General features: G+C 47.7%; 3 protein-coding genes across 4 annotated transcripts; 1 reads left to right on the forward strand and 2 right to left on the reverse strand.

The window, feature by feature from the left end:
• Positions 1 to 8,577: 8,577 nt before the first annotated feature.
• On the reverse strand, positions 8,578 to 126,288 carry ELP3 (elongator acetyltransferase complex subunit 3). 2 transcript variants are annotated; one of them, XR_011336834.1, is made up of 16 exons: positions 126,191 to 126,288; positions 124,617 to 124,716; positions 123,137 to 123,275; positions 120,178 to 120,248; positions 116,675 to 116,738; positions 114,496 to 114,564; positions 111,444 to 111,598; positions 84,898 to 85,059; positions 78,312 to 78,438; positions 60,130 to 60,323; positions 50,961 to 51,051; positions 45,364 to 45,429; positions 38,652 to 38,879; positions 35,410 to 35,491; positions 9,606 to 11,229; positions 8,578 to 8,930 (listed from the first exon to the last, which is right to left on the reverse strand). XR_011336834.1 is itself a non-coding variant. In XM_069850670.1 (15 exons), exons 1-15 carry the CDS (start codon positions 126,207 to 126,209, stop codon positions 11,153 to 11,155), a joined length of 1,644 nt encoding a protein of 547 aa, XP_069706771.1. In that variant the 5' UTR covers positions 126,210 to 126,288; the 3' UTR covers positions 8,578 to 11,152. The 2 variants fall into 2 exon arrangements, 1 of the variants encoding a protein (XP_069706771.1); XM_069850670.1 differs by having other exon boundaries at positions 8,578 to 11,229.
• A 12,439-nt stretch (positions 126,289 to 138,727) lies between these two features.
• FBXO16 (F-box protein 16) lies at positions 138,728 to 170,411 on the reverse strand. The gene is made up of 6 exons (XM_069850728.1): positions 170,374 to 170,411; positions 159,477 to 159,512; positions 149,460 to 149,666; positions 148,264 to 148,428; positions 146,725 to 146,930; positions 138,728 to 138,930 (listed from the first exon to the last, which is right to left on the reverse strand). The coding sequence occupies exons 3-6, from the start codon at positions 149,658 to 149,660 to the stop codon at positions 138,804 to 138,806; spliced, it is 699 nt and encodes a 232-aa protein (XP_069706829.1). The 5' UTR covers positions 149,661 to 149,666; positions 159,477 to 159,512; positions 170,374 to 170,411; the 3' UTR covers positions 138,728 to 138,803.
• Positions 170,412 to 170,619: 208 nt separating this feature from the next.
• On the forward strand, positions 170,620 to 227,305 carry FZD3 (frizzled class receptor 3). The gene is made up of 7 exons (XM_069850656.1): positions 170,620 to 170,709; positions 177,518 to 178,034; positions 204,681 to 204,877; positions 206,183 to 207,200; positions 222,156 to 222,304; positions 224,527 to 224,760; positions 226,567 to 227,305. The coding sequence occupies exons 2-7, from the start codon at positions 177,846 to 177,848 to the stop codon at positions 226,778 to 226,780; spliced, it is 2,001 nt and encodes a 666-aa protein (XP_069706757.1). The 5' UTR covers positions 170,620 to 170,709; positions 177,518 to 177,845; the 3' UTR covers positions 226,781 to 227,305.
• The last annotated feature ends 13,877 nt before the right edge of the window (positions 227,306 to 241,182 follow it).

Consider the following 241,182-nt stretch of genomic DNA (forward strand, 5'->3'; position numbering starts at 1 on the left):
AGACTGAGGAAACGAGTGGAAAATGGGTCTGGATCTGCTGATAGGGAGCACCACACTCACTCTGTTCTGGAGAGCACTTCCCTCTTCCAGTAGGAGACAGGTCTGGCTCCGGTCACAGCTCTACGCCTACACCTTATCCCACTTGTTGCCTTGATTGCTGAGTTCTGGAATTCAGGAAGGGGTCCCGAGTTTTTGGTTATAAACACCCTTCTGCTCAGCAGAGCTGCTGTTCCAAAGTAAGATCTTTTCATCCTTCTCTAACTGCTGCTCTGTCACCTGCTTTCTGCCACCTCAGAGCATGCTGGTGGGCTTCCAAGTCTGTTTTCCATAGAGATCGGCTCCTTTTTTCTGGAATACTGATAGATTTGTGCATCCTCACAACACATGAGAAAGCTGCTGGGCTGAGGAATGGCTGTTTACTGATTTCCCTCTCCGTTTTGCCGTGCTAGGCGTGTCTCCTCACTGCTGCAGGTACTTATAGTGACTCTGTGCATATACTTTCTTTGCTTGGAACTCTGTACTTTATAAATGAATAAAATGCTGTGGGGTTTTTACTAAAAAAGTGTGGCAATACCAAGAATCTATTCAAAATTGCACATGACACTTCTTAAGGTAGAAAGCATTACTCCAGTACCTGGTGAATTGGTAAATGAACATTTGTGATGACAGCCTCTAATTTCAGTGACTGCGGCTTAGGGAGAGGGGTGGAGGGAGAATCCTGGAGCTGCTGTGTGTTGTGCTCCGAAAGCAAGCTCGGTATTCAAAGCGATCCGAAGGGTAAATGCAATGTCTATAGCTGGGAAAGGAATACAATAAAATGGAAAAGTGCATGAATCCACGCACTCCTGTTTCAAAAGCTGCCTGCAGCTCATTAATAATAATGCAGCTGAGGGGAAAAAAAAAAAAAGGGAAAATACAGCGAAGTTTGACAAAGAGCTACATTTTGGGACTGGGGGATGGGAGCTGGTTAAATTATGGATGGTACAGAGGAAATACTTCAATCCTACCTGCTCATGGAAGAGAACTCCATGAGGGGTTACTGAACAGGGGTTTAGAGCAACTGTTGTGTCAGGTTTCTCCTAAGCTGTTCAACTGTGGATGGAGCTCGACGGGAACGTAGTGGAGTCCCCAGCCCTGGAGGGATTTAAAACTCATCTGGAACTGGTCCTGAGGGACATGGTTTAGTGGGAGTTGGCAGAGTGAGGTTAAGGGTTGGACGTGATGAGCTTTGGGGTCGGTTCTGTCTAATATCTGTCGGTGATCTGGACAAGGGGATGGAGAGCTCACGCAGTTATTTGCAGGCAACAGCCAGTTGGGTGGTAGTGTTCATCTACAAGAGGAAAGGTCTGCAGATGGATCTGGACAGGCTGGATCTGTGTGCTGAGGCCAAAGTTCAACAAGGCCAAGTGCTGGATTTTGCACTTGGGCCACAATAACCCCACACGGCACTCCAGGTTTGGGGAAGAGTGGCTGGAAAGCTGCCCAGAGGAAAAGGCCCTGTGGGTGCTGGTTAACAGCGGCCCAGGTGGGCAGGAAGGCCAAGAGCATCCTCGCTTGGATCAGCCATGGGGTGGCCAGCAGCAGCAGGGAAGGGATTGTCCCCTGACGCTCGGTGCTGATGAGGCTGCACCTCGAATCCTGGGTTCAGTTTTCGGCCCCATACTCCAAGAAAGACCTTGAGGGTCTGGAGCTCTGGAAGGGTCTGGAGCCCAGGGGTTCTGGGAGCAACTGAGGGCTCTGAGGCTGTTTAGTGTGGAGAAGAGGAGGCTGAGGGGAGACCTCATCCCTCTGCAGTTCCTGGAAAGGAGGTTGGAGCCAGGTGGTTGTTGGTCTTTTCTCCCAAGTAACAAGGGCTAGGATGGCAGGAAACGGCCTTGAGTTGTTCCAGGGGAGGTTTAGATTGGATATTAGGAACAATTTCTTTCCTGCAAGAGTGTCCTGTCAGAGGCTGCCCAGGGCTGTGGTGGAGTCCCCGTCCCTGGAGGGGTTCAAAACTGTGTGGCTCTGGTGCTTGGGGAATTGGTTCAGTTGGCATGGTTGGGGTTGGGCTGACGGTTGGACTGAATGACTTAGAAGGCTTTTCCAGCATAAAGGATTCTATAATCCTGTGCGATTGCTCTGTGGTGCCCCATTTCTTGACAGTTTTTCTTCCAGCTCCTGGCCCCGGAGGAGACAGCGATGCTGCCCTCATCTTTCCTCACCACTGAGCCCCACATGGTGCTTCTCCTGCATAATCCTTCTCCTGCACCGAGCCTCCTGTGCATCGGAGGAGTTTGTTAGCACAGCCTCTCTAAATGCCGGAGTTGTCCATCAAGGCAGGCAGTTAAATTGATTGCTGTGGATTAAGGATGCTTCAGACTAGTTAATTTTTTTTCAGTGGGACAAATAACATCACTCACAGAGCTGCAAGGTAGCCAGGGGCTGGGTTTATCCGGGAAGAATTAAATACTCGCTGCCGTCCTCAGTCTGGATCAAGTTGGTCAATACAATTCGATTTGTCTCTAAAATTAAGCATCGCCTCCTAATCGTTCGTTAACAGAATCCTCCATTAATCACAGATTCTGGCACATCGCGCCAGACAGTAGAAGCAGAAGGTCTTATTCCCTACGTCTGGTAAATCCATCATTGTAGCCAGTACTCATACAGCTGCTGGGAATCAGAGTTTGGGGAACTAAATTCACAGGTCTGTTAATCACAACGACCAACGAAGGCGCATCGGACGCCTGTCGCTAAGCCGTTATCTGCAGGCGGACGACATGCGGCTGGGGGTGTAGATTATTCCAGGGGGACACTGGAGTGGCTTGGATTAAGTGTTCACCTCGGCAGCATCTCTGGATGAGGTAAGGAAAGCAGAGCTGCTGATCTGTTCTGGAGGGCTGGGAGCTGCAGCGGTTGGGCTGGCGAAAGCTGCAGGCCACGGCATCGTTGCTCCTGTGATCCCGGTTCAGTATTTAGGAACGTTCCCTTTGTGAAGAGTTCCGAGGAGGAATTTCATTTCTTCACGTCTTGGAGAGGTAAGAACGACGTTATTGACGTGCGTGGGTGCAGAAGTGAACAGGCGTCATTCATGGACTGCCTGAAGCCAGAGAAACATTCTCGCAAATAAGGAAAATGGTGAAAAATCTACAGCTGTGTTCTAACCTGCTGCTTAATCCATCGGAGAGGGATCTAGACTCTCCTAACTAGAATCTTTCGCACTGGAGCTCTCAGTCCCTATTCTTGTTTCTTTTCTCACCCTAAAATTTGAGCAGGTTTCTCCTCTGCTTCATTAACAGGTTGTCCAGAGAAGTGGTGGCTGCCCCATCCCTGGAGGTGTTCAAGACTAGGTTGAATGGGACTTGGAGCTACCTGATGCAGTGGGAAGTGTTGGAACTGGATGGGGTTTAAAGGTCCTTTGCAACCCAAGCCATTCTGTGATTCTATGACTAAACAACTCCCATCAAACAAGGCTGTTCCCACAGCACAGACACCACCAACGCCGTATTTGCATACACTTTGCAAAGCCTGATCCACGTACTCTTTGCAGACAAAGTGTAAGGACAGCTCTGTGCCTCACACAGACCGTGCTGCAGCTGACATCGTGCAGGAACGTGGAAAGAGAGGAGCTGAAAAGGTAATGAGCTTGTACGGCTCAGGCTGTCAGTCCCTGTTGCTGTTTCAAGGTTCTCCATACACTCCTAATTGATTTTGCTGAGGCTTTTTGAAATCAGAAGCAGCGGGTTTGCTCCCTTTTAAGCTTCCTTAGTTTTCCTTTATTCTCAAAGAGCTGCAGGATCAGAGGATTGAGATTAAATTGCTCTTAAATGGAAACAATGTGCAGTCTGCTGGCATTATTCACAGCTCCTTGCAGCATTCCTGCTCTGCACACCCTGTTCAAAGAGCTGTTTGCAGAACAGCCTGGAGCGCGAAGTGGCCAGTTGTCCCAGGAAAACAGGCACGAGGAAAGTTGGAAGCCACTGTCCTGCCATGTGCTGATGCACACACAGGGGCATAAAACCCAAAACAAGGGGTTTAAACAAGGTTCAGTGCTGGGTTCTGCACTTGGGACACAGTAACCCTGCACAGCGGGTGCTCCAGGCTTGGGGAAGAGTGGCTGGAAAGCTGCGCAGCAGAGAAGGCCCTGTGGGTGCTGGTTAACAGCAGCTGAACATGAGCCAGCAGTGGCCCAGGTGGCCAAGAAGGCCACCAGCATCCTGGCTTGGATCAGCCATGGGGTGGCCAGCAGGAGCAGGGAAGGGATCGTCCCCCTGCACTTGGCATGGGTGAGGCTGCACCTCGAATCCTGGGTTCAGTTTTGGGCCCCTCACTCCGAGAAAGACCTTGAGGGGCTGGAGCACATCTGGAGAAGAGGAACAGAGCTGGGGAAGGATCTGGAGCCCAGGGGTTCTGGGAGCAGTTTGAGGGCCCTGGGGCTGTTTAGTCTGGAGAAGAGGAGGCTGAGGGGAGACCTCATCACTCTCTGCAGCTCCTGGAAAGGAGGTTAAAGCCAAGTGGGTGTTGGTCTCTTCTCCCAGGTATCAAGGGATAGGATGAGAGGAGACAGCCTTGAGTTGCTCCAGGGGAGGTTTAGATTGGATATTGGGAACAATTTTTTTTACTGCAAGAGTGGTGAAGCCCTGTCAGAGGCTGCCCAGGGCTGTGGATGGTGTCCCCATCCTTGGAGGGGTTCAAAGCCAGGATGCACAGGGCTTTGAGCAACCTGATCCAGCAGGAGCCCATGGGAGCGAGTTCGAACACAATGGGCCTTAAGATCCCTTCCCACCCAAACCATTCTGTGATTCTAGGGTTCAGTTTTCATTGTGATGTCAGCTGGATTTAGACAAAAACTGGATCCATGCAGATTTTGGAAGGAAGGAGCAATGAAAACATGAATCTAGTGAGGAAATTGTACACGTTGATGCAAGACTTCCATTCATTTCAACCTTTTCCAGGGTCTGAAGGCATGAGCCGCTTGACTTCAGGTGGCATTTTGAGCCTCAGGAGCCGCAGCCTTTGCTCACATTAAATACCAAGGTGAAACCTGCCACATCTGGCTTTGGCCCACAATTATAACCAGACTGAAAGAGAAAGGTGGAAAATACAAAGCCAAGGGTGCTGTGCAATGGTTGAAAGCTGTCAAAGTGGCTCTGCTCCTGTTTACCCGAGGGCTGAGCGGTTCTGTTTCCCCTCAACATTGTTTTTCCGAACCACCACCTCCTCATTAACCAAAGCTGATGAGCACAGCCAGATTGTGGCTGCTGTTTTTTTTAAAATCAGGCTCCTTTCTGGCTCCGGTTTCTCTTGATTTAATTTTCTCCTTTCCTTACAGACTGGCGGCACATTCCCCAAGCCCCCGGCGCGCCTGCTTATTGCACTGAAGGCAGGAGGCTGCCCCTGCTGCTGCGCACGGAGGATGCGAGCGAAGAAGAAAACCAAAATCCAAGCTGGCAGAAGGGGACGGGTCCTTGGGAACAGGTCAGATCCCCACTGGCCTGTGCCGCAACACCCGGCCTCGCTGGAGAGGCTGCCTGGTGTTGCTAGGTGTCTCTGCTTTTATTTTCCTCTATTCCTGATTTTTTTTCTTTTCCCCAGTTAACTTGTTTCATAATGAAGAGAGCCAGGGTCCTGGGAAGAAACGGAGCGACGCTGGCTTAGGGTTAGCAGCTCAAAAAGCAGCAAAGCTGAGAGAACAGAGGGGCCAGGCACGTCTGAAAAACACAGGCATGGAATCACAGAGTCATTGAGGTTGGAAAAGATCTTTAAGGTCATCGAGTCCACCTGTAAACCTTATATTCCCCACTCCACCACTAAACCATGTCCCCAGGTGCCATGGCCACACGTTTTTTGAACCCCTCCAGGGATGGGGACTCCACCAGTGCCCAGGGCAGCCTCCGCCAGGGCTTCACCTCTGTTTCTGTGAAGGAATTTTTCCTAATATTCAATCTAAACCACCCCGGACACAACCTGAGGTGGTTCCCTCATGTCCCTGTCTGTTTCCATGCCGCTAATTTAGAGACCGGGCAAAATCTGGGATCAGGAGCACCCCTTGGCAAGGAGATCAGGGCACTTTTGACCCAGTATTTGCTCCCCAGGGAACCAGAAGCAGAAGATGGAGACGGTGCCACCTCCTCACCAAGGTTCTTCTGCAAGCAGCTCTCCCGGGCAAAGCCAGACTTTGTCTGGCGGCCATGGGGAGCAAAGCCAGCGCTGCAGCCCTCGTGCTTCCAGCGAGAGGAGCGTTTAACTGATCACTCCAGCAGCACCGAGGCTGGAGCAGAAGATAATTTCAAGGCGACGAGGAAAAGGCGTATAAATAGACACAAGAGAAATATTGAAGCTGACAGAGCTTTTTACATCATAAAGTGCAAGAAGACGGTAATGAAGCCACAGCACAAGCCCTGGTTCTATCTGGAATGGGCGATTATTGCGGGAGCTGCACCTGAGCTCCCGGCACCCAAGGCTGGTGGCAGGCGGGCAGAGAGCATCAGTGTCCCACAACGGAGAAACACACCAGCCTGAAATTAATGCAGAATTGAGCACGACTCACCTTCTTCAAAGTATTTTAAGCTGGTCACCGCTGTCCACCCAGGACTTGCTTTCATTGTGCCTTCACGGAGGAGAAGCCAACATGAGCCGGTAATGGGCACTCACAGCCCAGAAAGGCAAACTGTGTCCTGGGCTGCATCCAAAGAGTGGGACCAGCAGGGCCAGGGAGGGGATTCTGCCCCTCTGCTCCGCTCTGGTGAGATCCCACCTGGAGCCCTGATCCAGGTTTGGAGTCCTCAGCACAGGAAGGACATGGGTCTGCTGGAGCGAGTCCAGAGGAGGCCACAGAGATGATCTGAGGGCTGGAGCACCTCCCACGCAAGTACTGGCTGAGAGAGTTGGGGTTGTTCAGCCTGGAGAAGAGAAGGCTGCAGGGAGACCTTAGAGCAGCCACCAGTACTGAAAGGGGCTCCAGGAAAGCTGGGGAGGGGCTCTTGATCAACCTGATAATTCAGGGATAGGATGAGGAAGAACGGTTTTCAGCTGCAGGAGGGGAGATTGAGATGAGATTTTAGGCAGAAATGTTTTCCTGTGAGGGTGGGGAGGCCTGGCCTGGGTTACCCAGAGAAGTGGTGGCTGTCCCATCCCTGGAGGTGTTCAAGGCGAGGCTGGATGGGGCTTTGAGGAACCTGATCCAGTGGGAGGTGTCCCTGCCCATGGCAGGGGGTTGAAACTGGCTGGGCTTTAATGTCCCTTCCAACCCAAACCATTCCATGACTCTATGATGTTTCCTGTACTCAAAACTTTTCGGTGATGATGTTGATGTTCGAAGTTTTCCCTCCATGCAAACTGCATCCCCTTGAGTGCAGCTGCATCATCCTCACAGAGCTGTCATGTAATTAATCGTGAAGGGGAGAGCGGCTTTGAAACGCAGTTGTGCTTCACTGCAGCCCATGAAACGTGTCTGGCGTGATCAGCCCTGCAGGCTGAGCTCTGCTAAACACAGACAGTGTCACCTTCAGCGGCCAAGCCCAGCGTCTTTTACGTGGGATTCAGCAGAAGAGCATATGGAAGACTCCTGGATGGAAGACACAAAAAAACCCCACCCAAAAGCCACACCGCAGGGTGACTTGATGGTTGAACTTGATGATCCGATGGGTCTTTTCCAACCTGGTGATTCTATGATTTTATGACCTGTATAGACAAAATCCCCTTCTTGATGGCAATGAGGTCGATGAAGCAGACAAGGGCTCATACAACCATTTGCAAGAGGAAGAAAATGCAATTTGCCTGTAAAACCCTAAAAAAAAATTGTCTGTGGCTGATTTCCTGCCTGTGGAAATGAAATCGAGGGCTGTGAATATCCCAAATTTCTTTGTTCCATGTTGAAATGGTGCTAAGGGAGGATGCAGGAGGTGCTCATGCTGCAACCTCCATGCTCAATAACCCACTGCAGCCTCCATCTGACTAAGATTTTGAGGCCGATGCTTTCGAGGAAGAGCACGGAGGAGGGTTGTGCTCCCTGCCGGCACCCAGCTCTTTCATGGCCAAAGAGGAACCGCACCAACAGAATCATGGAATCAGTGAGCTCCATTCCCCTTCTCCGGACGCACTCCAGCCCCTCAAGGTATTTCTTGGGAGTGAGGAGCCCAAAACTGAACCCAGGATTTGAGGTGAAGCCTCACCAGCGCCGAGTGCAGGGGGACGACCCCTTCCCTGCTCCTGCTGGCCACCCCATGGCTGATCCAAGCCCAGGATGTCACCCCAGGCCCTTCCCTCCAGCTCCTGTGGCTCCTGGGCTTCCCAGCGATGCTCCCTCACGCCCCAGCAGAACCGGCTGCAGAGCCAGCGCCTGAGACCCTCTAACCCCCTCCCACCCCCCAGGACACATGCCAGGAACACATGTTGGAGGAACTCCCTGTCCTCGGCACAACCAACGGCTCGGAGAGAAGCATGACCCAGCAACTGATTTGGCTGCATTTATATCAGACCTATCCACCACGCTTCGCAACAAACCCGAGCCTGTGCAGACAAGCCCAGCGAGTCTCGCAGGCGCCGAGGCAGCGCAGCATGAAATCACCCCAGAAAGAACACACAAACGGCAAGTTAAAATATAAGGCTCTCAACAAAAAAATTGCTTTATTTCTTGATAAAGCTGTTCGCAAACTCGAAACTCATTGACCTTAATAAAAACAAACAACGGATCCAACATTTCCTAGAGTTGCCGGAGGGTCACGCTTTCAGACGCAGGGAATTGGTGAGTTTTGCTGGCCGGTACCTGAAAACAAGCGGGTGTCGGGGCTGAACACGTCAGAGTGATTCATTGCTGTGTCAGCGGCACCGGAACAATACATTTTGTGGAAAATTTCAAGGATTTCGGACAGAAATTGCATCCCTGCTCATCCCTTTTCCATCTCCTCTGCTTTACGGTGTCAGAAGCTTAACGAGGCCCATTTAACAGTGTCCTGGAGGATGAAAAAAACCCGTTCAACAAATGGAGTCCTCAGCACAGGGGGGACATGGAGCTGTTGGGGCGAGTCCAGAGGAGGCCACGGAGATGATCCAAGGGGTAATGAGGACAGGGTGAGAGAGTTGGGGTTGTTCAGCCTGGAGAAGAGAAGGCTCCAGGGAGACCTTAGAGCAGCCTCCAGTACTGAAAGGGGCTGCAGAAAAGCTGGGGTGGGGCTCTTGATCAGGGAGTGCAGGGATAGGATATGGGAGAATGGTTTTCAGCTGTAAGAGGGGAGATTGAGATGAGATATTGCAAAGAAATGTTTTCCTGTGAGGCTGGGGAGGCCCTGGCCCAGGTTGCCCAGAGAAGTGGTGGCTGCCCCATCCCTGGAGGTGTTCAAGGCCAGGTTGGATGGGGTTTGGAGCAACCTGATCCAGTGGGAGGTGTCCCTGCCCATGGCAGGAGGTTGGAACTGGGTGGGCTTTAATGTCCCTTCCAGCCCAAACCATTCCATGACTCGATCACTCTATGAAATCCAGAACCACCAGCCTCTGCCTCCCTTATTTAATTCAACCCTTCAGCACAGGGCAGGAGGGTTGAACACGACCAGTTCTGTGAACCGACACCCTGGGCTCTGTTTTTTTTTTCACTGCCCCCAGCCCTTAAAACAGAGGACATCAGAGTTTACCTTCAGTAACAAAGACTTTATTGTCAGGTAGTCTGTCTCTCTCCAGCAAGAACCTGCTTTCTCCACGCTGCCGTTGCCGCTCACACGTCAGCAGCCGCTGGCGCAGCTCTGGCCGCTGACCCCGCCGGTCGCCGTCGGGGAAGCAGCAATAGCTCATGGTGGCAGAATCACATTTCCTGCACGGCTCCGTCACTGCGAGAGCTTTGCACCCGGAGCCGCTCCTCCTCCGAGTTAACCACGTGTGTCCGAGCGCTCGCTATTGGCGAAGGCTCCAGAAGGCTCCTGACAAGGTCATTTCTCAGAGTAACACCCAAAATGTCAACTTCTCCGCTCTGGATTTCAACTCTATTTTTGATTCTATGACTATGAAAAAGCAGCGGAGAAGGCCGGAGCTCTGGCCGCTCCCTCCTGGTTTTGTTCAGCTGAGCTGTGCTGCTTTTGAAACCCCAAATCTCTGACCTCAAAGAACCCTGCCCTGGGCCATCCCCACCCCACTGAGGGGCCGGGAGAGATGAGGAAGGTGCTAAGCTCTTCAGCCAGGGTCACAGCTGCCTCTCACATCCCTTCTTCCTCCGTTTGCAAAATCTTGGATTCCATAATGCCTGATAGAATTCTCGATGCCTGGAAAAGGCATCACACCCACCTCCAAGGAGGACCAGGAGGAGGATCTGATGAGCCACAGTCGGCCTCACCTTTGTGAGGGACCAAACCCTCCAACCCTCCTCAGGGATGAGGAACAGGCTTCTCCCAGAGGTGCACAGGCAGAGGAAACACCCTAAACTCCAATCAGATATCTGGAAAAATATCTGATATGTTGCTCCATATCTGGAGGGATGGCCAGGTTGGATGGGGCTTGGAGCAACCTGATCCAGTGGCAGATGTCCTTGCTCGTGGCAGGGGTTGGAACTGGGTGGGCTTTAAGGTCCCTTCCCACCCAAACCATTCTGTGATTCTATGAAAAACTTTTTCAATGTATGGTCAAATATTGGAACGAGGACCCAGATGCTGCAGGGTCTCCATCCACATCCGTGTGTCATCCTGATCTAATTGGACCTGCTTGGAATGAGGTTGGACTGGACACCTCGGAGGACCCTTGTGTGTTTCTGTAGAGACTCAGTTTAAGTTTCAGTCGCAATTCCTACCGCTAGCAAGGAGCAGCTTCTATTCCTCACAGCCTCCTGCGGTAAAAGGATCACAGGGCACCGCTTGGGATGGACAGAGAGCAGCCAAGCCCAGCAGAAATAAAAACACAGAGAGAAAGAATTAATTGACGTTGCAGAATAACGCACACAATGTTAACGCCGAAGCATTAAAAGCCTGCTGACAGCCATAGAAACCATGGGTGTCTGGAGTTCACCTACGCATCAGTCCTCTATCCCAACGCATCACGGCAGATCTCCTCTTCCCAGAGACGCCCCACGTGCTGCTGGAGGCTCTGGCATAAGCGAGTCCTTCGCAGTTGTCAGGCTTCGGTTTTTAGCTTATGTTCATCACCTCGAGCTTGATTTCCATGACGAGTCTGGGTGGGATGAGGACCTCCTGGGGCGTCAGTCCAGCCTTTTCACCATGTATGGCCCTTCCAGCTCATAGCCAATCTTCCTGTAGTAGTTCCTCGTGCCGACACCTGTGAGGAGAATGATAAAAAGATTTGATTCAGGGTGAGGACAAACAGCAGAAGAAGGCAAGGCTGGACAGGAGGGATGGTGCTGGAAGGAGCTCGGCCTCTCCGAACGGCCAGCACTGGGCCTCCCTGGTTGCCACACTGGAGCCGGTTGCTCATTAGCATCTGGACTGACTATGGTGTTTTTAAGGGGCTAAAGGCAGGAACAGAGCTGTTCTGTCTGCCCTGAATCACGCACCGCATCCTTTGTCCTGAGAAAGCCTGTGAGCTTCGAGGGAAAGGGGAAACAACACAGGAACAACAGTGGAACATGAGTCAGGGGCTCAGAGAACCCCCAGGTAAAAATAAAACCCAGTGACGGGCTCTCGAGAGGATGATGCCCCACTGCAGGCTTCATTACCAGGAACTGAAGAGCTCTATAGCCCCACAGACCCTGTCCTGTGGCTCCTAGAAATGAGCTCAGCTCCACTTCAGACGGACGAGTGGGCTCTGCAGCCGCAATCCAATTTCCTCGTTGAAAAGGATGACTCCGAACGCCTCAGCTCTCTAACAGCCTCTTCCCTCTCCTTCCTCCCTTAACAAGAGCCCGTGGTGTCCACATGCAGGGCGAGCTCGGTCCCACGGGGAATCCTGCAGCAGGACAGGGACCAGCAGAGCCCCGTCCCCCTCACCTTATCGAATCACTCAGAGATGACTCATTAGTCATCAGGGAGGGAGCAGGAATCTGGCATCACGGCCCCATCGTCGGTGCAGCTGGTGGGTAGGGACAGAAGGACACAGAGGACACGGCTCTCCATCACGAAAAGCAGCCCCTCTTCCCTCTAATCTCATCTCTCCAGCCAGTTCCTGGAAACTGTGGTGCTGGCAAATGACTCTCCAGGAATCGATGCATCTCCTGTGCAGGGAGTGACCCGGGGCGCTGGGTAACCTCTTCCTGCCCAGGTGATTTCACCCATTGCTGCTTTGACAGATTTGCTGGAAAGAGCAGGAATGGGTTTCCTGAACGCACATTACAATCACTACCAAACAGCTGAAGCACCACAGCTCAAGCCAATCCCACCCAACAGCCTCCAGAAGCATCGCATTAGTTCCAGGAATGGGAAAGGCACCGAAAACCCAGACCTGAGACATCACAGAATCACAGAATGGTTTTGGTTGAGAAGAGACATTAAGGCCTGTGCAGTTCCAACTCCCAACCTCCCACTGGATCAGGTTGCTCCAAGCCTCATCCAACCTGGCCTTGAACACCTCCAGGGATGGGGCAGCCACAACTTCTCTGGGCAACCTGGGCCAGGGCCTCCCTGTGCTCACAGGAGAACATTTCTTCTTAAGATCTCATCTCATCTCAGTCTCCCCTCTTTCAGTTTTAAACTGTTCTCCCTTGTCTTATCCCTGCCCTCCCTGATCAAGAGACCCTCCCCAGCTTCCCTGGAGCCTCTTTCAGTCCTGGGAGGCTGCTCTAAGGTCTCCTTGGAGCCTTCTCCAGGCTGTCATTGTGCTGAAGCTGGGAAGAGCCTGAAGAAACACAAAGAACCCCAAACCAGGGAACACCTGAGAAAATTTACTCCCAAGCAGCGGCAAAGCCTGTGTAACATCACAGCAGAGCACTGCCCTTAATTAAAACCCAGCCGGTGGCCCATCACAAGTGGTGTCCCCAGGGCTCAGTGTTGGGGTGGGTTCTGTTCAATGGTTTTGTCCATGATCTGGACGAGGGGATCAAGTGCCCCCCAAGTCAGTTTGCAAACAACACAAAATTGGGTGGGAGTGTTGATCTGCTGGAGGGTAGGGAGGCTCCACAGAGGGATCTGGACAGGCTGGAGCCATGTGCTGAGGCCAAAGGGATGGGGTTCAACAAGGCCAAGCACCAGGCTTTGCATTCGGGTCACAACAACCCCACCCAGAGCTCCAGGCTTGGGGAAGAGTGGCTGGAAAGCTGCCCAGAGGAAAAAGACCTGGAAGTGCTGGTTGACAGCAGCTGAACATGAGCCAGCAGTGGCCCAGGTGGGCAAGAAGGCCAAGAGCATCCTGGCTTGGATCAGCCATGGGGTGGCCAGCAGGAGCAGGGAAGGGATTGTCCCCTGCACTCAGTGCTGGTGAGTTCAGTTTTGGGCTCCTCACTCCAAGAAAGACGTTGAGGGGTTTGAGAACGGGAATGCAATTGGGGAAGGGTCTGGAGCCAAAACGCATGTGGCCGTGGCACTTTGGGACATGGTTTGGTAGGCATGGTGGGGTTGGACTGGATGATCTTGGAGGTCTTTTCCAACCATAATGATTCTGTCATTCTATGAAAAACATCCTGGGGGGACCTGAAATTCCTTCAGCTTCAGCATGAACCTGAAGCCAAGGAAAAACCCAAGTCCACTGCACACATGTCCACTTCCCTCTCCCTGATCCTGGCCATGAGGGTCGGGATCTTTGAGGTGGAGTAAACTATCACCTTTATCTTGTCTACAAAGCATCCTCTGGGTTGGCCACCAGAGATGCCAGGGCCTGACAGGCAGATTCTGGCAGCGACACTGCAGAGCCACCCCACCCGCCGCTCAGAACCGCTTGGTTAAAAGGATTAGTGAGACCTCACGCTGACAAACAACCTTCTGATGCTAAAGGACAACTCAGTAATTCAGCCAATGGTTTTTAAAAACACCTGGATCGGAGTTATTTAACACTTCCCTTTCCTTTCTAGAGCCCTTGGGAAACATGGATTTTCAAGAAGGCATTTTAGGCTGTGCTGGAGCATCCCCTACCGCCTCCATTCATCTCAGAGCTGTTAAGTGATCCCAGTTAAGTGCCAGCTCTCCCTTGTTTGAGGGCAGTGGGTTCAAGCCATTAACAGGAATGATGATGCAGCCGGGCGCCCTGTGCCCCCCGGGTCCCGCGCTGCCTTGTGAAGCACCTTGGTTGTCAGCTCAGCCGTTCTCATGGCAGAAACACCTTGCACAAAATTACTGTCCTTCAACAGGAAAGTCTTCCGTGAAGAGGAGGCAGGAGATGCCTCAAGCTGTGGGATGCACGAAAAGGCACAGCGTGGCTTCCCTGCTGCCCAGCTCTGACTTCATAGAATCACACAAAAGTTTGGCTTGGAAAGGACTGTAAAGCCCAGCCAGCTCCAACCCCCTGCCATGGGCAGGGACACCTCCCACTGCATCAGGTTGCTCCAAGCCCCATCCAACCTGGCCTTCAACACCTCCAGGGATGGGGCAGCCACCACTTCTCTGGGAAACCTGGGCCAGGGCCTCCCCACCCTCACAGGAAAACATTTCTTCCTAAAATCTCATCTCAATCTCCCCTCTTGCAGCTTCAAATCCTTCCCCCTCATCCTATCCCTGCACTTCCTGATCAAGAGCCCCTCCTTAGCTTTCCTGGAGCCCCTTTCAGTACTGGGAGGCTGCAAGAAGGTCTACCTGGAGCCTTCTCTTCTCCAGGCTGAACAAGCCCAACTCTCTCAGCCTGTCCTCATACCAGAGGTTCTCCAGCCCTTGGATCATCTTCGTGGTCTCCTCTGGACCTGCTCCAACAGATCCTTCCTGTCCTGAGGATTTCAGAACTGGACACAGGGGTCCAGGTGGGTCTCACCAGAGCAGAGCAGAGGGGCAGAATCCCCTCCCTGGCCCTGCTGGTCCCACTGCTTTGGTCCCACCCAGGACACGGTTTGGCTTTCTGGGCTGCAAGCGGACACTGTTGTCTCACGTTGAGCTTCTCACCCACCAGCACCCGAGTTCTTCTCCTCAGGGCTGTTCTCAATCACATCATCCCCCATCCTGTAGTGAAACTGTGCATTGCCCCAACTCCCACTTCTCTAGCCTGTTAATCCATCGCCACCGACATCTCCAATGGGAAATTATCACAGCACTGAATGAGTGTAAAGTCCAAAAGAACATGGGCACAGGTGCAGGACAACGCTGCTGCCTTCTGATCACAAGAGAGTACAAACATTCAGTCCTAGAAAAATTATTATTAAAATCACACACCATTTCATCTGCTCACCACTCAACCTAGAGACACGGGCTGGAGAACCAACTCCTAACATGCAGCGTGCACTCAACACTCACCCATCAGGCAACCTGAATGGAAGGTCTCCATGGCACAAGTTCTCTGCCCAAATCCTTGCTGCTCTAATTCACAGCAAACACGCAACAGAGCTGGTGGCACCCGTTCCGGCAGCGCTCTTCACACCCACGGCCTTCCAGCAAGAAGAAACATCATCCAAGAAATATCTCGCTGGATTGGACGAGTAAGGCCAAAAGCCAAACCAAAAAGCTTATGGACTTCCAAAAGCAGAATGGGCTGTGTTTCTCACTCTGAGTTTTAAAACAGGGGTTTAAACTTTAAATATTCTGCATTAAACCATGCAGGAGAGCGTAGTTTGAACTCAGGAGAGCACATTTCAACCAATCCCTTCCAGATTAACCGCCAGCTATTTGGGTGAAGAGCAGGGACTCCGATCCTGCCTGCCTGGATGGAAACCTGTAGCCCGGGGCCAGCTGAGGCTTTTTGGAAGCTTTCCTCACTGCAATCTTCAAATGACACATCCTCTGGCAATGGCTGCTGGTTCATTTAATCAGCTTTTGTTCTCTTCCTTTGGAAGTGCCTGAATAGCCGTGACTCCTACTGATAAAACCCAAACTTGGCTTTTCACCATAGGATTTAAAACTCAAAATTAATTAATTAAATAAATAAGGTCTGCCTGTAGCAGGTGGCAGAGAAAGGTGACCACAGCACCAGGGTTAAACGTGGCCTCTTCTGGACTCGCTCCAGCAGATCCATGGCCTTCCTGTGCCGAGACTCTAGAACTGGACGCAGGGCTCCAGGTGGGGTCTCACCAGAGCAGAGCAGAGGGGCAGAATCCCCTCCCTGGCCCTGCTGGTCCCACTGCTTTGGATGCAGCCCAGGACACGGTTTGGCTTTCTGGGCTGTGAGTGCCCATTGCCAGGTCATGTGGAGTTTCTCATCCCCCAGCACCCCAAGCCCTCCTCAGGGCTGCTCCCAATCCATTCTCTGTCCAGGCTGGATCTGTGCTTGGGATTGCCCCGACCCAGGTGCAGGATCTTGCCCTCGGCCTTGTTGAACTCTATGAGGTTCTCACAGCCCCACCTCTCCAGCCTGTCCAGGTCCCTTTGGATGCCATCCCTTCCCTCTAGCGTGTCACTGGTGCCACACAGCTCGGTGTCACCGGCAAACTTGCTGAGGGTGCCCTCAATCCCACCATCCACGTCCATGACAAAGATGTTAAACAACAGCAGTCCCAGGATTGACCTCTGCGGGACGCCTCTTGTCACCAGTCTGCACTTGGACACTGAGGATGGGACTGGTACCCAGAGGATCTGATTTAACTGCCCCTAATTTCACAGCAGCCCCAGCCCGTACATTTTTCTGCGCAGAGCCCATAAATACACCCTTCTGACTCAGCCCCGCTGCACGGAAATATTGCCGTGCAGCATCCGAGGCCAAGTATCCTCAAAGATTCCTTCAGCACGGCTCACCAGTCACAGAACTAAGTGAAAATGAGATTGTTTTCAGGATCATTAGAGACCTACTAATAGTTCATAACATTTCCATAGCAGAGACTTACTGAGGCACACGAGAGACTGATCGCTGCGCAGCCCTCTGCAGATTTGGCAGCCACTGATCTCTTCTAAAGACACACTTCGTATCGCAGAGTTTCTTTCCACTTCCCTCTCAGAGCAGCCAGACAAGCCCCGCGTGCAACACAGTGACCTGTACTTGGTGAACTTCCCAAAGCACCTCAAGCTCTTAATGTCCCAGGTGCAATTCTGGTGATAGCGAAGCCTTTTTCCAGTTTTTTTTGGAGTAACAACATGGCTCAGGGCTTTGCCTGTGGATGGGAAAGCCTCAGGCTCTCTGTGCAGACACCTGTATGGATGGGCTTTGAGGTCCCTTTCAAGAAGTGGTGGCTGCCCCATCCCTGGAGGTGTTCAAGTCCAGGTTGGATGGGGCTTGGAGCAACCTGATGCAGTGGGAGGTGTCCCTGCCCATGGCAGGGGGCTGGAACTGGATGGGCTTTAAGGTCTCTTTCAACCCAAACCATTTTACAATTCTATGATGCACGAGTTAAGAATGCAGAGCAGACCCATCCACGACCTTCGATGAGTTTGCTTTGGCATTGACACTTTTCACAATGCTGGGTTTTATCTTCAGGGAAAACACGAGGCTGTTTCATGTGAATCATTCCCGACCAACTGCAGAGAACTGTGACGATGGGGGAAAGGCAGAGGATTCAACATAACCAAAACGCCTTATCAGTGCCGAGGAAAGAGAAAAAAAGTAACGTTTTGAAAACTGCTGCGAAGACCCAGGCACGTCAGAGCAACTGGAAAAAGTTATTAATTCATGAAACTGAGGAACAATCCTCACATCAATCCCTAAAACAAGGAGTTGTAATTTTATTTGTTAAGATCAGATAATCGGCAACTCATTTCCCCAAAGTTCCTTAAGATACTGGGAGATAAAAATCCCAGGAAAATTAGAAGTAAGGTGTCGCAGTTTGGCCCCAGCCTGGACAATTTTGGCTGATAAAACAGAGCAGTTGGGCTCCCAATTCCCTTCCTTCCCACTCGCAGGGAAAGGGGAAAGAGAAATAAGAGAAAAAAGACTTGCAGGTTGGAAACAAAAACTAGTTTTGATGAAATAATAATAATACTAACACAAACAACAACAACAATAATAATAATAAATATGAATATATGAAATGGAGCCCCCATGCCACCCCTCAATGACTACATCACCACAAATGCTGTAGAGGGGACACAAGAGAAAGGGTCTGAGGCTAGGAGGGAGCTGGGATCAGGAACTGGTTTCAAGAATGTGTGCATCTGGCATCAAGGGCAAACAGACAGATGACGTCCTCACTGGACATTGGCCACCAAAGAGAGAGACACTTGTGGTCTCTCAGTTTTATGCTAAGTATGACACATATGGGATGGAATTCACTGCTGGCCAGTTTGGGGTCACAGAATGACAGAATCACCAGGTTGGAAAGGACCCACCGGATCATTGAGTCCAACCATTCCCATCAGTCACTAAACCATGTCCCTCAGCACCTCATCCACCCGTGCCTTAAACACCTCCAGGGAAGGTGACTCAACCACCTCCCTGGGCAGCCTCTGCCAGTGCCCAAGGACCCTTTCCGTGAAAATTTTTTTCCTGATTTCAAGCCTAAACCTCCCCTGGTGGAGCTTGAGGCCATTCCCTCTTGTCCTGTCCCCTGTCACTTGGGAGAAGAGGCCAGCTCCCTCCTCTCCACAACCTCCTTTCAGGCAGTTGTAGAGAGCAATGAGGTCTCCCCTCAGCCTCCTCTTCTCCAGGCTAAACACCCCCAGCTCTCTCAGCCGTTCCTCATAAGGCCTGTTCTCCAGCCCCCTCACCAGCTTTGTTGCTCTTCTCTGGACTCGCTCCAGAGCCTCAACATCCTTCTTGTGGTGACGGGCCCAGAACTGAACACAGGATTCGAGGACCGGTCTCACCAGTGCCGAGTACAGAGGGAGAAGAACCTCCCTGGACCTGCTGGTCACGCCGTTTCTGATCCAAGCCAAGATGCCATTGGCCTTCTTGGCCACCTGGGCACACTGCTGGCTCATGGTCAGTCGCTGTCAACAAACACCCCCAGGTCCCTCTCCTCCAGGCAGCTTTCCAGCCAGACTTCTCCTAGTCTGTAGCACTGCATAGGGTTGTTGTGCCCCAAGTGCAGGACCCGGCACTTGGCCTTGTTAAACCTCATCCCACTGGTCTCAGCCCAGCGGTCCAGCCTGTTCAGATCCCTTTGGAGCCTCCCTGCCCTCCAGCAGATCGACACTTCTACCCAGCTTAGTGTCATCTGCAAACTTGCTAAGGGTGCACTCGATGCCTTCATCCAGGTCATTGATGAAGACATTGAACAGGGCTGGACCCAGCACTGAGCCCTGGGGAACCCCACTTGTCACTGGCCTCCAGCTGGAGTTAACTCCATTTCCCACCACTCTCTGGGCCCGGCCATCCAACCAGTTTTCCACCCAGGAGAGTGTGCGCCTGTCCAGGCCAGAGGTGACAGTTTCTGGAGCAGAATGCTGTGAGAAACTGTGTCAAAGGCTTTACTGAAGTCCAAGACTACATCCACAGCCTTTCCTTCATCCAGTAGGCAGGTCACTTTGGGAGGTGTCCCTACCCATGACAGGGGGTTGGAACTGGATGGGCTTTGAGGTCCCTTCTGACCCAAACCATTCCATGATTCTGTGATTTAGTCTGTGTGTTGGACTCGGAAGAGAAATCTGTGCCTGAAACCCTCCAGCTTTTCTGACAAATACAAGTCGTGCTTTCTTCCCACCCCGGACTGCTTCCTGGAGATTTTAAATTACTATTTTCACAACACCTCTGTCTAGCAGGGAGGTGCTGTCATCACCATGTCCCAGGAGAAGAGCCAAGCTCCCAGGCAGCTGGGTAATTTGTCTGAAATCATAAAGCAAGTCCATGATAAAATAGAATTTGGAAGCCTTGGTCTCCCTTAATCAGCTCACCAACTCACTTTCTACTGCAAACACTGATGGTGTTTAAGATTCCAGCTCGGATTAGTTTTGAAGCATGACCCACAAGCAGAAAGCTCTGAATATCCCTAGCACCCCACCCTGCTTTCCCACACAAATCCAACCCTGCTACATGTAAATGCACTCTAGATTTAATGCAAATCAGAATCACGGAACGATTTGGGCTGGAAGAGACCTTGAAGTCCAACCGGTTCCAACCCCCTAACACGGGCAGGGACACCTCCCACAGGACCAGGTTGCTCCCAGCCCCATCCAGCCTGGCCTTGAACATCTCCAGGGACAGGGCGGCCACCACTTCTCTGGGAAACCAGTGCCAGGGTCTCCCCACCCTCACAGGAAAACATTTCTTCCTGTACAGCACCCTGATAGAATTCTACATGATTCCAGTACCCTGGTAGAATAATTCAGCGAGCTGCTTAGGTGGTGGCAGTGGGACAAAGCAGATACGCTGTGTTTCCTCCTACCCTGTTCCTCTGCATCACTTGTGTGTTGGGGGAAGTGCGGAGCTAACAAGAAAAACAGAGTAGATTTATCGTATTAACAATGGATCACTCGGGGATTTTCTGGTCTCCTCTTAAGGACAAATCTCAAACCCAAGACAGCTACCAAAAACGTTTCTTTCAACTAAAACCAAGTAAATAATTGTAGAATTAAATAACTGACTTTCCAGCATTCAACTTTCGGGGTGCCTCTTAGCACACAGGTGATGCCCCGTGTAGAACTATTTATAAATGCAACGAAACCCCATCCTGGAGGTTCCAGATGGTGACATTCCATCTCATTGATCTCTTCATTGCAGAAGCAATACTTCATTAACGACTACACGGACCTGCCAAACCCAGCTGCACGGGCAGCATCGCCAGGCAGGGGAGAGAAAGCCACCACGCCAATGCCAACTTTAACGGCGGCAGAGGAAGCCAGAGCTGACAGATCTTCTCACTCTAAACCAAGCAAAATTAAGTATTTAAGACTTAATACTGTGACTTCTCTTACACTTTAAAAAAGTGCTGCCACCAGGCATTGAGAGAGACAGGGTCTGCGAAACGTGTCTGCTACTCAGCCCCAGACTTGTCGAGCTAAACGTTTGTAAGGTTTTAGATCTAGGGGCTCCGTAATGTCACGAGGCTCCTTCCAGAGCTGGTTGCTGCAATATCCAACCCAGCTGGTAAGGTATTACTGAGAGATTGGGGATTTAGGATGACTCACCAAGCATGTGAGGCGTTCATGATCGATTTTCTTTCCTATGGGCTATGAGATTTTAAACACCAATGAAGGAACACTCAGCAATCTTACGAGTGAGCCTACGAGTCATGAAATCAGCAGCGTCCCCATGCATCTGCTTCATCGGAGAAGCACAGAATCACAGAATGGGTTTGGTGAGAAGGGACCTTTCAAGCCCATCCAGTCCAACATCCCTGCAACGAGCAGGGACACCTCCAACCAGATCAGGTTGCTCAGAGACTCGCACAACCTGGTGTTTAGTGTTTTCAGGGATGGGGCATTGAACACCTCTCTGGGCAACCTGTGCCAGAGCCTCAACACCCTCAGCGTAAAAACACGGCTTCAGGAATTTGTGTCAGTTCCCGTCCGGTGCAGGAAGGGAGGGATTAGAAACTAGCCTTTTCTTCTGAAGTCCCTCTTACTCACCAGAACCAGAAAGAGATCATAGAATCATAGAATGTTTTGGGTTGGAAGGAACCTTAAAGATCTGCACTGAAGAACAACCTAAAAGGTTCCTGTAGATCTACATTTTAATAGGGCAGATTGGTACGGCAGATTGGTACAGCAGATGTTAACAGCTCCTGGTGGGTAAAAGTACTGTGCGAAAAGATCAGAAAGACCTCAAATGCTTCCCAGGAACCCCATGATGTGTTCCTGTAAGTGAGAGACACACTCAGAGGTTTAGATGGCTCCACTCACAGGTTCTGACTGCATGTATTTTTAATGAAAAGCATCAAAACACTCAAAAAATAATCACAGAATCATTAAGGTCAGAAAAGAACTCTAAGCTCATCCAGTCCAAACGGCCCCAAAAGTGCCATGGCCACATGGTTTTTGAACCCCTCCATTGATGGGGACTCCACCGTTGCCTGGGGCAGCCTTTGCCAGGGCTTCACTGCTCCTTTGGTAAAGAAATTGTTCCTGATATTCAGTTTAAACCTTGTCTGGTGCAACTTGAGGCCATTTCCTCTCATCCTATCCCTTGTTACTTGGGAGAAGCGACCTGGGTCCAACCTCCTTTCAGGGAGCTGCAGAGAGCGATGAGGTCTCTCTTCAGCCTCCTCTTATCCAGACTAAACAGCCCCAGTTGATGCTAGTGATCAAAAAGAAGCAGTAATGACCAGTAAGGGAAAACCCCTGTAGTATCTCTTTTTTTTGCATGTGTTTGCTACGTTGTCCCCCCCACAAGTCGCTGTCAGGGCTCCTACAAGTTTGCGTGTCTGGACCCAGAAGCAATGCAAGTGGACAGGGTCACTTGAACAGCTACGATAGCAAGTCTGCTGTGCAAGGAGGTCCTGAAAAGGCTCCAGTGTGGCAAATAATGAATGAATACAGTTAATCGAAGTGAATATTAGGCAGCTTCTCCCTTTCAAATTTTGCAGACAACACCCCTTACCTGCTCTGCAGAAACACTGTTGGGCTTTGTTCTGAACAAAGCTCACCGAGATGGGCGGTTAATGAGGACTGCGCACGCTACGGGCAATGTTCCCCTGGCTCTTCCCCAGCTACTCGACTTCTCCGATGATCCGGCTAATGAAGCGAAGCCGGTGACGCTTGACATCACCTGATCCTCCACGCCTACCATTCAGAAATCCATCCTGCCTTCCCACCGGCACCTTCAGCCACGGCGCACTCAGGCGTGAAACATCCCTGGCCTGTGTCCATGTTAATTTTCTACTTGACAGAACACAAATAGAAACCTGGTCTGGGGGAAAACTGATCGTCTTGCTGCATAGTAATTAGCTTCTAGCAGGGAACGGCAGCGGTGCCAGATCTCCACACCACCGCGATAAAGCTGCTACGTCACTGGGATGGAGCGAAGCTACAGTGAAATCTCGCTGCGGGGAGACATTAAACGACCGCTTCAGAAGACGAGGCGTGCCGGTGCGGATTTGGCTGCGGTTCCAGACACCTCGCCAGCCTTGGGAGTAAATTACCAAGGCTACTGGAGCCAGCGTTAGGCACAAAATGCCTGTGCTTTAAAGGAGAAAGGAAAGGGTGCTTATTAATGGATCTCAGTGCACTCAGTTTGAACAGGGCGAGCATCTGCGATAGGGGAATTCAATCTCACCCCCCACCTCCCCAAACAAACGTTGTCTGTACAGAGATAAGGAAACAATCCTGTTGGTACAAGCCGAGCTGGTCTGCTTTTCTGATGCCAGCATAAACAGATAATGCTGACAGACGTCACAGCAGATACTGCAGCCGAAAAAGCAAGAATGCTGTATTTATAGAGCAAGCTTTTAGTGTTTGAAAAATAATTTGCAGTCTTACAGCGCATAACTATTTGGTCTGTGCATTCCCAGTCCTTGTCCTTGGAGCGGCCAGCAACCTCACCCAGAGCATCTCAGCTTTGGAGTCACTAAACCAAAGAGACAGCTCACCTGCTGCAACCGACGCGCTCCTCAAGGACAACCAGTAGGACGTCAACCCTTAATGGACATCACAGCAGTACAATGGTGCTGTCCCACTCCTTCTGGTCCGAGGTGTTCCAGGCCAGACCTGAGCAATCTGATACAGCGGAAGGCATCCCTACCCATGGCTTCATTGGAACTGAGCTTCAAGGTCCCTTCCAACCCAAACCATTCTATGATTTGATGATTCTGACAGCTGATTTATGCTAGATGCTAGATAGGCAGGGAAAGACAGCTACTCAATAGCTGGATGTCTTCAATACCACTGCTGTGAATAAGGGAATACTCAGTGGTAGTCCGATCTTAAAAAGAAACTTGGATTATGGAGATAAAGTAAATATGCAAGGTCTGACACGTGGGTAGGGGCAATGCCATGCACACAGGCTGGGTGGAGAACCGATTGGGAGCAGCCCTGAGGAGAAGGAATTGGGGTTCTGGGGGATGAGAAGCTCCACATGAGTCAGCAATGGGTGTTCGCAGCCCAGAAAGCCAAACTGTGTCCTGGGCTGCATCCAAAGCAGTGGGACCAGCAGGGCCAGGGAGGGGATTCTGCCCTTCTGCTCTGCTCTGGTGAGACCTCTCCCGGAGTCCTGTGTCCAGTTCTGAAATCCTCAGGACAGGAAGGACATGGATCTGGTGGAACAAGTCCAGAGGAGACCACGAAGATGATCCAAAGGCTGGAGCACCTCCCATATGATGACAGGCTGAGAGAGTTGGGCTTGTTCAGCCTGGAGAAGAGAAGGCTACAGGGAAACCTTCCTGCAGCCTCCCAGTACTGAAAGGGGCTCCAGGAAAGCTGGGGAGGGGCTCTTGATCAGGAAGTGCAGGGATAGGATGAGGGGGAAGAATTCGAAGCTGCAAGAGGGGAGATTGAGATGAGATCTTAGGAAGAAACATTTTCCTGTGAGGGTGTGAGTCCCTGGCCCAGGTAGCCCAGAGAAGGGGTGGTTGTCCCATCCCTGGAGGTGCCCCGGCCCAGGGCAGGGGATTGGAACTGGATGAGTCGTAATGTCTCTTCCCACCCAAACCATTCTGTGATTCTACGACTCTAACCATGTACTGTCTCTGTTAAACACCACTGTTAGTGAAGGCAGCAGCCTCTGCTGTGTCCACAGAAAGTGGAGTTGGAGGCAGCTACCTGTGCTTTACGGTGTAAAGTTTAGGGGAAAGTGCCTTTCATGTGCCGAAGACATGCACAGGGCATAGAAGCAGCGGTGAACAGCACGACTAAGGTTTGGAACTGACAGCGTTGAAAATGCACATGCCAAGCCAGCAGTTATCCCTAAAGCAGGAGGAGATGTATCTTTTATAAACCCCTGCTCCAACAAGAATATCAATGTTACACACAGAGTCAAAGCAAGACATTTTGATGCCAGGACAGGATGTCAGTTTGGCACAACCCCAACACTTCTCACAAAGAGGACCAGGAGATGAGGGACTTGGTGAGAAGCTGGCAAAGCATTTACAACCCAGAGCACACTCGGAGCCAGGAGGAGTGCAGGGTAAAGCCAGGCTGCCCGGACGCAGGCGAGCTCTGACGCACGGATGTCTTGTGCTTAGTTATTATTAAGCTGCGCATTGGAACAGGCAGCTCAGGGCCGCTCAGGTATTGGCTTGCTGTGCTCCAAGTCTTCAAGGTAGCGGCAGTAAAACTAAGCCCAGGCAGAACTGAATCACAGAATGTCCTGAGCTGGAAGGGATCCACAAGGATCATCAAGTCCAACTCCCATCCCTGCACAGGACAACCCCAATATTCACCCTGTGAGTCTGGGGGTGTTGTCCAAATGCTTCTGGAATATCGTCAGGCTTGGCACCGTGACTGCTTCCCTGGGAAGCAGTTTCAGTGTTCCACCACCCTCTGGTGAAGAACCTGTTCCTAATAGCCAGCCTAACCCTCCCCTGGCTCATCTTCCTGCCATTCCCTTGGGTCCTGTCATTGGTCACCAGAGAGAAGAGCTCAGTGCCTGCTCCTCCTCCCCACCTTGTGAGGAAGCTGTAAGAGCACGAGGTCTCCCCTCAGTCTTCCCTTCTCCAGGCTGAACAGACCAAGTGACTTCAGCTGCTCCTCATACAGGTTTCCCTATAAACCCTTCCCCAACTTTGTGGCTTCCTCTAGTAGTTTCATATCCTTGTTCTACTGTGGTACCCAAAACTACCCCCAATACTCAAGGTGAAGCCACACCAGTGCAGAGTAGAACGGGACAATCTCCTCCCGTGACCAGCTGGCAATGCTGTGCTGGATGCATCCCAGGACACTCTGCTGGCTCGTGTTCACGTTCACTGGCTCTGCTCTGGGCTGTGATGCTTTCTCCTCCCTTGGATGAGCTGCTGGGCTTTGGCTGGTGAGGCTGGACACTTCCAGGGGCAGCAAGTCCTCATGAACGACCTTGAATGTGTGCGTGCTGCTGTCTCTCAGCGCCGCTGTGCTCGCTTACTCGCGCACACCCTCTGTCTCTGTAGAGCTGCTGATTACAGCCTCCCTCCAGATTTCCTAGGCTGCTCTGACAGATGACGCATGCATTAAAAGAACAGAATATTTGGGATGGGAACTTTCCAGAAACTGCACCCGCATTCACATCATTTAAGTTCACTGAGATTATTGGAAAAGGAGGCAGGGAAGCACTTCTGCCACGTTTCTCAGTACGCTGTGTAACTACAGAACTATTGTTCCCCCTGGACTTGGGGCTGGTGAGGCTGCACCTGAAATGTTGGCTTCTGTTTTGGGCCTCTCACTCCAACAAAGACGTTGAGGGGCTGCAGCGCATCCAGAGAAGGAGAACAGAGGTGGGGAAGAGGCTGGAGCCCAGAGGTTCTGGGAATGGCTGAGGGCCCTGGGATTGTTGAGCCTGGAGAAAGGGAGGCTGAGGGAAGACCTCATCGCTGTCTACAAGTGCCTGAAAGGAGGTTGCAGTGAGGTGGGTGTTGGTCTCTTCTCCCAAGGGAAGACAATAGGATGAGAGGAAATGGCCTCAAGCAGTGATAGAGGAGGTTCAGATTGGATGTCAGGAAAAAATTCTTCACCAAAAGGGTTCGTGGGCACTGGCAGAGGCTGCCCAGGGAGGTGGAGTCATCATCCCTGAAGGGATTTAAAAGATGGGTAGATGAAGTGCTCAGTAGTGAGCAGCTATGTTTGGACTCAATGAACTCAGAGGTCTTTTCCAAACAAATGATCCTATGACTCTGATTTAAAAAGGAAATGTATCAGTCTTCTGTTGCTCAGGTGCTTCAAGTAATTGTAAAGTACTGTCTCGAACCTCCCTGGTCATCGCTACTGGCAAAGGTAACCACCAAAATGAGAGGATGACATTGGAACAATTAAACTGCTGCATGGAGAAACACAAAAGACCCACGATGTGTGAGCTGGTTTGAGCACACCCAGCCAGGAGCTTTATGTCATTCCAGAGCGGGAGGACCAAGGACTTCAAATACATCAGAATTTCTTGCATGACGCATATCACATACACATCAGTGGTGCTGTTTTAAAGACACAGTTGGAAGTACATGCTACAAGATTAGGGTCAGAAAGAGCTAATTAAGGTGATGATCTGACGGCTGAAGAACCTCCTGTACGAGGACAGGCTGAGAGAGCTGGGGTTGTTCAACCTGGAGAAGAGAAGCCTCCAGTACTGAAAGGGGCTCCAGGAAAGCTGGGGAGGGGTTGCAATCAGAGATTGCAAGGGTAGAATCATAGAATCAAAGAAATGTTTGGTCTGAAAAGACTTTTGATATCACTGAGTCTAACTGTATGCCCAGCCCCACCGTGCCTATTAAACCATGTCCCAGACTGCCACAGCCACATGGTTTTGAACCCCTCCTGGGATGGGGACTGCCCTGGGCAGCCTCTGCCAGGGCTTCACCGCTCTTTCAGGAAAGAAATTGTTACTAATACCCAATCTATACCTCCCCTGGCACAACCTGAGATCATTTCATCTTGTCCTATCCCTTGTTACTCAGGAGAGCCTGACCTCTTCCTTGCTCCAACCTCCTTTCCAGGAGCTGTAGAGAGCGATGAGGTCTCCCCTCAGCCTCCTCTTCTCCAAACCAAACAGCCCCAGGTCTCCCAGCTGCTCACAGAACCCCTGGGCTCCAGTCCCTTCCCCAGCTCCGTTTCCCATCTCCAGATGTGCTCCAGTCCCTCAAGGTCTTTCTTGTGGGTCCCAAAACTCAACCCTGCCTCACCAGTGCCAAGGGCAAGGGGAATAATCCCTTCCCTACTCCTGCTGGCCACCCCATGGCTGATCCAAGCCAGGATGCTGCTGACCTTCATTCCTCGAGATGCTGTGCAGTTTCTGACAAAATCCTGGCATTGCTTGAGTCCCTGAATGCGACCAACTCTCTACGAGGACCTTGGTCACTGCTGACACCTACAAACCATGAAACGGGAGGTAGAGCCTCGAAACAGAGCTCACAAAAATACCACCTCAAAAAGAAACAGGTCAGTGAATTGAATGGGAAAAGAGAAACAGAATACAATGCTTTGTTAGAGACTGGAATAGCACCATCATACCGAAAGGAGAAAAAAGCCTGAGCATGGAATTCAAGCATTGGCTACTGCCTGGTTGGAAGAAATGATGATAAATTCAGCAACCTGTGATTCTCGTGGACATCAGAGGAATAACATGTTGAAAATTGTTTCAGTGTAATTTACATTTTTCAAAGGAGAAGAAAGATGCAAATTCAAAGCAGGTATAACTAAAAGCAAAATAAATAAATAAATAACCCCACCAGAAAAACCAACACAGGCGAAAAAAAAGCACACATGCAATTACAAATGCTGGAAAATGGAAAAACAGACATTTCAGATCAGCCCTCCCCAGAGCTCTGAATAATGGAGTGATGCCTCCAGGGTCTCCCATTCAGCTACCCGAGCCTGCATACTAATATACTCCTCACATCAGAAGGGGAGAAAGGCACCACTCATGCAGAAAATTACCTTAAATGAGCAACGACTTCATGATAAACAAGCCACTCGCTTTTTTCCTTTGATTTAGGTGGTGGGGGGGCACCTCCTCCCTCCTGCTAAGGAGCAGGCAGCATACTTCTGGCTCTTGCACCTTGCAAGCAGGCCACAAATCTGCCTCATTATTGTCAATATTTAATTCTGGTTGGTTTAGTCGAACATCCAGGTATAAGACTGCATCTCCAGGGGAAGGACGTGTCTTGCAATCTTAGCATCCAGGGTCCAAAACATCCAGAATCACCAGCATCCAAGCTTTAAGTAGAGCGGAGAATCCGCAGAGCGGCAATGCCAGAGGTAGAACTCCAGCGTGACGCATGCTATGTAACCAGAGTATCCATGGCTGGTACCGTTTCCCATCCCATCGGGATGTCCCTAATCTCCCCATGTGCTGCTAGAATCCAAAACACCCTCCCTAACCCAGCTTGCAAATGCTCATCATGCACTCCTAGGGTGTTTGTCATTGACTCCACAGTCGATTAAATGCAGTTTTCCCATCGGTCCCCTCTAAATGAAGTGATATTTAACTAGACAGACCACGAGGCAGCTGTGGTACAGCCTGGCTCACTTTGTGCATTGCTCCCCGGTTCATCGCCTCTGACGGCTCCTGGGTGCCTCATGCAGGGGAACTCACATTTTCCTTTGTTTGAAAGAATCCTTGCATGGATTTAGGTACTGTCGTTATAAGCCTGTTAAATCCTGCTGCATCCTTTGCCTATTCTGTCCATAAATTAAACAACACTAAGAGCAAAGAGACTTATGATAAGACAGGTTCACCTGAAACGCGCTTAGGGTCATAAAATGGTTTGGGTTGGAAGCAACCTCAAAGCCCATCCAGTTCCAACCCCCTGACCTGGGCAGGAACATCTCCCACTGGATCACGTTGCTCCAAGCCCCATCCAACCTGGTCTTCAACACCTCCAGGGATGGGGCAGCCACCACTGCTCTGGGCAACCTGGGCCAGGGCCTCCCCACTCTCATGGGAAAACATTTCTTCCAGAGATATCATCTCAATCTCCCCTCTTTCAGCTTAAATCCGATCCCCCTTGTCCTATCTCTGCACTCCCTGATAAGGAGCCCTTCCCCAGCTCCAAGAACAGCAGGGAGAACAAAATGCTTTAGAAAGAGTCTGCTGGGAAACTCGGCATTTATTTTTTTTTCCCTAAGAGTGGTAAAAAATAGGAAAATACGCTCTGAAGCAGCACAGGAGCTGATGGCATCCATTTGGACATCCCTGCTTGGATGGGATTTTAGAGGAACATCTGCTCACTGTCTCACGAATACCTCTGCTCGTGACACAGGGACAGGTCCTCACCCTGCTCTGAGTATGGTGATGGCACCTGAGCAGGTGCAGAATGCGACCCAGATCGCTGGGTAAGACTGGTGAACCAGGGAGGAGCATTTGTCTTTCCCCACCAGCTTTTACAGAAGAACTCAGCCCACCAGAGGTAAGCCTGCCATAAGCCTGAAGGAGTTCTCAGCTAAAGCAGCAGTTGAAAAGCTGGATGCAAGCGTGTGTCACATTCTGGGTTATAAACACGCAAAGATAAAACCCATAACTCCACAAACTCACTTAAGAACAAGCTTTAAGCCCTTAACCCCCGGTGCAGCCTTGAAAAGGAGGATTAGCACTTGTAGGCAGTGCAAGAACAGTGCCATTCAGAGAAGAAGATTAGCATGAAAGAAACCAACATTTATTTGTGCACCCCGGAAAACAGCTCTTGCTTACAGTTCTGAGTCCACACTATTTATATTGCTGGGTATTACAAGTCGTTAGGATGGAAATCACCTTTATTCTGTCATTAATCTGATTTCCAATGATTTTTTAATGGCGTGGCCAGCAGGACTAGGGAAGGGATCGTCTCCCTGAACTTGGCACTGGTGAGGCCACACCTCAAATCCTGGGTTCAGTTCTGGGTCTTTCACTCCAAGAAGGACATTGAGGGGCTGGAGCGCGTCCGGAGAAGGGAATGGAGCTGGGGAAGGGGCTGGAGCCCAGGGGTTCTGGGAGCGGCTGAGGGCCCTGGGGCTGTTTAGTCTGGAGAAGAGGGGGCTGAGGGGAGACCTGTCCACAACTCTCTGAAAGGAGGTTGGAGCCAGGTGGGCGTTGCTCTCTTTCCTGACATAACAACCGATAGGATGAGGGGAAATGGCCTCAAGTTGTGGCAGGGAAAGTTTAGGTTGGATATTAGGAAAAAATCCTACCCTGAAAGAGTGGTGAAGCCTTGGCAGAGGCTGCTCAGGGTGGTGGTGGTGGAGTCCCTACCCCTGGAGGGGTTAAAATAACATGTACCCACGGCACTTTGGGACACGGTGTTGGGCTGACAGTCGGACTGGATGATCTCAGAGGTCTTTTCCAGCCTTAACACCTCTATGATTCTAAATACTTCCTACCTGATTTATTTGAGAATTTGTGGGTGTTTTAGTTGTTTGGGGCTTATAAGCTTGGGGATCATTTGGGTTAAGACTGGGGAAAGTGTTGCTGAGGAAAGTAGAAGCACAAAGGACCTTTCCCCATACATTCAGTCTCCGCTTACTGGAACTGGATGATCTTTAAGGTCCCGTCCAACCTAACTGTTTGATGATTCTATGATTTTGTGTAAGGCTTGTCTTACCAGTCCTTCCTCTGCCCACTCTAAGGAAAGTTCCTGCAGTGAAGACCATCCAAAATCCCTAACAACTCAAGATAGGTTCCTGCTTTACAAAACTGCTCAGCTGAGACAGATGCAGGACAGGTGGGAGTCTCTGGTCTTTATTACACAGAGATTAGTCCACATAATATATAAATCTCTGTAAGATATATTATAGTATATAATAAAAAAGCTTCCTACCAGAACACCCTTGCCGTCTTTACAGAAGCGTCCTTGCTTAAGGACAGCAATATTCCTTTTCACGCCTGCACCAAAATCCCAGTTAATACAGTTATCCAGTCTGTTTTTAAAGCTGTTACACTATTAAACCTTCAAAATTGGAGTTCATTAAGAACTAGAGGATTGTACAGAGCAGCTATTCCAGAGCACCAATCCTCTAGCACGGCTTTATCCTTGGCTTCTTCGAAATCCCCCTAATTAATTTTTTTTCGAAGACCATCAATCTGAAGCAGACAAACATGAAAGAGTCAATTCATTAACGGTCCCGTATTTCCACTTATCTTGGGCCACTTCTTCTCTTATTAATAGCTAATAAGATTGGCATTTCTAAAAATAACCAACCAGCACTGGAAGCAAAACTCCAGGGAGCCCTCCCAAAGCCCATCAATCCTTCCAGCAATGCCTCTACGTCTCGGCCTCAGGTCTCCTGAGTACAGTTGGCAATCTCCGAGGCAGCCCATGAATCAACATCCAATATGAACTAAAAGACGCCGATTACTCAAGTAATTTATTACTCCTATGGTGACCAAAATGCTGTTTACACGAGGAAATTAGGATACTTGAGAGCTGAATGTGCCCTGACAGTCACCTCTGATTTATGTCCAAGCCTAGTTTCTTGCCACTTAGCATTCTTCATCGTGGGTGAATTTGAAACTGGTAATGATGATGCATCGGGTTTATTTTCAGGAAGTTGCGTCCCAGTGATGAGTGGGGTCCCTCAGGGGTCCACACTGGGACCAGCACTGTTTAATATTTTCATCAATGACACAGACAGCGAGATCGAGTGCAACCTCAGCAAGACGGCAGAAAACACCAAGCTGAGAGATGCATTTGAAATGCCAGAAGGCTGGGATGACATCCAGAGGGACCTGGACAAGCTGGAGAAGTGGACCTGGGTGAATCTCATGAGGTTCAACAAGGCCAAGTACAAGGTCCTACATCTGGGTTGGGGCAATCCGCAGTTTCAGTACAGGATGGGGAATGATGTGATTGAGAGAAGCCCTTAGGAGAAGGATTTAGGGTGCTGATTAATGAGAAGCTGGACACGAGCCAGCAATGTGCGCTTGCAGCCCAAAAGGTCAACTGTATCCTGGGCTGCATCCAAAGCAGTGAGATCAGCAGGGCCAGGGAGGGGATTCTGCCCCTCTGCTCTGCTCTCGTGAGACCTCACCTAGAGTCCTGCAACCAGTTCTGGAGCCCTTAGCGCAGGAAGGACATGGAGCTGTTGGAGCGAGACCTTAGAGCAGCCTCCCAGTACTGAAAGGGGCTCCAGGAAAGCTGGAAGGGACATTTTAGCAAGGCTTGATGTGACAGGACAAGGAATAACGGCTTTAAACTAAGGGAGGGGAGATTTAGACTTAATATAAGGAAGAACTCTTTTCCTTTGAGGGTGGTGAGGCACTGGCAGAGGTTGCCTACAGAGGTGGTGGGTGCACCATCCCTGGGAATATTCAAGGTCAGGTTGGATGGAGCTCTGATCTGGTTAAAGATGTTCCTGCTCCTGCATGTGGGGTGGACTGGATGACCTGTAAAGGTCTCTTCCCACCCAAACCATTCTAGGAGTCTAAGTTCTGAACTTTCTTTTTCTGCCTAACTGCAAAAGGCGAAGGCAAGAGTAGCACCATTTCCTCACACACATGAGCCCGCGCGCTCCAGCACCAACAGACCAGGAGATGAGTCATGGACTAGGATGAACGCTTTTCTCCCTGGTGGAAAGTACAGAAAGCAAGTGGGATCAGTTTAATTTCTATTCCCAGCCTTGTGATTGTGGATTCCCAGCTGCTTAGGAGAACGACGCCGGGATCAGTCACCCCAACCTGATTATTATGGTCCTACCGATCTTAATCAGGAGGCAAGCGCGAATTACTCACTTGTTACTTGTCTACATGTTTCTATCAAGTGATTTTAAGGTACTGCCTGATAGAGAACATAAAAATGCAAACGCTTCACCCTGAAATATGACTCATTGCTGAGGGGGAAGGAGCTGCAGCCCTCCTTGAAACCAGAAACGGGCAACCACAAGACACGACACCTGACCTAACGAAGGGGACGTCTGCATATGCAGGAGAGTGAAATGATGTTAGTTTGAAGAGTCCTGACTAGGTTATACGTGGGAAGGAAGCAGAGGCAGGGGGGTAAGATTATGCCTGAACTCCTCCAGGGAGTCTGGACAAAAAGAAAATTGGCGCTGGCAGAGAACACACGCTGCCACGGAGGAAAGAGGATTCTGATGAGGGAGGCTCTAATGGACACAGCCTGAGATGTCAGGAAATGCTGAATACCACCTTGATCAGGACAGGCAGCAAATCAGCTGGACAGGAGAGAGGCGTTTCTAACATCAACACACTAAAAGCAGATTAGTCACACGGTGGTGTTTTTCGTTCTTTCCTGTTTTTCATAACCACTTGTAACCGTATTGCTTGGTTTGGATGTTGCACATACATACTTTCTTCTCTATTTACCTCAATCTGGATTGAGTTAAATGCATTTCCAAACCAACTCCAAGCTGTCCTTCAACCCAAGGCTGTGGCAAATAACCAGCCAGAGACTCCTGTATGACTCCAGACTTATCCGGCTCCCCAGATTCACAGAATCACAGAATCATAGAACGGTTTGGGTTGGAAAGGACCTTAAAACCCATCCAGTTCCAAACCCCTTGCCATGGGCAGGGACCTGCTCCCACTGGAGCAGGCTGCTCAAACACCCATCCAACCTGGCCTTGAACACCTCCAGGGATGGGGCAGCCACATCTTCCCTGGGAAACCTGGGCCAGGGCTTCTTCACCCTCATCGTGAAGAATTTCTTCCTGATGATCCAAGAGCTGAAACCCATCCCCTCTGAGGACAGGCTGAGAGAGTTGTTCAGCCTGGAGAAGAGGAGGCTGTGGGGAGGCCTTAGAGCAGTTTCCCAGTTCTGAAAGAGGCTCCAGGAAAGCTGGGGAGGGGCTCTTGATCAGGGAGTGCAGGGATAGGATGAGGGGGAAGGATTTGAAGCTGCAAGAGGGGAGATTGAGATGAGATCTTAGGAAGAAATGTTTTCCTGTGAGGGTTGTGTGAGGCTCTGGCCCATGTTCCCCAGAGAAGTGGTGGCTGCCCCATCCCTGGAGGTGTTCAAGGCCAGGTTGGATGTGGCTTGGAGCAACCTGATGCAGTGGGAGGTGTCCCTGCTCATGGCAGGGGCTGGAACTGGATGGGCTGTAATGCCCCTTCCCACTCAAACCACTCTATCATTCTATGAATTATCTTTAAGCATTTGGCTACTGCTTGTACACTGTCCTCCCTCACACCGTGGCCACTCATCGACACGGTGCACTGTGGCTTTTCAAGACACAGGGACATTACACAGCTGGAAACACACAGAGCAGCTCTTTCCTTCAGTGCTCAGCACCGTGATCAAAGCTGCGGTTTTCTGCTTTTCATGGGTTTCGGCGGGGCAGCAGCAGATTATTATTGTTTTAAACAGGTCTATATTCGAGCATACATTAATCTCATGCCAACATGAGTTCCCTTCCCACATAATTTGCCAGCCTCTCTTCTTACACGCCTGTAAAAGCTTTCTACAGCTACCATAACTGCTAGTATAAGATAAATTAAAGCACAAAGGCAGTCTTGACCTTGACTTCACACACACACGCGATGAACTGATGCCATTCTCCTTAGTCACAATGCCTTGAAAATGAAATAGGTGAAAGGGCTGCAGCTCTTTCTTATATAGCTCCCTTCTTCATGATAATGCTTAATGTATCCTAAAAGCACATCTGTCCGCCCTAATGACAGCACTTGCAGAAAGACTCTAAAATGGAGGCCGGCAATTTTCTATCCTCCTAAGCTCTGGAAAGCAGCCCTCGACAATAATAATCCATGACGGAGCTAAGCCAGCGAGGTCGGAAAGTGCAGAGTTTGGAGGAGGAAGACACCCACGGTCACACAGTTGGTCTCCTTCGGCACTAAGGGCAGGATGGTGCCCTGCAGCGTGTCCTCTGGTTTGCTGCTTAAAATAACAGCCTTGTCTGGACAAAGCCACGAAGGAATTTGACTCCATTACCAAGAAGCATCTGCTGATGCTCATTTTCTACCTAATACGATGAATGCTCACAGCAGTGGCACTAGCTGCAGTGGGTTTATTTTCAGATTAAGATATATATTTATTTTTATATATATATATATAAAGGGATAAAGGAAAGGTACCTGAAATAACAGCAATTTTCCATGACCCGTGCTCCTCCTTGGCTATTCTTTCTGCCTCCTCCATTAATAACATTCCGAATCCCTGCAATGGGAGAAAGAACAGGAAAAAAGATAAGTTCTGTAAAAATAGAAATGATAAGCAAGGTCAGAATGTAAGCATTAGTATAAGAGTTCCAAAAGTCCCCTGGTTTCGACACTAGAATGACTGAAACCTTATTGCAGGGGAGAGATTGAGAGTACCACAGGAGGGTTGTGCCGACACCAAGCTCTACAGAGGAGCACCATCAGAGGTTTCTCTGACCATGAAATTATTAGAGTCTGGAGAACAAGTCTTATGAAAAGTGGCTGAGGGGCCTGGGGCCGTTTAGTCTGGAGAAGAGGAGGCTGAGGGGAGACCTCATCAATGTCTACAACTGCCAGAAATGAGGTTGTAGGGAAGTGGGTGTTGGTCTTTTCTCCCAAGTAACAAGTGATAGGTCGAGAGAAAATGGCCTTGAGTTGTGCCAGGGGAGGTTTAGATTGGATATTAGGAACCATTTCTTTCCCAAAAGAGTGGTAAAGCCTGGGCAGAGGCTGCAGTCCTCATCCCTGGAGGGGTTCAAAAACATGTGGTCGTGGCACTTTGGGACATGGTTTAGTTGGCACGGTGGGGCTGGGCTGATGGTTGAATGAGCTTAGAGGTCTTTTCCAACCTTAATAATTCTATGATTCTCTTCATACGCAGTTCTAGTGTCTGGCTGCTTCTCAGTGGCAGGAATAGAATGAAGCTAAACCCATTGATAAGTCAGCTTGGTAGGCATTCCATAATCCTGGTGCTGGATGAGCCCATCCCACCGAGATATCCAATCCTAAACAACAACTGCCCACCTCAATGCCTGCCTCGCTAAACCTGGGCTCGTGCTAGCAAATTGCAGATTGCAGAAGGATCCTAGCGCCATTCTGACTGGGGACATCAGTCGACTAAAGACCCAGAGACAGGCCCAGCAGCTCTCCACTTCTCCGATACACATTCTGCCTTAGCCCCTCACAGTCTTTATTCCCACAGCCCCTCCACGAGTCACGAGCTGTTTCCACGCTCGTTTTGGGATGATGTATTGAGGCACTTGTTGGAGTCACCCACAAACCACTGCGGGACCCTTGCAGACCTAGGCTGGGCTCAAGTTCTGTCCGGCTCTCCTGAGCTCAGCTCCTGACACAGAAGGTATCAAAACAAAAAGAATTGCAGAAGAACAGGTTAGTATGGATTAATGTGGTGTCTGCCCCATCCCTGGAGGTGTTCAGGACCAGGTCGGATGGAGTTTTGAGCAACCTAATGCACTGGGAGGTGTCCCCATGGCAGGGGGTTGGAACTGGATGGGCTTTAAGGTCCCTTCTTCCAATCCAAACCATTCTATGATTCTTTGATAAAATTATGGATCAAATCCATGCCTCCATATACATTTGGAAACCTTGCACAGCAGGAGTGCTAATGAAATCCCAATAATGCTTCAAAATAGGGGAAGAGCCTTTCTGCTCTATTTAACAACTTTGTTCTCCCATGTATCTGGGAATAATTGACTGGATGAATCTACTCCTAACATTAGGATGCAGGAATAATGCTCGGCTCTTTGTTCATCTGTTTTCCTGACAAGATGTACAAAACCAGTCTGTGGCGACACTGATGCAGATGAGATTTAATTCTAAAAAAGCATTTAACACTTACAGGCATTTTAAATAACACACCGAATTCTTCATTCTGAAGCGTCTTTCTAATCAGAAATTACCCCCACAACTGTGAAGAAGAATGCTTTCTGATTAACCTCTTGAGCACTGACTATTCTGAACAAACAATAGTGCACCATACGCTGTGAAATTTCAATTTGTAGCCTATTTTAAGGTTTGTAGTTGGCTACTTTCACTTGATCTCCTCTCTCGCTTTCTTTTTTTGCCTTTCATATGTTTTTCAAATACTCAGGATGGCCACTTTTTCCTTTGGAAAGTTTTAAGTGTTCATTATGCTATACTGGAAACATCCATTTCCCACTCTCTTCCCCCCAGCTTCAGTTACTGACTACTGGTCACACATCACCAGCGTCCAGCAAAACCGCATCTCAATGCCCACACTCAGGGACAGATTAATAAGTAGAAAGAAGTTAATTTAAAACGTCAGCCCTGAGCACTTCTGCTAAAAAGGCCAAACTGATTGCTTCTTTAAAGCTCAGTCAAAAGGTTCACAAGGTACTGAAGTAAAATGTAAATCACATTTTACTCACTGCAAGCCACAGCGTGTTGCATGCAGCAATGTGCCATTTTCATGCACTGCAAGGAATTGGAAACACAGCTTTCCATTCCACTCTTCCCATGTTTTAAGATCTATGTGAACTGGCCTGATGAATGTGTCTGAACCAAAACAGTGTCAGACCCAACAAAGAGATTTTACTCAGGAGTCTCACCACCATCGCTCAAACTGATACACATCTCAAACTAAAGCTGGATTTCTTGCTTTGGTAGGAAGAACACATTCAATAAATGCCTACTGAAAGCTGGGAGGGGCTCCTTCTCAGAGCATGCAGGGATAGGATGAGTGGGAATTGTTTTCAGCTGAAAAAGAGGATATTAAGCTGAGATCTTGGGAAGAATTGTTCTCCTGTGAGAAGGAGGGGAGGCCCTGGCCCAGGTTGCCCAGATTAGTGGTGGCTGCCCCATCCCTGGAGGTGTTCAAGGCCAGGTTGGATGGGGCTTGGAGCAACCTGACCCAGTGGGAGGTGTCCCTGCCCACGGCAGGGGGTTGGAACCGGATGGGCTTTAAGGTCCCTTCCAACCCAAACCATTCTGCGACTTGGGTCTCACCCTGACTCACCACATGATTTCAGCAGGCGAAATGCAAGAACGGGCTACAATTCAATTCTGTTTCTAGTGCACCAGACAACAATCCAAGTGAATCTCAGATACTAAACAAAATTCTTCTCTGATTATAGAAGCATGGAATCATAAAGGTTGGAAAAGACCTCTAAGCTCACCCAGTCCAACCCCACTGTGCTTACTGAACCATGTCCAAAACTGCCACGGCCACACATGTTTTGAAGCCCTCCAGGGATGGGGACTCCACCACTGCCCTGGGCAGCCTCTGCCAGGGTTTCACTGCTCTTTCAGTGAAGAAATTTTTCCTAATATCCAATCTAAACCTCCCCTGGTGCAACTGGGAGCAGACAGCAGGCTGCAAAAAAGAGGCAGAGATGGAAAACAAAGATGGCCTGGAGTACCTGATGCTGAAACTTTGAAGGATCCCGACTGCTCACGGGGACCACACTCCCATATACGTGCAGTTCCCGGACAATAGAAATGCCTCCTTTCAGCTCTGGTCTGAAGGACTCCTCTGAACACTTTCGCAGTCGCAGAAGTCCAACAAGAATATCTTGCTCTGGATCTTCGTAAGACAGGAAGGTCTCCCAGCCGCCGTTAGCCACGTAATCTCTTCTGACTAATTCAATCTGGGCAAAGAGAAGAAGCGATAACGAATATAAAGAATAAAATAGAAAAGGAAAACTCCTTCAAATATATTTAAGCACACATTGCACAGACGAAAACCAATTTCATGGATCCATAAACTATTATGATTCAGAGAAAACATGAAGTGCTTTCTTAAAGGCCAATTTAATTTTAGATGGATTTTAGCAGTACCGGATAAGAACTGCGGTTATTGCAGTCGTGTTAAAGACACAAAATGTGACACTTCAATGGACATGTATTTGCCGATGGGACAAAACATTGGTTCTGTCCCTATTCCAAGCTTTCCAGAAGGGCTGGTAATCCACATGGTTACCTGCTTGTAAGTCAAAAACCCAAACCCACATGCTTCTTGAGGTACAAGAGTTTCATAATCACTGCAAGATCAAGGAATCATAGAATCCTAGAATGGTTTGGGTTGGAAGGGACCTTAAAGCCCATCCGGTTCCAACCCCCCTGCCATGGGCAGGGACACCTCCCACTGGACCAGGCTAGTAGGATATACCTATATATATATAGGTATAGTCCTATATCATACTAGTTCGTTCCAGAAATGCACAGAATATACCTACAGGAGCAAAGTGCACAGTGCAATAGCGAGTGGATCTGAAAAATCTGGCACTGAGTGAGTATTGAGTCCTAAACATTTTTGGAACACACCATAAATTACACATTCTTCACAGAATCTGCAGGAACTGTGTTCTAACTCATTCAGACGGTGATGAAAATACCAAAACCATCCAGACAAGCACCCTAAGAACTGACCATAACAACATATTACTTGCCTCAAATCCAATTTTCAACAACAAGCTGGACAAAGGCAGTTCTGAAGAGCACAAGTGGAAGGGAAAAGTGAAGTGCAAGTTGGCTGACTGCAGAGAATACAATAAAGACCATGCTTAGGTAGAAGAAATTACTTCTGCAGAGCACCTAGAAGCTATGAAGAGCAAGTGGTGGATAACAGGACAGAAATAAGAAAAAACTTCTTTCTCAGACAGTCCTGCTGTACCATCATTACAGAGCAGCCCCAGGATCTAAGGTGAGACTCCCTTCTACCAAGGTGAGACCTTAGCAAATTTCACCCAATGGCAGCTAATTTTTATTATCATTTGGGTTTTGGTTGGAATGAACCTTAAAGCCCATCCAGTTTTAACCTCTTGTCATGGGCAGAGACACCTCCCACTGCATCAGGCTGCTCGAAGCCCCATCCAGGCCGGCCTTGAACACCTCCAGGGATGGAGCTTCCATGGATTTACTGGGCAACCTGGGCCAGGGCCTTCCCACCCTCAATTTCTTCCTAAAATCTCACTTCAGTCTCTGCTCCTTCAGCTTCAAACCATTCCCCCTTGTCCTGTCCCTGCAACTCCCTGATCACAAGCCCCTCCCCAGCTTTCCTGGAGCCCATTTCAATATTGGAGGCTGCAATAAGGTCTCCCTGCAGCCTTCTCTTCTCCAGGCTGAACAAGCCCAACTCTCTCAGCCCATCCTTGGGTGCTTCAGCCCTTGGATCGTCTTCATGACCTCCTCTGGACTTGCTCTACAGATGGTTTTAGTTCAGATCAGGAATGTACTCAGGAAGCAAATCCTCTGATTGTTGCCCACTTTGAAAGCATCAGGAAGTACAAAAACCTGAATTCTTTCAGATTTATTTAGAAAGTACCTGTCATCGCAGGGGGTTAGAACTGGATGGGCTTTGAGGTCCCTTCCAACCCAAACCATTCCATGATTCTATGATCCACCTCCCATCACTCTGAGAATCCTTTCACTGTAGGAATTCAGATGTGAACGGCAAGCTTTAGGAGATCCCCCGTTCACCAGCACTGCGCTGCTGTTTCTAACATCTACAGTCTGACAGCTCAGTGCAGGACTGATCCCTCCACATACCTTCCCACGCTCTCCCCAGCAGGACTATAAAGATTAAAGCAGAGGACTTCAGTATTTCTTCTGTAAATCCTCTAATACTCATAAATCCATGAATTAAAGATTTGTTTACAGAAAAGCCATGAGGGATTGTGTCTCCTGCCTGCTCTACTCCACGACGAAGCCTCACAATTAAACACAGCTCACAATTAAAACCCTTACTGGCTAGAGAAGCAAGGCTCATTTCAGGACTAATGTACGGCTCACGGGGTAAGTGCACAAGCAGATGTCTGCCGATGTGCCAAGTTCTCCAAGAGCGATACTCCCCTCCAGGACAGCTCACATGCACTTAGTTAGATCTATCGTTAGGTACCTAATGCCACGAATAAATTGGACATGTATAGGAAAAGAAAAGACCATGAGCTTTTTTAAACACCCAGATTCAATAGTTAGTTTCATTTGTAGAAAATCACTTGGGTTAAAGGTTACTTGATGATCTCAGAGGTCTTTTCCAACTGTTATGATTCTAAAGCTTACTGGTAATGCATAAAACCAGCAGAAATTATTAAACATTACTACACTGTGAGTTTGAAACGGCAAGGTTGGAGAACACCCAGTTTCTCTTGAGGACGAAGTCATGGCTCCATTGTGTGTCCTCCAGTAGGGACTGCATGCCCTGTGGTGGTGACATCCACTTGTAGATAGAGATGAAGTGAGACTACAGGAACCTACACCAGGAGGCTTGATATTATGTGCATTTTTATAGCATCATAAGCAAGTACCAGATAAACTGATCTGCTCAGAAAGTCCCTACTGGATCGGGCCTTTTGTTAGAATCATAGAATTGTGGAATGCTTTGGTTGGAAGGCACCTTCAAGCCCATCCATTTCCAAGTCCCCTGCCACAGATAGGAACACCTCCCACTGCATCAGGTTGCCCAAAGCCCCATCCAACCTGGCCTTGAACACCTCCAGGGACAGGGCAGCCACCACTGCTCTGGGCAACCTGGGCCAGGGCACAGAGGGTGCTAGGATACATCAAACCCTCAAAAGGTTTCCAGGGACTCATGAGATGTACAGCCTTTTCCTGCTGGGATATCAGTGTGAATGTGGCAAAAGCCAGCCCGTGTCACCTCCTGGTCCACTGGTGCAGTCCCATGTCCATAAACCACTCTGTCTGCGGGTAAGGATAACCCTCATCCGGGTGGGTTGTCATTGCAGTACGCAATCTCATTACACGTCTGGCACAGTCTGTTTCCAGCACAAAGAGAAAACGCAGTTGCAGATTCCTCTGCTGACCTGAAGCAGCTACACCCAGCTTAAAAATCTGCCGCATTCCACCTCAGGCTCTGTATTGAGATCATTATCTTCATACAAATCCTCTGCTTCGCAGGAACAGCGGTTTCTGCATTAACACCAATGTAGGTTCATGTTCGTAACGCAGATGCCGTTGCCCCTTGCCTTTCAAAAACTGTCAATCCAATGTCTCTTCACAGCAACAACTAACTACAGCCTTTTTTAGGGCTATTATGTAGCACTATGCAGCTTTAACCAAATAACTTCTGCTGCTACAGAGAAAGGCCACTAATTGAAAAGGCAGCTTAGAGATAGCGCCGTAAAGAATCCGCGACGAGCAAGGAATCTCCTTCCAAGTGATTTCTTAAAAAAGCATTTTTCATAGAATCACAGAATGGTTTGGGTTGGAAGGGATTTTAAAGCCCAACCAGTTCCAACCCCCCTGCCATGGGCAGGGATACCTCCCACTGGATCAGGTTGCTCAAAGCTCCATCCAACCTGGCCTTGAACACCTCCAGGGATGGGGCAGCCACCACTTCTCTGGGCAACCTGGGCCAGGGCCTCCCCACCCTCACACCAAAACATTTCTGCCTAAGATCTCATCTCAATCTCTTCTCTTTCTGCAGAAAACCATTCCCTTTCATCCTGTCCCTGCACTCCCTGACCAAGAGCCCCTCCCCAGCTTTCCCAGAGCCCCTTTCAGTACTAGAAGCTGCTCTAAGGCCTCCCCACAGCCTTCTGTTCTCCAGGCTGAACAACATCAACTCTTTCAGCCTGTCCTTGTATGGGAGGTGCTCCAGCCCTCAGATCATCGTCTTCTAAAACCAGACACATCATCGCCATTGTAGAAATACATACAGGTTACTGAACCTTAAAAGAAAGGAGTTGCATAAAGTAGAACTAATTACAGCAAGCGATTAATTTATTTCAGATCTGACATGATATCCTCTTATCAAGAAGATGCGTTGTTTACTCATGAAGCCAAGAACAACATCATACTTGTCACTAGTCTAAAGCACAGGAAAAATTATCCCATCTACAGAATCTCGCTCTTGCTTGCTGTCATGATAGATATTGCTAAGGCTACATAACGACACCCTCCTACCACTCAGACAGATGAGTTTAACAAAGGGAATTTTCAACATAATGTTGCTTTCAAACCCCTTTGATAAGCTATTTGCTAACTACTCAAGGAATTTACAATTTAAATTAGATTGGCACTGCTGCCAACAGATCTCAGTGGAAGATATTTCGTGAGATGACCACAAATTTGATAATGGGAGCAGAGCACAAAGGCTGCAAACGAGTCCCTACAGCCTCAGTTCTGGCAGAGATCTGTTAAGAATGAGATAGCTTTTGTGAGATTATGATACATTTCCATACCAGATTTCTCAGAATAATGGAATGGTTTGAGTTGGAAGGAACCTTAAAGCCCAGCCAGTTCCAACCCCTGCCATGGGCAGGGACACCTCCTTTTGGATCAGGCTCATCAAAGCCCCCTCCAACCTGGCCTTGAACACTTCCAGGGACGGGGCAGCCACCACTTCTCTGGGAAACCTGGCCCAGGGCTTCAATACTCTCACAGTAAAACATTTCTGCCTAAGATCTCATCTCAATCTCCCCTCTTTCAGCTCAAAACCATTCCCCTTAATCCTATCCCTGCACTTCCTGATCATAAGCCCCTCCCCAGCTTTCCTGGAGCCCCTTTCAATACTGGATGTTGCTCTATGGTCTCCCTGCAGACTTTTCTTCTCCAGGCTAAACAAGCCCAACTTTCTCAGCCTGTTTTCGAATGAGAGGTGCTCCAGCCCTTGGATAATCTTCATGGCCTCCTCTGGGCTCTAACAGGCCCGTGCCTTTCCTGTGCTGAGGACTCTACCTTCTTTTATGCAAGATAGGAAGTAGTGTGCTCCATGTGAATTCACGTATCAGCAGGAGAAAGACAGAATACGGCTCCTGGTAATCTTTGATTTGCAAACCAAGAACATCTTTTAGATAACTAACTTGGAGGATATTCACTCTACTTAACTTCTGGCACCAAACTGTGAGTCTCTTTGAAGCCTAAATAATCAGTGGAGCTTCTAAAGTGAGACAACCTCTGTTAGGGATCTATACTGACCCACAGAATGCCTGACCCCAGATTTAGAAAATGGGTACGTGCCCATTGTGCAGAGGAAAGGGAAGCATGTAAGTGTCATTCTGATTGAACTCTCTGCCGGGGGTGGCAGCACCTCTGCATGGCACAAAGAATTCTGTGAAAGTAAAGGAGATCTAGGATCCATTTGGCCCTGGCCCAGGTTGCCCAGAGAAGTGGTGGCTGCCCCATCCCTGGAGATGTTCAAGGCCAGGTTGGATGGGGCTTGGAGCAACCTGATGCAGTGAGAGGTGTCCCTGCCCATGACAGGGGGTTGGAACTGGATGGGCTTTAAGGTCCCTTCCAACTCAAACCATTCCATGATTCTGTTCTATGATGGACAAACTCTACAAGCATTTCAGTCCTTCCATAACGTCACCAAAGGAAGAGGAAGAGCATACTTCCAGGATATGATTTATTAGCCACAGCATACATGTATAGTAAGGCGGATCTAACTCTGCGCTCAGAGTAAGCTCATCTCCTTGGGTGCCCTACACAGCTGTAGATCTCCAAAACAACCTTCTGGAAGGGTAGACCCCAGCTTGTGCTTACATCGAGCTGGTGGATTAGTTTCCTCATTGGGACGTTTGAAATTCAGCAGTGAACATTCTCCTTTTGATAAAATAAGCACAGCAATCTTTTTGAGGACTATTTTAGGAAGGAAAAACACAACTTATGTGTCATACGCTAAATGGATCTACTCATCTATAAATATACACATACATGTGCATATAAATACATATACATTTGCCTATACAAACGTGCACACTCACAAATAAGGCTGTAAATTCATCTCACTAAACACTCACTTCTGTTCAGCACACACACACTGTGGTTTTGGTGGTTTCTAATCCCAAATTTCTAAAGAGGAGGGAAGAAAGAGAAGCTTGAGAAGCAGTAAGACAGCACTGCTTACTTTGTTATAGCAGAGCAAACACCAAACTAACTGCTGGCTGTGATCAGTTTATTGAACACGGTGGTCCATAAATTTTGACATGTGACTGGGCTCAAACAAAAGACATCCAGAGCTGCTGCAAAAATAAATGGAAAATTGCATCCAGCTACAAAGGCAAACTGCAGGATTGGATGTGTAACAAATAGGTCCCAACGCCTCCACACCAAACTCGGATAACAAATTGTGTCTGAAACAAGCTCCTAGAAGAAAACCACAAATCTTACCTGATATGGTCTCACTTTGTGGTGAATTTCTTGAATTCCAACCTCTCTTGTCCTTACATCACGACACTGGGAAAAGAAAGGGAAGGGGAAAAATAAATTACATGGGAGAAAAACATTAAACTTGGAAACATACGGATTTCCAGCCACCTATTGGGTTTGAAACTAAAGCGAAATAGCGTGAAGTGGTGAGGATGAATTTCAAATGGATAGACTTCAAAATAAAAGTGCTCACCGATCCATCCCTAATACACCTCCAAAAGAGGTCTCAGTGCTAAATGGAAAGACATGCTGGCAAAAATCAATTCACTAAGCAACCATTATGGCTCATGAGGAAACAGTATCCTTTGATTCACAAACAGCAGGAACTGGAGGCAAAGTCAACACACATGAAAGAATAACAGAGGAAAAAACACTCAGGCTCAATTCACTTTTACCCTACACTGGGAAGGTCTAATGTGGGTAAAATCTGCCCTAAGGCACTAGAGCCCTTAAATTGCCACAATTTGAATCTCAGCAACCCTTTTCTTGCTTTAAAGGAGAACTGGACCAGATTGAGAGCAGCCCTGAAGGGAAGGACTTGGGGTGCTGGTGGGTGAGAGGCTCAACATCCAAAGTAGTGGGACCAGCAGAGTGAGGGATTCTGCTCCTCTGCTCCACTCACTCTGGTAAGATCCCACCCAGAGCCCTGCATTCAGTTCTGGAGTCCTCAGCAAAGGAAAAGCATGGATCTGCTGGAGTGAGTCCAGAGGAGGCCACAAACATCATCTGATGGCTGGGGAACCTCTGCTATGAGGACAGGCTGACAAAGCTCTTGATCAGGGAGGGCAGCGATAGGATGAGGGGGAATGGTTTTAAGCTGAAAGAGGAGAAGAGATTGAGATGAGCTCTCTGGAAGAAATGTTTTCCTGTGAAGGTGGGGAGGACCTGGCCCGGGTTGCCCAGAGAAGTGGTGGCTGCCCCATTCCTGGAGGTGTTCAAGGCCGGGCTGGTTGAAGCTTTGAACAACGTGATCCAGTGGGAGGTGTCCCTGTTCATGGCAGAGGGTTGGAACTGGATGGGCTTTAAGGTTCCTTCCAACCCAACCCATTCCATGATTCTATGATACAAACACTCCTACCGCGGGAGGCTGTGTGCATCCACCTCTTCATGGGTTTACTGGAAGGGCCAATGCAAAGCCAAACTCAGCTTTAGTCACAAAGCCCAGTCGCAGCAGATGTACTCAAAGCAGCTGAGTTGCAAATGCTTGTTTCATTCCACCAGCAGTGCCATACACAAGGGGAGGAAGAGAACCTCCATCAGGGGGCCAAAAAACAACCCTTACCTGCCCATGTATTTCCAAAAGCCAGGCTTTTAGATGGGGAAAGAACTTGTGAAAATCCAATTCACAGAGAAACTTAGAATAAGCAAAATGAACACAGCTCTCTCGCGCCCTGTTCTTCTCTGAATGCTGTTCCATTATTATTATTATGAATTCCATTATTGATATAAAGCAACAATCTCCCAAATAGTGGGGAAAAGTGATCTTGTTTCTTTATTTTACATCAGGCTATGACAAAAGTGGGATTTGCTGTAGTTTTAAGAGTAGACAAACTCTTCCCTGCTTTACAATTTTCCAGCTGCTCAAACAGTGCAGTAAAAGGCAGAGGAAAATCCATTCTTCATTATGAATCCACAATTGAGGAAGGACAATGTATCCTGGGACACTGCTGGGATGTGTCTAGAGAAGGGGAACGGAGCTGGGGAAGGGTCTGGAGCACAGAGGTTCTGGGAGTGGCTGAGGACCCTGGTGCTCTTTAGTCTAGAGAAGAGGAGGCTGAGGAGAGACCTCATGACTCTCTGCAGCTCCAGGAAAGGAGGTTGGAGCCAAGTGGGTGTTGGTCTCTTCTCCCAAGTAACGTAATAGGATGAGAGGACATGGCCTCAAGTTGCACCATAGAAGGTTTAGATTGGACATTAGGAACAATTTCTTTCCTGAAGGAGTGGTGAAGCCCTGGCAGAGGCTGCCCAGGGCAGTGGTGGAGTCCCCATCCCTGAAGGGGTTCAAAACTGTGTAGACATGGCACTTCAGGACATGGTTTAGTAGGCACAGTGGGGTTGGGCTGATGGTTGGACTTGGTGGTCTTAGAAGGCTTTTCCAACCTTAATGATTCTATTTTAAAATTCTGCCTCCCGGTCGCGTGCCTCCAGCTGCACTTTGTGGCTGGTGGTCACAAAGGCCACCATCTCCAACAAGACTCCTCAAGGATAACTAAGCTGGGTGGAAGTGTCGATCTGCTGGAGGGTCGGGAGGCTCTGCAAAGGGATCTGAACAGGCTGGACCGCTGGGCAGAGTCCAATGGCATGAGGTTTAACAAGGCCAAATGCCGGGTCCTGCACTTGGGGCACAACAACCCTATGCAGTGCTACAGACTGGGAGAAGTCTGTCTAGAAAGCTGCCTGGAGGAGAGGGACCTGGGGGTGTTGGTTGACAACCGACTGAATATGAGCCAGCAGTGTGCCCAGGTGGCCAAGAAGGCCAATGGCATCTTGGCTTGTATCAGAAACGGCGTGACCAGCAGGTCCAGGGAGGTTATCCTCCCTCTGTACTCGGCACTGGTGAGACCGCTCCTCGAATCCTGTGTTCAGTTCTGGGCCCCTCACCACAAGAAGGATGTTGAGGCTCTGGAGAGAGTCCAGAGAAGAGCAACAAAGCTGGTGAAAGGGCTGGAGAACAGGCCTTATGAGGAGCGGCTGAGAGAGCTGGGGGTGTTTAGCCTGGAGAAGAGGAGGCTGAGGGGAGACCTCATTGCTCTCTACAACTACCTGAAAGGAGGTTGTAGAGAGGAGGGTGCTGGCCTCTTCTCCCAAGTGACAGGGGACAGGACAAGAGGGAATGGCCTCAAGCTCCGCCGGGGAGGTTTAGGCTGGACGTTAGGAAAAAATTCTTTACAGAAAGGGTCATTGGGCACTGGCAGAGGCTGCCCAGGGAGGTGGTTGAGTCACCTTCCCTGGAGGTGTTTAAGGCACGGGTGGATGAGGTGCTGAGGAATATGGTTTAGTGTTTGATGGGAACAGTTGGACTCGATGATCCGGTGGGTCTCTTCCAACCTGGTTATTCTGTGATTCTGTGATAACTTCTCTCCAGCCACCACAAACACAAGTGCAACATCAGCACGACGGATCCGCATCCATCAAATATACTCCTGACCAAGCCATTCCTCAAGGAGACGCCAGAGCTGGTGAGCTGGTTCACCTTTACTATCAAGCCTGAAAATATATAAGATTCCCATGAGTCCCTTCTTTGCTTTGGCCTTTCCCTCTCCTTTTCCAAACTGAGAGACAAGAGGACAACAGCATACTCATACATTCTCCTTTGACACAAGAAAAACACAACAGTACCACACATTTCTAGCCGTACTGCAGCAATGTTTGGTTCCTCATCCCACCAGCTGCAGTGTTTCTGCCTCACTAAATTAAAATCTATAATCATCTGCACAGCAGAGATTTGGTTCTTCTAAAAGCAATGACTGCCAGCCTGCCAAGCCCGGTAACGGTTCAGCTCAGCCCTGACCGCCACACATCAGCTCTCCCTGCTTCTCCAGCTGGTTTTGAACAGGTTTGGATCAAATGACGTGGTTTTAGTAACAAACACAGGGAAGAGTTCACTCGGAGTCCTAAAGAGCGCAATTGAAGAGGCTTAGCTGCACCACGGAGGTTGCCTCCCCTGCTTGGTTTTGAAGTGAAAAGCCAGCAGGAGGGATGGAAGCTTCTGTAGCTGGCAAAGCTGTCTGCCAAAGCCTGGCTTCCTCCTGGAGAACGACTGGGAAGAACGATTTAAGGAGAAGTCCAGGGCATCAGCTTAGGACTGATTAAATGGTATGGAAAGCCCAGCTGGAAGGAAGACAGCTTAGAGTTTATATTCTGATCTTTTGCCACTGCAACTGCAAGATCCAAGTGAGATAGCACAGGCAGTAAGGAGCCAGATGTAGCTAAGAGAATCACCCATGTTAAATACCCAAAATACAAGTTGATGCGGGACTACAGGCATATGGGCAGTAGCTGAAAATTTTACTACTGTTGGATGCAACAATGCCTTAAAATCTCCTCAAGCTAGAAAGAGGGGGTGCTAAACCACAAGACAGAGGTCCAGCACTGCTGTGGCGAGGATCTGCCCCTGCCTGGACACAAGGATAGCAAAGCAATTAAAGCCCTTCAGAATAGTCTCAGGGAGCATGAGGTTTGTGTGATGCTTAAAGGGGGCCTACAGGAAAGCTGTGATGGGGCTCTTTCTCAGGGAATGCAGGGACAGGACAAGGGGGACCAGTTTTACGCTGTGAGAGGAGAGATTGAGACGAGAGCTTAGGAAGAAATGTTTTCCTGTGAGGGTGGGGACGCCCTGGCCCAGGTTGCCCAGAGAAGTGGTGGCTGCCCCATCCCTGGAGGTGTTCAAGGCCAGGTTGGATGGGGCTTGGAACAACCTGATGCAGTGGGAGGTGTCCCTGCCCATGGCAGGGGGTTGGAACTGGATGGGCTTTAAGGTCCCTTCCGACCCAAACCATTCCACGGTTCTATGATTTTGTGCAGGAAGCTGGACACGCCAAGAAAGGAAGAACTTGAACAGTAGAACTGCAGACTGTGGCTGATAACTGGGTTTCACTGGGAGGTTCAAAGTGTGAGCAGTGCCAGAAGAGACTGGTGAATGACAACTGCTGCAGCCACCTTCCAAGAGAAATCAAGACCGGACATGCGTACCAATTTCTGACTTCAAATATAAATGCAATTCCTCCCTTCCCCTCCTTCTCTCCACCCCCGCTCATATTTTTATTTGACCTTAGAAACGTCAAGAATATCAAATCTCATTTGTTTGTGCTGCACTCCCCCTGCTAGACTTCTCTGGCCTCAGACTAAGAGCTTTTCTTCCAATTGTTCAGACAAGTAAGTGCATGCGTGGGAAAAAGAAAACAAGAAGAATTTCTACTAGCATAAATTAAAAAGAAACCTCACTTTCTCTGCTCTGATTTCTAGTTTCATTCTGTTAAAAAATGGAATATCACAAACCAGTTACCAAGAACTGTCAGGAAGGAGGTGAAAATGGTAAACTAAAAATCCACCAAACAAAACTAGCTTTTCAGAAATATCATCAAGGTGCTTTTTAGTCATTAAAATCATTTTGAAAGAGCTTTGCAGATCGTTTTAGCTCAGCAGTGAACCTGGCTCCTGTAGTGTCTGCTGGTCCTGACTTTCTTCCCTCTCCAGTATTGAAAGGAGATCAACAGGGAAAGCCGGGCAGGGGGTCTTGATCAGGGAGTGAAGGGATAGGACAAGGGGGAGTGGTTTTAAGCTGCAAGAGGAGAGACTGAGATGAGATTTCAGGAAGAAATGTTTTCCTGTGAGGGTGGGAAGGCCCTGGTTGCTCAGAGAAACCATGGCTGCCCCATCCCTGGAGGTGTTCAAGGTCTTGAGCAACCTGATGGAGTGGGAGATGTCCACATTGCAGGGGGGTTGGAACCGGATGGGCTTTAAGGACCCTTCCAGCCCAAACCATTCCATAATTCTATTATATTTTGTATAAAGTCACCAAGCAGCTCACCCTCAACAGCGAGTGACAAATATCTTACCTGTGTCCCAAGATCTTTCATCCTGGCCAAGGCAAGCTCTCTCAGGTTCCCATGCTCCACTCCCGAGCTGACCAGTGGCATTGGGATATCTCTGTGTAGGAGGAAAACAAAAACCTCAAACAACTGCATTAGCAGACAATCACAGAATCAAATAATGGTTTGGTTTGAAAGGGACCATGAAGGTCACCCAGTTCAAACCTCCCACAGTAAGCGAGGACATGTTCAACAAGATCAGGTTGCTCAGACTCGCACTCAACCTGGCCCTGAATCCAGGTCGATGTCCCAAGGATGGGACATCAATCACCTTTCTGGGCAACCTGGGACAGTGTTTCACTACCCTCAGCATAAAAAGTTTCTTCCTAATATCTAATCTAAACTTCTCTTCTTTTAGTTTAGAAGTGTCATTATGGTCACCTAAGTCGAGATTGCAAACAGCAGACCACAGAGCTTATCTGAATTACCTTGGTTTCAAATCCCTGTCTGAGCAAGAAATAACACAGGCAAAACACAACTAAGAGCAGGAGAAAAATGAAGGGAAAAAGCTCCAGATTTTACCTTAGTAAAAAGACTGAAGATAAAAGCAGGCTCTTACAATGCCAAGAAATAGGCTATAATTTTGCTCTCAGTTCTTCACTTGGAAGTCTGGGGAAAGAAGCATCATCCAGCCGAGCCTTTGCCTCGCCTGGAATTCCATGTCAGATGTTCTCCTTGATATCTGTTGCTGGAGACCAGCAACTGGGAACCAGATCACATCCTTAGAATCACTGAATGTTTTGGGTGGGAAGGGACCATTGAAGTCCACCCAGTCCAATGTCCATGCATTAAGCAGGGACATGTCCAACCAGATTGGGTTCCTCAGAGTCCCATCCACCCAGCCCTTGAGTGTTTCCAAGGATGGGGCATCAACCACCTCTCTGGGAAACCTGGTGCAGTGCCTCACCATCCTTAGAGCAAATAAGTTCTTCCTTATATTCAGTCTAAATCTCCCCTCACTTAGTTTAAAAGCACTAGTCCTTTTCCTGCCACAAGAGACCTTGCTGAATAGTCTGTCCCCAGCTTTCCTTCTGCAGTCTCCAAACTGAATGCTCAACTGGGAAAATTCATCGGAATGACAAGATTTTTATACCGGAACACTAGCTACTTAAAGGAAAAAGGTTCTGTTTAGCAAATGATCAACAGTGAAGCCCAGCCAGTAAGCCCAAGTTTGTCCTATGGGGATGTCTGTCATAGAATCGCAGATCACAGAATCACTGCGGTTCGAAAAGACCTCTAAGCTCATCCAGTCCAGTGTCAGCCCAACACCACCGTTCCAACTACATGATGTCCCTAAGTGCCACGGCCACACAGTTTTTGAACGCCTCCAGGGATGGGGACTCCACCACTGCCCTAGGCAGCCTCTGACAGGGCTTCACCACTCTTCCAGTAATTAGTTTTTTCCTGATATCCAATCTAAACCTCCCATGGCACAACTTGAGGCCATTTCTTATTGTTCCATTACATGTTACATGGGATAAAAGACCAGGACCCACCTCATTTCAACCGCCTTTCTGAGAGCTGCAGAAAGTAATGAGGTCTCCCCTCAGCCTTCCCTTGTCAAGGCTAAACAGCCCCAGGTCCCTCAGCTACTCCCAAAAGACAAGAAGACACAAAACATAAGCTGCTCCTCAGGAGTCTGCAAATGGCAGAACTCCTCCCTTCACTTCTCCAAGGGAGGTACTAACATGAAATATGAAAGCAAGACCAGGTTTCCCCTCTCTGCTGCCTTCCAGGGCAGTTTGTCTCACTAGAGATCAGGAAAGCAGGATGCCATCCCTAGAGAAAGGGAGATTTACATGTAGATTATTGGCACATCCCACTAAACACTCACTTCCTACCTAATGCTTTACCATGTGGCAATTCCAAATGCTTCTCCTTCTTTCTGCTCCTAGTCCACCCTGGCACCTGATACCACGACATCCAACCGCACCACTCTGTGACCCAAAAGCCTACAGGGAAATAAGGGCCGTACCAACAGGAAACAAAAACCTGATCCAGGGGAAGGTAAGGACACCTTCCCCTGGATCAGATTTTTGTTTTAGGCTTTAGGCTTTTGGGCACATGGCAGAGGGGTTGGAACTGGATGGGCTTCATGGTCCCTTTCAATCGAAACCACTCGAGGACTCAACGATTCTGTGAAAGGTACTTGGTACATTGTACAACAGGCTGGTCTCACAATGGGACTCAAACCTTCCTTGGGGAGTATTCTTCCTTTTCGTTATCCATGCAAGGATTCAACAGAGGAAAGAGCTGAATATCGCAAAACCCATTCAGAGAATGGGATGGTTTAGTGAATTGGTAATGTAATTAGCTTAATCCATCTTGGTTCAGTAGTGATTGAAAGTCATCATCATCTAGCAGCTGTGTGATGACCTCTGTAAAATGTATTAATTGATCTATTCAGTTCCAGGAGGATTCACATGAACATCATGGTCCCCATTAACAATCAACAGTTTCAGCAGTAACTCTATAAATGAAAAAGGGCTTCAAGGGTCCTAAAGAAGCGATCATTACATAGCTTCAGCCGTGTAGAAGTCTGAGACACTGGCAAGGGGGGGCAAGAAAAGAAGTTCTCCTTTAAGTTAAGAATGAAAACAAGGGTAACAGACTCCAGGATTTTTCAGCATCACATGCCAACGCCATAGAATGGTTTGGGTCGGCAGGGATCTTAAAACCCATCCAGTTCCAACCCCTGTCACGGGCAGGGACACCTCCCACTGCATCAGGTTGCTCCAAGCCCCATCCAACCTGGCCTTGAACACCTCCAGGGATGGGGCAGCCACCACTGCTCTGGGAAACCTGGGCCAGGGCCTCACCACCCTCACAGGAAAACATTTCTTCCTAAGATCTCATCTCAATCTCCCCTCTTGCAGCTTCAAACTGATCCCCTTTGTGCCATCCCTGCACTCTCTGATCAAGATCCCCTCCCCAGCTTTCCTGAAGCCCCTTTCAGTGCTGGGAGGCTGCTCTAAGGTCTCCCCACAGCCTTCTCTCCAGACTGAACAAGACCCAATTCTCTCAGCGTGTCCTCATACCAGAAGTGCTCCAGCCCTTTGATCATCTCTGTGGCCTCCTCTGGACTCACTCCAACAGATCCATGTCCTTCATGTCCTGAGGACTCCAGAACTGAACATAGGACTGCAGGTGAGGTCTCACCAGAGCAGAGCAGGGGGGCAGAATCCCCTCCCTGGCCCTGCTGGTCCCACTGCTTTGGATGCAGCCCAGGACACTGTTTAGTTTTCTGGGCTGTGAGTGCACATTGCTGGCTCATGTTGAGCTTCTCATCCCCCAGCACTCCAAGTCCTTCTCCTCGGGGCTGCTCCCAATCCATTCTCTGCCCAGCCTCAATCTCTGCTTGAGATTGCCCTGTCCCAGGTGCAGGACCTTGCCCTTGGCCTTCTTGAACTCCATGGGACCTGCATAGCCCCACCTCTCTACCCTGTCCAGGTCCCTCTGGATGCCATCCCGTTCCCTCCAGTGTGTCAACCACACCACACACTTTGGTATCATTTTGGTGCCACTTTTCCAGCCTAATGAAGGCTCAGAGCTTCACTTTCCTTTTCCAATTTCCCTGCTCTTTTTCCTATAAAGCCAAAGGTTCTGTGAAGAATTCCTCTCCTTTTACACTCGCGTGCCAAAAAGTTGAGGCAAAATGCAATTAGTGACCCAGTTCATTTATTCCGTGGATTTCTTTGAGTAAATAAGACACTGCAGCGCCAACAAAACATACTTCAAAGAGCTTCAATTAGAGGAAATGAGCACTTCACATTGTGACTAAAGGACATACTAGAGGAAAACGGCATTTTCATCAGGGCATATTAGATCTACAGTGATAATCTAACTAAACGCCTTTCTTCTAATTATGGAATGGCTCCAAAAAGTCAGGCTGTATGCATTTTCACCACAGGGACACAGATAAAAAATCCTGACATCTTCCAGTACCAGATCTTTAGCAAAATCCAGAGTCAGCTCTGAAACAGTAAATAAATACTGCAAAAAAAAATTGATTACAAGACACAATAACTCAAGCCGTCCTCATTTGCCCAGCAGGGAGCAAACTAAATTAAAACATGAAGATAAAATATAATCTTTTTAAGAAAGAGAAAGCAAGAAAGAAGGTTTTCATCCCCACTTCAGATCAGGGCAGAGCATTTAAATCACAGAATCATAGAATGGTTTGCATTGGAAGGGACCATAAATCCCACCAGGTTCCAACCCCTCGTGCCATGAGCAAGGACACCTCCCTCTGGATCAGGTTGCTCAAAGCTCCATCCAACCTGGCCTTGAACACCTCCCGGGATGCGGCAGCCACCACTTCCTTGGGTAACCTGGGCCAGGGCCTCCCCACCCTCACAGGAAAAGATTTCTTCCTAAGATCTCATCTCAATCTCCCCTCTTGCAGCTTCAAACTGTCCCCCCTCATCCTATCCCTGCACTCCCTGATCAAGAGACCCTCCCCAGCTTTCCTGGAGCCCCTTCCAGTACTGGGAGGCTGCTGTAAGGTCTCCCTGCAGCCTTCTCTACTCCAGGCTGAACAAGCCCAAGTTCCTCAGCTTGTTCTCATACGGGAGGTGCTCCAGCCCTCAGATCATCATCGTGGCCTTTTCTCGACCACTGCAGAAATTCCATCTGAACAGGGTGCTGCCTCTTGAGCGTACACAGTAACTGCCTGTTCAGAACAGTCTAAAAACAGTGCTGTGTCTGTGATTTTAAGACTTGTTAAAATGCTAAATAAATGCAGGGATATGGGGGATTAAATCCTGACCTTATTAAAGTTAATGTGCAATTTGCCAGAAGCTTCAACAGGGCCGATTTAATCTTCTGTTTGTCAAGAATTAATGCATCACTTAGGACACTTGTGAGGCAGTTGGTTGAAGCACACAGTCAAAGTAATGACCTCGAGTTTGCTCTAAGCTCTTACTTATTGTATGGTCTCAGTTAAGTAAGGCATTTCATTTCTTCATACTTCATTTCTTCAGTTCTTGGCCTTCTACTCCACCCTGGTGAGACCTCACTTGAAGTCCTGCATCCAGTTCTGGAGTCCACAGCACAGGAAGGACATGGATCTACTGGAGTGAGTCCAGAGGAGACCACAAAGATGATCTGAGGGTTGGAGCACCTCCCATGTGAGCACAGGCTGAAAAAGTTTGAGTTGTGATGCCTGGAGAAGAGAAGGCTGCAGAGAGACCTAGGAGAAGTCTCCCGGTGCTGAAAGGGGCTCCAGGAAAGCTGGGGAGGGGATCTTGATCAGAGAGTGCAGGGACAGCACAAGGGGGATCAGTTTGAAGCTGCAAGAGGGGAGATTGAGATGAGATCTTAGGAAGAAATGTTTTCCTGTGAGGGTGGGAATGCCCTGGCCCAGGTTTCCCAGAGCAGTGGTGGCTGCCCCGTCCCTGGAGGTGTTCAAGGCCAGGCTGGATGGGGCTCTGAGCAACCTGATCCAGTGGGAGGTGTCCCTGCCCATGGCAGGGGGTTGGAACTGGATGGGCTTTGAGGTCCCTTCCAACCCAAACCACTCCACAGTTCTATTATTCTATGTCCCCATCAGTACAGTGAAAATAACGTCAATATAAAACACTGAGATCCTGAAAAGAAAAAGTCTCAAGGTGAGTGGCACTACTGTCATTTCACACCTTCTCACTTACCAAAGCATGTTGGTGATAGTGAGATTCATAAACACGCAGGATAAATAGAGTATTCAGGATCTCTGATAGTCACAAAACACCCTCCTCTAACCAGCCATCAGGAACAGCATCTCCTTTTTTTTAAACCTGTTTAACCTGGTTTCCTGAAGCAGGAAGAGTTCTACTGTGTTCTGTCAGTGACATCTCTCCCATGCACACCTGACCCCTTAAATTGATTATTCTGAGCCTAGAATCACAGAATCATTAATGCTGGAAAAGACGTGTAAGCTCATCCAGTCCAGGCTTCAGCCCAATGCCACCATGCCAACAACACAATGTCCCCAAGTGCCACATCCATACATTTTTTTAACCCCTCCAGGGATGGGGACTCCACCACTGCCCTTGGGTGGCCTCTGCCAGGGCTTCAACACTCGGTCAGTAAAGAAATTGTTCCTAATATCCAATCTAAACCTCTCCTGGAACAACTTGAGGCAATTCCTTTCATCCTATCCCCAGTTATTTGGGAGAAGAGACCAGCACCCACGCTGCTCCAACCTCCTTTCAGAAAGCTGTAGAGAGCAAGGAGGTCTCCGCTCAGTATGTAACGGAGTAGAAAAAAGTACCTTAAGTTTCCTCAAATCCTGGAACTGGAGAAGAGATCCCAAACAGCTGTCCTGACAAGGAAGGGCACATAGCTCAGTGTTTTCCCAGCAGGGTTTCCTAGAAAACTCAAATGCTGGTACCAAACACCCAGTAAGTACACAAAGAGCTCAAGAACTTGCCTAGGGTATAGCTGGATCTGAAAGGATTATGGCAATACAAGCTGAAACACAAGAATCTTGAATGAATGACAGAGGATTTGAGACAGCCTGGGGGAGCAATGGAGAGCAGGGAAAAGCTTGCTGTCCACAGTGAAGCAGAGTTTGTAATGGGCCATAAATGTTTTTAGAAATCTGGCTTTTTTCATTATTCTGTGACAGAGTCACCCAATGGCCCTGAAAGCAATTTGGATCACAGTAATAGCTTTTGGACTTTGCACTGGAGGTGTAAAAATCTGTAATCACCATGAACAAGTTTCAGATAACATCAGGCAGTCAGTAACAAAACAGCTGTTCCACTGGAACATAATAACTGACAACTGGATGACAGCTGGATGGAGGCTGCTGGTGTCGGCAAGAGAAATCACAGCAAAGCTCAGGCAAACCAGCACACCAGGCAGGACACTCCAAAGTCTATGTTCCTCAAGAGAAGACCTCTGTGAATAAACCTGTTCATTTTAGGCACAATGCAAGGAGTGCAGTGATAGGACGAGGAGGAACAGTTTGAAGCTGAAAGAGGGGAGATTGAGATGAGATCTTAGGCAGAAATGTTTTCCTGTGAGGGTGGGAATGCCCTGGCCCAGGTTGCCCAGAGAAGTGGTGGCTGCCCCATCCCTGAAGGTGTTCAAGGCCAGGCTGGATGAGGCTTTGAGCAACCTGATCCAGTGGGAGGTGTCCCTGCCCATGGCAGGGGTTGGAACTGGATGGGCTTTAAGGTCCCTTCCAACCCAAACAATTTTATGAATATACAGCGATAGCATCATGAACAAATGGGCTTTTGTATCTACTGTGGAATTGATGAGAAAGAAGATCTATGGGGAGAAACTACAGGAGTTTTGCCTTTAATAAAACTTCTGCAAGTAACACGAAAAGCCTGGGGGAATATTGAGTTGATATTTCCTGTAAGCCATGTTTTGCTTTATTCATCAGCATGCAGAGGAAGTTTAGATTGGATATCAGGAACAATTTCGTACTGACAGAGTGGCGAAGCCCTGACAGAGGCTGCCCAGGGCAGTGGTGGAGGCCCCATCCATGGAGGGTTTCAAAAAAAACAGTGGCCATAGCACTTGGGGACATGGTTTTGAAGGCATGGTTGGGCTGGCGGTTGGACTGGATGACCTTAAAAGATCTTTTGCAACCTCATTGATTCCACGATTCTATGTTTCTCTGCTTATCCCTGCTCCATCATATATCTGATAGGGCACAAAATCAAATGCCCTGGAGAAGTCCAGGCAGGTGAGGTCTAATGCACAAGGCCTTCCCATTCTGCATTTTTTTCGGAGAGCTCTTAGCACTCTTTCCAATTCATGTAGCAGAAAGACAATTGAATATTGTCTGCACATGGAAAAATAGGCAAGGATTCCATAGCCTCCCTTCCTAATATCAGAGAGATGCAGGAGATAAGAAAAACAATGTGAAGAAGACGCCACACTGAAATTATTGAGCTAAATGGAAGCATTATCTATTGTGCTGGCGGGTGAGGGCTGGAAGTAACGGCATAACCACAGCGCATTTATGAAAACCCTGCAACACCCATGGGGAATGACAGGAAGCCTCCATAGCCAAAAAAAATACGACATACCTCACAGCTCCAGCAATAGACGGAGGAAATTTCACCCACAGCGAAGAGGCAATCAACCCCTCATATCACTACTGTTCTATGTGTGCTGCGTGCTACGTCCTTGTCTGACTGGCAGTAAAAGCAGGGCCTCCAGAGCTGGTGCGGTTTCTGGGTGCGTTATAGAGGCAGCTCAATTTAAACAGCTTCTCATTCCACTTGGCGTCTTCTATTCTGAATAGCTTAAAACTCATAGAATCATGGAATGGTTTGTGTTGGAAGGGACCTTAAGGCCCATCCAGTTCCAGCCTCTGTGTCATGGGCAGGGACACCTCCCAGAACCACAGAATGGTTTAGAAGGGACCATGAAGGTCATCCAGTCCAACCCCCATGCAGCAAGCAGGGACATCTTCAACCAGATCAGGTTGTTCAGAGCCCCATCCAACCTGACCTTTAATGTTTCCAGGGATGGGGCATTGACCACCTCTCTAGGCAACCTGGGCCAGTGCCTCACCACCCTCAAGCAAAAAAATTTTCTTCCTGATATCTAGTCTAAACTTCTTCTCTTTTATTTTAAAACCATTCCCCATGTTCTATTGCTACAGGCCCTGCTAAAAGATGTTTTCATCACCTTTCTTATCAGCCCCCATTAAATAGTGGGAGGCTGCTCTAAGATCTCCCTGCAGCTTTCTTTTCTCCAAGTTGAACAACCCCAGCTCTCTCAGTCCCTCTTAAGGAAGGTGCTTCAGGCCTTTGATCATTTTAGCAGCCTCCTCTGGACCCACTCCAAGAGGTCCGTGTCTTTCCTGTGCTGAGGGGTCCAGAGCTGGGCACAGGGTTCCAGGTCGGGTCTCATCAGAGAAAAGTAGGATGCTCCAAGCCCCATCCAACCTGGTCTTCAACACCTCCAGGGATGAGGCAGCCACCACTTCTCTAGGTGACATGGACCAGGGCCTCCCCACCCTCACAGTACAAAATTTCATCCTAGTATCTAATCTAAATCTCTCCTCTGTTGTGCATTAATTATAAAGACTGAAAAACAATTAAAGAGTGAGTCAGATCTTGCTGTAATTAAAGTAAGAATTACTCTAAGGGCAATAAATCAATATACAAGGTCTGTCACAGAAAATTACCTCTGCACACGGTACACACGCGTCCACGGCGGGACAAGGGCCAGGATTCTGGCCACCAGATCCACCAGAGTGCTGGGAGGGTAGCTCTTGTATCTTCCAGTCTTCCAGAGCTCGTACAGACCAGTGCCACGGATCACTAGTGTTGGATAGAGCTTCATGCCGTCTGGGCGAAAAGCAGGATTCTCAAAGAACTCCTGACAAAAACGAAGAAAAAAATGCAAGTTAGGGCAAAAGAAACTACTTTTCCAGGGGCTTCAGTGCCCCAACAAAACTGATTTCAAGACAGATTTTAGAAAAGACAGTTAGTTCTTTTCAAGATGGTTTAAGAATTGCTGGCTTACATTAAGTTGCCAGTATGCACCGGTTTATAATGCTTTCTGAATTAACAGATATTGTTCTGGATTTAAAGAGAAGGCCACTAAAGAAAAAGAATCCACATGACAACGCTACGAGTCAAATCTGTACTTTCCTTCTACCCTTCAGTGTGAATTCAATAGATACGGCACCGTTTATTGTAACAGACTCCACTCAGAATTAGAACAATAGGAATGAGGGTACTTATCTTCCATCTCAGTAGACCTCATTTAGTGATTAATCAATGTGTCTGGGACAGCGCTTGAATAGCAATGAAGAGAAACAGTTTCATTCTACAATGGTGTTCAGAATAATCCTGGAGAAGAGGAGGACAAACTGTATCTCCTGCTAACTTCTGTGACTAAGCCCAGGCACAGAATGGAAAACTGAACAGCGCGAGCTGCCACTGGACACAATCACATTGTTTCTTTGCAGATTAAGTTTCAGTAATGATAATTACAATAAAATCACTTACAAGAAAAAACCAAATCCAGGCAAGGCAGCCTGAACCGTGCAACCATTAAATTGACTTAAGCGATGACATATGCACCTCGAATTCTGGGTTCACTTTTGGGCTCCTCGCTCCAAGAAAGACATTGAGACACCGGAGAGCATCCAGAGAAGAGCTGGGGAAGGGTCTGGAGAACAAGCCTTATGGGGAGCAGCTGAGGGCCCTGGGGCTGTTTAGCTTGGAGAAAAGGAGATTGAGAAGAGACCTCATGGCCAGCTACAACTGCCTGAAAGGAGGTTGTAGCGAGGCGGATGTTGGTCTCTTCTCCCAAGTAATAAGTGGCAGGATGAGAGGAAATGGCCTCAAGCTGCGCCAGGGCAGGTTCAGATTGGATATCAGGAAAAATTTCTTCACTTAAAGGATTCTCAGGCGCTGGCAGAGGTTGTCCAGGGAGGCAGCTGAGACATCATCGCTGGAGAGACTTAAAAGACAGGTAGATGAGGTGCTCAGGGATACGGTTTAGCAGTGGACAGGTACAGTTGGACTCGATCATCTCAGTCTTTTCCAAGCAACTGATTCTATGACGTGGCCCTCATTACAATATCATCCACAGGCCAGATATAACTTTGTTGCACACTCCACATCCAGTGCTTGATCTGTCTCCTGCATGGTATTCTCATAGTAATAAAACCCCCGCAAGTTTTTTAAACTGAGCTAATGGCAGGTTCTCACTGTTCCACAAATTGCTGTTGGCTTTGGTACTCACAGCACTTACTGCAGTGCTTCAACAGATTCACGTGGCCCAGACCCACTCAGACATTTTGATACGTTTCCTTCTGCTGCTGCTGTGTTAAACCAGCTCCTGGAGAGCTCTGGATGCTTGGATAAATGGCCATCAACAGCCTGCTGGGAGCAGGACCTCCTCTACCTGGGCAGGTCTGAGTGGCTCTGTTGGCTCACTATGCTTCACAAAACCCTACTTCAACATGATGAAGAGCAGCAAATAGTTTGCTGCTGGCTAAAGCACCCCAGAATGGATCCGCACAGAATAACAGAAGAGTTTGGGTTGGAAGGGACCTTAAAGCCCATCCAATTCCATGCTCCCTGTCATGGGCAGGGACACCTCCCACTGGATCAGGTTGTTCAAAGCTCCATCCAACCTGGCCTTGAACACCTCCAGGGATGGGGCAGCCACCACTTCTCTGGCCAACTTGGGCCAGGGCCTTGCCTCCCTCACAGGAAAACATTTCTTCCTATGATCTCCTCTTAATCTCCCTTGTTGAAGCACAAAACTGTTCCCCCTTGTCCTCTCCCTGCACTCCCCAATCAAGAGCCTCTCCCCAGCTTTCCTCTAGGCCCAGTAAGACACACACTCTCCACTCTCAGCCTCTAGGAGGGACACCTAACTCACTTCTCCTCAAAGAGTATCCAAGACACAAGGTCAACCATCCCAGATAGGTAACACACCTCATAATCCATTAAGCGGAAGTCAGCCAAAGGCAGACAAAGATGACAACGCCAAATCCCAGTGTGAAGATGCTCGTTCTTGACTGCGTGCAGACACAAGGCTGTTCTCCTTTCCTCAGGTCTGTTTGTGCACTCTACAAACACTCCTGTTTGTCAGGAATCACACATCACCAACATGAGATGAAAGCACATACCTATCTGCCAGCTCTGAAATAATAAAATCATCATCACCACCTCTGAGGAAAGGACATCAATGATTTATTAGGAGATGCTCTGGGCTGGTTTGTGTTGCAGAGCCACAGGCAGCAGATGTGATGGCTCCCTGCCCATGCTTCCAGCCATGCCATCCTGCTCTGAGCCTTGAGCCAGCTCTGACTCCTGATGAACCCCTGACCAGAATGACTCACCTCACTGATGCAGGAGAACCCAATGTGCATTTTGAGGAGAGTGGTTTCCTTTTGTTTTGTGTTGGGCTGGGTTGCGGCGCAGTCTGTTGAGCACCACTAATGAATCACAGAATATCTCAAGTTGGAACAGACCCACGAGGTTCATCAAGGCAAACTTCCAGTAAGGTCAGAAACAGGATCTACCTCTATGTGACAGACGGACATCCAGAGGGACCTGGACAGGATGGACATGAACCTCATGAAGTTCAATAAAGCCAAGAGCATAGTCCTGCACCTGGGTTGTTTGGGGCATGCCTCGGTTTCACCACAGGCTGGAGGATGAGGTGGTTGAGAACAGCCCTGAGGAGAAGGACTTGCAGCACTGGGGGATGAGAAGCTCAACATGAGCAGGCAACATGCACTCACAAACCAGAAAGACAAACCCTGTCCTGGGCTGCATCCAAAGCAGTGGGACCTGCAGGGCCAGGGAGGGGATTCTGCCCCTCTGCTCTGCTCTGTTGAGACCCCACCTGGAGCCCTGCGTCCAGTTCTGGACCCTCAGCACAGGAAGGACACGGATCTGTTGAAGCAATTCCAGAGAAGGCCACAAAGATGATACAAGGGCTGGAGCACCTCCCATCCGAGGACAGGCTGAGAGAGTTGGGGTTGTCCAGCCTGGAGAGAAGAAGGCTGCGGGGAGACCTTAGAGCAGTTTTCCAGTACCTGAAGGGGGCCTACATGAAAGCTGGGGAGGGGCTTTTTACAAGGACATGTAGTCGTAGGACAACGGGGAATGGTTCTAAACTATGGGAGGGGAGATTTAACCTGTATATAAGGAAGACATTTTCTGCAATAAGGGCGGCAAGACACTGGCCCAGGTTACCCAGGGAGGTAGTGGAGGCCCCATGCCTGGAAATATTCAAGGCCATGTTGGATGGGTTCTGAGCAACATGATGTTGTTAAAGATGTCCTTGCTCCTGTAGGGGTGTCAGACTGGATGACCTGTAAAGGTCCTTTCAAACCCAAAGCTTTCTATGATCCTATGATGACAGCTGGGAATCATTCTGTCTGCTTAATGCATCTCTTGGAAGCGTGTGCCCTCCCCTCTGCCCAAGGTTTCAGCTTGACTTTATAGGTCAATACTGTCAATCATGGAATTGTTAAGGTTGGAAAAGACCTCTCAGCTCATCCAGTCCAACTGTGAGCCCAGACCCACCACGCTGAATAAACCATGTCCCAAAGTGCCACGGACATGCGGTTTTTGAACCCCTGCAGGGATGGGGACTCCACCACGGCCCTGGGCAGCCTCTGCCAGGGCTTCATCACTCTTCCAGTGAACAGAATTCTTTATAATATCCAATCTAAACCTTCCCTGGTGCCACCTGAGGCCATTAATTCCCTGGACTTCTACTCAAAGCAAGCAGCTGTGAAATCTACAGTCACACAGCATATGAGGTAGCATAGGGTCAGAAAAGTAATTCAGAATCCTGTTGTCCTGGAACAACCCAAAAGGACAGATTTCCATCTTTTCTGAGTGGTTAGAGGTGCTCTAATGTAAAACAAAGCAACTGTGAAAAAGGAATGAGAAAATCCTGTCAGAAGTGGGTTTTTCTGCCAAGAGGAGCTCTGTGGCCAAGTAGTACTGAAGAAGAGAAAGACATTAAGGTAAGGAACCAATGATGCTTCCCCAACGAGCTACCAGAAGGTAAATAAACCACTCCAGCAAGGAAAAAAAAGGCTTCCAGTAAGGCTATGCATTAATGTTCACACCAAAACTGAATGCAAAAGCATATCTGATTCACCAGGCTGAATATTTAAATGTTCCCTGATTTACACTGCAGATTAAAGGCAAAGGCATCTACACGGCACTTAGGTTAAAACCATCCAGCAGCCAAAGGCAAGGTCAAAAGTTAATGGTTCTGATCATATTGTGAATTTTGCAGTGCATGCTGCACATTTTATGTCACTATATTAAGCTCGCTGACAGTGCTACTTCAGACTGCAGAAATACTAGCATTAAAAAAATCAACTTATTTTTCATATTTACTTCATAGAATCACAGAACGGTTTGGGTTGGAAGGAACCTTAAAGCCCACCCAGTTCCAACCTCCTACCATGGGCAGGGACACCTCCCACTGGATCAAGTTGCTCCAAGCCCCATCCAACCTGGCCTTGAACACCTCCAGGGACGGGGCAGCCACCACTGCTCTGGGCAACCTGGGCCAGGGCCTCCCCACAATCACAGCAAAACCTCTTTCTTCCTAAGATCTCATCTCAATATCCCCTCTTGCAGCTTAAAATCAATATCCCCAGGTGCCATCCCTGTACTCCCTGATCAAGAGACCCTCCCCAGCTTTCCTGGAGCCCCTTTCAGTGCCGGGAGGCTGCTCTAAGGTCTCCCCACAGCATCCTCTTCTCCAGGCTGAACCAGACCAACTCTCTCAGCATGTCCTCATACCAGAGGTGCTCCAGCCCTTCGATCACCTCTGTGGCCTCCTCTGGACTCACTCCAACAGATCCACGTCCTTCCTGTCCTGAGGACTCCAGAACTGAATACAGGACTGCAGGTGAGGTCTCACCAGAGCAGAGCAGAGGGGCAGAATCCCCTCCCTGGCCCTGCAGGTCCCACTGCTTTGGATGCAGCCCAGGACGTGGTTTGGCTTTCTGGGCTGTGAGCGCCCATTGCTGGCTCATGTTGAGCTTCTGATCCCCCAGCACCCCAAGTCCTTCTCCTCAGGGCTGCTCCCAATCCATTCTCTGCCCAGCCTGGATTTGTGCTTGAGATTGACCCAACCCAGGCACAGGACCTTGCCCTTGGCCTTGTTGAACTCCACGAGGTTCACACGGCCCCACCTCTCCACCCTGTTCAGGTCCCTCTGGATGCCATCCCTTCCCTTCAGCGCGTCAACTGCGCAACACGTCTGAGACAAAGATGTTAAACCTCAGTCTAAATACCAACCCCTGCAGCACAGCACGTGTTGACAGTCTCCACTTGGACATAGAGTTACTGACCACAATGCTTTGTCTGCAACCGTCCAGCCAATTCCTCATCCACCAAGTGGTCCATCCAGCACATCCATGTCTCTCCAACTTATTGACCAGTATGTTATGTGGGACAGCGTCAAATGCTTTGCACAAGTCCAGGTAGGTCATGTTGATTACTCTTCCTTTATTCATTTCTTAAACTATTTCTTGAAACATTCCTCAAATTCAATTATTTCAAAAGTTATTATAGTAAAAAGAATGCAACAAAGCACAGTCTCCTGTTTTCCTGAAGCTCCTATTTTCTGACAGTAAACTTTAAGTAGTTTCTGTAAATCCCACTATTTAGCGGCTTAACCTTTTCCCATTCACAAACAGTTTTGATTAAGTCTCTCATGAACAAAGGAGGCATAAAATACCAACACATGCCAAGCGTTTGCAGGAATTGTAGCCTTTTCTTTTTTAATTAGACACCTTAAAAGGTGTCTTCAACTGATAAAAAGCTTCAGAAGAGTTTACTGCCAAAATAAATTTAATCGCTAAGACAACACGTCTTTCAGAGGCCACCATCCAGAGCGTCACTGGAGTCAACAGGAAGCTTCCCAACAGCTCTACAAGATTCAATCAAGGCTTAAAACTGCATCTGCTCATGCACTGTGAAGTAAGATTTTAAAGACGACCAAGAGAGATAGGATCCTTAGTATTTCCAGTTCTTTTGAATCACTTGAGGATGTAGCATAGTGCTCTCATGCATAAACACTCCAAATGGAAGTACACACAACTTCAAAGCTATGAAATCAATTTTCTTTGAAGGTGAAGTTTTAAAGGATCACAGAATCATTAAGGTTGGGAAAGACCTCTAAGATAATCAAGTTGAACCATCAGTCTAACACCACTGTGCCTACTAAAACAAACATGTCCCAAAAAGCCAAGTATACACTTTATTTTAACCCCTCCAGAGATGGGGACTCCACCACTGCCCTGGGCAGCCTCTGACAGGGCTTCATCAGTCATGCAGAAAACAAATTGTTCCTGATATGCAATCTAAACCTCCCCTAGTGCAACTTGAGGCCATTTCCTCTCATCCTATCTCTTGTTACTTTGGAGAAGGGACCAACACCCACTTCGCTTCAACCTCTTTTCCAGGAGCTGCAGAGAGCGATGAGGTCTCCCCTCAGCCTCCTCTTCTTCACATTAAAAAGCTCCAGGTCCCTCAGCTGCTTCCAGCACCCCTGCACTCCAGACTCTTCCCCTGCTCCATTCCCTGTTCTCCGGACACACTCCATAAACTGAAAGTCCTTCTTGCATTTGTTTTCTCCCCTATAGCTAAAGACGATAAGCTAACCAGCATTTAAAATGTCTCATATCATAAAGATGTATGTTAGGGTATAATTTTAAAATTTGTGTGTGTGCACAACAGACAGGACATGAGAAATTATCCAAGTGGTTTAATTGTAATTAAAACTACAGTCAATTCAGGTCAGCTGAAACGTAAATGATCTGGGGGTTCATAAATCTAGAATGCTTTGGGCAGGGAGCCCATCCAGTTCCAACGCTGGAACTGGATCAGGCTGCTCCAAGCCCATTCAACCTGGCATTCAACACCTCCGGGGATGGGGCAGCCACCAGTTCTCTGGGCAACCTGAGTCAGGACCTCATCACTTTCCCAGTAAACACAGATCTTTTCATACTCTAAAAGATGGTTTCTCATAACCTTGCCCGGTTTATGCGGTATGAGAGAAAAGCTGAGTACTTTTTCACAGTCAATAATACAATAAGTAAGCAGAGAATCCTGGAAGCCGCTATTTTTTTGCTTCACCTGAGCTCCATTAAACAAACTTGCCTTGTAGGAGCAGCTGCTCTGTGAATGACAAGCAATGAATCTTAATAAGACCCCATCAACACACACTCAGTCTACAAGGTTATACAACTTAGCTGCTAACATATTTTATGGGAACGGTAATTGATTTTAGTAGCTGATGCCTTTGTTGTAGAAGTTCCCTGTTATTAAAGCTAGTGGCATCTATAGGAGCCATTCATCCACCACCTTGTAAACTCACAGCCACTATGAATAATCAGGGTCCAGTGGGTGTAAAATCAGTCATTTCAATGCCAAGAAGCCACTGATTTGTCCATCAAGGCAGACAGATCAAAGTGCGGGATGGAATCCTTTTGCCCAACTCCCATCAATACTCAAAGTCTTAAAAATTGCACAACATTGTAATTATTGTCAATAAAACCGACAGGAGTTGAAACCCAAAAGTCAAACCAACACTATGTGAACTGAAGAAAGTGAATCATAGAATAACAGAATTGTTTGATTAGAAAAGAACTTCGAGATTATCGAGTCCAATTGTACCTTTCCGCTACTAACCCAGATCCCTGAGCACCTCATCTGCCCATTTTTTAAATCCCTCCAGCAATGATGACTCCACCACCTCCCTGGGCAACCTCTGCCAGTGCCTCAGAACCCTTCTGGTGAAGAATATTTCCCTGATATCCCACCTAAACCACCCCTGGTGCAACTTGAGGCAATTTCCTCTCGTTCTATTGCCTGTCACTTGGGAGAAAAGATCAACACTCACCTCACTACAATCTCCTTTCAGGCAGGGTCTCCCTCTCATCCTCTTTTTCTCCACACTAAACAGCCCCAGGTCCCTCAGCCCCGAGTTCTGCTCCCAGAACTCCCTTGCTCCAGACCTTCCACCAGCTTTATTAACCTTCTCCAAAGACACTCCACTGCCTCAACATCTTTCGTGTAGTGAGAGGCCCAAAACTGAACCCAGGACTTGAGGTCCAGCCTCATCAATGCTGAGTACAAGAGGACATGGAATCAGGAGATGAAGCCCTGAACTCCAGTATTTCATGCTGTGTGCATTGGCAATAACCTTTGCAAACAGAAAACCCGCTCGTCACCCCTGTCCCTGTTCAGAGTTGCAACAGAAAGGTCAAACGATTTGCGACTGCAGTGAGACCACATGGCAATTTGGTCCCATTTTCAAGTTCAGTAATAGCACAACTCAGCTGTTATTAAAAGATTATACCTTGCAGTTTTTATCTGATTTTCCTGACCACTTTAAGCACAGAACAAACTAGAAATGAGTTTTGAAGACACCGAAAACACGCATTTCTCCAAAAAGGGAAAAATGTTATTTTATAGGATTCTACTTCACCTTTTAACAGCCCAAAGATTCAGTAGCCATCTTTAATCTTCCTGCTCTCAAGATGTTCAGCTCTTCCAGAAGGTATCGATTATAGGAAAAGGGCAGTAATTTTTGGAAGCGATTAACTAAAATGTTAGGATTTGTTAGAAGTAAAGAAGTAAAGGTCACCAAAATCTATTTTCTAATGACTGTCCACTCCCGCTCATGTGCAACTCAACCTGGGTGTTGAATTGGTTCCTCTACTACAGCCTCGGCACTAAACAGACGATTAAATTCATGTCTGACTGCATTAAGATGAGCATTATCTGAACTCTCCAAATTGCAGCATTCCTTATCGCCATCAGCTGTATTATTTATAACTCCGAATGCTGGTAGCATTTGAAAGCTACCGCCTTGAATGACACTTCCAACTCTACAGGGAATGAACAATCACTTAGTAGTTTAATTACATGCATTAATAGAAGCTCGTGGCTCAAAAATGTGGCTCTGTTTTAACTCAAAATTTGCATTTTCCCCTCTTCCGTGTAAATGCAAGTCTAATTAAAATGTAATGATAGGATCTGCATTCACCGATAGTGACAATGGCCTAGTGACCGAGAAGTGCAGACCAAACTGTTCCTTTCACCGCCTTTGGAGCAGCCTGGGTACACACACCTTCTCCAACACCCCCAGGCCCTTTTCACCAGGCAGCTTTCCAGCCTCTCTTCCCCAAGCTTGGAGCACCGCGTGGGGCTGTTGTGACCCAAGGGCAGGACCCGGCACTTGGCCTTGTTGAACCCTATCCCATTGCCTCGGCCCATGGACCCAAACTGTCCAGATCCCTCTGCAGAGCCTCCCTAGCCTCAAGCAGATCAACACTCCTGCCCAGCTTAGTATCATCTGCAAAATGACTGAGCGTGCACTCGATGGCCTTGTCCGTGTATTGATAAAGATCTTAAACAGAACTGTCCCCAACACTGAGCCCTGGGGACACCGCTGGTGGTTGGCCACCAGCTGGATTGAACTCTACTGACCACAACTCTGGCCTCGGCCATCCAGTCAGTGTTCTACCCAGTGAAGCACATGCACATCCAAGCCATGAGCACCAGCTTCTCTAGGAGAATGCTGTGGGAGACAGTGTCAAAAGCCTCACTAAAGTCCAGGTGGACAATGTCCATAGCCTTTCCCTCACCCAGTCATAGAAGGATATCAGGTTAGCCAAACAGGACCTGCCCTTCCTGAACCCATGCCAACTGGGCCTGAACACCAGAGTGTATCACAGTGTAGGAAACCATCAGAGATTGTGTAGCACACAGCAGGTGAGACAGAAAGTTTGTTCCACATTAATTTTGCATATTCAGTTTGCTAGTCTTTAAAGTCCTAAAGGAAGAGCCTCAAAATACTAACATTTATCAGTAGATAAATCACTGAAGACCTTGACATGTGTTAGCGAACTACTACAATAGCACCAATTAACAAAAACATATGGTTTTGGTCGCTCTTTAACATTTGGTTGCTTCCTTTAGGATGTTCCATAATATGTTCCAATATATGTTCCATACATAGACTCTGAATGTCAAATAAGAAAAGGGGATGTTTCTGTCAACATCCAGAGTGAAGTTTGTGAAGGCCCATGTAATCCACCCTCTGAGGCACAGAAAGCTGTTACGCTTCCTCAAATCCACATGCCAAAGACAACATCTCCAACACTGGTGAATCCCCACCACCTTCAGCTTGGCAGGAAGACTTTGCTACATCAAACCCAGGAACAAATTGCTCTTGAGGTGCAAACCAGCAGTTACAGTGGAGACAAACTAATGGACAAGAGCATCCACAGATGTAAAGCTGCCTCCAGCAAGTTACTTACCAAGACAATGACCCTCAGTGTCAGAAATACCGCGATTCTCTAAATGGTACAGGAAGCTGCTGCTGCCAGATGAGGAGGGAACATGCCTGCCTCCCATCCCATCTCTCCCATGGCGTCTTTTTACCCTGGACTGTCAGGATCAGAAGAGGAGGCTGAGGGAAGACCTCATCACTCTCTCTAGCTCCAGGAAAGAGTGAGGTGGGTGTCGGTCTCTTCTCCCAAGTAAAAAGTGATAGGATGAGAGGAAATGGCCTCAACTGGATATTAGGAACAATTTCTTTATTGACAGAGTGGTGAAACCCTGGCAGAGGCTGCCCAGAGCAGCAGTGGTGTCCCCATCCCTGGAGGGGTTCAAAACTTATGTGGCCATGGCACTTGGGGACAAGTTTAGTAGGCTTAGTGGGGCTGGGCTGACTATTAGACTGGATGAGCTTAGAGAGCCTTCCCAACCTTAGTGATTCTATGATTCTATGATCTACAAGTTGCCTCCTGTCTAGCACTCGCTGGACAGTTGCTCTCTCCAGGTTCACTCAGAACTTATTGCAAGGAGATCCTGCTCTGCCACAGTCCCCAGCACAGCTACAATACAACTCAATAATAAGAGGAGACACTTAACATTTGGAAGAGGCCTTGGGCAGCGGCAACATGACCTTGGAGCATGGGTTTGACTCCTGAACACAGGATCTATCTGAACACTAAGACAAATCTCTCCAGATTGTGCTCACTGCACCGAGCAGTCCCATCTGCTCAGGCTTGCAGGTGCTCCAAGTGAGCCTCCATTTATTACGCAGTTTTGGAGAAACCCATGAGAATACCTCAATCAATTTGCTGTGAAGTTTCACCTTCATTTTTACCAGGTACAGAACCCTGGTCTTTATGTTTCTGCGAGGGTCAGCTTTTCCCTAGGGCTAAGGACAGGAAATACAGGATTTTTCACTGTCTTAAGTACACAAGTTTTGCAATGCAGAGCCCTTTAATGCGTGTTTCTACCCTAAAAAACATTGAGACCAGCAACTCTATAATGGTTTTGATAAACTAATCCTCCTTCATCAGACCTCTCTTTCCCATATGGACCACTGATACAGCTATGTGCTTCCTGCCATCCCACTCAGACCTGTAAAATCTTCTATAATTTATTAAGTTCACGATAAAACCACAACGCTTTTCCAGTATGCTTTGTTTTTATGTAAAAAACCACCAAGAACTAAGCTGTCAAGGATTTCATGGGGACATCATGGTTTATCCACCCTGATAGCAAGCTTTCAGCTGCTTGAACAATACTACTTGCCTAAATTAGGAAGGAATTGTTTCCTGTGAGGGTGGGGAGGCCCTGGCCCAGGTTGCCCAGAGAAGTGGTGGCTGCCCCATCCCTGGAGGTGTTCAAGGCCAGGTTGGATGGGGCTTTGAGCAACCTGATGCAGTGGGAGGTGTCCCTGCCCACAGCAGCAGGGTTGGAACTGGGTGGTCTTTAAGGTCCCTTCCAACCCAAACCATTCCATGATTCTATGATTCTGTTCTGCTCCTAAACATCCTCACACCAAGGGCTGAAGCTTTAACTCTTACTTCTTTCCACATCCAGAGAGAAGCCTGACCTGCTTTACAGGAAACACACCTGGAGCCGCAAAGACACCCAGAGAGCATAGCAGACGCTGGAGAAGGAGAGCAGCTTCGCACACACAATCCAACCATCTGCAGAAGTGGGCACACACTGGGGCTTAATCGAGATATTTTATACGCAGAAATATTGAGTGCAATTATCTGTGAAAACAGCTTCTAAAAATAGCCTGTTTCTTACTACCATGATTCTCATTAGCATAAAAATTACTACGGCGTTGGCCGTCGTTCATGAAACTGTAATTGTTTCCAAAGCGAACAGTGTTTTAGCTCAAACATTTACTGAAACTGGAAGAGAAGATCTAGTAATGGAAGGACCGATCATTAAATAGCGCCTAGTCTGATGCTGTAAGTGTGCTCGTGACAGAAAAAAGGACAAATTTCCAAGGTAATGCTGGCTACCTGCCAATATCCGTGTTTCAAAGGCACTGAAAGGAAAATCATTTACCCCACTAAATGTTTCAGAGCTGTATTTAAAAACACAGACAATTGTCTTCCCTAAAGAGTAAAAATCAATGTAGATCAACAGTTTAACCATCTCTTATTGCAGTTATTAAAAGCTTCTGATAGAGGTGCATTATATTACTTTCATTAGGAATTTCATCTCCTTGGTAAAAATGAGAGCCCTCGGGAAAACCAACTCCTTATTTACAGCTAAAGGTGATACAAGGGTATTTAAAGCTTTACAGCAACATCAAATACATTGCAAAGAGAAGGGACATTCCTGTTAGAACCATTATATTGGCTGAGTGGCTGGAAAGCTGCCTGGCAGAGAAGAACCTGGAGGTGTTGGTTGACAGCAGCTGAGCATGAGCCAGCAGTGGCCCAGGTGGCCAAGAAGGCCAGTGGCATCTTGGCTTGAATCAGAAACAGTGTGGCCAAAAGGACCAGGGAAGTGATTGTGTCCCTGTGAGGCTGCATCTCGAATCCTGAGTTCAGTTTTGGAAATGGCCTCAAAAGGTTTAGATTGGATATCAGGAAGAATTTCTTCACCAAAAGGGCTCTCAGGCACTGGCAGAGGCTGCCCAGGGAGATGGTTGATTCCCCATCTCTGGAGATGTTTAAAAGAAGGGCAGATGAGGTGCTCAGGGATCTGGTTTAGTAGTGGACAGGAATGGTTGAACTCGATGATCTCAAAGGTCTTTTCTAACCAAATGAGTCTATGATTTATCTCTGATGTTCAACACACACAAAGAGGCTGGAGCCCTCTGCGTCACTTACACAAGGATCATAGCTGCATCAGGCATCTCACTAAAATTAGTCTTTCTGGGAAATGCTTATTTTGCAGTTCCTACAGAAAAACATGGTCTGACACATGACTGTAAGGAAAGGAATTTTCACCAGACTAAAACCATTCAGTGATAGCGTTCTATTTAAAGAACATAAGAACATCTCTGTGTAATGGAACCAAGAATTTCTTCAGCCAGACTCCTGTCTCCAGGACTGAACATTAAGTGGTCCTGCCTACGCTTTTATGCCCCATCCCTGGAGATGTTGAAGGCCAGGTTGGATGGAGATTGCAGGAGCAATCTGATCCAGTGAGAGGTGTCCCTGCCCCTAGCAGCTGGATTTGGAACTGGATGGGCTTTAAGGTCCCTTCTGACCCAAACCATTCTATGATTCTATGACTCATTCTACAAAGATAAAATAAAGGCAGTACAGCAATACCTTCCCCATTAATAAAAGCTTCCAGCTTCACAACATTTACACTAGAGAAGATAGAGTTTGTTGATCGCACTATTGCTGCTCAGTGCCTCTGCAGAAACAGAACGAGGAATTAGTAACAGCACCCTGGGAATTCTTCAGCCTCCTAAAGTTTTTGCTTAAATCCGAAGTTCTGCTTGGTAGCCCAATGGCAAGCGTGATTCATGAATCCTCCCAACCATTTACCCCTAGAGTCACCTCATCTCGCTCGCGCTATAACAGCAAAGCTAAGTGTTTATCGCGTTCCGCAGAATGAGGTGTCTGCTCTGCTAACAATTCCATTATTCCCGCTGAGTCCTTGATTTATTCTAGCTATTATTCTAATTATTTTCCTCGACCACCTGCTACGTGAGGCACTGCGAGTCGGGTTTTATATCTTAGGCTTGTGTTTGGCAGCAGTGAGGAGCGAAGTGTGTGTATACATGAACGCTACCTGGCTCTCCCGGCACAAGCACATGGGTGATGGGAGGAAGCAGAGCATGATCCCGCCCCGCAGACTTTTTCCATATGAGGAATGGGGTGGAAAGACCTGGAGCTGAAATGAAATCCTCTGAGGCAGTAGAAAGAATCAATAATAATGGAAGAGAGGTGGTGTGATGGGGGAAGGAGTGGAGAAGCACAACATAACTGGGGCAGAGGATGAGTGCATCCAGGCTGTTTAAAAAAGTGTAGAACTACAGAATCACACAATGGTTTGGGTGGGAAGGGACCTTAAAAGCCATTCAGTTCCAAGCCCCCTGCCATGGGCAGGGACACCTCCCATTGCATCAGGTTACTCAAAGTCCCATCCTACCTGGCTGTGAACACCTCCAGGGATGGGGCAGCCACCACTTCTCTGGGCCAGGGCCTGGGCCTGGGCCTCCCCACCCTCACAGGAAAACATTTCTTCCTAAGATCTCATCTCAATCTTCCCTCTTTCAGCTTCAAACTATTCCCCCTTGTCGTATCTCTGCACTCTCTGATCAAAAGCCCCTCCCCAGCTTTCCTGGAGCCCCTTTCAGAACTGGGAGGCTGCTGTAAGATCTCCCCACAGCCTTCTCTTCTCCAGGCTGAACAACCACAACTCTCTCAGCCTGTGCTCATACCAGAGGTGCTCCAGCCCTTGGATCATCTTTGTGGCCTTCTCTGGAATTGCTTCAACAGATCCATGACCTTCCTGTGCTGAGGACTCCAGAGCTGGATGCAGGGCTCCAGGCGGGGGCTCACCAGAGCAGAGCAGAGGGCCAGAATCCCCTCCCTTGACCTACTGGTCCCACTGCTTTGGATGCAGCCTAGGACACTCTTGGTTTCCTGGGCTGTAAGCATCCAATGCTGGCTCATGTTGAGCTTCTCATCCTCCCACCACAAGTTCTTCTCCTCAGGGCTGCTGCCAATCCATTCTCTGCCCCGCCTGGATTTGTGTTGTAACCTGAAAAATGTGCTGGATGAAAGCAGGGAAAAACAACTTTGTAACCACTGGTGTAAAAGAAGATACATATTATGAAGGACTACCTAATAAACTCACTCCTATCAATAAATTAAGGTTTTGGGTCATTGTTAATAACCGCTCCAGGAAAACAGTTGCTAGAGACACAGAGAATTTCAAAAACCTGGATATGCTTCCAAAAGAGTAACTGATGGGCATCCTGGACGGTGGACGGAGGTGACAAGTAACGCTTTGAAATCAATAGGTCATAAGGGACAGAAGCAATGTTACTCTTGGAACTGTAATTACCTGTTCAACTTGAAGAAGCACCCAGTATTTTTAGTATGCAGTCAGCACAATCAGCAAGCTATTACCTTCCCAGGAGAACTCCCTGTATTTAATATATCAACTAGTAATGAAGGCAAGGTGCTCAGACCTTCTAAAGTCATCTGGTTCCTTTTACATAGAATCATAGAATGTCCTGAGCTGGAAGGGACCCACAAAGATCATTGAGTCGAGCTCCTGTCCCTGTACAAGACAACTTCAACATTTAGACTATGAGTCTGAGGGTGTTGGCCAAATGCTTCCGGAATATTGTCTGGCTTGGTGCCACGATTGCTTCCCTGGGGAGCTGTTCCAATGCTCCACTACCCTGCGAGTGAGGAACCTGTTCCTGATATCCAACCTAATCCTCCCCTGGCACATCTTCCTGCCATTCTCTCAGGTCCTGTCATTGGTCGCCAAAGAGAAGAGTGCCTGCTCCTCCTCCCCGCTTTGTGAGGAAGCAGTAGAGCACAATGAGGTCTCCCCTCAGCCTCCTCTTCTCCACACCAAACAAGCCCAGGTCGCCCAGCCGCTCCTCATAACATCTGTTCTCCAGACCCTTCCCCAGCTCTGTTCCCCTGCTCTGGACGTGCTCCAGCCCCTCAAGGTCTTTCTTGGACTGAGGGGACCAAAACTGAACCCAGGACTTGAGCTGCAGACTCATCAGAGCCAAGTGCAAAGGGGCAACCCTTCCCTGCTCCTGCTGGCCACCCCATGGCTGATCCAAGCCAGGGTGCTGTTGGCCTTCTTGGCCACCTGGGCCACTGCTGGGTCACGTTTAGCTGCTGTCGACCAGCACCCCCAGGGCCTTTTCTGCTGGGCAGCTTTCCAGCCACTCTACCTCAAGCCTGGAGTGCTGCATGGGGTTGTTGTGATACAAGTGCAGGACATATTTATCTAGCTGACAAGAAGAGAAGAAGGAATTGCTGTGTGGTGAACACTTCTGTGATGTTCACCAGTGCAGGGCTTAGGGAAAACCCCAGAGGGTTCTTCCCCTCTATCCTCTCCTGCTTAAGACAAAAGATCTTTTAATAATAAGTTATAAAGCATTTATGACACGGTGAGAAAGGCAGAGGAGAAGGTAAAGGAAGAGGAGAGCTGTCTCTTCTTTACCATTCCATCTTGAAACACGTCACTGTGCTCCACCACCTCTCCACTGCCATTCCCTACAGCTCCACTTTCGGAATCACACAGCGCTCACTAAGCTGGGCATCACCTCTGCAGCTGCCTCTTTCACACAAGTCTTTTCTTGTGTGCTGTCCAGTCTCGGATCACATCGGGGTCTTCTCTAACACAGACAATTTTGATTCCTTCCTCTCCTCTGTCGTACTACCTTCTCTTTAAAACAACACAGGTATAATTCTTATCCATGTTGATGTGATCCATCACCTCTTGCCCACCAGCCCGCCTCTTCAACTCCTATTTCTCTTCCTCTCTCTGCAACCACATTACTACTTGAGGGCTTCATCCTCCACATTGATTACTCATCCTCCAACTCCTTACCTTTATGTTCTCTGACATCAAATCTTAACTTCATCTGCGAACCCCGCTTTAAGTTTCTGAGCTCATTAACAGGGCTATCACTTGAGCTGGTTTTCGCTCCGTCACCCTCCTTGTATTCCTGAATTCCCTCTCTGAAAGTATCACCTGGTTTTCTTATTCCCCTGCTCAGCACTTCCCTTCATGGGTGCCCTCAATCCACTCTCTGCCCTGCCTGTGTCTGTGCCTGGGATTGCTCTGACCCAGATGCAGGACCTTGCACTTGGTCTTGTTGAACTTCATGAGGTTCGCATACGCCCATCTCTCCAGGTCCTGTTGGATGCCATCCCCTCCCTCCAGTGTGTCAACTGCTCCACACAGTTTGATGTTGGCAAACTTACTTAGGGTGCCCTCAATCCCACTGTCCACGTCTGCGACAAAGATATTAAATATCACCAGTCCCAGTAGCGACCCTTGAGGAACGCCACTCGACGAAGTGGCTCATTCTCCACTCTTTACCATTTGCTCTTTATTTCTCATTTCCATTTCTCTAGAAATAATTTAGTATTTTCTTCCACATCACTGATAAAGAGACTGAACAGCACTGAGTCAAGAACAGAGATGCTCTAATACACCAATACACTTTTCTTTGCAATTAATTACCTGCGAGATAGCATGCTTTTAACTTTGAATCACGTACTGTTCTAAATCCGAAGAAAGAAAACCACCTTAGAAAAAAGTAAGAGCCCTGGGTAATACTGGAAGAGCTATATTCCACAGAGACCCGAGTGACTCAGTCTTTCATGAGGCAAGGACATAATTTTCTGGATGAAGTAGTTCAACAAATCTTTCTCACTCTCCACCCTCAAAAATGAATTTTGAATTCTTTGTCCTTAAGAAACAATTCTGGCCTTGAATGGAACCAATAGCTGAGCTAAGAGAGGCAGCATTAAATGGAAAAGCTGGAACAAACCATAAACTCCCAGTTGTTTTAAGTCATACTCACAACAAACTGGTCCATGTCCCTTTCGAGGCCCACGTTGGGTAGATCTGGCATCATGTGTGCCACCACTTTAAACCCAGCATCCTTGGCTAAGTGGAAGGACTCGCATACAGCCTTCACGGTGTGACCTCTGAGAAGACAGAAGAGAGAAAAAGGCATATATTTTGATATATCTAATTGAGATGATTATCCAGGTTTAGACTGGATACCAGGAAAGATGTCTTTATTGAAAGAGTGGGGAAGCATTGGAAGAGGCTGCTCAGGGCAGTGGTGGAGTCACCAGCCCTGGAGGGATTCAACAAATGCGTAGCTGTGGCACTTGAGGACACAGAATCCTGTAATTGTTTGGTTGGAAAAGAGATCATTGAGTCCAACCGTCCCTGTCCACTACTAAACCAGATCCCTGAGCATCTCATCCTTTAAACCCCTCCAGGGATGGGGACTCCACCATTACCCTCGGCAGCCTCTGCCAGTCCCTGAGAACCCTTTTAGTGAAGAAATTATTCTCAATACCCAATCTAAACCTCTCCTGGCACAACTTGAGGCCATTCGCTCTCGTCCTATTGCCTTTCACTTGGGAAAAGAGACCAACCCCCACCTTGCCAGAACCTCCTGTCACACAGTTATAGACAGTGATGAGGTCTCCCCTCAGCTTCTTCTCCAGGCTAAACAACCCTAGGTCTTGTTCTCCAAGACGTGGTTTAGTAGGCACAGTGGTGTTGGGTTGGTGGTTGGACTGGATGATCTTAGAGGTCTTTTCCAAGAGAAGTGTTGAGTTTTATTGCCAGTTTTACCACCACTCAGGTCTTGGAACGCAGCTGCTAATAAAGCAAACTGCATTAGGGACAAAAAGTAGTCCAGTTTGCTAGTTGTAGAGCAGGCAAACCCTACCGAGGCTAAAGTTATCCAAACCACAGCCTGGGGGACCTTTGAAAGCTGCTGAAATTCAGTTTGTAAAGCAATGAGGCAAGTTGATGCCACAGTGAAAAAGGGGTTCTCAGGCACTGGCAGAGGCTACCCCGGGAGGTGGTTGAGTCACCATCCCTGAAAGGTGGTAAATAAGTAGATGTAGGGCTGGATCAATGGTTGGACTCAATCATCTAAAAGGTCTTTTCCAACCAAAACCATTCTATGGTTCTAGGATGGCCGTGTATAATCAAAATGAAGCATAACCAGAAACAAAAGGAACAGAAGAACAAAAGAAGTATGGGGGTTACACAAAACCAGCTAGCTTGAAAATGATCCTGCAACATACTCGCCCAACTCTCGAGCGCTCCCTTTAAAGGAACACAAACTCTTCTCAACTGCTGAGAGGAGTCAAACCTCCAAGACACGGGCTGGATTGGACTTTTGAAGGATTTCATGTTCTCCACTGTCATCAAATCAGATGAACTCAGGCTTGCTCTGCAGGAGCTCTGTGAGAGTGAGACCACAAATGACTGCAGGAACGAAGGGCAACTCTCACATAACTCATTAGCCTCAGGCAAACTGTTCTTTCTCCCTTCTTCTCCATGGTTCAGGAGCTGCCTTCTGCCTCCACAACAGCAGTCTCTATCACTATAAACAGCTACTAGGTCTTCATCACATATGACAAGTCTTCACACAAAGTCCTTGCTCCTGCTGATCCCCAGCTGGGAGGGCTCTTCCACTGCTGGCTGATGTTTCTGGACATTTCTATTCGCTCAGCATCTGCTGCTGTCCGTCCTTCCTCTCCAGTCCTCCTGTTTTCTTCTCAGTTCACTCCATCTTTTGGAATTCCTTGGCAACAGATCAGCTCAGCAGGTGACTAACGTGGAAAGATGGATTTGACAGATGAGCCACTCAGTGGATGAGGAATTAGCTGGATGGTCGCATTCAAAGTCTTGCTCAATGTTCAAGTGGAGACACGTGATGAGTGGTGTTCATCAGGGATCGGTATTGGTCGACTGTTTAACATCTTTGCCACAGATAGGGATGGGTGGAGTTGAGGGCACCCTCAGCAAGTCTGCCAATGAAGGGACATCCAGAGGATGGAGCCCTGCGTTCAGTTCTAGAGCCCTCAACATAAAGTCATGGACCTGCTGGAGTGGGCCCAGAGGAGACCACGAAGATGATCATGGGGCTGGAGCACCCCTTTCTGAGGACAGCCTGAGAGAGTTGGGCTTGTTCAGCCTGGAGAAGAGAAGGACCTTGTGCTTGGCCTTGCTGAACCTCATGAGGCTCTCACAGCCCCACTTCTCCAGCCTGTCCATGTCCCTCTGGATGACATCCTGTCCTTCTGGTGTGACAACTGCACCACTCAGCTTGCTGTCATCTGCCAACTTGTTGAGGGTGCACTTGATCTCGCTGTCATCAACGAAAAAATAAAACAACACTGGTCCCAGTACAAACCTCTGAGGGACACCACATGTCATGGATCTTCACCTGGATATTGCGCCAAATCTGACCACTAGCTTCCCTTCAGCTTCTACTTCCTTTCACCTCAAATCTTTTGATGGTGGAACTGCAAAACCCCTCTTAGCTTCACTCAACTCCAATTTTCCTTGAGTTCTGTCTGTCGCAGCAGAGCTGGTGCCGTAAGCCATTCCAGGCTGTTTCTCATGATGGGCTTAGACATCTGCTAACAAACTCTTGCTTCCCTGCTGATGAATCAGAAGAATGAAGCAGTCCGTTACTGACTGGATACCACCCCAAAGTCATTCCATATAGAATTGTATCTTTAAAGGGTTTTGGTGCTTTCCAAAGCTCCTTGCAGAATTCCTAAAAGGCTTTGCCGCAGGCACGGGGCAAATGCAGGCTGTTCACTCCAACATCTCCAACTTTATAGAACAATGAATCGGAATGCAGTTCTCGAGAAGAATGATTCAAGTTTCTCTTCCTTATGAAATGACCTCATTTTGCTTCTGTTCTGCTTTGTGGGGGATGTGTTTTGGCTTTAAACTTTTAATATTTTGCTTGTAGCAAAATGTCAGATTACAACCAATTAGGCAAACTGTTTGGAAATTACTTTCTATTATGTTCCATAAGTCATTAGTGAGGTTTCTGAGTGCTTTTGGTGGCTGTGAGGCAGAAAAATATTCAAGAACAGATCTAAGGCATCAAATAATCAAGTTATTGATGCAGCTCAAATTCCACTTCTAATAAGAAAATAATTTTTATTTATGAAGCAAGTCACCATTTCCTTCCCTCGGGCTACTCGAGGTCTTGAATGATACTGTCCTTGAACAGACTCAGAACAACACCAAAATGCTGCTGAAAGAAATCATAAATAAAACTATACTCATAAAACTACGTGTGCAGATTTAACGGAGGCAGAATCATAGAACCATAGAATCATAGAATGGTTTAGGTTGGAAGGGACCTTGAAGACCATCCAGTTCCAACCCCCTGCCATGGGCAGGGTCACCTCCCACTGGATCAGGTTGCTCAAAGCCCCATCCAACCTGGCCTTGAACACCTCCAGGGATGGGGCAGCCACCACTTCTCTGGGCAACCTGGGCCAGAGACTCACACCCTCACAGGAAAACATTTCTTCCTAAGATCTCATTTCAGTCACGAGCACAAGAAAGACATGGAACTGTTGGAATGGACCCAGAGGAGGTCACAAAGATGATCCAATGGCTGGAGCACCTCTGCTATGAGGACAGGCAGCGAGAGTTGGGCGTGTTCAGCCTGGAGAAGAGAAGGCTGTGAGAAGACCTTAGAGCAGCCTTCTAGTACTGAAAGTGACTTCAAGAATGCTGGGGAGGGGCTTTTTACAAGAGCCTATAGTGACAGGACAAGGGGGAATAGCATCAAATTGGAAGGGGGAAGATTTAGATTAGACATTAGGAAGAAATTCTTCATGATGAGGTTGAGGAAGCACTGGAACAGGTTGCCCACGGGGGTTGTGGATGCTCAAAGGTCTTTTCCAACCAAGCGATTCTATGATTCTATGACACTCTGTGCTGCTGTGCCCCAGCAACACTGCAGCTAAACCCGCAGCAGGAAACTCATTTTGGATTCTGCATGTAAGTCTCTAAAAGAAAAGTGTCCAAAATTTTCAGTTGTGCACTACTGCCTTTAAGGTAGGTATTAACAAAAATGTGCTTTGCTTATTGAACCATAATCTCTCTGTCATTATGTATGATTACGGTTATTAAACATCTTTGGTCGGTGACTGGAATACGCAATAAGAACCAAGGGAAGTTGTACCAGTGTCAGAAATGAAAACACAAGAGAAAAATAATTTCTTTCTAAATCTCCAAAGAATTAATAGGCTTGTGATTAAAAAAACCAAGAGACTGGCTTCCTTGCCTGTGAGGGCTGAGACGAACAATGTTTTGAGTGCTCTCCTATGTAGGATAACAGTTCTTTTAGCCAATATGGCAAGGAATAAACCACAGGTCTCTTCTGAATTTGTTTTGTAATCCCCAGAGATACCGAGTGCCCAGAATGATTATGGTTAATCAATCAGCAGGTGGTGTTCCTGGCTATGCCTCATCCACTGCCATTTGCCAATGTCATCTCTCCTCTCCAAGTCTCAGCAGAAAAAAGGACCTGGTGTGGAAATACACTGTTTGCTGCTGAGGTGCCTCCAACCTCCACATTGTATCTAAGGTACCTCCAATAGATCATATTGCATTGTATCTACTCAACTCTGTAGATCATTAATTATGTAGGGCAAGACTCATAGAACGGTTTGGGTTGGAAGGCACATTGAAGCCCAGCCAGTTCCAACTCCCTGCCATGGGCAGGGACACCTCCCACTGCATCAGGTTGCTCCAAGCCCCATCCAACCTGGCCTTGAACACCTGCAGGGGTGGGGCAGCATCCACAGTCTCCCTGGGAAATCGGGGCTAGTGTCACACCACTCACAGGAAAACTTTTCTTCCGAACGTCTAACCTAAACCTTCCTCCTTCCAATTTAAAGCCATTCCCCATCATCTGATCACTACAGGCCCTCAGAAAAAGCCCTTCCCCAGCTTTCTTGGAGCCCCTTCAGGTACTGGAAGGCCACTATAAGGTCTCCCCAGAGCCTTCTCTCCTGCTCCAGACTGAACAACCCCAACTCTCTTAGCCTGTCATTGGATGGGAGATGTTTCAGCCCTCAGATTATCTTTGTGGCTTCCTTTGGGAAGGAACTTCCAACAGTTCCATATCCTTGTTATGTTTTGGATGCCAGAACTGAACAGAGGACTCCAGGTGGGGTCTCACCAGAGCAGAGCAGAGGGGCAGAATCCCCGCCCTGGCCCTGCTGATCCCACTGCTTTGGATGCAGCCCAGCACACGGTTTGGCTTTCTGGGCTGTGAGCGTCCATTGCCGGCTCATGTTGAGCTTCTCATCCCCCAGCGCCCCAAGTCCTCCTCTTGGCAGCTCTCAATCACATCATCCTCCAGCCTGTATTGAAACCACAGATTCCCTCTGCTCACATGTTCTACTTCACACATCTGCATTTATTTATGAAGCAATAAAAAACAAGAGATGTACACAGAGGAAAAGAATAAGTGTTTAAAATGGAACATCAAAATTCCATCTCTCAAGCCACAGGCCACACAAGAACACAAAGAAATTCATGAAGCCCCTGCAGTTGTGTTTTTGCACAGACACAGGCGTCACAAGCAAGGAGATGAGCTTAATGTTAAGTGGGTGTTCTAATCCGCACAGGTGCAGCCCCACCTTGAGCACTGGGTGCAGTTTTGGGCACTACAGTATACAATGGATCTAAAGCTACTGGAAAGTGTCTACAGGAGGCCACAAATTTGGGGAAGGGTTTAGAGGGGAAGTCATATCAGGAGCTGTTGAAGTCACTTGGTCTGTTCAGCCCAGAGGAGAGGAGACAGAGGGGAGACCTCATTGTGCTCTACAACTTCCTCACAAAGCGGGGAGGAGGAGCAGGTGCTGAGCTCTCCTCTCTGGTGACCAATGACAGGACCTGAGGTAACGGCAGGAAGATCACAGAATCATAGAATTACCAGGTTGGAAAACACTCACTGGATCATCGAGTCCAACCATTCCCATCAATCACTAAACCATGTCCCTCAGCGCCTCATCCACCTGTCCTTTCAAACACCTCCAGGGAAGGTGACTCAACCATCCCCCTGGGCAGCCTCTGCCAGTGCCTAATGACCCTTTCCAGGAAAAATTTTTTCCTGATGTCCAGCCTGAACCTCCCCTGGCAGAGCATAAGGCCATTCCCCCTTATCCTGTCCTCTGTCACTTGGGAGAAGAGGCCAGTTCCCTCCTCTCTATAACCTCCTTTCAGGTAGCTGTAGAGAGCAAAGATGTGCCAGAGGAGAGTTAGGTTGGATATTAGGAACAGGTTCTTCACTTACAGGTTCTTCACTTAGAGGGCGGTGGAGCACTGGAACAGCTCCCCAGGGAAGTAGTCATGGTCCCAAGCCAGAAAATATTCCAGAAGCATTTGGCCAATGCCCTCAGACACATGGTCTAAATGTTGGGGTTGTCCTGTGCAAGGACGGGAGCTGGGCTCGATGATCTTTGTGGATCCCTTCCAACTCAGGACATTCCATGATTCTATGATTCTAGGTCCAGATGCACTACTCAAGTATTCCAGAAAGCATACAGTGACCAGTCACATTCAGCTTTGCAGAGAAGCCTTCTTCTCACCTGTTGGTGTCCCTGGCCACGTCCTCATATACGCTCTGCACTCCGATCTCCAGCCTCGTGCAGCCGTAGGATAACATGTCGCTTAAATGTCGTTTCAGGCAGTAATCCGGTCTGGTCTCTATCGTTATCCCGATACACTTTGTCAGGCTTCGTTCTGAATACCTGCAAGAAGAACCATCCTCTGTTAAAACTGTGAAGGTGTCACAAGTAACTTTAGAAGAGTTTCCAGCACCTTATAGGTGAGGGTTTCTATGTCACTGTTAGAATTAAAATTCAGGTTAAAACCCTTAAATACCCCAGCAGCAAGGGTGCCCTCAACCTCACTGCAATGCATGCATGAAACAAGACACAAATATGCATATAAATGCAAGTCTGGGGTTTGCTTTGTATGAAAAAGAACTGGACTGTGGCAGCCTTGCAGGGTTTCTTTAAACAACCCTGGTTTGGAAAAGGCTCCCAGACAAGACTGAGCCCTTGGTACTCATCGTATGGAAATGCAGCCTGGGCAAAAAAGAGGTCAGAGCGGACAATGACAACCATGTTTGGTTTTGCAGATAAACCAGAGGCAGGCTGCGTCTTTGCTCCCATTAAAACAGTGCAAATAATACAGGTGAAAACCACATGAGGTTCAGCAAGGCCCTGTGCCTGGATCAGGGCAACCCTCAGTATCGATACAGGCTGCGGGATGAAGAGATGGAGAGCAGTCCTGCAGATGACCTTAGGGGGTGGGTGGATCAGAAGCTCAACATGGGCCAGCAACGTGTGCTTGCAGCTCAGAAAACTAAACCATGTCCTGGGCTGCATCCAAAGCAGTGTGATCAGCAGGGCCAGGGAGGGGATTCTGCCCCTCTGCTCTGCTCTAGTAAGATCCCACCTGGAGCCCTGCGTCCAGTTCTAGAGTCCTCAGTACAGGAAGGATGTGGACCTGTTGGAGCAGGTCCAGGGGAGGCCACAGAAACGATCAAAAGCCTGGAACACCTCCCCTGTGAAGAGTAGAGTTGGGGTTGTTCAGCCTGGAGAAGAAAAGACTGTGAGGAGACCTGACTGCGTGCTTCCAGTACTTAGTGGAGGCTGATAAAAAAGATGGGGAAAATCTTTCCAGCAAGGTCTGTCACAATAGGACAAAGGGGAATGGTTTTAAACTAAAATAGAAGTTTAGAAGTTTAGACTAGATCTTAGGAAGACATATTTTCGCTGAGGGTGCTGAGGCACTGGCTCAGGTTGCCCAGAGAAGCGGTTGATGCCCCATGCCTGGAAAAATTCAAGGTCAGGTTGGATGGGACTCTGAGCAACCTGATGTAGTTGAATATGTCCTTCCTTCTGCAAGGGGGTTGGACTGGATTATCCTTCATTGTCCCTTCCATGGTCCCTTCCCTCATTCTATGATTCTGTGACTTCACATTTGGGAGAGTTGGGTACAGCCAGTACATTTTTATTTGATTCATAGAATCACAGAATGGTTTCGGTTGGAAAAGACTTTTAAGATCATGGAGTCCAATCCTCAATTCAGCCCTGCGATATGATCTAACAACGCTGTTAGACCATATCCCCAGGTATGACACCTACTCGTCTTTTAAACACCTCCAGGGATGGGGACTCAATCACCTCCCTGGGCAGCCTCTGCCAGTTCTTGACAACCCTTTCAGTAAAGATTCCTCCTAACAACCAACCTAAATCTCACCTGGTGCATCTTGAGGCCACATCTCCCTGTCCTGTCACTGACTACCGGGGAGAAGAGACCAACCCCCACTTCACTACAGCCTCCTTTTATGTAGTTTTAGAGACTGATGAGGTCTTTTCTCAGTTTCCTTTTCTCCAGAATAAATGACCCCAGCTCCCTCAGCCACTCCTCATAAGGCTTGTGCTCTAAAATCTTCCCCGTGGTGTGCAGACAAACTGGGACAAGATCCAGCTACGTTTTCACAAGGAAACGTACAAGACTCAATGAAAAATCCACAAATCACCTCTCTTTGTGGGCATGCAGCACACTCTGGACTTCATTGAAGTCTAATGATGAAACAAAACTCATTGTTAACCTTTTCAGCCCTTCTCTCCCATTTATCAGTGTATGTCTAATGGAGAATAATTAAGCCAGCTAGTAGAAAATCCTCTACTGATGACAAATGTAAGTTACTGACTGAGAAAGTAGAACAACAGAAAAAAGGAATATGAAGCCATCTTGAACAAAAGCTAACACAAGGAAAGCATCAATTAAGATAATCTCCAATACCACCAGCAAGGATAACATTCCTTTCCATGCAGGAATCCTTTCACTGGACCATTAGCAGTGGACAAGTATGGTTGGACTCAATGATCTCAACGGTCTTTTCCAATCAAGCGATTCTATGATTCTCTGATCCTTCCTGCAGGAGATGGTGGTTGTATAAGAGGACTGCAGCACAGAAGGGAAGATTTACAGCAGGAAGAAAGAAACATCATCTTTAAGAACCATCTGAAACTGCAGAGACTCTGGATAATTCCCAAACCAGGATTAACAGCCACTGTTTGAGAGTAATATTGGTCTCTTTAACGGTCTCAAATGACGAAGATCTCAGTATTAATACTAAATATTGCTGAAAAGAGGACACCTTGAGTAAGAGAGAGACGTTATGCTGACACCTGAAAGAATACTGCAGACGAGAATCCCAAGGATGACTAACTTCTGCTCTTGATGAGCTGTTCTATGAAGATTCATCATCCAATTTCCAGCTCTGGAGAGATGGAAGCTTCTGACTCAAAATAAAGGTCCAGAGCTTACCTTAGAGCAAGGCATAGATCCAATGTAACAAAAAAAACCCCCACAAACCACCACCAAAAACCAAAAATCCACACTCAACTTCCCCCGAAAAAGCAAAAACCCATGATGGCTTGGAATTACAAGCAAAAATGTTAACTTCCACCAAACCATTAAAGCCTAAGATACACAGGGCTGCAAAGACTGTCCAAGCACTGCAGCACCTCCCACACGAGGACAGAATGAGGGAGTTGGCCCTGTTCAGTATGGAGAAGAGAAAGCTCCAGGGAGACCTTAGAGCAGCCTCCCAGCACTGAAAGGGGCTCCAGGAAAGTTGGGGAGGGGCTCTTGATCAGGGAGTGCAGGGATAGGATGAGGGGGACAATTTGAAGCTGAAAGACGGGAGATTGAGATGAGATCTTAGGCAGAAATGTTTTCCTGGGAGGGTGGGGAGGCCCTGGCCCAGGTTGCCCAGAGAAGTGGTGGTTGCCCCGTCCCTGGAGGTGTTCAAGGCCAGGTTGGATGGGGCTTGGCGCAACCTGATCCAGTGGGAGGTGTCCCTGCCCATGGCAGGGCGGTGGAACTGGATGGGCTTCAATGTGCCTTCCAACCCAAACCTTTCTATGATTTTGTTGTACGTATAAAGACCAAGATATCTGTGAGAGACTGGAACAGCTGTCAAAACGAGCATCTTAAAAAACAAACAACAACCCCAACTGAAAACATGGAAAACATTTCAGAGTTTTTGGCTCACTAATCTGACAGCCTCACCAAACAATTGTTTATCACATCAAGGAAAACACTGCCAACATGCGATTCGTTAACATCAGCTTGAAACCTGCTCATTTTTAGAGACGTGATTTGCAAGAATTAAAGAAAGAAATTTTAGCTAAAGGTCAGGGAGGTGGGAAGTCAGCAGAGAACTCATCAATCATGGGAGAGGGTTCAAGGTCACATTAAGGCTAGAAATTCTGAACGGAGACAAAAAAATAATCACAGCCCCCTCCCAAGCAAATTTATGGCTGAAATTTAAAATGCTGAACATGACAAACACCAACAGATCCTAAACTCTAACATCTACGAGGGCACCAAGGGGATTTCAGTACGGTGGAATGGCTGGTAAAACTGTCTTGCCCAACTCCTGTCATTTTATGGAAGGAGTTTTCAAGTAGTACCCATAAAAGCTGTACCAGTCATCATTATGCAGCACAAAGTAAAGTTAAACTATGTTAGATTTTTAATTGGTTTATAATAAATGTGTCAGTGTTTAACATCCAGTTTCATCATTTCCCTGTGTGCGCGCAGCACCCCCCTCAGTCATCGTGTATCAAGGTGTCAAGTTTTGTACATCGTTCATTAAGTGCATAAACTTACTCCACTTCTGTACCCTTTCTTAACCCTGTCTCCAGTTTTAAAGCATTCTTCTCATTGCCTTTGACACCAAAAACAGCCACAGAACTTTGCAGACACACCAGTACTATATCCAGATGGAACATGATTTGCCTATTCCTATCCAATTTTCCACTACTTATACAGTCAAGGGCAATTTGGCTGCTGAATCAGATGGAAAGCTCATGATAACACGACTTAACTCCTAAATATTTTCTCGACATTTCACTGCTGCTCAGAATAGAATCCTGCACCATTCCTAGAAAAATAGCTTTGCATTTTCCCATAATGAAGTACACATCTTGCTTGTATACAGCTTGCTATGGAACACAGATTTACCCCTTCTTTGCCCATCTCCAATCACAACAGCTCCTACCAGCTCTTGGAAATTGCAATTTTAACAAGAGTATTAAACACAAGGCCTGGAGGCAAAACCAACTGAATCCTATTAGAAACCATGCAGGTCAATGATGATAATTTTCTGCTATGCTTGGTCTAAAAACAATGTAATGGGTGGCACGTTCTTCCAGTCTCTTTAAATGTTAAAATATTCACTTTACTAAGTCAATTGGGGAATGAGAAGCTCAAGATGAGCCACACAATGGGTGCTCACAGCCCAGAAAGCCAATGGTGTCTTGGGTTGTATCCAAAGCTGTGGGACCAACCAGGCAAGGGAAGGGATTCTGCCCCTCTGCTCCACTCTCACCTGGAGTCCTGCATCCAGTTCTGGAGCCCGCAGCACAGGATGGATGTGTATCTGTTGGAGCAAGTCCAGAGGAGGACAGGGAGATAATCCAAGGGCTGAAAAATCTCCCATCGGAGGTCAGGCTGAGAGAGTTTTGGTTGTTCAGTTTGGAGAAGACTCTGGGGAGACCTTACAGCAGCCTCCCAGTTCTGAAAGGAGCTCCAAGAAAGCTGGGAGGGGCTCTTGATCAGGGACTGCAGGGACAGGATGAGGGGGAAAGGTTTTCAACTGGAAGAGGGGAGATTTAGGTGATATCTTAGGAAGAAATATTTTCCTGTGAGGGTGGTGAGGCACTGGCCCGCGTTACCCAGAGAACTGGCAGCTGCCCCATCCCTGGAGGTGTTCAAGGCCTGGTTGGATCTCCCCTCTTTCTGCTGAAAACCATTCCCGCTTGTCCTGTCACTGCACTCCCTAATAGTTCACCTGATTTACAGGTTCCTTCTGTTGTTAATATTTATGACGTGCATTTCTTCCGTAACGTGAGAGTTGAGATGGATCTTATCATACAATCATGAAGGTTGGAAAAGACCTCTAAGCTCATCAAGTCCAGCTGTCAGCCTCACCCCACTGTGCCTACCAAACTATGTCCCCAACTGCCATGGCCACATGTGTTTTGAATCCCTCCAGGGATGGAAACTCCACCACTGCCCCGGGCAGCCTCTGTCAGTGCTTCGCCGCTCTGTCAGTAAAGAAAATTCTCTTCACATCCAATCTAAACTTCCCCTTGTCCTAACGTTACATGGGAGAAGAGACCAGCACCCATCTCACCACAACCTCCTTTCAAGGAGTTGAACAGAGCAATGAGGTCTCCCCTCGAGCTTCTCTTCTCCAGGCTAAACAAACTCAGTTCGCTCAGCTGCTCTCTTTTCCAGCAGCAACAAACACCTTACAGTATCTCTCCTCCTTCTCTGAACAGTCTTACTTCTTATTTGTAATACAGGTAATTTGTAATAATAACCTCACATCATCAAAAGAACAATCAGAAATCACGACAAGTGGATCGCACAAGATGACAGCTGGGCAATTTCAATAATAGCCCGATTGCAGAGGTGAATTAGGCAAATAAAACAGAAGCTAAGCCACACAAATGAAAGAAATGAGATACAGAGGAACCTTAAAATGTATGCAGACGTAGCTATTGTTAAGCCAGTTCTTTTCAGCACGATTACAGGCCTGTCTGGAAGAGGAAGAAGCAAAGGAGAAATTATTAATTTTAATAATTAGAGAAAATTTGACTGAGTTTTCAGAGAAAACTGGTACATTTGAAGGGCTGCTCAGTCAGGATCTGCCTCTAAAATAAGCTCGTTTTTTTGGATCAAAAAGGCAACTCCCTGTCCACCAAACACAGCAGCCTGACACAGGGTCAAAGGCACTTTCTCATTTAAGAGAAAACACAGCCAGCACAGTCCTGGCATGGATCTACTCACTCTCAATTAAACTTTGGTCTACAGACAAAAGTCTCATCATCTCAGTGACTCGAACATCAGAGACTCGGTTATTTTCAGTTCATACCACAGCAGCCTCCAAACTCTCTCGCTGGGATCAGAACGGCAGGATGCCAGGCAGCACAGGAAGACTCGCCTAAACCCAACAAGCTCGGGAAAGATCCTGGTACTGAAAGAGCCGCAGTTTCAGTACACGATGGCAGATAATGTGACTGAGAGCAGTCCTGAGGAGGACTTGGAGGTGCGGGTAGATGAGAAGCAAAACATGAGCCAGCAACGGGCGCTCGCAGCCCAGAAACCAACCGTGTCCTCGGCTGCATCAAAAGAAGCGTGGCCAGCAGAGAGAGGGAGGGGACTCTTTGCCTCTACTCTGCTCTCATGAGACTCCACCTGGAGCCCTGTGTCCAGTTGTAGAATCCCCAACATACGAAGGATATGGAACTGTTGGAACAGGTTCAATGTAGGACACAAAGATGATCTGAGGGCTGGAGCACCTCCCATCCGAGGACAGCCTGAGAGAGTTGAGGTTGTTCAGCCCGGAAAAGAGAAGGCTGCAGGGAGACCTTCTTGCAGCCTCCCAGTACTGAAAGGGGCTCCAGAAAAGCTGGGGAGGGGCTCTTGATCAGAGAGAGCTGGGATAGGATGAGGGGGATCGGTTTTCAGCTGAACAAGGAGAGATTTTGATGAAATCTTGGGAAGAAATTGTTTCCTGTGAGGGTGGAGAGGCCCTGGCCCAGGCTGCCCCATCCCTGGAGATGTTCAAGGCCAGACTGGATGAGACTGTGACCAACCTGATGCAGTGGGAGGTGTCCCTCCCTATGGCAGGGGGAGCAGAACTGGACAGGCTTTAAGATTTCTTCCAGCTCAAACCGTTTTGTGAGTCTATGATAGCACACAAGTATCCTATGTACCGCGTTCTCACCTAATACTGAAATGACCTGCTCCTCCTTGATCTCTAACAGCTCTGCTTTATCCAACAGCAATCTCTGAAACAGAGCCAGCAATAATTAATTTAATATCTACAATTTCCTGCTGGTAAACAAAACAGGTGGCACCTTACTCATCTGAAACCTTTTTAAAGTGGTGTGTTTGACGACTGCCCAGAGCAGGTACTTGTGAATGCTAAAATGACAGTTATTTGCATTTATAGCACTGCATTTTATTACACTTCAGCATTTTCTCTATCACCACCACCAGTACAACAGCCTGTGTTGCTTTCTTAGCACCAGCAGTTTCCCAAGGTTCCATTTTTAATATTGAAAAAATTACCGTTACTTAAAACACAGTCATTTCTTGAATCACAGAATCATGGAATGGTTTGGGTCAGAAGGGACCTTAAAGCCCATCCCGTTCCAACCCCCCTGCCATGGGCAGGGACACCTCCCACTGGATCAGGGTGCTCAAAGCCCCATCCAACCCAGCCTTGAACACCTCCAGGGATGGGGCAGCCACCACTGCTCTGGGCAACTAGGGCCAGGGCCTCATGCCCTCAGCATGAAGAATTTCTTCTTAAAATCTAAATCTTCCCCCTTCCAATTTAAAGCCATTCCCCCTGATCCTTCCTCCACAGGCCCTTATAAAAAGTCCCTCCCCAGCTTTCCTGAACTCTCTTCAGATACTGGGAACCTTCTCTTCTCCAGAATGAACAAGCCCAACTCTCTCAGCCTGTCCTCATAGCAGAGGTGATCCAGTCCTTGGATCATATTTGTGGCCTCCTCTGGACACATTCCAACACATCCAGGTCCTTCTTATGTTGAGGCCTCCAGAACTGGATGCAGGACTCCAGGTGGGGTCTCACAAGAGCGGAGAAGAGGGGCAGAATGCCCTCCCTCACCCTGCTGGTCCCACTGCTTTGGATGCAGCCCAGGACGTCGTTTGGCTTTCTGGGTTGTGATTGCCCACTGACGGCTCACACTGAGCTCCTCACCCACCAGCACCCAAGTCCTTCTCCTCAGGAATTCTCCCAGTCACGTCACCCCACAGCCTGCACTGAAACCGCAGATCGGCCTGACACAGGTGTGGGACCTTGCACTTGGCCTTGTTGAACCTCATGACTAAACCATAGTTCTCCAGTTTTGATTAAGTAACAGTATTTATACCTGCTGAAAGATGAGCGAGAACAAACCCTTTCTTTAATGAAATACCACTAACAGACTCTTCATATGTAATTATCCTCCCTCCTGGTGTGTCAGAAATCTAGGATAGGAACTTTGTTCAAAACAGAATCAGTTCTGAAGCAAAAACACCCCAGGAACTTACCCATCTCCTCTCCCTTTAATTTGTTTATCAAGTTGTAACCACACAGAATGGACCTGACATCTGAAACCCTCCAAAGAGAAAGCTCAGCACGAGCAGAAGCAGCACAGTTATGTTAACACACTTCAGGCCTCATCAAAGTCGGGCTATTTGCATGGGCTAATTAAATGCCTGGCTGTAACGACAAGGAGGTAATGACAAGAGGGAAGGGGGGGCTCTTTGGTTTATTTTAACATCATTCACAGCTTTCAGAGAGCGACAGCGAGGACCTCTGGTCAAGGAGGCTGCGGCTTTGCTGGAGGGACCCTGTTGCTCTCGACAGCCGTATACGAGCACTGCCCTGCTCTCACCACACTGGGCTAATAAATGCACAACTATTTCAAAAGCCATAATCACTGCCTGTTCTCCAGGGCCATCCGAGTGGGCCCCGAAAGCTTTGTCTTAGCTCAGGAAGCAAAAGGACACAGAACGGAGAACCCCGTCAGGACCTTCTGACACTGCAGGCTGATTTGCTAAGCTCCCATCCATCACGTTCAAGACAAGAGCAATACAGATAATGGGGTTTTCAGCAACAAATTATTAGCCAGCTGTGACTGAAAATGCCAGGATGAATAAGCATATGAGAGAGTGAAAGATTTCAAACAAGGCAAACACATACGTGTCGCTCAAACAGGAGCAGAGTGCAACGTCCTTTGTACCTGCCTGTGTCAAAACTGAAGGTTTAAGGGAAAAAAGCTGAAACAAGGAAAAACAGGCACGAGAGCGTTTATCTCCTCCTCCCTTATGTTTGGCCTCAGCCTTTCTCAAACCCTCCCAGGGAGCATAGTCAAATTGAAGTCTTGGAGACTGAAGTCTTCATGATTCCCCAAAAACAGCAGCAGCAACACAAGCTATCAGCTTCTGAGGCTTAGGGAGACCCGAGTCATAGAATGGTTTGGGTTGGAAGAGACATTGAAGCCCACCCAGTTCCAACCCCCAGCCATGGGCAGGGACACCTCCCACAGGATCAGGTTGCTCAAAGCCCCGTCCAACCTGACCTTGAACACCTCCAGGGATGGAGCAGCCACCACTTCTCTGGGCAACCTGGGCCAGGGCCTCCCCACCCTCACAGCAAAACATTTCTTCCTGAGATCTCATCTCAAATCTCCCCTCTTCCAGTTTCATTCCCCTTTGTCCTATCCCTGCAAGGCCAAAGGTCTGTTTAACTCCCATATTCCACCCACTCATGGCTGCTGCAGATGTGTAGATGAGAGCAATGAGAGTAGGACAAGCTGCACTGCTATCTTCCTTGATAACTCTCATAGTTGCCAATTATTTCCTCTTCAGGGACTCCCTGAGCCAGCATCCACGTCTTTAGCAGCAGTAGGTGTCTACGGGATCTTGCAGCTCTCTGTGGGTACCGCCCCTATCAAAGCCTTTGGCCACCTCTCAGCCTGACCATGTACTGCACAAAGAAGTGTTTCATTCCCATTCCAGCCAAAAGACCTTGTTCTTGTGCTGTCAGAGAAAATCAACGTTCATCCTTTTTTTTGCCTTCTATACGCTGCTCAGGATTTCAAAGATCTCTATGACTTCACTCAGAGATTCTTCCCTGGTTCCAGGGTATCATTTTCTTTCCTCCCTCATTTTTAAAAAGCAGAACTGAACATTAGTTCAAGCTGTGAAGGTGCGGCTGAATTACGTGGCAGCACAACAATATTTACTGGTTTGCGCTCTATTCCCCTCATTATAATTCCTCACACTGAGCTGGTCTTTTAACTAACACCAAGCACCAACCCCACGTTTCCAAGTTATCAATGGTAACTTTCAATCTTGTTTCTGAGTGGCTTCAGCCAACTTGGAGCTCGTTGTTCTGCTATAAAAGAAGAAAAACTCTAATACAGATTGCTCTGTGTCTACACTAATTTTCACCAGCTCCTTTACCACCCGCTCAGTGAGGTGAAGATCACCTATTCCAGTACAGATTCCTCTGGGACATCACTAATGTGTGGTGTAATGTTCTGAGGCAAAAGTCCTATAAAGAGTGGCTGAGGGCCCCGAGGCTGTTTAGCCTGGAGAAGAGGAGGTTGAGTGGAGAACTCCTCACTCTCCACAACTCCCTGAAAGAAGACTGGAATGACGTAGGTGCTGGTTTCTTCTCCCAAGTATCAGAAGCTTGAAGGCACTATGAAGCTCTAGACTTGCTTAAAGCAGTTAACATTTCCCATGCGAAACAGCAGCTCCTCTCCTCTTCAAGAACCGAGAATAGTTTACAAGTAATTACATGCCCTCCCAGGCTACCAAACCCACACAGGTCACTTCTAAATGGGGAAAAAAGCTCACATGTGAGATATGGTTTAGCAATGGACAGCTACAGTTGGACTTGATGGTATCAAAGGTCTTTTCCAACCAAGCAATTCTCTGATTCTATAAGGGTTATCTACCCCAACAGTATTATTTTCAAAATCATTTGTTGGTTTATGATGCAGAAGAAAGAAATATGCTCAGCACAATTAGAAAAGATTGGAGACACTATCACCTATACAGTTTTAGAAAGGGTCAAATGCATTTCTCAATAACATTTTGGGAATTTCTGCTCAGTAATCAGCGACACACACGAAGTAGAGTTCTACTTTTTCCTTTAAGCACCAGTTCTGTGCAGTGCAGTGCCCTTAACCCCCACAGTAATTGAAGGGGAGAAAAGGTGAAGGCTGGAGGCTGTTTCGGTTAATATTTGGTCAATAATTTGGGTCAATTTTGTCTTTCTGGCATCTTTTCAGCCAGCAATATAAATCTAACAAGAAGCAGCTCCAAGTCCCATTTCAAATGTTCCTTCTGTGGATTCCAGTACAGTTTTGTTTGACCTTTAGTTAAATTCCACCTCTCCCAAGCAATCGATACCAGCTATTTCCACAGGACAGGCTTTACTCTACGTCCCTTTCTCTTTCCATCCCAGTGTACAAAAGCTGATAACGCATCCCGTGGACAACAAACCGTGTCACCACAGTGACAGTGATGCACAAACAGCTCATCAGCCTGCTACACAGAGAAACAAAGACCATTATAACCCTTGCATGAGGAGATGCTCAAGATCTGCCCTTGATTTCTCACTTCTCTGCTGTGCAATTTAGTTCAGAGAAGCTTGAGAGAGCATCAATTTAAATGCCTTGTTGCCAAATCAATAAGATCAATGATTAGCTCATAATTACACGGTTTACCATGGGATAGTCAATATATAGTTATAGGCACAGGCTAAAAAGGGATCTGTGAGGAAAAAAATGACATAACAGTCTCTTTTATTAAATCTAAACCGATGTTTGAGGTTTTCTTGCTACAGTTGATGAGAAAGACAGCACCAGGTGAGACTAATATGTATTAAAAAAAAATCTAGTTCCAATTTCAGTGCTGATATCGACTCACCGTGGCCTAGGGAAAGTTGCATAGTCTTAGTAACAACCAGTTCCTAACTGTTATTGAGGAAAATAACCCCTTCTGCCACTGCAGTGCCACATATCCTTCCCACAATGGAATGCCCTAAAAGTTACTGGAGCATACAAATAGTGTCCAGTAAAGACTTTGCGCAGTAGTTTCTCCATCTGCCTCTTGAATGGGATTCATCTCGCCCTCATCCAACACTCGTTTAGCTCGACGAAGGAAAACCAGCTCAACTGCTGCTTTGAGGGATGAAATTGTACCAATAAAATTATAAACAGAGCTAATAAAAAGCAGTCATCAGCCAAAACTGCTGGTGAGAAGCTATGGTTTAGCTAATCATCTTCTCTTGCCAAAGCAACTCCCTCACCCATAAAGCTGCAAAATGAACTCCTGCAAAAAAAAAAAGGCTACAAAAACACACAGGTGCTTGTTTTCTCTGTGCTTGTGCAACCAGATGCAGGAAGGAGTTTCCTGCAGCAGATGACAGGAACTGATGGTGCCACTTCCCTGGCTCCGTTTGCCGTCTGTCATACCTGAAACTATGTCATCAACAGTTACTCAGTTTTTAATTCACAGAATCATAGAATTGAATCATTAAGGTTGAAAAGACCTCTAAGATCATCAAGTTCAACCACCAACCCAACACCATTTTGTGTACTAAATCACATCCTGAAGCGCCACATCCACATGCTTTTTGAATCCCTCCAGGGATGGGGATCCCTGGGCAGCCTCTGCCAGGGCTTCACCACTCTTCCAGTAAATAAAGTTTTCCTAATATCCAATCTAAATGTCTCCTGGTACAACCTGAAGCCATTTCCTCCTGTCCCATCACTTGTTACTTGCGAGAAGAGACCAGCACCCACCCGACTCCAGGCTCCTTTCAGGTACTTGTAGAGAGTAATGAGGCTGCCTTTCAGCCTCCTCTTCTCCAAGCTAAACAATCCCAGTTCCTTCACAGCCTCTCCTAAGAACCCCTGGACTCCAGCCTCTTCCCCAGCTCCATTCCCCTTCTCCAGATGCACTTCAGCCCCTCAGTGTCTTCCTTGTAGTGAAGGGCTCAAAACTGAACACAGCATTCAAGGTGCAGCCTCACCAGCGCTGAATACAGGGGCACAATTCCTTCACTACTGCTGGCCACGTTGTGGTGATCCAAGCTAGGATGCTGTTGGCCTTCTTGGCCACCGCTGGCTCACGCTCAGCTGAAAGCATAGAATCATTAAGGATTGTAGAATCATAAACGTTAGAAAAGACCTCTAAGATCATCAAGTCCAATCCTACACTGTGTCAGGGTTCCCATCTCTCATGGCAGTCGAGAGTACTCAGTCAACAGAGCTCAGAGAACGATGACAGCCCAGCATGGGCGCCTGCTTCAGCATAAGCTGGATCCTTCTGGGCTCCAGCAATACATCTCCACTGGCTGAAGGGCACCCAGTTCACGTAGAAACACCTGAATTGAGCTGTCTCAACCTGCAAGTTGTACTACATCTCACCTGCGAGTGGTGAGAGAAGAGGTGAACCTTATTTATCTTGAAGGAACAAATGCCCTTCTCACTAATTTGGGAATTTCCCACAGCCCAAGGTACTGGTGGAGTCACGGAGCCTGAGAGAGTGTTAGCTCCGGCACATTACAGACAGACGGCTCTCAAGAGGTCTGAGGGAGACCCCATGCCTGGAATTCTTTACAAGAGGAGTAGACAAGGTGCTGAGGGATCTGGTTTAGTAGTCGACAGGTAAGGTTGGACTCCATGACCTCAAAGGTCTTTTTCATCCAAATGATTGTATCATTCAAAAGCAAAGAGCCCCTGCTCTGCCCAGTAAAACGCTCACAAAACACTTGCAGGAAAACCACTTCTTGACATCCATCCATAAAAGTATGGAAATTAAACCCGCCTTTTTTACATGCCTCCTGCACCCATCATGTTCCTAGAAAATGACTTTCCTTTCAAATTAATTTAGCACTGTGGAAAAGCAGTCGATCTCGGTTTACAACGCCAGTGGGACCAGCACAGCACAGCCGAGGGAACTATAAACTGCATCTCACTCTGTAACAGCCCATTTTAATTTGGGCTGGTTAGTAATCTCTGCTGGAAGAAGGCAAAAAGTCAGAGCGGGTCTCACGTTCGCTCTGCAGGGCATGGGATTATCAGCCTAGGAGCGCTCGCATCCTCACAGAGCTCAAAGCACTTGCTGGTGTTTGATCTTCGACCCACTTGGAAAACCACAAGACAACAGCAACTATGGTGATGCCGCTGCAACACGCAGAATAGTTTAACATGGAAACGAATTCAGTAGGCTGAGCTTGTGCAGGCTACGCAGTTTCTTTGTAGCATTATCTGTGGATCACCACCACAATTTGAACTAGAACCAAATTAAATCATAGAGTCACGGAATGGTTTGAGTTGGAAGGGACTTTAAAGCCCATCCAGTTCCAAGCCCCCGTCATGGACAGGGACACCTCCCACTGGATCAAGCTGCTCCAACCCAGCCTTGAACACCTCCAGGGATGGGGCAGCCACCACTTCTCGGGAAAACCTGGGCTAGTGCCTCACCACCCTCAGTGTGAAGAATTTCTCCCTAATGGCTCATTCAAATCATTCCCCTTCCAGTTTAAAGCCATTCATCTTTGTCCTATCACTCCATGCCTTTAGAAAAAGCCCCTCTCCAGCTTTCCTGAAGCTCCTTTCAGTACTGGAAGCTGCTCCAAGATCTCCCTGCAGCCTCCTCTTCTCTAGGCTGAACAACCCTGATTCTCTCAGCCTGCCCTCACAGCAGAGGTGCTCCAGGCCTTGGATCATCTGTGTGGCCTCCTCTGGACGCGTTCCAACAGATCCAGGTACTACTGATGTTGGAGATTCCAGAACTAGACACAGGACTCCAGGTGGGGTCTCACAAGAGCGGAATAGAGGGGAAGAGTCACCTCTCTCGACCTTCTGGCCACACTTTATATCCATACAGGTGACCAAGTCACAAATACAACTCTACCTCCAGTTACTGATCCCAGCTGACTGCTTGGATCCCATCTCGGCATTAACATTTTAGTGCAGGTCACCAGGGAACTTGTTCTGCTTGCCAAATTACATGCACACAGCAGTGAAGCAGCAAAAATGAGAAAAGTATTCCCTTTGGCAGGTGTTCAGCAGTAATTTGCTGAAAATGTACAAAACCAGGCAATGAAATTCATTATTTAGCTCTGACAATGTCATGACCGCTAGGGCCATCATACTTTCCACCAGCACAGAATGAAACAAAGATCGATAGTGGGTGTAGTTCTAATTTCTGTTGTGAATAAACACTACTAACCCATAAAACTACAGCAAAGGTATATTAAAATACATGTTAAACAACGCCAGGACGGCTGTTTAACATCTTTGTTTCAGACATGAACATTGGGATTGAAGACACCTTTGCCAAGTTTGCCAACAACAAACTGTGTTGCACGGTTGACACGGTGAAGGGAAAGGATGGCATCCAGAGAGACCTGGACAGGGTGGAGAGGTGGGGCCGTGGGAACCTCATGGAGTTCACCAAGGCCAAGGGCAAGGTCCTGTGCCTGGGTTGGGTCAATCTCAAGCACAAATCCAAGCTGGGCAGAGAATGGATTGGGAGCTGCCATCAGGAGAAGGACTTTGGGTGCTGGGAGATGAGAAGCTCACCATAAGCCAGTAATGGGCACTCACAGCCCAGAAAGCCAAACCACATCCTGGGCTGCATCCCCAGCAGCTGGATCAGGAGGGTGATGGAGGGGATTCTGCCCCTCTGCTCTGCTCTGGTGAGACCTCACCTGGAGCCCTGCATCCATCTCTGGAGTCCTCACCACAGGAAGGACAGGGAGCAGTTGGAGTGATGCCACGGACATAATCTGAGGGCTGGAGCACCTCCCATCTGAAGACAGGCCAAGAGAATTGGGGTTGTTCAGCCTGGAGAAGAGAAGGCTGCGGGGAGACCTTAGAGCAGCCTCCCAGTTCTGAAAGGGGCTCCACAAAAGCTGGGGAGGGGCTCTTGATCAGGGAGAGCAGGGATAGGACACTGGAAATGGTTTGAAGCTGAAAGAGGGGATATTGAGACGAGATCTTAGGAAGAAATGTTTTCCTGTGAGGGTGGGGAGGCCCCTGGCCCAGGGTGGCTGCCCCATCCCTGGAGGTGTTCAAGGCCAGGTTGGATGGGGCTTGGAGCAACCTGATCCAGTGGTGGGTGTCCTTGTCTGTGGCAGGGGGGTGGAACTGGCTGGGCTTTCTGGTCCCTTCCAACCCAAATCACTTCATGAATCTACGATTCTATGATTCGATTCAAGCATTCACCTTAGAAAGCCTAAAGCAACACAATATCAGATGTGCTGTTACACAGGCATAGAAATTCGTGAGTAAGGATTCCTCATATCCATCTTCCCTCATCATCTATGTCCAGTCACAAGCCTGAATATTTTCTATGATTCTATTTTACATGCAGGAGGAAATGTCGTGGCAATACTGAACAGGAGAGATAACTAGGTAGGTAATCACTTTTTCTAGCTGCAGGAAGGGAGAAATGAAAACATGAGAGATAAATCCTTAACAAGATTAAGATCCGATGAAATGATGACTTTCACTGATTTACCTTCCCAGTAATACCCACTTCAGCAGCTAAAAGTTGGGTCCTGCAGGAGAAAATAAGTAATGCAGAAGTAACAGGACGCCAGTACAAGCCAGCCGGCTTCGGGGTAAATTCTCTTAAACTCTGCAAGCTGGAAAGATGTGATCCATACTGAAGGAATGTAGGGAAACACTCAGCAACAAACGGGTTTTAATGGCAAACCTGCCCATATCCAAAGCTGCAGCCAAAGACAACCTGCCTACTACTCTGGAATATTTGGAACTGGTCTCCTTCCAGTACAGAAAGGGGCTACAGGAAAGCTGGAGAGAGGCTCTGTATGAGGGAATGCAGGGATAGGATGAGGGGGAACAGTCTCAAGCTGCAAGAGAGGAGACTGAGATGAGATCTCGGGAAGAAATATTTTCCTGTGAGGGTGGTTGCCCAGAGAAGTGGTGGCTGCCCCATCCCTGGAGGTGTTGAAGGCCAGGTTGGATGGGGCTTGGAGCAACCTGATCCAGTGGGAGGTGTCCCTGCCCATGGCAGGGGGTTGGAAATGGATGGGCTTTGAGATCCCTTCCAGCCCAAACAATTCCATGATTCTACGAAATCTCAGGGAATAAAAGGACATTTTGGCATAATCTCTGCTGCAAATGGTCTGGCACTAAAACAACACCCAGTTATCGCCTGCACAGCAGCACAGCAAATCGCTGCCTGGTCCAATGTCCTGAGGGACCCGACAGACCAGCTCTGATAGATATAACCACAGCAATTTGCTGCTGCCTCATGCTATTCCATTCCATGGTGAAAGGGCTGGAGAACAGGCCTTATGAGGAGCGGCTGAGAGAGCTGGGGTTGTTTAGCCTGGAGAAGAGGAGGCTGAGGGGTGACCTCATTGCTCTCTACAACTACCTGAAAGGACGTTGTAGAGAGGAGGGTGCTGGCCTCTTCTCCCAAGTGACAGGGGACAGGACAAGAGGGAATGGCCTCAAGCTCCGACAGGGGAGGTTTAGGCTAGACGTTAGGAAAAAATTCTTTACAGAAAGGGTCATTGGGCACTGGAACAGGCTGCCCAGGGAGGTGGTTGAGTCACCTTCCCTGGAGGTGTTTAAGGCACGGGTGGACGAGGTGCTGAGGGATATGGTTTAGTGTTTGGTAGGAACGGTTGGACTCGGTGATCCGGTGGGTCTCTTCCAACCTGGTTATTCTGTGATTCTGTGATTCTGTGATTCCTTCTCCGCCAGAAGTTGCTGCCTGCACAGAAGGGGATGCAGAACGGGGTAAGTACCCACATACCTCGGCTGCCCAAAATACCACCATGCAGCAGCTTAAGCCGACAATTACAGCGGGCTGCGCTCGAGCTGCCTGAGCTTGAGAGCCTCCCTGTCACAGCACCTACTCATTACAGCGAGTCAAGAGGTGAGATCTGACCATCAAATCCAGGCAATGTGTAGAGGGGCATTTTACCAGGCTTGGTTCCTCACAGCCAGAGAAGGAACACATCTTCTTAAATTGCCATCCATTCCAGCTCAGGTTAATTTGCTGCAGGGTGAACTCTGGCAGCTGAAGGGTGGACGACTCCATTTAGCTGCCAGGTTTCGAAGTGGTAACCTCAAGCGGAGGGTCAAGGTAGATAAAAGGAGAACAGTGTCCTCTTAAATCGCCCCAGCATGAATCACTGGAGCCAGTGAGTCAAAGCTCTCCATTATTTTTGCTAGAGTCAAAATTAGCAGTCAGAAAGCACAATTAAGACACTTCAGTATTGAGCCATCTGAACGGTAGAAGAGCATCTTCTTTGTCTATACTGACCGCTAGGTAAAGCCTGTGTGCTTCAATGTTCTTCCTCGAGATTCACAGCACATCAGAACTTCTCACAATCAGGGTTGGGGAAACACATACACAAAGCCAGCAGTGACAGCAGAGGCACAATTGTAGAATCATGGAATGGTTTGGGTTGGAAGAGACCTTAAAGCCCATCCAGTTCCAACCCCCCTGCCATGGGCAGGGACACCTCCCACTGGATCAGGTTGCTCCCAGCCCCATCCAACCGGGCCTTGAACACCCCCAGGGATGGGGCAGCCACCACTTCTCTGGGCAACCTGTTCAAGTTAAGTCTTACCTACTAACAAAACTCCAAGTCTTATCCAAGAAACTTAAAACGGACTTTAGCTTTGACAATAAGGAGCAACCTTCCAAAAGCAGGTTTATTCCTCACTATTGAAAACCTAAATCAGGAGTTGCTTAGTTGTCAGTCTTCACAATCAGTATATTCCTTGTGGAGAAACTGCAGGTTTCTGCACAATTCTTCTGACTGCATGTTAGAAGAATTACTGATACATCAGACCTAATGAGGGTATTTAAGAAAAGAATAGAATGACCTTCCCAGAAAACACCATCTGATAACTACACAACATGTTTCACGGGATGCTCTCATCTGGTGCGTTCAAGATGAGCGATTTCCAGACAGGTTTGAAAACCTTGCAGGACCTCCAAACACACACTGAACCAACCGCTGCTTAAACCGACAGCACTGAGGGCTTTTATTTCTTCCTCAGATGAGCTAAAACTGGGCACACAATAATCCAGCCCTAAGCAGAGGTGACTTAAAATCCAGGTCTTGTCTTTCAGGGAAGACTGAATCTATCTGCTTACCAAAAGATCAACATGGCTTTTGGGATACTGAAAGGAAATGTCCTTGTGTGTAAGGGAAACCTTTGCAGGAATGGGAAGCATTGCTGCCTGCTCACCAGCCCAAGCAGAAGCCACAGGGAATGGTGGAAACGCAAAAGGACACTTGGCAACAGCCTAAGGAAAAGGCAGCCTCACGATGTCATCCAGGATTAGGAGCTGCAATTTCTCCACGGGGACTCAAAAGGCAGCCGACCCCTCTTATTTCTGCAAGTCCTGAGCTTCAGGATGCAAGTGGGAAATGAGCCATTTAAGAAGCTACTGCCTGATGAGTGGCTGGAAAACCAAATGAGTCTTGGAAAAGGGACCTATTATGGAAATAGTCACTGTGCTGCACACCTCAATACTCTCACATAAATATCAGGTACACGAGATGCTTGAATCACAGAACATGAGATTCCAGCAATTTACCCCCTTCTTTCTTTGCCATTAGCATGATTTACAACAAGATCAAACATCAGACAAACACACGATGCTGTCAAAACAAAGTTTTAAAAATAATTTCTGTGCATTTAAAAATACACCGAGGGAGGCCAGGCTTGATCACAGAATCATATAATTGCTTAGATGGAAAAGACCTTTGAGATCGAGTCCAACTGTACCTGTCCACTACTAAACCAGATCCCTGAGCACCTCATCTGCCTGTCTTTTAAATACCTCCAGGGATGTGAATCTCCCTGGGCAGCCTCTGCCAGAATCTGAGAACTCTTTCGGCAAAGAAATTTTTTCCTGATGTCTAATCTGAACCTGCTCTTGTGCAATTTGAGGCCATTTCCTCTCATCCTGTCACCTGGGAGAAGAGACTAGAACCTACCTTGTTCCAGCCTCCTTTCAGGGAGTTATAGACAGTGATGAGGTGTCCCACTCAGCCTGCTTTTATCACAGAATCACAAGGTTGGAAAAGACCTACAGAATCATCGAGTCCAACCATTCCTATCCACACTGAACAGCCCCAGGTCCCCCAGCCACCTTTCAGGCTTGCTCTCCAGCCTCTTCACCATGATGACATTGCAGTCCAAGGAACTGCACAGGCACGTAGCCTGAGGGGACCTTTCTGACCCCCACTGTTCTCAACACAAGCAAGTTCTCATTTGGCCTCATTCACTAATTATGATAAAAGTCAGATCCTGGCTCAGAGAAGAGGTGCTCAGCCCCGGGAGCGAAGCGGTGAGTCACAGCAGCAGTTAAATATACCCAGCACCTCTCATGACTCATGGGTCAGGTGAGAGGAGCAAACCACGGGGAACAGTGGCTCTCATTTGCATGTGGATTTTCCACCTCCTTGGGTCTCTGTCCTCACAGACAAGCAAAGGCAGCCGCAGTCAGTGATCAAGCCAACGCTTTGGCTTGATGGCAACAGCTCCCAGAGGAAGGCACATTTCTCTAGTGTACAAAAAGAGAAACCTGTCTCACAGGGATTCTTCAGCGGTAATTACAAATCTCCTCCTCAAGAAGGGAAGCTTATCACCACGTCCACAACCTTGCTTGACGGGCACCCAGAAGCGCGCTGAAGTCTCCTAAGTGGTGTTCTTAGCAGATAAAAATTCAAAATAGAATTCTCCGTCTCATCACACATTCCCTACAAAACAAAGATCCCCTCTGGCTCTGCAATTCTTTACTTGCTCCTCGGCCAACTTATTTCCCCAGCACCTCAAGCCAAGACTTCTGACTGAATAGTCTAAAAAGCATTTATTAGCTCAATAGGGAGGTGCTGCAGAAATATTCGACACCAGCAACACCTCCAGGCAGTGATTTCCTTCCTACTCTCACAGCAGAGTTGCTATGAAAGCCTGGTAGCTTCGCTGGTTAGAACCACAGAATGCTTAGGGTGTGAAGGGACCTTTAAAGCTGATCCAGTCCAACCCTCTGCAAAAGCAGAGACACCTTCCACTGGATCAGGTTGCTCAACGCCCCATCCAACCCGGCGTTGAACACCTCCAGGGATGGAGCAGTCACTGGTTATCTCTTTAAATCACACTTTGGGTTGATGAGTTCATAGAATCATAAAATCATAGAACAACCAGGTTGGAAGAGACCCACCAGATTATCGAGTTCAATCATTCCTATCAACCACTAAACCATGCCCCTTAGCACCTCGTCCACCCGTGCCTTAGACACCTCCAGGGAAGGTGACTCAACCACCTCCCTGGGCAGCCTCTGCCAGTGCCCAATGACCCTTTCTGTGAAGAATTTTTTCCTAATGTCCAGCCTAAATCTCCCCTGGCAGAGCTTGAGGCCATTCCCTCTTGTCCTGCCCCCTGTCACTTGGGAGAAGAAGCCAGCTCCCTCCTCTCCACAACCTCCTTTCAGGTAGTTGTAGAGAGCAATGAGGTCTCCCCTCAGCCTCCTCTTCTCCAGGCTAAACACCCCCAGCTCTCTCAGCCGTTCCTCATAAGGCCTGTTCTCCAGCCCCCTCACCAGCTTTGTTGCTCTTCTCTGGACTCACTCCAGAGCCTCAACATCCTTCTTGTGGTGACGGGCCCAGAACTGAACACAGGATTCGAGGACCGGTCTCACCAGTGCCGAGTACAGAGGGAGAAGAACCTCCCTGGACCTGCTGGTCACGCCGTTTCTGATCCAAGCCAAGATGCCATTGGCCTTCTTGGCCACCTGGGCCACTGCTGGCTCATGGTCAGTCGCTGTCAACCAACACCTCCAGGTCCCTCTCCTCCAGGCAGCTTTCTAGACAGACTTCTCCTAGTCTGTAGCACTGCATAGGGTTGTTGTGCCCTACGTAAATACAGCCACTGCCACACTCGTGTCCTGTTTCTATACCCATAAAACCCAAAATCCTAACTCACGTCAGGTCTATTCGTGCAAAAAGGGACTCTTATTTATAAAGGGAGTTCTTTCAAACCACCAAGTCACCTGCCTAGTTTACCTAGGATCATTTAAAAGCAGCAATCTAGCTTAGATGCTCTGAGCCATCCCATGAAGATCCTGCTCTCTCCACTGACTACAGAGCCACAGGTTCAGACCTACTTTGTTGGCTAAAGCACTGCGCTACTTCCCCAAGACAGACCACAGGACTGTTTAGGCTGAAAATGACCCACAAGCATTGAGTCCAAACCTCCCACTGCCAACTCCACTAATAAACCATGTCCCCAAGCACCACATCCACATGGCTTTTGAACCCCTCCAGGGAAGGAGACTCCACCACTGCCCTCGGCAGCCTCTGCTAGAGATTCACTGTTCTTTCAGGAAAGACATTTTTCCCAATATCCAATCTAAATCTCCCCTGGTGCAACTTGGGGCTGTTTCCTCTCATCCTATCACTTGCTACTTGGGAGAAGAAACCAACACCCACCTGGCTCCAATCTCTTCTTGGAAGCTGCAGAGAGTGATAAGATCTCCCCTCAGCTTCCTCTTCTGCAGTTAAACAACCCCAGGGCCCCTCAGCCACTCCCAGAACCCCTGGGCTCCGGACTCTTCCCCAGCTCTGTTCCTCTTCTCTGGATGAGCTACAGCCCCTCAATGCCCAAAACTGAACCCAGGATTCAAGGTGTGGCCTCACAAGAGCTAAGTGCGTGGGGACGATCCTTCTCTGCTCCTGCTGGCCACCCCATGGCTGATGCAAGCCAGGATGCTGTTGGCCTTCTTGGCCACCTGGGCCACTGCTGGCTCATGTCACTCCTGATCCCACAGCATTTCCGCCACTCAGGCACTGCCAGGTTTGCTGCTGTGGGATATACACAGGGACAGATTCACCCCAAGACTCAGAATCTGCAATAAAGCCAGAAGCCAATTCAGAACATCAGCTGGAATCCCAGAGCCACTGCAGCGTGAGGATGCGTTTCTTTAGGGGCTGGTTCCTGGTGCGGAACAGTCTCTACGTCGATGATGGGCTAGTCATGCCATGCTGGCTGAAACTGCACAGTCACATCCTCTATCAGATTAACTAGGACCAGAAGCTGCACTGGGTGATCAAGACAAAGCATTATATGAAGAAAACCCACAATTACATCAAGAGGAGGATGCAAGATTGATGGGCCCTTCAGTGCTGCACAATTCAGACCATGGAGGTCAGCACATCACTGTCACTGCGAAGACTGCATTGGACACAGCAGCAGAGCTCAAGTTATGGACTAAGTAGAGAAATGACTGGACAAAAGGGAAAACAAATGTGTTTTCAGATAGAATCATAAAATGGTCTAGGTTTGAAACAAGCTTAAAAGCCCATCCAGCTGCAAACCTGGAACCTTCCACTGGATCGGGTTGCTCAAAGCCCCATCCAACCTGGCTTTGAACACCTCCAGAGATCAGGCATCTGCAACTTTTCTGGGCAACCTGGGCCAGGGCCTCACCACCCTCAGCATGAAGATTTTCTTCCTAATGTCCAAACTAAACCTCCCCCATTCCAATTTAAATCCATTCCCCCTTGTCCAATCCCTGCACTCCCTCATCAAGAGCTCCTCACCAGCTTTCCTGGAGCCCCTTCAGGCACTGGGAGGCTGCTCTAAGGTCTCACTGCAGCCTTCTCTTCTCCAAGCTGAACAACCCCAACTCTCTCAGGCTGTCCTCACAGCAGAGATGCTCCAGCCCTCAGATCACCTTTGTGGCCTCCTCTGGAGTTGTTCCAACTGTTCCACATCCTTCTTATGTTGTGGGTTCCAGAACTGGACACAAGACTCCAGATGGGGGTCTCATGAGAGCAGAGTAGAAGGGATGAATCCCCTTCCTCACCCTGCTGGCCAAGCTTCTTTGGATGCAGCCCAGGATACGGTTATGTATGGTTATACTGTCAGCATCTCCTCCACTGATGGAAGCAGTGAGGGAGAAGGGCTGAATCCTCAGGTATAGGGAAAAATAAAATCAACCACGACTATTTATTCCAAGTGTCACTGGCCATATCAAAAGAGTGCTGCAGTGACACAGCACAACAACTAAACACAAGAAGCACAAAACCTAAAAGGTCTGATTCATCTGGAACTTAATATTCTCGCCTCTACAATATTTAGGAAGCTCAACCTGAATAACTCCCACATAGCTCAATTTACTAAGCATTTAACATGACTTTTATGTTAAAAATATAAACCTTTATTTATCTTCTGATTAAAAAAACCAAAAAAAATCCCAGAAATTGTTGGTGTGGGTTTTGCCACGTTGCAAGGCAGCACACTGGCTTCAGAGTCACTTTGCTTCTGCAGGCACTTAGAATTCATAGACTCACCGAATCATTAAGGTTGGAAAAGACCTCTAAGCTCATCCAACCATCAGCCCAGCCCCACCGTGATGACAGAACCATGTCCCAGAGTGCCACAGCCAGACTTTAATAAACTCCTGCAGGGGTGGGGACTCCACCAGAGCCGAGTACAGGGGGAACAATCCCTTCAATCCCTTCCCTTCTCCTGCTGGCCACTCCATGGCTGATCCAAACCAAGATGCTGTTGGCCTTCTTGCCCACCTGGGCCATTGCTGGCTCATGTTCAACTGCTGTCAACCAGTATCCCCAGGTCCTTTTCCTCTGGGCAGCTTTCCAGCCACTCTTCCCCAAGCCTGGAGCGCTGCGTGGGGTTGTTGTGTCCTAAGTTCAGGACTCAACACTTAGCCTTGTTGAATCCCACCCTGCTGGCCTCAGCTTATCAATTCCTTGCTCACATGCTCTGTGTCATAAACAGTTTTCTTAACCTGCAGATCAAAGGACAGGCTATTCCAAAAGCGATTTGAGGTCAAGTAAAATTAGCCAGACACCCGCAGCAGACAAAACATGGAATAACCACATACTGAACCACAGAACGGAGATATAAACACAGCACTGATTTGAACGGACAACCTGCAAACACCACCCTTCTTCCATAACGAGCTGTGTCCCGTGCTTACAACTGGGGCACCAGAGCAAGAGCAAAGCAATCCTTTGCCCAACCTGCTTGTGATTTTACCTTGATAAAACCCGCTTGTGAGGAGCAGCAGAGCACTTTGTCTGCACTTTGAATGACAAGAACCAAAAGGAAACCAGCAGAAGTGTTTGCTGCCCTCCAGAGGGAAACCAAATGGAATTACAGCTTTAAAAGAACGAAGGCAGATGTGATGTCAAGCCAGGGTGAGTCCTGCTCTGTTTTAAAACAATTTTTTAGTGGATGATAAAGCTATCAAGGAAAATCCACTGCACTGAATGATGACAAGGTAGACAACTAAAACCATCAGTAGGGATACTCACTCAGTTTTAACAGATCTAAAACATCAAATCCCCCTTATTTTCCTTCTCCACTTTATACTACAAAGCACACTGCAAAGTTGTGTATTTAAAAACTCAAAGCACTCACAAATCAGTCTGACTTTCATTTCGACTGTAAAATGAGCAGGGGAGCATCTCCCTGTCACCCTGAAGGACTGCAAGGGTAACTGCATTTGAGACTCAAGGGGCTCAGAGCTCCAGAGCACTGACGCTCTTGGGGGTGAGTCATCCATCCCTTACGGGAGCTGACGTCTCGCCTCCCTCCAAGCCAGGATCAGTTCCCCTTCCCAGAGAAAGGAAATAAATCCCATGGCAATGTCATTTGTCACAAATCAAGGTGATAAAACATGAAAGGTAGAACTCCAGATGGAATGCCAAGAAAGCAGAAGCAGCGCAGCTTTTCCTCCATGAGGAAACAGAGCACAGCTCTTCTCTTCTGCTGCGCAGCACACACAGCAGTGCTGCAAGTTGAGCTATAAATATTCTGTGCCTAAACGTGTACGTGAATAAACACTGCCTTTCAAAAAGAAGCGCGGCCAGGTTGAGGGAGGGGATTCTTCCCCTCTACTCTGCTCTCATGAGACCCCATCTGGTGTCCTGTGTCCAGCTCTGGAATCCACAACATAAGGATATGGAACAGTTGGAACAGCTCCAGAGGAGGCCACGAATATGATCCAAGGAGCACCTCTGCTATGAGAACAGGCTGAGAGAATTGGGGTTGCTCAGCCAGGAGAAGGCTCCAGGGAGACCTTAGAGAAGCCTTCCAGTACCTGAAGGGGGCCTAAAAGAAATGAAGGGCAACGGAAAGGGCTTTAAATTGGAAGGGGGAAGATTTAGATTAGACATTAGGAAGAAATTCTTCACAATGAGGGTGGGGAGGCCCTGGCCCAGGTTGCCCAGAGAAGTGGTGGCTGCTCCATCCCTGGAGATGTTCAAGGCCAGGTTGGATGGAGCTTGGAGCAACCTGATCCAGTGGGAACTGGATGGGCTCTGAGGCCCCTTCCAGCCCAAACCATTCTATGATTCCATGAAAAAGAAAATGAACCCTAAATTTTTGTATTCAGTATTTCCTCCTCTTAGACCTGTTAAAGAATGTATTCAAATAATGACATTAAAGAAAACCAAGATAGTTACCTGACAGCCTCTGCTACGTTGTTGGAAGTGTGACCCGATAAGGCATCGTGCAGGTTTCTGATGAAATAATCCCTGTACTCTTCAGGCAGGGCCATGAACGTCCCACCCATCACAATGAACTCTACTTTATCCACGCTGTGGCCCAACTGCTTCAGCTGTAAAGTCAAAAGTACCAGGGAAAAATTACCCAGCAGGGACTTATCTAAAAGATTTCTCTGAAAACCTTGACATCCCTGCACCGCATTTCCTTCTTTAGTTGTCATCTCTTTTATGAAAGAAAAAACATTAATACTTTTGTACAGATTTCTTATCATCCCTCCCCAAGAACTTCAAAATTATTTTTTCTCCTGCAACAACACAGGTACTGAGCCCAGCATAAGGGGTTTTCCTGACTACACAGAATTATTGGAGCCCAGCGCCTTGCTGATGGGATTTACGCTGTTTCCAGCTTGAACCTACAATAGACATAGCCAGTAGAAAAAGCTTCCTCCCATCAGGACCCGAGGGAATGGCAGGAGGATGTGCCAGAAGAAGGTTAGGCTGGATATTAGGGAAAGGTTCTTCAACCAGAGGGTGGTAGAGCACTGGACCAGGCTCCTAAAGAAAGTAGTCATGGCCCCAAGCCTGAAAATATTCAAGAGGCATTTAGACAAAACCCTCAGACACATGGTGTGAATGTTGGGGTTGTCCTGTGCAGGGACAGGAGTTGATCTCAATGATCCCCATGGGTCCCTTCCAACTCAAGACATTCTACAGTTCTACCTTAAGAACTATCTTCCCTTAAAAACTTGTGGGAGAACAAAGAACTACACTGAAACCATGAAGAATTTGTGAAGGGCTGTCAAGCGCTGGCAGAGGCTGCCCAGGGCAGTGGTGGAGTCCCCATCCCTGGGGTGATTGAAAAGCCGTGTGGATGTGGTGCTTAGGGACACGGTTCTGTGGTGGAGTTGGCAGTGCTGGGTTAAGGGTTGGACTCAATGACCTTAGAGGTCTTTCCCAATCTAAACAGTTTTGTGATTCTGTGATTTTCCAACGGATCTAGAGATAAACAGGAAATAAGTTAAAGCAAAAAAGAGGACTGTGAAACTGTTCGGAACTTCTAACTCTCCAGCAAAGACCCCCAGAAAATCATTTTGCTAGGAAAACCACTATTTCAGTTCTAAATTCTCTGTTTAAGTCATCACCAAGGACTAGCAGCTGCCATAAAAGTATGATTTTGCATTAATAGGATATCCTATTAGCAATCACATATCGTTCAGAACACACAAGATCTTGTCAGAGGTTCAAAACTTGTCATTTATCTAAGAGAAATGACAGTTTGACAATTAAAAGGTTGAAAAATAATTCCTCTGTGGGGATCAAGTCAGTCTAATGTAGAATTACAGAATAATCATAGAATTATAGAATCATAGAATGACCAGGTTGGAAGAGACCCACCTGATCATCGAGTCCAACCATTCCTATCAAACACTAAACCATGACCCTCAGCACCTCATCCACCCGTCCCTTAAAACACCTCCAGGGAAGGTGAATCAACCACCTCCCTGGGCAGCCTCTGCCAGTGCCCAGTGACCCTTTCTGTGAAAAATTTTTCCTCATGTCCAGCCTAAACCTCCCCTGGCGGAACTTGAGGCCATTCCCTCTCGTCCTGTCCCCTGTCACTTGGGAGAAGAGGCCAGCACCCTCCTCTCTACAACCTCCTTTCAGGTAGTTGTAGAGAGCAATGAGGTCTCCCCTCAGCCTCCTCTTCTCCAGGCTAAACAACCCCAGCTCTCTCAGCCGCTCCTCGTAATGTTGAAATGTTGAGTTTGGAAGGGACCTCTGGACATCACCCAGGCCCTCTCTTCTCCAGGCAGCATCAGCTACAGTTGTTTGCTCAGCACCACGTCCTGAGAGGCTTCGAGCGTCCCACAGAACGGCGACTGCACAACCTCTCTGGGCACCCTGGTCCAGTGCTTGGTTACCTTCACAGTTAAAATCTGTTTTCTGGTGTTCAAATGGGATTTAGAATTACAAAATGGTTTGGGTGGGAAAAGACCTTAAAGATCATCCAGTTCCAACCCCCTTATCATGTCCAGGGACACCTTCCACTGCACCAGGCTGCTCAAAGCCACATCCAACCTGGCCTTGAACATCTCCAGTGAGAGGGCATCCACAATTTCTGAGGAACCCGGGCCAGTGCCTCACTGCCCATGAGGCTTCTCACATTTCCATCTGTGCCCATCATATCATGTCCTGCTCTGTCACTGGGCATCCACCTCTGTCTCCTTAGTGTTTCCCACTAGGTTTTTTTTACACATTGCTAAGATCCCCCCCGCAAGTCATCTCCTGCCCAGCCTAATCACTGCTGGCTCTCTCAGGGTATGCTCAGATGCTCCAGTCCCTTTGTCATCTTAGAAGCCTTTTGCTAGACTTGCTCCAGTATAAAATCACAGAATCATTAAGGTTGGAAAAGCCCTCTAACCTCATTCAGTCCAAGCATCAGCTCAACAACACCGTGTCTACTAAATCATGTCCCGAAATGCCACGGCCACATGTTTTTCAAACCCTGCCAGGGATGGGGACTCCACCACTGCCCTGGGCAGCCTCTGACACAGGGCTTCAACACTCTTTCAGGAAAGAATTTTTTCCTAGTATCCAATCTAAACCTCCCCTGGCACTACCTGAGGCCATTACCTCTCATTCTATTCCTTGTTATTTGAGAGAAGAGACCAGCACCCACCTGGTTCCAACCTCCATTCTGGGAGCTGCGGAGAGAGATGAGGTCTCTCCTCAGCCTCCTTTTCTCCAGAATAAGCAGCCCCAGGGCCCTCAGCTGCTCCAGAACCCCTGGGCTCCAGATCCTTCCCCAGCTTGAACTTAAACACTGTTTCATTAGCAGAAAGTTAAACATTACTGGCCCCCAATATCTACAGTTGGGTTATATACCCAGAGCCTGGCTGCATCTGGAGCTCCTGTTGCTGACTACGACTCACCAGTTTAAGAAATTGAATATATTTTCATTCAAGTAATCACAATGACAACACATACCCCTTCAACTGTAAACATTTACCTGTTCTACTCTGTGTCTTGTCTGGAGATAGGGGTCATACCTGGCCCGGATGGCCCTCATGGATGTCGGCTGAAAAATACAAGCAGATTAATTTCATAAATGGTCGGTTTTTAAAACAAACCACAGTGAAAAGGAATAGAAAGACAACTTTTGACTCTGAAGTATGAGATTCTTCAAATCCTAATGGGCCCTTCAGACTCTCAACCAGAGAGTCCTTCCAACTGTAAATTTGGCGCCTTAACACATTTTATCCTTACGTGGTAACGTTACATAAACAGAACAACACAACTTTCCAAATTTTTTGTGCGTTATGGCAGGATGGGTAAAGGATCCCTGTACGGAAAAATCACAATGTTTTTCGAAACACAAGCTTTTCTGCTCTGTTCATTTCAGCTTTCTGTCATTCACACGATCACCCAAGGGGTGTCCTCCAGAACTCAATCTAAACTTCAAATACTCTTTTTCTAAATATATTCTTTCAACTGAAATCCCTAATAACTTAAGTTTTTATACTACCAGCTGATGATGTGCCGACTGACGAGAAGCTCAACATGAGCTGGCAGTGGGCACTCACAGCCCAGGTGGCCAAACGCATCCAGGCTGGATGGGGCTTTGAGCAACTTGATCCAGTGGAAGGAGGGGGATTGGAACTGGATGGGCTTTAAGGTCCCTTCCAACCCAAACCATTTCATTATTCTGTTATTTTCCTACTTCGCACTAATGGGATATTTCAAGATACTGAGAAACGGATAAGAGAAAATCAACACTAAAAGGATGCTGCATCACTGTTTACAAAATTAAACCCAATTGTATTTAACCTCATTTTACTCCTCTGTATCTGTAAAATAGCTGTGAGTTGTTTTGTGAAAACCAGTCACAGTAATTCAGTCACAACAAGATTTTCTGCTGTTAAACCTCCATCAGACAACAGGAAAGCTCTATTTTGGATACATGTATTATATTTAGCAAGATATCACTGCAGACACAGATGAACAAGGGCATAGATGGAATTTCAGTGGCACCAACAGCTAAATTATAGAGTTTTTTTCCCCCAAAGCTTGGCTCTTGCCCATGCACAGGGTCCTGCAGGTTGGACAGAACTGAAAGCAGGTCCAGTTAAGGCAGGATGCTCACGGCCATGTCCAGTCAATATCTGACAACCTTTAAAGATACAGACCTCAAACTCTCATCTCTATGCAAATATTTGACAATCACCACGTTAAAATATTCTTTTTACATTAAGACACAGTTTATAATAGCGTAACTCATGTTGCCTCTCATCTCTACCCTAGGCAACTCTGCAAGGAGTCTGGCTCTGACTTCTCCATACCGTTCCCTCATATCGAGCCACAAGTGAGACTGCGTGTTCCCGCAGGACTGTTTAGTTTGGCTAATTTTGACGCAGACTGATATCTGCTGCAGGAATCACAGCTAGCATTCGTCTCAACAAACTGCAGGCAGCAGGGTCCCAGAGGAGTCAGCAATGTCACCTTTATCTGCTCTCAGTCACTTGTTGCTTTCCGCAGCTGGAGGTTCAGGCTAACAGCTGTATCCCATGGCTTGCCCACGTGGAAACAGGCACAACACTGCATTCACCCTGCTCACAATCATGGCTACTCGCTCCGGCTCTACAGCATGGTACGCATAGAATCACTGTATGGTTTGTGTTGGAAGGGACCTCAAAGCCCATCCAGTTCCAAGCACCCTTCCAGGGACATCTTCCACTGGATCAGGCTGCTCAAAACCTCATCCAACCTGGCCTTCAACACCTCTGGGGATGGGGCAGCCACGACCCCTCTGGGCCTCCCCACCCTCACAGGAAAATATTTCCTCCTAAGATGTCATCTCAATTTCCCCTCTTGCAGCTTCAAACCATTTCTCCTTATCCTATCCCTGCACTCCCTGAGAAAAAGCCCCTCCCCAGCTTCCCTGGAGCCCCTCTCAGTACTGGGAAGCTGCTCTAAGGTCTCCACAGGGCCTTACAGTAACAAGGTGGGGAGAAAGAAACAACTACTATGATAACAGAGAAGAATTTCCAGCATTGTAGTTGAGTCGCTTTAGACCTTGAAGTCAGCTTTTGTTTCTCATTCTTGCAACGTGGGTGAATCTGTAGAAGTCGGGGGTCGCCCAGGCCAAGTTACAGCGAGCATTAGCGATTCATTATAGCAGCCCAACCTACCTCATATCCAGTGTAAGACTGCGTGGAATATTCAAAATCAGAATCTGGTCCACCTGGGCAGTATCTGCAAACATGAAAAGACAGAAAACAGGCATCAAACATGGAGTTTCAATGACTTTATCTGTTGTACGGGCACACGAGTGGGTGTGGGCTGAGCACAGCTCTAACAACCCCGTCTATCACCAGCACCGCAGAACACAACTTCGTGACAGCCTGACCACAGCAACGTGCCAGCTGCTCTCCTGGCATTCCACAGCTCTCAAATAGGCAAAAACAAAGCCACAAAAGGAAGGTTCTATTATTAGCTCAAGCACCACAGCACCTTAACGCTGCAACACAGCTTCCAGGCTAAAGCTGGATCCCAGCATGGGATGAATGAATGGATCCCTGTGTTTCTGCACCACCTGATGGAAGCATCGGCTCAGAGCCAACCACACATGCTGAAGATGGCGGTTCTGCGATGTCCACTAACACAGAAAAGAGCTGAGCCAATTTATGCTCACAAACTCTTAAGTACACAGCGCAAAACACTCGTTTAAGGAGAATGGGATGTCAAAAAAACAAAACCAAACAATCCCAACCTGTTAAATCACTACATTCCATAAAACACCTTCATAAGACTTACCAGAAGCAAAATGTACTGTGAACACATTTCTGGAACAGGGCATTATTTTAGTGAGCTGCCATATAGTTTTGGACTAATAGGCACACACAGATTATTGGATTTTAACAACTAATTTTACAATCATAAACAACTTCAATATTCATAGAATCATCAGGTTGGAAAAGACCCACCAGATCATTGAGTCCAAGCATTCCTATCAAAGTATTTTCCCCATTTCTATCAAAAAGAGTCTCATTTGTTTTAATATGTGCTTTTTATTTGGCATAGGAAGACATAAAATAGAGATACCTCCTGTTAAAGAATCTAGACTTCTTTCCCCAAAATATACAGGCTTTAAACACTTCAATGGTGAGAAAGCACGTTTCCATTTCTTTCCTGAACTTGGGAACACGCTGTGCTGCTGATGGTTGGACTCCAGGATCTTGGAGGTCTTTTCCAACCTTAACGATTCTGTGATTTTAATTATTTAACAAATACAGCATGCTAGTGCTATTCCAAAAGAACACAAAACACATACTCTGGATAGTTCTACAGCAGCTTGGTATGAAGTTACAGTTTCTGCATCCAGAGGCTTGCTTGAAACTTATTCTGTGACACAGCAAGAGACTTGCAGCAATCACAGCACAATTGTGAGCCAGGAGAGGTATAGTTCACAGCAGTCATTAAAAGGCTTATTAATTTATTCTGAAGTCCTTACTTTCTTTTGAGGCCTGTGGGATCCATGACCATTCATTCTGTGGGCAAAGGCGACCTGAGACAGGAGGGCTGGCAGCCCTGTCAGTGCCAGTAGCGGGTGCTGAACAGAGCAGTCGGCGCAGCTCTCAAAGGCACAGACTACGGTAAAGCCATCTCTATAATCACATTTGGTTCACAGTATAATTGATGAGTTTCCTCAATGCTTGCCCTATGAACTTAACCCAAGACATACATCACCGGTATAAAATGAATTACCAAATTACCATGGCCAAGCAAATTTACTGGCAAAAGTTGTGCAATCCAAACGAAGACGTTTCATACACATAATTACCTGGGATATCTCAAACAGAATAGCTCCTCATGCAGAAACAAGAGCAGAGCCGGCTCACTCTGTGTTAGACAGCTGCCAGTGAAATACCCTGATCATGGAACGGTTTGGGTTGGAATGGACCTCAAAGCCCAGCCAGTTCCAACCCCCCGGCCATGGGCAGGGACACCTCTCACTGGATCAGGTTGCTCAAAGCCCCATCCAGCTTGGCCTTCAATACCTCCAGGGATGGGGCAGCTATGACTTCAGCTAGGGCCAGGGCCTCACCACCCTCACAGGAAAACATTTCTTCCTAAGATCTCATCTCAATCTCTCCTCTTTCAGCTGAAAATCATTCTCCCCGCTCCTGTCCCTGCACTCCCTGATCAAGGGCCCCTCTCTACCCTTCCTAGAGCCCCTTTTGTACTGGGAGGCTGCTCTAAGGTCTCCACAGAGCCTTCTCTTCTCCAGACTGAACAAACCCAACTGCCCAACTCTCTCAGCCTGTCCTCATACCAGAGGCGCTTCAGCCCTCAGATCATCTCTGCGGCCACCTGTGGACTTGCTCCAACAGATCCATGTCCTTCCTGTGCTGAGGACTCCAGAACTGAATGCAGGGGTCCCAGTGGGATCTCATCAGAGCAGATTAGAGGGGCAAAATCCTCTCCATCACCCTAGTGGTCCCACTGCTTTGGATGCAGCCCAGGACACAGTTTGGCTTTCTGGGTTGCAAGCACCCATTGCCAGCTCAGGTTAAGCTTCTCATCCCCCAGCAAGCCAAGTCCTTCTCCTGAGGGCTGCTCCAAATCCATTCTCTGCCCAGCCTGGATTTGTGCTTGGGAGTGCCCCAATCCAGGTGCAGGACCTTGCACTTGGCCGTGTTCAGCTTTGTGAGATTCCCACAGCCCCACCTCTCCAGCCTGTCCAGCAACCCCTGGATGCCATCCATTCCCTCCAGTGTGTTGACGGTGCAACACAGCTTGGTGTCCTTGGCAAACTTGCTGAGGATGCCCTTGCTCCCACTGTCCACGTCTGCAACAAAAACGTTACAAAAAAGAAGTCCCAACAGATATGGTTAGGAAAAAAAGGCAAAAAACCACACACAGACAAGATTTCCAAGATTTCAGCTGCAGACTTCGAAGTCAAACAGAGGTAACACACCTCAAGGGAATTCCAGCTTGGGTTTCTCTATTCAAGTAACTCTTGGCAGCTGGATGCCTTCCCTTCCACATGTGCTCTCGTTTCACTCCAGAATCAGACAGCACCAGGCTGCACACCCAACATGTCTCTGCAAGCAGCACCTGCACTTCCTCCAGCAGGTCGCAGCTCAGCACCATTCAGACTTTACAAAGCAAATCCTGTTTCATTTCTCTATCAGCAATCTCCAAGCTGCTTACAGACCCAGCCATGTGCACAGCACACCCCAACGCAGCAATACAACTCGCATTAACACCACAGAGAAGTGGTGGCTGCCCCATCCCTGGAGGTGTTCAAGGCCAGGCTGGACGGGGCTTTGAGCAACCTGATCCGGTGGAGGGTGTCCCTGCCCATGGCAGTGGATTGGAACTGGATTAGCTTTAAAGTCCTTTCCAATCCAAACCATTCCACAATTCTATCATTTCAGTGTTAGTACATGCTCCTGGTTACCATACACAAGAGCCTGTATCTACCAAAGGTGACCATGCCCATGAAATAAAAGAGTATTCTTGAAGAAACATTGAAAATAAGTAAAGTTTTTTTTAAATGCAACGTGCACATATCAGCAATCTGCACCTCTGTGGAAGCCTGTCCCAAACACACCACCATTATCATGTTGGATTTATACAGAAAGAGAGGAAAACAGTCCTCCTGGGTCATCAAAGCTGTCATACTTACACACATATGTTGCCTGTGAAGTTAATGTGTGGACACCTGTGTGGTTTACACATCACAGCGACAACAGCAATCTGTAAGAAGCCAAGTTAGAGGAGAAAAATTAGAATCACAGAGGTTGGAAAAAACCCTCTAAGCTCATCCAGTCTAAACATCAGCTCAACCCCACCATTCCGACTAAACCATGTCCCTAAGGGGCACAGCCACACACTTTACTAACCCTTCCAGAGATAGGGACTCCACCACTGCCATGGGCAGCCTCTGACAGCACTTCACCAGTCCTTCAGGAAAGAAATTTTTCCTTATATCCAATCTAAACCTCCCCTGGTGCAACCTGAGACCATTTCTTCTCATAAAATCATAGAACAACCAGGTTGGAAGAGACCCACCGGATCATCAAGTCCAACCACTCCCATCAATCACTAAACCATGCCCCTTAGCACCCCGCCCACCCATCCCTTAAACACCTGGTGACTCAAGATGACTCAACCACCTCCCTGGGCAGCCTCTGACAGTGCCCAATGACCCTTCCCGTGAAAAAATTTTTCCTAATGTCCAGCCTAAATCTCCCCTGGCGGAGCTTGAGGCCATTTCCTCTTGTCCTGTCCCCTGTCACTTGGGAGAAGAGGCCAGCTCCCTCCTCTCCACAACCTCCTTTCAGGTAGTTGTAGAGAGCAATAAGGTTTCCCCTCAGCCTCCTCTTCTCCAGGCTAAACAACCCCAGCTCTCTCAGCCAATCCTCATAAGGCCTGTTCTCCAGCCCCTTCACCAGCTTTGTTGCTCTTCTCTCGACTCGCTCCAGAGCTTCAACATCCTTCTTGTGGTGAGGGGCCCAGAACTGAACACAGCATTCGAGGAGCGGTCTCACCAGTGCCGAGAACAGAGGGAGAAGAACCTCCCTGGACCTGCTGGTCACACCGTTTCTGATCCAAGCCAAGATGCCATTGGCCTTCTTGGCCACCTGGGCCACTGCTGGCTCATGGTCAGTCGCTGTCAACCAACACCCCCAGGTTCCTCTCCTCCAGGCAGCTTTCCAGCCAGACTTCTCCTAGTCTGTAGCTGCTCAGGGTTGTTGTGCCCCAAGTGCAGGACCCGGCACTTGGCCTTGTTAAACCTCATCCCACTGGTCTCAGCCCAGCGGTCCAGCCTGTTCAGATCCCTTTGGAGCCTCCCTACCCTCCAGCAGATCGACACTTCCACCCAGCTTAGTGTCATCTGCAAACTTGCTAAGGGTGCACTCGATGCCTTCATCCAGGTCATTGATAAAGACATTGAACAGGGCTGGACCCAGCACTGAGCCCTGGGGAACCCCACTTGTCACTGGCCTCCAGCTGGAGTTAATTCCATTTCCCACCATTTTCTGGGCCCGGCCATCCAACCAGTTTTCCACCCAGGAGAGTGTGCGCCTGTCCAGGCCAGAGGCTGACAGCTTACAGAGCAGAATGCTGTGAGAAACTGTGTCAAAGGCTTTACTGAAGTCCAGGAAGATACATCCACAGCCTTTCCCTCATCCAGCAGCCGAGTCACTTTGTCATAGAAGGCGATCAGGTTAGTTTGGCAAGACCTGCCTTTTGTGAACCCATGTTGACTGGGCCTGATCACCCGGTTCTCTTGCATGTGCTTCATGATAGCACTCAAGATCACCTGCTCCATGACTTTCCCTGGCACTGAGGTCAGACTGACAGGCCTGTAGTTTCCTGGGTCCTCCCTGCGACCCTTTTTGTAGATGGGCACAACATCAGCCTCCAGTCCAGTGGGACTTCCCCAGTCTTCCAGGACTGTTGGAAGATGATGGAAAGGGGTTTGGCCAGCACATCCGCCAGCTCCTTCAGTACCCTTGGGTGAATCCCGACCGGCCCCATAGACTTGTGAGTGTCTAGTCAGGCAAGCAAGGCTCTGACCACCTCCGCTTGGATCATGGGAGCCTCATTTTGTTCCTCTAGCTCCTGGGTCTGTACACAGACAGAACGACTTTCTTTACAATTAAAGACTGAGGCAAAGAAGGCATTAAGTACCTCAGGCTTTTTGTCATCCCCTGTCACTGTTGTTCCTTCTGCATTCAATAGGGACTGTATGGTCTCCCTAGTCCCCCTTTTATTATTTATATATTTATAGAATATCATCCTATCACTTGTTACTTGGGAGAAGAGTCCAGCACCCACCTCACTACAACCTCCTTTTTGGGAGCTGAAGAGAGTGATGAGGTCTTCCCGTGACTTTGGTTTGTGGTTTGTTTTTTTCAGATGAGCGTAGGTATGCTACACAAAGAGTAGGGAAGCTTAAAAACACGTGGTGGAACGTTAGCTGCACCTCTATCCTTGCTTTCAGCCAGAACTACCTTTCAAAAGAACAGCTTAAACACTAACGTTTACCCTGGTTCACTGGGAGGATCTACAGGAGGTTGCCTGAAAGGTGATCACAGTGAGGTGGGTGCTGGTCTTTTCTTCCAAGGAACAAGGGATACGATGAGAAACGGCCTGAAGTTGCACCAAGGGAGGTTTAGATTGTGTATTAGGAACAATTTCTTCACTGAAACAGTGGTGAAGCCCCAGCAAAGGCTGCCCAGGGCAGTGGTGGAGTCCCCATCCCTGGAGGGGTTCAAAACCCACATGGTTGTGGCACCTGGGGATGTGGTTTAGTTGCACAGTGGGGTTGCACTGATGGTTGAAGTTCATTTTAGAGGTTTTTTGCAGCCTTAATGATTCTATGATCAAGCTGTGCTGTTTCTACACCAACTAAAAAGCGAGACATGCCAGTCTGAAACAAAATCTCCTCAAATCGCCTTTCTCTTCTCCCAACATCATTACGGAAAAGGCAACCTGGAGGCTCCAATGCAGCCAGTGCACGCGTATCAAAGTCTCTGGATAGTCAATACTCTGGTTTTTGAAACGATTAAGCACAATTTATGGATGACAACAGGGGAAGATGAAGGTGGATGAAAGAGAATGATGTGTGTGCTCACCCCACTGGCAGTTCTTATCGGCTTGGCCTTCAGCTTCGGTACCAGCACCTTGCGGTACTGCGGAGGAACGGCAGCGATGATGTCAACCAGACGGGGCTGCGCTGAGAGGCCATACTTTGCCGATGTCTTGGTTTTCAGTCTGAAAGCAGGAAGATCTCAAATTAACAACTCCACAGCAGATGTGCTGTATTACTGTTATGTCACATGGAGATCCAGGAGGTTCTCCCAGTTTGCCTTTCCATGGAATTCATTTAAAAAGCACACAGCAATCCCTCACAACAGCAGCACTGCGCGTTAAGATACAGGAAATGAAGTCCAAATGAAGTTGATTTGCAACAACTGCCAACGTTTACCGTTTCTGTACATTTTTCCCCTAAATAGAAATCACAGAATGGTTTGGGTTGGAAGGGACCTTAAAAACCATACAGTTCCATCCCCCTGCCATGGGCAGAGACACCTCCCACTGGATCAGGTTACTCAAAGCCCCATCCAACCTGGCCTTGAACACCTCCAGGGATGGGGCAGCCACCACTTCTCTGGGCAACTTGGGCCAGGGCCTCCTCATCCTCACAGGAAAACATTTCTGCCTAAGATCTCATCTCAATCTCCCCTCTTGCAGCTGAAAACCATTCCCCTTGTCCTGACCCTGCACTTCCTGATCAAGAGCCCCTCCTCAGCCTTCCTGGAGGCCCTTTCAGTACTGGAAGCTGCTCTAAGGTCTTCTCGCAGCCTTCTCTCCTTCAGGCTGAACAACCCCAACTCTCAGCCTGTTCCCATAGCAGACATGCTCCAGCCCTCAGATCACCTTGCTCCAACAGGTCCATGTCCTTCCTGTGCTGAGGACTTCAGAACTGGATTCAGGACTCCAGGCAAGGTCTCCCCAGAGCATAGGGGCCAAATCCCCTCCCTGGCCCTGCTGGTCCCACTGCTTTGGATGCAGCCCAGGACATGGTTCGGCTTTCTAAACTGCGAGTGCACATTGCTGGCTCATGTTGAGTTTCTCATCCATCAGTACCATCACAGTTGTATATTTTTTCATAAAAACTCTGTGAAGGCTCCTCACAGACTCTGAGTTATTGGTTTCCAGCGATTCAACTGTTTTCACAGGTCTTCCATGCAACAAACCCCGACAGACCCAGACTCTGTCTGAGTTCAGTTCTCAGACATTCAAGTCAGTTGTTTCCAGCATCAGCAAAAAGTACGCGATTACAACATGTAAATGAAACAGAAACGGGGGGACAAAGACATGTTTTTATTCCACCCTTGTAAAGAAGGAAGAACTTTCTGTAAATAACAATTTCATTTATAACACATTGCTAAGAAAACTTGATTTTAACTTTATCCCTAACCCAACTTTTCCACTCCCTGACAAAACTAACTTTTAAAACCGCTTTATAATAAAGCTCAAACACAAGGGGGCTTAGAGAACCTATTCATTACTCGTGGCTCGGCTTTTCAATGTCATTCCAGAGTGACTTACTTGTTCAGATTCACATCTTTTCCCTGCTCGTGCGCTTCAATCAATTGCTTTATAACGTCAGCTATCGTCATCATCATCAGCTCAGCATGGCTGAGGTCTCCTGAAACAAGAGAAGAACAACAAGTCACACATGGAGCCAGTGTTTCCTCACTTCATGTAGCAACCGAGGCACCTGCTCTGCAGTTTTGTTTTAGTGTTTCCTACAATCATTGTCTGCAAATGGGATTTGCCACTGCACATCCCTCTCGATGTGCAGCATTCCCCAAACAAATGAGTGTCACCATCTCATGTCCCTGGATTTTTTTTTACTTCTAGGACAAATTCCACCTTCTTGCGTTGGATGGGGCTCTGAGCAATCTGACCCAGCGGGAGGTGTCCCTGCCCATGGCAGAGGGTTGGAATTGGATGGGCTTTAAGGTCCCTTCCAACCCAAACCATCCCATGATTCTATAATTCTTATGTCAGAAGAATTTGCACAACAGGTACAAATTAAGTCACTGGAAGTTAAAGACAACGAGCAGACTGCTCTAATGCTACCGGCGCACATGTCAAGGGACAGAACGTGTTTCGAGAAGGATGCTGGGGCAAGCAAAGCAAAGCAGCCAGCTCTGCAAACCCTCCTCCATCCCAGTGCACGTGCACTGCACCAGGCACTTTATAGCTTCCCCACTGCACCTCACAGACCCACCCCACACTGCAGCGAGGGTGTCCACTCTATATACCGCATGCATTGCTTATATTTCCTCCATACCATCTTTGGAATAAGAGAGGCTACCGAGAGATCCACTCACACTTCCTATCAATCATAGAATCACTAGGTTGGAAAAGACCCACAGGATCATCGAGTCCCACCACTAAACCATGTCCCTAAGCACCTCATCCACTCGTCTTTTAAACACCTCCAGGGAAGGTGACTCAACCACCTCTCTGGGCAGCCTCTCCCAGTTGTCCAATGACCCTTTCCGGGAAATATTTTTTCCTGATGTCCAGCCTGAACCACCTCCTGCAGCTCCATCTACACCAGCAAGTACAGGGACGCTAAAATACACATGGCAAGCTTGTCCAATAACTCACCAGGAGGGACAGACCACGCCACTGCTAGTTCCACTCTGCCCTCCATCCTCTTTGCCATCCCATATCCTTTCATAAAAAGGTTTGAGTGGGAAGAGACCTCAAAGCCCCTCCAGTTCCAAGCCCTCTGCCATGGGCAGGAACACATTCCACTATAAGGTTTCTGCCCCTGTTTTGTTTTTCCTTTGCCACACAGGTGAAACCCGGCATTCCCAGAGCCAGGAGAGCCAGCAAGGCTCACCTCCCCACATCCCAAGGGCTGGAAAAAGAGGGCAAACTCCCGCCCCACAGCCCCTCTTGGTCCCCCCACCCCCATTCTCGGAGCCGGTGGAGCTAGCAAGGCCCTGCCCCACATCCCCCACACCCCGAAGGACGAAGAAAGAGGGCAAACTCCCGTCCTACAGCCCCTCCTGCTCCCCCCCGGCCATTCCCGGCGCCGGGAGAGGCGGCTAATCCCAGGCCCGGAGAAGGCAGCCCTGTGCCGTCCTCAGTCCCCGCCGCACCTCTCCTCTTCTGCCTCATGCTGCCTCCTCACGGGCCGCGCCGGCGCCTCCTGCCGCCAAGCGACAGCGTCGTAAAACCGCCGCGCGGCCGGAAAGCGGGGCTGGAGCGAGGGGACGACGACTACGACGCAGACCGGTGCCGTACGGCGCATGCGCACAAGGCGGCGCCGTGGGGCCACAGCAACACGGGGGGGGTGGAAATGTGCCGTGCGGCGCATGCGCACTGGGGGGGGGGGGCCGCCAGCCCACGGGGCACTGCCGTGCTGCGCCTGCGCACTAGGGGGCGCTGCGAGTCCATTGGAGCACGCGGGGCGGTGTCGTACTGCGGCGTCACCGCTGGGGGTGCTACAGGCACACGGGGGGGGGGGGGCGGTGGCGAGCCAAGGAGGCGCTGCTGTTGCAGTAAATGGAATATTTGTGATTTAAGCCAAAGTAAAGTTCCTCCAAGGGAATGGATTTGTTTGAGAGTTACGCAGGATGTCCCCCTGGTCGTGTGTTTTGTCCCAAGCAGTGCTCTCCAGCCACTGCTCGTTCTTTGGGGTGACAACGCCTCCTGTTCCAATCTAAACCTCCCCTGGTGCAGCTTGAGGCCATTTCTTCTCATAAAATCATAGAACAACCAGGTTGGAAGAGACCCACCGGGTCATCGAGTCCAACCATTCCCATCAATCCCTAAACCATGTCCCTCAGCGCCTCGTCCACCCGTGCCTTAAACACCTCCAGGGAAGGTGACTCAGCCCCCTCCCTGGGCAGCCTCTGCCAGTGCCCAATGACCCTTTCTGTGAAGAATTTTTTCCTAATGTCCAGCCTAAACCTCCCCTGGCGGAGCTTGAGGCCATTCCCTCTTGTCCTGTCCCCTGTCACTTGGGAGAAGAGGCCAGCTCCCTCCTCTCCACAACCTCCTTTCAGGTAGTTGTAGAGAGCAATGAGGTCTCCCCTCAGCCTCCTCTTCTCCAGGCTAAACACCCCCAGCTCTCTCAGCCACTCATCCAAGTGTTCATACCTGTGTTCATTGAAAGTTAGAGAGACTGTCCCTCTAAAGGCTGTTTTCTTTCAAACACCGTCTTTCCAGCCACTGCTCGTTCTTTGCAGATGACAATGCCTCGTGTTCCGTGCGATCTGTGCAGAGCAGACGTGGCTTCTCCTGTGCCCACCTCTGCTTGCAGCCTTTCCCCATCTCGAAGGCAACGTCAGGCAGAGCTGGCTCCAAAGCTCCAAATTAGCAGAGCTTTGACTGCTGAGAAGTTTGTAATAACATTAAACAAAGTCCTTGGAAAGTCATGGGATGTACATAAGGTTTCTGGGAATATTTATACATCTTCATGGCAGTGGGAAATGTATTCTGCCCCAGCTCTTGTCTCACTGCACGTGATGGATGGGGATCGCTCCCTCATGGTGCCCAGGCCTGATAAAGGCGGCCTGATTCCTAAAACTCCAAACCACGTCTTAGAGAATTTAGTTGCCGGTGTTTTCATTATCATCTCCATGGAGCCACTGCTGGGGGACTTGGGAGGGAGAGAGGCAGGGGCAAGGAGCAGACAAAACCACCAGTGCTGCCCTGGGTTGGGGTGGCCGGTCCCATGGAGAACCCGCAACGTGTGTGCTGGGACTCCACAAGGATCCCTGCCTGCCCATCCCTGCTGACTGCACCCCACAGAAAGCTGGAGGCCTCGGCATTGCCCGATACCTGTCGATTGGCTGGATAGCCACACCTGGAGGGCAGAGGTTGATGGCTCGATGTGCAGAGATCAGCAATGAGCAGGGTCCCCCAAGGGGCTGCGTTGGGACCAAATCTGTATAATACCTGCATCAATCATGGAATCATTTGGTTGGAAAAGACCTTTAAGATCATCGAGTACAACCATACCTGTCCACTACTAAACCAGATCCCTTCCAACCCAAACCGTTCTATGATTCTACTTTAAGAGCATGCCAGGAGGGATGAGGCAACTGATATCAAACTGATTCCCATACCCTTAATCTACATGCCCTAAACACAACCCTACGCACCGTGTCGTTGCTTCCTCACCTCCTCAGCCCTTTCTTACGTGAGCTGCCCTGAGCTCTCCATTCATTATCAGCTTCATCCCCCTATGACAGCAACTTCTTATCTCATGTTTAGCTGCTATCATTAGCTGCTTTCCCTTTGCCGTGAGGTATCTGCACTCTTCAGTAGCTGCTCTTGAACCTATTATAAGCCCAGCGCCGCTCCTGAGACTTCGCTCTCGGAACGCTCTCACTTCCCTGGCAACGTGTTGCATTTGCTCATCTTCCATCTTGCCACACAAGTTGGACGTTTCCAGAAATTCTCAGTTTTAATCCAACCACCTGCGATGCCCATCAACCTCGGTTACACATCATCTTCTTTCCAAGATTTCAGAAGAGCAATAATTAGGAAAACTTCATTTTGACTACAAACTACCAAGCTCTGCCATTGCTCCCGGCAAGGAACACCAGGGAAACGCAGGTGGAGTTCTGGGCAGAAACGGATGGTAGAGCTTGGGCAAGACGGTGGCTGGCGTGTTTGGTTTTGTTCCCCACATCTGAGCAGGGCTGTGGCCTAGGGCTCATATTCTGATCTTGCTTGTACTGGTGGAATTCAGATGTGGCGATGCTGATTCATTGGCCTCTGGGGTTTAAAAGGTACTTTCAGATCTTTAATCAAAGGCTAATGAGAGTTGTGCAGGATGTGGGAATACAGTGCAAGGAAATGCGCATCTACGAGGAAGGGTGAAGGCACAACAGCCTTCCTCTGTACTTGTTTAGCAGTTTCTTATTGTCCTTTCTGGAAGCTGGATGTAAACGTGGGTGAGCAACCATCTGCAGATCAGCAGCCTGGGGCTCAGAAGGCGCTGTGGCTCGCCCGAAGCCAGCCAGCCGCTCCATGGCAGAGGTGGGTGATGGAGCCTGTGTCTCTGCATCTTTTCACTCCATTTCAGATTCTGTCCTCTTTCGCGAACTCAGGAATGGCTCTAAAGTGTGAGCTATGTGCACAGGTTTTTATTGTAATAACACGATCAGTAGGAGTTACACCAAGGCGTGCGTAGGTCTGCATCAAACAGTGGCGATGCTGGACAAAAGAGAAATATTATAATAAACATGGAATTCTAGAATTGTTTCAGTGGGAAGAGATCTCAAAACCCAGCCAGTTCCAAACCCCCTGCCATGAGCAGGGCACCTCCCGCTGGATCAGGTTGCTTAAAGCCTCATCCAATCTGGAGTTCAACATCTCCAGCCACGATTTCTCTGGGCAATCTGGGCCAGGGTGTCACCACCCTCACAGGAAAACATTTCTTTGTAGTATCTAATCTAAATCTACATTTAAATGTGAATTTAGTCCAAGAATTCTGATTCTAACCCTGTTTAGGGACTCAGCCAATCCTTGGGATTTTGGTGGCATTTAATACCTCAAATACCTTTACAAATCTGGATTGAATGGAAAGATGGTTTCCATTCATTATCTCATTATAGAAAAAAATAATGATCAGTCAAAAGATCTTTTGTTTCTCTGCCCAACTTTCTCACAGTCTGTAAATAGCCTGGAAAAGCGCAGCTGGCGCAGTGTCTGGAGTTGGGAAGCTTACCTCGGGAGGAGCCTGGCAGAGATCTCAAAGGCCCAAGAGAGGTCATTGAAGGAATTAAGATAGGATTTGTCTCTCTGATACAAAAAAATATATAGTTTTACCTTACTAATTGCCCCAAATCCAAATGCAGTCCCTCAGGGCTATTTACCTCAGTGGTTTTCATACTCCAGCAGTGAGGTTTGTAGAAGTCCCTGCTCTCCCTAGCACAGTCCTGCCAAGTAGGAGATGGTGACTGCAGCAGAGCTCAGACAGGACACGCGCATCCCTGCGTCTACCACTATCCTCCATCCATAAAGAATGATTAGCAGTCACTGGGTGGCCCTTTCCCTGCAGGAGCTCCCCTTACTCCATCCTCACATCCTTGTGGACAACACTAAACTGCACCTCGACAGCCGCACATCGGTTCATAGAAGTTCAGAGGCTGCAGAAACCCCTTCTTCCCATTCCCAGTGCCTCCTGGATGGCAGCCGTCACAGCCAAGTGCCGCATTCTTGGGAGGCCACAACACTGCTGCCAGACCAGTGGAATTCCCTTGATTGACTGGAACAACCGAGGACTCCGTCAAGACTCAGAGCCTATGCTGAGCTCTTCAGGATTTGGCCCCAGTCCAGCATCAAACCTTCCTAAGGCTCCATCCAGACAATCTGCCTTCAGGATGCAGATCCTGTTTTACAGAAACCTTGTATTTCTTTGGAAGTAAGTGGCAGCATAACCCTCTAGCCTAACCTTGATGCTTTCCTCTTTTGGCTTTTTATGACCAGGACGCATTTCTGTACTGCTTCCCACACAAATCAGTCTTTCTATGTTTTCCTTGGGCCTTGTGTTACTCATTCCAGTGCTTTCCTCTATGCATCATCCTTCATCTATGTTTGGATCCTTCCTTTCACCTCCCACAGAAGGATTTGTGGCTGCTCATTTGCACTGTGGGTGCTCTTTGGGGGCGTTAGCCTGTGCTCCCACTAAAAATGCCAGATGGTAGCAAGATCCAAAGGGATGCTGGCCATGTCCATGGGCTCTGTCACCTCCCTTCTAGATGGGGGCATCAATAATAACTAGATGGCGACTGTGCTGTAGAAACTCTCCTCAATCTACTCCCATGTTCTCTTTGAAAATCCCGACAGCATCCTATAAGAAATGTCTTTACCTTTGTTCATCCCACCTACTTTATCCACTACCCTTCTTCTGCTATTAATCATAGAATCACAGAATGGTTTGGGCTGGAAGGGACCTTAAAGCCCATCCAGTTCCATCCCCCTGCCATGGGCAGGGACACCTCCCACTGGATCAGGTTGCTCCAAACCCCATCCAACCTGGTCTTGAACACCTCCAGGGATGGGGCAGCCACCACTTCTCTGGGCAACCTGGGCCAGGGCCTCCTCACCCTCACAGGAGAACATTTCTCCCTGAGATCTCATCTCAATCTTCCCTCTTGCAGCTGAAAACTGTTCCCCTCATCCTATTCCTGCACTCCCCTCATAAAGAGTCCCTCCCCAGCTTTCTTGGAGCCCCTTTCATTACTGGAGGTTGCTCTAAGCTCTCCCTGCAGCCTTCTCTTCTCCAAGCTGAATAAGGCCAACTCTCTCACCCTGTCTTAAAAACCATCAGGGGACACAAGCTGCAGTTCTCATGTGGATGGTCCACTTGTTAACTAGTAGGACTTCCACCAAAGTAAGCACAAACGTTGTGTGCTTCAGAAAGACATCCAGTGCTTCCCAGCCTGCTGCAAACATGGCAACCTTAAAGAGGTGTGGGGTACATTGAGAGGTGAGCTCATCATGAACAGCAGCCCAAGCCAACCCTAGAGCGAAATGGCATGAAGTTGTTTTCTGATCATGTCAGCCTGTGTCCTTATTTTTGGAAGGTATTCACAGTTCAGCTGCTTTCTCAGCTGTTGTCTCCTTGGAGTTGACTGCTTTGTCCTGTAATGCGCAGAGTGCTCCAATTCCAACCCAACCATGCCAGCTCCTCCTGGCAGCTCTCCAGGACCTGGCAGAGTCCGTGGGCTTTGGCCTGAGCCCACTGTCGCTTCTGAGACCTCTTGTTCTGCTGTTGAGTACTGGTGAGTCAAACCCACACAAAGTCCATGCAGGCACTCAATTCCAAGATGACAGTCGTGACAAACAGGTGGATCTTGCAAGTGCAGGATGTGACGTCTTTGGCCATATGTTCAAGAGAACATTCTGATGATGCAAATCGCTGTCATTCCCACCATCCGGAATGACTGCCTTCTACTTCACCTACAGAATTAAACTGCCAGCCTCATCTCCTTTCCTCTGCACAGCAAATATGGATATTGACAGTCTCCACAACAGCTTCCACATGGGATGCAGCAGCATATGGAAATGGAGACCTGGTCTTTCACAGAATCACATGTAGAACCATAGAATGGTTTGGGTTGGAATGGACCTTAAAGCCCATCCAGTTCCAACCCCCTGCCATGGGCAGGGAAACCTCCCACTGGATCAGGTTGCTCCAAGCCCCATCCAACCTGGCTTTGAACACCTCCAGGGATGGGGCAGCCACCACTTCTCTGGGCAACCTGGGCCAGGGCCTCCCCACCCTCACAGGAAAACATTTCTTCCTAACATCTCATCTCAATCTCTCCTCTTTCAGCTTCAAACCACTCCCCCTCGTCCTATCCCTGCACTCCTGGATCAAGAGCCCCTCCTCAGCTTTCCTGAAGCCCCTTTCAGTACTGGGAGGCTGCTGTAAGGTCACCCCACAGCCTTCTCTTCTCCAGGCTGGACAAATCCAACTCTCTCAGCCTGTCCTCATATAGGAGGTGCTCCAGCCCTCGGATCATCTTCATACTCTTCTTTGGACCCACTGAAATATATCCATGTCCTTCCTGTGCTAAGGACTCCAGAACTGGATATTTGACTCCAAGTGAGGTCTCACCAGAGCAGAGCAGAGGCACAGAATCCCCTCCCTGGCCCTGCTGGTCCAACTGCTTTGGATGCAGCCCAGGACATGGTTGGCTTTCTGGGCTGCAAGTACATGTTGCTGGTCACGTTAAGCTGCTCATCCACCAGTTCTTGTGAAGTTTTCCTTTGTCTTTGTGAAATTTTTCTTTCCTCTCTCATGTGGCTTTGGCCCTGGACCTCAAACAGGTGCTAATCATATCCCAGTGTTCCACTGGGAGCTCTGGGCCGGGGTCCATTCCACTGCTTGAGTGGTAAGCAGCCCAGCTGGGACGAACCAGCACTTTTTCAACAGACTCAAGATCTGCAGAAAGCAATAGTGAGGAAGAGAAGGCAGTGTGTTCTCATCCCCACAGATCCAGAGGGACTGAAAATATTGCAGCCCATTGAGAATTTCTATAAATTCTATACATGCTATAAATTATAATCTTAAATAATGCTCCTAAATAATGCAAGTATAATCTGTGTTATTTCCAGTGACCTGTGCTCTGGTATAAGTTTATCCTACGGACCAAAGGACCCAATTAGAAACTGATGCTGGTGAAGCCAAGCCCACATTAATTGATTCTCCACATCAATTCATACATCAATGCACAATTTCTCTCTGTGCATATAGCTGCGACTGATCCCAATCTTGCTGTTTGAAGTCTCACAATGTAAAGGATAACGTTTATTTTAATATACTGTTCAATGAACGTATTACTAAACAGGATAAAAAATAAGCAAAAATCATCTTAGCAACACAGCGATCATTTATTCCTTGAGAGAGATCTCGAATATTCAAACCGCAGAGGTTCTGCTTCGCTTTTTTTTTGACTGGTAACAGTATTGGTAAGAATAGTGAAGAAATATTAACAAACCCAAACATTTACTTAGCGATTCATTAAAAAGCAATGTGGGCAGATAGTCTTAATGTGAAATTAGTGTCCACGGTCAAGAGGCTGTGCAGGAAATTCAGCGCTGTTCTGTAATTTCTGCTTCCCCTCTCCATTATTTGAACAGGTAGCGATGGAAGATCTATGGTACTTCATGCCACAATATCCAGTGAGAAGTAAGTAATCCAGAAACTGCTGAATAACAGCCTAAAGACAGGCCAGTGGTTATCCGACTGCCGGAAGCGGTCCAGGGTCTTAGTGGTTCTTGAGGTGTGAGAGAGCGATCATGGAATCATAGAAAACCAGAGTGGTTTGGGTTGGAAGGGACTTTAAAGCCCATCCAGTTCCAAGCCCCTGCCATGGGCTCCCACTGGATCAGGTTGCTCCAAGCCCCATCCAACCTGGCCTTGAACACCTCCAGGGATGGGGCAGCCACCACTTCTCTGGGCAAGATGGGGTGATACAGCTGTGGGGTTTTGCCCTAGCAGGAAAAACAGAATCCCATAGGGGCAGTAGTTACAGCACAGATCTGACTATTCCTTGCTTTTCAGCTCCTGTGGTGTTGATGGTTTGGGTTTAGAGCTCATAGGAACAGGCATAGACATTTGGAGCCAGACTGTTCTTCTAAATTAGAGAATTGTGGTATCACAGAATCATTAAGTTTGGAAAAGACATCTAAGCTTATCCAACCATGAGCCCAACACCACTGTGCCGACTGAACCATGTCCCAAACTGCCATATAGAATGAACTATATAATCTGAGTTTGAATACATAAACATTATACTACGTTCTTTTCATTTTCAGGAGTCCCAGGAAGCTCAACAGGATTTCTTGTATAGATAAATTCAAAATCAGGTTTGCAGAACAGCGGTGGTACAAATATACATGGCACAAGGCTGTGTCTCAGTGCTGAGACCCCTGAATCTTCAGGTGGACTACGTCCATACGGTACATAAATGTGATCCATACTCAAAACATCAATTCCCTGTCAGCACATCATAGGAAAATTCATTCCTTACTTCAAATGTTGCTTATTACATTAGGATATAGGCAGTGAGGCCAGAGTGACTGATCCTGTCAAAAAGATGTAATTTTGTAAGTACTAAAAACAAGTCGGTAACTCAGGGACAGCTGTGCGGGTGGAGCAGCCTTCAAACAGAAACCAGCAAAGAGCCTGAAAGGCCAAACGAGCCCCGAACTGCTGACATCACAGTCATTTGTTAAGCTGTCGAAAGCATCAGTTGGATTTTACCTTCCTAATACAGCGTCTGGGAATCCTGACATTTGGGCATGAGGCTGCCTGTTCTGTGGAGAAGTTGCAGAGAATTCTTCACTGGAAGTCCTCAAGGACTTGTGTGAAGGACACTGAGGTTGTAGCAGTGGTGCCTATGAGAGGCCAGAACTCAGAAATCTCAGCCCCAGGGCAGAGTGAACAAGAGGGGTGACACAGTGGCCTAGATCAGAGATCTAGTTTCCATCCCCAGCTTGGTCAAAGCTTGGAGAAGTCCCCAAACCTGTTGTGTTCTTCACTTTCCTTTATAGAATCCTGGGACAGTGGCTGCTGAGGGCAGCTTAGGCATCAGCGTGGTACAGACAAGCTATAAAGCCATGATCCAGCAAAGGGCTTAAAGTGATGGTTAACCCTGAAACTACCCATATCCATGCCCCAGGCCTGGGGAAGAGTGGCTGGAAAGCTGCCCAGAGGATAAAGCCCTGGGGGTGCTGGTCAACAGTGGCTGAACACGAGCCAGCAGTGGCCCAGGTGGCCAAGAAGGGAAACAGCATCCTGGCTTGGATCAGCCATGGGGTGGCCAGCGGGAGCAGGGAAGGGATCGTCCCCCTGCACTTGGCCCTGGTGAGGCCTCACCTCGAATCCTGGGTTCAGTTTTGGGCCCTGCGCTCCAAGGAAGACCTTGCGGGGCTGAAGTGTGTCTGGAGAAGGGGAATGGAGCTGGGGAAGGGTCTGGAGCCCAGGGGTTCTGGGAGCAGCTGAGGGCCCTGGGGCTGTTTAGTGTGGAGAAGAGGAGGCTGAGGGGAGACCTCATTGCTCTCTCCAGCTCACTGAAAGGAGGTTGGAGCCAGGTGGGTGCTGGTCTCTTCTCCCAAGGAACAAGGGGATGGGATGAGAGGAAATGGCCTCAAGTTGTGCCAGGGGAAGTTTAGACTGGATATTGGGAACAACTTCTTTCCTGAAAGAGTGGTGAAGCCCTGGCAGAGGCTGCCCAGGGCAGTGGTGAAGTCTTCTTCACTAGAGTTGTTCATAAAACACGTGGCCGTGGCATTGATACATGGTTTAGTCGGCACAGTGGGGTTGGGATGATGGTTGGACTGGATGAGCCCAGAGGTCTTTTCTGACACTAATGACTCTATCTGTCAAGTAAGGCATTGCCCTGGATAAATCTAGAGCTGGTGTCCCCTCCCCGCTGCAGAGACATGGGGGTTGTGTGTGCATTCATAAGAACACGGCCCTTCATTCAGACATCTAATTAAATTAATTTATTGTAATTTACTATTTATTGTAATTTAGCTCATTTACTTTAATTTATTCTAAATTAAGTGTGAGCCCAGTCACATTTTCTGCTATGCTTTCCATGATTACTAATAAACTCCAAAACCTCACAAGTTTACTAGGAGGAGACCTGATTGGCTGCATGCTAACGTGGAGCCAGTAGATGTAATTCCAGGACTTAGGTCGTCACCTTAATTACCTGTTTATTCTCTTTTGGTCTGCTGCTGTCCAGCCTCCTGAACTTTGTATAATAGCTCTTTTCACAACCTCATTGTTGGCTGTAATATATTTTATTACTCACCTACTTTCTGCACTTGAATCATTGATCTATTTAAGAACTTCTTTTTAATTTGACTTGCTGTTTGCTTGCCTGGGGCACTTATTCTGTCATCACAGTCTGTTCATCTTCTAAGGATTTACTAAAATATTTGAGTATTAAACCTCTCTATTTGGACTTGATTAAGTAAGAGTCTTTTCACAGGTCTTCATTTCAACAAAGTTTCCCAATCCTACCTTAATTATAAATGGAAATTAATTTTAGATTATTCCTAGTGATTTTTATATATATATATTTATTTTCTATGCATCAGCCCACCGTAACCTAACCTTTATTGTGTTGTTGTCATTAGTGGCGAGCATAACAGCAGGCTTATATGTCAGAGAATAAGAAACACAACTCCTCTGCTGAAATTTGGGCACTAAACTCGAGAGAAATGTGAGCCTATTTTCAATGCAGAGCTCTAGGAAAGCATGACACAGCGACACAGGTTTTTAACACCAACAGAAGCCAACGCTACTGAGATGTGGAGCTTTGTTCTGCGCTGGTGTAACCAAGGTGGAATGCCATGGGTTTCAGAGAACCACAGAATTATTAAGGTTGGAAAAGATCTCTAAGATCAGCAAGTCCAACCATCAGCCCAACCCCACCGTGCTGACTAAAGCACGTTGTGACGCTTACCCCAGGGTCAGGCTCTCCTAACTGCCTCACAAGGACCCAGGGAGGAGGGAGAACCTGTCAGGCCTTGGCAGCTGGCAACGGCTTTAAGATTCTCCCCAGAGCTTTTCGCGTGTCAAGAATTCAGTACCCACTGACCTTGTGAGTTCCTCTGGACATCTGTCCATGAGCATTTTGTGCCAGCTGAATTCTTTCTGGTGACAATTTGCTACAGGAATAATAATACCCCTTGTAAGCTGTGAGCAGCCAGCAGGTGACATGCACGCACACTGTTTAACCCTCATGCACTTGATAGTAAAAGCTGCTATGGATGTTGTGAAGGAGGGTTTAAACTTCATGGTGGGAGTCCCAGTAGGTGCTTGTGCTTTCCTGATCGGGGGTTGCAGGTTAAGTAACTTCAAAGAACATAACTTTGCTAAAATCTGGGGTAAGACAATCAAATTCACTTCTTTTTACCCTGAAATAAGATGCTTTCACTTCTGGCTAACAATAATAACAGCTTTAAACTTCACGGAGTCATAGAATCATGGAATAATTTGGGTTGGAAGAGACCCCAAAGCCCACACAGTTCCACTCCCTCTGCCATGGGCAGGGACACCTCCCACTGGATCAGGTTGCTCCAAGCCCCATCCAACCTGACCTTGAACACCTCCAGGGACAGGGCAGCCCCCACTGCTCTGGGAAACCTGGACTAGGGCCTCCCCACCCTTAGAGGAAAACATTTCTTCCTAGGATCTCATCTCAATCTCCCTTCTTTCAGCCTAAAACCGTTCCCCCTCATCCTATCCCTGCACTCCCTCATCAGGAGCCCCTCCTCAGCTTTGCTGTAGGCTGCTTGAAACAGGAAGCTGTGGTGGAATGAAATCGTGTAAGAGTGCACTGATCGAAGTGCTATGGAGGAAGCCATCAGAGAATGGAAATTGTAAAACACAGCCTGAATAACTTTAATTACAGTTTCTGATCTTCAGCTATGACTGAATCTATTTCCTCACAAACAGGCTGTATGTGGGTCAGGAGGATGCTTCCCAATCTCAGGAGACAATGCCTCCCTTTTACGTAAACCTTCTTTAGCTCAGCTCACATGCATCCCAGGGCTTTCATCACTTAGGAAACATGCTTCCAGGTCTGCAAAACTCCCCGATACGCTTGTGAACACGTCTTTCTTCTGTCAGTTATTTGTTGCTTTATCTACAAAACCGTAGACCCGTGATGGTTTCTGGAAGCCCAGCTTCCCGAGCCTCCTTTCATGTGGGGATGCCCTATTTCGCCAGCGATGAGCACAATGCATCCTCAGTGTTAAGTCCTTGGGGCTGTTTGCTCAGGCTCAGCACAACGAACAGAGGATAAACTCACTTCAAAAGTTGTGAGCATGGAAGAAAAGCTTCAGGAAGAGATGCAAGTGTCCTAAGAGAATCGATCCAGCGCTATGTAAAGCATGGAAACCAGCTGTCAGGATACTGCGCAGGAAGCAAAGGGAGGGAGGGGTGGATAACAAGGTCACTGCCTGCAGACAGACAGTTGCTGCCCTTTTCCCACCGAAGGCAGATGGGCTACGTCTAGGCTGGAAGGACAGATTGCCCCCCGAGCAGCCAGACACCGCGTGCTTTGTGTCCTTCGCCTGCCCAGATGGCTCCCTCCGGGGTGGGAGGCAAACCTGCCTGGCAGGCTGCTTCCAGCGGGAGCAGAGCTTTGCAGTCACCTGGGTGAAGTGAAAGCTCTGAGCTCCGATGTTGCTGGGTGCACCCGATACCAGCCCCCACTGATAGAATTACAAGCCAGTGATACCTGCCAGAGATTTTGCCTTCTGGAGTTTATTAGAGCCACTCGCTGCTCTCTTTTTTCTTTCAGCTGCCAGCCGGCTCAGATCCGGGGTCTCCACTCCTCCTTTCTTCCTCCTGCAGAGTAGAATGGAACAGCATTAACAAATGCCATGGAGTTGGTTCGCCAGGACTGAGAAAAAGAAAATCCCTTATGATATTGCCACCCAAAAAGATGGGATTAAAGCAGATAGGTTTTATCTGCCACATGAGGCAGAGTAAGTGCGTCCAATCAGGTACCATGGCCCCGAGGAGGGTGCTAACTGGCTATTTTTTGTGCTACGATAACTTTACAGCACTCCAACATGTGCTCCGAGCTCAAGACTCACTGATTTAAGCTGAATCCACATAAGGTGTTACGCCACCTTAGAGGAATTCACAGGCAGACCGGTTTGAGAGTATTCAGTTAAGTCCATGTAACTTGTAACATAAATAGGGCTAGGGCACTGCCTCTCCAACTAGTTATTTATGCATTGTTTTCATAGCCAAATACTTCTTCTTGTATACTTGTGCATGTCTGTATGCAAATTTATGTGCAGCTATTAATAAAGTCAATATCATTAACAGGCAGAACAAGAATGTTCCAGACTGAAAATTAGGCACACCAGGACATGTCCAGTTGTTATGATTTTCTGGTATCAGGAGTAAAATCCAGACTGTGCGGAGGATTCTTTAAGAACTCAGGCAGGATTATAAACACCTTTGCTCTGAAGGTGTTCGCTCCCCTCCAGCATTCAAATCCTGCAATACAGAATTAGTGAATTTAAAGCAGCAGCTCTGTGTGCTCTCTGGGTTGGCCTCCAGTTCCATCACGGGTGTCTCTGGGTTACTGGAAGCCATGCTAAAATGCACAGGAACACAAAACTGTGCACATAAAGGATGGAAACAGGCTCTAAAAGCAGCATTTATCCTTTAAAGAACACATAACACACACATCCTCAAAAGCAGCTGACAATTATTCTCTCATCCCAGACCAGCTGCAGATCAAGAACCATAAAGATGCATTGAATAAATTATTTAAAATAGGGAAAATTACAATCAGTTTAGATACAATTCTCTACAGTGGGGAGAGAAAATTCAATTCGAAGTATTATCATGAGGACTGAAGTAGTCATCTCTTGACGGACTGCAGACCTGGCCTTGTGGCTGGTAATGAAGACATCAACATCTTTTGCTGTGTTCTGGTGTCCATGCTCGTGGTATCAGAGCACCCCTCTGCAGCAGGTCCCCACCAGGATCTCATTTCAAGGTTAGGAAATTCCTATCCCTGGAAACATCAGGTTGCCCAGAGAAGTGGTGGCCGCCCTGTCCCTGGAGATGTTCAAAGCCAGGTTGGATGGGGCTTGGAGCAACCTGATCCAGTGGGAGGTGTCCCTGCCCATGGCAGGGGGGTTGGAACTGGATGGGCTTTAAGGTCCCTTCCAATCCAAACCATTCCATGATTCTGTGAAGCACTCAAAGCCAGGTTGGATGGGGCTCTGAGCAACCTGATCTGGTTGAAGATGTCCCTGCTTGGGCAGGGGGTTGGACTGTATGGGCGTTAGCACTCCCCACCCAAACTGATCTGTGATTCTATGCAAATACAAGCACTAAGGAAAATTTTCTCAAAGCTGCAAAGGAAAAGGGCATTGGAGCCAAGAGGAGGACGGCAGATCTCTCACTCCCAGTGCTGAACTCACTGTTTCTCACTCTGCTTACCTCCCTTAAGGAACATTTTGAATTCCCACCAGCCTAACAGAGGTGGCTATTCAGCGACGTGACAAGCAAGAGACAGGCGTTGGGGATTTGGAAGGACTGTGCCGCACCGTGCCCTTCTCACGCAAGCCAACCCCTTTTTGTCAGAAACTAGGCCCAGGCTGCTGACAGAACAATTACCGAAAGTAATTATTTTCTCGTTGGGTAAACACTCAGGACAATATGCAACTGTTTTTAGAGCCGGCCTACGTCCATAAATTATCTAACTGAATTAGTGCCGGCTTCCAGAAGCCCGGAGCTGGCTTGGGGGGGTGGGGAAGGAGCTTGCATTTTGGCTGAGCTGTTGTCATGAGAAGTAGCAGGGCTCCTTCTTGAGGCACAAGGACACAGAATTCTTGGCAGAGGTCCCGTGTGAGGCTGGAATTGGAATTCATTATTCGTGATAAAGTGGGAGGCAATCCTTTTGATTTATTGGCAACAAGGAGCACGAACACTCAATGCCTTCCAGCAGAATTGTACATGCATGGACGGAAAGAACTGCCCCTCTAGGTCCTTTGGCAGGAGAGCAGAGTCCCAGAGAAAATGTGCTAAGTTGGTTCCGTGCTTTAGTTAAAATCTTTCACTTCACCTTTGCTTTTTGCCCAAAGAGACAGATCCACCCGCCTTGGACTCAGGTTGTTTGTTTATGAATAAAAAGCTACCTGGACAATCCAGGCAGAAACCAAATCCCACCTACCAGAAGTCAACCTGATGATAAACTGTACACATGTGTTGCAGCAACGCCGAAAGTCACAGCTATAATTCTACCCAGAGACTTTGATAACCCCTTCCAGGCAATTTGTAATTCAACCCCTGTCTGCATCTCTCCTCTATCGCCTCGTCACTCCCTCAGCGATGCATTTGATTGGCGCAGTTCTTCATTTCACTCCTCAGTGACTCTGAAGCTTTTCTCACTCGATCCCATCTCAACCATAGAACCTAGCAGTGCACACACTCAGGATCTCTGTCTCTTCTCCTTCATGCTTGCAGTGATGTTTGCCACAGAGGCTCCTCGGTGCCATTCAGTTTTATAATAAAGGCTGATGCCAGCAAGCAACAAAAATATCCATCAGAAAAACAGCCCCAGTAAAATCTCAAATATAATCTAGACTGGAAATGAACACCATTCTGCTGGGTTCTGGGCACTACCCAGTTGTGGCACAGTGTTATGATTCTTCTCCCCAGTAACATGGAGCACCAGCACTGTCCAGGGCAAACCCTCACCCAATTGCTGTATGAAAATTTAGTCAGTTGTTTTTCATACAATCGTAGAATCATGCAATGGTTTGGGTTGGAAGGGATCTTAAAGTTCATCCAGTTCCGACGCCCTGTCATGGGCAGGGACACCTCCCACTGGATCAGGTTGCTCAAAGCCTCATCCAGCCTGGCCTTGGACACCTCTGGGATGGGTTTAAATAACATTAAATGACGTTTAAATAACATTAAATTACATTTAAATGACAAAATTTCAGCAGCAGTGTGGACACCCTGTTGTGATGAATGGGAGAGTTCTCACCTCTCTTTGGACCAGAAAGCAAACATAGACCAAGGTCCAGCTCAAGAGGAGATTTTAACTGGGTCCAGGAAAACCTTATTTTTTTCATTGCCTCTTAAATTCTGCAAAATTTAACCTGGCATGAGGCAGATTAATTTGGATTCAAAGAAGTGGCCAGTGACTAGGAACACACAATGCTTTGATGACAGCGTCAGGTATTCCTTTGATGTAATCTTCTTTATTCACAAGGAATTCTCTGCAAGTCTGGTTTTCCTCGGCACAGCAGAACTAAAGTGGAAAGAATGGCTTGTTGACTCACAGCTTCCCAGGCACCCTGCTGGCCTTCCAGTGCCCTCTCTGGTTCTCCTCTCTCTGCCATCGCTTTGGCTTTCTGCTGCTTTTCTGCTGGTTCTGCTTTTCACACATGTTCATAAGCTGAAGAAAACGCTCATTCCTCTTTGTATGCACTCAGACAGCTGCAAACCCCATTTCCTCTCCCAGCGTACCTTTGCAAAACCCTGTACTTTGGGAAATCGCTCCGACTGTTTTAGGAATCTCATTTAACATAGATTCTATTACTTCTGGCATTCATGTTACACAAAGAGCGGTTGTTATGCCCTTGAGCTCCAAGAATTCATCTAATCTGAAGAACAACCATACCTGACACAGCTTGGGGGGTCAAAGATCTCTATCTCAGTTCTCTGTTCTACCTTACAACCCCAAACACTGGTCAGGCAGAGTCTGCCTAAGCCTGCAGGCTACAGCGAGGTGGATCATCTCATGAGACTCCCTACAGTTGGCTGAGCACGGCCTTCATCAGCCGTCCAGAACAAAGTTTAGCATCACAGTGGGTCACTCTGACCACTCTGCTTTTGTACTGCTGGTGACAGGCACTCTACACCTGCCCAAGCCACCCGTTAGCTGCCACTGCCACCTCCACTGAAAGCCTGAGGAACACTCGAGCATGAAAAATGGTCCTACTGTTCCTACTGCAGACCAGGAGCCAAGTGGAGTGCAGAAGACCCAGTCCCTGCAGAGCTGCCTAGAAGCAAGATATTGAGATGGGACATAGGGCATTTCTTGGTATTTCTTTACCAGGAGGGTGGTTAAACATTGCAAACAGGCTTCTTAGTGAGGTAGTGGATGCCCCAAGCCTGTCAGCGTTGAAGAGGCATTTGGACAACGCCCTTAACAACACACTTTAACTTTTGGTCAGCCCTGAATTGGTTAGGGAATTGAACAAGATGATCCTTGTAGGTCCCTTCCAACTGAAATAGTCTACTCTACTCTACTCTACTCTACTCTACTCTACTCTACTCTACTCTACGTAGACCCTTAGGTGATTCTGCCCTCTACTTGGCTCTGATGAGACCCCACCTGGAGCCCTGTGTCCAGTTCTGGAGTCCTCAGCATTGGAAAGACATGGACCTTTTTGAGTGAGTCCAGAACAAGCCACAAAGATAGTCTGAGGGCTGGAGCACCCCCAATCCGAGGACAGGCTGAGAGAGTTGGGGTTGTTCAGGCTGGAGAAGAGAAGACTGTGGGGAGACCTTAGAGCAGCCTCCCAGTACTGAAAAGGGCTACAGGGGAGCTGGGGACAGATTTTTCGGTGAGGCATATTGTGACAGGACAAGAAGCAATGGTTTTAAACTAAGGGAGGGGAGATTTAGACTGGATTTAAGGAAGAAATGTTTTCCTGTGAGGACGGTGAGGCACTAGCCCAGGTTGCTCAGGGAGGTAGTTTAGGCCCCATCTCTGGAAATATTCAAGGCCAGATTGGATGGGGCTCTGAGCAACCTTACCTGGCTAAAGACATCACTGCTTCTGCAGGGGGGTTGAACTGAATGACCTCTAAATGTCCTTTACAACCCAAAGCATTCTGTGCAGGAGAACTTCTGGGAAGGGTGTGGGGAGGGGACTGTGGGCAATGTGACCACAGAAACGAAGCTGGGAAGCTGGGTCAGCACCTGGAATGGCACACCTGCCTTGCTGAATAATCATTACAGACGAGACTACAGACTAGCAATTACTTTCAGCTTAAGTGACATTAAAAGGAGATCCTTGATAAACAAGCAAATCTCACAGAATTCACTTCTCTCCTTGCAATAATCCTCTATAATTACGGATAAATGCTAGATTTGCTAGAACACTCTGCATTAAAATGTTCTCCATTGCACAAATGGATAGAGGCTCAAATCTCACTTAGGAGATGAAAAGTCAGTGTGTTTACTGTATCATTAGCAACTCAGAATCATTTGCATCTGGTGCATCTTGTTGGTTGTCAGCTGTGTCTATTAAACTCTTCAAAAAAAGGCTCATCTCATTTTTGACACTGGATTGTGGCCGGCACAAGGGAACCCTAAGCCTCACAGAAAGCTTTTGGAGCTGCTACATAAGTGAAAAATAAGTTCAGGACATCCATTTAGAACAAGAAGCACTTTGTCAATGTATTTAGTTAAAAGCCTTGAAGAACTTTCCCCCAAAACCGTGCTAGAGTTTGGAAACACACCACAGAAAGAGGGTGAGGTGGAAACTGGAAAGCTCTTTGAAGTAGTGCAGTATCCTAGGACTAAGGGACGCGGATTAAAAAATGATTCATAAAAGGCTTTTGCTCAGACACTGGGAACTTTGCGGAACACCCCAGAGGAGCGGTGGGTCCAGCAAAGTTAATCGCATTGAGAAAGAGCCTACGCAAGTGCACGACTGCTTAGCCAAGTAATCTCTCGGCTGGAGTAATTCATGGGTTGATTGTTCCTGTGCACCAGGCTAACATCAGCTCCACCAGTTGTTTACTTAAAGCCCAGTCTGGATACTTTCATTGTGGCTGAATTGGTTCCCAAGGTTTTTGTTGGCACAGTGCACAGGAATCTCCTCCTCTCTGCACGTTAGGCTGGGTGAGAGCCTTTTCACAGGGACTCACACAGGAGCTTGGCAACAGTCAAGCTGATCCATTACCTGTTCACCGGGCTCAGATTAATGACAGCATTACTGGTTTCACAAGTTACTGCGCATCAGAGGAGGGCAACGAAGTTGGGGAGGGGTCTGGAGAACAAGTCTTATGAGGAGCAGCTAAGGGAAATGGGATTGTTTAGTCTGGAGGAGGAGACCTCATCACTCTCTGTAGCTCCCTGAAAGGAGGTGGGAGCAAGGTGGGTGCTGGGCTGTTCTCCCAAGTAACAAGTGATAGGACAAGAGGAAATGGCCTCAAGTTGTGCCACGAGAGACTTAGGATGGATATCAGGAAAAAGTTCTTTACTGAAAGAATGTTGAAGCCCTGTCAGAGGCTGCCCAGAGCAGTGGAGGAGTCTCCATCCCTGGAGGGGTTCAAAAATGTGTGGCTTGGCACTTGGGGACTTGGTTTGATCAGCACGGTGGGGTTGGGCTGATGGTTGGACTGGATGAGCTTAGAGGTCTTTTCCAACCTTAATGATTCTGTGATTCTATGATCAGTTCAATTGAGGTAACTGCTGTGAGCCCATGAAAAATAAGAGGTGAGATTAAGAGAGGCTTGCATGAGAAATGGGCCAAGCACTGCACACAGGTGACCATGGCAGCCTCCTCATTCCTTCTTCAGCTTGTGAATCTGACCATGGATCTAAAGTTCTGAAAATATCCAATGACAGATGTGTCAAAGGACACGGGGCAGTCCTAACACAAGTTGATCTGCAAAACGATTTCAGGGTGGCAATGCCTTTCTTTTGCCAGTTGCTGACCAGAAGATCCTGGGAGCTCAGGAACTGATGGATCTAGGGATTCTCCCACACAGCATAGATACAAATGCCATGCATTATTTAAATCATAGAATAATTGAATGGTTTGAGTTGGAAGGGACCTTAAAGCCCATCCAGTTCCAACCCCTGCCATGGGCAGGGACACTTCCCACTGGATCAGGTTGCTCAAAGCTCCATCCTGCCTGGCCTTCAACACCTCCAGGGATGGGGCAGCCACCACTGCTCTGGGTAACCTGGGCCAGGGCCTCCCCACCCTCACAGGAAAACATTACTTCCTAAGATCTCATCTCAGTCTCCCCTCCTTCAGCTTCAAATCATTCCCCCTTGTCCTATCCCTGCACTCCCTGATCAAGAGCCTCTCCCCAGCTTTCCTGGAGCCCCCTTTAAATGCTGGAAGGCTGCTCTAAGGTCTGCTGTATGTTGTGTGGTACATACATACTCTTACACCTGCACCCCCATTCAATCACCAAACTTTTTTTCAGCAAGAAGATCCTTGAAGTGAGAGATCTATGCTTCATCATAGTTAATTCACTCTTCCTTTTTTTGTGTAAAAAACCTCAGATTCCTCTTAACCTTGCAGCTTTATTTAAAAGCTCTTGAACAAACCCTTGTCCTAATTCTTCCTTTTATAGCTATGTAACTTCCCCAGGTGTTACAGCCTGTTTTAGAGGCAGACACTAAAATATCTGCCCCAGCTTTGCACTAAAAGTGCACAAAGCAATGCATCTGCAACTGCACCAAATCCAAGATCAATCCAAGAAAAGCCAAAAGAGCGGCAAAGCGGTTTTACAACCTGGTTGCTGAACCATAACGTTTCCAAGCAGCTGGGAGCACAGGCAGAGGAAGTTTGCGAAGGACACGGCCATACCCTACGTTGCAGAGAAAGCAAAAGAGAAGAGATTAAGCACTTACGCCTGCCTAGCCTGCTCGATGGGATCGTAGTTGTCGAGGTAGTTGAATCGGATGGTGTCTGTAGGATGCCTGTCTGACAAACGCCACGGTGGGAGCTCTTTTTTCTCCTTGTTTGTCCTCTTCCCCAGCACGGAAAGTTTTGACTCTGGGACATTACTTCTTACTGGTTGCACATCAATTACTACAAATTCATCCTTTGAAGGAGTCTGATAAGAGAGTAGGAAAAAAATGAAGTAAATTTTAGCCTGTAATGAAAGTGAGATTCATTTTACCTAACTTTAGACTTCTGAGAATTTGGTATTGCCTCAAAATTAGTCTCTCCAGGCTGCATTATGGTCAGTGGACAGAAACAGGCACCCTGGCAGTGCATGTCATCACCCGTGTCCCCACATCTGTGTTAAGTTGAGCTCAACTGCTTTTGAGATGCTTTGGCTTCTCCCCATTGACTACAGAGAGGGGCTATGAGGGAGTTTAGTTAAAAATAGAGGGTTCTGAATTCAGGGCAGAAGAATCGCACCTTCACAGCCCTGCAAACCAGATGTGGCATCAATGAATCTCAGGAGAAAGCAACGGCTACTGAGCAATGCTCCACCTCGCCCAGATGGCCCTGCCACCTTTGAAGAAGAGAGAAAGAGACAAGACCATGGGCTGTAACACACATAATGGGTGCTTTTTTCCTTGCCACCAGGTAAACTGAGTGAAATGTCAGCAGGGTGATGCTGGGTATCCCAGCTCTGCTTATCAGATTGAGGCAAGCTACTGTACTCTCTATAGACTGAGCAAAATAAGAGGTGAACAGCCTTGAGTGCTGGAGAAGGAAATTTAGAATATTGCTCCTGAACACTCTCAAAGGCCAGCAGAGTGAGACCTTGGTGATTGGTTCTCCTGACCAGAGAGATTTTCACTTGTGCCCTACCAGGGATGGATGATGGGAAAGTAGAGCACATGGCACCACATGAGTTTAGATTCTGATTTAAAGTGATTTTTATTCCATTTTACCTCTGGGAGATAACAGGAAGATAGAGCAGGAAAGCTGTTAGGCACCCAACTAGCCCAGTTTTCCCACTTGTCCTAAACATCTGGGGTGAGATGATCCAAGGGCTGGCTCCTCCCATATAAGTAGAGGCTGAAAGAATTGGGCTTGTTCAGCCTGGAGAAGAGAAAGCTCCACGGAGACCTCCTAGTGGCCTTTCAGTACTGAAAGGGTATACAGGAGAGCTGGGGAGGGGCTTTTTATCAGGGCGTGCAAGGACAGGATTAGGTAGAATGGTTTTAAGCAGAACAAGGGGAGATTGAGACTATATCAGGAAGAAATATTTTCCTGAGAGGGTGTGAGGCCCTGGGACACGTTGCCCAGAGAAGTGGTGGCTCCCCATCCCTGGAGGTGTTCAAGGCCATGTTGGATGGGGCTTGGAGCAACCTGATCCACTGGGAGGTGTCCCTGCCCATGGGATGGGGCCTGGAACTTTGGGCTTTAAGGTCCCTTCCAACACAAATCATTCTGTGAATCTGTTATCTCCAGCGTTGGTAGATAAGTACCTTTGGTCTCGTGATATGCAGCTCCTTCACCATCTCAATGTAATGTTTCTTCCAGATTCCTTGCTCAAAGGGGGTTGGAGAGAAGTTGATGTACCAGCCAAAACGCAGGCATTTCAGCATCCAGAGCTGATCCAGTTCAGACAGGTACTTCCAGTACCAGCTCACCTGTGAAGGGCCAGTAAGTTGAAAACCTCAGTGTTTCAATCTTCCAAGACTGCAGCAAGAGACTTCTCTGCTATAGATGTAATTCCCCTATGTCTTTGAACTAGTTCAATTCTCAGCATTGCTTATGTCCCCTTTAAATCTTTCATTAAACCACAGAAATCATTCAAGGTCTTCATGACATACTCAGTGTCTATGGGTTAGCTGATCTCCAGCACTTGGTGAAATACTCCAAAAATCACAAGCCAAGAGAAAAAAATTCAGCTTGATTGGGGCAACTTCCTGCACTTCCACACGATAAGCATGCAGTAGTTGGAATAAAACCTTTATTAATTTCCACTGAGAAAACTGGCATCAACTCCCTGAGTCTGATAGACCCATTCTGAACATTTTCTTGCTCATATTCATAGAATAATAGAACGCTTTGGGTTGGAAGGGATGTTTAGAGGTCATCCAGCCCAATGCCCCTGCAGGAGCAGGGACATCTTCAACTAGATCAAGTTGCTGAGAGCCCAGTCCAGCCTGGCTTTGAATGTTTCCACGGATGGGGCATCCACCACTTCCCTGGGCAACCTGGGACAGTGTTTCACCACCCTGACTGTAAAAAATGTCTTCCTCATAGCCAGTCTAAATCTTCCCTCCTTTAGTTTAAAACAATTACTCCTTGTCCTGTCATAACAAGTCTTGCTAAAACATCTGTCACATCTTTCCTGTAGGACCCCTGTTCAGCTCTTATGCTCCATCACATCGTCACCTTGCTTGAAACAGGCTGAGATTTGTATATATTCATAATATTATACAAACCACTATGTTAACACAGTAATGGCATCACCAATAGCTGAACTTATTCATTCAGAACTACTTTGGGCATCAACTCCCAGCACTTTATCTCATGCAAATATAATTCTAGAGTCTTAGCCACCGTGCTCAAATGATCTAGTAGTAGTAGTAGTGATAATAGCAGTGTATTTATCCTTTATTTTAACTACGTTGACCTGACTTTCTGAACCTTCAATACGTGTTGGCTTTTTTACCTGTGCACATCGACAGAGGCTCCTTGGGTCCAGGAAAGAGAAGATGTATAAAGACAGGACTCTAGGAAGCCTTGTGGTAAAATCTAGAGCCTCGGTGGGGACTCGATCCTGTAGCTGCTTTGCGCAGAATTTCAGCTGTGACAAAGAGCAGCGTTCCAACAGGTCCACCAGGATCCTCCGCCTCTGACCATCTGTCCACATGTCAAACTGAAAATAAAGGAGTTGCAGGTTCTGAGAAACCGGAGAATCAGCTTCTTGAAATTAAGCACGCATTTGAGACAAGGGAAAATGCATAAGCAGCAGCTTCTGGTGACTCACTCAAGAGCAAGCACGTAGGAACTAGGAACAAATGGAGAGGCTACATTAAAAGAAACTCTGAAGCCACTTAACTTATGATTTATAATCCTCAAAGCATCTAGTATGGCCCAGTCCAGGACACATTCATGCTTACAAGACTCCGCTCCTGGGACCAGTTCCTAGATTTGGCTTCACACAAGGAAAAGAAGGAGGCTGAGATTTGTGGTTACAGGATCAGGTCCCAAACTATAATGAATTCACTGATGCTTCATCGTCTGTTCTGACACTTATATGACCCCATTTCTGCAATATTTGAGTGCTTTACAATTTATAAAGCATTTATTCTCACAATCCCACTGCGTAGGAAAGAAATCCCCACTACGGAAAAGTGGAGCAGAGAGAAACTAAATAACCTGCCCATGTCTCACAAGGAAAATCTGTGGCACAAGTAACAAAGATCAATCACAGCGTTTCTATGCTTATGACAGGGATCGAGAAAAGAGGATTAAAACAGCTGTGGGAAGAAAGGAGCACTTAGGTAACCACACAAGCACGTATCTCTTTGCTGTGATGGCAACAACACGGCATTGAGTGGAGCCAGGCAGAGCTGTGTAAACAGGGTGGGAGCGATGGTGGCAGTAGCTGGTGTTTAACTTGTGTTGATAGCAGAGGATGGAAAGGGCCCTGTCAGCAGGAATCTCCTGGGAAGAGATTGACCTCATCGCCACAATCTGTGCAATCTGTCTCAAAACCTGCAAGAGCAGTCGCGGCTGCGAGGGCAACACGGAGTGCCAGGAGGGAGGAAATGGCAAAGGACCACGGCGCTGCAGGCGGGATCATCCGAAATACCTGGTGGGAACTGCAGGCAGCGTGATGAAACAGTTAAGTAGAGCTTTCTGCAGGTGAAATATGGATTTCAGAGAAGTCCTGCACCATCCTCATCCCAGAACAGGAAGAGGAGCCAGGAACCAAACTCACCTTCTTTTCAAAGGGAAAACTGAGCTGTTTGGGGAATTCCCCATTTGTTTCTTTCTCAGGCACTGGCCATTCCCAAAACACATGATGCTCTCATAGAATTGCTTCCTGAAGCCAACTCACCACTCCTGACAGCTTGCTCTCCACAGCTCAGATCACACCACATTCAGTTTTACATTTAACCTCAGGGGCATTTGAGGTCCTAATTTAAATGTGACCTCCAAAAATTAAAAATAACAAGAAAAATATGCATTTATTCCGATATTTGTTGTTGTTATTATTATGGTGGGTAAGTTCCTTCCTTTCCCTTTCACAACAAAACAGACTAGAAATTCAGATTTATTTTTTCTCTGCTTCCTCCTACAAAATCTAAGGTCAAGTGGAGGACTGGCAAAATATGAGCTTAAAATACACTGTGCAGAACTGAGAAGTGATTTCTTCCCAGATCATTTTAAAACAACCTTTTATTTCTTCCTTTATTTATACTTGTCCGTCTTCAATTCCAGTAATGGAGAATAAACTCTAAGAAGTAAATAGCAGTTCTTCCTGCAAACACCTCTGCAAGACCTTCAAGAAGGTCAGTATGAAGAAAGGATGGGACTGGCTTTCCTGAGATCCCAGAGAGAAGAAAAGCCAAATAGAAAGGAGCTCCCAAGTGCCAATGCCTTTTCAGACACAGGGAATTAAGGAATACACCCTTTCCTCCAACTCCTATTTTGCAAATAATTTTCACCTCTAAGGATGTTTAGCAGAGCACTAAGGAAAATCCGAATCAGGACCCTTAGATTTGGGGCTTAGGAACATGCTCCCCAAGGATTAAATCAGCCAAATGTGAACCAGAGGTGGTTCTGCCTGTCCCCTTCTCACCCTCAGCTTGATTTGAAAGACATCCTCTGTCACTTGGTGAGTGGGCAAAGCAGACTTCTCATTTGTGATCGCAGCTACATCCTCTTCTCATTAAAACAATCTGCAATCACCCCTTTACAACGAATAAATTTCTTCCATACAAGTTCCAGAGACAAGGGAGTAACTGGCTTACTCTCTTCCATACCAAGGGATTAAGTGAACTAATCACAGCAAATCTAGCTTCTCTTTCAAGGAGACAGAATATTTGCTCCTATTTAACTCTTCCCATTCTGCCACCGGTCTTGCAATAATGTAAATCCTTTCAGCATCCTCAGCCTGGGCTTACACTGCAAGGGAAACTCCGTTTAAACCACACAATCAGGAGCATGGGAGCACACAGCTTCTTCTCCCCTGCATTCAGCAGCAGCCAGGTAGTTAGGGAAACATAATTTGTCTCTTTTCCAGTATTAGCAAGCATGTCCCCATCCTACATTTGGCTGCCTTTCTCCACAGTTCCTCCCCTTGCATCTGATTACAGCAACCCAACCAGTTGGACTGGATTCCCCTTTTCAAGGTGCTGCACCTTCCCTATCCGCAGCTAGGAACGCTTTTTCCCTCTTCTATGCCTTTCCCCTTGGAACACTTCTCTCCTTTTCTATGCCTTTCCCCGAGCCCCAACGAACAATGTCTCCGCAGGGGTTGTGTGACATCAGGCTACGCCGGCAATGCAGAGGGCTCAGTGCCTGCTTCTGCGATGAGTTTACAATTAATCCGTGAGTGCACACACACAAATAACACAGCCTGGCACTGAGAGGAGAGCCCAGGGCCTCAGTGCCAAGGTACAGAGACTCTGCTGCTTAACCTAAAGAGGCCCCTTTGCTGACTCAAACAAGCTACAGGGTTACAATCACATGCAGGCATCCCTGTGCCCTGCAAATATTGGAATAAAGTCTATAGTCAATGAGGCTCTTGCACAGAATGGCTTGTGAGCAGATAGAGCAGCCCTGGAGAGAAGGACTTGGGGTACTGAGGGATGAGAACCTCAGCATGAGCTGGCAATGGGCACTTGCATCCCACAAAGACAACGGTGTCCAAAGCAGCGGGGCCAGCAGGATGAGGGAGGAGATTGTCCCCCTCTGCTCTGCTCTGGTGAGACTTCACCTGGAACCCTGCATCCAGTTCTGGAGTCCTCAGCACAGGAAGGACATGGATCTGTTGGAGCAAGTCCAGAGGAGGCCATAAAAATGACCCGAGCACTGGAGTGCCTCCCATCTGAGGACAGGCTGAGAGATATGGTGCTATTCAGCCTGGAGAAGAGAAGGCTGCGGGAAGAGCTTAGAGCAGCCTCTCAGTACTGAAAGGGACTCCAGGAAAGGTGGAGAGGGAGTCTTGATCAAGGAGCACAGGGACAGCACTAGAGGGGATGGTTTTCAGCTGCAGGAGGGGAGATTGAGATGAGAACTTAGGAAGAAATGTTTTCCTCTGAGGGCAGGGCGGTCCTGGCCCAGGTTGCCCAGAGAATTGGTGGCTGCCCCATCCCTGGAGGTGTTGGAGGCCAGGTTGGATGGGACTTTGAGAAACCTGATCCAGTGGGAGGTGTCCCTGCCCATGGCAGAGGGCTGAAGCTGGGTGGAATTTAAGGTCCTTCCAACCCAAATCGTTCTGTGATTCTGTGATTCTATGGAGACTATTCACCTAGGGAGAAGCAATTTTCCCCTCCCTCCCCAACTATATTCTCCCAGTCCTGATGAAGGGATTTGTTGGAAACCTGCATCCTGGGTGAGAAGAGAAGGAATGAAGCAGACAAGTACCTCATATCCACAAGATACACTAATCTACCCAACAAAATCATAAACATCTCTGCTGCCAAGCAGCTCCGTGTCAGCAATTAGTATCTAGCCCCTAGGATCTGTTCAGTTTTGTTTTCACTTGCTATAGTTAAACAACTAAAAGTGAAATTTTGCAAGAGAAGGCTCCCAGGAAGACTGCTGAGGAAGAGAAGCTGGCAGCCTGGTGACAACAAGTACTCCTGAGCAGCAGCCACTAGCACCCAGCATGGAGTCAGCCTTGGGTAAAGAGGTGTCTGTGGGTGAGGGGTCTGCTGAGACTGGGATGGGGATCAGCTGCCCAAACACCAGTGCCCTGGGTTGTGGGGGATCCTGCAAAGCCTAAAGCTGCCACTCCAAGGGTGACAGTTGCCTGCAAGTCCTGCATCTTATCTGTCATGATATGAGAGACCAAGAGTTCGGTAACGAGACCAAGAGGTAGATAATGCCCATGTCCACACTATCATCCTCTTGCCTTTCAAAACAAGGTGGCTGGATCCAAAGAGTGTATTTGGCATGGCTCCTGGCCCAGCCTAATGTCCAAATGGTCTCTGAAAAACATGTGAAGAGTGCTATCAGCCCAGGTAGCCAAAACTGTGCCAGGGAACGTGCTAACAATTTCATAGTGTGGATGAGCACACTCCCGTAGCTGGGAACCCTCAGATGTGCTGTATAAATTAGTAGCAGAAGATGTAGCCCACAGGCTGAGTTGAATCACTGTCTGGGCTCCCCTGACTTGTCTACATCTCATTTGGCTATAACGGAAGCTGAGATGCTCAGATCACCTGCAGACACTGAGCTTAGGTGTCTTCATCCACAAGTTCAACCCCAGCTTCGTTGTCAACTCATTAACCTGGGTGTCAGCACAACAGCACTGAGCATAAAGGTAGAGCAAAATGCTTTTATGTTTTTTAAATTAACAAGAGGAATTTTTGGCTTGCAGAACACAGCAGAAAGGGAGGCTGAGAGGCAGCATGTCAAGGCATTTGCCCTGGGTGAAATGCAGAATAAAAGCAACTAGAAAAAAACCAGAAAAATTAATGGAGAGATGTTAACCCTTTCACAGCTTAACCATCAAAAGGATTTCACCTGAAAGACAGAAGGATAATTTCTCTTTTATATGTATCTGGGGAGTATAAGGAAGAGATTTTTTAAAATGAGGGTGGTTAGGCACTGACACAGTTTGCCCAGAGAGGTAGTGGAGGCCCCATCCCTGGAAACAGTGAAGGTCAGGTTGGATTTGGCTCTGAGCAATCTGATCTGGTTAAAGATGTCCCTGCTTCTGCAGGGGAGTTGGGACAGGATGGGCTTTAAAGGTCCCTTCTAATCCAAAGCATTCTATGATTCTGCGATCCTATTTGGGTTGATATAAATGAAGTTAATCACAAATGCCTCTCTCAGGATCAAAGCCTGCAAATACTCAGGCATAGGAACAGCCATGTGACATGCGGTCTGCCGCCACTACACCACCACTGCTTCCACTCTGTGCAGCAATAATCCTTGGCAAAGCTGAGAGCAATCTGAGACAGCCAAAAAATTGTAGGTCGCCCCATTGCACATCTTGGATAGTGCAGGTGACAGCATCGCTGGTCCCATGCCCTTTGGGGCAGCATAGAAACAGATAAATGGAATCCCTTCAGGTCAGTAGTTCATTGTTTCTCAGCCTGCATTTTATGGACCACAATAGCTTGAAGTTCTGTGGCACAACTGGAAAACAACAACCAAATGAAAATGCACATACACAGTCCCTGAATGCATGCAAATAAAATCAGGAAGATTATAAATAAACAACAAGCACATGAAGTTTAATCTAATCTTTATGTGGCTGTGAAGGAAAACCACCAGGGCCACAGAAGGCAACCTTTCCCAGAAGGCTGGGTGGTCCTTCGGTGTAAAAAGGCTGAGAAACATTGAGCTCCTCTCCTGCTGCAAGGCAGGATTTGCTCTACCTAAAACATTCCTGACAAGTGTTTGTCTAACCTGTTCTCAAAAGACTCCAGCGATGGAGATTCCACCCCTATTCCCTAGGCAAGCTATTCTGGCACTGAATTATCAGTAACGCTGGATTTTGCTGGTGTCTAAGTTGTGTCACCATCACTGCAATTCAAGCCCATGACTTCTTGCAGTATTTAAATGGGGCTACAGGAAAGATGGGGACAGACCTTTCAGTGAGGCTTGTTGTGACAAGGAATAATGATTTTAAACTAAGGGAGAGCAGATTTAGACCGGATTTAAGGAAAAAAAAAATTATGAGAGTGGTGAAACACTGGCCCAGGTTGCCCAGGGCGGTAGTGGGGGCCCCATCGCTGGAAACGTTCAAGGCCAGGTTGGACTGGGCTCTGAGCAACCTGATCTGGTTGAAGATGTCCCTGATCCTGCAAGAGGAGTTGGACTGGATGACCTGAAAATGTTCTTTCCAACTCAAATCATTCTATAATTCTCGTCCTATCCAATGTGGACACAGAGATCAGATCATTCCCTTCCTCCTTTTGAACATCTTTTGTGTGTCATTCAGGAGAAGTTATTACATCTTTTCTCCATCTTCCCAGGAGTAAAGGGATGTTCTTCATATTTTCTGGGCCTGAGACTGTTCCCACCTATGACTTGTTCTCAGAAGTATCCCCAGTGGGTTCTCAGCTTTCTCAGAATGCAGGGACCAGAACTGCGGATACTTCAGACAGCCCTTTGGGATATTTCCCTCTACTACAATATAACTCACTGTCAGCTTATATTTGGGTCATGATCCACCATGATTCCCAGTAATTTTTTATGCAGAACTGCTACATACTTGGGTTTTCTCAGATCTGCAGTTTTTGTACACATCATGCTTATGTGCAGCACTTTTCACTTGTCATTATCAAACTGCAGATCACTTCATTCTTCCTTCCAATCTCTGAAGTTCTTGAAATCCCTCCAACCCTGGTATCATCTGCAGATAAGTATGTACTTTCCATTCCATCATCCAGGTATCACTGAGAATGCTTAACAGTTCTGGACTTAGGACAGACTTCAGCCTTCCAGTTTCTGAGAACTGGGCTTGTTCAGCCTGGAGAAGTCTGTGGGGAGACATTGGAGCAGCCTCCAGTACTGAAAGGGGCTCCAGGAAAGCTGGGGAGGGGCTCGAGACCAGGGAGTGCTAGGGTAGGACAAGGGAAAATGGTTTGAAGCTGAAAGAGAGGAGACTTACAGATGAGATTTTAGGAAGAAATTGTTTCCTGTGAGGGTGGTGAGGCCCTGGCCCAGGTTGCCCAGAGAAGTTATAGATGCCTCATCCCTGGAGGTGTTCAAGGCCAGGTGGGATGGGGCTTTTAGCAACCTGATCCAGTGGGAAGTGTCCCTGCCCATGGCAGGGTGGTAGCTGGATGGGCTTTGAAGTCCCTTCTGACCCAAACCACTCTATCCTTCTATGATATTACTGAAAATGCTTAACAGTTCTTGTCTTAGGACAGACTTCAGCCTTCCAGTTTCATAATAAAGCATTTACAGCCACACTGAATATGAGTTCCCAGGCACATAAACCCACCCTGCAGTAGTTTCATCTCATCCATGCTTCCTGAGAGCACTAAGAGAGGGTCATGTGCACCAGCATAAAAAGCCCGTTCAGACCACTGTGACTTCTTGACACAGTTTCTCCCAAACTCAAGGTGCTCCAGGCTTTACATACCACATATAATGCCCCAGGCTCCAGAAGGAGTTAAGAGCAGCTTTTGTGCTGTCTGCACCCTTTTAATCTCTATGATGGATGACAGAAGCTCAAGGACAATTAGCTCTGAAAAAGCATGAGGAAAGTGATTGATCTGGTATCATATGAAGGGTGAGAAACTTAACCTTTCCGAAGATGATTCAGCACACTCATGGATGGCTGGAAGAAGGTTGTTTTCAGGGTTTGGCTTCTTCATCAGGGGTTCTATTGAAATCGCTTCTATCCTTTTGTCATGATACATCCCACAGGCATTGTAAAACATAATACAGTTTTCAAGAGCCAGGATTTAAGTCTGTCAGTTACTGACTATCACACTAAAAAGTATTTTTTGAGCAGTAACCATTAAATTACTACCTCTGCTATAAGGACAGGCTGAAAGAGTTGGGGTTGTTCAGCCTGGAGAAGAGAAGGCTCTGGGGAGACCTTATAGCGGTCTTCCAGTACTGAAAGGGGCTCCAGGAAAGCTGGAGAGATGGTTCAAAGCCAGGTTGGATGGGCCCTTGAGTAGCCTCGTCTTGTGTGAGGTGTCCCTACCCATGACAGGGGGTTGGAACTGGATGATCTTTAAGGTCCCTTCCAACCCAAACCTTTCCATGATTCTATGATTCTATTATTTTCTTTTCTCAGTGTCCATGAAATTACTTATTATTGAAATGCGTGCATGTCAACAAGTTAGTGAAAGCATATTTCCTATCAAGATGAATAATCCTTATGAGCTTAAAATCAAAATACTTGTCTGTAAAGGCTAGTTCATATGCAATAAATTTCCATGAGTGACCTATTAGGCATGAATAATAAGCATCATTAGTTGAAATACCCTTGGAGAACAAGTCTTACAAGGAACAGCTGTGGGAACTGGGATTGTTTAGCCTGAGGAGGAGGAGACTGAAGGGAGACCTTATTGCTTTCTGCAGCTACCTAAAGGGAGGTTGGGTGAGGTGGGTGTTGGTCTCTACTCCCAAGTAATGAGTGATATGATGATAAGAAATGGCCTCAAGTTGTTCCAGGCGAGGTTTAGATTGGATATGAGGAAAAACGTCTCGCCTGAAAGACTGGTGAAGCCCAGGGCAGTGGTGGAATCCCCACTCCTGGAGGGGTTCAGAAAATGTGTGGCCGTGGCACTCTGGGACGTGGTTTATTAGGCATGGTGGGCTTGGGCTGACGGTTGGACTGGATGAGCTTAGGGGTCTTCTCTAACCTTAACAATGTTATGACTCTATGAAATAGTTACTGTGCACATACTCTTTATTGAAGCATGATGGTAAGTAGCAACCTGCCCGTATTTCTGTTTAGCTTGTGTATCACGTGACCACGTAAGCAGTTCTTTGGTTCCATTTATAAAGTTGTGCTACGGGCCTCAACCATACAGTTACAACCAAGCCATATTAACACACTGCGCTGAATTCACTCACTCATTGCAATTAAGTCTCTCAGTCCAAGTTCCTGCATAGGAGACTGAGTAGATTATGGCCACTTTCCCATAACAGCCTGTAAATGGATTTTTCCTTATAATAGAGAAAGCACAATGCGATATTTAATGAGTAAGTAAGTGTAGGACTAGGGTAAATCTTGTGCCATTGCATGCTGTGCAATCAGCTTCCCAAGTAGCTTAATCGGAACTGTATTCCTTTCAAACTATGACTCCCATAGGCTATGGGAAAGAAATGGGTACCTCTAGAGGGCTGTTCCTTTCTCCTACATTGAGATGAATTACCCTTGGGAAGCACCACTTTCTCTCTATTGACCATGCAACGAGCCTGTGACGACCAAACCAGCCAGGCTTAAATATTGTGTTTCAAACATCCAGAAAAACCCCATCCCGAATGCCTAACAGGGACTCATTTGTGGCTGGGGCAGACAAATCCTGTCTCATGTCTTTCTGTGCCTCATTTTTTTTAGCTGCAAAGCAGGGTGACCACACTTTCCTGTCTCACGTTGGAGCTGTGAAGATAATGACAGCAAGAAATCACGAGAAGCTCAATGATTACAGGATTAGCAGCTGTATGTGTGCACTTGGTAGATAACAAGTCATTTATTACAGGTTTCAAAGTCCTGCTAGCAGTCACTGACAACACCTAAACGTCCAGGACACTCTTTGATGACTTCACAGCCTTTTCCCAGGGTTTCTTATCCCATTTCAGATCATTCTGATAATGGAATATGATTTTCTGAGTTCAGAGCTTACAGAACATGGGCACTGAAGGAATTTACACCTTTACCTTCCTTAGAAGTAGAGCAGTTACAGCTTACTTGCATATCAGGAAAATGAACCCCTTGTTCAAAATAGGAGAGGTTTTACAGTCCCTTTAGAGTCATCTCTTCATCAGTTCATGAATGTATGTAAATATATATTTAAAGAGAAAAGTTTACCCATTTTCCAAGCAGGGCTCTTCTTTCTTCAAATACCTATAAAACATACACAAACAAATTACATTGAATATTTAAAGGGGTTTCAATATGTCCTAAGAAAAATACAGCTGGGAAAACAATCTACAAAATATAAACAGAGTCACTGAATGGAAGAGTTTGGAAGAGACCTGTGGTGATCCTTTGGTCCAAACTCCCTGCTCAGATCAACTAAAGCGGGTTGCTCAGGGCCATGTTCAGATGAGTACCCGTACACATTGGTAAGGTCCTCCACGACCCTCTCTTCTCTAGGCTGAACAACCTCAGATCTCTCAACCCTTCCCTATACATCAGATTCTCCAATTCCTCAGTCATTTTTGTGGCCCTACAGTGGCTTTGTTCCAGTAAGTCCATGCCTTTCTTGTACTGGGGAGGCTAGAAATGGACACATCATTCCAGGTCTGACATCACCAGTGCTGAGTAGAGGGGAAGGATCACCTCCCTTGACGTGCCACCTACAGCAGGATGGTGGCAGCCCTCTTTGCTGGCTTGTGGTCAGCTTCACCAGCATCCCCAGGTCATTGTCTCCCCAGCTGCTTTTCAGACAGTCAGTTCATTTTAATTTTAATGCAGCAAGACCATTAGGAGTAAAACAGTAAAACCAGTCTTTGTTCCCTGGCCATTGTACTGTGATAACTAACAAGAAAGGTGGCAAGTACCAAAATACAGCAGAGGATTCCTCTTCAGTTCCGGAGCCCTCAGCACAGGAAGGACATGGAGCTATCAGAGCGAATCCAGAAGAGACCACGAAGATGATTTGAGGGCTGGAGCACCTCCTATCTCAGGACAGGCTGAGAGAGTTTGCTTTGTATCAGCCTGGAGAAGAGAAGGCCTGGAGAAGAGACCTCATAGCAGCCTCCCAGTACTGAAACGGGCTCCAGGAGAGCCAAGGAGGGCCTCTTGATCAGGGAATGCAAGGATAGGACAAGAGAGAATGGTTTGAAACTGCAAGAGGGGAGACTGAGATGAGACCTTAGGAAGAAATGTTTTCCTGTGAGGGTGGGGAGGCCCTGGCCCAGTTTGCCCAGAGGAGTGGTGGCTGCCTCATCCCTAGAGGTGTTGAAGACCAGGCAGGATGGAGCTTTGAGCAACCTGATCCAGTGCGGGGTGTCCCTGCCCACGGCTGGGGGTTGGAAGCAGGTGGACTTTGCTTCCAAACCAAACCATTCTGTGGTTATATATAGATTCTATTATTTATGACATTGACCTTTATCCATAGGGAGCTAGACCTGAAAGCACTAGCACATGGCTTACCACCACCACAAAACTGCTTCTGTACTCAGGATTGTGACCTAGGAAGGGAGGAAATGCTGTAGATTATTATTCCACAAGACAGATCAAAGAGGAAAATGCCCAGCATATAATGGCACATAAAAACAGCTATTAACCACAACCAGGAAAACATGCTTGATCATTATAAACTCCAAATACGTTACTGCTATGACAGCCTGCAAAGAAGGTTCCTGCAGAGAAAGACATTATCAATGGTGATGTCTGGTACAGCAGTTGACAGAACTAGCTCTGTCTCTCTCAGCAGGAGGGGTGGAAAATGACATTGCTTTTATTTGCATGGTAACAGTTATTATTTGCTTTATTTGCATGTGGGACACTTGGCAAAGTTAAGAAAAATAAAAGCCTAACAAGCTGAACTTGGAAAAGGATTTGCCACAAGCAAGCAATGAATAGTCAAAGAACGAAGTTCTGGGCTGGATAATTCAAGTGAAGCAGGGAGCTATTTATATAACTGAAAGCAATGTTAATGGTCTTTGATCAAAGACGGACACATATTTGCTTTCAGCATTCTTGGAGATACATCTGAGCCAGCTCTGTCAGAAAGTTCTGCCTACTCCAGGCACCTGGAAGCATTAATTAGCAACAGAATGGCCCAAAATTGGTATAATAACCCACTGCCTGAATCAAGGCAATGTTTAGTGTCCTCTCCTCCAATGCCTTGCAGTTATAGCTATACTGTACCTGAGCTGGCTGGCTTTGGATGCAGCTTGAAGCCAAAGCCGCTCCAGAGACCTGCCAACCACATCCATGCCTTCAGGTGGCTTTAAATAAGCTCAAGTTCAAGGCTACCTGGCAAATCCCTCCACCTCTGGCTGCAAATGCTGCTGGGGACTCTTCTACCCCACAACTGAATCACCACCCAAGAGAAGGCAAATCATCTCCCAACTTGGATCTGTTGGAGCAAGTCCAGAGGAGGCCACAAAGATGATCTGAGGGCTTGAGCACCTCCCATACAAGGACAGGCTGAGAGAGTTGGGGTTGTTCAGCCTGGAGAAGAGAAGGCTCTGCAGAGAGCCTAGAGCAGCCTCCCAATACTGAAAAGGGCTCCAGGAAAGCTGGGGAAGGGCTCTTGGTTGGGGGAGTGCAGGGACAGGACAAGGGGAAATGGTTTGAAGCTGCAAGAGGGAAGATTGAGATGAGTTCTAAGGAAGAAATGTTTTCCTGCGAGGCTGGTGCAGCCCTGGCCCAGTTTGCTTGCAGTGATAGGACTAGGGGCAATGGGTATAAACTGGAGAGTAGCAGATTTAGACTAGACATAAGGAGGAATTTCTTCACCATGAGAGTGGAGAGGCACTGGAACAGGTTGCCCAGGGAAGTTGTGGATGCCCCATCCCTGGAGATGTTCAAGGCCAGGTTGGATGGGGCCTTGGGTAGCCTGATCTGACGCGTCCCTGCCCATGGCAGGGGTGTTGAAATTAGGTGATCTTTACAGTCCCTTCCAACCCTAACTATTCTATGATTTTATGATTCTATGACTCCAGAGCTGAATGCAGGGTTACAGATGCGGTCTCACCAGAGCAGAGCGGAGAGGCAGAGTCCGCTCCTCGCCCTGCTGGTCCCACGGCTTTGGATGAAGCCCAGGATACGTCTGGCTTTCCAGGATGCAAACGCACATTGCCAGCTCATGTTGAGCTTCTCATCCCCCAGCACCCAATTCCTTCTCCTCAGGGCTGCTCACAACACATTCTCTGCCCAGCCTGTAACCGTGCTTGGGATTGCCCTGACCCAGGTGCAGGACCTTGCACTCGGCCTTGTTGAACTTTATGAGGTTTGCACAGCCCCACCTCTCCAGCCTGCCCAGGCCACTTTAGATGGCACAACATCATTAAGTGCTGGAGCACAGAGCGATCCAAGCTGAGCCCCTGAGAGTTCTGCTGAAGCCCAGTGCAAGATCAAACTGCCTAAGGAGCAGAGCAGTAAAAAGATGGGAAAGGGTGGTTTTGCCCACATACTTACTGCTAGCCAGATTGTACCAGTGATGTACATCTGTAAAAATACGTTTTATAGACTGTAGGAAACAGACATTAAAATGATTCAAAGACTGGGGAATATGCCAGATTGAAAGGACTTCAAAGAGCTCTATCTGTTTAGATTATCAAGAAAAGTTCAAGTGTTGGCTTGAAGCAGGGCAAAAGTCCTTCCACAAGGAAAAGTACCGGTTACAGAAGAGTTTAATGAGCTAGCGGAGAAGATTTAAATGATGGAAGATAATGCTGGAGGTATTTGGGCACAAAACAAGGTTTCATCTTTTCATGTTTTTACGGGGGATTAATAATGAGAAAACTATTAGGGAAGTGATGAAACTTTCAGTTCTTGATAACTCCAAAGGAAGCCTGCTTACTTTCATGGGTGATATATTTTAGCCATATTCTAGTTAGTGATCTCAAGCCTGGGAGAACTGTGTGAAACAAGAGGGCCCTGGGAACCCAGGAAGCCAGACTATGTGATGTAATGGCCCACTCTGGATTAAACTCCATGAATCATCAACAGAAACTTAAATGGGATTCTGAGGGAGGAATATGCTCCTGGTGATATATGAGCCAAAACCCCCTCAGTTATGTCAGCACATCCCAGATAAAGTGCACAGAGTGGGAGGTTAGGAAATGCATCTCGATATTTATACACCGAGTGCATCACTGCTATTTCCAAAATATCAAGTTAGCCTCGTCACTGTCATGCTTAGCAGAAAAGCCAGGGCATGGACATTAAGGTCCCTCCTACGATCTGCTCCTATGGAGCACACCAGCCACTCAGAAACTTTCACCAACACTCACTTTGCACTGGGGTTAAACTGAAGTCTTTTGGTGCAGAAAAAAGAATGATTTGGTAACTTTCACTAAGGAATGAATACACATTTTTTGTTTAAAACCAACTGATTTGGCAAAATAACAATACTTGAACAAAATACTTGTATACTTTAAACAATGTACATGAAAACTTTCCATTTTTACATATTAGGTTTTGTATATATGTATACATAATAAAGACTGTATGTGTGTTTGATACATAAATACTTCTAATAGTAAACAAAGTCTTTATGTTCTTTTTCCATTGCCTGTGACTGACACAGGCAAAAAAAAGAAGTTAAATTTTTCTAGGACTTGAGAATTTGAAGTGAACCAGAGAATGTGTCTGGGAATTTGAGAATACTCCAAACTGACTGACAAGATCCTCAGCAAACGCTCCAGCTGACTCTGCCTTGAGGGGCTGGATCACATGATCACGACCTACAAGAAAGCTGGAGAGGGGCTCTTGATCAGGGAGTGATCAAGGACGAAGGAGAATGGTTTGAAGCTGGACGAAGGAGAATGGTTTGAAGCTGGAAGAAGGAGATTGAAATGAGAACCTAGGAAGAAATGCTTTCCTGTGAGGGTGGAGAGGCCCTGGCCCAGGTTGCTCAGAGAAGCGGTGGCTGCCCCATCCCTGGAGGTGTTCAAGGGCAGGCTGGATGGGGCTTGGAACAGCCTGATCCAGTGGGAGGTGTCCCTGCCCATGGCAGGGGGGTTGGAACTGGATGGGTTTTAAAGTCTCTTCCAAGCCAAACAGTTCTATGATTCTGTGATCTCTTCAGAGGTCCCTTCCAACCTCAGCTACTCTGTAATTCTATGGATTTCACCCATTTTTGCGGAACTTGCCTTGTCATTCATGAGTTGATGGTTCAGTGGAGTCCATGTGCTCATCTTGGTCTGTAGCTTTGGGCCATCCACATTTCTAGGTGGTGCAAATGCCATAAATACAGTAGACAATGAGTCTCTGACGTCTTGTCAGCACCAACGGCTACAACAACTGAACAGAACAAAGAGCAACATTATCACTGTGCTACTCCATCACAGTATGTTACTGAAAAGCAAATCATTTTAAGAAGGAATCCCATGGTTTCATAGCATAGCAATGATACAAGCGAAGGCTCAATATGAGCTGAGAAGCTCAATATGAGTTGGTAATGTACACTTGCAGCCCAGAAGGCCAACTATATCCTGGATTGCATCAAAAGAAGCATGGCCAGCAGGTCGATTGAGGTGATTCTGCCTCTCTATTCCTCTTTTGTGAGACCTCATCTGGAGTATCGTGTCCAGTTCTGGACTCCTCAACATAAGAAGGATATGGAACTGTTGTAATGGGTCCAGAGGAGGGCTACAAAGATGATCAGAGGGCTGGAGCACCTCCCATACGAGGACAATTTTTCTGTAAACACTTTGGATCACTTTAAAGCTTCACGGTGATAAGGTGAATAACAGGACTTTGGAAACAAAAGAAAAGGCAAATCCACTAAGTATCGCCGATATTGTGTTGCCAGCCTAGCCTGAACCCAAGCACCTCAAAACCTACCCAGCAAAAGCACCTTCCTAGCTAACACAGCTCTGAGACTCAAGACACCTCTTCATGAAAGCCCAGTCCCCTATTCCTTACCAAGACAAAATTCCTGTATATATCAACGGAATATTCAACTTCAAAACACACTGCGGGTTTTGTCTGGGTGTATCACCTTTTTGATTCGTTTTTCCTACTCTCCTTTCCTAGGTTATTATGGAATCAAAGAAATATAAAGAATCAGAATCTTAGAATCGTTTGGGTTGGACGGGACCTTAAAGCCCATCCAGTTTCAACCCCCTGCCACTTCCTACTGCATCAGGTTGCTCAAAGCCCCATCCAGCCTGGCCTTGAACACCTCCAGGGTTGGGGCAGCCATCATTTTGCTGGACAAAGAGAAAAATGAAAAACCTGTTCTATTTTTTTCTCTGCATCCACTGATGCAATATGGTCTGCAGTTAGGAAATAATTTCATTACAAAAGTCAGAATTCTTTCTCTCTTTTTTTTTTTTGCACTAGACATCCTTCAATAACTTATTGTCCATCTGCTGCAATTTTAACTTCCCAGGGAGAAGCCACCGAGACATCAGAGCTTCTTCAGCTAAAAGACTAACTAAGGTTTCAAAGCTTCATATCCTGTAGTTGACCAATGTTAGAGGCTTCTTGTGCAACCGAGTAGGTGCATTTGGGATACGCTTTGTGATGGGATCACTTACTGGGATGTTTTTGTTTTGTTTTGTTTTTCTGCAAGGCCCCTGCCCTTTTCAATGCACAGAAAAACAACATTACAAGCTATAGAAACAGCTCTGCTGCCAAAAAAAAACAGGTTCAGGCAACTTTGTCCTGTTTTTCAGGGACATTAGTCACAAAACCATCAGTTGTCACTGCAGCACACTCCCAACCCTGGATTCATGTTCCAGTTTCCCTACGCAGACACTGCTACCTTGGTGCTGGAGCAGCCACGTGTTAACAACTCACAGCCCAAAGAAGCAGGCAAGTGCCTCCAGACCCTCTTGTGCTCCTTCTGTGCCAAACCCACACCTGGCAGGAGTCATATACACAGCTGCACATGCCATAAAACTTCCAGCATTGCACTTGATGTTAAAAATGATGTGTAAACAGGGCTGCAAAGGCAGGTACCATCAGGCAAAAAGGTGAGCATAGCCAAACATCTTAACTGTGCATGACGTGCCTGCCTGCCATTGCTCCCTCACTCCCCCTGGCACAGTCACACAACCACTGTGTGCTCTGCTCCTCAGTTCCCCAGCCACACTCAAAAGAACAATAAAGGGAGGGAGGCAATCCCAACTCCAGCCTCAGTGGCCTCTGTTTACAGGGTGAACTCATAGGTGAAGTCAGGACTGTGCCAGGTCACCTCAGAGCACACATTTTCTTTGGTTTACAATAGAATCATAGAATCCTCAGGATTGGAAAAGACCTCTAAGATCACCAAGTCGAACTGTCACACCGACACCACCATGCCCACATCCTGAAGTGCCATGGTCATGTGTTCTTTGAACCACTCCAGGGACAGGGACTCCACCATTGCCCTGGGCAGCCTCTGCCAGGGCTTCACCACTGTTTCAATAAAGAAATGTTTCCTAATATTCAATCTAAACTTCTCCTGGCACAGCTTGAGCTAATTCCTCTCATCCTATCCCTTGTCACTTGGGAGAAGAGACCAGAATCCTACTTGGATTCAACCTCCATTCCAGGAGCTGCAGAGAGCAATGAGGTCTCCCCTCAGCCTCCTCTTCTCCACACTAAACAGCCCCAGGGCACTCAGACGCTCCAGAATCCTTGGGCTCCAGACCCTTCCCCAGTGCTGTTCCCCTTCTCCAGATGTGCTTCACCCCCTCAATGTCTTCCTTGGAGTGAGGGGCCCAAAACTGAACCCAGGGTTCCAGGTGCAGCCTCACCAGCGCCAAGTGCAGGGGGACGATCCCTTCCCTGCTCCTGCTGGCCACCCCATGGCTGATCCAAGCCAGGATGCTGTTGGCCTTCTTGGCCACCTGGGCCACTACTGGCTCGTGTTCAGCTGCTGTCAACCAATATACCCAGGTCCTTTTCTCCTGGGCAGCTTTCCAGCCCCTCTTCCCCAAGCCTGGAGCGCTGCATGGTGTTCTTGTGTCCCAAATGCAGGACCCAGCACTTGGTCTTGATGAACCCCATCCCATTGGCCTCAGCCCATGGCTCCAGCCTGTCCAGATCCATCTGCGGAGCCTTCCTACCCTCCAGCAGATCGGTACTTCCTACCCCTCCAGGAGAGTCCTGAACTGCACACTGTACATGCTGAGACTCAGCGTGCTTACTTATTAAGTGGCCTTGAATTTCATGGGATGCATCAGAGGAGTCAGAAGGTTTTGAAAAATCTAGAAGCATTGTACCTGTAGCATGCAGCCAGCCTAACATTTGATTGCAAGCTCTTTATAGGCCTTCTAAAAAAAGACCAACACAGTTTAGTTGTCTGTTTCCCAAAGGAAAACCTGCACTTCTTGTCTTCACCTTGAATTCCCTATCCTGGCAGGATTAACAGCTAATCCCTGCTTTTTCAGGGGTGCAGAGTAACTCTGATGGGAGTTAATCCGTGACATGGAACTGAGGTGGCTGCAGCAGTTTGCTCAGCATTAAAAAGCAGCCAGCGCACTGTGCAGCCCAGCAGTTGTTGAGCTGCTCAGCCAGGGCCCCAGTTTTCTTCAGCAGTACTCGTTATCTTTGGACTGGCCGCCCAAAATAACATTCCAGAGATTGCTCCAGGTTGTTGTTCCTGTATCCTGGGATAAAATCCATCCAGATCTGAAAGCATTCAACTGGCAAGAGACGTGATATGAGGATAACAAGAAATCAGGCTTCAAAAATATAGAAGGAAAATGCTAGTTCACTACCCAGAAAGGAAAAGCTGTTGAAACGTGATGCTACAAAAATACCCAATATCCTTCTCCTAGGAAAAATACAAAGGCAATGTAGGAGCGGAGGGCAGGCATTATAAATACCAGTGCAAGAGAGATTTGGAGGAAAGACCGAGGAGACGCTAAGTTTTAAGTGTATAGACAGGGTTTTCAAGCAGATTGTGTTTTATTAACTCCATACCAAGTTGGTCAGAGATCTCCAGGTGTTTCAGAGTGGTTTTCGTACAGAGCCTGCAGAGCGCTGGTGTGCCTAGCAGAGCACAAGAGTTGAAAAAGAACAATACTGTCCAGGTTAGCACAGCCAGAGAGGCCTATGGAACCATATGGAATGGTTCATATTATATTAACAAAGGGCATTGGAATAATTTCCTTTCACTGAGTTAATCTCTGCTTAACCCCCTGGAATAGCATTCCAAAGGTTTGTGCAAACCATACTCAAAACAAGTCCTGCAGAAGCAGAATTGCTTATAATCAATGTTTTTGACCACATCCCTGCAACAGAAAGCCCTTGTGTTTCCACAGAGCCTGGTGTGCTTAGAGGTCTAAGGATCCATGGTGCAGAGAAAGAGCCTGGTTAACCCAGGTGATGACAACAGCACAGTCGAGGAGTTCAGTTGGGAATAAACAGAATTTAACTGAATCAATCTGAAGCTCAGACAGGAAAGTAAGTTTTATTGTCAGTTATATTGACAATAAACAGTGTGATGATTTATACCGTGGAAAAAATGCTTCAAACAGCAGTAGCAGAAAACCAGTCTTGAATGTAGGCTAAACTACAAGGTATTGAAAATGGAATAATGAATGAAGATATCTCTGGGCAGAAAAGATAATGCGAAACAAACCCACCTATAGAATCACAGATTCACTGAGGTTGGAAAAGACCTCTAAGCTCATTTAGTCCAGTCATCAGCCCAACCTCACCGTGCCTGTAAACCATGTCCCAAAGTGCCAGGGCCACACATTTTTTTGAACCCCTCCAGGGACAGGGACTCCAACACTGCCCTGGGCAGCCTCTGCCAGGGCTTCATCACTCTTGCAGTAAAGAAATTATTCCTAATATCCAATCTAAACCTTGCCTGGCACAACTTGAGGTCATTTCCTCTTGTCCTAAACTTTGTTACTTAGTGGAACACACCGATATCTCCTCTGTGTCCTTGTTACAGATATTCTCCGGGATCTGCTCAGAGCCCAGATGCACTGACTCCTGCTCCTTCTCCGTATCAGTCTCCCTGTGCCATGCAAGGCCAGCATCCTCCCAGGCGCAGTTATAGCCCTGCATAGTCCCAGTGACATTAAACCCAGGAAAAGTGATCACTATTGATTCCCATACCTTTTCTCCCCTAACTAAGATAAACAGCATGGTCCCTTTTACCTGCAGAGAATAAAGCATTTCCCTTTCTACCCCAAATCTTGCTGCATCCACAGAAATGTAACCAGCAGGGCAAGGAAGGGGATTCTCCCCCTCTGCTCTGGTCAGACCCCACCTGGAGCCCTGCGTTCAGTTCTGGAGTCCTCAGCACTGGAAGGACATGGAGCTGTTGGAGGGAGTACAGAGGAGGCCACGAAGATGATCTAGGGGCTGGAGCAGCTCCTGTACAGGCTGAGAGAGTTGGGGTTGTTCAGCCTGGAGAAGAGAAGGCTGCGGGGAGACTCTAAAGCAGCCTCCCAGTATGGAAAGGGGGTCCAGGAAAGCTGGGGAGGGGCTCTTGATCAGGGAAAGCAGGGATAGGATGAAAGGAAATGGCTTCAAGCTGAAAGAGGGGAGATTGAGATGAGATTTTAGGAAGAAATGTTTTGCTGTGAGGGTGGGGAGGCCCTGGCCCAGGTTGCCCAGAGCAGTGGTGGCTGCCCCATCCCTGGAGGTGTTCAAGGCCAGGTTGGATGGGGCTTGGAGCAACCTGCTCCACTGGAAGGTGCACCCAAGGTCTTTCAGTATGTAAAGGGGGCTTATAAGAAAGATGAAGAAAACATTTTTAGCCGGGCCTGTAGCAATGGGACAAGAGGTGATGGCTTTAACCTGAAAGGGAAGAAGTTTAGACTGGACACGTTTGGCTTTCTGGGCTGCGAGCGCCCATTGCCGGCTCATGTGGAGCCTCTCACCCCCCAGCACCCCAGCTCCTTCCCCTCAGGGCTGCTCCCAAGCCATTCTCTGCCCAGGCTGTGTTTGTGCCCGGGATTGCCCCGACCCAGGAGCAGGACCCCGGCCTTTCCCGGGCTCAACTCCACAAGGTCGCAATACTCCCTCCTCCCCAGCATTCCCGGTCCCTCTGGATCCCTCCTGTACCCCCACCCCGCTCGGTGCCCCCCCCCCCCCAATCCCGCTGAGGATGCTCTCGGTCCCCCCTCACCTCCCTCCTCCCGCGAGGTCGCTTTCCCGTCTCTATGGCACCCGTCTCCGGCCAATCAGCTCGCGGCGGCGAGGCGGGGAGCTTCCGATCTACCTAGCAACGCGCCGGGCTGCTCGTTCCGATTGGCTCGGCGGGGAGGGGGAGGTAGGACGGCGAATTCTGATTGGCTCGCGCGGAAGGAAGGGGCTCTCTGATTGGCTGGGAAGGAGAGAGCGCGCGTTCTGATTGGCTGCGGAGGGGCGGAGGGGGGCGGGGCTTGGAGGAGGGGCGGGGCGCGCGCTGCCCCCAGCGCCGCCACCTGCGGGGACGCGGGAGCGGCCGGAGCCCCGCGCGGAGGTAACGGGGGATGCGGGATACGGGGATGAGGTCGTGGGGATGCGGTCGTGGGGAGCAGCGGGAGCGGGGTTTTGAGGGGGGGAAAGAGGGGAGGGGGGGCGGTCACGGAGCGATGCGGTGGCGGCGAGCGAAGGGCGAGGGATGCTCGCCCCGTGCCGAGCGGGATCGCCCCCCCCCCCCCCCCCCCCCTCATTCCCGCCGGGAGAAGGGGATGCTCAGCCCGTGCCCTTCCCTTTAGGGACCCAAAGGGAGGGGATACGAGTGGCAGAGCCCCAGGGGAGGGATGTGAGCGCGGGTGCATCCCCTTCTCCCGGCTCCGTGTGGATGCGGGATGAGCTGGATGAGCCGGGTCCTTTCCTTCTTTTCTGTGGCAGAGCCCCTGGGGTGCATCCCTTTCTCCTTGCTGCGTGTGGATCCAGCAGCAAAGGGGACGCTCTGGCTCCCCGCATTCCCGCCGGGAGAAGGGGATGCTCAGCCCGTGCCTCTCCCTTATTTCCCTTCTCATTAGGGACCCAAGGGACGGGGATGCGGATCTCGGCGGCTCTCCCTGGCAGAGCCCTGCGGGAGGGATGCGAGTCCGTGTGAGTCCCTTTCTCCTCGCTGTGTGTGGAGCCAGAAGGAAAGGGGATGCGCTGGACGTGCTGGCTCCCCCCGCTCTCTGCCTCAGCAGTGCCGGGGGATGCTGGTCCACTGCATTCCCATAGGGAAAAAGGAATCCTTGACCTATGCATTTTCCTCACCTTTCCACGAGGGACCCAAGGGGAGGGATGTTGAGTCCATGTGCATCCCCTTCTCCTTGCTCTGTGTGGGTCCAGCAGCAAAGGGGATGCTCCATCCTTGAGGAGGAGGATGGTCCTCGATGATCCGGTGGGTCTCTTCCAACCTGGTGATTCTATGATTCTATTAGGAGTGCCGTTTGTTTCCCCGTCCACAGTGCTTTGGTGATCTAGGATGTGTTGATCTCTGGTGATCTAGGATACGAAGGCTTCCCACCGCCGTCTGTGTTGCAGTGCGGTAGCAGTGACCAGGAGGACTGGGATGCTCATCTCCTTGCCTCCCCCTCCTGTTTCCATTTGCAGTGCAGGGGGGTTGCAAGCTCTATCCACGTGCTCTCCTCCTCCTTTTGCAATGCCATGCGGACCCAGAGGGATGCTCTTACATACACAGATATCCTTCTTTTCCTTCGAGTTCTAAGCAGTTGCTAGTCCTGTGTGTGCACATGTTCCTATTTGCCTTTAAATCACAGGATTTCAGGGCAAAGGGGATCTAGTCCCGCCTGCACCCTCCCTCCTCTTCCAATCCCAGGAATGATAGCTGGCTCCCCTCCAGTTCCTTTAGCTTGCCACGCAGTATGAACTCAAATGGAGGGATGTTAGACCTGTCCCTCATATACACAGGCAATCTAACCAAAAAGGGCTTCTGCCTTTCCATCCTTCCTACTGGGAGCAGAGCAGGGACTGTTGTGGTGTCCCTGGGAAGAGGAGAGGCGACACATCCCTTCATTCTGTCCTATAGTACTGCGAGGAGGAGCATGGAAGAGCAGGAGAGTGCACTGTGTGTTCTCTTTCCTCTGTGGTTTCCCCACTGAAATAGAGGGTATGTGGGATTATTGTTTGGTTCTCCCTTAACACGTAACAGAAGTGGAACAGGGGGGTCCAGCACTGGAGTTTCTTTCCCACCGACTAATTAAAATGGAGTTGGGAGAATAATGTATTCTCCTTTTGTGCCTTCATGTGGGTGGGAATGGGTTGGGGAAACGTTGCCGGTGCTTCTATGCTATGAATCTTTCCTTTCTCCGTGATCTGAATGGGGGGGGGAATGACGAAGGTGACTTCTCTTCTCTTCTCTTCTCTTCTCTTCTCTTCTCTTCTCTTCTCTTCTCTTCTCTTCTCTTCTCTTCTCTTCTCTTCTCTTCTCTTCTCTTCTCTTCTCTTCTCTTCTCTTCTCTTCTCTTCTCTTCTCTTCTCTTCTCTTCTCTTCTCTTCTCTTCTCTTCTCTTCTCTTCTCTTCTCTTCTCTTCTCTTCTCTTCTCTTCTCTTCTCTTCTCTTCTCTTCTCCAGGAGGAGTCTAGTTTGTTGGTTTATCACCCCATTTCTCTGGGACACAGAGCTGTGATTAATCCACCTACATACTTTCTTTCTGAAGCCTGATGAGTTTTTTCTCATTGCTCCCTTAGTAACTTTGAAATGTATTTGGGGAAAAAAAATATCACCTGTGGGAATCAACCCTTTAATTTCATGATTTTCATGTTTTATAACTGTTGTCTATGCATGCCTCAATTTATCCCCTACAGCAGGAATTGGATGGGCTTCTTAAGTTTATAAATAATGTAAAAATCTGTAACCACATGAACAAACGAGCTGTTTCCTACCCCTTTTGCCCACAGTTGGTTTTTTTTTAGTGCCTTGGGGGAGATGGGTAGGTATCCCCTCCTCTTTTATCCCAGATGTCATCGAAAGTGTTTTGTTTTGGGTTTATATACATATGAAATTTTGTGGTTGTTTTTATATGTAGATGGTTAACAACGAGGATACAGAACTGGATCTGTGGCAAGAAACTATCTTGACACTGAAGATTGCTTATTACAGCATTCATCTGTCTACACCAATTAATAGGTCGTCTATATACTCGTTTGCAAAACTCTCATCTCCTTTCGCAATGACATGGTTGTCTGTCTTCCTTAATTTCACCTGAATTTTTTCTTTCCATGACTAGGCTGCATAATCTGACCTTCTCTTCTGGCTCCAGTAAATGCCTTCTTAATTTCCTTTATGATACTGTGGAGTAATAACATCTGAAGCATAAAATACAAGAGTCCTGGAAGGACGTGTTGATTTTTTTTCTGCTTTTTGCACAGTTAGAGCTTTTTGTGGCTTATACAGTTTGGGGTTTTGCATGTTTTTTTCAGTTTGAGATTGTGGGGAAGTCAAAGGATGGGTGGATTTGTTTGGAGCCTGTGCTTTGAACGTCATTAATATGATGATTTGTTGTTGGAGTTTTTCCCAAGACTCTAGACCCTGACCTGTGCCACTGTAGCTTAGCAACTTCATCTGCCAGTTCCCTCAGGACCCGCAGTTGTGTCTCATCAGGTCCCATGGACTTGTGCACCTTCAGGTTACTTAGATGGCCTCAAGCTCTGCCAGGGGAGATTTAGGCTGGACATTAGGAAAAAATTTTTCACAGAAAGGGTCATTGGGCACTGGAAGAGGCTGCACAGGGAGGTGGTTGAGTCACCTTCCCTGGAGGTGTTTAAGGGATGGGTGGACGAGGTGCTAAGGGACATGGTTTAGTGATTGATGGGAACGGTTGGACTCGATGATCCGGTGGGTCTCTTCCAACCTGGTTATTCTATGATTCTATGATTCTATGGTCTTGAACCTAATCCTCTCCCACAGTGGGCAGTTCTTAGATCTCTCAGTCCTTGCCTTTGCCTTCTGCAACTTGGGCGGTGTGGCTGGTGCCCTTGCCAGTGAAGATTGAGGCAAAAGAAGTCATTGATTACCTCAGCCTTCTCCATTACCTGTGCAACCATGTCTCCTGTTTCCTTCTGGAGAGGGCGCACATTCTCCCTAGTCTTCCTTTTATCACTGACATACCTATAGAAACTTTTCTTGTTGTCCTTGACATCTTCAGATGTCCAGATTTAATTCTGTCTGGGCTTTAGATAATCCACACGGCAAGTTCACATTGCTGAAGTTGTTGTGTGAAGTTGGAGTCGGTGGCCAAAGAGTTTGGGAAAAAGTTAAAAAAAAAATGCTTGAAGCCAGTGTTCTGGAAATTATAACAAACTGAAAAGGCTTCTTCACCTGAGTTTGGGAGGCTGTTAGTAAAATGTCAAAAGCAAAAGGATGAATTCAAAGGGGATCTGGCACCTTGTGCAAAGGTGGGTAGGAATTGGTTTTGTCTGTCTAAAACTTGGGATCTGGTTAGGGTCTTTGAATACATGGAAAGCCTTTTGATTAAGTAACACTGCCTGGAAGATGGGATAGTTCAGGGCCTGTGGTTTTCTTGAAAGGGGCACCTAATTCTTGAAAAATCAGTCTACAAAATGGCTTCTTTCAGTCTGAAGGACATAAGGGTTTTCCAGGCCATATGAACTTGAGATTGGATTGGAACTGGCTGTGGTTTGATGTGCAAATCTTGCAGATTGTGTCTAATTTTGATCTTTTAAATTCAGTATGTTGACCACTCTTCACAGCAGTGCTTACTTGCTTCAGAGTAGAAGTGAGATGCTGTGATTTGAGCTGTGTTGACTGGTTTTACCACCTGCCTTGAGGTGTAGATACTTCTCTTTCCTGCTTTTTTGTCCTGGTTTATTTTTCCTAGGTTGGAAATAGTTTTACTCTATGTGTGCTTTTTTTATGTACTCCAGTGCTGCTTAGAATGTGGATTCCCCGTCAATAGCTGTGAGAGAGCGAGCAAGTTGCCAGTGAGCTTCATTTAACACGGTTATGTTTAGCATCTTGGTCTTCTTCCTATTTGCGTGCTTGTTTTTATCAGCCTGTCTTGAACAGCTACAGCCGAAACTGTTGCCTCATGTGGGCTTAAAGAGAAGCAGAGAATTGTTTAGGTTGGAAGGAAGCTCTCAAGCTTATCTAGTCCAGTCTGTGCAGGTCTAAGGAGGGATACGGTGTTTCATTTTTCTAACCGTAAGATAGGTCTATGTAAATCATAGAATCATAGAATCATAGAATCACCAGGTTGGAAGAGACCCGCCGGATCATCGAGTCCAACCATTCCTATCAAACACTAAACCATGCCCCTCAGCACCTTGTCCACCCGTCCCTGAAACACCTCCAGGGAAGGGGACTCAACCACCTCCCTGGGCAGCCTCTGCCAGTGCCCAATGACCCTTTCTGTGAAGAATTTTTTCCTAATGTCCAGCCTAAACCTCCCCTGGCGGAGCTTGAGGCCATTCCCTCTCGTCCTGTCCCCTGTCACTGGGGAGAAGAGCCCAGCTCCCTCCTCTCCACAACCTCCTTTCAGGTAGTTGTAGAGAGCAATGAGGTCTCCCCTCAGCCTCCTCTTCTCCAGGCTAAACAACCCCACCCAAATGAAGGTGTGTATGCAGAAAGAGAAAGACTTGGGGTTCTTGGTGGGAGAGAAGCTCAACATGAGCTGGTAATGAGCCCTTGCAGCCCAGAAAGCCAAACTGTGTCCTGGGCTGCATCCCTAGCAGTTGGGCCAGCAGGGAAAGAGATGGGGATTCTCCTGCTCTGCTCTGCCCCAGCAAGACCTCATGGTCTGGAGCCATGCGTTGAGTTCTGGAGTCCTCATAAAGGAAGAATATAGATCTGTTGGAGCGACTCCAGAGGAGACCATGAGGTGATGTGAGGGCTGGAGCACCTCCTGTATGAGGACAGGCTGAGAGAGTTGGGGTTGTGATCCAGTGGGAGGTGTCCCTGCCCATGGCAGGGGGGTTGGAACTGGGTGGGCTTTAAGGTTTGCTCCAACCCAAACCATTCTATAGTTCTATGATTATATCATCACCTGCCTGCATCTACCCAATCAATGCATGTGAAGAGTAGGAAATACTGCAGTTTTACATTTCTTGTGTTAGAAACTGGCTAAAAAAAATCTCATGGTCCCTTCCAACCCAAACCATTCTACGATTCTCTGATTACTGTTTTCCTTGGCTGGTACCAGACCCTGTCTGCTGTTAACGCTTTTGTACCTCTCACTAAGTTTGCATTAGAGAGAAAGGAAAAACTTCTTCCCTCTCTGAGATACAGAACTTATTTCCCTTCCAGAATATCTAAGGAACAGATTGGAAGTCTGTTCAGATTTGTGATTGCCTACTCTTGTGAATGTTTGAAGGAGGACTTGGAGTTTCTGGTTCAAACACAGTTTCTAAATTTCTATTACCTTGAAGTGCAAACCATAATTGTTCTTAAAGCAGGTAGTAAGGGACTGAATTGTGCTGAGTTCATTGCTTTGAGACAAAATCGTCAGGAAAGGGCCTCTTTGTACTCCTAGGGCTTAGGAAGAAATGTTTTGCTGTGAGAGTGGTGAGACCCTGGCCCAGGGCTGAAAGAAGTGGTGGCTGCTCCATCCCTGGAGGTGTTCAAGGCCAGGTTGGATGGGGCTTGGAGCAACCTGATCCAGTGCGAGGTCTCCCTGCCCATAGCAGAGGGGTTGGATTCTATAGATATGCAAGTAAAATGTATGAGAGACAACAAAACATCTGTTCACAACTGATCTAAACTGACAGATAGCCAAGCCATGACTGTAGCCTGTTGGGCTTCAGCTCTGCAAGCTGGGACTTGTGTGCTGGTGGTGGTGACTGCTTTGTTTGTGTTTTATAATTATTCAGCAGAAGCTACGAGGCCAGGCAGCTAAAGAGATGCTATCGCCGCACATGTCCCAGTGGAGATGCTGAGTCATAAGTAGCTTGGTTTCAGTGTGGTCAAACAATTGTAATGCTCACGTGGTTAATTTAAGTGTGGGGTTTTCTAAAAATGTTGTCTTTGTAGTAAATGTTTAAGGAACGGGTGGACGAGGTGCTGAGGGGCATGATTTAGTGATTGATGGGATTGGTTGGACTCGATGATCCAGTGGGTCTTTTCCAACCTGCTGATTCTGTGATTCTATGAAATACATTCCTTTTTTTCACCATCCTGATTCTTACAGCGTACTGGCTTTTTCCTACTAGAAATAGTCTGAAGCCAGGATTAAAACTGGTCGAGGGGATCCTCTAGTCTTGCACATGAGAACTTGAAGGGATTTGTCTGACAGGCTGTTCAGAGCTAAAATCTTTAACCCATTACAGGGCTTTTTACTGTATCCTGTTTGTTGTGTTTTTTTCTAGGTTCTCTAACAAAAGAAGGTAACTCAACTGCTCTTCTGCCACGATGGGGTCAGTTGTGTGGGAATGTGGTTAAACGTGGTAATTCCTTAACCTCATTGTGCTGTGTAACAACAAGAAAAGAAAAGGCGAAGTTTCTCACGCATCTGTCTCAAACACATCATCTTCTGGCCTGAGCCAACCATGTTGTACACAAAGAGTATTCCAGTTTTGGAGAACCTCAAACAAGGACTGCAAATATCACCATTGAAGTGAAATCCAAAGGTGCACGAGAAGTTGAAAGAGCTTTCTGACTGGGCTCAGTAACTGGCCCTGCTCCCAGCGTGGAAGGATGGCTGTTAGCTGGATGCTCTGTTACCTTTGGCTTTTGGATATGTTGGTGGGGCACACAAGAGGGCACAGTCTGTTTTCCTGCGAGCCCATCATCTTGCGGATGTGCCAGGATCTGCCTTACAATACCACCTTCATGCCTAACCTTCTGAATCACTACGACCAGCAAACAGCGGCATTAGCAATGGAGGTAAGACCTTTTTTTCTGTAATATGTGTGGTTTTGGCCTTTGGTTGACTAATAATTGCTAGCAGAATACAGGAAGACATTTCTATAAGAAATAAAACTGAAAAAATAAAGATGATTTAAATGTAAAGCCAAATACCACTTGCAAAAATGTGTTGTAATATATATTAAAATATTCTATGATTGCCTAATTTAGTATAACTGAGTATGACATACTCTGGATGTGTTTGTGTCAGTCTGTTACTTCAGATATTTAAGCAGATCGCAAGTGCATATTTTGAATGGTCTGTCACTTAACTAAACGCCAGAAATAAGCACCCTGAACAATGAACAGCAGAGTTTTGGTTTTGAAGACTGCATTCTTTGGTGTCGTTGTTGTATTTTGCCTTTTCTTACTCATCTAAAATTTGGTGTGACGAAAATGAGAATAATAAGACATACCATGAAAATAATGCAAATTGCTTGTTTATTAGTGCTACTTTTCTCAGCTGCAAGAAGGTCAGTTGTCTCGCGGGCAGTTTCATGAACCTATTCCTGTTCTATATCCAGGCAGAAGAAGCTTTTAGAACTTGCACTATCTTTTTCATAGTGGTGCCTTATCACTGTTATCTTTCTCCCTTGGAGCTTACTTATCCAAAATAGTCATCTCCTTCTTAAACAACGCAGCCCATTTCCACTGACAGTGTTCTACCCTTTCTTTGGAGAGCTTTCCTGATGGAGCTCCAACCACACATTTAGTCTCTCTTTATCTAGAGTCTCGTTTGTACAAGACTTTAAACTTCATTGCAGTCTGTTTGCTATCTTGCCACTCTGCCTAAGGAGTTTTCTTACTCGTTATTCTGTGATCTGACTAAGATTGATGGAAATTCAGAATATTAGGCAAGTCTCGCTGTCAGCTTGTTCATATTTTCATGAGAGGTTTGTGCAGATAAGGTTTATTTGTATTTTTGAAGTGCTTGCGAATCCTCGCTGTGCTGTGTAAACTGAGAACAGAAAGAGTAATCATATGTTTTCATCTTTGACTGCTCTTCCTAACAATATGGAAATATAATTTAATTGTTCTTGTTAAATACTATAAAGCCAAGGCTTTCTGTAGTCTTTCTCTGGAAGATTTGTGAGCTAGGCTTGAGAGGCATTTCATTCTCAGAAGAAAATAGAGGTTTTTACCCTTAAATTTTCTTTGTTTGTAAGAACTGTGGACTTGCATTGCTGCGGCCCATTTGGATGTGGCCAAGGATTCCAATTATATTAACTACGTAGCAACAGGAATTAATTGTATATTAGACTCGGTTCTGGTAATTTCTGAGGACCTTTGAAGATGAAACTGTAAGGAGGAAAAATGAAGCCTAAGCAAGTTTAACAGGAGAACACTGTGAACAGCTAGGTGGATACAGAATGTTTATTTAGTCTTTGAAAGGTGAAACTCAGGATATTAAAGGAACTGGTGAAAACAACTGGACTGAAGACTTCTGAGACTTGGCTTGTGCATGTGTGGAGACAGCGCCATTTGTAATTGGTGGTGGGAGAAGTAGATTGTCACCTCTTGGAGTGCAAGTAGATTATCAGTGGAAGCCTTTTGGGATCTGTTCAGCATTTTCTTAAATGGTCTTGGAAGAGAAGACAGGCAGTAAGGTGAGAAACTTGCTAATACTGTTGTGAGTACCTTACAGATGAGGTCAAAATGAAGTTGTACCTGGAGGTGTTCAAGACCAGGCTGGATGAGGCTTGGAGCCCCTGATCCAGTGGGAGGTGTCCCTGCCCATGGTAAGGGGTTGGAACGGGATGGGCTTTAAGGTCCCTTCCAACCCAAACCATTCTGTGCTTCTATGATTCTCATCTCCATACCTCAGCAGGGACAAAGCTCAAAAAAGGGACAGAGAAATGTAACTAAAATCATTGCAGGAATGAAGCAGCTGAATTGCAGGTTGGAGACAAAGTACTTCTTCACATGGCAGCTGCAGATGTAGACAGACCACTCCAGATGTGGGCACCCTGCTCCACGCGTGGGCACACGGGGGATTTATTTTTTTCAGAAACACACGCTTTTTGCTGCTAGTAGCTTCCTAGTAATGACCAACATTACGTTCGTCTCTCTGGCTTTTGTTGCGTGTTAAAGCACTGATTTCAGGGAACTGTCAAAAATACCACTTCCACTAACAGCCTATTTATGTCCGCAGTTGGAAGCAGAGCAGTAATTACATGGACCCTCGGTCTGAGCCAGAATAACTGGTGTAACTGTTCTTACCTTTGTGAAATGGTTTTCTGCTGCCAAGAGAGAAACAGTGGAGACGTGAATGCTACTTCTCTGCACTCTCTGGTATAAAGCTCAACTTAATCGCTTAAATGAGCTTGCATGAAGTACCGTGGTGCTGCAGTTTGGATACTAACTCAATGCCAAAGCCATTCTTAAACTTAGCATGGGTGTGTCGGTTGTGTGGGCGAATGCACAGTGCACCCCGCTGCCAGCGTAAGGAGCGTGTAGGGCAGTGGTTTCAATGTGGGGATGGGCTCTGGGCTGCTGCTGAATGCTCCATAGTAAACATGTGCGAGGAAACAAGGCTATTCTCAAGCTTAAATTCACTGTGCAGGGGCCAGCACCTCCACTGCAGAGGTTTTAAATGGTTTGAACTGGTGGAAAATGTAGCAATACTCCTTGGAAGCAGGGAGAGAAAATCTATCAGCTGAGGGCTGGAGCACCTCCCATATGAGGACAGGCTGAGTGAGTTGGGCTTGTTCAGCCTGGAGAAGAGAAGGCTGCAGACAGACCTTCTAGCAGGCTACCAGTACTGAAAGAGGCTCCAGGAAAGCTGGGGAAGGGCTCTTGATCAGGGAGTGCAGGGACAGGACAAGAGGGAATGGTTTTAAGCTGCAAGAGGGGAGACTGAGATGAGATGTTAGGAAGAAATGTTTTCCTGTGAGGGTGGGGAGGCACAGGTTGCCCAGAGAAGATGTCAATGCCCCACTTCTCGAAGTGTTGAAGGCCAGGTTGGATGGGGCTTGGAGCAACCTAATCCAGTGGGAGGCATCTCTGTCTGCGGCAGGGGGTTGGAACTGGATGGGCTTTGAGGTCCCTTTCAACCCAAACAATTCTATGATTCTAAGCCACATCTTCAATGTTGTCTTGTTATGTTGCAGCAAAATTGGTACAAACCATCTTGATTAAACAAAGAAAAACAGGACATTACATCATGAGTCCCTCTTGGTGTGTACTGGTGCATGCTGTAATCCATTCCAATGCCTTTATTTACTCCTATGAAAAATAATACCCTAAGCTTTCTGCAGGGACACCTCCCACTGGATCAGGTTGCTCCATGCCCCATCCAACCTGGCCTTGAACACCTCCAGGGGATGGGACAGCCACCACTGCTCTTGGCAACCTGGGCCAGGGCATCACCACCCTCACATGAAAATATTTCTTCCTGACATCTCATCTCAGTCTCCCCTCTTTCAGCTTAAAACCATTTCCTCTTGTCCTGTTGCTGCATTCCCTGATCAAGAGCCCCTCCCCAGCTCTCCTGGAGCCCCTTTCAGTACTGGAGGCTGCTCTAAGGTCTCCCCAGAGCCTTCTCTTCTCCAGGCTGAACAACCCCAACCCTCTCAGCCTGTCCTCGGACTGGAGGTGCTTCAGCTCTCAGTTCATCTTTACATCTGCTTCTTTCTAGAAGGAGCAATGCTGGTTGATATGGACTAACACACCACTTCCAGCAGAGCATGGCGATGCGAGGTGGTAGGTGTGAGGGGCAGTTATCTTTGGAGCTCTCTGCCAGCGAGCTGTCCAGGCAGGATGGAGATGGAGGTGGAGGTGGAGGTGGAGGTGGAGGTGGAGGTGGAGATGGAGGTGGAGGTGGAGGTGGAGATGGAGGTGGAGATGGAGATGGAGATGGAGATGGAGATGGAGATGGAGATGGAGATGGAGATGGAGATGGAGATGGAGATGGAGCTGTCCTGCCCTGCAGTTCTGCACAGCGTGGCTGCTGCACACATCCTGGCAGCAGCCTCACGCTTCCTGGCTTGACTCGAGGGGGACATTCCTTTCATCTGCTCCATCCTGGTGTGTAAAATGTTTCTTTTTTAACATTTTAAGGTATTTTTTTACGTTTCCTGTGGTCTGCTAGCATGTGGTTTTGTTACAAAACCCACCCAGCACAGCGTGTCTCGGCTGTGCTGGTACAACTGTCCTCTGAATACCTTTGTGATGGCCGTGTGACACCGAGATGATGTTGTGCTGCCCCAGTTCCACTGTGTGACACAGATCCTGTGCTGAGCGAGGCACTGACAGCAGAGAAGTTAAATTACCTCTGTCCCCCTGAGGGACCTGACCTTGTTTACCCATCTCGTGGATTATTATTGCCACAGAGTGAAGAATGATTTTCAGTCCCTTTTTCACTTAATATTCCTCTGGCCTTGAAGGATTTGCTTATGCGTAAGATGAGCAAGAAATGGTTTTTATCTGTCTTAATGCAGTTTTTGTAGACAAATATTTTTTGTCGAGGAGCATTTAACTACTGGTGAGCTGTTGGAGCCTGGGAGCACACCATTAAGTCATTTGTTATTCAGGAAGAGAAGTGGTTTAATAAGATGATTGCCAGCCTTTTTGCTGTTAAATATACTGCCAGCACTTCCTTCTCTTTTACCCTGATTTTTATGGGACTTCACAAATGATACTGGGGTCAAAGAGGCTTTAAAACACAGGAACCAGACATAGCTGAGGGCTAAATGGGTCCTTCTGGGTGAATGCAGAAGTGTTGTCTTTTGGGATTATACTGGAGGTGAAACACAGCAGAAATGAGATGATACAGTCACCGTAGGGGCAGAGGAGATAACGTGCTGTTCCTTTGCATGCTCCCACAACTTCCATTCCCATTTTGCATATCAAAAAAGAGCAGCACTAGGGACTTTGGGATGTATTGGAGCTCGGTTGGTGAGTGTGTAGGTGGAAGATGCACAGTGGGAAATAGAGGAATAGTGTTATCCTTCTGTTGATTTGGTTTTTGCTGTGTGAGATAGGCGGCTGGAAGGGGAGAGGAGTAATGTTGACTCATACACTCCTACTCCATCAGCATGGCAGGGCATCATTGGATTAATATAAAGAATCTGTCCAGTCATAGAGTTTTGAATATTTAGAAGCAGAGCTAGTGAGTAGTTAATGGACTTTGTCCCAGAACATGCAGCTACAGATGTGAAAGGTAACAGATTTAAGCTGAAAGAGGGCAGATTTGGAGTAGGTCTTAGGAGGAAATGTTTTCCTTTGAGGGTGAGGAGGCTCTGGCCCAGGTTGCCCAGAGAAGGGATGTCTGCCCATCGCTGGAGATGTTCAAGGCCAGGTTGCATGGGCCATTGAACAATCTGATCTAGTGGAAGGTGTCCCTGCCCACAGCAGGAAGATTCAGGAACTGGATGGGCTGTAAGGTCCCTTCCCACTCAAATCATTCCATGATTCTATGATGATACCTGATTTTTCATACTGCATTTCAAATCTAGTGTTTTCTTGCCTGTACAGATTCTTGTAGAGGATGATGCCATTGACCTGCTGCAGAGCAGAGTGCGTGCTGCAAGATTTGCAAACCCTTGCTAGCTGTATTTCTGTGTGTATAGCACTGTCTCTTTTTTGGGGCAATGATTTTTTTAATTGGAAAGGAGCAGGAGTATGCTTAAAACTGACATCAACAAGAAGACATAGCTGTATCAATTCCCAGCCTGGTCTTAGCATCTGGGATAGAGGTTAGGGATTTTTGCAGTATAAGTAGGTCAAGTGGTTCATTTCAGTGGTATTCCTCAAACAGCTTTTCCATCAGGCACATGTTACTACTGATTTCAGATAATCCATGTTGGGACTCCCAGTGTGGCACTGGGAGGTAGCACTGCCTCGTTCCTCTTCTGTTTCTGAGTGAGTTTTTTGAGTACAAGTGGGAAGCATCTTGCTTTGTTTTCATAGGGAACAGCAAGGATGGGGAGGATGTAGGGTGGAAGTTTTAGCGTCGTCCCCCATTAATTCCATCATTATCTCTTATCTCTTCACTCCCCCTCCCCCCCCAAATCTTCTTTTGCCTTGCCCATACATTTTACTCTCCTAAATCTCAGCAGTTTTCCTTGGTTTTCCACATTCTTCAATTCTGCATCCAAAACTCATTGAAGAATACAAAGCTAATTGAAAAGCAGGTTTTAATCAGCTGGTGTTTTGTCAGCACTATAATCTTAGACTCTAATTTGCAGTACGGATTAATTTTCTCTTTAGCATATAAGAATATGCTGCCTACAGAACAATGGGGCTGTACATGATCATAGGAATGCACGCTGTGCACCAGCTGATTAAAGCTCACTCTTTACTCATTCCATTCACTTATTCTGACTCTGAACTTTTATCTGTAAAACAGACACGTAAAGATATAGATCGCTTTATTGTTAAAGCAGAACATCTCAAAGCTGGAATTGTAAAGGTGATTCTGTAGGATACAGGCAGAGCGAAAAAGATCACAATCATAGAATCATAGAATGGTCTGAGTTAGGAATCCTAAGCATGTGAGAACCATTTGGGAAGAACCAGAGCTGTTACATCCCCAAGCAGGTCCATACTAAGTTAGTATGATCTGACAATTTCGTAATATGAGACTTCAGAGGTGGCTACTTCTTGAATGCAGCCTTAGATGGTTTCATATCAGGACCATCAATCTGATCCTTTTCACACTAAGATCCTGTGAACATCAAGGTAATACAAATGAATATTGGATATTCAATGTACACTGAGGCATCTGGATTCTTCGGACAGGATGAGCAGCTGTGTGAGATGATAATTTGCATTCAGATAAAGCACAGGGCTGTGTGCATGTACCTATGTTGCAATAATTTACATTAGATATTTCAGAGAAAATCTTCACTGTAAGGGTGGGGAGGCACTGACCCAGGTTGCCCAAAGAAGTCGTGGCTGCCCCATCCCTGGAGGTGTTCAAGGCCAGGATGGATGGGGCTTGGAGCAACCTGATGCAGTGGAGAGTGTTGCTGTCCATGGCAGGGCGGGGTTGGAACTGGATGGGCTTTAAGGTCTCTTCCAACCCAAACCATTCCATAGTTCTATGAACAGATGCACAAAAGATGCTGCATGCAGCATCTTATGTATGGGAGGCCACTGTAATTAAGACAATCACATGGTCAAATATGGACTTACCCAGAGGGGTATTTTTCTGTGCAGAAGTATCCAGATCCTGAAGAGCAAACTGAATGGATTTGTGGACCTACATCATTCTTGAGTGTGTGCTCCACCCCAGTACAGCAGTTGAAGAGCATATGAGCTGCAGCTGGCCTTTTAAGGTGGGATGGGTGCTTGTTGCATGTGAGCTGTCACAGTGATGGATCACTGATTTTAGTCCTCCAGGGGCCATGTCATACTCCAGAGACCTAATAAAGCTGTTGTAGTCCTGTGCTGTACAAAGCAGCACAGAGGAAGAGAGCGCTATAGGGATGCTTCTTTCTCAAACAAATATAGGAATCCAAGGGTTAAAACTTCGTCAGTGTTGGAGCATCAGAGGCAGATGAAACACAGCAGGTCTTAGAAACCCTCGCTATCTTTTGCCTGGCTAACAGACCTTGTCCAGAGAGTAATTTCAGAAACACTGTTCTCTTGTCTTTTATGTTTGCTAATGAGAACAAGATGCCACATGAGTATTTTCAAAATCAGAGAGAGAAAATGAAGAGAAGTGGTGTTTGGGTTGTTTTGTTTTTTTTTATTGGATTGACAACCTGCTGCTTGCACGTTGAGGATGAACTCTGTCACCACATTCATGTTTTCTTGAATAAAAGATGAATTCTGAATGATGATTCATGTGGAAGTATGGAAATTGATTTTAACCTTAATAGTTTAGTGCAAGCATATGAAAAAAACCCCATTAATTTGACATAATGATTCATTTTGAATTGAATGATCTACATCTTCACATCTACTCACAGCAGATTTGTTTTCGGGGTCATGAAGGCAGATGGCTCTGCATTGTGGCTAATTCTGTAGCATCTGGTGGAGGCTTAAAAAGGGTTATTAGGGAAGGTGGAACATGCATGAATTTATTTTGCATAGTTAAATGACAATGCATTGTAGAGTCAGTCACGGCTTTAGATCTGCAAGTGTAAACTCAGGAGTAAGGCCATTTCCTCAAGCAACCTGATGCACTGGGAGGTGTCCCTCCCCATGGCAGGGGGTTGAAACTGGATGGGCTTTGAGGTCTCTTCCACCCCAAACCTTTCTGTGACTCTGTGATGATTCTATGATTTTGCAGAACTGTTAGTGTTGCCTGGCTGACACGGCAATTCAGTGCGATCTCCCTGAAGTTGTGTTGTTTCCAGTTGTCTGTGAGGCATTTAGAAGCCATCCCCACAGCCCTTCAAAGGGAGTATTCGACATCTTTTCAGGAGAACATTAAATACTCATGTTGGCTTTGAGAATCGGATCTCTGCCTACTTTCTTGGTGAATCATAGAATCGTGGAATGGTTTGGGTTGGAAGGGGACCTTAAAGCCCATCTAGTTCCAACCCCCAACACCTCCCACTGGATCAGGTTGCTCCAAGCCCCATCCAACCTGGCCTTGAACACCTCCAGGGATGGGACAGCCACCACTTCTCTGGGCAACCTGGGCCAGGGCCTCCCCACCCTCTCAGCAAAACATTTCTTCCTTGTATCCAGTCCAACACTCCTCTCCCTCTAAGCTCTGGTATAAATTAGTTAAGTGGACTTAGAAGTTGGATACAGGACCGTTAAAGCTCTATTTTGATTGTCATTGGTAAGACTCTCTTTGCCCTGTAGTTTCCAGCGTTGCGTTTTTAACAACGCCTTCCTCGTTTTGTTTCCCATCTTGTTAATTTGGCCATGATATTCCCTCCTCCTCCCTCGTCCTGTCCCCCAGAGTTAGTTCCTATGGTTACCCCCGCTTGGTGGGGTGACAAAGGTTGGCATCTCCACTCTCCCAGCCAAATCCTGCCCTTTGACTCTCTCCCCTTTTCACACCCCTGGCTACGCTTGGGCTCTTGCTCCGCTCCAAGGCTTCTCAGCCAGAGGTTCCCATGGAAACGAGGAAGGAAATATGAAAGGAGAAGGGAAGAGAACAGAAGCACAAAGGGCTGATTAATTTGAATGTGAACGAGGAAGGAAAGCTTCTTGTAGTTCATCTTTGTGTGGTGCAGAAACCTGAAATTTATCTTTTAAAAGTTGCTTTCAATTTGTAAACTTGTTTATATTCCCTGTTTCTTGATTTATAGAACAAAAGTTGTCATGTTTGTGGCACTGAGCAAGGAGAGAAACATCTTTCTTTTAAAATCTAGTGAGAGGATTCAGCTCAGCCGTTTATCTATCTTCCCCCCTCGCATCAGTCGTTTTTAATATTTTTCTCTGTAAACTTACACGTATGGCATTTTTCCCTTCACAATGATTCAGTTCTGCTGTCAGTTATTGAACATCTGAGCATCCTTTTTTTGTGGAGCAGTGGCTGGATTATGCTGTGCAGAATCAGCGAGGCCAGGAGCTGAATCCATGAGTATTTTATCTGCTTGCTTATTGTACATTTTTAGCATTGTGCTCTGATCTGGGTGGGTGTGATGTGGAAATGGAACCGTAGAGGAAAACGCGGTGACAAGGTTTGTTCTTGGACTTCAGGTTTGGTGCTTAATGTCAGTAATAAAGAAAGCCTTTAAGAAAACAGAAGTGTGTATTATGCGATTGTAAGTGCCTATGAGAGACCTTATCCGCATATTTCATGGATGTGTTAAATAATAGGAGTTTGATATTAATTTCTTAAAGAACAATAAAGTTACTTGCTTTTCAGATTTTCCACAGTAGCTTTTTGAATGACAAATCGTTTGGTTCTTACAGAAGAATAGTCTTTACCTTGCGTAGAAGAAATAGATAAAATGGTCCAGTTTGAAAATTTATCCTCCAGCTGCAGTTTTACAAAATCTTGTGGCTAAAAGACTGAAAAATCTTAGACCCTGAGGGGTACCCTGACATTTTCCTCAGTCTTACTTTGCATTATTCGGAATAACCTTAATTCAGTTGGACTTGGTGATCTTAAAGGTCTTTTCCAACCTAAGTGATTCTGTGATTCTGTAATTAAGTGGCGTCACAAAAAGGCGACATAATCCTCCAGATCCATCGGTTGCTTTTTGCTGACACAACAGGAGGCAGTTGCTTTTGTCTGGAAGTAGTGAGCTTCCAGGCTTTTGAAATGTCTGCTCTGGTTCCCCTCTGTGTTGGTACCCGTTGCTGTTAGGAACCGGGGTCACAGAGGGGACTCAAGGAAGGGGCGTTGAGTTAAAGCCAGGACTTTGAAAGTGGCAGCCAGTTTCTTGGACATAACCAGCTGTACTCATCACAGAGGAGCCAGTGTGGCAGATTAAAGGACTCGTTTGTGGTCCCTGGGTGTTAATCCTCATCCTTGTGGTGGGAGGCAGGTAGGAGGGTTGGAGCACGTCCCATACGATGACAGGCTGAGAGAGTTGGGGTTGTTCAGCCTGGAGAAGAGAAGGCTAGGGGGAGAGCTTAGAGCAACCTTCCAGTACTGAAAGGGGCTCCAGAAAAGCTGAGGAGGGGCTCTTGATCAGGGAGGGCAGGAATAGGATGAGGGGAATGGTTTGAAGCTGGAAGAGCGGAGATTAAGATGAGAGCTTAGGAGTGGGGAGTCCCTGGCCCAGGTTTCCCAGAGAAGTGGTGGCTGCCCCATCCCTGGAGGTGTTGAAGGCCAGGTTGGATGGGGCTTGGAGCAACCTGATGCAGTGGGAGGTGTCCCTGCCCATGGCAGGGGATTGGATCTGGATGGGCTTTAGGTCACTTCCAACCCAAACCTTTCTATGAATTAAATCATCAGAGGGCTGTGGAGCAGAATACATTGGGAAACATTACCAAGCATGTGTGCATACACTCCTACATGCTGTCCTGTCCCTATCCTGTGGCTTTGGAGGTTTGAGAGACAAAGGGAGCTGCAAAGCCGGCTCATCCATGCGGGCGTCCTGTGGACCTGCAGAGCAGAGGGCCCCTCCAACTGCTCCGCTGTGCTCTGCCCAGCAGACCTGCTGGGAAATCCAAATGGGGCTCAGCACAGCAGGCTGCCAGCTGTTTCACCTCCCCTGCCTTCAGCCCCACGCCTGGGCTCTGCCCAATTACGTTCTCCAGCCTTTTAGACACATATATATGTATAAAATGGGTTTTGCAGCGTTGGGCACTTATTCAAAGGAGCAATCAATGGGAAAATGCACTTACCCTCTCTTGTCCCTTGCATCACCCTCAATCACTTACATCCCCAAGCAATTTAACGCAGTCTTTCCTGTTCATCCGACCTGCTCTTTTATACTTCAATCCCACTAATTCCATTCTCTGTTGGTTCCATCATTGTGTGCATCCCTGCAGTGCATTCCATGCAGAACCTGGCACATGAAGTACATTGACAGTGCTTGCGAGTGTCACTGTTTGAGATTACTTTTAAAGAGATTCTGCTGCCACACCCATAGATATTCATAGAATCATAGAATAACCAGGTTGGAAGAGACCCACCAGATCATCAAGTCCAACCATTTCTATCAAAATATTCACTTATCTTTATTTGATTTCTGAAACTGGAAAAGAATTGGGGTTCATCGCCCTGTGTAGGGGCCTCATAGAGTGGTTGCATAATCTTGTCTTCCCTTGTTTTCTTCCATCTGTGTCCCCTCTCTCCTCCTGTTAATCCCGTTATTGTGTTAGGTCTTGTCCTACTTGTCCAGAGCGTTTCAGAGACACGCGGGATACATCCTGAGAGCGATTCCTCCCAAAGCTACGTCAGCGATACAGAAGAGAGCTGGGCACAAAATTCTGTCCACAGCAGGGAGAAACGTCTGGACCTTTGAGGGCAAAATATTATTTAATCTATTTTGAGCAAAGCAAGCATGCTTTTAGGGTGCCGCGGAAACAAATAAGCAGAGGCACTGTGGGAATTCCTGTCAAATACTGATCTGGTGAATTATTAACTGTAGGGAAGAAAAATCAACTTCGGGAGCTTGGGTTTTTTCGTAATTTGGTAGTTGGGGTGAGGCTTTCAGACTTTCGGACGCTTGTGAGGCAAATAACAGCTTTCTGGCCACTGGGAAAGCATTGTACAACTGCAATTGTTTCTTTAATTCTCTTTCCCCGTCCTCCCCTGTGGAGTTCATCTGTGACCTCATTAACCTGGGACTAAATGGAAGGGATAGTATCCTCTGATGAATCTTAAATGTTAATTTACAGCTGCTGTGTTTGGACTTGTTTTTTCACAAATGGTTGATTATTAAAATAGAATTGACCAACTAATTGCCTTAAAGCTCCTGTTTTGAGCAGAAATAAATTTTCATTCAATATGTTTGAGTAAATTGAGGTTTTTCTCAGCCTGAAATTTCCTGTTCCCTATTTCTGTCTGCTGAGGTGTAGAGGCCCCATTATTGACCCTCTTGTAATTCTGTAATGAGGTAAAAAAAATAGGTATGGGGATGGACAATCTCTTTTAAAAGTTAAAAAAGCCATTGGTGGAGTCAGTGTTTGCTCAGAACTTACAGACTCATGGTGGAATTAGAATAAGAAAAGAACAGTCTCTTTCCAAAGGCTGAAAACTTCCCCCAAAGCCACCTCATTTTGCATTGTTTGTGCCCAGCTGTTCATGCTGTACAGACGGCACAAGGGAAGGATTTTCTGCGTAAGACCGAAATACAGAAAGTGGATCCCGAGATTCTGCTGGCCAGGTTACTTTTTGTTTTGTAATGGCTTGATTGTGCTTGTTCGCAGTGACAGCAGCAGTACGGGACAAAGCTGCGTGAGAACACGAGGAGATACACTGTCCAGGTTTTCTCAAACTTCCAACTAAATACAGTAGTTTTCCTGAATAAAATCCTCCTTTCTACAGGAAGGACATGGATCTGTTATTCAGTCCAGAGGAGGCCACAGAGATGATCCGAGGGCTGGAGAACCTCCCGTATGAGGACAGACTGAGAGAGTTGGGCTTGTTCAGTCTGGAGAAGAGAAGGTTCCAGGGAGACCTTAGGGCAGTCTCCAGTTCTGAAAGGGGCTCCAGGAAAGCTGGGAGAGGCTCTTGATCAGGGAGGGCAGGGAGAGGACAAGAGAGAATGGTTTTCAGTTGAAAGAAGGGCGGTTTAGGTGAGATCTTAGGAAGAAATATTTTCCTGTGAAGGTGGTGAAGCACTGGCCCAGATTGCCCAGAGAAGTGGTGGCTGCCCCATCCCCGGAGCTGTTCCTGGCCGTGTTGGATGGAGCTTGGAGCAACCTGGTCCAGGGTAGGAATCTCTTCCCATGGCAGGGAGGTTGATACTGGGTGGGCTTTAAGGTTTGCTCCAATCCAAACCATTCTATGATTCTATGATTATATCATCATCTGACTGCATCTACCCAATCAGTGCTTTTGAAGAGTACTAAATACTGCAGTTTTACATTTCTTGTGTTAGAAGGTGGCTAAAATAATCTCAAAACCAACTATAATCCCCTGAGAATCCTTACAATCAAAATAGTCTGGGAACTGGAATTGGTGTGTGAGAGAGAAGAGGAACACTATCAGCTGTAGGAGGGCAGCTCTGTCAAATGAAGTAAAAGGCACTGTTGAACTGAGATTTGGAGGTGGTGCAGCTTGATTAGAATTGAATCCGACTCTAATAAATGCACATAGTGTAGATGTCCAGATAAACTGTCCTGCAGTATTTATGCATGCAAAACAACCTACTAATTTTTAGAATTACTTATACCAAAAGCAGCTTACTATAGGAGCCTGGTAATGCAACCGTCCTCAGATTGAGATAGAAAGAAGATAAATAGTTGGCAAGCCAGCAGACAATATGTTTTAAATATTGCCCTTTGAAATATCCTTAATTTTGAGACTCAAAGATGCGAATCTCCCTGCTTCTCCAACTGTCGACATGTGTGTGTGCGCGTCTGAGTGTGTGTACGTCTGTGTGTCTGTATGTATTTGCACTGGTATGTAGATGTAACAGATGGGGTTTTATGTTTGATTGAGACTGTTAAAATATTAGTATTCATTTTGTAGTTAGGTTTTGGTTGCTATTCTGAATGATTTTTATGCTATTAATCCAACAGACCACGCTCATATTTCAGTTTGCATTGTATTGTTTATGTACATAGTTGTATTGGAGCAGGGTCATGCTCTATTTCTTTCCAAGCTGCATATATCATAGCCCCTAACTTTTCCACTGTTAGAGATGTTATTGCATTAGCTAAGTATTCCTTTTCATTTTCAATTTGAACAATAGATAGTGGGAAGAATCGAGAAAATTTCCAATACTTAGCCAGACATATTTGTAAAATCATTTGTTGCAGCTCATTTTGGCTGTTTATTCTTATAAAGCAACAGTCAGGGTGGATATTGCAGCATCATTCTTAGAAGTGTTTAATTTAGATTCATTATGGCCTGTCATCGGAGCCAAATTCAAACCATTTAACCAGTGCCCAAGACAACATTGATCCTAACGTAGCCAGGTAAGATGTGAGAGGGTTTGAGTGGGAATTCACTGTTTGAGAAGACTCTGTCACTCCTAGCTCAAGCAGTAAAAGTGTTTGTCGTGATGACTGTATCTGTCATCGAATTCTTGTGCACGGAACCAGGTGTTTTGGCTCAGCAGAGAATTTTGTGAGAGAATTTCGACACCAGTCTGGCTGCCAAGTAACAGCAAATTCATTGATTCATTTTTTTCTGAATTCATGTGATGTGCTTTTCTCCTGCAGCCTTCTGTCTGCAAAAGGTTGTACTGTGTTGTTATCTTCCATCCGAGGACAGGCTGAAGGCATTGGGCTTGTTCATATTGGAGAAGAGAAGGCTTCAAGGAGACCTTAGAGCAGCCTCCCAGTACAGAAAGGGGCTCCAGGAAAGCTGGGGAGGGGCTCTTGATCAGGGAGGGCAGGGGTAGGACGAGAGGGAACCGTTTTAAGCTGAAAGAGGGGAGATTTAGGTTAGATATTAGGACAAAATGTTTTCCTGTGAGGATGGGAGGCCCTGGCCCAGGTTGCCCAGGGAGGTGGTGTCTGCCCCATCCCTGGAAGTGTTCAAGGCCAGGTTGGATGGGGCTTTGAGCAACCTGTTCCAGTGGGAGGTGTCCCAGGGGGTTGGAACTGGAAGGGCTTTAAGGTCCTTTCCAACCCGAACTGTTCTATTATTCCATGTTGTGGAGGTAATGCTATAAAGCTCAAGGGGTTGCCTTTATAATCTTAGAGGTCTTTTCCAACCTTAATGGTTCTATGATTCTATGAATCTGATTGGTGATTTTGAAGCTTGGCTGTGTCCTTCTCTGCATCTTTTCTTAGTCTTTCCTATTTTTAGAAATTCCCTTTTTATGCGCTCTGAAGAACTTGATATGGCTGCCGACTCCACTGTCTGCTCTCAAGTTAGTGTTGAGTCTTCTAACAAATCTTCATACATAATGCTTTCCCTCATCCACTCAGCAAGATGATTTTTTGAGCCCTGTGCCAGCAGTGAATTGTTTATCCTCCTCACTCCTGTTGCTCTTCCAGGAGATGGACCTCCCTTGAGTTGGCAGCAATAGTCGCTGCCGTGTGGATCAGGCTGCGGTGGCGGAGTTGAGGCTGAGGAAAGGTTATCACCAGCACTCCACTTCTCCTAGCGGGTATCTTCCTCCTTCCCACAGTGACAACAGCACCGGCGCCTTTTACGCAGCCACCAGAGCAGCGATCGCGCTCCATTTGGGCTCACAAAGTTGTCTTTGCAGTCACGGGAGACAGACACATGGCAGTTAAATGAAAAAAGCAGTTCTGCCAAGAGTTACTTCTGCACAGTAGTCTCTCGCTTGTCCAGGCAAGTGCCCTTTATAGCGTCTTAACTTAATACTATCTGAAATATGGTCCAAGGGACTGTATATTTATTTCTCTATGAGACCTTGGAATTCTCCCAAGTCCATCACAGCAGGCATATGGAGAGGAAGAAGGAAGTCCAAGCAGTCTCAGCTGTCTTATGCAAACTAACACTTCTTGCACTTGGAAATTGTTACCAGGACCACCCATCTGCATCCGTTGGTGCCTAAAACACAGAGATCACATTTAGGAAAAGCACAGAATTGACAGATGGGTGCTGTCTTTTCAGTGTCTTCTAAAGGAACTTCAGAATTTAAAATGAAGCAGGAGACCTCTTTAAGGAACAAGAGCAGATGGCTTTGCTTTTTAGTCATATAGACAGAGATTGGTGTCATTTGCTGTCTTTTAACTACTTTCATCTTTATCCTACATCTTTTTCTGCACTTCAGAAGTAACCCTCAGCTGTCTGTGTACAGACCAGAAAGCTGAGGATGGTTTGCATGGTTGTTCACAAACCAGCCAAGTAAAATAGTTGGTCCTAGGTTTTAAAGTGAATAACAAGGTGATTGGATGGTTCAGCCTATAGCATGAGAAAAATATATTTTAAAACTACTAATTGTGTGAAGTTTTTATTGCTGGAAGGACTTGAATCCTGTGTTCAGTTTTGGGCCCCTCAGTACTGGATAGACATTGAGCTGTTGAGCATTTCCAGAGAAGCACAATGAAGCTGGTGAAGGGGCTGGAGAACAAACCTTATGAGAGGTGGCTGAGGACTCGGGTTGTTTAGCCTGGAGAGATGGAGGCTGAGGGAAGAGCTCATTGCTCTCTGCAGCTCCCGGAGATGAGGTTGGAGCCAAGTGGGTGTTGATCTCTTTTCCCAAGTAACAAGGGATAGGATGAGAGGAAATGGCTGCAAGTTGGACCAAGGGAGGTTTAGATGGGATATTAGGAAATATTTCTTTACTGGAAGAGTGGTGAAGCACTGGCAGAGGCTGCCCAGGGCAGTGGAGGAGTCCCCGTCCCTGGAGGTCCTCAAAAACTGTGTAGCCATGGCACTTCAGGACATGGTTTAGTAGGGATGGTGGTGTTGGGCTGACAGTTGGACAGGATGAGTTGGAAGTCTTTTCCAACTTTAATGATTCTATGATTTCATGAGTTAACAGCTATTTAAATGTGGACATTTATTTTTAGTACTACGGTAAAACAATCTGAAAATTTTTACATCTCTGTCCCTAATGCTGTGTCATGTCAATTTAATCCTCACTGTAACCATGACTTTTCCAGCTAATATCACATTATCAAGTGTGGGATATCGGAAGGCAGTGGGTTATATGATTCAGAAGGGTTCATACAGATAACGTGAGAAGAGGTTTTTTTCTGTGCTGAAGTAACGAGCAGCCAGAATTGTGGCCCCATTTGGCTTTTCATTCCTGCATCACTGTGCAAAGCTAAAAATAATTAACCAAAAAAAGCACACCTGAGTTTCTCCAGACAAGGAAATTAAGGGTGAGGTAAGCTTTGAACGTGCATTATGCTAAGTGTTCTACACTACATTTGTCTTGGCATTATGCATTGAAAGCAGGCTTGGGCAAATTAACCTATTGCCTTTTGAAATGAGAAGAAAGCATCTGTGCGATAAAGCTGCCCTTCCATAGGCACACAAAGTTGAGCAAGTGTGGATTGATTCCACAACAAATGGACTTGCTGTTATGCTCTTGACTGTGCATTGCTGGCCCTCTCTGCAGCTGGCCCTCACGTGGCTCTGCACAGCTAAAGGCCAAAGTAAGGAGAAAAAGTAGTCTTCTGTTTGATCTGGCTGTGAGTTTTTGAAGAATTTAGTGCCTCAGATAACTGCTCTTTGAAAATCAATCACCGGCTCTGCCGTGCCTGTGCGAGCATTCCCTGATCTTCTCCAAGTGCAAGGTCCACCTGGGTTGGGGCAGTCCCAAGCACAATTACAGGCTGGATGGAGAATGAATTGAGAGCAGCCCTGAGGAGAAGGGCTGGAGGTGTTGGTGGATGAGAAGCTCAACAAGAGCCGGCAATTGGCGCTCACAGCCCAGACAGCGAAACCGTGTCCTGGGCTGCATCCAGAACACTGAGACCAGCAGGATGAGGGAGAGGATTCTGACTCTCTGCTCCACGCTGGTGAGATCCCACCTGGAGCCCTGCATCTGGTTCTGAAGCCCTCAGCACAGGAAGGACCTAGACCTATTGGAGTGAATCCAGATGAAGTCATGGATATGATCCAAGTGCTGCGCCTCCCATACAAGGACAAGCTGAGAGAGTTGTGATTGTTCAGCCTGGAGAAGAAAAAGCTGTAGGTAGAACTTAGAGCAGCCTTCCAGTACTGAAAGGGGCTCCAGGAAAGCTGAGGAGGGGCTCTTGATCAGGAAGGGCAGGGACAGGACGAGAGGGAACGGTTTGAAGCTGAAGAGGGGAGATTTAGATGAGATCTTAGGAAGAAATGTTTTCCTGTGAGGGTGTTGAGGCCCTGGCCCGGGTTGCCCAGAGCAGTGGTGGCTGCCCCATCACTAGAGGTGTTCAAGGCCAGGTTGGATGGGGCTTGGAGCAACCTGATCCAGTGGGAGGTGTCCCTGCCCATGGCAGGGGGGTGGAACTGGGTGGGCTTTAAGGTCTCTTCCAAACCAAACCATTCCATGATTCTAGCTCAGTTAAGGCAGGACTGTCAGGTACAGCCTCATTTGAAGTTAGCATCAGCAGATCAAGTCTGCAGCTGTTGCTCAGCGTGGGATATCAACTTACACAGCTGTCTTCAGGTTAAGTTTGTGTACCAGCCTGACTGTGGGCTCTGGGCTCCAGCCAGAGAGGAGTGTGCAGATCAGAGCCATTGGAGAACAGATTTCCTGTGTCTCAAGAAAACCAATTCTGGTTGTAACAAACAATCACTAGAGAGCACTCAGATGAATTGCTCAGCTGTCAGAGCAGAGAGAGCAGTTCAGTCAGAGGAGATGTGTAGTTACGGAATAGAATCACAGAATCACTTAGCTTAGAGGAAAAGACCTCTAACTGTCAGCCCAAACCCACTGTGCCAACTAAACCATGTCCTGGAGTGCCACAGACACATGGTATTTGAACACGCCGGAGAAGAAGACTCTACCACTGCCCTGGGCAGCCTCTGCCAGTACTTCACCACTTTTTTAGTAAAGAAATTTTTCCCAATATCCAGTGTAAAACTTGCCTGATGCAACTTGAGGCCATTTCCTCTCATCCTATCACTTGCTGCTTGGGAGAAGAGCCTGACCCCCACCTTGCTCCAGCTTCCTTTCTGGGAGCTGCAGAGAGCAACGAGGTCTCCCCTCAGCCTCCTCTTCTCCACACTAAACAGCCCCTGCACCCTCAGCTGCTCCTCAAAAGACTTGTTCTCCAGCCCCTTTACCAACTTCGTTGCTGGCTATCAAAAAATGGTTATCAAAAGCAGGAGGTAACATGTTCAGGCTAATAGTAGTTGGCTGAAGAGTTCAATCCAGCTGCAGCCTCCTCAGAAGGCAGCCTGGAAACTATCGTTTCCCATGTACTTTCAGGAAAAAAATCTGGAATTGTACCTAATGAATAGCAAGCTACATTCATCCATAGGGCAACATGGGAGGGAAAGAGCAGATCATGTGCCTGGCCTGAGACAGAACGCGCCCTGAGGCAGTCGCTGCCACCAGAGAATTGTGAGTAATGGAGAATCATAGCATCAGTCTTATCCCTTGTGCCTGAGGGAGGAAAACTTCCCTCCTTCTGTCTATGAGTTGATGAGAATGCTTCCTGGTTAGGCTTCTGTTAGAAGAAAGGAATATATTAACAAATGGAATGGTGAGAGACCAGCAAAATAACTTAATTTAAATCTTGTAATAATATCACTTCCTAAATAACAGCCAGCTGTTTAGCGCTGTGTAAAATAAAAGGTCAAATTTGGTTTCTTATCTCTCAGTAAGATGAGAGGTCTGAAACGGTAACAGAGTTTCGTGGTGTATTTATAATTATTGCTCTTGCCTTGTAACCAAAAGTGAGAATTTGTTTAAAAAAAATATTTGAGGGGAAAATCTACACGTCAATCCCTTGTATTTTATCCTCTCCTGAAAAAAAAACACAAAGGGAAACCAAAGGCAGGCAGGAAATTTCTGTTCTCTGCTAGAGCAGGGCCATTGAAACAATTGCAGCAGACAGGGATTTGCTATCAGCACAGAAAATTCTAGGAAAGAGGAGAAGAAGAGATGGGAAAGGTTGTGCTGCCCGTTGGACTGCTCTGAGGAAGCCGTGCTGCACGATGAGGGCATGTTATTTGATACACGGCACCTGCACGGCGAGGAAAGGACCGAGGGGCGTGTTGTGCCTCAGCCTGGAAAGAGTCAAGTTCGTTATCTGCTGTTGTCACTGGGTTTGGAGGGATTTGCCCTGTCTTGAAGGTTTCCTCAGGGATAGAAGGACCAGTAGGTGTGTGACTAGATATGTTACACACTCATGTGATCTGGCGTATTTAGATGGTTTTGGAATAGAACCACGGCATCGTTTAGGTTGGAAAAGATTTTAAAGATCAAATTAAACCCTTTACCTCACACTGCGAGCTCCACCACTAAACCCTGTCTCTCTAAGCACTGCATCCGTATGGCTTTTAAATCCCTCCAGGGATGGGGACTTCACCACTCTTGCAGGAAAGAAATTGTTCCTAATATCCAATTTAAGCCTCCCCTGACACAACTTGAGGCCATTTCCTCTCACCTCATCACTTGTTATTTGGGAGAAGAGACCAGCACCCACCTGGCTCCAACCTCCTTTCCAGAAGCTGCAGAGAGCGATGAGGTCTCCCCTCAGCCTCCTCTTCTCCACACTAAACCGCCCCAGGTCCCTCAGCTGCTCCCAGAACCCCTGGGCTCCAGACCTTTCCCCAGCTCCAGTTCGCATCTCTGGATGTGCTCCAGCCCCTCAAATTCTTTCTTGGAGTGAGGGGCCCAAAACTGAACCCAAGATTCGAGGTGCAGCCTCGCCAGAGCCGAGTGCAGGGGGACGATCCCTTCCCTGCTCCTGCTGGCCACCCCATGGCTGATCCAAGCCAGGATGCTGTTGGCCTTCTTGGCCACCTGGGTGACTGCTGGCTCATGTTCAGCCACTGTTAACCAGCACCCCCAGGGCCTTTTCCTCTAGGCAGCTTTCCAGCCACTCTTCCCCAAACCCAGAGCGCTGTGTGGGTTGTTGTGACCCAAGTGCAGGATTCATCACTTGGCCTTGTTGAATCCCATCCCTTTGGCCTCAGCCCATGACTCCAGCCTGTCCAGATCCCTCTGCGGGGCCTTCCTGCCCTCCAGCAGATCAAGACTCCTGCCCATCTTGGCGTTATCTTCAAACTGACTGAGGGAGCACTCGATCCCCTCATCCAGGTCACAGATAAAGCCATTAAACAGAACTGGCCCCAATACTTAAGTACCTTCAGGAGCGCAGAATGTTTGTCTCTTAAATATTTCTCTCTTCCCTTTCTTAGATTTCCCAGGACCTGGCATGAATTATTGGAATCAGTTTGGCTTCCCCATCTTCCGTTGCCCTTTTCCCTTTCCCTCGTACGCTGGGTTGTTCAGCAGGCATTCTTCAGCCACACAACCCATGTAAACACAGAGCCTTTTGTTAGGCACTGGGGAGCAGGGCTAAATGTCATAACTTGCTCTGCGTTCTTGGGCAAGAGCATAAAAAAAGTCTTTTAATCTCCTTGGCTTTATTTTTAATAGAGAACAACATGCTCGGTAAGTGGAAGTGACTTTTCATCTCAGGAGCTACAGCAGGGTAAGATAATTTTAGAGATAGGGAGCTTAGAGACTGAGCTGCTTCCAGGCACGAACGCTGCTGGTACTGGTTAAAGCAAGTCAGTCTCTTTTCCTGCATTACAAGGAGTGGTTGTAGGTTTTTTTATTCTTCCATGTCTAGATTAGCCTCTTTGTGATTTCAAAAACCCCTAATTTGATATAGTTCATAAGAGAGCGTTTGTCTGCCTGCAGTTGCTATTTTCAGAGACAGAATGGTGGTGGAGATGCCTGGAGCTGCTGAGAAAGAGTAACCAGCACTAGGGGAACAGTCCTGTTCAATTATCCCTATTTAAGGATAGATATTCATCATTGTTGGACTTGAGTTTATCTGTGCTGTGTTTTCTAGTATGCCCAGGCTGTGCTCAAATCTTCTTCTCTGCAGCTCCAAGAACCCTCAGTGCAGCTCACGTGCCCTCAGGGGGACTTTGGCAGGGAAGATTCAGTCACAACTGGTGTTATTGCGGATGCTTCAGCATCCTCGGCACATTTACTCGGCACTGGTGAGACCGCTGCTCGAATCCTGTGTTCAGTTCTGGGCCCCTCACCACAAGAAGGATGTTGAGGCTCTGGAGCGAGTCCAGAGAAGAGCAACAAAGCTGGTGAAGGGGCTGGAGAACAGGCCTTATGAGGAACGGCTGAGAGAGCTGGGGGTGTTTAGCCTGGAGAAGAGGAGGCTGAGGGGCGACCTCATTGCTCTCTACAACTGCCTGAAAGGAGGTTGTGGAGAGGAGGGTGCTGACCTCTTCTCCCAAGTGACAGGGGACAGGACAAGAGGGAAAGGCCTCAAGCTCCGCCAGGGGAGGTTTAGGCTGGACATTAGGAAAAAATTTTTCCTGGAAAGGGTCATTGGGCACTGGCAGAGGCTGCCCAGGGAGGTGGTTGAGTCACCTTCCCTGGAGGTGTTTAAGGCACGGGTGGATGAGGTGCTGAGGGACATGGTTTAGTGTTTGATGGGAATGGTTGGACTCGATGATCCAGTGGGTCTCTTCCAACCTGGTGATTCTATGATTCTATGATCCTCCAACTGCAGTCCTAGGAGGGGTTGGGTGTCTGCATAGACCCCACATCATATCTGCCAGGCCAAGAGAGGTTGAATCTTGTGCCTTGTCGTCCAGGCCCATGTGAATCATAGAGTGCTTTGGGTTGCAGGGGACTTTTACAGGTCATCCAGTCCAAGCCCCGGCAGGAGCAGGAACATCTTTAACTAGATCAGGTTGTTCAGAGCCCCATCCAACCTGACCTTGAATGTTTCCAGGGATGGAGCCACTACCTCCCTGGGAAACCCGGGCCAGTGTTTTAACACCCTCATTGTGAAATTTTTCTTCCTTATATCAAGTCTAAATCTCCCTTCCCTTAGTTTTAAAACCATTACTCCTTGTCCTGTCCCTGCACCCCCTGATCAAGAGCCCCTCCCAGCTTTCCTGGAGTCCCTTTCAATACTGGGAGGCTGCTCTAAGGTCTCCCTGCAGCCTTCTCTTCTCCAGGCTGAACAATCAGCCTGTCCTTGGATGGGAGGTGCTCCAGCCCTCAGATCATCTTTATGGTCTCCTCTGGACTTGCTTCGATAGATCCATGTCCTTCCTGTGCTGAGGGCTCCAGGTGCAGGCTTGGATGTGAATGTCTCAGAAAACAAATGGCATCTTAGATAGCTGGAGAAGCTGGCATTTAGGGAGCTCTCTCACACTGTGCGCGTCTGAGCACCCTGTAACTTCACCCTTGGGCTGCTGAAGGGCAGAGCCAGGAACGCTGCTCTTTACTGAGAGCTGTCAGCCTCTGGAGCAATTCTCAAAGAACACCATCTGCATCCCTATATTTGGACGTTTCCTGTCTCCGTCCTGATATTCCCTCCTACACCATTGCCCAGTGTCCTTTGGAGATGGCTGGAAGCCATTGCAACAGCCCTCTGCCAGCAGGAGGATATGAGGATGTCAACAGGATACAAGGAAATGCTGGCACCTTTCTCTTCCCTTGAACTTGCTTTACAGCTTTTCCTTTGTTTTGCACCAGCCGCAACTTGGCGCTCTGTTCACGTCATTTTCTTACGTGCACACCTTGAGATAGTCTGGGATCTTCCAGAACCAACCTAAACCAACCAGATCTTAATGAAGGAGAAGCAACAGGAAAAGAGGGATTTCTGAACCATCTTTTCTTAGCGGAAGGTGCATCAGAGGGGAGTAGTAGAGCATGTGGCATGAGAACATGAAATTTAGGTATGGGTACATGCAAAACTGCAGTGGCAGGAGGCAAGACTGGGCAGGGAGAGGCAGGCATTAAGCCACTAGCTTTTAGTTTTCTTATTTTCGAGGCTGTAGAATCATAGAATCATTAAAGTTGGAAAAGGCCTGTAAGATCATCCGGTCCAACCATCTGCCCAACACCACTGTGCCTACTAGGTTCTTTGAAAGGAAGGAAAATTAAACATTTCCCAAAATGAAAGTGGAGTTGTTCTTTTCTTTCCCCTTTCCATCAAATACAGGGAGACTTCAGCATCATCTTGTGCTGTTCCAGTCCTGTCAGGTCTCATAACTACCTAAAATCAGTTCCTTGCATCGTTGCTGTCAAACAAGAGCTTTAACTGTGTTGTAGGCAAATGATGATTCAAAAATAGAACCACCTGAAGTAAATGTCCAGCCAAATGGGAAGTGTTCCTTGAATAGCAATGACTTTATAAAGATAAATACTTTTCAACTGCCCCTTCCTTTTTCCTTGTCAGTACCTTTGAAGGCTTGTCCCACTCTTCATGCTGCTCTTGCCAAATTGCATGGCTCTGTTGTCACCTGACAATGCTTTCAAAAACATATTGTACCGAAGATAAAATCAGATTGGAAAATAATAATTATATGAAAAATCAATGAAATCATAGCATGGTCTTGTCTTGCATTAAAAAAATTAAACTTCTGCAGAGCAAAGGAAATGTGTAGGAAGAATTGGAAGAGTAAGGATGTGATGGAATCATTAAGGTTGGAAAAGACCTCTAAGATCAAGTCCAGCTGTCAGCCCAACACCACTGTGCCTACTAAACCATGTTCCAAAGTGGAAACGTGGTTTTTAAACCTCTCCAGGGATGGGGACACCACCACTGCCCTGGGCAGCCTCTGCCAGGGCTTCTTATAATTTCTAGTAATTGCCTTTTATATTGCCAAAGAAGATGGCCTGGCTTTTGCTGTTGGATGCATTCTATGCTATAGCTTGGAAAAATGTTGAATTGCTTTAAAATGCTTCTCAGGAAATTGCGGTTTGAACATGTAATCTCTCCACAGCCTGCTCTTCCACTTCAGTTATAACAAGATTTAGGTTTTATATAAATATCTGTATAGCAGGTTTATTACAGCTTCTGCCATTGCACCGCAAATTCTGAGGAGGAGAATTCTTGCTCTGTAATCCTGCCAGGCTGTGGAGGAGAGGAAACTGGTGTCAGGATAATGGACCTCTTATAAAAACCTATCTAGAGCAGAGCTTGTGTTAGCATTGCCGTCAAGCGGCTGTCACCTTCTCCCTTCAGGCTATGACTGCAATTGTAAGTCAAGGAAAAGAAGGGACTTAGTGAAACATCACTGCTGTTTCTCTGATCAGGAGGAAGCAGAGTGATTCAACATTCACGTGCTGTTTAGTTTTATTCATAGAGTTATAGAATGATTGGAAAGGACCTTAAATCCCATCCAGTTCCAACCTCCTGCCATCCAGTTCCAACCTCCTGCCATGGGCAGGGACACCTCCCAGTGGGTCAGGTTGCTCCAAGCCCCATCCAACCTGGCCTTGAACACCTCCAGGGATGGGGCAGCCACCACTTCTCTGGGCAACTTGGCCCAGGGCCTCCCCCACCTCACAGGAAAACATTTCTTCCTAAAATCTCATCTCAATCTCCCCTCTTTCAGCTTTAAACCATTCCCCCTTATCCTATCCATGCACTCCCTGATCAAGAGCTCCTCCCCAGCTTTCCTGGAGCCCCTTTCAGTGCTGGGAGGCTGCTCTAAGGTCTCCCTGGCGCCTTCTCTTCTCCAGGCTGGACAACCCCAACTCTCTCAGCCTGTTGTCGTATGGGAGTTGCTCTAGCCCTCAGATGATAGATTTTCTCTCCCTGCTTCCAAGGAGCGTTGCTGTCACCGTTACTGAAACCTGATATAAAGCAACGCAGTAGCACAAGACACCAGTTATTTTGTCTGACTCATGTTTCTCAGGCTTTGATTTCACGGTACTGTCTGATGGTTACTCAAGCAGTGACACACTTAACGTGACTTCACTGTGGTTACAGCCCCGTTCTGGAAGCTGGAAGGTCCTATGTCTGTGAGAGAGTTTAAGTAACAGTGATACCATGCACATTGGGGCTGCCTTTATCTACACATAAACTGATGATGGAACTGCAGTTTAACAGATGGGTTCTCTTTAGTTGGACAAGATGCTGTGGGAAGAGCACAACAGAAAACATCCTGTGTTTGTGTTTTGTACAAAGATATGAGCACTGCCCTGCTGAAGAGATTCAAGAAGCAGAGATTGTTTACAATTATTATGTCATGATCCGAAAATAATATTTGAAAGGTCACATTATGCTCTGTTTCTGTAGTGCCAAGGAATCTTGCATTATCTGACATTCCTCAGACTGTAATCTCATCAGCGGAATGCAGGTTTTTCATGTTATCCTCCTAAAGAGGCAGCTAGAGATTCATGAAGTATGTAAAAGGAAAGGCAGTAAAAGTAATTGCACTTACATCACTGTTATTGGATAGTGTGGAGCTAAGCCTGTATCCTCAGAGGTTTTTAGCTGTCTAATTCCCGTTGATTTGAATGCAAACTGAGTACATAAATGTCCCTTGTGAATCTTTGTCCTCAGGCTCCTTGGTTGCTGTCTTCCTAAAATCCCCAATTGTTGTGTTATGCTGATCACTTCTTGATGCTCATTTCTTTCAGCAGGCAAAGTACAGGAAAAGGAAACTGTGGTTATGGTTGTGAAAGCCCCAACACCTCATGAGACAAATTAGATCTTAGTGCTGATGTGTTCTACAAACCTGCTGTTTGCAGCTGCTGAATTCTCCCTTCTCTTTTCCAGCCCTTTCATCCAATGGTGAATTTGGAATGCTCCAGAGATTTTCGACCCTTCCTGTGCGCCCTCTACGCTCCAGTGTGCATGGAGTACGGCCGCGTCACCCTCCCCTGTCGCCGACTCTGTCAAAGAGCGTACAGCGAGTGCTCCAAGCTCATGGAGATGTTTGGGGTTTCTTGGCCCGAGGATATGGAGTGTACCAGGTGAGCAAATCTGTTGTGTCAGAGTTCCAGGATAAAATTTTAGTACAATCTAGGATGTATTATGATCTGAAATGTTCATTTTATGTGTTCCATTACAAGTGCCCTTGTTTTCCCTTCCATTTGTGTAGCAGCTTGTTTCCTGGGATGGAAACTGAGTTCATATTTCTATCATCTGTCCAAGAGATAAGTTGAAAGTGGACAATTACTGTGAAATGCACGTGCGTGTTCTTAAATGAATCAATATACTCATCCATTCTTCTCTGTCATTTATGCTGACCTGGTGATCACAAAATCATGGAACGGTTTAGGTCGGAAGGGACCTTAAAGCCCTTCCAGTTCCACCTCCTGCCATGGGCAGGGACACCTCCCACTGGATCAGGTTGCTCCAAGCCCCATCCAATCTGGCCTTGAACACATCCAGGGATGGGGGCAGCCACAACTTCTCTGGGAAACCTGGGCTGCTGCTTCATCACCCTCACAGGAAAAATGTCTCTAAGTCTGTACTCCGAACAGATGCTTGGGCTCCTTAGGTTATCCCATCTCCTCAGTAACGCCCAGGGAGGGAAATTTCAAAGCCAGAGCTAAAACCACTAAGACTGTGCTGGTGCTGTGTGCACTGTGGTGAAAATGCAGGCAGATTGAGCTTTTGCTGTGCTTTCTCGGGCAGTAACCTCTGGCAGAGGGAGGAACTGGACAGCTATGCATGGAATGCCTCCAGGCTTTCCTTGAGAACTTAAGGCTGCAGCCCTTAGATTCTAGTCAGAGCTTTACTTCGTCATCGTGGCAGGGGGTTGGAACTGGCTGGGCTTTAATGTCCCTTCCAGGCCAAACCATTCTATGATTCTATGATCATTTCAATGTATTAATGCTGGTAGCAGTGCTAGGTTGGAGTTTTGGTCTAACTGGCTCGCTATCCTGCCTGGTAGTACAGGGTAGTACAGTTGCTTAGGGAAAGGTTTTAAAGGTTCTATGAAATCATGCTTCCTTGGGCACAGAATCTCAGTTACAGTAAGCCTAAATTTATAGACTTCCTGAGATGGATTTTGAATCCCCACCTTGATACTGAAAGCCCCAGTGGGCCCCTTGTCCATTTATTTTTAAACTTCTTTTATCATTTCAACATCCACTGCATTCTGGGACAGGGAGTCTAGAGTTTGTTTAACCACAGCGTGGTATTTCATGGATCACCTATTATTTGGATTGTCTTTGGTTTTGCTCCACTTAGTGTGTCTGAAGTCAGAACGTTACCTGTCTTTGCAGAGTAGGTGTATATTTCTTGTAAATAATTCTTTTCTTACTTTCTAGATTCCCAGATTGTGATGAGCCGTATCCTCGTCTTGTTGACCTCAACATAGCTGGGGAGCCCACAGAAGAAACCCCAGTGGCAGTACAGAGAGATTATGGTTTTTGGTGTCCTCAGGAGTTGAAAATAGACCCTGATCTGGGTTACTCTTTCCTGAGGGTACGCGACTGTTCCCCTCCTTGCCCAAACATGTACTTTCGCCGTGAAGAGCTCTCCTTTGCTCGCTACTTCATCGGAGTGATCTCCATCGTCTGCCTTTCCGCTACCTTGTTTACTTTTTTAACTTTCCTGATTGATGTCACAAGATTTCGCTATCCAGAAAGACCGATAATATTTTATGCTGTCTGTTACATGATGGTATCATTAATTTTCTTCATCGGCTTTCTGCTTGAAGACCGAGTAGCATGTAACGCATCCAGCCCTGCCCAGTACAAGGCTTCCACGGTGACCCAGGGCTCTCACAACAAAGCCTGCACTATGCTTTTCATGGTGCTCTATTTCTTTACCATGGCCGGCAGCGTTTGGTGGGTCATTCTTACCATCACCTGGTTCTTGGCAGCTGTGCCCAAGTGGGGCAGCGAAGCCATTGAGAAGAAAGCCTTGCTGTTCCACGCCAGTGCCTGGGGCATTCCAGGAACTCTGACCATCATCCTCTTAGCCATGAATAAAATTGAAGGTGACAATATTAGCGGCGTATGTTTTGTTGGCCTCTATGATGTGGATGCATTGAGATACTTTGTCCTTGCACCTCTCTGCCTGTATGTTGTGGTTGGAGTTTCCCTTCTGCTAGCTGGCATTATCTCTCTCAATCGGGTGCGCATTGAAATCCCGTTAGAAAAAGAGAACCAGGACAAACTAGTGAAGTTCATGATCCGGATTGGCGTGTTCAGTGTTCTGTACCTCGTGCCACTGTTCGTTGTAATTGGCTGCTATTTCTATGAGCAGGCTTATCGAGGTGTGTGGGAGACGACGTGGATCCAGGAACGCTGCAGGGAATATCACATCCCGTGTCCCTATCAGGTGAGGAAACTAATGTGATGTATTCAGGAGTGGATAATGAGGGAATATGTTAAGAATGACTTGTCATTCCTACCTGAAAGTGCTGCTGTTCCTACAAGGCAAGGTTCTTGCTGTACTCAAATTATTTGGATAATGCCTTAGGCCATCTGGAAAAGTAGATATGATTGGAAAACTAGGCTCTTGCAGCAGCTGCTTGGTGTGTTTATGTGGAGTTTCTGGGCTGTCTGGGACCTGTACAGGGTATAAAGATGCTATTTTAAACCAACATCAAGAACAGGACTTAATAAGTTTATTTTTGGTCGTTAGAGATGTGTTGGGAGTTTTGCTTGGATGGGATTTTTGCATTTAAATGGAGTTGTCATCAAGCTGATGACTGCGTTCTCCAGTTTTTGTTGTTTGTCTGTAGCAGTTTTGCTTTGATTAGCCTGGAGGCTTTGTGCTTGGTTTAGAGCAGTCTATGCAAGTGTCAGGAACGTCTGTATCAAATCACACTTAAAGCGTCTTCCGAAGAAATCCAGAGCTTAGAGCATGTCGGCTCTGGTTTTTCAAGACCATTACCCTTACCTGCTCCATTTATTTAACTGAGTTCTTGCAGGAAGAGAAGCCTCTCAGAGCGCTGATACCAAACAGCCTGCTGCTCACTGCAATATCATGCTGCTGCGGTTGCAGAGGAAGCATTTAAGTATTAATGACGCAGACCCTGCTTTCCCTTTGGAGCCAGAGTGGCAAACAGGTTTTGGAATGATGTTGCTTAGCTGTTTCCTACAACTTCTTTGGAAGCAACCATATTTCAAGAAGGTAGTGCAGCCAGCGACTGTTATACAGCTGCACGCCCAGCAGTGTTAAGAAAAGTTGGTATTCTGGCTCTAAAGCAGCTCAAACACCAGCTGGGCCATCAAAGCACACATTTTAATGCAATAAAATATCGCTTAAAGGTTTGGCTTAGTCTGTATAGCTCGATAATAATCCTTTTATTGCCTTTTAACCCTTTTCATTGTTTTCTCTGTTAGGTTTTATTAGGGTGTGACTCTTCCCTCCTATCCAACATGTGAGCATTTTTATGGCAGGAAATATCTGTTGGTGGGTGTGTTTGGTTTCATTTGCTTGATTGTGTCTTCATTGCCACGAGTTTTAATATGTTAAATTGATGGATGCTGAAAAAGGGAGAGGGGTATGCAGTTTGCTCTCCGTTAATCCCAAATACCCAGCACATCCCTATCTACAGTGTGTATAATAACCTATCAAATTGAAAGGATGTTGCTTTCTCAGAATGGTGAACAAAAACTACTTTAAACTTCACAACTTCTGATGCCTGAGGACCAAAATCTGATGCCTGAGGAATAAACGCTACTCAGATCTCTGGAAAACCGTTACCATAATGGCTCAGCGGGAGGCAAAAGAACAATAATAGTTTCATTCACATCAAATTGGGTTGAAGGACCCGTAGACCCCGGGGAGTATTAGAAGGGTTTTTCTCCTAACCCATCCCGTTTTTTTCTTAAGCTAAACATCCTTTCCTAATTAATCTTTCCAGACTTATAATTGAAACAGTTTTACAAAGCTGTGGGGAAAAATAATTTTAATCTTAGATCATGCAGGTAAAAGTTATTATTAATTTAGGGGAAAATTTAAACCTTTGTGGAGAGTATCACTCACTTGCAAAATAATATAAGTATAAATGTATTTTTTCTCAGCCTTGATGTTATTTAATTACCTTCACATACTGGAATATACATGCCTGGGATTAAACTGCCCTAAACTGAGAGCTGGAGCTGATTCTGCAGCGGACACAGGGTTTACGTGCAAACCTTAAATAGCCTTGTGGGGAATTTGCTGCTTGCTTCACCACTTTTTTCTGACACCAGCAAATCTGAGGTTAAAGATTCATTAGTCTGTTCAGCTGTTCCATCATCTTTGCCATCAGAGGAGGATGCCACAGGAGCTCATTCCAGAGAATGGCTAATGGGGCAGTCCGGGTGTGCAGCTGCAGCGGGTGGGCTTCCCTGCCTCCCTCCTGTGTGACTGTTTCACGCTAGAGTTCCTGTAGGATTCAGGATTTGCTGCGGGTTCTCTTGGCTGCTGAGGAAACAAACAAGGCTCGGCAGCTAGTGTTGGAATGCAAAACAAATGTAGTGTTCCTCTGACTGCCTAAATACTCCCTGGAAGATTCCGCAGTGGAGGAAACAACAAGATACCTTTATGATGGATCCTCGTTTCTGGCTAGCTGGGTGTTCCCTAGGTTGGCTTAAATATGTGTCATTAGGGTTATTTGTCAGGTTGGGGAGGCATCTTTTGCTTTTACAGAATCATGGGATGGTTTGGGTTGGAAGGGACCTTGAAGCCCATTTAGTTCCAACCCCCTGCTATCAGCAGGGACACCTGGATCAGGTTGCTCAAAGCCCCATCCAACCTGGCCTTCTACACCTCCAGGGATGGGGCAACCTCAGCTTCTCTGGCTGAAGGGACTGCTGGAAATCATAGAATCATAAAATCGTTAAGGTTGAAAAAGACCTCTAAGCTTATCCAGTCCAACCGGCGGCCCAACATCACCATCCCTACTAAACCATGTCCTGAAGTGCCATGGCTACACGGTTTTTGAACCCTTCCAAGTATGGGGACTCCACCACTGCCCTGGGCAGCGTCTCCAGGGCTTCAACACTCTTTCAGGAAAGACATTGTTCCTAATATCCAATGTAAACCTCCTCTGGCTCAGCTTGAGGCCATTTCCTCTCATCCCATCATTTGTTACTTGGGAGAAGAGACCAGCACCCACCTGTTTCCAACCTTCTTTCTGGGAGCTGCAGAGAGTGATGAGGTCTCTCCTCAGCCTCCTCTTTAGAATAAACAGCCCCAGGTCCCTCGGCTGCTCCCAGAATCCTTGGGCTCCAGACCCTTTCCCAGCTCTGTGGCCTCCTCTGGGCATGCTCCAGCCCATCGATGTCCTTCCTTTCCTGTACCGAACCCAGGATTCCAGGTGCATCCAGTCCGATGCTTTTTTGCAAGCTGGGTCAGCCTAGGACCCTGTCCAGACAGGTTTTGGATTCCCCTTGCCATAAAAGCCGGAATTTTCTTTCTGTCAGACATCTCACCTCAGATACAGCTGGTGAAAGGTTAAAAAGTACAGTAAAAGGGAAAATTAAAAGAAGTCTGAAATGCACTTAGTGCTGTTACACACTCTTGTCCTCCAGGCACCACCATGTTCTCTTTACAAGGAGAGCATCTGACTTCTGTTCCTGTTGGAGATTAACTGACAGTCAAACTGGGACGTGCTGACCTGCCCCAGTACAAAAATACCTCTAAGAACAGGGATGATTTTAGTTATGAAGTAGAACAGGTACCTAGCAAAGTCTGTCCCCAGAGCTGGTGGTGATGTACTTTTCTCTTAGGAAAGTAGGCGTTGAAGCGGTCAAGGCAGCTTTTCTAACCCCCATCATGCCAGGAACATTCCAAGGTGGGAGAAGTGGTAATTGTCATCTCCCCAAGATAAGAAGAAGTGTCTGCATTCTTGGAATGGCAGAGCACGGTGTGAAAGCCTTTCCTTCTTTTATCAGTCCGCTGTTGAACTGCGTGAGGTGGTTTAGGCCTGGAAAGGTTTATCGGGCTGAACCACAACATCAGATTTTCTGCAAAGTAAAGAATTGCCTGAGCGAAGATGCATTTCCATGAAATCCAAAGGTAAATAGGTTCTCCGCGGGTTTTCAGGAGTGCCTCAGGGCTGGGCTAGGCAACGTGGGAGGTGACTAATTTAGGTATTGAACATAAAAGAAGAAACTATTTCAAAGATGTTTCCTACCCTGGTGGGAGTCCTTGAGAAAGGAAACTAAGCAGCTTTAAGGAGACTGGAGCAAGGTGGAGGTCAGTCTCTTCTCCCAAATAACAAGCGATAGGATGAGAAGAAACAGCCTCAGGTTGTGCCAGGGGAAGTTTAGATTGGATATTGGGAAATACTACTTCACAAAAGGGGTTGTCAAGCCCTGGCAGAGGCTGCCCTGGGCAGTGGTGGAGTCCCCATGCCTGGAGGGATTAAAAAGCCAAGTGGATGTGGTGGGCTTGGTAGTGTGAGGTTTACAGTTGGACTTGATCGTAAAGTTCTTTTCCAACCTAAATGATTCTGTGATTCTGATCTTTGCTTGTGATCCACTGGTCGTCATTTCCCAACTCATGTAGCTTCACTGGTTTAAAAGACCTTTGAGCCAACTTGCTAAGAGTGGAGGTGGTGCTCCCTGCTTATCTTCTCGATGTTGCTTCAAGGAGCAGAAGCAGATGTGGGTCGCACGTTTGATTTGCTGCTGATGGGGAAGAACTGAGAGCAGGGTGAGTTTAGAACAAATTGCAAACTTTGCTTTTGTATTGGAAACCCTGTTTCAGTTTTCATTCGGAACTCGGTGTTGTGTCGGAAGCCGAATATCCAACCAGTCTTGCTCGGTCATTGTGATGCACTCCAGGTAGATTCCAAAGCCTGGAACCAGAAGTGATGAGTGCAATTAGACAAGGAAGGCATTGAAATATGTAGATCCAGCTGTGGAGACTGTTTCCAACTGACTTAATCTGCAAATGCCACTGGGCCTGTGCAGCATCTGCTTCACTACAGCATCTATTTCATCTGTTAAGATTTCCTTAGCTTTGGGGCTTGACCTCATATAAACTGTGGAAGCTCAGAGATAAAATAATGGTCATATATTCGAATGAAAACAATGTGAAGATCTACTGAGAGCATTAATTTACGCGATTTTGGACGAAGAGGAATGGTTTTAAGCTGAAAAAAGGGGAGATTGAGATGAGATCTTAGCAAGAAATGTTTTCCTGTGAGGGTGGGAAGGCCTGGCACAGGCTACCGAGAGAAGTCGTGGGTGCCTTATTCTTGGAGGTGTTGAAGGCCAGGTTGGATGGGGCTCTGAGCAACCTGACCCAGTGGGAAGTGTACTTCTGCACGGCAGGCACTGGAACTGGATGGGCTTTGAGGTCGCTTCCAACATAAACTATTCTACGATTTTTTTTTTTTGCTTATTTTGAAAGAAAGGACATCAATAAGCCCTTAGGCAGGCAGTACCTTGAAGGATGTAGAATCCTAAAATCATGGAAGGGACCTTAAAGCCCATCCAGTTCCAACCCCTGCCATGGGCAGGGACACCTCCCACTGGATCAGGTTGCTCCAAGCCCCATCCAGCCTGGCCTTCAACACCTCAAAAAAACACTGAGTTGGTATGCACCAACCTCATTTGGGAATCCCATGCAAAGACAATTTTGCCTTGCTAAGCATCATATAAGATGCTTCAACAACTACTGATAGAGGAGATTTTTTCTGCAAGAACAAGAGCACGACACAACTATATTTGTGAGTGTCCTTTTGACCAGCTGAGTTCTTGAAGCTAGATTCACCCAGTACAGTAATCCTGTAATGCCAAATGTCCTTTCTAAAGGAGAGTGAATTCAGTCAATGGTTTTCTCTCTGCTCCACTGATGTTGCTCCCAGGCGATGCCCCGCTCTTGCTGTTCTATAATGCCAAGTGGGATTTTACTGAAGACGGGAGTTCTCACCCGCTCACTCCTGTTTGCTGCTGGTGTCGGGTAGAGAGGAGGGGATTAATTGTGGTCACCTAAGATACCAAACGCGTAAATGGGAAGAATGTTTGTGAACAGCACCTCGTGTCTGGCAATGGCGTTATGTGTGTCTACTGCAGGCACAAAGGCAAACAACTCACAAGCTTGCGAATGTATTTCCATTACTAATGAAATTATATCATGTCGCAGATTATTTTAATGCATGGATTTTATTTTAATGCATGGATTTTAATATTAGGATTAATCGCTGTCGCCTGCTGATAGTTTTGGCTCAAGCATTTGTCAGTTTTCTTGCTTCCCATGTTTCACAAGTGTGCTTTTTGAGCTGATCCCCGTTAAATATTTCACTGTCAATTGTCAAGATCACTTTAGATGTCTCAAAATTAACACTGTTGTGATAAAAAAATGTTTGGAATCACTAACGGCTATAAATTGCTTTGTTTGCTTGGCACCCTCTTCAAGGGTTGCCCACATCGTAGGGGTAGGAGTGTCTCCTTCCCTCTCGGCTTGGCTTTGTCCCTCTGTCACTGTGCCCTGAACAGATGAGGTAGGAGCATTATTGAAAGCAGAGGCTGCGTGGAGCCGCCTTGCAGAGCCATTTCCACACAAGGAAGCTTCCCTGAGACCAAGTACCAACTGAAAAGTGACCGTGGTGGTAAAGGAAGCACCAGGAACATGGGGATGTTTAGTCATCTGCTCTGCTGTTGCTTCACTCTAAGTTCCAGAATGCCTTCTTTTAAATAAAACTGGAGCAAAAACACGGAGCCGCTGTGCATTCCAGCTCAGGTTTTGCCGTGGCGTCTCTTCGTTTCTCCCCCATCTCCCAAAAAAGAGAAGAAAAATGAAGGAAAAAAAAAAAAAAAAAAGCCTTACTTTATGAACTGGATTTGTATTTCTCCACGTTTGAATTTACTGCAGGGATTTTAAATTTTACCACGGCAAAGTTGACTCGCGTGTGCTTAAACGCTCCTGTCGCAGCTTGTCTTTTCCCATGGCCGCGGTGTGGGTGAAGGGTAACCCCTGTTGACACCAGCTTTATTTTCATGCACAAGTGCTTTAGAACAATTGCACGCACGGAGCAGCGAGAAGAAAAGACGGGGCTTGCAAACATCTTGACAAACCCAGTGGCAAGAAGGAATTGTTGAGATGTAGAGGCTGTGGCTTTGGGGGAGCGGAGTAAGTTGGGATGGAGTTTCCCCCGTGTATTTTGGCCACGTTTTCCAGGTTTTGCCTGGAATCAGGGGTGTTGTCACCGTCTTTTTAAATCCAAAACGTCTCGGCTGCTTTGCCATCTGTGTAACTGTGGGTTTTCCGAAGCAGGCAGGGGAGCGAGCTAAGCTGGATACAGCAAAGAGGCTTTGTTAGGAGATGTCTTGTGTGTGGCACAGGCATAAAGGGAATATATTTAGAGATGTCTATAAACCTCAGTTTCTCCTCCCCCTCTTTTTCACGAGTTATTGTTTAGAATTCCTCTTAGAAGAGGTAATGGATTTGCTTAAATCTGCCCTCAGGAATTGCTTCTTGTTGAGTGTAATTATTCTGTCCTGAAAAAAAAAAAAAAAAAAGCAGAGGTTCAGATGAAAATACGTTTTCCTTATAGCTGTTTACTCGGAAGAGGCTGAGCAAATCTGAATTATGAGATAGGCAAAGACAAAAATAGCGTCAGCTCTGAACAGCATTAATCACAGTATTACACTGTTTCCTAGCAGTGGTTCTGTTAATTTCTCCTTGTTTAGATGCTTAGGAAAAATCACACATTCAAGGAGCAGAATATACTCAAATGAATTTATCAAATTCTCCTTTTCAGCATCAGTAACACCAGCACTGTCTCCTCCACGCACACCCAGGGCTTTAATAAATCGTACACAGACTGCAATGTGTTTTCTTACCTCGCCTTGGCATGGATGCAATTTCCAGTCAATTAGCATATTGAGTGAAAGCAATCATTTCATTCACACAACTCATTTTGGGCTGGTGTTTTAATTGGATTGACAGAGCTGGAGACAAAAGGAGGTGTTGATTTCTCAACCGTCATCCTCAGACAGGTTGATTTGTACTTGTACCCAAGTGTGACTCCTCAAGGTCATTTTTTTCCTGTTGTTTTTTCCTTTATTCAGTATTTTGTGGAAGGGGGCTCACCAAAGGAGGTCAGATCTGCTATTTTTGAGTTCTCAGTTTCATTCCATTCTCTGGAGATGTGCAAGGCCAGGTTGGATGGGCCTTGAGCTGCCTGATGCAGTGGGAGGTGTCCCTGCCCATGGCACAGGGATTGGAACTGGTTGGGCTTTAAGGTCCCTTCCAACCCAAACCATTCTATGATTCTATGATTCTGTGATCTAGGACAGCCTTTAATTCCGATTATTAAGGAAACTCTTTTTTCCGCTGACTTAATTGCTATGAAAAAGGCAACAAAAGCAGTGTTAGGAAGTCTGGTTGCTCTGGTTTTGAAGCACCAGCCACTTTTAACTGTCAGAATTGGGTCATTCAGTCCATGCGTTAGGAAATCCGTCACCACAAAGAAGGTTTAACTTTTAATTTTAATAAATTAAAGGAATTTGCCTATAATTAGCATATGAAAATTCTGACTAACAATGCCTTCATTAGAAATTATGGTGCTTTCATTGGGCTTCAGAGTTGCTTTGAGATGTTGGACAGTCACGTCAAAACAACAGTAGCCCAGCTTGCAAAGAGAAAATCTTTAATGGGGAGAAAATCTTTAACCGGGTATCTCTGCTAAAAGCTCAGCAAATGCTGAGCCTTGCTGTTTGTACACCCAGATATTCTTCATCCGAGTGGATTGCAGTAAGGTGGCTTTTGTGGTGCTCTCCATAGCATTCTTTGGTTATTGAATGACTTGTCCTGTGAGCACAAAAACACAAGGTGCAGTAAATTTTGGGAATGCTGCACTTGTGTGCGTTTATCCCTCGTGATCCCAGAGGCTGCCCAGGGCAGTGGTGGAGTCTCCATCCCTGGAGGGGTTCAAAAACCGTGTGGCTGTGGCACTTGGGGACATGGTTTAGTGGGCACAGTGGGGTTGGGCTGATGGTTGGACTGGATGAGCTTACAGAACTTTTCCAACCTCACTGATACTGTGATTTTGTAATTCTATGTTTCTAATGTAATTATGGAATATAATGAGAGATGTGAATTAGGTTCATCTTCAGTCTGGTCCAGATCTGTCAGATGTGTTCTGTATGTGCCTTGCTCCTGGTTAACATGTGTAGATTAGACATGTCTGGGCTAAATACATGAGAATGTGACAAATACTCACACCTTTCAAGCCTGGTTTTTCTTCTGCATTATTTGTATGAACAAACAATGCTCCTCAGCATCATCTTTCTGTTTGTTATTTCTTCTTAACAGAAAATTCTTCTATTTCCTAGAGAAGTAAACACAGAGTACAGTATCTCTCTCCAATGTGCATGAAGGTTTGCTATCCACGTGAGCTGAGCCCCATCTGGAGTCAGGTGCAGCTTCGAAATTCAACTGAGGAAAATAAAAATACCTACCTAAGGGATGTGGTTTAGTGTTTAATAGGAATGGTTGGACTCGATGATCCGGTGGGTCTCTTCCAACCTGGTTATTCTATGATTCTATGATTCTTTTTGGTATAAATAAGAGCCTGGACAGATAAGAATCTCAGCACAGGAAGTACAAGGATTTGTTGGAGCGGGTCCGGAGGAGGCCATGAAGATGATCTGAGGGCTGGAGCACCTCCCACCCAAGGACAGGCTGAGAGAGTTGGGGTTGTTCAGTCTGGAGAAGAGAAGGCTGCAGGGAGAGCTTAGAGCAGCCTCCAGTACTGAAAGGGCTCCAGGAAAGCTGAGGAGGGGCTCTTGATCAGGGAGTGCATGGGTAGGATGAGGAGGAAGGGTTTGAAGCTGCAAGATGGGAAAATGAGATAAGATCTTAGGAAGAAATGTTTTCCTGTGAGGTTGGGGAGGCCCTGGCCCAGGTTGCCCAGAGAGGTGGTGGCTGCCCCATCCCTGGAGGTGTTGAAGGCCAGGTTGGATGGGGCTTGGAGCAACCTGATCCAGTGGGAGGTGTCCCTGCCCACGGCCGGGGATTGGATCTGGATGGGCTTTGAGATCCCTTCCATCCCAAACCGTTCCATGATTCTATGGCTCTGTGGTTTCAGGATGACGTTGGCTGGCTGAGCAGGCTGTCGCTGTTGCTGGCTGCAGCAATGGAAACTTGGCTTGGCCAAGGATGTATCTTTTGTCTGTGTGCTTCATGCCAAGTGTCTTCATTCAAGTAGTGGGATTTTGTTAATGGGGATTTATTCCAAGCCAGGTCATAGCATTCTTGCTAAATTTTACCTTTTAAGAATCAAATGAATTGAACATCTGCTGCCAGAACAGATATTCAGCCGGCAAATATTGTGAGCCAAGTACTTTTTTAGCAGCAAGGTTGATAGAAATCAGATTTTCTGATTCATTAGGGTTTTTTTTCCTTAGCTTTTTTGATTCCCAATGAAATGCCAATATCTGAAGGAAAAAAAAAATCCAACTTTTCCTGAATGGCAAGAGGGAGCTTCCAACTCTCAGGCTATGGGACAGATCTGCCAAATGCAGCCTCCTGCAGCTACCCCTCCATCTCCCAAATTAACAGATTTTCCAGTAATTCAGGTAGCAATCTCTCTGTTTCACACAGATTTGAGGTGTTCTGAGGATCCAGGTGTGGATTGGCTTTGTCATGAGCTGTATGGGGTTAGCTGGGGCCTGTTTTCAGCTGCTTTTAGTTCACCACTTCTTCACCATGTGCAGCCCCAGGGTGGCATGGATTTGCTTGTTGGAAAAGAGTAAACCAAGCAAGTTGCAAGATTTTAATAATCTAGAAGAATAATATTATTTTACAGTGACAAATCCTACTGCATTTTACTGGGAAACGAGCAGCACGAGCATAATATTCTAAGTCTCGGAGCAATGACAGTGATGGAAATGGTTATGAAAGTGAGACTGTCGGGTCTGATTCCCTTTGGTCTTTTCCTCATTTCTCCCATTTTCAACAAAAGAGTGGGTTAATTTGAATTTCATTGCTTTTTATCCTTAGGGAAATATCAAATGAGCAGCATTATTGTGGAACCGTGCCCCAGAGGAGGGGGACAGGTGTTGTGTTGGTGCTTTCACTTCACATACGCCGCAAGCTCATTAATTTGCCATTTCATGCATTTTAGTGGGAAGAGGCCACTAAAAAAGCAACCGTGATTGATTTTTTCAGGGGCAGAAGGGGAAAATATTCCAAAATTAGTTATATAAGCATCTTAAATTAACAGTGGGGATACAAAGAAGTGTTGTTTTTCCCTGGAGGAATGCTGAAATCGGTGGTTTTAACCTCCTTTCTGAACACCTGCCTCTGTGTACGCTTTGTTTCAGTCGGGAAACCATGTACCAAAACTGATCATAGAATCATAGAATCATAGAATAACCAGGTTGGAAGAGACCCACCGGATCATCGAGTCCAACCATTCCTATCAAAGGGAAGAACATTTCTGCTGGGTAATCTTGTACACCGACCCAGGAAATGGGAGGGAAAAAATGGGTTATGGAAATCTTGCTTTGTATATGAAGTCTTTGTAGCTGAAAGAACTTGTTTGTTGGTCTTCACTCGGTGAAGCCAGTGGTGCCCGTGCTCCTCACCAGGAGTGTCTGAACAGAAAAGAGCAAAGTGTGGAGCACGCAACTCAAACCCTAAATGCCTCTGAAGGCCTGGAGCTGCACAGCAAGAGAAATTCAGTTCAGGGGCTTGGATGTGTGAAATCTAGCGCTCACATGGAGCCTGTCAAGCTTCTGAACCATCAGGGTTCTGAACCCTGGGAGCCAAGAGAGCCAACTGTGCCCTGAGGTGCATTCAGCGTGACATCATCAGTGGTTGAAGGAGATGATTGTCTTGCTCTGCTCTGCTCTGGTGTGGCCCCACCTCGAGAACTGGGTGCAGTTTTGGGCACCACAGTATAAAAAGGATCCAAAGCCACTGGAGAGTGTCCAGAGGAGGCTACCAAGTTGGTGAAGGGTTTAGAGGGGAAGTCATATGAGGAGCAGCTGAAGTCACTTGGTCTCTCTAAGTCTGGAGAAAAGGAGACTGAGGGGACACCTCATCATGGTCTACAGCTTCCTCACAAGGGGAAGGGAAGGAGCTGATCTCGTCTCTCTGGTGACCAGTGACAGGACCTGAGAGAACGGCAGGAAGATGTGCAAGGGAGGATTAGGCTGGAAGTCAGGAATAGGTTCTTCCCCCAGAGGGTGTTGGAGCACTGGAACAGCTCCCCAGGGAAGCAGTCACAGCACCAAGCTTAACAACATTCCAGAAGCATTTGGGCAATGCCCTCAGACCTGTGGTGTGAATATTGGGGTTGCCCTGTGCAGGGGGAGGAGCTGGACTCCATAATCTTTGTTAATCCCTTCCAATGCAGGACATTCTATGGTTCTATAAGGTGTTCTAATCACACCCTCCTATGTGGCTGCCCAGCTCAACATGCAATGAACAGGCTGTTGCTCAAGAACTTTGCTAACTGATTTCTGCTGGCTCGGCTAAATTGCCAAGTTCTCATGTTGCCAGAACGCACATGCCCTTCTTGTGTCTCTGGGAAAGTGATCGAGTCTGAAGGGAAATGGAGAATCCCCACCAGTATTGTCTTTCCTCGAGGAGAGGTTCTCATCTTGAAGGACATTGCTGTGTGGTCTCTGTTTGATGGTGTCTGCCCGCAGGGAAAGGCAGCTCCTCATGTTCTGAGCGGAGCAGCCGGCTGTTAAGACAGGCTTTTATCTAGAAGGAAAGGTGTTATCAGGGATTTCAAGGCCCAGAGGAGCTTTGCAGTGTTTGTCGATGGCTTGGCAATATATGAGAGGTCTTCTGAAGGCCAGTGAGGGGAGCTGTAGATATAAAGAGAGGTCTGGCAAGGGTGCAGGAGGGAAACTGGGGAAATGACTGAATTCATAGAAACAGAGAATCATAGAATAGTTTGGGTTGGTAGGGACCTCAAAGCCCATCTGGTTACCACCCCCTGCCATGGGCAGGGACACCTCCCACTGGATCAGGTTGCTCCAAGGCCCATCCAACCTGGCCTTGAACACCTCCAGGGATGGGGCAGCCACCACTGCTCTGGGCAACCTGGGCCAGGGCCTCCCCACCCTCACAGGAAAACATTTCTTCCTAAGATCTCATCTCAATCTCCCCTCTTGCAGCTTAAAGCTGTTCCTCCTCATCCTGTCCTTGCACTTCCTGATCAAGAGCCCCTCCCCAGCTTTCCTGGAGCCCTTTAAGTACAGGAAGGCTTCTAGAAGTTCTCCCCAGAGCCTTCTTTTTTCCAGACTGAACAAGCCCAACTCTCTCAGCCTGTCCTCGTAGGAGAGGTGCTCCATATTTCTTTTAATTTTTACTTGGAATTGTTTAAAGCACTCAGCACAAATATTTTGAGCCAGTAATTTTGATATCAAGTGATTTACTGTAATGTCTTCATGGAAGTCATATAATTTACTTAGTGCAATAGATCTCTGGCAATGGGCACTTGGAACCCAGAAGGCCAACCATGTCCTGGGCTGCATCCAAAGCAGTGGGACCAGCAGAGCAAGGGAGTGAATTCTGCCCCTCTGCTCTGCTCTGGTGAGACCTCACCTGGAGCCCTGCATCCAGTTCTGGAGTCCTCAGCACAGGAAGGACATGGATCTGTTGTAGTGAGTCCAGAGGAGGCCACAAAGATGGTCTGAGGGCTGGAGCACCTCCCATACTGGCCCCTTCCAACCAAACCATTCCATGATTCTACTCTGTGATATCTGCAGGATGTTCGGTCCGGGCAGCAGCAGGCATCACAGCACCCGACTTCTGCTGGCTCTGACACAAAGCAGTGTGACTCCGTCAATAAAATAAAAAGGTCCTGTAGTACCGGTGAGCAGGCGAGAGCTTTAGCACTAGGACTTCTTTTATTCTTAATGAAAGAATCAAAATTCACTTCCCCTCAGGCCAATAGCTGTGCCGGGGCAGACGAGCCCCAGTGGACAGGCAATGTATGTAAATACCACAATTTACCTGAATATTACCTTCATTTAGAAACAACGAATTCCCCTATTTATCCCACTTAATGCCACATCTGCACATTATGAAATGAAATAATAAGGTTAATTTCTGAGAGCTTAATTTGGTTGGATAGTTTTTTATTGGGTAATTGTTACTATTTCTCTTTCTTGAGTGGAACCTCGCGGGCTGACTACAAAACCACCCAGCAAGCCTTATTTCGCGTGGTTAAATGATTGCAGGGATAGGAACGCCCATAGTGCTGTCAAAGACCTTCAGCGTCAGGGTTTTCCTGGGGCAGGGATTGATGGAAAGCAGACTCGGTGATTCAGAGGAAAGAACTGGCAGGGGGAGAGCTTTGATCCTGCTTCATACGAAGATGAACTCTAAGAAATACCTTGTAAGAGAGCTCATTATGTGTCTACACTTAATTGAAAGACAGGCGTGCAGGTACTGCAGACCAGTATCGATAGCCCTGAATTCTCATTGTGTCCTCACCTGCACAGTTGTGGTGTGTGGGTTTAGGCAAGACACCTTAATTCTCTTTGTTTTCCATCCACAATGGTGATATTATTCAAAAATTAGTAATAATACAAAGTATTAAAGCAACAATTGCTGGATATTACCTGCTGGAGGTGACACTGCTTTGGCAGTGGAGTTGAGCTGGATGATCTCCAGAGGTCCCTTTCTCCCTGACCATTCTGGGATTTTCCCTGGTCCATATTAAGCCGTGCTGCCCGTCAGCGTTACATGGTTGGAAGGTCATGGAGCCTGAGCCAACCTCTGGCAGGCTCACCTTATCCAAACCAACCCTTCGCACATCAAAATGTTTGCAAAAATAGGTACGATGAGCTCTTCCAAATTCGGTTGATGCTATCGGGTAACTGGGGAGAAGGAGGAGTTTTGCCAGGCTGGTAGGAATCAAGCAATCGGACCTTCCCAACGCCTTGAGTTCCTGAAGGAGAGAAACTATGGGCATAACCCTCCACTGAAACGTATGGAATAAAGGATCGGCATTGAACATCCCATGGAGCATTCCATTGGGCTTTTCCCCAACAGCGATGGCAGCACCTGTTTTTATATAGGTTAATTCAAAGAGACTAGTTTTTATGATGCGTAGACTAGAAAATATTTCACAGTTATTCAGAGCACAGACAAAAGACCAGAAACACAAATAAAGGCTGGGACCTCACAGCAGTTGGATCTTTTGTCTCAGTTGGCAATGGGCTGTGCAACACGCTCGGTCACACTCTCCGAAGCCACGGAACAAAGGGACCCTGTTGGTGTTTACTTTGGCTCCAGGCAGAGGCAGTTATTCGGAACAGAGTAGTGAACTATGCTGGTTCATATAATCCCCTTTTGCTCTTTTTTGCCTTCCTCTAGGTCACTCAGATGAGTCGCCCAGATCTGATTCTCTTTCTCATGAAATATCTGATGGCTTTGGTCGTTGGGATACCCTCCGTCTTCTGGGTTGGAAGCAAAAAGACCTGTTTTGAGTGGGCTAGCTTCTTCCACGGCCGCAGGAAAAAAGAGTGAGTATTGGTGTCTCATAGATAAACTGTTGAGTAACAGCGAGTAATCTCTGCTTCCCTTGTGGTCCTGGACCAATGTTTTGGTTAGTTTGTTATGGAGGCAAAGACAGGGATAGAATCATAGAATCGTGGAAAGGTTTGGGTTGGAAGGGACCTTAAAGCCCATCCAGTTCCAGCCTCCCTGCAGGGGTTTTGGAACTGGATCCAGTGGGAGGTGTCCCTGCCCATGGCAGTAGGGATGGAACTGGATGGGCTTTAAGTTCCCTTCCAACCCAAAGCATTCCATGATTGTATTATTAATTAGGCTTCAGTTGAATGTTACAGCTTTTCTGCCAGTTACTGAGAGTTGGACTTGAGAATTTCTATTTATGAACGTGCTTATCCAGTCAGCGGGGTGAGACCTTTGAGTTGAAATTAAATGTTAAGTTCTTTTCACCATGGTTGCAGCTAAAGGTGATTGTCTCTGCTTTTAATCTTCCCTCCTGCCTTAGGGCAGTTTGATAAAATGGCAGTAAGGATATTTTATAGCTTCTGTGAGATCAAAATTAATTTAGGCTAAGATATGGCATAAGTTTAGAGACAATCCACTATTGTGGAGTGCAGGGATAGGGCAAGGAATGGTCTGAAGCTGAAAGAGGGGAGATGGAGATGAGATCTTAGGCAGAAATGTTTTCTTGTGAGGGTGTTGAGGCCCTGGCCCAGATTTCCCAGAGCAGTGGTGGCTGCCCCATCCCTGGAGGTGTTCAAGGCCACGCTGGATGGGGCTTGGAGCCTCTGATCCAGTGGGAGGTGTCCCTGCCCATGGCCGGGGGTTGGAACTGGATGGGCTTTGAGGTGCCTTCCAACCCAAACCATTCTGTGATTCTGTGATTTTGTAATAGCCATGATTTCATCATCGTAACTATTGTCTTGGAGGCAGGTGTTTCAAGAGAGATGCACAAATACAGCAAGCCTTGAAGTGGCTCCTCCATTCCTTTGACTTGTCTGTCCTTAACCAAACTGGCCTCCTGCTGAGGCTGAAGTAAAACTACTGTCTGGAGAGCCGGAGCAAACCTTTCCTTATTTGAAAGAGACCTGCTAAGCTGAGCATGAGGTTAACATCTTACAGTGATGTTCACAGAGGTGCATACATCGAGATAGGATCTGACGCGCTGGGCTGGTGGGTGGAGAGCAGGAATAGAGTTACTGCAGGCAGAGGTGCTGTTTTACAGGACTGTCTTATCTTGGTTCTGCTATCCTGGGGAGAGTGAGTGGCTCCTGGAAGTGCCATCCTCTCTCCTGGTGCATCCAGGCAGCAGAGCAGCTCCCACACACCTCGATGTCTGGCTGGAGCCAGGTTTCTTTGCCAGCCCCCTTCATTAAAGAATTAAGGGGCAGAGCTGACATGAACCTTCCTCCTTAGGTAGCCCGTGATCCTCTGGGAGCGAGAGGATTAAGAAGAGGAGCTTGCCAGGTGGAGAAGACGGAACATGGAAGAATAATGTAGAGGATAGGAGGGGGGAAAAGGCCTCCCCACAGAAAAGAGATTAAAATAAAGACAGAAAAAGGAATGTCATGGGTATGATAGCCCCTCCTTTCCCCATGCTGTGGTAGAGCAGCCACACGTGCATCTCTCTGCCAGCCCTTCCCAGCGAGGGGTTTCCGTGAAGAGAGCAGCTGAGGAGCTGTAACTACTGATGCGAGGGCTACAGGCCAGTATTAGAGACACTGCATTTCATCTGGTGTTCTTCCCCTGCTGCTAGTTTTAATCCAGGTTTTAAATGCTCATTTGAGTGAGGAAGCGACTCCCCGTGTTCCCTGAGAGGCATTCCCTGCATAACCACAGCTTGCCAAGGCACAGCACTATCCCAGGGGCGTTCCTGTAGCAGGAGGCACAAACTAAGGCCATAAGCAAACTTGCTGCTGTTACTCCACGTGTCCAGGCTAGAGGATCAGGTACAGGGAGGAGGAGAGGTTCAGGAATGTGAATAATAGAATCACAGAATGGTTTGGGTTGGAAGGGACCTCAAAGCCCATCCAGTTCCAACCCCCCTGCCGTGGGCAGGGACACCTCCCACTGGATCAGGTTGCTCCAAGCCCCATCCAACGTGGCCTTGAACACCTCCAGGGATGGGGCAGCCACCACTGCTCTGGGCACTCTGGTCCAGGGCCTCCTGATAACCTGTTGTAACTTGTGTATTGCAGTCGTTGATGCTAACTATTCAACTTGATGTCTCGCTTAGAGTTGTGAACGAGAGCCGTCAAGTGCTGCAGGAGCCGGACTTTGCCCAGTCACTCCTGAGGGATCCCAACACGCCCATCATCCGCAAATCCAGAGGCACTTCCACCCAGGGCACCTCGACGCACGCCTCCTCAACCCAGCTGGCCGTGATGGACGACCAAAGGAGCAAGGCCGGCAGCGTCCACAGCAAAGTGAGCAGCTACCACGGCAGCCTGCACCGATCGCGTGATGGCCGGTACGTTTCTTCTCTTAAAATCCTGTAGAAAATTGAGACAGCATCTGTGAGCTGGATGTTTGCTCATTCCACTGCTAAAACTGGAAGTTCTGCTGCTATTTGCTTTCTCTGATTGCATCTCCTCTCCCTCTAAGTGTCTCGTTGGAAAGAGAAAAACTATTATGATATTTTCAGAGTCTGCGTTAGTCTTTCCAGTGTCTGTGCTAGTGCTGCTCAGGGCTCCGTGTTGGGCCAGTTCTGTTCAATATCTTCATCAATGAACTGGATGAGGGGATCGACTGCTCCCTCAGTCAGTTTGCAGATAACACCAAGCTGGGTGGGAGTCTTGATCTGCTGGAGGGCAGGAAGGCTCCGCAGAGGGATGTGGACAGGCTGGAGCCATGGGCCAAGGTCAATAGGATGTGGTTTAACAAGGCCAAGTGCCGGGTCCTGCACTTGGGACACAACAACCCACACAGCGCTCCAGGCTTGGGGAAGAGTGGCTGGAAAGCTGCCTAGAGGAAAAGGCCCTGGGGGTGCTGGTCAACAGTGGCTGAACATGAGCCAGCAGTGGCCCAGGTGGCCAAGAAGGCCAACAACCTTGGTGTGGCCAGCAGGAGCAGGGAAGGGATCAACCCCGTACTCAGTGCTGGTGAGGCTGCACCTCAAATCCTGGGTTCAGTTTTGGGCCCCTCACTCCAAGAAGGGCATTGAGGGGCTGGAGCATGTCTAGAGAAGGGGAACGGAGCTGGGGAAGGGTCTGGAGCCCAGGGGTTCTGGAAGCAGCTGAGGGCCCTGGGGCTGTTTAGTGTGGGGAAGAGGAGGCTGAGGGGAGACCTCATCACTTTCTGCAGCTCCTGGAGAGGAGGCTGGAGTGAGGTGGGTGCTGGTTTCTTCCCCCAGATGACAATTAACAGGACGAGAGGCGACGGTCTCAACTTGTGCCAGGGGAGGTCTAGATTGGATATGAGGATAAATGTCTTTCCTGAAAGAGGGGTGAAGCCCTGGCAGAGCCTGCCCAGGGCAGTGGTGGGAGCCTGCACTCCTAGGTGGGTTCAAAACCTGTGTGGGACACAGTTCAGTAGGCACAGAGGGGTTGGGCTGACAGTTGAACTGGATGAGCTTAGAGGTCTTCTCCAACTTTAATGATTCCATGATTTTTTGTGAATTACATGGTATGAATATGTTCAGCGCTGGTTTTCCTGTGAAGGCAGTGATTTGTGTTACATCATCTCAGGGTGTGGGAAACTGGATCTCTTCCAAAGTCAGCTCCGTGTTTTTGTGGCTGCTTTTGGCTGTGGGTTAATTGGTTTTGTTTCTGTAAGCAGTCCTAGCTCTGCCAAAGTAAGCAGCAATAAAAGGTACCCACTGGCCCAGGTTGCCCAGAGCAGTGGTGGCTGCCCCATCCCTGGAGGTGTTCAAGGCCAGGTTGGATGGAGCTTGGAGCAACCTGATCCAGTGGGAGGTGTCCCTGCCCATGGCAGGGGGTGGAACTGGCTGGGCTTTAAGGTCCCTTCCAACCCAAACCATTCTGTGATTCTGCAATTCCACTCTAACCTGAGCTGTATGTTTATTAGGTAATTAATTTATCATTCAAACTTTGCTCACTAATTATCGATACTGGTCAGTGCTGTGGTAGGAACCAGGCTGCACAAGGAGCCAAAATGCTTTGCCCTGGGGCTTTGTAAGCGAAATGACTGAGCTAAACAGAGCACGTTTTCACAGAAGGTTTGTGTGCGTGTGCGTGCACAGGCACCGAGATTTATCCACATTCCACGACTGCAGCATTGACAATAGCAATAATTGTCCCTTGTTTTCGTGAATCAGGTACACCCCCTGCAGCTACCGCGGCGTGGAAGAGAGACTACCTCACGGCAGCATGTCGCGGCTGACTGATCACTCCAGGCACAGCAGTTCCCATCGGCTCAATGAACAGTCGCGCCACAGCAGCATCAGGGATCTCAGCAGCAACCCAATGACACACATCACCCACGGGACCAGCATGAACCGTGTCATCGAGGAGGACGGCACCAGCGCTTGAGCCGCTCGGATTGGAACGGAGCGGTTGTGGCTGCACGGCTCGTGGTCCCTTCTCAGCGACGTGATAACGCTCAGTATTATCATCCCTCTCATCGGGTGCTGATTTTGTGCATCAGGAAGCCGAAACCGGCTTCTTTACGTTGAAGCCAGCATTGTCGTACTCGCATCGGAGCTGGAGTGTTCAGCAAGCTTGAATTATTGAGTAAAGAGCTGCGTTGCCTCATTCGAACCCATCCATAGGTAATTATTTATTCGATAACTGCTACTCGTCAGACACCATTGCTGAATTCCTTATTCCTTGTTGGAAATACCCCCTCTCTCCGATGGCAGTAGGAGCTACCCTGGAAAACTCACTGGCAGGGTCATGCTGAGGTTTTTTTTCTTATAAAGGAATATTGAAGGAATTCCCCAGCGCATCCCACTGGTTCGATAACGCCTTGATCTGTATTTCCATCACAGCCAGGGGAGAGGACACGTGTCGGATGCCGTGTCTAAAGGACAGCCCTGCGTTTGGAACGATCACCCTGGAAATGCAGCGCAGGAAGCGAGTGTTGTGGAGAAGGAAAGGAAACTCCACTCATGATCCCCAGCTCTTACCAGAGCTGTTCAGGCTCAGTCGCTGGGATGGGGTGGGAGGGGAGGGAAAAGGGAGAGGCAGGGAAAAGCAATTTTTGTATAACTTGTATTGTCCTTGCTTTTTTTACAAAGTACTATTTAAATTTTCTACTTGTTTACAATGTCTGTAGGCAGAGATCGACTTTAAAACCAGTTCTCTAGATAATATTCAGCCAGTTATTTTTTAGATTCATGTACAAAAAGCTGAGATTGCCTGGTCCTGATCTATTTAAAAAAAAAAAAAAAAAGAATAATAGAAAAGCTGAATTTGTCGCCCAAACTGGAATGTAACAGCCTTTTCCTTCCATGCAGAACAAAGCCTGTTTACAGAGCCCGTGGCCTGGGTGAGGGAGGCTGAGGCCAAAAGAGACAGGAGGAGTTTAATCAGGGATGGTCACCTTCCTTACAAGGTCACAGCTGATTCTGGGGAAGGTGCTCTTTGTGCAGAGCAAGCGGGGAGCAGGAATTTAGAGACAGGTAGGGAGAAATCCTAGAACTGTTAAGGTTGGGAAAAGCCTCTAAGACTAAGTCCAACCAAACTGAGGCAGGAGCTGCCCACAGATGGGGATGGAAACGCGCTGCACTGCTGGCTGGGGGAGAAGGAGACAGGGATCCACCATAAACTATTGGCTCCTTCCCAGCCGGGGAGCTCACATTACTGACTGACCTCTACCAAAGGGTCTTTTCATTCTCCCCGCTATGGATTCACAGTAGGGAATTCTCAGTGTGGGCTTTTTTTGTGTGTAAATAACCTGTTGCGGTGCAGCAAGTCTTCGTTGACACCACAGGCGAAAGTCAAGTCCTGTCTTGGATGGTGCAGCAGATCTTCGGAAGCATCTCCTGCAAGGTTCCTTCGGCACGAGGAAACGCTGATTGCATTTAAACCTACCTCAGTAATTACTGCAGATCACTGCTGGGAAAAGAATACTTATATTCCATTGTCCTTACATAATTCCTTTTCCGACCTGATGGAGGCATGTTCAGAGGCCTTTGTAGATGCTTGGATGGCACAACCTCAAGGGCAGGAGCAGGGCAAGAGCCCGTGGAGGTTTTCATGAGCAGCAAGATTGGAGCTGAGCTGCAATTACTTGTGTTAATTGCAGCTGATGACACAACAGCGAAGCGCATAAGCGGGTGCTCAAATCAAAGCTTGCCCTGGGAGTCAGTGTCTTGGAGATACCTTTATCCTAAATTGTCTTTCTTGCTTCCACCAGGCATTTGCTCCAAAGGAGAAGCACAAACAAAACCCAATATGGAATAACAAAGCTTAGCAACAACTCCACGCTCCCTTTATTGTAAATCCAGGGTTGCTGCAGCGACCACCCTGGGACGGAGTAGGCTCTGCTGTGCCCCTTGCTTGGCACTCAACCCTAGGGGAGATCCACAGGGATAACTGTCCAGATTGCTAGAGCACCTCTTTCAGAGCTTTTGAGTGGTTTAAACTGACAAAACTACGATTCCCAGTAAGCCACAGAGGTAGAACCCTTCTTTATATTCAAAGTCAGCTTCTACAAAATAACTCTGCTCCAGTCGGAGGGCATTTTGAGGAACCTGGATTTGCAAAGGGAGCTTTTCCTGAGCACTGTAACTAAATAAGAGCAAAGGTTTGTGTTGATCTTCCTGGCTCCGTTTCCAGGACTCACTTTTAAACAGCAGCGATGCTTTGATTTGTTTGGAGTCAAGGAGGGGAACGGTGATGGAGGTTTGAAATACATCCTGCTTGAGATGTTAATTTGTGAGGTTTAGTCCCTGGATTGTTTCCAGATGGGAATATCTAAGCTATTCCTTGCTTATGTATCCTGGACATGAGAGACAGGCTCCAATCACCCCAGAGAGGTGATTAAACCGTAAATCTGGAGTTCTGGCTGGTTTTTATGCCCCCCTGCCCCTGTAATCCCCAGCCCTCCCTTGTACCTCCAGCACATGAATCGGCATGCTGCGCTCTGTTTCTGCAAAGCTTTCTTTCCCGGGATTCCAGAGCCTATCGCCGCTGACTGCTTCAGGTTCCAGGTGTGAGATTTCCTGTCTGGGACACTCGCAGGGCTTCAGCTGCCAGATTGTCATACCTAGGGGCTCTGACGAGCGTCTGAGTGCCTGCAGCACAGCAGCCACCTCTGGCAGGGGGGTACCGAGGTCTGGATTTGGGGTTCTTTCCAGCCTGGCAGTGCCTGGACCCAGCGAGAGCTCTGACCCCAGCACCTGGTTTCTGGGAATGGTGCCAATCTTTCCATTCCCTGAAACACTGGAACACGCCGCCTCTTTGGGCTCAGACTGACCTATAGCCAAACACACTTTCCTTGGGGTTTAACAGCAGCGCTTCAGCCCTCTCCGGCACACGCATGCCACAGCTCTCCTTGCAAATCCCAACCCTCTGTCCTTGGAAGCAGGCAGAGAACTTGTATGTAGCCCAGCTTCTCCACCTCATCCCAGGGCAGCTTAACGTACCATCGTCCTACACATACAATGATTAATGCCCCAAACTGCTGCCTTGCAAGATCTCAATATCAAAGCTTCCTGTAAAATCCACAGCTTTCTGTTCCCAGTATTCCCAAGGAATTGAATCCTCACAGCTCTCTTTGTAGCTCCCAGTGCTCCTTGAAGTGTTGCCAATCAGCATGGAAAAGGCTGTCCCAGGACCCCACCCGCCTGCTGGATCGGTAGCACTTCATCTCCTTAAAGCCTGAAACATCCAAGAGCAGCAAAAGGCCGCATTTAGTTGGAAATTTATTTGTCCGCTCTCAAGTGGTCTCCATTTTCTTAGTGCTCAGGCCTCAATTTTCATAGAATCCTAGAATCCTAGAATCACCAGGTTGGAAGAGACCCACCGGATCATCGAGTCCAACCATTCCTACCACGGAAGCTTTTGATAGACGCGGAAATCCAGCCGCAGCCAAGTAGTTCCAGCAGGGAGGGGAGGGAAAACCCCTTGTGAGGGGCCTGGGAGACAAGGAGAGCTGGGTGAGCTGGGGCTGGCCCAGCCTTCCAGGGGAGCCGATCCTGCAGCCCAGCTCCAGAGGGGGATGAAGATCCCAAAAAATTCGTTGTTGGGAAGTGGGCAGCAGCCTCGGCTGTACCAGGAGATTCAAGGCTTCACCTTGAAGAGCAGAATAATGAAATGAATGTGAAATTCCACTCCTGTCCCAATGTACTCTGTTTATAACCGTATCGGGATTTATTTTCACCCAAGGTGGGATGTTTTACCTGGATTTTGCCTGTCAGGTCCATGTTAACAGCACTGACGCCTCTTCCAGCGCTTCTCCTTCCCGACCTCATGTGCGTTCTCTACTTTGATCCCTTTCCGAGTGCAGGAGGCAGCAGCTCGGTGCTGGCGAGCCCTGGACACCGAGAGCGCGGAGGCTGTCGGCGTGGGGCAGGACCAGCCCTCGGCTCTCGGCGGGCGCCTTCGCTGTCGTCTGCTGTCGGTTTTGTCACGTTTGGTTTTTTAGCACTTTAACTGTGAGTGTGCAAACAGATTCGGGTGTAGTCAGTGTACAGTTTCATCTTAGACCTTCGAACGTTTTTAATAAAACGGTGGAAAAATCCTTGTCTCTTCCTCACAGGTTTCTGAGCCCTCTGCAATGAGCTTGACTCCCCACTTTCAAAAAACCCAGGTTAAGATGCAAATATTCAGTTTCCATAGAATCACAGAATCGTTATGATTCTATGCTCTCAGCTCGTCCAGTCCAAGCATCAACTCAACCCCAATCATGCCTGTAAACCATGTCCCAAAGTGCCACGGCCACCTGGTTTTTTAACCCCTCCAGGGATGGGGACTCCACCACGGCCCTGGGCAGCCTCTGCCAGGGCTCCACCAATGCTTTTTCTCTGGCTGGTGGTGCCTCTGCATTTGAAGAAAGACATCCTAGACTTAGTTCTTCCCTAACATCTGTACTCGTGGGTGCTGGCAACCTTCCAGCAAACACAAAGTGTCCTCTGCAGAATCTGGGCTCTGGTTTGTTCCACCCTTTTCATAGAATCATAGAATCACCAGGTTGGAAAAGACCCACCGGATCATCGAGTCCAACCGTTCCTACCAAACACTAAACCATGCCCCTCAGCGCCTCGTCCACCCGTGCCTTAAACACCTCCAGAGAAGGTGAATCAACCACCTCCCTGGGCAGCCTGTTCCAGTGCCCAATGACCCTTTCCATGAAAAATTTTTTTCTAATGTCCAGCCTGAACCTCCCCTGGCGGAGCTTGAGGCCATTCCCTCTTGTCCTGTCCCCTGTCACTTGGGAGAAGAGCCCAGCTCCCTCCTCTCCACAACCTCCTTTCAGGTAGTTGTAGAGAGCAATGAGGTCACCCCTCAGCCTCCTCTTCTCCAGCAAGAGCACTCAACCCACCGGCATTTAGTGAGCAGAGAAACCTTCAAGCTTGGGAATGGCAGCTGGGTTTGGGAGCAGGAATATGGGAAAGGTTTGGGGTTTGTGCTGTGATTTTTTATTACCAGACCAAACAGGGTGACATGGTGGTGACTTGAAAAGCTCAACACGAGCCGACAATGGGCACTCGCAGCCCAGAAAGCCAAACTGTGTCCTGGGCTGCATCCAAAGCAGTGGGACCAGCAGGGCCAGGGAGGGGATTCTGCTCCTCTGCTCCGATGAGATCCCACCTGGAGCCCTTGGAGAGGTGGCAGCTGGGGACTTGTGGAGCTGCTTGGGTCACTTAAAACGCAGCTGCACCATGGCAGGGAGGACAGAAGGGACAAGATGCCTTCTCCTCCATCTTCTCTGCATTTAAACTGTCGCTGCTGTGGATTGTGAGTGAGCCAGCTCCAAGAGGAGCAGCTGAAGCCGTGATCTGCCTCGGCCTCATGGGCAGCTGAGTGTATTTCTCCTACAGCTAAAACCATCACGGATGAGGAATGGGAGCTCACAGCATTTATCTTCCCACTTCTGGGATGCATCAGCAGGTCCCCGAGGGGCTGGGGTAGGGGATGAGGGGTTGGGGAGGACACTGGGGTCACCTGGAGTGCCTCAGCTATCAGGATACACAGAAAGCTCCTTTGGAGATGATTTTAATGAGGAATAAGAAAGAGCAGCTGGAGAGGGGATGCAGCCAGAGCTGGAGGCAGCAACAGCCCAGACTCTGCTTCTCTTCTGGCTGAGATTAAGGGCAGTGATTTTGGATGCTGTTGCGTTCCCAACACACCATAGCACCCTGTTCGCTGTTTGGCTCCAGCTAGTCCCTCGGCCCAGCTGACTCCTGCCCCTGCTGCGATTCCTTCACCGGTTTGAAGGCAGAACATCCGGCCATGCACAAATCATGAAGAGGTTAAAAGCTCCAGAAAATCCTTGATAACAAAAGGCTGAAATAAAATAGGTAGAAATACAGGAAACTTTTTTTAAAAAGTCATTTTCTTTGCAGTTCTCGCCAGCTCAGAGCTGCTCCCAGGCAGTGGGACAAAGACACCGACCCTTTGGTATGGGATCTACGTTTCAAACGTGCTTTGCTACCGGTCTGACTGGTTTTATGATAATACTCAGAGAGCATTTGATTGATATTTAGTCTCTGGTTTCACAGCCTGTTCCCAAAAGGCCCATCCCATTCCTGCCAGCATCTCATGCTCCCTCTCTATACCACAGGGACATCTCTGAGGGCTTCAGCTCAGCATAGAACCATGGAATGGTTTGGGTTGGAAGGGGCTTAAAGCCCATCCAGTTCCACCCCTTTGCCATGGGCAGGGACACCTCCCACTGGATCAGGTTGCTCAAAGCCCCATCCAACCTGGCCTTGAACACCTCCAGGGATGGGGCAGCCACCACTGCTCTGGGCAACCTGGACCAGGGCCTCAACACCCTCACAAGAAAACATTTCTTCCTAAGATCTCATCTCAATCTCCCCTCTTTCAGCTTCAAACTGTTCCCCCTCATCCTATCCCTGCACTCCCTGGTCAAGAGCCCCTCCCAGTCTTGAGAAAAGCTGCTTTCTCCTCACCCATCTCTTCGCTTTTGTGTTTCATGAAATCCCATCTCCCACCAAGCCCCTTTGCTCCATGCCCCCATTCCTCTTCTCCACAAATCCCCCTGAAGCTCCACATTCCACATCACGGCTGCCTTTATAAGGTTTCCTGAGTGGCCGGAATGTCTGTGGAGGGAGAGCTGGATGGATGCTTGGGAAACTGGAGGCATCACCACACCTGGAATGGTAGGAAAGCTTTAGAAGGAAGGATCTGCAGTGCCAAATGGTTTCCAGCCTTGTCTCAAGCTGCTGTGATATAAAGTTTTTTAATAGATTTAATATTTTTAATATTTTAATAATTATTCTCATATAATGTAAGGTAAGGTTTGGGTTCACAAAAGGCAGGTCTTGCCAGACTAACCTGATCGCCTTCTATGACAAAGTGACCCGGCTACTGGATGAGGGAAAGGCTGTGGATGTATCTTCCTGGACTTCAGCAAAGCCTTTGACACAGTTTCTCACAGCATTCTGCTTGAGAAACTGTCACCTCTGGCCTGGACAGGCGCACACTCTCCTGGGTGGAAAACTGGTTGGATGGCCGGGCCCAGAGAGTGGTGGGGAATGGTGTGAAATCCAGCTGGAGGCCAGTGACAAGTGGGGTTCCCCAGGGCTCAGTGCTGGGTCCAGCCCTGTTCAATGTCTTTATCAATGATCTGGATGAAGGCATCGAGTGCACCCTTAGCAAGTTTGCAGACGACACTAAGCTGGGTGGAAGTGTCGACCTGCTGGTGGGTCGGGAGGCTCCAAAGGGATCTGAACAGGCTGGACCGCTGGGCAGAGTCCAATGGCATGAGGTTTAACAAGGCCAAATGCCGGGTCCTGCACTTGGGGCACAACAACCCTATGCAGTGCTACAGACTGGGAGAAGTCTGTCTAGAAAGCTGCCTGGAGGAGAGGGACCTGGGGGTGTTGGTTGACAACCGACTGAATATGAGCCAGCAGTGTGCCCAGGTGGCCAAGAAGGCCAATGGCATCTTGGCTTGTATCAGAAACGGCGTGACCAGCAGGTCCAGGGAGGTTATCCTCCCTCTGTACTCGGCACTGGTGAGACCGCTCCTCGAATACTGTGTTCAGTTCTGGGCCCCTCACCACAAGAAGGATGTTGAGGCTCTGGAGCGAGTCCAGAGAAGAGCAACAAAGCTGGTGAAAGGGCTGGAGAACAGGCCTTATGAGGAGCGGCTGAGAGAGCTGGGGTTGTTTAGCCTGGAGAAGAGGAGGCTGAGGGGAGACCTCATTGCTCTCTACAACTACCTGAAAGGACGTTGTAGAGAGGAGGGTGCTGGCCTCTTCTCCCAAGTGACAGGGGACAGGACAAGAGGGAATGGCCTCAAGCTCCGCCAGGGGAGGTTTAGGCTAGACGTTAGGAAAAAATTCTTTACAGAAAGGGTCATTGGGCACTGGAACAGGCTGCCCAGGGAGGTGGTTGAGTCACCTTCCCTGGAGGTGTTTAAGGCACGGGTGGACGAGGTGCTGAGGGATATGGTTTAGTGTTTGGTAGGAATGGTTGGACTCGGTGATCCGGTGGGTCTCTTCCAACCTGGTTATTCTGTGATTCTGTGATTCTGTGATTCTGTAATAAGTGAGTATATAAAATATACTAAACCATATAAAATGCAGTAAATGAGGACTAAAACCAATTACATCACACAGCCCTATGTGCCAATACAGCCTATATTAGCCTATAGCTAATAGATCCAGTGATCACACAACGACCAAAGCCAGTGCCTGGCAGGGACCAGCAGCCTCAGAGCCGCATCTGCCCCGTGCAAGGCACAGAAGTTCTTTTTCAGTGCTTTAATTCTGTATTTCTAGCTCCCAGGATTAGGCCAATGTCCCCTTTTTCTCCTCCCTGATCACCTTTTAGCCTGATTTCTAATTTTTTAGGGTTTGGGTGCTCTGCCATTCTTTGGGAGCTGGTTTAATTCCATTGATGTAATCAGAAAAAACTTCTCTTCCTCCACCACCAGCTCCCAGGGCAGAGGCTCCAGGCAGCAGAAGGAAGGCTGTGTGGGAGCCCACTTGCAGACCTGTAACCACACCAAAGCCAAGGGATTCAGTGCTTGCTATAAGAATTATCTAGCCCAAAAAAGGCATTTCTAATCCCAAAGGTGTCTATGAGACCTGGAGACATCCAGCAGCCTAGATGGGAAAGAGAAGGAGCCCGTGCACATTGCTGCTTTTTCTTCTGTTTTGAACCAACCCGGCCTTTCGAACAGCAGGTAAGGGGGTTTGAGTGTGAAATATGGATCTGTTGAGGCAAATCCAGAGGAGACCACAAAGATGATCTGAGGGCTGGAGCACCTCCCACCCAAGGACAGGCTGAGAGAGTTTGGGTTGTTCAGTCTGGAGAAGAGAAGGCTGCAGGGAGACCTTAGAGCAGCCTCCCAGTACTGAAAAGGGTTCCAGGAAAGCTGCGGAGGGGCTCTTGATGAGGGACTGAAGGGATAGGATGAGGGAGAATGGTTTTCAGCTGCAAGAGGGGAGATTGAGTAGACATTTTAGGAAGAAATGTTTTCCTGTGAGGTTAGGGAGGCTCTGGCCCAGGTTGCCCAGAGCAGTGGTGGCTGCCCCATCCCTGGAGGTGTTCACGGCCAGGTTGGATGGGGCTTGGAGCAACCTGATCCAGTGGGAGGTGTCCCTGCCCATGGCAGGGGGTGGATCTGGATGGGCTTTAAGGTCCCTTCCTAACCAAACCATTCTACGATTCTACGAAATATCTTTGTGTCTGGAGAAAAATGGACAGTCTATCAAGGCTCCAGCTTTGCTTCAAAAGCTGGAGAAGAGCTCTGCTTTGCCCCAGCCTGCTCTGGGCACTGTCTGAGGATCCAGTTTTGGCTCTTGGACCTTCAAGTGTTGACTCTTTTCTTACTGTTTTGTCTTGCAGTATACAAGACATCCTTTGTTTTCTTCCTGTGGACTTTTAAATTCATCTTCCTTGAAGCAGACATATCCTTCTGCTTCTCATGTTTGTTGGCGCAGTGATGGCACAGAGGGTTTCTGCTTGTGGAAGAATGCGCTGCAAAAATCCCTTAAGGCTCTGAATTGCAACATAATCCAGCTACAAATCCCACCTGGAATCTGTCAGAAGCGACGAGCCCCAACATACTACTGCCGAGCTCCCGTGATGCCTTCAAAGCTCTCTGATTTCCTTTGTGGAAGTGCTGCGGTCAGATAAGGCTTGGCCCCTGCCAAAAGATGCAAAACACCTCCTTGGTTGCATAAAGTGGGATTAGAAAAGCTCATCTTGCTCCTAGTTTTTAATTTTAGGGGGAACCATCTCTTTATGCCACATATCATAGAATCATAGAATCATAGAATCATAGAATCATAGAATCATAGAATCATAGAATGGCTTGGGTGGGAAGGGACCATAACGCCCAGCCAGTTCCAACCCCCCACCATGGGCAGGGACACCTCCCACTGGATCAGGCTGCTCAAAGCCCCATCCAGCCTGGCCTTGAACACCTCCAGGGATGGGGCTTTCATGGTGGTCCCTGAATCCTGAGAATGAGGTGCTGCCAAGCCCTTGGGGACAGTGGCACCAATGCACAACGGGAGAGGGGTGGGTAATGAGGCAGCTCCTGGATGAGCAGAGAGATCTGGGCCTAACCAAGTGTTTAGAGCCTTTGGAAAAAAAAAAAAGATGATAACTTTATACTTCAAATCTTTTTTTCCACTTGAAAAAGTTGGTCCACAAATGCAGTTTGGAAGCAGCTTGGTGTCCAGAAATGCTCCTGGAGCTCCCTGACCTTGGCAGCAGCCCAGCAAAACGTGTGTGTTGGACTGGATTATTTTAGAGGTCTTTTCTAACCCAAACGTTTTTATGAGCCCCCAGCACTGCTTGGGCACAGCTCAGCAGATGGAGGGTTAATGCTGATATTTGGGTGCCTTTAACCGTGAGCGAAATCCCTGAATCCTGCCAAACCTCTCCCTGAATCCTGCCAAACCTCGTTAGTCCGTGAGCAGGGTGAAGGGCAACAGCACTAATTGGAGTGACGGCCTCGCCGAGGTGGCCTCTGGAGCTGCGATGAATTAGCAACGCGGGAAGGAGGTGCTGAGCCTTGTTGCCGTTAACAGGTGCTGGATGCCTTCCAAACCTCCAACTCCCCTCAGCATCCTGACCTCAGGAATTCTGATCTGGAACCACCTCAGCAGCCTCTGGCCCTGATGGGGTGAGAAGGTCCCCATCCCGCACCCCGACATCCCGATGCTCATCAGGGATGGGAGGTGCTGCAGACTGTGGGATAATGGAGCAGGGAGGGAGTGGGGAGCAGCTGCTGCTGGAAAAGCCACGAGCAGCAGGACTGAAGCTTGAAGCCCTGGAACCAGGAGCCCTGCAGCCCTGGGGCAACAGCAGCTGTCACCAAGCTGTATCTCTTCCCCTCTCAAGCAGCAGTAAATCAAACTCCCAATCCCACCCCGGACCCTCTGGGGCTTTGCATTAATCAAATTAATCAGGGATCAGGGATGGGATGGGAGCAGGCAAAGGGCTGCACCATCCCCCAAGCCTGTGTGACCAGCACTGGGGCTGAGGCTGGGGTCAACCCTGCTCCTGGCACCAGGTGAGACCCTGTCCTCCTCCTCCTCTGCTCCCACTGTAGGCAGAGCTCGTTGGGGAACACTTACCCACTCTGTGCTCTGTTTCCCCAAAGATAAACCATCCTTAAAGGATATTTCCTGCTCCCAGAACAGCAGGGAAATGGGGACCACGTAAAAAAGTTCTTGGAGCACCCTGAGTGCAGGGACGATGCTTTGTTCTGGGCAGGGAGGGATGTTCGCGAGGATGAGGGGATGCTCGTGAGGATGGAGAAATGCTCACAGAAATGGAAGGATGCTCATGGAGAGGGAGGGATGCTCACAGAGAGGAAAGGAAGCTCATAGGATGGAGGGATGCTCACAGGGAGGGAGGGATGCTTGTGGGGATGGAGGGATTCTCATGGGGAGGGAAGGGTGCTCGGTGGGGATGAACAGATGCTCACGGGATGGAAGGACATTCACAGGGAGGGCGGGATGCTCATGAGGAGGGAGTCTTGTGGGGAGGAATGGATGCTCACAGGGAGGAAGGGATCCTTGTGAGCATAGGGGGGTACTTTTGGGGAGGAGCTGGTGATGATGGCAGTAGAGGGATGCTCCCAAGGACGGAGGATTGCTCCTGGGGATGGAGGGATGCTCCTGGGATTGGCTGCTCATGGGAAAGAGAGTGGGAACTTAAAACATTTTGAGATCTTGCCTGTCTGGAGTAAGGAAAAGGAGCCCGGGCTTGCAAAGATTTTGAGCGTGCAGAGACCTTTGCAGGAGCAGATCAGGCAGGTTACAGGAGGATGATACGGAGAAGCCATGATGTTCATCCTGTGCAAGGTCCTGAGCTCAGGCCATATCCCACACCAGCCCTCGGGTAGCAGTTTGGCAGGACCCACCGTGCCTTTTCCACCCAAATGCCAAAGCAGAAACCTCTCTGTCCCCCTGGAAAAGCCGCAGGAAATGTGAGGTCTCATCCCAGCAGGGCTCAGCACCAGGCCAGGCAGGGTCTGCTCCAGCTTCGCCACTGCATTTGGGGAGCCCACAGGGAAACCTTTGGGACCAAGGGGAGAATCATCCTCCAAAAAAGAGCAGCGTTCCCAGAGGCCAGCTGGGATTTTTAATGCAATAGTGCCACCGCCTGTGAGCCCTGGGCTCCCGGCTGCGGTGACAAGCAGCAACCGGCACTCGAGTGGCCTTGGTGGGGACATGGATGAGTGCCAGGCAGGACAAGAGCCACCTCTGGCACCAGGGATCAAAACCCCCCGGTGTTTTGGACAGGGAGACACAGGCACCACAGCAGTGGGGAAGGGTGATGGCTATGTCCCCATGAGAATCACTCAATCCCATTGATTTTTTCCTAATTCTGGTTGTTTAAATGTAACGACTTGGACAAGGGAAAGTTAGGGGGCTGTAACAATCCTGCAGGTGACAAGAATGCCTGTGGTTTGCAGGGACACTGCAAAAGCCGGAGAAACACTAAATACCCAGAAATCCCATCAAACTCAGTGCTTTCTTGAGCTGGAAGACGGAAATCTATGTGGGTTTATGCCCTCCCATGGCTCTGCTGGGGGCCTGCACTGGTGAGCAGCTCCCAGACCATGCGGTCCCACCTCTGCTGTGCATCCTGCCCTGCAGGGAGATGGTGGGGGGGAACACGGGAATACCCCATCTCTGACCCTGTGAGGGTTGTCCCATGTCCCCAGCTGTTCCCTGAGTCCCAGGAAGGACCAGTATCACCTGGGAGAAACCCCACCTGGGATTATTTAGCTGTCACACTGTATTCCCATGGCCTATAGGAGGGCTGGCAGCAGCTGCGCATCCCTAAACTCCACTGCCTGCAGCGAGGATTGATGGGGGAATGGGTGTCTCCTTGACAACCCAGGGACCAAAGACACCCTGAGGGGTGTCTCCCCAAACTCCAGGGACCAAAAAAGACCCCAATGGATATCTCCTGCACAGCCAGGGACCAAACTCACCCCTTTAGGTGCCTCCCTGTCACCCCACAGACAAAAGACACCCTGATGGATGTCTCACTGACACTCCAGGGACCAAGGACACCCCAACAGATGTCTCCTCTGCACCCGAGGGAACAAACACTCCATGATGGGCACCTCCTCAACACCCTAGGGACCAAAGACATGCAAATGGGTGTCTCCCCAACTCCCCAGGCACCAGAGGTTGCCTCCCCTCAGCCCATGTAAGATGAGCACTCAGGAGGAGGGAGCAGAGCGATGTCCCTGGTTTCAGCTCCCCAATATTTCTTGCCGTGAAGGATTCCATCCCACTATTGTGACCTGATTCTCCCAATGTCCAGATACCCCAGAGACTGTTTCAGTGCATCAAACGGTGACAAGAAGATTTTTGGGACAGAGCCCCTCTGCCCTGAGTGTTTTTAGGGTCAGGTTCTGCTATTGTGGCACATCCCGATGTTTCACATGGATAAAGGTACCCGTGCAGGACTGACCACGGTCACACACCCCATACAGTTCCATGGAGAGGATCAGGACAGCCCCTCTGGGCACCTTCCCAATGCTATAGGAACCATATGGGATTGCCGTGTCCCTAGAGCTGGTGGAGGGATTTGTTGGGCGCACTTGCAAACTTAGCAAGTTTGCAGATGATACTAAGCTGGGTGGAAGTGTCGATCTGCTGGAGGGTAGGGAGGCTCCAAAGGGATCTGAACATGCTGGACCACTGGGCAGAGTCCAATGGCATGAGGTTTAACAAGGCCAAATGCCGGGTCCTGCACTTGGGGCACAACAACCCTGTGCAGCTACAGACTAGGAGAAGTCTGTCTAGAAAGCTGCCTGGAGGAGAGGGACCTGGGGGTGTTGGTTGACAGTGACTGACCATGAGCCAGCAGTGGCCCAGGTGGCCAAGAAGGCCAATGGCATCTTGGCTTGTATCAGAAACAGCGTGACCAGCAGGTCCAGGGAGGTTCTTCTCCCTCTGTACTCGGCACTGGTGAGACCGCTCCTCGAATCCTGTGTTCAGTTCTGGGCCCGTCACCACAAGAAGGATGTTGAAGCTCTGGAGCGACTCCAGAGAAGAGCAATGAAGCTGGTGAAAGGGCTGGAGAACAGGCCTTATGAAGAGCGGCTGAGAGAGCTGGGGGTGTTTAGCCTGGAGAAGAGGAGGCTGAGGGGAGACCTCATTGCTCTCTACAACTACCTGAAAGGAGGTTGTGGAGAGGAGGGAGCTGGGCTCTTCTCCCAAGTGACAGGGGACAGGACAAGAGGGAATGGCCTCAAGCTCCACCAGGGGAGGTTCAGGCTGGACATTAGGAAAAAAATTTTCACAGAAAGG

Source organism: Phaenicophaeus curvirostris, chromosome 2 (genome assembly GCF_032191515.1).
Source record: "Phaenicophaeus curvirostris isolate KB17595 chromosome 2, BPBGC_Pcur_1.0, whole genome shotgun sequence".
In the NCBI taxonomy this organism is placed as follows: domain Eukaryota; kingdom Metazoa; phylum Chordata; class Aves; order Cuculiformes; family Cuculidae; genus Phaenicophaeus; species Phaenicophaeus curvirostris.

What these genes read in the sequence shown, in the direction of transcription:
- FZD3 (XM_069850656.1), top strand. Translation starts at nt 177,846, where the DNA reads ATGGCTGTTAGCTGGATGCTCTGTTACCTTTGGCTTTTGGATATGTTG. An exon ending in GAGGATATGGAGTGTACCAG is followed by an intron (nt 204,878 to 206,182) that starts GTGAGCAAATCT and finishes CTTACTTTCTAG; the next exon opens with ATTCCCAGATTGTGATGAGC. An exon ending in CACGGCCGCAGGAAAAAAGA is followed by an intron (nt 222,305 to 224,526) that starts GTGAGTATTGGT and finishes TGTCTCGCTTAG; the next exon opens with AGTTGTGAACGAGAGCCGTC.
- FBXO16 (XM_069850728.1), bottom strand. Translation starts at nt 149,660, where the DNA reads ATGTGGACAGATGGTCAGAGGCGGAGGATCCTGGTGGACCTGTTGGAA. An exon ending in GCCTCTGTCGATGTGCACAG is followed by an intron (nt 148,429 to 149,459) that starts GTAAAAAAGCCA and finishes GGCCCTTCACAG; the next exon opens with GTGAGCTGGTACTGGAAGTA. An exon ending in TGCATATCACGAGACCAAAG is followed by an intron (nt 146,931 to 148,263) that starts GTACTTATCTAC and finishes CTCTCTTATCAG; the next exon opens with ACTCCTTCAAAGGATGAATT.
- ELP3 (XM_069850670.1), bottom strand. An exon ending in AAAGATGTGAATCTGAACAA is followed by an intron (nt 123,276 to 124,616) that starts GTAAGTCACTCT and finishes TCCTGCTTTCAG; the next exon opens with ACTGAAAACCAAGACATCGG. An exon ending in GGGACATGGACCAGTTTGTT is followed by an intron (nt 60,324 to 78,311) that starts GTGAGTATGACT and finishes CGTTTTTGTCAG; the next exon opens with GAGTTCTTTGAGAATCCTGC.